This window comes from Leptodactylus fuscus, chromosome 3, assembly GCF_031893055.1.
Source record: "Leptodactylus fuscus isolate aLepFus1 chromosome 3, aLepFus1.hap2, whole genome shotgun sequence".
NCBI classification, from domain to species: domain Eukaryota; kingdom Metazoa; phylum Chordata; class Amphibia; order Anura; family Leptodactylidae; genus Leptodactylus; species Leptodactylus fuscus.
The window spans coordinates 87,803,643-88,082,481 of record NC_134267.1 but is presented as its reverse complement, the minus strand read 5'-3'; the positions used below and the strand labels follow the sequence as shown (position 1 = coordinate 88,082,481).

Below are 278,839 nucleotides of genomic sequence, written 5' to 3'. Positions count from 1 at the left end.
AATGTTTCACTCTCCATAAACTATCCACCACTGACCAGTTTGTACAGTAGATGTTTCTTGTTGTGATTCTTCAGAAATATTTGCTTGTATTTTTTTTAAGATTTTGAGAACGGGAAATTTTAAGGTTTCTTATTTTCACATATGCTTGTATCTACTGTATGTAAGTCATGATTTTTAATTCTCTTGTAAGATCCACGCGAGTTCGAGGATCCACCGCAGTAATTGTCCTTGTAGTGCCAAGTACAGCCAGACTTGTTTCTTTCCGATCCTTTAGTGTTTGCTGAGCTGTCTATAAGAAGGCTGAACAGTGTTTTGTTTTGTTTTTCCTCTCGGTTTTGCATGCTATTCTTACAAATTAATGATTTTCTTTTCATTGAATGAAACTTTCATGTCTTTTGTCATTGCAATACTGTTGTTGGTGTAATTTTTCTGCCAAATGTATCTTTGTGTATATTTTGTTCAGATATATATAAAATAATTTAACATTCATTTAATTGAATTCTATTTGTCTTCTACAATAAAAGTAAGACTCTAATGTTGAATGTGACTTTTTTTTCAATACATGTATAAAGCCATTAACATACTTAAAGGGGTTTTCAGGGTAAAAATTATTATTATTATAAAGGTCTATTAGTACTATTAGTGGGTCAAAAGTACACCCATATACTTTTAGCAGTGTTTTGAGTGATTTCAGGGTGTCTGCGGGAGCTCCTGGCATCCTCTGACTTTGTTTACTTGAAGTTAGCTTCCTGCTATGTAACTTCCTGTGTATCTTCTACACTCCCTCCCTGTCTCTACTCCCCCCTCTCTCACTCCATTACGCCCCCTCCCTGTTTCCCTAGCTAAGCTATCCTGCCCACTGCTAGCCCTTCTCAAGTAACTAAGACTGCCTCAGGAATATGGGTAATTATACTTTCTTTTTTTTAGTAGAAGTAAATTAGAAGTTAGGTGGGGGTTAGTTTAGGGGTTAATTTGTAGTTTATCTCGGACAGCTCCTTTAGCATATCAAAGTGCTTACTACTACATTTGAACGCCATGTTTCATTTTTATGCTAGAAGTATGAACATGCACCTACTATAGACCATCAGGATATCTGGTGTTCAATATAAAAATCTAGAAGGTGTGAAGAGTAGAGATGAGCGAGTACTATTCAAAACGGCTGTTTCGAATAGCACGCACCCATAGGAATGAATGGACGCAGCCGGCACGCAGGGGGTTAAGCCGCCGGCAAAGTCTGTGTGCCAGCCGCTTCCCTTCATTCCTATGGGTGTGTGCTATTCGAAACGGCCGTTTCGAATAGTACTCGCTCATCTCTAGTGAAGAGTTCTGTTTCATGCACTGATGAGTAACAAATCCATCCTCTAGTTCCACCATCAATGAATTGCCTTGTGTTCCATTCCACACAAACTTTTATATACTGTATATGACATCAGCACTGTAAGATGTCCACCTACCACTTACTATTGGCTAGGAGGCTGTGAGGTGGCACCAGAACATCACAGAGACTCACAAGACTTCTGTATTTTTACTGTGCAATACATGTGGTGGCGGCCATTTTATTTCCTCCAAGACAAATTGCCATTTATTCTGTTTCATTAAAAACCGAATAATTTAAAATATTTGGGTCAAACCCAGATTGTGCCAAATTGGGTTGCTCATCTCTAGTAACAACCTATTACACTAGTTATTTATGGCAAATACATGTAACAGGCTAGTTGTGGATTACGCAGATCTCTGCTGTGAGGAATCGCTCAGGTAGATGCTTGTAGCAGTGCAGGAAACAGGGACACAGACACTGGATTGCACACAGGTTCAGGCTTTATTCACATGTAACGCATACACTGCTTTTGCAAAGCCACAGGATAAACAAAAACAAACTCCTTCTCGGCTGAGAAAACTAACTTAAACGTAAGGAAACTTTTCCCTGACTATACAGGAGACTGGTAACCAGTTTCCCACCTTGGCAACAACAATGGGTGGCACAGTACCTGCTTTGGAGGTCCGGTCTGGACAGGTCAACTCAGTCAGTGTGGTGCCACCCTGCTAGTCTTCACACTCACTGTTATTAGGGCCTGATTAGTCAGCTGACTTCCCTGGTGTGAGTTTTTACCATACACCCTTTCAGTGCCTGGCTGCAATGTACCTGTCCTCCAAGACCACACCCTTCACTCTCTCATAAACACCCCCCCCCCCCCCCCTCAGTTCTGACCCCTCGGGGCGAACTCCAGCCACCAAACAATAAGTTCGGGACAAGGCATCCGCATTGCCTTGCAGTTTCCCGGCTCTGTGCTCCACTGTGAACCTAAAGTTCTGAAGTGACAAGAACCATCTAGTCACCCTGGCATTCTTGTCCTTGGTCCTGCTCATCCAAGTGAGGGGTGAGTGGTCGGTCACTAAACGGAACTGCTTCCCAAGCAGATAGTACCTTGTGGCCTCTAATGCCCATTTTATGGCCAGGCACTCTTTCTCCACTATGCTGTAGTTCTTTTCTGCTGGCGTGCGTTTCCTGCTCAGGTAGGTGACTGGATGCTCTTCTCCATTCACCTCCTGAGACAGGGCAGCTCCCAGCCCTACATCTGATGCGTCCGTCTGGACCACAAACTCCCTCCTGAAGTTGGGCGTAATTAGGACAGGCGATCCACACAAGGCCATCTTTAGCACCTGAAAAGCACTTTCAGCCTGGTCATTCCACTGCATCACAACAGACCTTTTACCCTTTAGAAGGTCTGTCAGGGAAGCAGATACTGTGGCAAAGTTGGGTATAAACCGTCTGTAATACCCAACAATGTCCAGGAATGACCTAACTTGTTTGGTGCTCAGAGGTCGAGGCCATTCCGGATAGCGTCGACCTTGTTGACCTGGGGTTTGATTATACCACGGCCAATCACAAACCCCAAATAGCGTGTCTCCTCCATCCCCAGAGCACACTTTTTGGGGTTGGCAGTCAGACCGGCTGCTCTCAAAGAATCCACTACAGCTTGTACCTTGGCCAAATGACTCTCCCAGTCATTGCTGAAAATGATGTCATCCAGATAAGCTGAGGCGTATTTTCTATGAGGTTTCAACACTATGTCCATTAACCGTTAGAATGTAGCTGGGCCCCATGGAGCCTGAACGGTAACACAACATAGTGAAAACCTCCCTCAGGGGTGATAAAGGCATTCTTTTCTTTGGCGCTATCTGTCAGGGGTACCTGCCAATATCCCTTAGTGACATCAAGCGTAGAGAAGTACCAGGCCCCTCCCAGTCTTTCAATAAGTTTGTCTACTCGAGGCATGGGGTAGGCATCAAACTTAGACACCTCATTTAGTTTCCTTTAGACATTGCAGAAACGCAATGTCCCATCTGGTTTGGGTACTAGAACAATGGGACTGGCCCATTCACTTTTGGACTGCTCGATAACTCTCAATTTCAGCATTTTCTGCACCTCCCCTGAAATGGCCTGTCAGCGAGCCTCGGGGACCCGGTAAGGCCTCACCCGCACTTTCACACGCACTAATCTCGCACACGCACTAATCTCTTGATTAGAGATGTATGCCCGAGTTGCTCAGAGAACACCTGTATTCCTAGCTACAAACTCTTTGCACTCTTGTTGCTGGATTTTTGTGAGGGTCTCTGATATTCCTACCCCTGCTGCTACTTCTGTAGTCCCAACTACAGCCTGTGGGGATTTCACGGGAGACAGTTTAGCTGGAGACCTTTCTGTAAGCAGACTCTCCTGGTTTTCTGTAAGCAGACTCTCTCTGTCTTTCCACGCCTTTAGCAGGTTTACATGATAAACCTGTTCAGGTTTTCTCCTACCTGGCTGACGAACCTTGTAGTTCACTTCCCCTATCTTTTCCATTACCTCATAGGGGCCTTGCCATTTGGCAAGAAACTTACTCTCCACTGTGGGAATGAGTACAAGTACTCGGTCACCGGGTTTAAAGGTCCTCACCCTCGCCGAACCTATTGTAAACACGGCTCTGAGCCTTTTGGACCTCCTGCAGATGCTCTCTAACCATGGGCATGACTTCCGCTATCCTGTCCTGCATACCAGCAATATGTTCAATAACACTTTTGTGGGGGGTGGGTTCTTGCTCCCATGTCTCTTTGGCGATGTCCAAGAGACCCCTAGGATGTCTGCCGTAAACCAACTCAAAAGGGGAAAACCCAGTGGAAGCCTGCGGTACCTCACGGATGACAAACATCAAATAGGGTAACAGAACATCCCAGTCTTTTCCATCCTTGCTGACCACCTTTTTCAGCATATTTTTTAAGGTTTTGTTAAACCGTTCTACTAACCCGTCTGTCTGGGGATGGTAAACAGATATACGCAACTGTTTGATATTAAAACGTTTCCACAATTCCCTGGTGACTTTAGACATAAATGGGGTACCCTGATCTGTGAGGATCTCCTTGGGTAGTCCCACTCGGCAAAACACGGCGAACAACTCTTTGGCTATCAACTTTGCTAACGTGTGCCATAGAGGGATGGCTTCCGGATATCAGGTAGCATAGTCCATGACTACCAGAATATGCTGATGCCCTCGAGCGGACTTTACTAAAGGACCTACCAAGTCCATGGCAATCGTTTCAAAGGGCAGCTCAATAATGGGCAGAGGTACCAGGGGGCTTCGAAAAATGGGCCATGGGGGCATGCAACTCACACTCTGGACATGTTTCGCAAAATACTTTAATCTTATGATATACCCCCCGGCCAATAAAAACGTTGAAATATGCGGTCCAGTGTTTTTGTGGCACCTAGGGGACCCCCTAGCACACTGTTGACACTGTTTATGTGTCAACTCCAGGACTGTCCGGCGATAAGGCTGGGGTACCAGTAATTGCTCTAAGGTCTCACCTCGCACCCTGTCAACTCGGTATAACAACTCCTGTTTGACAACCATGTGGGGGAACACCTTATCAGCGCCTGGGCGCTGAGATACACCATTGATAACACTAACATTTTCCCAGGCCCTTTGCAAAGTGGGATCCTGGTGTTGTGCAGTACCAAAGTTATCATGCGACACTTTCAAATCTGATATCTGAAGTTCAGTACCAGCCTCCTCGACTTCACCTGCCATTACCTCTAGGGGAGACATAGAGCCACAATCCTTTTTTAACATGGTCACCCCTGCGGCAGGAACCCGAGTCCTGGTCATTAGGTTCAGGCTCAAGGACCTGACCAGACAACACTTGTGGTATTTGTGGGGTCAAATCCTCTGACCCTTGCTGAGTCCAAAATAGGGGAAAGTCCCGACCATGAGGTCATGGGGCAAGTCCTTAACAACCCCTACCTCGTGTCGGCTCTCTCCACAGGGGGTCTGGATGGAGACAGTCATGGTTGGGTAGTCCCGTATATCTCCATGTATGCACAGGACCCCGACTGTGCATCCAGTGACAGTCCCGTGGTTAACAAAGTTCCCATTAACAAGGGTCACCTGACTGCCAGAATCCAGTAGTGCCACCACTAAGCACCCAGCCACGGTCACCTGGCACAGGTGGCGCTCATCAACAGTGCCTGGGGTGGAAGCAGTGTAAACAGGTGCAGTATAGAGGGACACCCTCCGGCCCAGGCTGCAGTCCATGGGTTCAGTGGCACTGGGACAATTAGCCGCAATATGGCCCGGCTCCTGGAACTGCCAGCAGATGACGGTCCTTCTCCCCTGGGTTACTACCTTATCCTGGGGAGGTTGAGATAAATTGGCCCTCTGGGCCTTGGGAGCTTGTGGGATTTGGGGGTGCCCCTTCGCAAGGGACTGTGTAGCCTAGTATCGCTCCACCAACCCCACCAATGCAGTGGCGTTTCTGGGTCTCCATGCCCCACCCACCTCTGGAACTTACTTGGTAAAGACCTCAGGTACTGGTCTACGGCAATCCGCTCCACAGTCTGCGCTCAAGTCAATGTCTCCAGCTGGAGCCACTTCCAGACAAGTTGGACAAGGTGGTGCATTTGGGACCTTGGTGGTAACGCCTCTTGGTATTCCCTCTTTGAGCCTAGACATTCTGGTCCACACCCAGTCGGGCCAGGATCTCTGCCTTCACGCGCTGGTAATCACATGCATCCTGTTCACTCTGGTCAAAATAAGCTTGCTGAGGCTCAGCAACTAAAAAAGGGGCCAACACCTCTGCCCAGAGCTGCGGTGGAAGCCTCTCACGGGTGGCCATTCTTTCAAACCCAGTCAGATAGGCCTCTACGTCGTCCTCTGACATCAACGCTTTACGGACCTCTTTTCTGGCATCCCGCTCTGGCTTTGCTGGGTCGGCCTTTTGCTGAGCAGGCAGCAACATGGACATCTGCTTGGCTAAAAGACGGTCTCCTGTAGCGCTGCATTGGCTTGCTGCTGCTGCTGACAGGCCTCTGTATGTCTCTGCTTCAACAGCCTGTTAGCCTCTTGTTGCGCTGCATTAGCCTCTGCTGCAACACCCTGTTAGCCTCTTGTTGCGCTGCAGTAGCCTCTGCTACAACAGCCTGTTAGTCTCTTGTTGCACTGCATTGGCCTCTGCTGCAACAGCTTGTTAGTCTCTTTTTTTTTTCCAATGTAGATTATAAGCCCCACATAGAGCTCACAATGTACATTTTTCCCTATCAGTATGTCTTTGGAATATGGGATGGAAATTCACGCAAACACGGGGAGAACATACAAACTCCTTGCAGATGTTTTTTTGCCCTTGGTAGGATTTGAACACCAGGACTCCAGCGCTGCAAGGCTACAGTGCTAACCACTGAGCCATCGTGTGGTCCCTAGCTTGCTAGTCTCTTGTTGCACTGCATTGGCCTCTGCATGTCTCTGCTGCAACAGCTTGTTAGTCTCTTGCTGCTGCTGATTAGCCAGTTTCAGCTGTTTCGCAATCTCTTCCATAGCAGTGGCTTTCTATTTCCGCTTGTGTATGTCTCACTGCACTTTTGCCCACATCCGAAGCACCATATGTGGGGAACCACTCAGGTAGATGCTTGTAGCAGTGCAGGATACAGGGACAAAGACACTGGATTGCACACAGGTTCAGGCTTTATTCACATGTAACGCATACACTGCTTTTGCAAAGCCACGGGATAAACAAAAACAAACTCCCTTTTCGGCTGAGAAAACTAACTTAAACGTAAGGAAACTTTTCCCTGACTATACAGGAGACTGGCTACCATTTTCCCACCTTGGCAACAACAACGGGTGGCATAGTACCTGTTGGAGGTCTGGTTTGGCCAGTTCAACTCTGTCTGTGTGGTGCCACACTGCTAGTCTTCACACTCAGACTGTTATTAGGGCCTGATTAGTCAGCTGACCTCCCTGGTGTGAGTTTTTACCATACACCCTTTAAGTGCCTGGCTGAAATGTACCTGTCTTTCCAGACCACACCCTTCACGCTCTCACACTGCGTTTTTGTATGTATTTGGGAATGAGCCCTTGCATCAGTTTACCTATGTCCTAGTTATACATAGACTTACAGAAATCATATGTGAATATAGGGTTGGTTACAAGAAATACCTGTACGGTGCTACCTAGGTTGAGGGTATGCAATATTATTGGTATAATGGGAAAGTCACCATCCTCCAGCTGTTTAGCCCTGCTGGACAGAGGGATTCTCTTTTTAATTACATCTGTAATCTGCAGAAGCCGGCTGACTGAGAACTGTCATTGGAAAAAAGGCTGCTGCTGTGATATTTGGCTGGGTTTCTAGGTATTTAATCCAGAGCTCTGCTTAATAACAAGATAATACAGTCCTGTCTGCAGTGAGTGCTCTTGTGTCTCACTCCCCGCTAGCACACTACTACCATCCAAGCTGATTTAGCCTATACAGGCTAAATAAATAGGTCAAATAGAGAATATAGGTCTGTGGTGACGTGAGGATATAGATTATGGAATTAATCTATGTGCCAGTGAATTTCCAACGAATATGTGTAGCAGGTCAGTTATTGTCAGTGTAGGCAGATGCAATATTGCACTCTATCCAAGACAGAGAGAATTCATGTGATACTAAAATTTACTTAAGGCCGGGGCCCCACTGGATGTAAACGCCGCGATTTACCCACAGCGGAGACGCTGCAGGAAAAATCGCGGCGTTTTACAGTGCAAGCAAAGGGGATGGGATTCATGCAAATCCCATGCACACTTTGCAGTAAAAAACGTAGTGCGGCTTTCCAAATCGCAGCATGTCAATTATATCTATGGACATATTAAAAACAGAGCATTTCACATTTTGAAAATTGTGATTTTTTTTTTCCAAATTTCCATCAAATTTCCTATTTTTTTTTATACATAGAAAATCTCAAAATCACTTATGTAAGTTAAATTGTCTCAAAGTTACACATGTCAGATTTGGAAAATGAGGCCTGGTCCTTAAAGAGGACCTTTCATCAGATCGGGCACAGGCAGTTTTATATACTGCTGGAAAGGGCGTCCCTGGCTAAGTGTCAGAAACGCCCTTCTGACTGTAAAGCGCTACGGTACCGGGACTGATAGCGCTTTACACCGGGCACAGATCGGGAAAGCCTGAATTCAGCGCACTGTCAGCTTTCCAGCAGTGTATAAAACTGCATGTGCCCGATCTGATGAAAGGTCCTCTTTAAGATAGTTTTTGGTTCCCAAAAACTTGTATCTAGTGAATATTTATAGGGTTGGCTAAATATAAAGTTTGGTTATGTTTAAGGCCTCATTCTGTTTGGGGAGTACGCATGGGGACCCCCCGAACGGACTACCGAACGCATTTACAAGTGAAGTACAGTGAAAGCAGGGAACATGTGGATAGGAAAGTACTTTACAATCTACTTTTCTGTCTGCATGACTCGTGCGGAGATCTTGCGGCAAGCTCACAGACCCTATTATAGTCTAAGGGGTCTGTGTGCTTTCACTGCACACCGCTTGCAAATGCGTTTGGTATTCCGTTCGGTGGGTCCACCATGCAGACTCCCGGAACGGATTACCAAACGCAGATGTGAAGTAAGGGTAAGACACTTCAAGTGTTGTTGGGTATTTAGTATAAGCTTAAGGGTAAGTTCACATGGGGTTTTTTGGTCAGGATTTTGAGGCCGTATCCGGGAGCCGTTTGTACCAGCTCCTGGAAAAAAGAAGTAACATGTTCATTCTTTCAGGTGGATTAGCTTGAAGACACCTCCCTCCTGACTAGGCCCATTCATTTGGGCCTAATACAGAGCGGAGTACACGAACGGATGCTGGTGCTTTGCATTTCTTCGCCTCAGGTTCTGGACCAAATAAACCCATGTGTACTTACCCTTACTTCTGTTTCCAGGTCACAACTCTCCTCTTCCATTCACTGGATACATGTATTTGTCATATAGCAGTGCTCTTTGTGGGTGGTTGTAGTCAGAAAACTCCTCAAAGGAATAGAGACTATTAAACTATTTGACTGAGCATGAAAAAGGCGTATAAAAACATTGAAAATGTCAGAATATTATATCCTTTTACTTCAGCCCCAGCATATGAAGCCTTAGTTCTCTGATTAGCATAATAATCAGTGACAATCTTTAGTAGTGAAAATAAGTAGTATTAAAATATAATAATTAAAAAGTGTAATTTCCTCCTTCACAAGCTTTGTTTACTAAACCATTACATGAGAATGCATTATGACATGGCATGGGCCATCATATTGTAACTTTGTGCATTACCAGTGGAGTCTTATTACTGGTAAGACCTAAGTGTCTTGGTCTCTTTAGAGGAAACTAAAACATTTCTTCCATCAATTGCATTATAAAAACCTCACAAGATCAACTTTTAGACCTATATCAAACTGGTAATGTTGCAGGATATGTGATGATGACTGGGACCCAAAGACAAATGAACAGCACATTACTGAAAAGGGGTCTCTGTGGTAGGTGTCTCCTAGTGGGTTCGGCCTATTCACCTATGAACATATGTAACAACAGTCAATGGATAGAGTACAGCACTAACATAATTTATACGAAACTTGTCATCTAATAATACAATATTTATGCTTAAAGAGGACCTTTCACCACCTCCACCAACTTCAACTCTTTGCATCCTTCAATAGATGCCACTGATTTCAGTGCAGTTGGAATTTTTGCTCTAACCCCTACCATATCTAAGCAATCAACGCAGGTACTTTTGGTGCCTGATAGGCTCTCTACTGTCAGGTGGGCGGTCTCTATCTATACTAAACCAGGTCCTGCTAACCTGATAGTAGAGAGACTAAATAGGATTGTGCAGGAATGGTTGGGGCTAGAGAAAACAATTCCAAGTGAGCCAGAATCAGTGATTCATCTCCTATTGAAAGATGCAAAGAGTTGGAATTGGTGAAGTCTTTACAAAATCCTTTTTGAAGTATCAAAAGTGATTGCTTCATTGGATTAAATAAATCAGCCAAGTTTATTGAATGTGCCAGAGAAATTAATCTGAGGGTTTAACCTACATCTATTCAGTGATATACAAATAAAGATATACTGTATGCTAGTGTGATATAATCAATATAGAATATAGTTTAGAAATATTGTGAAAACAATTGCAATATAATTTAAAAAACCACATTATCAATATTGATACAACAATACAATGCAGTATGTCGACACAGACTATTGGGATACCATCACAGCAGAATACAAACTAGTAATAAAGATATAAATGATTGTGATAATATCAGAAAAGGACAAAGCCTGACTATAAACACAAATAGACACAATTTATAAAAAGTAAGCATTATCAAACTAGGGCAAAGCTAACAAAATCATTTGTGACGTCATCATATGGAGATGTCTTAAGTTCTTAACCCCTTATATGCGCTGTGTCCTGGCTGTTGTGTTCTGCCTAAACATCTTTTGCCCTGCTGTAGTGTTCAACTCCATCTCTGCATACAGCTAATAATGCACACAAAGGGAATTTTATTAAAACTGGTATTTATTCCGCCATTTTTCATTCCCACAACTGGTGTAAAATGCTCTTAAATTGTTGAAAGGATCTGACTTGATCTTGCAAGGTCCTGTGTGCAAAATAGGATTGTGCTCCTATCACAGACTCACAGAGATTTTGTGTGGGAGGTATAATAAATCTATTGGGCCAAGTTGTCTCTGTCCTGCTCCATCCTTCATAAAATGTACAAAGTGGTGCATTTTTGGCACAAACCTTTGTGCTACTTTTGTGCCATTTTTTGTAAATTCCCTCCAGTGGTTTTTGCATCATCACAAAGAAAGCAATTTAGTAGTAAAGACAAATTCCACTCTAGACCAAGACCACTTGTTGCCCCTGGATTCTCTAAACAATATTGAAGCTTACACTTTTTCGAGTCTACAAATAGTGTCGAGTTCAAATATTTGGGAGTGTTGCCTTCTTTACAACTGTCAGACTATGAGATAGTTAACTTGTCTCCATTACTGGCTCCAATTCAAACAAAAACTGGATGCCTAGGTGAAACTCTCAGTGGTGGGGAGAATTAACCTTATCAAAATGGTCTGGATGCCACACATCTTCTACTTGCTCCATAACGCTCTGCTCTTTTTAGATACTTTCATTAAAATCAACTGACTTTTCCATGGTCTGAACTGGAGAAATAATTTCCACCAACATCAGACGGGAGACTCTGCAGAGGTGCAGAAAGTGGCTTAACACTACCTAATCCTCGGGTTTATAGAATACTCCCAAACTCAGCACCTTCATGGATGGGGCAAGATTGTGGGGACCTTAAGAAAACCTTGTTACAAGGAGTTCTCTAAACTGGATACTAGAGATACAGAAATGTCAAATATCCACACAATGTTTCCCTACATTAGTATTACTTCATAAGGTTTGGTCACTTAAAGGAACCACTCAGTATATATTGGGGTGTTGGTTAGCCACCTGCTAATGATTAGGGAGGGATGGGAGATAGATCTTGGCCCCTTGGAGGAGATGTTGTGGGAGAAAATACTATAGAGGATTCCTTAACAGAAGCTTGTAAACTTTCACATTTATATGTGCTATACAGTATATAGTATACTCACAAATTCTAATATAACATAGGCTGGCAAGTTTCTGGTGTATGGTGGCAAAAATAGTTAGTAGAGTTTGTATAGTTAATGTTGAATTGCACTGTTTGTGTCTAACCTATTATTCTGAGATACGTGGCTAGAATGCTGTACATGGCATGTAAATTGATACCACAGCACTGGTACATGATAGAAATGATGATAGATGATAGAAAACCTATCCAAAAGAGAATTTGTAGCCAAAGTGGCTATTAAATTTGGAAAAACATGCATATATTAAGAGGAGAGGCCATGGCCATGATTTCATTCAACTGACCTTATGTCTTGTGAGCAAGTGAGATACATGAGACCTAACGATGCGAATGAGCAAAAATTGTGTGTGTGTGTCAGTGGGCTTGATATCAATGTAATATCCTCTACAGATCCACCAAGCTTAAAAAACTATGTAACATGCCTTATGGGAAGAGTCAACTAGTAGACCTCAGAATATAATAGTCATTCGTGGGGGACAAACCCCCAAAATTTCAGGTTCAAGTCGAGCCAGAAACTTTTTGAAAATCCGGGTTGAATCCGGATTAATCTGAATCCATTCGCTCATCTGTGGGTTCTAGATCTAACATTTTAGAGATATAGTACATACACTTTTTAGGAAACCACTATCTGTATGCATACAATAATTACAGAGAGATGAGAGTTGAATTCCTGTAGGAATACATTGTAATTTTATGGGTAAAATCTTTTTATTTCTTAAAAGTATTATTTAATATTTAATGTTTCCATTCAGAACAGTTATGTTTTATATATGTTTGTATTATTTATTTATAGGTGAAAACATAGGAAACAAAGGCATTCAATGGAAATTGCATTATAATATCTATTTTATGCTCTACAGCCAAAGCATTCAGTCATTTCATATTGCTCCGCTTACAGCAACAACACAGTAAACAGATGGGGAGTTCTATAAAGCAATCTATACAAAGGCTGTATTCACATATCTTCACATAGTATATGATCCGGTTTTTTGACAAACACAAAAGTTAAAAAGGATTATATGAACATATAAATAAATATAATAATAAAACACAAGTACTCTCTTCCTCTTGTATCCACTTCTAAAACTGAATCAAAACAGACACAAAAACTGCATGTGACAATCCAGCTGTATGCTGTGTATCTATTGCCTTCTCTTTTCAGATTCATTATCCCTTTTATGGGTCCTATGCTGGCAAGTATTGGAGAGCTGTACACAATATATCGGCATGACACATCAGTAACTGCTCAAATGGGGCATTAATGAGAACATGGCATATTGTACGTAAATACCGCAGTGACATAATACAGGTAAGTAAATAAAAGCAGCAAGGAATGAGTTAACCCTAGTCATTAGGGTGGACTGTTAGCACTACTAGTCCATGATTTTTGCAGTCTTATCGTAATCATATCTTCCAAATAGCGAAAAGCTCTTATAGGCTAAAAGCTTTCCGCAGATTTATCATTAACATCGAATCGCTAATGGTTCTAAATAATTCAGCATGTCACTTAGCCCATGTCCTTGCTGCCTCTGACCTTTCCTGCTCTTCCCTGTAGAGCATTCAGTGTATACATCTGTGCATCACACACTACAACTTTACAGGGAAACACATTTTGTTGTTTTCCTTACAAGGGGTTAATATGCTGACTCTTTTTTTTTTTTTTTTTACTACAGAATCTAAATGTACAAGGTTATTTGTCTAGAATCAGACCATGTGCTTGGCAATTCTCCTTTAATAATCTTAATAATCTTAATGCGGAGTACTAACCAATCACATCTCTGCCCTTCCCTGATACCTGATGCCAGCTTTCTGGTAATGTAGGCCAGTGTAACAAATCCACAGAGATTGACTTGGGCTGATGGTGTAGCCTGGCTGGGTTTTTTCACTGTTGTTAATAACAGTGAGAGAATTTAAACCAATGATCATTAGCTTCCAGGCCTCCAGTTGTGTTGGGGCAGACGAAGACTGGGATTGTGGGAAAATCAGCCATTTGTGGTTTGGAATTTAGGCAACAGAAGCATCACTTGTCACAATGCGTTGGCTCTTGGATAGTAGCTGGAGTAAATTTGGACATGCAGGAAGGGGCACCTATGAGTGGATGACCAGTGAGCCTGCGGTTCCCCTGGTTGAAACAAAGTTGCAGGTAGGTACGCTGCTCACATGTAGTTCATTACTATGTTCTGTAGACTTATATAGGGTCAGGAATTTTCATTTTTTGTATATCTATAGTCATCTTAGAACTATTGATATAAGCTTTGCGTGGTTTTTAATATTGCAGCTTTTTTATAGTTTAGTGTAAAAGGATCATATATTTAATCCTAAAGCAAATATGTATATCTATTATATTTCTATTCATTACTGAGATTTAATTTTCTATTATTATTACTATTATTACTACTACTAATAGTAATAATACATTTATTATTTCATTTATTTCATTTAGAGATCCAGTATTTCCATGTCTCTGTATATATGTGTTTGTAGCTATCAATTTATATAACATAGAAATTAGAAACCTATAATGACAATATTTATGCAAAAATAAAACACAAAGTACAGGAAGTACATCAATAAACTTATCAGAAGTTTGGTATGTGTTTTATACTATAGGACATGAATAAGGATAAAAGGACTTCATACATTTATAAAGCACAATATATTCTAGATTATTCTGCATTAATATGTTGAAGTAACCTACATAATAATACATGATATTATATGGAATGGTAAACTATTGTGATAGAATATTCTGTCTAAACTAGTCATTATAATTGTATGACCTGAACACAGGAGATGGATATACCGTACACAAGAAAGACAATTGTATTAAAAAGAGGATTTATAGATCAACAATTATAAATCTCATAATTCTATAGTATAAATACTAACAAGTCCAAGGACAATTCCATAAACCAGAGATATGCCCAGTGCTAATAGCTAAAGCTGATAATGCTGGCAGAAGTTCCTGTGTAAAGAAAGTAACTTATCTCCATCGAACATACAACATTTCATGTAACTTACCAAAGCAAAGTTAACAAATAATAATGCCTGGCATTAATAAAATACATTTAGGGATAAGATATTAGGGTCAGCAACTACATGCTCTTGCGTGCGCAATAGTGTAAGATATAACACAAAATAACTCCAACTATTGATTCATTCAAAATGAAAACAGAAGATAACATACTGACAGATCCGAGCACTAAACTGTGCTAGAAATTTCTCATGAAATCCTAAATAAGGCTCACGGCATATCATTTTATAATGTGTTTGGCCTATAGCAGCAAATTTTGAACATTATATACATAGCTTACAACCCTCTGAGCTGTTACCCCTGAATTATAATGCATGATGGCATTATATTACATTATAATATAAAATCACCACCTCTGTATATTGCAGTATATTATTATTATTATTATTATTATTATTATTATTATTGTTATATAATATGCTATTCATGCTCGTTGTAATACATATGTACCCTTATTTTATTATTATACATCCCTGTCACTTCTGTATATTGTAATCCATTATTATGTATTGTAAAATAATTTATTATACAACATCATCACCTCTATGCTTTGTACTACATTATTATATAGCATTAATCATGTATAATGTAATGCAAATAATCATTACCCAGGTGTATTACATCTTGGCCCCTGTGCATTATAATGCAATATTTTCTATCATCACCCCTGTGTACTTTATAGCATCATCGCCTATATGCATTGTACATCTCTATTATATAGCATCAGCGCCTATATATATTGTACATCTCTGTTATATAACATCATCGCCTATACGTATTGTACATCTCTATTAAATAGCATCATCGCCTATATGCATTGCACATCATTATTATATAGAATTACCACCTCTATGCATTGCACATGTCTGTTATATAGGACAGTAACGACTATGCTTTGGATATCTCTATTATATAGCACTGTTACCTCTATTCATTGTACATCTCATTAAAAGGCTGGGTTCACATATCCATTGGAGAATTTGCCGCAGAAACTACAGACACTGCACAGAGGATTTTTTTATCCACCGTTTTCAGTTTGAAAATGGCAGACACTCAGTGGACCCCATTATAGTGAATGTGGTCTGCCAGTGTCCATATGTAACCGCTGTTTTAGTAGATCACAATGCTAGTGTGAGCCTAGCCTAAACTGTATCATAGACCCCACCATATATTAACCCCTTAGCAACCCATGACGTACTATTGCTTCATGGGCGCTAGGTACTTCGCGCACCATGACGTAATTCTACGTCATGGAGCGCTCACCCGCCCACTAGCTGAGCAGGCGGAATCGGCAAACAAGCGGTTGCCGGCGTTTCTGTCCTCCCCCCTCCCCCCCCCCGGCACCCCCCCGCGGCAAGATCTGGGGGGTGCCGGTATGTCTACTATGCAGTCTGGGGTCTGGTTAGTGACCCCAGGCTGCCCTGAGCCCCCGTTACCTGGTTGATGCTGCCAGGTCTTCTGGAAGTGAGTCTGTGCCGCCTGCACAGCGTACTTCCTGTTATGCCCTGTGAGACACATGCAGCCTGTGTCTCACAGAGCATAATACAGGATTAGTGATGAAATCATCACCGATCCAAGAGTCCCATAGAGACACATGAAAAAGTAAAAAAAAAAAAAAAAGTGAAAAAAATAGTGTTTTCAAACAATTAATAAAGTTATAAAGCCCCAAAAATTTATTTTTTTCTTTAGAAAATGAATTATATAAAAAAAATAAAAATGAATAAAAACAATACATATTTGGTATCGCCACGTCCATAACAATCTGTACAATAAAACGGAAGCAATATTTAATGTATACGGTGAACAGTGGAAAAGAAGGAAAAAAACTGCCGGAAGTAGTGATTTTTCGCCATCTCACCTTACAAAATATTCTATAAAAAGTGATCAAAAAGTCATATGCACCCCACAATAGTACCAATAAAAAGCGCAGGTTGTCCTGCAAAAAATAAGCCCCCAACCAATACTGTGAACTGAAAAATAAAAATGTTACGCCTCTCAGAAGATGACGATGCAAAAATCACTGATTTATGTCCCCAAATGTGTTTTTCTTCTGCAGAATTAGTATTGCATAAAAAAATAATATAAATGAGGTATCGCCGTAACCGTACCGACCCGCAGAATAAAGGACACATGTTACTTATACTGTACGCTGCACGCCGTAATCATACCGACCCGCAGAATAAAGGTCACATGTTATTTATACTGTACTCTGTATGGCAAAAAATTTAAAAGGTAAAACGCAATACCGGAATTGATTTTTTTTTTTTTAAATCCAGCAAAAAAGAGTTAATAAAATGTATTCAGTAAGTTGTAGGCACCCAGAAATGGTGTCATTACAAAATGTATCTCATCCCGCAAACAACAAGCCCTTATATGGCCACGTCTCCAGAAAAATAAAGAAAATATAGCATCTATTAATGTGAAGACAAAACCCCCTAAATCATCAAATTATTAGAACACAACTGGCTGCGGCAGGAAGGGAATATATAAGCTGTGCGAGCGAATATCAGGGGACATCCCAGATTTACAGCTTATGAGGGAAAAGACAACAGAAGTGACCCCCAAAATGACCCCCAGAGTGACTCCCCCAATCATAGGAGCTACTGGGACATAGTAGGGAATTCGGCGTTTGCAATGTACTCCACACCGATTCCATATTCCCTCTTCGCCATCCGCTGTGCAGTCACGTCTGGAATACTAATACTCACTATACCCCCTGATAAATTCTTTGAGGGGTGCAATTTTCAAAATGAGTTCACTCTTTTTGGGGAATCCACTTTTCTGGTACCTTACAGGCTCTACAAAGATGATATGGCGTTCAGATACCAAACATCTGAATCTGTACTCCAAAAGCCGCATCGTGCTCCTTCCCTTCTGCGCCCTGCTGTGTGCCCAAACTGCAGTTTATGCCACATGTATGATACTGGTGTACCCCCGGATAATACACGTAATGTCATATGTGAGTATAAACTGATATTAGGGTACATGTATGACATTGGTGTACCCTGGATAATGTACGTAATTTCATATGTGGGTATAAACTGACTTAGACGGTTTGGTTTTTGGATGCCATGACACTTTTGCAGAGACCCTAAAATTGCCCCTACAAAATAGGGTCACTTCTTGGGGAATTCCAGTTTACTGTCACCTCCAGGGCTCTGCAAAAACAACATAGCGCCCAGAAAATCCCTCTAAATCAGTACCCAAAAGCTAAAAAGCGCAGTGCGCAGTTTACACCCACATATATCATTTTTTGCCCCTCGGGATGGCCCCTTAATAGTTTTAGGAGTGCAGGTCTCTGACAACACAAAGTGGGTGCAACATATTGGGCACTGAAATGGCATATTTCTTTAAAAATTTCAATTTTCAATTTTTGGGAAGCATTTTTAGTCTCAAAATGATAATACCCCTTGCTATATTCCTTGACGGGTGTAGTTTCTAAAATGGGGTAACTTTTGAGGGGTTTCCATTGTATTGATACTTTAGGGGCTCAGCAGATGCGACATGGCACCTGAAAACTATTCCAGCAAAATCTGCCCTCCAAAAGCCAAATAGCGCTCTTTCCATTCCAAGCCCCGCCATGTTCCCATACAGCAGATTATGGCCACATATGGGGTATTTCCGTGTTCAGGAGAAATTGTTCAACAAACTGTCGGGGGGCTTTTTCTCCATTAACCCCTTGTGATAATGAAAACTTTGGGGATAAAGTGACATTTCAGTCATTTTTCATTTACACATTCCAATGTTAGTAAAATCTGTGAAACAGCTGTAGGGTCAAAATGCTCATTATAGTCTATCCCCCTTGATGAATTCTGTGAGGGGTGTAGTTTCTAAAATGGGTCACTTTTGGGGGGTTTCCATTGTTTTGGTCCTCTAGGGGCTCTGCAAATGAGACATGGTGCATTAAAAATATTCCAGCACAATCTGCTTTTCATACCCCCTGTGTTGCTCCTTCCCTTCCATGCACTGCCGTCTGCCAAAAATCAGTTTACACCCACATGTGGGGTATTTCTGTACACGGGAGAAATTGCACAATAAACTGCCAGATGCATTTTCTCCTTTAACCCTTAATTTTAGGTCTAAATGAATGTATTAGTGAATGTATTATCACCTACATATTATTTTTATTTTTATGAAATGCTTAAAGGGTTAACAAACATCCCAAATGCTGTTTTGAATGATTTGAGAGGTGCAGTTTTGAAAATGGGGTGATTTATGGGGGTTTCTATTATATAGGCCTTTATAATTCCTTTCAGAACTGAAGCGGTCCCTAAAAAATTAGTTTGGGGAATTTTCTTCTGGAAATCTGGAAAATCGCTGTTACACTTGTAAATCTTGTAACGTCCAAAATAAATTAAAAGACAAAAGATGATGCCGATATAAAGCAGAGATATGGGAGATAATATTTATTCATGTATTTGGATGGTATGACTATCTGCCTGAAAAGCAGAGAATTTCACACTTTGAAAATTGCAATTTTTTAAAAAATTTCCATCTAATTTCCTATTTTTTTTTTTATAAGTAAATACAAAAATATTGATTAGTGTTTACCACTAACATGAAGTATAATGTGTTACGAGAAAACAATCTCAAAATCACTTGTGTACGTTAAAGCGTCTCAAAGTTATTGCCATTTAAAGTGATACATGTCAGTTTTGAAAAAAAGAGGTCTGTTCCTTAACGCACTTTTGGGCTGTGTCTCTAAGGGGTTAAAATGTCTATATTCTAATCATTTTAAAGCTAATTTTTTATTTAAAAAAAAACTGATTCAAGAAAACTTATATGCAAACAATACAATCTATTTTGTTATATGATTGAAGATCCTGGAGAGCGGCTGTTTTTCTTTCTATTTATTAGAGGACTTTTTTTTTTTACCTGGATCCTATAAGAGCTTGCACCATTGCTTTTGTAATACATTGTGCTGCTTCAGACTTTTTCTGTTTCATGATAGACAGACAGACAGACAGACAGACAGACAGACAGACAGACAGACAGATAGATAGATAGATAGATAGATAGGAGATAGATAGATAGATAGATAGATAGATAGATAGATAGATAGATAGATAGGAGATAGATAGATAGATAGATAGATAGATAGATAGATAGATAGATAGATAGACGGATGGACAGACAGATAGATAGTTATGCAGTACACTATAGACATGGGGTTGAATGCAGTCACAGAGATAAACCAACCAAATCCAATCCATCCAGCTGCTGTGAAATGTTTTCTCTATGTCAGTAATAAGAATCAATAGCTATGTTCTGTCTATACACATAAAGACATGAGGGCCAGACAGTTTTATTATACCGAGTTTACAGTGATGAATTGGTTAAATGATACAAACAAGAGATGACATACAAACTGAGACTGCCCTCTATTTACTTGCCTGGATATGGTGAGCATTAGTATTTTAGTCTACCTTCAGTGACAAAAATGGATTCCGGCAGACTGTAAAGGTATTAGCTTTATATGGTACATTATTATTACTATTATGGTTATTTGGGCATTATTAACCTGAACAGATCACATGAATACTAAGGTAGGGTTCACACTACTGTTGGTGTCTACTCAGACAGTGTCCATTTAAAAAAAAAAAAAAAACAACAACAAAAAAACTGACACCTATCATAACGGATACAAACGGATAGTAACTGATGGCTAGATGGACCAACGGTCCGTTGCTAAAATCTTGTATGGACAATAACCACGGACATTGCTGAGCGGACGCCAATGGTAGTGTCACATGAGTGACACAAACTGAATTGTGTACCAAAATCTAACCACAATTTTCACAACCCAACAAGTGATTTCATGTTGCTGAATCTGAATTTCTACATATAGTATTGAGTATTGTAAAATAAGCCATCAAAAACTTTAGCCAGGGCCATTATGATAGGATAGGATGATACGTGAGATAAAGATAAGACTGCAGTCAGGAACCTAGTGTAATGAGCCTAAAAAGTGCCCCACAGTAGCCTCAAGGCAGCCACTTACCCTTCATAAGTCAATGCATTGGGCCTGCCTTGGGCCATGTGAAGTATCTCACATGTATCTTTACAAGGCCAATTATCTGGTCAATAATTGGAAATAAGTATTTTGGCCCACATATGCAGAGATCAGTTGGCAGTCGTGAAAATGTGTAATTGGAGAATGTGCCTCCGACCAGTGGCGTAACTAGGAATGGCGGGGCCCTGTGTCGAACTTTTGACATGCCCCCCCCCCCAAACCGATGCCGAAGACCTCGACCTACCCCCTCCTCCTCCTCCCTTAGTAGGCCCTGCACACAGTATTATGTCCATTAGTGGCCCCTTCACACAGTATTATGTCCCTTAGTGGCCCCTGCACACAGTATTATCCCCAATAGTGGCCCCTGCACACAGTATTATCCCCCATAGTGGCCCCTGCACACAGTATTATCCCCCATAGTGGCCCCTACACACAGTATTATCCCCAATAGTGGCCCCTGCACACAGTATTATCCCCCATAGTGTCCCCTGCACACACAGTATTATCCCCTATAGTGGCCCCTACACACAGTATTATCCCCCATAGTGTCCCATGCACATAGTATTATCCCCCATAGTGTCCCCTGCACACAGTATTATCCCCCATAGTGTCCCCTGCACACACAGTATTATCCCCTATAGTGGCCCCTACACACAGTATTATCCCCCATAGTGTCCCCTGCACACAGTATTATCCCCCATAGTGTCCCCTGCACACACAGTATTATCCCCTATAGTGGCTCCTGCACACAGTATTATCCCCCATAGTGGCCCCTGCACACAGTATTGTACCCCATAGTGGCCCCTGCCCACAGTATTATCCCCCATAGTGGCCCCTGCCCACAGTATTATCCCCCATAGTGGTCCCTGCACACAGTATTATCCCCCATAGTGGTCCCTGCACACAGTATTATCCTCTATAGTGGGCCCTGCACACAGTATTATCCCCAATAGTGTCCCATGCACATAGTATTATCCCCCATAGTGTCCCCTGCACACAGTATTATCCCCAATAGTGTCCCATGCATACAGTATTATGCCCCATAGTGGTCCCTGCACACAGTATTATGCCCCATAGTGGTCCCTGCACACAGTATTGTACCCCATAGTGGCCCCTGCACACAGTATTATGTCCCACTATGGACACCCATAAACAATTATTATACTCTGGGGTCTTTTCAGACCCCAGAGATTAATAATCAGAGACCCCGGAGAATAAAAACATTAAAAAAACAGAAACAGTTGCTTACCTGTCCCCCGGCTCCTAGGCTGTCGGCCGCCGCTCTTGTCCTGCTTTAATCACATCGGAAGTCACATGACCCGGGAAGCAGGCCCGGGAGGCAGGATCGTGGAGAGGTAAGTAACAGTATTTTTTAGGTTCCCTTACCTCTCCTGGTCCACCGATCATTATACTCGGGGGTCTGCAAAGACCCCCGAGTATAATGATAGTGTTTGTGGGGCCCACGGTGTCACTTGCCGATCCCTAATGGCCCGGGCCCTGTGGCAGCCACCTCCGCTGCCTCTACGGTAGTTACCCCACTGCCTCCAACAATAATGGAATGATCACACCAAACATTGCTCATTGGGAACAATCTTTAATGCGGCCATAGCTACCCGCAATGTCTCCTAGAGGCCAAGTTTAAACTGAAATGTTAATTTTTATTTTTTTTTAGTTAGTTTTAGAATGGCACTCTCTGTGGGCAGATTTACACCAAAGAAATGGGGTCAACAATAACTGATTGGTGGGGGGTAGGACACCCGGCACCCTCACCAGTCAGCTTATTCACTTTGCGCTGAGAGTTATGCCCTGTTCACATCTGTGTTGGTATTCTGTTCGGGGGAGACCGCATGTGCTTTACAGCGCTGTGCTGTAAAAGCACACGGGCCCCATAGACTATAATGGCGTCCATGTGCTTGCTGCCCACTGCCCGCACGAATGATGCAGACAGGAAAGTAGATTGGAAGCTACTTTCCTATCCGCAAGATCCCTGGCGACAAGCACACGGACCCCATTATAGTCTATGGGGTCCATGTGCTTTTACTGCACCAGCACTTGCAATTGCATTTGGTATTCCGTTCAGGGGGTCCCCATGCGGACTCCCCTGAACGGAATACAAATGCAGATGTGAACGAGGGCTAAGAGTTCTTTAAATGTCATCCAAGTTGCTACAGAAGATTGCAACTGGTTATCCACGGCAAACTCACTGGTGGCTAACCCGATGCCATCTTTCATAGTAACTTAGTGGCTTTCAAATGAATCAGCAAGAAAAATCTGAAACACTTGTTTTCACCAGGCACCCTAGCAACCACCAAAGTAATACTTACCTGCTCAATTCCATTCTCAAAATTCTCTGCCATCTTCAGGAGTCTCCCACTGCAGCCTGCACTTTATGTTCTCTCTCCTGAGCGTGGTTTGCCTCTGACCACTCTAGAAACAGTTAACTTGATCAATAACACTCTAAAGGGGAAGTTACAGAAAAAAAAAAACTTCAACAAAAATCCCTTTACTGGTTGTTACAAGCCTGAAAACCATTTTCTAGTGTATACCGGGATGGTTGCTTGGAGGTCGCACTAATAGATTCTCCTGTTCTGATTTCTATCAGGTTGGGTATTGTCATGGATTCAGATCACCACCTACATCAACATCAACATTTTATCTGGCTAGAATGTGTCAGCTATGTACGGACATGGAGAATGCCCAGCAAGGCACTTATGACACATTCCAAAAATCAGAAGCCATAGAAACCTTCTGATACAAACATGGACTACAATTACCCTCATTTGTGCTACCCCTGGACTAGTGACTGTCCTCCCCAGACCCCCATTTTATAGTAAGACTTAACTCCAAGTAGCCCCAGCTTAGTGAACCAGGGGGTGACTGTAAAGCTACAAGGCTATAAAATAGTGAATGGTAAAGTGTATGAAATAATATCCATTATAACTAAGCATCAGTAGAGTTAGTCCTGTCTTATGGATTTCAGACCATCATACCCATGACATTATGGCAGTGCTCCAGACTTTGGGCATAGCCAGTATAAAGTACAGTAAATATATATGTTATATACCTGTATATACAGGTATATGTGAATAAATAATTACATTTTACATTACTGCATAAATGTTTTAGGCAAGTATGCGAATAAAAAATGCGGCAACGTAATAATTCTTCCAAAAAACGTAATAGTTTATTTTTGTCAAATTGTATGAACAAGAGAGAAATTGAATTAATATTTTGTCTTCAAAACAATATCAATTCTTCTGTTGTATTGCAGCGGACCCAATTAGAGGGAATCGGAAGATGGGAATAGTAGTTGTAATGGTGATGTCAAAGGTAGGCCAAAGATATTTGACCAAGTCCTCATCTCACCTCCCAGACTGGGATACAAGAGGGGGGCTGCAAGGTACCTGATGGTGGTTGTGGTTTCCCCCAAGGTGCTTCCAATTGAAGAGGGGTCCTCTTGTACCCTGAACTTTGTTGTGGTGTTCAGAATGGCAATGATAGCAAGCGCAGGAATGACTAAGGAAGCAGTGGTGCAACTGTACAAAGATGAACTTTACTGTGGTAACACATGCAACTTCCCAATGGGGGTTGTACTTTTTTTTAGTAATTCGACTATGGTGGCTAATCCTGGACGCAGGATGAGGAATGCCCAGTATTAGATGGTGGTCTAGTGCCCTTCTCCATTCCCATAATATGAAGAATCTGCCTCACCCTATGGAGGCTGAGTTATATGAAGGCCCAGGAACCCAGATATCAGGAGATGAATGAGTTCCTGCTGGTTCCACAACCTAGACTTTCTCCAAAGGTTGGTTATTTTCCCTGTCTCAAGAATGTAGGTGGTTTGCTGTTGAGAAGTTGTTTCCCTCAGATAGCCAGACACAGTGGAAGGATTCAGTGGGGAAAATAACATAAGGGAAACTGCTAAACAGTACAATTATAGAGAAAGCAGAAAATAACAGATATACACATACTAGCCTCTGCCCGCAACTTCGTCTGCGTGTTGTTGGTGTCGATGATCCACCTATATTCAGAAAATTGCTGCTGTCGATGGTTCGCGTATTCCAGCATTTCGGAAGATCTCAAGCTGTCCTGCTGCTGAACTCATTCCTCACACCGTGCCTGTGATTGTTCCAGCATCTCAGCAGCTCTCTGGGACACCATGTCTCAGCACTGGAGCAGACCAGATAATATGCAATTGCTTGTACACAATGGACTCACTGATATCTGTGTGTTTACATAGAGAGATAACAGACCAGGCTTTATCAGAAGCTGAGAAAAGCTGCAGGCAAGAGCAATGTAATATTGTATATGAACATAAATTCATAACAGTCATGAAGCCATGTCATTTACCGGGATAAAATGTAGCCTATGTGTTAATCGAGGTTACAAACTATCTGTGTGTCAAATTTCATCCAAATCCATTCAGCTGTTTTTGTGTGAAAGAGTAACAAACACACAAACATCCAAACATTCACTTTTATAATATTAGTAGGATAGGATATACAGTCTCAGTGGCACTAACATAACAAAATAAAACCAGTTTAAGAAGTGTCCAATGGGATGCTGCACCTCTAGGTTCCCTCAAAAAGTTTGAAGGAACTCAGCAGTGAGATTGGAGAACTAACCACAGATCTTCTGGGACTGTAGGGCTTGCTGAAATCCTTCTGTCTCTTCATGTAATCCCAGATAGATCAGGGCTCTGTGAGGGCCATATCATCATTTCCAGGACACTGGCTTAGGCCCCACTTTGCGGAAATGCTTTTTTTGTTGCAGATTTTGCTGTGTTTTTTTGAGCCAAAGTCAAGAGTAGCTTGAAAAGGAATGGAGAATACAAAAGGAAGCTCTTATACTTTTCCCTCCTGTTATATCCACTTCTGGTTTTGGCTAAAAAAAAATGCATCAAAATTTGCAACAAAATAGCAACTTTTGTATAATGTGGGGACCTTAGTCTTTGTTTTCAGGTCTCAAATGGATTTTTCATATTAATGACATATTTCGGAGCAATAACTTCAAGTAATCATGATTTTCTAAGTCTCTCACATGGTGCTGGAGGAATTGTGACCCAGTCTTCTTTACAACGTTGCTTCAGTTCCTTGAGCTTTGCGAGCATTATTATTATTTGATGTATCTCTTCTTTCTTTTTTCAGAGCAAGCATCACAATCAAATCAGTTCCACCAAAGAAGACCTACAGCCATTCCTATGCATCATACTTCCTACAACAGCATTGCTGGTCATAGGGTTCTGTGCACTTTTCCTATATCGAAAGTGCCGTCGTAAGATCCCACAAGGTCAAATTTTTGCTATAAGTCTACAGGAGAGTCTTCCAGACAGAGAAATGGACTTCTTCCCCACTTTACCCTGGAGTACAGAGCCTTTTCAGTACTGTACATTGGTACCAGATGCCTCTTTTCTGACTATATGCTTACCACCCCCCTATGAAGAGGCAATCCTAAAGGCATCAAGTGATTCTTGTATCAGTATCTACCAGGATCCAGTGCCTCCATATGAAGAAAGAGCACGTAGATCAAGCAAATAACATTAAGACTTCAGAATGTACAGATTTTGCAACTGGACTTCGGCTGGACCTTGAAGTCCATGGACAAGTAATTATGTAGTAGCTTCCAATGTAAGGGCTTTTTACAATATAGATTGCACAATCTGCAACTGCATAATTTTTTTTATTGTATAAAGATCATGCAACATTCAGAATTTAGGGCTGCAATGCTTATAATAGCTACAACAATGACAACAATACTAACTCTGCATACATATGTGCTGTAAAGCTCTGGCACACCCTGAAAATAAAGGGCAGTCTGGATTGAACAATCCTGTTTTGGACTGCAGATCATTTGGGAAGCTGATCATGTGGGGGGTCCACTGCTGCCATTTGCCAGATGAACTGAATACTGGATGCTTGTCAGTGTGGTCAGAGAATTGTGTGTAATGCACCATAGAGATTGCATGAAGAGGGGTTATCTATCCCGGAATATAGCCTTTAAGGTGCATCAGTTTACAGTAATCTAAAATATAGATGTAAGATTTAATGCAATAGATTGTATAAGTGACCACGTCACCTAATCACAGTTAAAAAGGTTGCTAGGAGTAGAAGACCCTTTGGGTCAACTGTTTAATTTGGTAGTGCAATGATGGAGAACCTATGACACTGTGACACACCAAGACCCTTTAGGTGATACACATCGACAGCTACACTCCTGTCCTGGCCACCCTCCGTAGTCTCCTCTAGGTGGCACTACACTGATGTCATGGAGAATGCCAGGATGATACATACACCATCCTGGAGTTCTTCAGTGTTGGCTACCGTTTACCCTGAAGGCGGGAGTGGATGGCTACCAGGACTGGAGTGTGTACAGTTGAGTAAACAATATCGGCCATTACTCTGTGTTTGGGGATAAAAGGGGGTCATATACTGCAGGTGGGCTTTAAAAAAAGGGGTCATATACTGTGTGTGTGGGGGGGGGGTATATGGGTGTCATAAACTGAGTTTCATAAACATGTGTTCCTTCTCCCTGCAACAAATGTGAATGCTTGATCACTGGCATCATGCAGAATCTTAACTGTCTGTTTGTATAGATGTTCGACTTTTCAAGCGGACAGAAAAACCCGACATGTAGGTTTTTTCTGTCCGCTTGAAAAGTCGGACATCTTTACAAACGGACAGTTAAGGACAGGCACAGAGTGCAAAAGAACGCACCCAATTTAAATGAATGAAAAGTGTCACGGACACAGCTAGTGTCCGCTGCTAATGTCCGTGCAAGATTTTGATCGGACACTAACAGCGGACACTACCTGTCGGACAATGACGGTAGTGAGAACGCTCCCTAACTCTGTCACCCCATCTGCTTTTGTTACAAAATCTGGTTCCAAGACTTCCCAGTAAGGATGTGCTCACGTGCGTTTTTGCTCAAAAAGCACAATTTTTAATTGGAAAACTACATACACGTGACTTTGAAAAACACATTAATTTTTCAGATTTTTGAGCAAATACACACTCTGTGAACACAGCCTCAGCAAGGACAGGCACGGAGTGCAAAAGAACGCACCCGATCGCCATTTAAATGAATGAAAAGTGTCACGGACAAAGCTAGTGTCCGCACCTAATGTCCGCGCAAGAATTTGAACGGACACTAGCAGCGGACACTACCTGTCGGACACTGACGATAGTGTGAACGCCCCCTTAGTTGTAGTACTTACACTGTTTCTCAGCATCTGTCACTATATTGTGTGTGTGCATGTCTGTAGCAATTTGTGTTGGGGGATATTGGGGGCAAGTCTATTTTGGAGGTTTTATACACACATTTTATTTCTTTCTCTTACTTACATGTTTAGGGCTAATATAATACACAGTGCTCTACAGATATTCACAGTCAATATATATATAGATACACATGCATACTCATATATACAGTAGATACAAACACATAGATAAATATGTATACAGATACACATGTATATTTTATATATGTTATATATAGATATATGCATGGACATGTAAATATATACTGTATATATATATATGTATATATATGTAAATACATACATAAGTAAACTCATATACCCAAATTTATATATATATATAATGTATTATTATTATTATATAATATACAAAGCGACACACACAAGGTTCAGTGAGCGACTGCTGTGTAGGGCTGCCTGGAAAAGCACCGACACTCCCACAACGAGGAAGCATTACTTGAGCCTGAATATATGAAGAATGGTAAAAATGGTCAATATACACATAAAGGTACTCCATTTTGTTTGTTCATTCATATAACAAGTATTTCTTACCTTTAGTCACATTTTCTTAGTCCTAAAAAACCCTTATATGGATTCATCAATTTACTAAGCCTGGAAAACCTCTTTTACAATACCTTTTACTGGCTGACTAGTAGCTTCATCCATTATTGAAGAAAACTAATTTGTTTACATAGCTTGCACTTCCAACTTTTCCAGTTAGCCAACATATTGCATCTCTTTAACTAAAAATCTTTTCTCTGATGGTAGCGCCCTTCAACTATGCTACTATTGTGGAGATTACTTATTATTATTATTATTATTATTTATTTATATCGCACCATTAATTCCATGGTGCTTTACATTTGGGGGTTACATACAGTACACAAAATATACAGGTAGATATAATACTAACAATGACCGACTAGCACAGTGGGGTAGAGGGCCCTGCCCACAAGGGCTTACAAGGTAGAGTCAAGGTACAGACAGAGACAGAAGGAGAGGGGGGAGACTGTACAGATGGTGGCACGGTGATAGTGTTATTGGAGGTTGTAGGCCTTCCTGAATAGGTGAGTCTTCAGGGCCTTCTTGAAGCTTGTGATTGTGGGGGTCAGTCTTATGTGTCTTGGTAAGGAGTTCCAGAGTATGGGGGATGCACGGGAGAAATCTTGGAAACGGTTGTGTGAGGAGCGGATGAGAGCGGAGTAGGAGGTCATTGGAGGATCTGAGGTTACGTGTGGGCAGGTAGCCGGAGATTAGGTCAGAGATATATGGAGGCAACAGGTTGTGGATCGCTTTGTATGTTAATGTTAGTAGCTTGAATTCAATTTGCTAGGCTATGGGTAGCCAGTGGGGGACTGGCAGAGGGGAGCAGCTGATGAATGGTGAATTAAGCGAGTAGCGCAGTTTAAGGTGGACTGGAGGGGGGTGAGGGTGTTAGCTGGGAGTCCATGGAGAAGGGTGTTGCAGTAGTCTAGGCGGGAGATTATGAGGGCCTGGACGAGCGTCTTAGTTTCAGGGGTGAGGAAGGAGCGGATTCAGTGGATGTTCTTCAGTTGGAGGCGGCAGGAAGTGTTGAGGATTTGAACGTGTGATTTGAAGGATAGGTCGGGGTCCAGTGTTACCCCAAGGCATCGGGCCTGTGAGACAGGGGTAATTGTGGTTCCGTTGACTTTGATAGATGGGTCACATGGAGGGGCCATACGGGGTGGGGCAAAGATGATGAACTCCATTTTCTCCATATTGAGTTTGAGAAATCGGGAGGAGAGGAAAGAGGCTACAGCCGTTAAACAATCTGGAACTCTGGCCAGCAGGGAGGTAATGTCTGGTCCAGAGATGTATATTTGGGTGTCATCAACATAGCAATGGTACTGGAAACCATGAGATTCTATGAGTTGGCTTAGGCCAAGGGTGTAGATGAAGAATAGGAGGGGTCCTAGGACAGAGCCTTGGAGGACACCTACAGAGAGAGGGCATGGTGAGGAGGTGGTGTGCGAGTGGGAGACACTGAATGTGCGGTCGGTGAGGTATGATGAGATCCAGGAATGGGCCAGGTTTGAGATACCAAGGGATGAGAGAATTTCTAACAGGAGGGAGTGGTCAACAGTGTCAGGCAGAGGAGAGGTCGAGGAGGAGGAGGACAGAGTAATGGCGCTTGGCTTTGGCGGTTAGCAGGTCATTAGTGACTTCTGTTATGGCAGTTTCAGTGGAGTGACGGGGTCTGAAGCCTGACTGAAGTCTGTCAAAGAGCAGGTTGGACGAGAGATAGAAGGAGAGTTCGGAGTGGACGTGCTGCTCAAGCAGTTTTGAGGCGTACAGGAGCAGTGAGATTACTTTAACAAATCTATAACAATCGTAAAGCTGATACTAACTGATTCCCAGAGATAAATCAGAATGCCAATAATCCAGTCTAAGCAAATAAAGTCAATAGTAACACATGCAACAAAATCTACCCATTTTTGTGTCTGCACACGTAACAACTGACAGTACCTAGCAACTTTGTTGAATTAAGTGGTTAAAGTCTACGTGTAAGTAGGGGTAAATCACCACAATATCACCTCTTACCTTTTGCCCAGTTATCATGCCCTTGTTCCATATGGGGACAACATGTAACACCCTCAACTATTTTTCTGTTTCTTTGTGCCTGTGACCCATGAAAATATTCGTCTAGGCCCCCTATATTACCAAGAAGAATGGGTAAAAAATATGCAAATCTATTCTCCAGGATGTAATTAGGAGAATAAACCTCGCATCATGTCAGTAGGCTTATTAACTGAGTCATGCATGATGTTAAGGAGGCTGCCCCCTAGAGGGCAGCGTACAGAGGCACTGTTCTCCTAATTACATCCTGGAGAATAGATTTGCATATTTTTTACCCAGAATCCCTAGCGGAGCAGAAATGACTTGTAAGTCTCCGTACACCTATGTACGCACATACTCTCCCTAATGTGTATGATTATCCCCTGACCCAAGAAGGACATATTATTATCCCAAGTACACAATGGGTCCAAGATGGAGGATGGTAAATGTAAAAAGGAACCTATGAGACCATGATCATTTATATGTATAGGGACAACACACTGTAGTTCTAATGGTAGCCCTGCTCATATATTATGTCATGCCCTTTCTGACCTTAGAAAAATGAAGTGCTGCCAAGATTTTAGTCGCCATCTACATTACAGATCACTGAAAAAGAAGATCAGGATTCGTTTATGTGAAATATAAGACAAATCCTATATCAGAAAATGATGTCTAAAGCACAAAAATGATGTCTCCATTTTCTTCACTTAGACCTCTTACATTATGTCACCGCTCAGTTGTCTGTTGTCTCGGCACATTTCATCAGAGGTAAACCATTCATGTATTTTTAATGCTGGTTACGGTTCCTTCCCAGAAAGCATTATATAAACTGTGTGTATGCATTCCTAATGGCCATTAATATCAGTCATGTTTTTTTTGTTCAATATTTGCAAATATGTACAGTAAATATAAGAGAATAAGACTATTTACTGGAACACTATAAAGCTAAGCACTCTAGGCCCACATCTGCATTCGGTATTTTGTTTGTTAAAATGCGGTGAGCAATGAAATCACATGGACCTCATTGACTATAATGGGGTCCGTGTGTTTTCATTGCTCACCGCTTTTTAATGCATTTGGTATTCCGTACGGGAGGGTTCCCAAATGCAGATGTGAACCGAGCCTAAGGCCAAGCAATGCTGTCACTCCACACATTGGCATATTCTTATTATGTTGGTAAATATTTCTAAGTAAGAATCAAAAGAGGGACATTGTATTCTAGTGACTGTATTACAGTGGTACATCCCATCCAAACCAGAGGTCTAATGACTCAAACTAACATAGGATTCTATGGTTCTGTGTGTATGGGTCATTAGAATAACCAATGAAACCCCTTAGATGACTTCTGTCATAATAATATTGCATTAACTCACAAATAATAGTGCCATACTATTACGACTAGAGATGAGCGAGTACTGTTCGGATCAGCCGATCTGAACAGCAAGCTCCATAGAAATGAATGGATGCACATGGTACTTCCGCTTTGACGGCGGCCGGCCGCTTAACCCCCCGCGTGCCGGCTACGTCCATTCATTTCTATGCGAGCGTGCTGTTCGGATCGGCTGATCCGAACTGTACTCGCTCATCTCTAATTACGACGCTTTAAGAGGTCAAAATGGTCCAAAGCAAAACTATCTTAGTTGCTCATAGCGTCCATCGTGCAGCATTCATTTAACTCATCAGTTAAACTCAATGCTTAGTGCTACAAATAGTGCCAGTTTTGAATAGTACTTGGGAGTTTCTATAATCTTCATGTCTTATATTTGAATTTATTTAATATTGTACTGCATTGGTTTCTTTTCTTTTTTTTGTAGATTGTGAGCCCCACATAGAGCTCACAATGTACATTTTTCCCTATCAGTATGTCTTTTTGGAATACGGGATGGAAATCCATGCAAACACGGGCAGAACATACAAACTCCTTGCAGATGGTTTTTTGCCCTTGGTGGAATTTGAACACCAGGACCCAGCACTGCAAGGCTGCAGTGCTAACCACTGAGCCACCGTGTGGCCCCAGCATTGGTTTCTGTGTGGTTAAAGAACAATGAATTGTCCATTCATGCACATTAGTTGGAACACCAGTATTCTATTGTGCAATTTTCTTGACTGTTACAGTCTGTTTACTAGTAGGACTCTTGACATCATCCCCTCACCCATGATATACTCCTAACACTTTTGCACAAGATAACCCCAGGTTTTCAATGTTTCAAATAATGGGCCCAGCTAAATCTGGTACCAATGACCAGGCTTGATTGTATTTTTCTTGCACTTCAGGGGCTTGTGTTTAATTTCCACGCAGGGAAACTGGAAAGGGAAGATAGTGTGACATTTCACCAATCTCTGTGTGGCACCATATAGTCTCCTATAAGGCATAACCAGGGCTGTAACTAGCAAAGACTAGGCCCCATAGCAATCTTTTCACTGGGCCCCCTCTAGCCCCCACACAATTTAGCACCAACACTTAGGATGCCTAAATTGTATAAACCCCTTTTACTGGCCTCATACAGTATAACAACCCCTCTCCTGGCCTCCACATTGTAAAAAGCCACATTTATCGGCACCAGGGGTAGGGGTCCATGTGCTTTGCACATTACTTCGCTGATGATGAATAACATCAGGACATGGGACCTTCTGGAGACTGAAGGGAAAGTGAAGACAGGAGCCCATTATAAAAAAAAAAAAAACAGCAGGGGGCCAACTGGGCTCCCTAAAGTCACGGGTCCCATAGCAGTCGCTATGGCTGCTATTACGGTAGATCTGTCACTGGGCCTAAGGGATAATTAGAACATTTACAATTAGCTCAGAACCCTGAATTTTAGTTTTTAATGCATATTAGGATTCTGTTATTCAATGAATAGTGATCGTTATTAAACCCATGTATCAAAGTGAATTAGAGATACAACTTATATAATCTTTGGTATATAATATGGCAGGATACACTATGAATAGTCTACTATATTCATATCATATTGTCATATGATAATTAGAGATGAGCGAACACTAAAATGTTCGAGGTTCGAAATTCGATTCGAACAGCCGCTCACTGTTCGAGTGTTCGAATGGGTTTCGAACCCCATTATAGTCTATGGGGAACATATACTCGTTAAGGGGGAAACCCAAATCCGTGTCTGGAGGGTCACCAAGTCCACTATGACACCCCAGGAAATGATACCAACACCCTGGAATGACACTGGGACAGCAGGGGAAGCATGTCTGGGGGCATAAAAGTCACTTTATTTCATGGAAATCCCTGTCAGTTTGCGATTTTCGCAAGCTAACTTTTCCCCATAGAAATGCATTGGCCAGTGCTGATTGGCCAGAGTACGGAACTCGACCAATCAGCGCTGGCTCTGCTGGAGGAGGCGGAGTCTAAGATCGCTCCACACCAGTCTCCATTCAGGTCCGACCTTAGACTCCGCCTCCTCCGGCAGAGCCAGCGCTGATTGGCCGAAGGCTGGCCAATGCATTCCTATGCGAATGCAGAGACTTAGCAGTGCTGAGCCAGTTCTGCTCAACTACACATCTGATGCACACTCGGCACTGCTACATCAGATGTAGCAATCTGATGTAGCAGAGCCGAGGGTGCACTAGAACCCCTGTGCAAACTCAGTTCACGCTAATAGAATGCATTGGCCAGCGCTGATTGGCCAATGCATTCTATTAGCCCGATGAAGTAGAGCTGAATGTGTGTGCTAAGCACACACATTCAGCTCTACTTCATCGGGCTAATAGAATGCATTGGCCAGCGCTGATTGGCCAGAGTACAGAACTCGACCAATCAGCGCTGGCTCTGCTGGAGGAGGCGGAGTCTAAGATCGCTCCACACCAGTCTCCATTCTGGTCCGACCTTAGACTCCGCCTCCTCCAGCAGAGCCAGCGCTGATTGGCCGAATTCCGTACTCTGGCCAATCAGTGCTGGCCAATGCATTCTATTGGCGTGATGAAGCAGTGCTGAATGTGTGTGTTTAGCTCAACTACACCGGTGGAGTAGTTGAGCTAAGCACACAGATTCAGCTCTGCTTCAATCAGCGCTGGCCAATGCATTCTATTAGCTTGATGAAGCAGAGTGTGCACAAGGGTTCAAGCGCACCCTCGGCTCTGATGTAGCAGAGCCGAGGCTGCACAAGGGTTCAAGCGCACCCTCGGCTCTGATGTAGCAGAGCCGAGGGTGCACTTGAACCCTTGTGCACCCTCGGCTCTGCTACATCAGAGCCGAGGGTGCGCTTGAACCCTTGTGCAGCCTCGGCTCTGCTACATCAGAGCCGAGGGTGCGCTTGAACCCTTGTGCAGCCTCGGCTCTGCTACATCAGAGCCGAGGGTGCGCTTGAACCCTTGTGCACACTCTGCTTCATCAAGCTAATAGAATGCATTGGCCAGCGCTGATTGAAGCAGAGCTGAATCTGTGTGTAGTTCAGCTAAACACACACATTCAGCACTGCTTCATCACGCCAATACAATGCATTAGCCAGTGCTGATTGGCCAGAGTACGGAATTGGGGCAATCAGCGCTGGCTCGGCTGGAGGAGGCGGAGTCTAAGGTCGGACCAGAATGGAGACTGGTGTGGAGCGATCTTAGACTCCGCCTCCTCCAGCAGAGCCAGCGCTGATTGGCCGAATTCCATACTCTGGCCAATCAGCGCTGGCCAGTGCATTCTATTGGCGTGATGAAGCAGTGCTGAATGTGTGTGTTTAGCTCAACTACGCCGGTGGAGTAGTTGAGCTAAGCACACAGATTCAGCTCTGCTTCAATCAGCACTGGCCAATGCATTCTATTGGCGTGATGAAGCAGTGCTGAATGTGTGTGTTTAGCTCAACTACGCCGGTGCTACATCAGAGCTGAGGGTGCGCTTGAACCCTTGTGCAGCCTCGGCTCTGCTACATCAGAGCTGAGGGTGCGCTTGAACCCTTGTGCACACTCTGCTTCATCAAGCTAATAGAATGCATTGGCCAGCGCTGATTGAAGCAGAGCTGAATCTGTGTGCTTAGCTCAACTACTCCACCGGTGTAGTTGAGCTAAGCACACACATTCCGCACTGCTTCATCACGCCAATAGAATGCATTGGCCAGCACTGATTGGCCAGAGTACGGAATTCGGCCAATCAGCGCTGGCTCTGCTGGAGGAGGCGGAGTCTAAGGTCGGACCAGAATGGAGACTGGTGTGGAGCGATATTAGACTCCGCCTCCTCCAGCAGAGCCAGCGCTGATTGGCCAAAGTACGGAATTCGGCCAATCAGCGCTGGCCAATGCATCCCTATGGGAAAAAGTTTATCTCACAAAAATCACAATTACACACCCGATAGAGCCCCAAAAAGTTATTTTTAATAACATTCCCCCCTAAATAAGGGTTATCCCTAGCTATCCCTGCCTGTACAGCTATCCCTGTCTCATAGTCACAAAGTTCACATTCTCATATGACCCGGATTTGAAATCCACTATTCGTCTAAAATGGAGGTCACCTGATTTCGGCAGCCAATGACTTTTTCCAATTTTTTTCAATGCCCCCGGTGTCGTAGTTCCTGTCCCACCTACCCTGCGCTGTTATTGGTGCAAAAAAAAGCGCCAGGGAAGGTGGGAGGGGAATCGAATTTTGGCGCACTTTACCACGCGGTGTTCGATTCGATTCGAACATGGCGAACACCCTGATATCCGATCGAACATGTGTTCGATAGAACACTGTTCGCTCATCTCTAATGATAATCATATTGAGAAGTTACTGTTCCAGCCAGTTGCATCCAAAAAATTCAGTTAGAGTAACTTTGTGGACTGGCTTTCTTTTTTGGTTGATAGAAAGCATGACCAAGACTCATTTCTATGATACCCATACGCCCTAATAAGTCATATGAGCAGAGAATTCCTTTAACATTGCAAGAGTTGACCTCAGATTAATAAGAGAGAATGTGACACTGAATATTTTTTACAGTAAGGGAAACATTATGCCATAAGCTCAGCCTCCCATTTTTTATTGACATTTGCGGATAAATAATAAATTAGTTTTAAAGCACTGGTCAATACTAAATATGCATAGTTGTTATTGTGTTTAATTTCTTTATGCAGTAAACCTTCTGTAATGGGGAGTGAAATTTTTTTAAATTTACATTTTAACCCATTAAGAGGGATTGTCCGTTAAGCATTTATTCTCTTACCTGTACCTGGATGTTTTTCATACACCTGGAGGTTCTGCCAATGTCACGACCCCTGGGTCATGTGTTAATTTGGCTCCCTGGGTCACTCTGCTCTGCTCTGGTCACATAACCAAGGGAGTCTTGAAATCACTGGAACCCCTGGTTCATCAAAATTATCCCTGGGACCAGGCAAGTGCATAAATACTCCCAACCCCAATCTATTTTGATTCTTAAAGGGGTTATCCCAAAAAGTGAACCCTTCTCGCACTCCACATTCAAGCTGAGCACAGCCAAACAGAATTTTGACCAGGACTGGTGGTGGTTGGTTGAGCACTTGGTTATCTCCAGTGCTCACACTGAAGTGAGTGGGACTTCTATTGGGAGGCTTTTTTTTGCAGGCTGATTTTGAGGCAGATTCAGCATCAAAATCAGCGCCAAAAAAACTCAGTGTGCACTGACCCTATATTGTTTTTAACTTGTACTATGTTTAAACAATAAAATCACTTACTTGCCAAAAATAACTTTTTAGTAGTACCATAGTCTCAGAGCTGTAACCTTTGTATTGTGCCATCATTGGAGCTGTTTGAGGACTTGTTTTTGCAGCAATGTGTGTCATTTCAATTGGTACCATTTATATATGATTTTTTGGGTTTGTGAATTTTTGATAATTTTTTATATATTTTTTTTGGAGGCAAGGTGATCAAAAATGTTGTTTTTTTTTTGTTTTTTTTTTTTTACAGAACTTAACATCTTATTACCAGGATAAATAATGTTCTATTTTTATAACATGTACTGTTATAGACACATCACTACCAAATATGGCAATTTTTTTAATTATTTTTTTTAACAAATATCGGAAAAATGGTACAACATTCAATTTTTAACATTTACACATAATCTCAATACTGGGATTTGAAAGCTTGGTGGTATGATTGCTATTATAGTACATTGCAATGCTTCTGCACTGCAAACTAATGTAGTATAAAAAATAAAAAGCAAAATTATTCCTAGTAAGACATTACTTACTCTGGCAGCCCCTTGTCAATATGACAATGCATCAACACTCCCAAGTGTATTATGGAGTTGCCGATGAGGAGGATAAAAAAAAAACCACTTAGATGCCACCATAATTATCTAAGGGGTTGAATGGCTGCAAGTGGGGTTTTCACCACTCATGGCTATTAAAGCAGGCTGTACCAGCTGACAACCTCTCCTGATAGCCTGGCTCAGTTCCTCTTCATGATGTGCTATTATGAGTTTTTGTCAATGACATAATAGTACATTCAAAAATTTAAAAAGTATTTGTGGCACACTGTCAACGCACCTGCCACTTGAAAAGTGAAGTGATAAAGAATTGACTTTATGAAAAAAAAAACACCAAAAGTATCCCTTTATGGGAGCAGATGCAGCACCAAATTACAATTACAGATTTTAAGAAAAATGTGTGGCACACTATCATCGTGCCTGGCCTGCCAGCTGAAAAAGCTAGAATGTCTTCTGAAATGGAAAGGATTCTCTGACCAAGAAGAACACTTGAGAGACAAAAGAACCTGGATGATTCTGCCTGTTATCCCTGCATGAGAAAAAATGCCACCCACATACAAAGACATACTGATAGAGAATTTAGATTGTGACAGTGATAACAGTATCTGTAAAGAGCGGCAGAATATGTTGGTGCTATATAAGTAACTAAAATACGTAAACAATCATAAATATTGTAATGTCCCAAGGACTCAGGTCAAGATTAGTCCACAGGTCAACACTGAAAAAAGCGAACCACTTACCCGCAGTATAAAGACCACATTCAATAAGTAACATTATAGAGAAGTAGATCCACAAACACATTTGACCTTTACAGAATACATCTGACATTATAAAATCCTATTCCTTGCTGACAAAGTAATGAGGAAGCACTTAGAATACAATCCTGGCAGAGTCTCAGCTGTACTAGGGGCACTTGGCTTTCTGTAAGATTGCTCAGATTTCCTTGATAGTCTGTCACCTCCCCAGCTCCTATGCTTAGATTGGTGAGTTGTGAATCTGCCAGCAATGTATTTATGCAGCAGCACAGTGTCTTCATTGTTGTGAGAGGTGAAATGGAAATATGATGCTATCTCCTTTGCCTCAGAGTAATATAAATCCTAAAACATGTTAAATAATTAAACTTCGTAATAGAGAAGCAGCAAAACAGTATTCACATCCATCCACCATTGCTCTATTATACCCTTGTAATATTCTGTACTCTTCAACAGAGAGCACTCAGCCTTTCTGTGCTACCACTCACACATACAGCATTGTATTGGTGGGCCACCTTCATTCCATCTATGAACATGCATTATCACACAAATAAAACGTATATACGGCACATGATAATGTGAGGGGCACCGTGCCAAAGAACAGCCTGTTGATCATGCTCCACACTATTAGATTAGATGGGCTGCCCAGCACCTTAATATGTGCACCCCAATAGTACCCTGCAAAAAGTCTGATCCTGCTAATATCACATAAAATCCCTTGATTGACATATGCTTTCAAGCTACAACAATCTTTATTTTAAAAAATGGTGGTAAATTTTCTATGCTTCCCTACATATTCATATGCAAGAAAATCCTTGAATACTCCAGTTCTCACACTGACCATCAAAGCATACACATAACATTCTTGTAGGAATGCCCATGGTCACTAGTTAGCTCATTTCCATTCGAATATATGACATATCACAGAAGCACAGGAAAGGTATAAAAGCTTATGCATTGCCCTATGCACCACTGCTAATGGCTGCATTGGCAGGAGCGCATTGGCCATGTATATCACTGGGAAAATTCCTGGTGGGCCAACTTGGATATGGTGGGCTGTCAAACTACCTGACTTGAGGTCCGGCCCTTACCTTGACTTTTGTTGCAGAGTGCAGCAAGGCTGGCAACCCTCACCCTATACCTTCAGAGCGGCGGCCACTGGGCGACCCTGAGAGTATGTGTTGGACGAATCGCACATTATTCATTGCACGAAGTTCACCCAGCAGCTTCATTTGGACTGCGCAGGTCATAACCAAAACTACGATTATACTCTTCAGATCCCAGAGTATAATATGCTGAAACCTAGGGGAGGTGACAAACATAATAAACAGTGTTACTCACCTTTCCTGGGCTCCAATGCGGATCTTCTGGCCTCTGCTCATCTTAGAGACGTCATGAAGGATGCCTGAGACCGCTGAGGCTTGTGATTGGGCCTAATCAGTCACGTAGGCATCATGGCATTACATTAGCTCTATATCTGCTTTACATGGAGGGAGAGGCAGCAGTCCTGTATAAGTTAAAGTTTCAGTCTGACATGGTAACTTATATAGGACTGCTGCCTCTCCCTCCATGTAAAGCAATCCTGTGCAAAATGACTTTACACAGGACTGCCTTACATGTAGGAATTACTTGTGCTGGCCCTGCCTACTTGTATTGACTCTGCCTACTTACACTGAGCCTGCCTATACAAAAGTCCACTTTCAGCTCGCAATTCACCCATGTGCATATGAACTGTTTTGGTAGTAGACTTCTTTTAAAGAAGATAGCTGCTTTATGTATCATTTTTGCAAATGAATGGATACAGGAAATATAGCCAACTTACTACAAAAGCACAATTGAAAGCTTGGTAGACCAATAACTAAATACTTTCAAATGAATTTCCACATGTCCTCTGTATCCAAAAAGCTAGCACAGCATGTCTGTGTGCTTTAGGGTCCTTTCACATGACTGAGTCGAATCCATGGAGAACAGTCCGTGTGTGGACAGTAGAAACCGGACTGAACTTGGCTGAGCAGCCCAATCGCTACAGTAATGGACTGACATAAATCTTTCATTACTGTAGTGATTGAGCCATTCGGGAGCCCAGTGCATCATGACTGACTATTATGCAATGACTCCTATGCACACAGCTGAGTACGGTATGGGAAATAAAGCCTACTTACAGACAGTTTTCCACAGATGGGACATATTTGTGTGAAAGGGCCTTTATATGGGAGCACCATAGAGGAAGTGCTTGAGCTGCTGACCCTAGGAAACTGAACAATGTTTTCTTAAAAGCCCATGTGGACAGTGCAGCATTCCAGAGCATGCTGCTATGTTTTGTGTTTGTTACATGTACCACGGGGTTGTCCTGTTTGTCTTGTCTTATATAAGTCTATGGTAAATGCAATAAGTCTGCCATTGTACTGTATCTATGCACTTTCATATAATGCTGTACTACCTCATGACCAATCACAGGCCACTGAGCGGGGTTCTAAGAAAGGGTTTATATTCTCTGGTAGCTGTTGCCAAGGTTAGTCCAGGATTAGCTCAAGTCCAGATCAGAGCCAGTATCTAGTTGTAGAGAGCAGAGTTCCAGCATCAGTCATCTTCAATCTTGCCTACTGTGAGAAACAGTGAAAGAATTCAGCTAAGTCCTTTCAGTCTTCAGCCCAAGTGCTAGGAGTCAAGCCATTTTGTTCCAAGGTACGTCCGGAGGCTGCCCGGGAGTTAGTTAGAGAACTTTGGTGGTTCCCGAGAGACATTGGTGTCCGTGCCAATAGGAGCTACAGAGGTACCTGACAAGAGTATTGTATACGGGCCTGCCTTCCAGGCATCCGGTTTCCCTAGTAGGACTCTTAGCCCCGCTTCAGTCCCCTATCTGCTGAGTTAGGGAGTGGTACGAGAGGAGGAGAGGAGAAAAGTACGTCAAGTACTACAGTGTCTATTTTGCCTTGGCTGAACTCTTAAATTGTGGATATTTCATATTGAACTGTGTGCTGTATACTGTACATCTTGCAAAGCTGCTGGAGCATCTGTTGGCGTTGTTCAATAAAAGTTATTTGGTTTACCCTACAACTGCTGGACTCCTGAGTCGTTGCTTGCACCACTATCAGGGTACCTCCTGAACAACATACACACGGCTCAGTATTGAGAGGTCCCCTTTCCAACAAGGCGTACCCTGGGGGAAGACAAAGAACACTACCGCATCCAACAGGTAGAACAGCAGGACCCCCATATCCACAGAATCGGGGAGGAATCGGAGTGTGTGAGTAGCGTATCTGGCCTAGCAGGCGGCACAGCTGGTGTCGTCTCTTTCCACACTCTCTGTTCTCCTCCGCTTGGTTGCTGCAACAAGTCCTAATGATGGAGAAGGAGTAAAGCAGGGGTCAATGTGATAAATTATCCTGAAACCATCCTGATAATGCTTCAAAGTCTCTCCTGAAAGGGGTAAAAAAACTTGCAGGACAAAAAATTATGCAAGGCTAAGACCCCATGTTGTGGAAACAGCTTTTTTGCTGATGATTTTGCCAAACCTTCGAGTGGCTACAAAAGAAATGGGAACTATACAGGAAGCTCTTATGCTTCTCCCTTCCCCTACTCCTGACTTTTGCTGAAAAAACACAACAAAATCTTCGTTTCCTCAATGTGGGGCCTCAGCCTTTCCACCTTTCCATATTTCCTACAAAGGGGACTCACCTGAGGAAAATCAAATAAAGCCAACAAGATACCCTGTACCACCTGAACCTGGGTTTAAATCAAAACTTTGTACTGATAGAAAATTATTAAGCATCTGAACTAACAACTAAAATAGCTCTTCTTGCAAGCCGGCTGGCTGTATAAGCCAGCTGGATATTGAGCGGCCGTTGTGACCTATGCCCTTCCCCTCAAGGGGAGTTTTTTCCCATTCATTGGTGGCCCGGGGGGGGGGGGGGTGCCTCCCACAGGAGTATCCAGGGCAGCTCTGGGCGGTGAACTTCCTTTTGAATTCCGGCCAGAACTGACAAAGCAACCCCCCACCCACCCACACCTAAACCGAGCCCCTAAGTCATTTTCTTTTCATTTATGATTGTACCCCTCTTTCCTTGGATGCCTTTTTCTTGAAGAGTAAAATATAACAGGTTATGGACTCTAGAATTTTAAGGACACGTTGATCCAGGGTTTTCATACTGACTGCCAGATTTGGAGTCGGGAAGGAATTTTCCCCCTGAAATAGGGCAAATTGGCATGAGCCTCATGGGGTTTTTCGCCTTCCTCTGGATCAACACTGTAGCGTTTGTAGGGAATAATGTCCTTATCCAACCTCATTGACTATGTAACTATGTACCGTGCAGATAAAAGTTTTGTTTGTTTCTTCTTTCTGTTAGCAAATGACATGCTGTAAATATATATTTGCATTAAATTGTTGTCACAACAGGCATAGTAGCAGGACCTTGGCCCCCTTTCTAAGCGAGGTAGAGTACCAGCGACGTGCCCCACCGGGGAGCACACACCAAAACGTTCGCTGAGGAGGAGGGGAACAGGGGTTACTGCTTATGTCAGATAATATATATTTAATAAAGCTGTGGCCGACCCCACCCATTCAAAGGTAACTTGGTCCGTATTTATGTGAAGATCACACATACACAAGGGTTTTAGTAGAGGGGAAGGGGGGTTTTGGTTTAGTCTCGATAAAGGCTCAAATACGGCCGGTCAGTTCCAGTGCTGATGGAGATGCTGCGTAAACAAGATTGCAGCATCCCAGATGCTCCTGTTTCTATTGTCTTTCTGCCACTGGGTATGTTTGTATGTCCTGACAATATGTTCTGTGTTATATGTGTTGCTTTGCAGCTCTACCATTGTATTCCCTGTTTTCCTCCCTACTGTTTGGTCCCCCACACTTGGTACGGCCCTGGCCTATCACAGGTCACTTAGCCAGGGTCTGAGGAGACTTTTGTCTCAGGGAACCCATTGGGATCTCAGTCTAGCAGTTTGTGGTGACAGGGTATGCTAGGTTTGTTGCACTAAAACCCATTGGCTTCCGTCCAGCACCATAAGGATAAGATTCAAGCCCAAAGCTCATCAAAAGACAGCCCTGAGATAGGGAAATCCTGCAGTTAAGTACTTGGACACTGTTCCAGGAGGAGAGGAGTCCTGTGTCAGGAGTTGTTATCTGGGAACTACTACTAATGGTAGCCAGACCCCTGCAAGGGCTGCTCAGAGTACAGCCCCTAGTACAGTATGTTCTGCTGCACAGGGCTAGCATCAGGGGGGGAAAACTGGGCAATTACCTAGGGCCCCCACACCCTTTGGGGCCCCATACTTTCCCTACTGTTAGGACAAGCCATTGGTAGCAGATAAATCATCGCTAGATGCAGGGGCTTCAGATCGCCTCTTGTAAAAGCTTCCTGCACTGAGCAGTACCCTGTGCTGCCCCTCCCCCTCCTCCTCACAGCATCGGAGTGTGAGGGGAGACGTCCTGTGTGATGTCACAGCTTTTTCCACTGCCAGACAGAGCTGCACAGGAGTGTCCTCCATGTCCTGTGCACCCAGCAATTCAGCCAAATGTAAGTCTGTCTATCTATCTATCTATCTATCTATCTATCTATCTATCTGTTTGCTTCTATACACGTCTACCATTATACATACTAGTACTGTATTTTATAATGTGATGCTCAGGCCCGGTTCATATCTGCACTTGGGGACCCCCTGAACATAAAACTGTCCACATAAAAAAAGCAGTTAAACAAGGAAACCCGCTGACCCCATAACCTATAATGGGGTCAGCGCTGCACCTCTAATGAGGCGACGGCCACAGGCGGCACTTCGGGGGGAGGCGGCAGCTGTTTTTTTTGTTTTTTTTTACTTTTTCCTAAACTAGCGCAGGAGAAGACTGCTCTAAAAACAACCCAAGCAGGCCCTCTTTTGCGCTGGTTTAGACCCCTATGTGATGACGCCGCCTGTGCTGATCCGCAGATGTTGTATTGCCAGGTGAAGAGGAGACAGCGCGGGAGCAGCAGCGAGGTCGGTAAGTATCAAACCTTTTTTTGTTTTTTTGTTTGTTTTATAATAGACCGCTACCTGCTGGAGTATCCCCCAGCAGAGAGAGGCCTACTTACCTACCTCCCCGGGCCTGCTCACTGCCACCCCCGCTTCCCCTTCTACTATAGGCTGTGGAGGTCGGCAGTGAGCAGGCCTGGGCCCAGGCTGCAATCCCACTACCACTATTATTATACTCAAGGGTCTTTTCAGACCCCCGAGTATAAAAATCGGAGCCCCAAGGGAGGTGAAGGAACATAATAATATGTGAGGACCGTCTACTTCCAAAGACTCTCTGCCCACATCCCAGACTTCACATCTGCAAACGAGAAGAGGAAACTCTACATCCTACTGGGAGAAGAGGAGTCCACTCTGGAGATCGCTGCCCAATACGTGTCCAGCTGTCACCAAATGAGGGGAAGATGAAACCCCATGGACTGTTATACCCTCTAATCACCCATTCTCTCCCGGACATTTCTGCCCCCCCCCAATTACCCACCCTCACACGTCCCAACACACACACCCCCTCCGCCTTCGGCTAATTCCCCACGTTGCGGAAACGCAGCTTTTTTTGTTGCAGATTTTGTTGCAGTTTTTTGAGCCAAAGCCAGGACATAATTGAGCAGAAGGTAGAAGTGTAAGAGTTTCTTATATATTTGCCATTTAAATGGAATGGCAATGCACATGAACATCAAACCATTGATATACAGTAGGAGAACATTGTGGGTGTAATTGATGGTGATTTCAATCATAGGACCCCACCCACCGATCAGCCATGTCACCAACTCTGTGGACAGATGACAAGATATAGTTATAGGAAAGCCCCTTTTACAGTAATTCTACACGGGACGTACATGCAGAGGATTAGACACTGCAGACTTGTCGGCGGCTTATTTGCTGCAGTGTACAGTAGCAGCAAAGTAGATGAGATCTAAATAAATCCTGATCTGACCTGAGGTGCAGAATATCTCACACCAGCCTCATGTCTGTTTATGCTGCAGATCATTCTGAGCATTGTTTGTTGGAGAGTAGATCAAGAAAATCCTGCAATGGGATATGAACAGCGGATACTTATCCTATTTGGGAAGTATCTGCAATCTGTACAGAAGACTAGGTACGGGGATGTCGGGCGTTTACTAATATGTTCTCTCTACAAGTTGTCTTGTTGAATCTTATTGTGAAACGCCAAGCCTTGGCAGCCTGAATATGGCCACGAACAAATGTGCTGCAGCGCCCACCGCCATATCCTATATAATGCACTTTGCGTTTCTTATTATGTTCTCTGAGTTTGCCTCTGCGGACATTCTGCTCCTATGGAAAATGCCAGTGTTTCCACCAGTATAATTGACATACTTTGCAATGTGTGTATGGGATTAGCCAGAATCCCCTTCACTTTGCAGGTACAGTAAAACGCTACATTTGCCGCAGTGTTTCTACTGTGCCCAAAACACGTTTTCTCAATGTGGGGCCCTGGCCTTAAAGACCTTAGGAACACTCCAGTAAATACCAGTAGGCAGTGCAGTACATCGAATTAACTGTATGACTATACAGTAGGTCCAATATTTCAACATTTGGGGCCCCACTTTTAATTTTGCCCAGGGCCCCACTTTGTCTAAAACCGATCCTGCTGCTGCAGGTACCTGAGATATGGAGATAGACTTAATGAAGTCGAGTACAGCATAAGAGTCTTATCATCATTGACATTCCCTCGAGACCCAGGCTGAGAGAACTTTACAGTGGGAGGCTACTACCCCAATTTGGAAGCTTCATGTTTCACAGTTTACAGCTTGCTGAGTAAAGTTAAACCTGCTTCAATAGTACTGCTGCCTCTTGAGTTGTTCATTAAATAAACTCAGGGACCTTCTGAACTCCACCACACTGGCTCCAAGTAAGAGTAAGAGAAGACACCTCTCCAACTGGAAGTCCCCCAGGGCAACTACTACCACCAACATCTGGTAGCACAGCATTCCCCCCTCATCAGCATCCAAGCAAGGAGCTGAGGTGAGCTGGGAGAGTTGTTGCGGGCACCTGACCTATCGAGTGGCGCAGCATTTGCGACTACTACTGCCATCCTCTGATTATTGTCTATTGCCATTACTACTATTGCCATCTGAGCTGCGGCAATGTCTGCATAACTACAAAAATAATTTCAGACAGGTGGCTGAGGAGGGAGTAAGTTTAAATAGGCCTCCTTGGTTAGTAATTGGACAAGACCAGAAAACTTTGACAATGCAGAGGCTTCTCAGGTTGGCAGGTAAACATCTTGTTCTTTAGGTAATAACCAGCAACAAGTTTGTGTCATTATTTCACTCCTGCAGACATGGCCTTCCCTGATTTACACTCTGAACTGATACAACTAGGATCCATTGTGTCAAATTATAACCTGAGAATTTTCCAGAGTCAATAGGGTTTATGTTTTTACTGCGGGGATGCCAGTCATGTTTCTAAAAGATTGTCCCAAGTGTCCAGTGGTGGAAAACTTCAGTGCTGAGGTGGTTCTTGGGAAGATCATCTAGGTCAGGGGTGCTCACACTTTTTCAGCGTGTGAGCTACTTTATTAGCTGACCAAGGCAAAAGATCTACTAGGGCGGGGCCGGGCCTGTGGGCAGGGCCGGGGTGGGACTATGGGCGGGACTGGGAGGGCTTCTGGGCTGGGCCGGTGTGTCTGTGGGCAGGGCCGGGCGGATAGTGCGAGCAGGAGACAGCGGTGTTCTGTGGCCGCCCAGGGATCCCCGGTGTCTGTTTGTTCACAGCGCAGTTTGAGAGTTATCTCTGGACACTGGCAGGCTCCAGAGACGACTCTCAGCCTGCACTGTGAACAAGCAGACACGGGGGATCCCTGCATCCTGCGATCAACCCATACGTCCTTTGCGATCTACGAGTAGATTGCGATCAACGTATTGGGCACCCTTGATCTAGGTGAACAGGTATTTCCCATCATGTCAATGGTTCAACGGAACCTCAAGTCTGGTTTTTGCTGAAATTTGCTCTTGGAACTCAACTATAACAGCATGTACTATTGAGTTGTTTTATGAATGGAGGTACACTTTTATGTTAAAAACCACTGACAACCAAGTGGATTCCTAAATTTGAATTTGAGAAAAACTGTTGGCTGCAGTGAGTTACTACTCGGTACTGATGGGAGATGGGAATCCATGTGCTCAGCTTTGAATGGTGAGAACTTTGTAACAACATATTTGGTGAAAGATTGGGATCTAGTCATAATAACCAATCACCTGTCTAATATATTACATTAACATATATATAATATTAACATGTTAGGACCGGGCCATTTTACCTGAATCAGGACCAGTTAGGCTAGGATCACACCCGTGCTGGGCACTCCATCATTTGGGTTCCCTGACTATAATTTGGTATACCAGGTGTCTGTCCGGTTACCGTCATTTTTATATTGAAACCTCATGTTCTCGACTTTTCTCTCCGCTGATTTTCGGCGGTTTCTACACTGCAGATGTGAAGCTAGCCTTACTTCTACTCTTGCAAAATTAATAACATTATTTAATATGAAAATGTCAGCTTTTCAAAGAAATAATCTAAGAAAAGAAAATTAATCTCTGTTCCCGTAGTGAGGCTAAGACAATGACGTGCAATAACATGATGTAAATTAGAATTGGGCTACGTTGCCTTCTGTGTATAGAAATGTGGATGCATACGTAGTCTTACATCTCAACAGATGAATTCTTATAAACCTTTAGTTAATATCTTCTTGTTTAAGCAAGTACAAACTGAACAAATGTTTGTGCTAGAGATGATCCGTCTTAAGTCAGAGATGGAAATTCAGGATAAAGGAGAAAGCATACAGCACACATCTGCTTTTACTAATGAGACCTCACATTGCTTTTCATTGCTTCGTGTGGTTATTTGGAAATAACTATGGAGAAGCAAAGACAAATGTACTTCATCTGTATATGTATAACAAATAAGGCATACTAAACAATAATAGGATATTGCCCAATATCTCCTTATAGAAAAAAAGTGAACATTATAAAAAATAACCTCACTAAGGGCACAGCTCTGCATTCATACAGAGGTTACATGATCCTCAATCAGGCCGAGGTCTTATCAAGACTAATAACATTAAGTTCCATGAACATTTTAATAGGTTTCCTCTTCTAAGAAAGAACATGTGGGTCAGAAGTAGGAGGAAAGCTTATGTATATAAAAAAAAAAAGACAGATTTTTTAATAGTTTTTTTTTTTAAATTTAATTTTATGCCAGATATAAAACATAAATCATAGTAACACAGTATGGTTGAAAAAAGATATATGTCCATCAAATTCAACCAAGGGATGGAAAGGCTATGACATTCTTTACATCTCCGTAAGCATCAGTAAGATATTTTGCTCTAAAAAGGCATCTAATCCTTTTTTGCAGCTGCCAACTATGATGGCTGTGACCAGTTCCAGTGGAAGGTTATTCCACATATTCACAGTTCTTACAGTGTAGAAGCCTTGTCACCAGATGGAGAGAGTGTCCCTTTCTTTTGAGGGGATTTTATATGGAACAGCCATATTTAATCCATTTATACACTGTCTATCAACAAGTATTTGGACACCCATCCAAATGAAGATATCTGCAGTCGTGATGTACGTCACGCCTTCCGCTGTTAAATAGGAAACAGCACTGCTATTAGTGCATTGGCATTAGTTGCATGCAAGATGCCATGAAGTGTAGAGTTGTCCAATTTCGAGAATGGGTTAATTGTGGGGTACCACAGAAATGGTCGATCCTTAAGGGACATAGCAAGAAAACTGAATTACCTAAAATCGACAGTGGCCTATGTGATTACGAAGTGAAAGGTGAACGGTGATTGTCGGAATGTGTCCCAAGTCGGCAGATTAGATTCCCGAAACTGGGAGATAGAGACCGACGAGTGCTGGCCAGAGAAACCGCACCCAACCGATGGCTCACATACACCAGGAGTTTCACCAGGCATCCAGGAGTATTGTGTCCATCAATACCATCCGTAAGGAAGCATCTGCTGGGTTCTACCAACTATTGAATATGAATAAATGTTGTTTTTCTATTCTACCACAGGTGTCCAAATACTTATTAGTAGACAGTGTATATTTATATAAAATAAATACCAAACATCCAGATACCAAACATCTAAATGTAGTGCACCGTCTCTTCTGTGCACTGCTGTGTGCCCAAACTGTAGTTTATGCCAACATGTATGACAGTGTTGTACCCAGAAAAACGTAGTTAATGTTATATGTGGACATAAAGTGCTTCTGTGCACAGCGTGGCACAGAAAGGCATGAGCTTCATGTGGTTTTTGGAGCACAGATTCACATGGTTTGACGTCATGGCAATTTGCAGAGCCCTGAAATGCTAGTGAAGTGAAATCCCCTGGCATGTGACCCCATCCTGGAAACTACACCCCTGAAGGAATTTATCCAGAGGTACAGAGAGCATTTTAAACCTCAAGTGTTACATTAATTTAGTTTCAGAAATGAATATACAGCTTATGGTGAAAGGAGAAAATTTTTCCAGGAATATGTAAATTCAGTGCGCAATACGTTTTGCCCAGCTTGTATCAGAGACAAACACTCCAAAAGCTGTTGTGCCTGGGATACCCACTTAAGAGTTTTTGGAGTGTGCGTCTCTGCTGACACAAGCTGGGCACAAAATATCGGAAATTGAAATGGTGTTTCTCTGGAAAAATTACAATTTTCACTTTTCATTATCAGCTGTGCGTTCATTTCTGGAAATTAAATTAATGCAACACTCAAGGGTTAAAAATGCTTGCTACGCCACTTTAGAATTCTCTACAGTGGTGTAGTTTCCAAAATTGGCTCACGTCTGTGGATTCCACTTTACTGGCAATTAAGGGGCTCTGCAACACTAGCATGATGTCCAAAAACCAAACTGCTCCAAAAACAAAAAAGAGCGCTCCTTCCCTTATGTGCCCAGCTGTGCCCAAACAGCAGTTTATACCCACATATGACATTAAGTGCATTATCCTGGGTACACCAGTGTCATACATGTGGGCATAAACTACTGGTTTGGCACAGAGCAGGGTGTAGATATGGTGGAGCGCTATGTGCTTTTGGATTGCAGATTTATATTAGTGGTTTTTGGACTCCATGTCACATTTGCAGAGACCTTAAAATTGCCTCGACAAAAAGGGGCCACTTTTTTGGGAATTCCAATTTATTGGCACCTCCAGGGCTCTGCAAACACAACATATTGTCCTGAAAGTCCCTCTAAATCTAAATTCCAAAAGCTAAAAAGGGTAGTGCTCATTCTCTTCTGAGCCCTGCTGTGTGCCCAAGCAGCAGTTTACACTCATGTATATATCTTATTATTTTACCCAGGATAGCCCATTTAATAGCTTTAGGAGTGCATGTCTCTGATAACACAAAGTGGGCGCAACATATTGCTGAAATTGCATATCTCTTTAAAAATTTAAACTTTCACCTTTTTTCTGGGGAGCACTCTTAGGCTCAAAATGATAACACCCCTTGAAAGATTCCTTGAGGGTGTAATTCCTAAAATGGGATCACTTTGGGGGGTTTCCATTGTATTGGTACATATTGGCCTTGAAGGGCTGGTCTCGGGAAAGGATTGTTTTGGATTGGATTGTTTTGAAGTTGGTGGCGGTGGCTGACCAGGTTTGTTCGTCTCCATATGAGGCATTTCTTTTTTCTACCGCCTTTTCCCTTGCATTTATTGGCACATTATGGGTTGGGGAGCTTCTTCCGCCATCAGGTGTGTGGGTGGTTTGCCCAGTCCATTCGGTAAGGGATGTTCTTGCAGTCCATGTACAGGAGGCTGCGTTTTTGACCCATACCTCGAGGCATATGGTGACAATTTTTCAGTTCCATTCAGTGTTTAAGAAATGCTTCTCTCAGTTTGTTCATTCCAATGGTTGATGAGACCGGATGGTGTTCATCTGAATGATATTGGCCTCGATATCTTTCTATCTGGTTTGCAGGATGGGGTCGAGCACGCCTTTTTTTTATTGGGTGGACAGGGCTTCCTCCTTGGCAGTACTGAACTGTTGACGGACGTAAATGTGGACTAGCCTGCAGGGAGACCTGCAGCCAACATACCGAGTCATGACCAAGTTGATGGTTACAAAGAGAATATAAATAAAGCTGTGACCAACCCCCATCCACTTAAAGAGATAATTGGTTGTCCTGTGTGTTTATTCAACAAGAAGGGAACATCTCAATGGGCAGCTGGTTATAGTCTCTGCTGTCTAACCAAATGACTACAACATATTCTGTTTCCTCCCTTTAGGGTGAGGCACCTTGTTGCAGAAACGCAGCTATTTTGTTGTTGCAAACTATGCTGTCATTTTTGAGCAGAAGGTAGAACTACTTCCTTTTGTAGCCATGTAAGGGAATTGCTATAGTAGCAATTCCCCAGAAGCTGCTGGTGAACCCTGGGGGGAGGGGCGCAATAGCCAGTGAGTCCTAAGCTGAAACCCCTGCTATCCCTTCCTACTTGCCGGTACTATCCTAAGCAATAGGCGACAACTGGTCGACGAGCCCTACCTAGACAAACAACAAAGGGAGGTCAGCTAGCCAAGGATCCAGTAACAGTCGAGCAATGCAGTAGAGAATCAAAATTCAAGAGAGTAGTCAAAAGGTAAGCCAGAGGTCAGTAATACAATAGTAGCAGAAGAGGAGCTTAGCAGGGACAAAGTCACAATAGCCAGCAAGTCTATGAGGGCTGATCTCCAGTACATAGGAAGCCCAAGACCTGCCCTAGGCTTGTTTGGAAGACAGGCTAGAATTAAATATTTGATGATCATAGGGAACAAGGTTCAGGAGATGAGTGTGGTGGAAATTCAATTACAGAGATAGATAGAGCAGTGTTCACACAGTGCCATGAAAAACACTAAGCAATGAATCAAACTGACCTCACCTCCTGCGCCTCAGCATGCGAGAGTATGGTGGCACAGAGACCTGAACAAGCAGAGATGTTTTAAGCCACTCTTGGATTAAAAAAAAAAAAAAAAAAAAAAAAAAAGCATAAAAATCTGCAAAAAAAGCAATGTTTCTGCAAGGAGGGGCATCAGCCTTAGAACCCTTGCGAACGACCATATGACCGGTCAGGTTTTTTTTTATTTCTATGGGTCTGCACACAATGACCGCAAATGACTCTGTCACGTGTATGGGCTGTGGTCCTATTCCTGTCCGATTTTGCGCCTCTACTTTAAACTCTGAATATATTGTAAGGAATTTATATTATTTAGTAACACAGTATAAGCTGCTGTTCTGTGATTGATCCAACATATAAACCAACAGCTCCCTCTTCAGCATGTAAGATGCTGTACAACATCTGCACTCTACTGTTCTTTTACAGTGTATCACTCAATAGTGCCTGTCTCACTTGGTAATGTAATATTTATTATTGAACTTACTATTCAATTTTTTTAGTGTATGTAATAACCCCTTCCCGTTCTGCACCGTACTGCTACACCACGCTGAGCATATAGTTAACGCTTAGCACGGTAATAGTACGGCCCTGTAATGCCATGGCCAAAGGAGCTGTGCCTGTAGCATTACTTGCAGCTCACTGCTGTGTCGTCAGCAGTGTTAGGGAAAATACTGTATATACTCGAGTATAAGCCGACCCCCCTAATTTTACCACAAAAAAACTGTTTATTGACTTGAGTATAAACCTAGGAGGGAATTGCAGCAGCTACTGGAAAATTTCAAAAATTTAAATGGTCAGAGTTTTTGGGTGCAGTAGGTGCTGGGAAAGGGGAGGGGGTGTTTTGGTTGTCTGTCTGCCCCTTCCCTGAGCTTGATGACTGGGTTTTTTTCCCCCACTTGGAATTCAGCCTGGCTGAATATAGGGTATCTGCAGTGCTCCTATTAACCCCTTCACGACGGAACAGGAGCACTGCAGATACCCTATATTTAGCCTGGCTATAGTCAGACTGAATTCCAAGTGGGGGGAAAAAAAAACAGTCTCGGGGAAGGGGCAGTTAGACAACTTTTTTTCCAGCTACAGCGTTTACCGTACAGGAAAAATATTTTTATAGATTGGTAGAGCGGGCGTTTTTGGACACAGGGCTACCTAATGTGTATGTGTTTCACAGTATTAGTTTGTGTTCTAGGAAAAGGAGGGGGGGGGGGTGATTAGAATTTTTTATACTTTATTTATTTTTTTTACTTAATTTTTTTTTTTTTTGCATTTATTAGACCCCCTAGGGGTCTTGAACCCCAGGGGTCTGATCACTAATGCAATGCATTACAATGCTAATGCATTGCAATACATTGCAAAAATCATCATTTTGTTTTGCAGGCTGCATAGAGCAGCCTGCAAAAGAAAAGCACTGCAGCTGGGGAGCCTTTACAGAGACGCTGAGGGGAGTTCCCGGCTGCAGGCAGGAGCGCGGACCTGAAGGAAGACCTCGACCTGAAGGGGAACTGTGGCCGGCCACCGGCAAAAGCGCTGAGGGGAATCCAAGGCAGACTCGGCTGCTTGGATTTCCTCTCAGCGCTTCTGCCGGCGGCAGTTCCCCTTCAGATCCGACAGCCGAGGTCTTCCTTCAGGTACGCGCTCCTGCTGGCAGCCGGGTATCTCCCCTTCAGCTCCGGAGGTCGGGGATCTCCCTCAGCGCCTCAGGGCCGCTCTCTCCTCTCTCCAGGGACATGGCGGCGCCTGCCGCTTCCCCACAGCAGAGGGCATCTCCACTGTAACTCCGGCATTACCACTGTAAGAGTTACAGTGGAGGTGCTGATTCTAATGACGACCGTAGTTACAGACCCGGCATACAGACACCGGGGCGGTGGTGATGCTGTTCATTTCAAACTACAGAAGTACTTACGGTACTTCTGCTAGAAGGACCCGCTACTTCTGCCAGGAGCGTGGCGATGCTGCGGCCCGGCCCGGCACCAGCCCCCATGTCTTTATGCCGGGTCTGTAACAAACTGTGCTGAAAAACTCGGCTTATACTCGAGAATATATGGTACTTTGGGAAAGTATTTTAAATACAAAATAATGACTTATGACTGAAGTATTTTAAATAGAAATACTAAATACATTCAACCCGAAGTATTTTAAATAGAAATACTAAATACTACTTCAAAAGTATTTTAAAAATACTAAAATATTTTAAAAATTAAAACAAAAAATTTAATAAAAACAAAAAATGGAACAATTGAACATAGGTTTTATAAAAGGATATTCATTTTGTTTTGTTTTTTATATTTTATATAATTATATTTAATTTTTAAATTGAAATCAGCTTTTTATTTAAATTTTTAATAGTGTGGTAAGAAATAAATCGTCCAAAAAAAAAGGAAACGGCTTTTATCACTTTCAACTCACGCACCTCTAACCCGTATGTCCGGTTTTAAAAATTTGCTTCGGGGTTGGGGATTGTAAAATAAAAACCAAACCATAATGTAATTAAATAACTTACCCTAAAGTGCTTAAGGAAGTTGGACGTTGAGTTTATTTGACCCGTGAGTAACTTGTTTGGACAGGCCTTGCAGTAAGCAGACACTTTTTGTCCTGCCCCTGCTGCTTCGGATTAAGGCTCCGTTCCCATGGAGTAACGCGCCGCGCATTCAGACACGTATACACGTGTCAGAGTGTGACCGCTCAAAACAGACCCTATTCACTGCAATGTGTGGTGGCTTACGGGCACTACACATTGAAATCAATGGGAGGCTTCTTAACCCATTGATTTCAATGTGTAGCACGCGTGAGCCGGCACACATTGAAGTGAATGGGATCTGTTTTGAGCGGTCACACTCTGACACGTGTATACGTATCTGAATGCGTGGTGCTTTACTCCGTAGGAACGAAGCCTTAGTCTTGTTAATTTTGAAAAAAAGTTCCGTCCAAAATTACAGGGAGATGTGGGTCTTCGAGATCTGAATCATTGTTGGTTGCGTCCCCTTCACTGGTATTACGATTTTCCTCCATTTTTAAAGTAATTTTACGGAATGGATTATGCGATCGGGATGATTAAACAGTGAAAATAAATCACACATCACTACAAAGCGGACTTGCGTTGCTGGAACACGCTGGAATTTTCCCTCCTCTCATCGCACCTCGCACGAGATTCAAGAAACGAGAGTGATGACGTGTTGTTTTTTTTAAGTGCGGTGAGGCGGGTTATTTAAATCCAACATTTGTTTTGAATTTAGACAGTAATTAAAATATGTAAAATACTTCCTAAAAGTATTTTAATCACAAATACAAAATACTGAATACAAAAAAGTATTTTAATTACAAAATACGAATACCTGACAAATATTTTAAATACTATTTAATTACTTGTATTTTAAACTAGCTTTTACCCGCGACTTCGTCTGCGGTGATTTGAGAATTGGGCGTAGACAGATGTGTGAAACTGTGAGAGTACTTTAAAAATCTGGCTGGGATAGCAAATGTGATATTTTAGATTGTGCATGTAATAATACAGACAATTTGTTGTTATTTTGAGAGAAAGTTTTTTTTATTTCAGCTGGTATATGGTAAAGTTGAAATGCTGTATTCAGGAGCGAGGTATTTTAAGTTAATATACTTCTATGGTAACTAATATGTATACAGTCCTATGAAAAAGTTTGGGCACCCCTATTAATCTTAATCATTTTTAGTTCTAAATATTTTGGTGTTTGCAACAGCCATTTCAGTTTGATATATCTAATAACTGATGGACACAGTAATATTTCAGGATTGAAATGAGGTTTATTGTACTAACAGAAAATGTGCAATATGCATTAAACCAAAATTTGACCGGTGCAAAAGTATGGGCACCTCAACAGAAAAGTGACATTAATATTTAGTAGATCCTCCTTTTGCAAAGATAACAGCCTTTAGTTCCTTCCTGTAGCTTTTAATCAGTTCCTGGATCCTGGATGAAGGTATTTTGGACCATTCCTCTTTACAAAACAATTCAAGTTCAGTTAAGTTTGATGGTCGCCGAACATGGACAGCCCGCTCTCAAATCATCCCAAAGATGTTCAATGATATTCAGATCTGGGGACTGGGATGGCCATTCCAGAACATTGTAATTGTTCCTCTGCATGAATGCCTGAGTCGATTTGGAGCGGTGTTTTGAATCATTGTCTTGCTGAAATATCTATCCCCGGCGTAACTTCAACATCGTCACTGATTCTTGAACATTATTCTCAAGAATCTGCTGATACTGAGTGAAATCCATGCGACCCTCAACTTTAACAAGATTCCCGGTGCCGGCATTGGCCACACAGCCCAAAGCATGATGGAACCTCCACCAAATTTTACAGTGGGTAGCAAGTGTTTTTCTTGGAATGCAGTTTTTTTTGGACGCCATGCATAACGTCTTTTTGTATGACCAAACAACTCAATCTTTGTTTCATCAGTCCACAGGACCTTCTTCCAAAATGAAGCTGGCTTCTCCAAATGTGCTTTTGCATACCTCAGGCGACTCTGTTTGTGGCGTGCTTGCAGAAACGGCTTCTTTCTCATCACTATCCCATACAGCTTCTCCTTGTGCAAAGTGCGCTGTATTGTTGACCGATGCACAGTGACACCATCTGCAGCAAGATGATGCTGCAGTTCTTTGGAGGTGGTCTGTGGATTGTCCTTGACTGTTCTCACCATTCTTCTTCTCTGCCTTTCTGATATTTTTCTTGGCCTGACACTTCTGGGCTTAACAAGAACTGTCCCTGTGGTCTTCCATTTCCTTACTATGTTCCTCACAGTGGAAACTGACAGGTTAATTCTCTGAGACAACTTTTTGTATCCTTCCCCTGAACAACTATGTTGAACAATCTTTCTTTTCAGATCATTTGAGAGCGGGCTGTCCATGCTCGGCGACCATCAAACTTAACTGAACTTGAATTGTTTTGTAAAGAGGAATGGTCCAAAATACCTTCATCCAAGATCCAGGAACTGATTAAAAGCTACAGGAAGCGACTAGAGGCTGTTATCGTTGCAAAAGGAGGATGTACTAAATATTAATGTCACTTTTCTGTTGAGGTGCCCATACTTTTGCACCGGTCACATTTTGGTTTAATGCATATTGCACATTTTCTGTTAGTACAATAAACCTCATTTCAATCCTGAAATATTACTGTGTCCATCAGTTATTAGATATATCAAACTGAAATGGCTGCTGCAAACACCAAAATATTTAGAACTAAAAATGATTAAGATTAATAGGGGTGCACAAACTTTTTCATAGGACTGTATGTATCAGGCCCGGGGAGGTGTTTTTATAGTTGGTGGGAACCTGCAATCATTTGATTGTAAGTGCCCATAGACGGCAATCCAAGTGTATTGCCGTCTATGGGAGATTGCAGCCATTAGCATCGGGCTTCCGCATGTAGCGGATAGCCGGTTGCTATGGTGACCGCTCCGCATCAAAGCGGATGGCTGTACTTTTACATTCCCGGGAGGATGTCGTGGAGGGCAGGGCCACAGCATCGCTCCACTCCTGCCACTGCAGGAAGCCCGCGGTGGCAGGAAGGTTGCGATCGTGCTCCCCTTGCCCCACCGTATACCCGGCATATAAGACGACCCCTACGTTTTCTGAAAAGTTGGGGGGGGGGTAAAGTCGTGTTATACGCTGGAACATGCAGTGAGGTTGTATGTGGTAGTGGCTGGAGGAGCAACTGAGGAACAGGGCACTGCAAGACACTCGGCAGATAGCAGCTAATGTAATGTGCCGGCTGGCCGCCCGGCTGTGTTGTATGGCTGGGGCGGAGGACACAGGACAAAGAGCAGGGTATCTCATATATGGAGCAGCTGTCCGTTGAAGAATGTGTGCTGCAAACTTACCGCTGAGCGTGGAGATCGTGGAAAGCAGTAGGATTGCGGAAAAAGCAAGCCAGGTAAGGTATATTTGAGGGTCGGGGATGACTGTGGAATGCTGGCGTGCAGCTCAGGCTGTGTGTGCGCTGTAGTGACGTGTACGCAGGAAGTGTGCATGCGGCCTCCTCGGTGCAGTGTAGTTCATCTCACTGCCCAAGCAGTGTCGCGCTGATGTTCAGCAAACATGGCGGTCCGGGAGCGTCAGCTTTGGTAGGCTGCTGAGGTATATTACCGTAACGTGACTGTGTAAGGTCAGCAAATACATGTAAATATCATTAAGTGGGGTTAGGACTACCCTTGAGGTGACAATAAGGAGTGTGCAGGTAGTTTGTGGCTGGAAATGCGAGGAAGTGTGTGTGATTCTACAGCTGGAGTTGGTAGTCCTGCTTTTGTGACTGTCCTGGCAAGAAAGCATGTTGTTTAGCGGCACCAAAAGTAGCCTATGTTTCAATCCCAAGCGAAAACTATGTTTGTGGAAAATTTTTAGCGTGATTGAGGAACAAACATCCAAAGTCACAAACATCCAAACTCAGTAGGATACTCCCGAACACTGGTCGTCAGCAAGCCCGGGTACAGCTATGTCCTGAGACGTGGGGCAAATCAATGTCATGACACTTTACTGCAAACTTCATGACATTAACCTGCCTTCTGAAGCCCTGCCACAGGCTTCAGATATCACCAAAAGCTGCTGTTGTCACCCAAAAGAAAGAAGACGGCTGAAAACACCAGAACAAAAGTCCGGACGCCATGGTGAAGCCCTGACATCCAGTTGTTTATTATTTTTCTGCATCTCCCTGTAGCCTTTATCATACTTCGGGACCTACTCTTACCTAGTCAGGAGTGTGTTGCAGGTTGATAAACTTCAGACGACACCAGCTTAAACATCAATGCATGGTGCATGAGCCCCTTGGCTATTGCCCAAATTGACCTCCCCTAATGATGGCTGTTTTAGTAAGGGTCATTTTCAAATGTCGTCTTCCAGCAACATCTTCAAAATGAGAACCCAGATCCCAACCAAGAGACTGTACATATTATTGTTTGATGTGACCTTGGGTTATTTATGGTTTCCTCTTCCCCGTTTTGGAACCTGTTTCCCCTTCCCACCCCATTTCTCTAACGCTGTCCATTGTGGCTATTGTATCACCTTTGATGATAAGCATGTTCCTTTCCATGTAGACATCAGTATTTACAAGCCGTCTACCTTTTTTGTGTAACTTTGCCTTTATCCCTTACAGCTGTTACGAATCTTCCATGAGGTGACCTGAGGCAATGACATTTTTTAAAATCAGTTGCTACATATTGAGTTACAGCAATAGATAGTGGCTGATCATTTTTACTCACCTGTCCACACTCCTGTGCAGTACGGCCTCTGCTTTAGCCTCTAGGTGGCGCTGCACTTACATCATGATACTGAAGAACAGCAGGACATAACATACAGCGTCTGTGCATTACTCAGCATCAGCTACAGTACACCCTGGAATGGGGCCAGTACCTGAGCATGGACAGGTGAGTAAAAATTATTGAAAACTAGCTGGTACCCGCGACTTCGTCTGCAGTGATTGTAGAAGTGGGTATATACAGGCTCGGGTAAGGTTTTCGTACTGTGTATAAGGTATGGGATATGAAATGTAACTTTGTACCTTGTTGTTTCTGTAATTCTGAGAATACGTGAGACTTTTGTGTTGAATGTAATTTGTATTTCAGCTGCTATACGGTGTTCTGAGAAACTGTACATAGTGTGTTTTGGACAGAGGTATTACAAGTTAATATACTTCGATACACGACATTGTATGATTTGTTATTTTCCGCCAGTACATGTAAGTTTTGGGCACAGGATACTCTTGAGCAAGCAACATAAAGTTGTCCATGTGAGAAGCCTGGTGTGGCCAAATGTATTCCTGCTACTTTCAGCGTTTGTCCTTGGGATTTATTAATGGTCATTGTAAAAGCCAACTTAAGGGGAAATTGTAGTCATTTGAATTGAAATGGGAAATTATATGGTATAATTGGAATGCGTGGGATTAACACACTGTCACCTTTAGCTGCTCCTGTAAGAATAGTGGCTTGATTGATATTTGTTCCTAGTAGTGTGACACGTAGCCTCGTGCCATTACACAATCAGGGTGCATCGAGATTACGTATGAGTAGAAAAGGGACGCCAATCTTGAGTTCTAGTTTATGTGAAGGGACGCCGGGTAATTCTAAGGTGGGCAGTAAGGCAGATTGGTGACATTATTATCGACCGTTACGTGTTCGTGGTGTGTTGAAACGGTACATCGGTGACTTTGGCTCATAAAACCGCAGCAAAATTTGCAACCAAAACGCTGTGTTAACGCAACGTGGTGCTTCAGCCTTAGGCCTCCTGCACACAAATGGCACGGATATGGTTTTCACTGACCTATAGATTAAAAATAAATTGACAGGGCTGCAAATACGGACAGGTGTAGGGAAAGTATAGGACAAATATAGGACCTGCTCTATATTTTACAGCTCAAAAACAGGATCTATGTGTATGGGCCCATTGAAATGTACAGGACCAATTGTAGATGAAAGTCTGGCCCTGTGCATGACAGTTTAGTAACTCCATGTGCCTCTTATTAATAGCAATTAACCCCATCATGTCCCTCACATTAACCCTTGTGTAAGAGTTACTGATATGTGAGAGACTTGGAGGTAATAATTAAGTATCTTCATTATTGAGGTCTTTTATTAGTACCTCCATATGTCTCACATATTAGTAACCTTTATATGGGGCACACAGGGGTTAATATGAGGGACATGATAGGGTTTATTCCTATTAATGTGAGGCACATGGAGTTTCTAACACTAAACTAATAACCCCAAATGCCTGACATTAATGAGAATAGGAACTAAAGGAAGGAGACTGTGTGTTTCTTACTTTCACTTTGCTAGCAGCTTCCTCTTCTCCTCGGGAATCTTTGCAGGATGCAGACGACAGGAGCTATCACTATAGCAGGCAGAGACCTGAGTGATTAAGCTCCACCCCCTGGGTTTCCTGCACCCCTCTCAAAGGGGAGTGTCCTTATGCCTCAGCTCTAGCAGAGCACTGAAGGGACGCTCGGACTTCATTTAACTCTTGCAGATCCTTTGCTGCTGGCGTGCCAGTGAAATATGGCAGGAGTGCCACTCTTGGCATGTGTGCCAGGGGTTGCTGACCTCTGCTGTAGAGGGCAATATGAATTTTGTGGCTTGCTATGGTCCAAAGTGTGTGAGATTGCAGAGATAGTGATGTGAGTTTGGGTTTTGTGGGGGTCCTGGGAAAAACGTATGTGCACTATTGTGACGAAAAGTAGCCTATTGCGCAATCCAGTGTAGTAACTATGTTTGTGGAAAATTTCAGCCAAATCGGTGGAGCGGGTTTTGCGTGATTGAGGAACAAACATCCAAACACACAAACCCACAAACATCCAAACTCACAAACTTTCACCTTTATAATATTAATAGGATAGGATAGGTAGCAGTGTAAGAAATACTGAGGGAAGTGATATACCTCTACACAAAAGCAAATACAGCCCAGAAAATCTGATGTGTAATGCCTGTATTTCTGAGACTGAATCTGACTCCCTACATCCTAGTGATCTACTGTATGTGAGCCCCTGACTTCCTGTGGCTCCTGTCCCATACTGTATACAGGACAGTAGATCTGTTTGGAGTCCGGACAGGGTTCTGAACAATGTACAAACAGAATTTTCTGGCCTGTATGTATTCCCCTGTTGACTGCCCGGACAGACATGATCACAAATACCTTGGGTGACTCTTGCACCTGTAGCCTGGACCGAATAAAGACACTTGAGCCTGTAGTGATGGTTAGTGATGGTTAGGCTGCAGCCTTAATTGTCTAACACCATAACAACGATCATAACAATAGTAAACCGTTCCATGCCGCAGCTCCTCTTCTTCACCTGGCGATCATTGTGAGGCAACAGGCATGTAAGGCCATTTACCTTGATACAAGAGGGCATGGAAATTACCACCGCTGAGCAGGCAGTGCAAGGCTACACCTGGTTGTGACCTCCACCACCCAACAACAAGCACGTCTTCTCCAAACCATCTTGGATCTTAAGATGAACTCCGTCTGCAATCAGAAAATCAGCATTATCCCCCTCCAATGCCCTATGGTGTATCACAACACTGTCCGACGACCAGACAAATTTGGACACCAGCAGGTTTAAAACCCTCTATTGAGAGGGCTATTATTAATAAGGTGGACTATTTATAAGGGAGCACTATTATTTATGAGGGGGGCTATTACTGATGAGGGGTAACTACTACTGATTTGCTGTATCATCTGTGCCTTATGGGCATTCCGTAATACGGCCGGGTCCTGTTTGGAGCCAGAATTAAAGAGGTTATCCAGGATAAACTAAAAATTAACCCGTTAAACTAAACCCCCTCCCAGCCTAACTTCTAATTTACTTTTAAAAAAAAATCTATAATTGCCCATATCCCTAGACAGCCCCAGGGACACTTTCTGATAATCCACTGACATTCCGTTTCACCGATTCCGCAATGGAATGTCACCATTACTCCTCCCCCCCAATTTCCATCAATACTTGCCAAGCCTTCCTGTGTCCAGGAACGGCTCCTCCCCTCTTACAATGGTGGGCAGAATAGCTTAGCTAGGGGCACAGGGGAAGAGCTAGTGGTGGGCAGAATAGTTTTGCTTGGGAGACTGGGGGAGGTTGGAAGGGGCTAGTAATGGGCGGAAATAGGCTAGCTAGGGAGACTGGGGGAGGGTGGGCGGGGCTAGTAATAGCTTAGCGAGTGAGATGGGGAGGGACTAGTAGTGGGCAGGAAAGCTTAGCTAGGGAGACAGGTAGGGGGAGTGAAATCTGCCCAGCAGCGAGTTAAACCACGTACACAAATGCAGAGGATGCCAGCACCTCCTAGAGACACCCAGAAATCACTCCAAACACTCCTAAGGGTGCATTCACACTAAGTATACGTTGAGCTGATTCTGAACGTAAAACAAGTTCAGAATCAGCGCGTACAAAGCAGATCCCATTCATTTCAATGGGAGCCGGCATACGAGCGCTCCCCATTGAAATGAATGGGCTGCTTTTTTCTCTATTGGTTTCAATGAGATACGCGCGTGTCACATTGAAACCAATAGGGAAAAAAGCAGCCCATTCATTTCAATGGGGAGCGCTCGTATGCCGGCCTCCATTGAAATGAATAGGATCTGCTTTGTACGCGCTGATTCTGAACGAGTTTTACGTTCACAATCAGCTCAGCGTATACTTAGTGTGAGTGCACCCTTAAGGCTGCATTCACATGGATTTTTGGTCAGGAATTTGGTCAGAAAACTGACTGAAATTCCTCCTCCAAAAAACGCCTCACCATACAGTCCTATGGTGAGGCGTTTTTAGGAGGAGGAATTTGAGTCAGTTTACTGACCAAATTCCTGACCAAAAAACTCTGTGTGAATGCAGGCTTAAGGTATATGGGTGTACTTATTAACCCATTACTAGCACTAACAGACCTTTCGAAAAAAAAAAAAAAAAAAAAATCTGCCTAGGAAACCCCTTTAAATCGAAAATATCTCTTAATCGCGTTCTCCTGCTTACATCTATAGGTTCGCCATATATGTGTGAAAGTAACCTTTGTTTCTATTGCAAGTGTCATTGTAATTGGGGAATGGTCAGACCAAGAGTCTGTCTCTATAGTAGAAAAGAATAAAATAAAAGAAAAATCTGAGAAAATGATCTATGTCAAAGCAAATAATATGTATATTTCCCTAGAAGTGGAAATAAGGCACCTGAAGATCATATAAATAATTCCTTTTGTAGCCATGGCATTAGAGTCTGGGCTGAAGTTCTTTTGGAGTTATATGTATCACATAAATCATCAAATATCATATTAAGGATACGTTCACACGGGCAAAAATTGATTCCGTGTGTGAACATACCGCTCGGCTAGCCGAATGAATGGGCCTAATCGGGAGGGAGTCTCACACCGCAGATGCCATGGCTGGGTCACCGCGGAATCCACAGGAAGAAGGGGCATGTCACTTCTTTTTTCCGCTACTAGCTAGCTGTTTCTGGCAGTGGATTTTGAGGCGGATTCCCCGTATAATCATCTTACCCTTCTGGACTATCATCAACTATAGAGTCCAAGGCGGCAAATCTCTCTCCAATCGCAATCTTAGGGTGCATTCACACTACGTATACTGAAGCTTATTCTGGACGTAAAACACGTTCAGAATAAGTGGCGTATAAAGCAGCTCCATTCATTTCTATGGAAGCCGGCATACGAGCGCTCCCCATAGAAATGAATGGGCTGCTTCTTTCAGTACGAGCAGTCCCATTGAAGTGAATGGGAAGTGGCGGCGTGTACAGTAAGCTCTGCTCATGCCGAGCCGTATACACCGGCACTTCCCATTCACTTCAATGGGACTGCTCGTAGTGAAAGAAGCAGCCCATTCATTTCTATGGGGAGCGCTCGTATGCCGGCTTCCATAGAAATGAATGGAACTGCTTTATACGCCGCTTATTCTGAACGTGTTTTACATTCAGAATAAGCTTCAGTATACGTAGTGTGAATGCACCCTTAGGCTGGTTGTAGATGACCGTGGCTGTCTTCAGTGCGCTGTCTATTTCAGGGAGAGCACACTGACCCATTCATTTCAATGGGCCCGCACACACGACTGTGAATTTCATGGTCCCATGTGCGGCCGATAGTCCAGGCCGCAAAATATAGAACAGGTCCTATTCCTTGCCTTTTTACTGGCCCTTGCTTCCATGACTCCTATTCATTTAATGAAAGGAGCCACGGAAGTAGGGCCTGTAATGGGCAGGACACAGAGCACATCCCAAAAAAATAGGTTTAAATGTGATGTAAATAGATATGCCGATCCGAACAGCACGCACCCTTAGAAATGAATGGAAGCATCTGTGACGCCGGCCGGCCGCCGGCAAAGTCAGCGTCACAGGTGCTTCCATTCATTTCTATGGGTGCGTGCTGTTCGGATCGGCTGATCTGAACAGTGTTCGCTCATCTCTAGATGTAAACAATGGGTTCATTTTTCATGACACATTTCCTTTAACAAAGTATGTTACACTGTTTGGTATCTTCATCGGCACTATGGGTTTATGAATAAAAGTTTAGTTTTGCTTTAAGATACAGTAAATTTGGCTGTAACAGAAGATACAGAGGTCATCTGGATAAAGTGTATTCATTACAAACAGCAGAACAAATAAAGACAAACGCAATGTCCTTTCAGCCATGCTTTATTTGAAGCACAGTCACAGCATTGTCTTAATATGTTGAAGGCCCCTGAATGCTTACAGTATTACCAAGGATGGGAGTCACAGCCACATTTCACAGAAGTACTAAAATAAATTAACTCATTTATTTGCCGCAGGAGGTCGCAGCACAGTAACTCACAAGGTCGTGTAACCTCCTCCAGCAGCATAAGGGTTAACTGCACATTGTATCTAAATTGTTCAAAAATGTACAAATTGTAAATGTGGGTTAAAAAGTGAAGTTTTAGAAGTTCTAATATATACAAATAATATAAAAACTACACGATACATCAAAATGATGCTATAAAACAGTAAAAAACAAACTCAGTTTGTCCAAATTGTAAAACTTTTTTTTTTCTCTTTTTTTTAACAAGTAAAAACCGTTAAGAAATTGTACACGCATAATCGCATTTCAAAACTAAAAAGGAAATAGAAATTATTCTTTGGTAACCAAAATTTAGCAGTTTTAGATATTTTAGATAAGAAAAACCAGTGGTGTTCACTTGTTAAATTCATGTGAAGGTAAATATATAGTTCTGTAGTGCAAGTTCTCAGTCTGAGAAGTAATGTAGTGTTGCCAAAGAAACCGAAAATGCGGCTGTGCTGCGTCACAATGGAGATAGCCGCAACACACCGCACCGCAGGTGCTACCAGCTAAAGGAATGGCGGTGCCCCTTGCAGCATGGCGGTAATATGCGTAGATCACTGCAAACCTCTGGCTATATAGTTTTCTCTCCCCACATAAGACTTTTCTAGACTCTAATCTATTTCTTAAGTAGCTTTGTAATATTGGGCTTGCATTGGAAACTTCAGCGCCTTTTAGTGTTGCATGAAGTTCTACATAGGAGAAACTTGGGCTTGTACCGCTGCACAGCAGCTGAAAATACAAAAGACATGTGACTCAACTATAAAATAATAGTAAAGAAAAGGAACCAGAAAAACAGTACCAGAGGAATTACAATTCAGCAACTGGAATGGGTTAGCCCTCTACCAGCCCACCAATTGCACTCAATGTAAAAAGCTCTGGTCAGACTCCAGAGCAAGTCATGCGAGCAGAGCATCTATGGCCCATAATACCCTGTTTAGTAGATGTCTCTAAGCTTGATACACCTATAGCTAGACAGTCTATGCAATATACTACTGTGTGCCTGGCTGTTCATTCTCCGTTCTAGGCACAGGGATTTCTTCTCCTTCACACCTTTGGTTCCATCACTTTGTCTTGCAGGTGCTGCATACTAAGTCACCCCTGCTAAATCCTACCTCACAGAGACTGCAGTGCTAAAGCGGTTACTGTACAGATGTCAAGTGCATGGCAATGAGCTACAGCTCTTGTGATCAGAGTTTTTTCATTGCTTCCTTAAGATTGCTATGATATATTTTATTAAGCTCTATCCCGCAATGTCTTTTAGCTATTGTCTTCTATAGAACCATTGTCTTTGCCTGGGCTAACGTCCAGAAGTCTGCTCATCAAGTCTATGTGGACCTTAGTATTGGAATTGTCAGCGCCTATAGAGTCATTCAGTTCATAGGCCGTTCTATGAAACCTGTCCACGCTCATTGTGCATCTCAGTGGTGCCTTGGTAAAGCTATTTTCTGAAAGATCAGCAGTTTCTCCTTCTCCTTCACAAATGACTGTCATGGGGCTGCTCTGGAGGCGGCTTCGGACATTGTACTTGCTGCTGGCTGCTGATGGTGGTGTCCTGGACCGGCTGTACCTGGTTCCAGAAACAGACATGCTCCTTGGCATCAATCCCTCACTCTTTGCCCATTCTTCCTGGGCTCTTCTGTTCTTATTTGGGGATGCCAACGTTGGGCTATCAGGCAATTCCAGGGAGGAGTCAGATCTTGACCTTTGAAACCTTGGGTCAGTGTGTTTTAGCATTTCTGCGGCAGACATTCGCGAGCCACTCTCAGATCGGCTTCCCTTTTTCAGTAACAAAGCTTTGAAGTTGTCACTGCTTGTACTCGACTTCCGGATACTTCTTTGGATTGCTCCTGGCTGTTTAAAAGAACTAACATTTGGGACATTTCCTGTTGGAGTGACAGGAGGTGAAGGAGAATGATTTCTGCAACGGTCATCATCAGAATCTTTGCGGCCAAGAACTTTTCTTTTGGATCTATTATTAAAGGAAAAGAAAATCCTTAGTACAAAATATATATTATAAATATACATATTACATACATACGTATTCGGAGAAGATGTTACATAGTTAAACAGTTAAATCTGGACCCAGATCAAATGACAGTATATGTTGAAGGTGCAGCTCCACTTAGAGGGGTACAGGCATCCTTATCCTAAAATGAGCTATGCCTAAACTAGGGAAAGATATGACATAGAAATATTATTTTTACATTTATTTAGATTTTAGGGCATCTTCTAATTCATCATCAATAAGTCTATTCCATCTTGTAAATACGGGAGCAATATATTACAGACATACTGTACACACTACAGTATATTGTATTTTACCACTAGATGGCAGTAACACACCAAGTCAACTTCAGCTATTAGAACCGCATAACCTCAGGATTGCCTTTAAATTGAGTTTCCTGATGTGTAAATATAATATTCTAGGTTAATTCATTTCTTAATAATGTTTTATATTTATGAGAATGTTAAGTACTGTGTTAATTACATACAGAGTATGCAATAAACTCCCCTTAGTGGTGACTGCACGCAGTGCTGACACTAAGGTCGGTGCAGGAGTTAAAATATACCTTTCCCCATGGATGTAATAATATTATAGCTATAAAAGCTACTCCCCCCCACATGTGCACTACATTCACAAGTGCAATAAAGGAGGACTCTAGAACCATTCTGTACTGAGCTGCTTCACAGCCCTTTCTCTTCGCTGGTGTAAAAAATGTTATTTTGGATCTAATTTTTAATTTCTAAGTTTTCCATATTAGTGATCCACATGTGGGGTTCAGTCATTTTAAACCAAAATTATCATTTATAGAGAAAGTGTCACCAGGAAATGACTTATTGTATAATTCATGTTTTTATATTAAATGTATTTCTTAGGAATTTTTAGTGATGCTGAATTCAATTTACAACATTATCTATAGTTTAAAAAAAAAAAAATCCTAAAGGTCCTGCAGTTCCAACTCTTGCCGTTAAACCTAAAATAGATTGTGATTCCCATTTCCTGGAGATGAACTATGAACTGCAGACACAATGGTTCACAGCAGACTCTATTGACTTCTATGGGAGTGTTTTCTAGCCATGTCCGATAACCTGTTCAGAGGTCTTTCTGCCGAGAGCATACCTCCCAACCGTCCCAGAATCAGCGAGACAATCCTGGATTCCGGGTGTTGTCCCCGCTACCCCAGTCAGCAGGTGAGATGTCTCTCCTGCAATAGAAAAGCAGGGAGCTGCCTGTTCCCTGCTTCATCATTCGGCCCTGCCTCTGCTCTGGGAGCAGTAGATGTGATGTAGTGATGTCACTTGCTGTGGTGGCAGCTGGAAGGGGACATTAAACTGATGGGGCATGTGGAGAGTGACTGAATACTGTGCTGATAACTGGAGGGTGACTGAATATTGTGGTGAGAGGGACTTTCTACTGTGGGGGACAGATGGAGGTGGACATTACAATGTCAGGGCAATGGACATTATAATGTGGGAACATACCATGTCAGCACAACTGTACGGGTGTTATACTGTGAGGGGGCACAAAGAGAAATGGATGGGAATGGGCAGAGTCAAAGTGAAAGTGGGTGGGGCTAAATTTGCCGCAGCGCGCATAGCACACATTCTGTCTTTGTCACGCCTATCAAATCTGGGAGTTATGAGAGAGGAAAGTAGATAAGGGCTCGTTCACATCTGCGCCAGGTCTCAGTTCATACAGGTTTCCGTTTCCTGCACAAAACTGAGCAGGAGACGGAAACCTGCAGGACTCTTTCATACCCATTCATTTGAATAGGTTTGAAAGATGTCCGGCCGTGAGCGCCGGTGAGCATTTTATGCTCTCCGCCAGCGAAACCGTTTTTTTTTTTTTTTTTTTTAAATCTGACACAGAGTCGGACATGCAATACTCTGTGTCTGGTTTAAAAAAAAACGGTTTTGCGGCAGAGAGCATAAAACGCTCACCGGCGCACACGGCCGGACCCAGTCTGACAGCTTTCCGTCTTCTGCATGCGGAAAGCTTAGAACAGAGTCCGGGCGCTAGTGTGAACCCAGCGTAAGTGTGAAATTAAATACCATGACTGGTGGATTCTGTGTCTTATGTACATGTAAATGATAGCTGTGACCATAAGGGTAAGTTCACACAGAGTTTCTTGGCAGCGGATTTTGACACGGAATTCGCCTCAAAATCCACTGCCCAAACCAGCTCTCATTGACTTTATGAGAGCCACTCGCTTCATTTTTCTGCTTTCTAGTACATCATTGCCTTTTTTCTTTCGATGCCATCTGCCCCATGTCTCCTATTTTAAATACTTTGTCATAAATTCCCCTTTACGTTTGATGGATTCACTATAAGACGTGCTTTATTGGCTTATTCTTCCCAGCTGGTGCTTGTACTTTATTCTTTAATTTGGGTTTGCGCATGCTGTGTCATAAACTGCTATCCTATCTGTTGGACTTATGTGCAGGCACAATGATGTCATGAACATGCATGTTTGTGTATTAGGCATCCGGCACAAGGCAACCTGTGTGCATGCCCTATGGCATCAAGTGTGTGATAACCATGTTTTTGCCAACCTTTGAGTACATTGGCACCAGGAATATGATTCTGAGCGGCTATCACTCACTAGTTGGCCAGGTAATTAATAGCCTTTAAGGGACTATCTAACAACTTTGGTTTGGATGGCACCTTTGACTTTAAGCTGGGCGTGTGTCCTATTGTACCATCATACTGATTCAAGCACCTATACACTATACACCTATACATATTAATAGGACATCTACAGTATTTGACCTTCATCATCTGGTTTTTGATGGTCCAATTGCCCTCGTCAATCACTACCAGTCGCTGCAGTCGTGAGTCTAAGCCTTACCCTGCCACCAATTGCAAGTTTACACTTATCTCTATCACATGTAATGGCTAGGTTAATTATGCTTTTCGGTCAGGCAAACAATTTTGATATTTGTCCTCTGATGATCCAATTCTATAACTTAAGGAAACGTGTTGGGTACGCAAGTGTTGTACAAATAATTTGACATTATAATACTACTGATACTAATACTATGATATTGTTGGTTTGAGTCTTATGGTCATGAGGGTTCTCGGACGGTATTGTTACCATATCATCTGAAGACTATAGTCCATCAGTAACACATTTGGGTTCTGTGTTTATTTTGGAGCATTGATATTTATATGGTTTGGTACACCCCAGATTTTTAATAGTATTCATTAAAAGTTATATTAAAATTATTCTTTTAGCGAATCCCATCCTCACTTTTCCAAAAAATAGGCACTACGGAAATGCTGCGATTTTCCAAAACCATTGCGGTTTCCCTATAGGTATAATGGAAGTAGAAAGTCTGTGGACTTTCTGTGAAAAGATCTGTTGGAAAACCGCAACATTTTTTTGCTGTGGCCCACTATGTGGTCAAGCTACCGCAAATATATTATATGAGTATTTATTTGGCAGACCCATACCCCGGAAAATCTAGGTTTACACCAGCTTTGTTACAGTATATGCCATAGGAACAACCCACTGACGACATATTACATTGTAATTGGTAGTTATAAAAAGCTTAATACATATGTGTGACAGCAGGGGGTCCCAGAATCTACTGGGTAAACTGCTCTTGCCATAATTCACATATATCTCCAAGGGAAGACTGCAATAGGATTTGCCTAGACACATGTGGCATCCTCCTACATGCAATTGCTGCCATATTTTCCAGGTAGCTGGAAATCCCATAAGTGGGCATCACAGTCAATATGACCCTATAACTAGCCCCAATATGAGGTCATTTGCACACCTATAAGTGTAAACACTTATATAAATACTCAGAAATATATACACACAAATAAGAACATATATCTATAGACGTATAAGACTGAGCGGTGATTTTCCTAAATGTAAATGGAACTGCACATTTAACATATAGATATACGTATTTGCCTTCGTAACAAACATAGCAACATCTTTTATATATGAAATATGCAGCAACTAAACTGACATATAATATTTTACTTGTAGTTTATACAGTCAAAACATGATGATCAATGAGAGGTAATGTTCTCCAAATGCATAGCTAGCTGAGGGATACAAGTCCACAATGCTGTCACATAAGGGGTTTTCAATGATGTTGGAATGAATTAGACATACAATAATCCAACATTGGTTATACACAGAGCTCCATGGGTCCTGTGTACAGTTCTACTTGCCAGATTCTGCCATGCTTGCCATGAGGCACTGGCGTTGAAGCTTTGCTCCCAACTGCGTTATACAACCAGCAGAGTGTAGAGGGGATATTGACGGGGGGGAAAATTGAGGGAGGGGAATATTAGTAGATTAAAAATAAGAAAAAGAGAGAAATGTACAATGAATATTTTTCACATTCCTTTTACAATGTGTACATTTATTATCAAATAGTATCCAATCATCAAAAAAATAATAGTAACTGTGATTGGGAATTATGGAAAGTAACAAAATAAAAGTAAAATATGTGGCTGAAAGAATAGCTGGAACTTGCCTATGAATCTGCAGATCTGACCAAACAACAGTGACTGCCCACACAAATGACTGTCCCTGGCAACTATAGCCATTATTTTTTTTAATATTGAAGCATTTATTTGTAGAGAAAGCTATGCTAGATTTTATGTTAGCTAAAAGCTCAATGCATTCAGCCAGTAATAATATTGACAGATGATTTATATGATCAATTTGCATAATCATATATTTGACCTACATATCAATTTTAATTTAAAGACACTTAATTTTATGCCTCTTGATCTATTACAGCAATGCAAAAATTAAATCATGGCCGCCTATGGCATAGTAGGAACATCACTTCATATACTAAACCTTATATACGATTATAAATATGATATAAAGCTAATATGTCAATCTCTTGTTCTCCAGCATTTTGTGTAAAAGTGAATACATAGACATATAAAGTAGCCCAGAATCATAGACATTCCTTAGCACGGAAGCAATGCCACAAAGATACAGGAAAGCAAAAAAAAATAATGACCAGACAATAATGAATGTAAAATGGTTACGCCTGCCCTCCAAAAACATTGGTTGTGTTATATGAAACAGGTTACAACGGCAAGTGAAAAAGCGTTATCTGAAAATGGTTCTACGAGGAGCATAGAAAAGCAAAGAAAAAACTACTCTACCTATGGATGGCTGCAAACAGGTCCTCAGTGGTCCTCGGTCTTGTCGGAGTTAATACACCTCCATTGCCATCTATGCAATCATTAGTCTGTGGAAGTGGTGAACTTGCAGCTTTGTTCTCAAAGACATCTGCTACACGAAAATAAAAATAATGATAGTAAAAAAATAAATAAATGGACAAAAGCTTGAGGAAAAAACAAGGGAAAAGTAAAAAAAAACTAAAACTATGTTGGCCACATTTTACATTTAGTGTACACAAAGAGTTCTTAGAAATCTTACATTGGCCACAGGGAGGTTATCATGTAAAAGTTATTTAGAGACAGGGTGGAGATAAAAGGGGACATTTCTTACCATTTTCTTCTTCCTGTGAAGTCTTTTGGTCACAGTTCGTACTCTCTGTCTTGGTATCTGAAATAAGTATCTCATCAGACATTGTGGCCCAGAGGTCTTCTTCCTGGTGATCAGAAGTTTCCAAAACTGGAGACCGTCTGAAAAATGTTTTATCTTCCTCAACTTTGCAGGGGGATAAACTCGCTTCCCTTGCTTGACAAGCCGAGCCAGCAGTCTCCTCTGAATTGTTCTCATCAGCTATACGACCATTTACCTCCTCGCAATGTTCGCTTACAGAATCCTTTTCGGAGGGTTTTGGCATGCTTCTCACATTTTCATTGACTTGAGCTATTTTTTCTGCTGCCAAATCAAGCTGCGGAGGTGGAACGATAAGGAACAATTTGGGTTTCTTTGAAACAGGAGGCGGCTTCTTGTTGGGAGATGCATTTGGTGTACTTTGGGAAGTACTTGGTTTCTCTTCTGGAGATGACATTTCGGACAAGATAGTTTTGTTTCCATTGTATGCTGAATTCTGATATTCTTCCTCTCTGCATTCTAGGTTTGTTGTTTCACCAGTTGTAAACGTATCTGAACAGCTCTGAGAATCAGAGTATTGAAGCTGCTCGCTTGGCAAGTTGGAATTTTTATTTTCTTTGACGCTTACGCTTAATCTGGAATCTAGAGAAGCAGATGGCTCAAATGATGGCCGTGAAAATAAGGGTGACGTCTCATTGTGACGTTTGGGATGTAGCACCTGTTCAGTTATTTTTTCATTCTCCAGTTGTGATGATTTTTTAACAGACCTTAACTGTATCATTTGCAATGCCTGAGCAGTAACAAGAGGAGTGTTTGGCTTTATCAGGTCTTGTTTGTTGTGGATGCTGTTAAGATTCTCAACATCCACTTTTGTTAGTCGTTCAGTGTTATTTTTCAGTGCTTTTGTTTTTAGTGATGGAGGAACTAGAGGGGCTTTGGAGTGGAGGATGGGTAGGGGTGGAGGGAGTGGAGGGCAAGTCAAAGGTGAACATTGATCAGATTTAGAACGTGAAAGCCACAGATTGTCTTCAATTGCCTGGAACACTGCAGTCTCTGGTGGTGGAGGTGGAAAATGTGGAGAAGGTGGCAGACAACCATCAACATTCACCTCCATTACTGGTGGAGGGGGTGGGTCTGGTGTAAGGGGAGGAGTTAGAGAAGACTGGACTAGATTAGGTTTTTTAACGTTCTGTTGTACAGTGTCTGATGTGTTTGAAGAAAGAGATGTTGATGATGAAGAAATGGAAACTGAAGAGATCAGAGATGATCTTCTTTCAGGCACTTTGGGTTTTGCTTTGCTTTTCCCACTTCCCGGTGACGCGTTTCTTAATAAGAGTGGTACAGGCGTCAGGTTGGTCGGAGTGTTTGATTGGCTTGAATAGCCACTGGATGGAGATGTCACTCTGCAAGCCTTTTCTGGAGAAGAATTGCTCTGCTTAGTAAGTTCAGTACGTATCTGTTGACTGACAGTTCTTGCACTGCAATCCTTAGCTGACTTGTTAGGAGACTGAGTTGTAGATTTTGGTTGATCATCCAGGTAGTAGCTCCAGTGATCAGCATACTCTGACTTTATACTACTAGTATCACTCTGAGAGGGGGTCACCGGACAAATGGAGTACATATTGGGAGCAGTAGCAGACATGTTGCTGCTGCTTGCACTTACTGTACTTTGACTGCGAGAACGCAATACCCAGGGATCCTCATAGTCACTGCATGGGCTTTGAGATGGCGAGCCACTACTTTTACTCTTCAAGTTTAGCTGTAGTGACTGCTGGAGAGTAGCAATAAGCTTTTCGTTGAGTACCTGGCCATTTGCTTGGAGATTTTTCTTTCCTGGACGTCTAAGGGAATCAGTTCTAGAAGGAGGCGGCGGAGGCTTTTTAGACTTTTTCAATGATATGCTACGTGTTAGAGATTTATCACTGTAGCTTGACCTTTCATCCATATTCATAGGATCCTTCTTATCTAAGATATTAATGACACTATTGCAGGGGTTCTGAGTGCAATTGTGATGGTTCTGATTGCCTGGACCTATCCCAGAATCCATGTGCATTGAAGTGTAATAGCCATCATGGTCTACAGAGTAAAGTGAGCTGGAATCTGCTTTTCTCTCTGAACTACAGGTGCTCATGTTACTCACTGGAGAGCCAGACACTGCAGATGAGGTTTTCCTTAGCAGAGCACAACTGTCATGTTCCCTCATTTCCGAGGACCACTGGTCAGCACTAGTAGTACTGCTGGTCACGCTGCCGTTTCTTTGTCGACCATCAGAGTAGCTGGAATCGCTGCGGGTATCACTGTCCTGTGAGGGACTATTAAAGGCATCATTTACTCTGTAAGACATAGTTTGGGAACCATTCTTCATGATGTTTGTATCACTCAGAGAAATAATTGTTATGGCACTTGGGGAAAGTGTATCTGACGTTTGAGAGTGGCGGGCTGAACTGCTTTCACTCCAGTTACCACTAGAGGAGTGGTGATCATCCTTAAGGTTGACATGATCCCTGCGTACACTTTTTTTATGTGAACAGTGAGCTATCCCTTTGCTTTCCAGGTGTCCAGTGCTCTGAGATGTATGAATGGCAATAACTTCTGAAGAAGATGACAACATAGCATTAGGGATGATACTCGTTGAATATGCGGCATGAGGTGACACCATACATGCTGGATTAGAAAACATTTCTCTTTCTGAGCCTCGAACTTCTTGGGACTTTGGCCTCTGTATTGAACCAGTTCTGGGGTTATTGCGTAGATGCACTACACTGTCATCAACCTGTAATTTGCTTAACTGGCGTGGCAATGTAATGTATGAGTCTTCCATAGGATGGCTGGAACCTTCTGACTTTTGCTCCAGAGATTGTATAGAAACTCTAGCCCCTGTTCTTGGCAAGCTTCGGAAATTCAAGTCACCATTCGAACGTGGACTATATCCAGCGGGGTCACTCAGAGAAGACATGTTTCCTGAAGAATTAGACATCAAAGCTGCTATGCCTTGTCCTTTCTGGGCTCTGATTCTTCGGACTGAGGGGGGCACTATCTTTATCTCATCAGTCTGGCAGCTGAAGTCCCTGGTTTCCGACCTTTGCGTAGGAGAGCGACATGCTTCTAAATCATCTAGCACTTCATAATTCTCTGGTATGTGCATAGAATGTCCTCTGAAACCTATCTGCCCCACACTTGCTGTTGAATCAAAATATTAACAATTAGGCTATTTATGATACAAATATTGCCATTAATTACCGTATTAAACAATTTTAGACACTCAAAGTAAAGTAATTGAAACAGTGTACATAATGATAATTTACATATTACTTTTGAAGACCTATGTAATTTTTTTTGCCTTAGTTATCTTGTACTCACATAAATCTAGTAATTCTAGTTACTGTACATACAGACCTTCATTAAACAGGACCTTTCATCACTTGGGGCACATGCGGTTTTATATTCCGCTAGAAAGCTGACAGAGTGCTCAATTCAGTGCGCTGGCGGCTTTCACGATCTGTGCCCCAGGTGAAGGGCTATCGGTGCCGGTCCCGTAGCTCTTCTCCGTCAGAAGGGCGTTCCTGACAGTCAGTCAGGAACGCCCTTCCTCACAGCAGCGCATATAGCGATGTACTGTGACAGCGGGGAGGAACGCCCGGCCCTCCCCAGTACTCATCTATGGACGAGTACTGTGAGGAGAGGGAGGATGTGTTCCTCCCCGCTGTCACAGTACAGCGCTATAGGCGCTGCTGTGAGGAAGGGCGTTCCTGACTGACTGTCAGGAACGCCTTTCTGACGGTGAAGAGCTACGGTAACGGCACCGAAATCTCTTCACCTGGGGCACAGATCATGAAAGTCGACAGTGCGCTGAATTCAGCACACTGTCGGCTTTCTAGCAGTATATAAAACTGCCTGTGCCCCAAGTGACGAAAGGTTCTCTTTTAACACGCACACAACCATAGTGGTTTTTACTGTATGCAAATACTAATCCATAATTTGCAAAAAATAAAAACATGTCCGCATTGCATCAGTATGTTATCTGCAATCATGAATCTGCAAAAAGACTTGTATGATCCCTTACACTTATATTTGGGTCTGTGCCCCAAATATGAAGAAGAATAGAACCTGCTCTATAATATGCAAATAGTTTCTATGATCCAGACACTGATCAGTAAAAAACTACGGACATGTGCATGGGGCCAGAGAAATGAATGGGTCCATATACTATCCGGAATTGTGGATCAGCTATTATGGTCAATATATGGTAGACAACTACTCTTGTGTGCATGGGGCCTTAGTCTGCCGATGGTTCAGCATATGTACAGCACATTCTCTTAATCTGCTTTTGTATGTGCCCTCTTTACACCAAACACTGTACAGCAGTCTATGTTAGGGGGCGTTCACACCTGCGCCCTGTGTCAGTCCGCTAGGTTTCTGTCCTATTTCCCGGGAAACTGCATAGGGGATGGCTTCCCAGCAGTCAGTTTTAAAACCCATTCATTCCAATGGGTTTTTAAAGCAAACCGACGGTGTCCGCCTGTGGCCTCTCTGCAGGAAACTGTTTTTTTTTTTTGGCCGGACACAAAATCAGACATGCAGGACTTTGTGTCTGGCCAAAAAAAAAAAAACGGTTTTCCTGCGGGGAGAGGCTGCATATGGACACCGGAGGTTTGCTTTAAAAACCCATTCAAACAAACCGACACAGGGCACACAGGGACGCAAGTGTGAACACCCCCTAAACCTACACACACAACTGCTCCAGTGCTGGTCCTTGCTGGTCTCTATTTGTTCCAGGTATTATGTTGTGTAAAATCACAAGACTGCTGTAGCTCATCACTGGTGTCAGTGGCCACACACTGTAGATGGTTGTATCATCACTAAAGGCCCTATTTACATGGGGAAATATTCACAGCAATTACTAGTAAAGCATGCTCCTAGGAATGTGGTTTCTGCACGAAAAATGCGGAGAGAAATGTCCTGCAAGCAACACTTTTCTATCCACATGTTTCGTAGGGAAACCAAATGAAAACCACACGGACCTCAGTATAGTCTATGGGGTTTGAGGGTTTCCTTAGGTAACAGCTTTTTTTTTTTTTTTTTATGTCCATAGGTTTCCATCTGGGGGTCCCCAAGCATACTCCCCGAATGGAAACCCGAATGCACATGTGAATAGGGCCTTATAAAGTAACTTGAGATATCACTAGTTAAAACAAAGTTGGAAATGTGAGCTTTATATGCAGCAGAGCTAACTTTAGGCTAAAACCTCATGTTGCGAAAACACTGCATTTTACATTACCTGCAAAGTGGATGGGATTCAGGTTAATTCCATCCATACATTACAGTAAAAAAAATCTGCAGCAGAAAAGTCACAATTTCAAAAACACTATGGAAATGACGGTGGTTTCCATATAGGTATAATTGAAGTAGAAAGTCCACAGAGGAAAACTCGGCAGATTTTCTGTGAAAAGTGCTGTGGGAAAAACAGTGATGCATTTCCGCTGCAGTTTTTCACGCATCGTTTTTGGTTGTCACTCGGAAAACCGTTTTTGCAGCGATTCGCTGCGTGGGGCCTCAGCCTTATTGCAGTTTGTTTAAAATCCCTGACAACCCCCTTCAATGCGAAATGTTTTCATAGTTACTGAACGGTGCAGGTAGATAAGAAGAGCATTCAGTGGTAAGGAATGATTTTATTATCCTTAAGCCAAATCATGGCGTATACTGTAAAACAACGTTATCCAAAACATCTGGCACAAAAACTATGTAGATCTTCAGTAGTTGTCAGCACCAATACATGCAAGGAAATTGATATATATTTTTATATATTATATTATTACTCAAAACTGGACAACACCTCTACATGTAGAAGCCAAATCTCCGCTTTAGATGGAGGAGGTCTAATTTGGACTCTTATTTCCGCATTTTTTGTGGGTTGTTGCTACAAACTACATCTGTACACACAAAACAGCAACAACCACCTCATGCTCAGCACATACAGGTAATTACAGAATCACGCCAGCCACTTAAGACTATGTTGAGAACGTGCACACAGACACCAGTGCTTGCCATGCCATGTCTATGGGATGTGCTTCACCAAGAAGTACATAGAGCAGAGTTAGCACAGTACATGACCTGACAGTTGCGGTGGCAGTCAGTATGTTATTAGCTGGAGCTATTAGTTATAATACAGAAGTTATTATTCTGTGCAATGAAGGACAGTTGTAAGTGTAACACTTTCAGGGTTGTAGTAGTTTAGTGTAAGTGGTTAGTAGATATTTTCCTTTAGCATAACGGTCACCTTGCTATCTCCTGTAAGGCTATCAGACTGTACAGGTTTATGGGTGGCATAAGATGCAATTAAGCTGATAGTGGTGAGCAATGAGAGTGATGGCCGCTGGTGGGATACACTTCTGATGAGCCATACCTAGCTCCTTTTGTATGTTGTCTGGGACGCCTGTTATAGTCTTTCTCCTTTTGACATTCTTCGGACGTCTTACCACAGTGTCAGTATGAATAAGAGACCGCCGGAAGTTGGCTTGGCGGTCGAAATTCTCCCCTGATACAGAGTAGTAGAACAAGCAAGGCAACATTAAATCCAAGCACTCTAACATCATGCATCGGTTACCCCTAAATTATTAAGACAATAACGCAGAAGGTATTAATGAATGATGTTAGTATATGTATTACAGCAGAAGAGTACATAAAAGGGATCTAATGCCACAATAAGGTTTCCAAACCACAGTATGACCTATTGGTGATGGTGGTCTAAGAACAAAAAACTGACATAAAAGTATAACTAACAATGTAATACCAATATTTAATACTAATATAGAGACAAATCTGGAAATATATGTGTAACAATGGAAGTGGAAGACATAGAAAACACTTTAGCAGCTAAGTTTTCAGTACTTGGTGCAATTCCAGTCAACAAAATGGAATAGATGGAATCAAGATTTTACATGCTCCACTCTGAACTAGGAAAATCTTGATGCTGTTGTATTTATCTGCAAATCATTGGCAGATACGACTTAGTTTAGTAGAATCTGCTGTTTCCCTTATGTGTATGACAACCATAGACATCAGATTAGAAACAGATTTTATCTGATCTGCAGATAAATATCTTTCAAATAATAAAACATCCAACCAAGTGGTCCCAAGGCCGATACGCCATCAATGTATGTTCTAAGAAAATCCCTTCAGGCCTCTTGCACATGGCTGCAGAGCTGTTGGATTTTCTGGACCACAAGGGTACATTCACAGGTAGGAATTTGCCGCATATTTGGGGGCAGATTCTGCCCACAATACTGTCATAGGTTTCTTCCCTTTAGCTGAAAAAAAATCCAACGAAAATTGCACCAAACTGAACGAAAGCTGTTAATGAGTTTACTTGCTAGGTGAAATAGTATTAACGCCACAATTCATGGGCATAGGGAAACCTTATTGTGACATTGTGCTCTCAACAATGAATCCTAAATAATAGTGAACTGTCAGGCTATGTCCACTTCAGGCACATACTTCCCACTGTTCAAATGCATACAAAGCCTTAGCGTATGTTCACACACAGCAGATTAGCTGCAGAAACATCTGACACAAGTTGTCCTACAGCACGGACATAGATTTCTGCAAGCCCTATTCTGATTTATATAAAAGACTTGAAGAAATTCCTGCATCAAATCTGCCCCATTTGAATATACCCTTAATCCTCATGCATTGCATTTCAGCGCCCTTCATTAAAAACATATTTATCTAATATTTTAATGAAGTATATATGAAACATGCAATGAGTTAGCACCTTTACAGCCGCATGCATACAGCCTGAACACCAATGGGTTAATTGCCCAATAACGCACTCAATGTGGGTTGATCTGTATCACACTTGGCCAATATATATTGTTCATTCAGGAAAATGGGTTATTGAACTTCTTCTAGCGAATCATTATTGATTTATTGTAGTGTCTATATCAGTTCATATATGAGCAGACAAAGACAGACCTAGCCTAGATTAGATCAAATACATGAGAAGTGTCTGTGCGGATATGCTGTGTATCTGTATACATAATGTATATAAAAATGAATGCTGTAGATAGTTTTAAGTTCCAATCTTTACCACGAATATATTATATCCAAGACAAACCTGATGACTATATGTGAATCTAACCACAGATACAATCTGTCCAATGATCTAACATGTATAGACCATATATGTCTGCATGTGGTTGTCCATGCTGAAATGGTATATGCGACTGGGTAATACACTGCCATATCCTTACGGCCATGTCACTTAGGGTACAAATACATGGCTGATTTTTTACCTGGTCCACCTTTCCCTATATAAGGTGTATTTTAATAAGCCTATGGTGCCACAGGCAGAAGAGAGGGGTAGCAGGGGCAGATAGCACATTCTTCAGCACATTCAGGCTTTGTGTCAGCCGGCCTTAGGTCTTCTGCATGAACATGCTCACAACACCACAATTATCATGCAGCACAGCTCCCACCCTCCCCCAATAATCCAACCACTCCCCATTGCTCAGGCCATTATATTGTTTTGTAAGAGAAAGTGAATGAACCTGCATTCACATGGCTGTAAATGCAAACCCCATGGCAATGTGACTTGCATGTTTAATTCTGCTGAATGTTGGCCAGTGGGAAATCCTCGGGTAAGTGTCGGGTAAGCTATTTGTCTATTAGTTATACAGCTTCTATTGCATACTCTCATGCCTCTGTCTGCAAATACGACTGAACTGTCTCATTAAGGACTTTCTATAGAAGGAAAAAATAATAAATTCCAAGGAGCTTTTGAGGTTTCTGGAAATTTTCTTAATATAAGGATAAATGCTTTAACAAGTCCTCCCTTTGCAAGGTGACTCGTGATCCACCAGAGGGAGTAAAACTAATGCAGATGCCCAGGCGGCTTATATACATGAGTCCCCCTGCGAACTTCCGGTTGGCACATGCGCAATGGAAGGGCGGCAAGAAGACTTCCTGTTCCTTAGTGAATTAACCAGGGCTGGGTATGTACTTCAGGGTATGGTCCTCGGGTTACGACGAGCCTGCTGCAGAACCTCATTTTCTGAATGCTATACAGTGTATAGCATTCGGCAAATGAAGGCTGATTGTGTAGCAGGCTCGTCCTTGCTACAAGCAGGTAAGTATGCTGTTACCAGTTGACTTTTTCTCATTGAAATGAATAGACCAGCGTTGATTGGCCAGTTGCCAGTGATTTGGCCAATCAACGCTGGTTCTGCCAGAGGCTCGTCTGAGAAGGCGGAGTCTAACATCGGACTATTCATTCCAATGAGAAAAACTCTTGCCTGCCCGTGGCAAGGACGTGCCTGCTGCAGAATCAGTGTTCATTTGCCGAATGCTATACATATATATAGCATTCGGCAAATAAATATATATACTGTATAGCATTTAGCAAATGAGGTTCTGCAGCAGGCTCGTCGTAACCACGAAACAGTATGCCTATACCCCTGCTAGACATGGCAAACTCTCAAAACCGGAAAGAGATCTTCGACCGGAAATAGGAAGGGCGGGACTTAATCCTTTGTTATTGTTGTCAAAGGGGGACTCATGTATAGTTAGGAGGTAGCAAAAGCAATAGATGCATATATCTCTAGTCAATACCGGGTCCTAGTTATGGTTCTGCCTTTACTGACCTATCTATCTGTACTGATTCAGTGGTAAAGTATAGAAATGATTTCTGTTTGAAAAGTTGTCCTTTGTAGAAAGCAGAGAGTCTCCAGTGATCGGCCATGTCATTTTCCAGCCAGTGCATAAGGTGAGCATATGATGGCAGTAAAACTACCTATTTGAGAAATACTTTGGTTTACTGGTTTTGTCTGAGGACACACATTGCAGAAAAGTTGTTGTTGTTTTTTTGAGCCAAAATTAGGAGTTGATTCAGCAGAAAGGAAAAGTGTAAGTGCTTTATATATATTGTTCATTTCTTCAGAAGCCAATTTTGGCTTTGGCTAAAAAAAAAACAAAAAAAACCCTCAGAAGCTAAATCTATAGCAACAAATGCAGCTTTTAAACATGTGGCCTCAGGCTAGGTTCACACCTGCAATGGGCTCTCCGTTGTTCAGTATAGGCTCCATATTTTGAGGCTCTTTTCTATGGTCTGGACACGCATCCAGAAATACTGCAGATTTGTGTATGAGGCCATAGAAATGAATGGGTCGATACATTTATCCACAAAGGGGAATAAAACCTACAGTCATGTGCATGGAGCATTTGAGTCACGTTATCTTCGCCTCTATTAAATTCAGAACCCATCTGGTTTCCTGTTCGCAGAGTGCAGAGCACTTTCACATGACTATATGTCAATCATATGACCTATGCCATCAAGTCCCGTCTGACAATGATATGAAGTTAGCGTACCTTTCACCACCTCCAACAAGTCCAGCTCTTTACATTAGTTAATAGATACTGCTCTTCTGATTCAGGTAGTTGGAATTTTTTAACTAGCCCCCATCATTCCCAAGAAATCAATGCTGTTAGTTTTGGTACCTGATATGCTACTGTCAGGAGTGCGGTGTCAGGCAGAAACAGACAAGGGGTGTGATTCTGACCACTGACAATGGCTGGCTCTGAATCACATTCCCCTGCCGGACACCGCCTTTCTGACATTACAGAGATTACACTAACTGTGCTTGATACTTGGGAATGGTGGGATCTGGAGAGAAAATTGCAATTGTGCTGGAATCAGAGGAACAGCGCTTATTAACAGGTGTAAGAACTTGGAGTGGTGGAGGTGCTGAAAGGTTCTCCTTAAACTGTTGTCTGTTTATAAAGAGCAACCAGCAGAATTTTGCAAGTGGCTTCAGATACTAGTGAACAAATAAAGACTTAATAAAACACAAGACCTTTAACAGATTTTTTTTTATGCAGACTTAAAAGGCAAAGTGCTATATGCGTATTTGGAAAAGGTTGTAAGGATACAGAAGATAATCCATACACTTGTCCACACACAAACATCCATTTAACAATTCATTCATTGTCTAATACTAATATTAATACTAATTTCTCAAGAAATCTGTAATTAATTTGTATGTCCATCTGCAAATGTCCAGAATACCAGGAGTGGACTTTGTCAGCAAGCAGCCTCTTCATTCATATACATACAATCTCTTTCTAACCTATTATGTAATATAGTCCTATCATACCAGTTATGTTTATGGGCACCACATCAGTGTGCACAGCCTGAGCCACTTGTCGCATCTTCTCCTCTGGAGTGGGGAGTGGGAGTGACTTGGTCCAATTGGTGTGAGTATCCGAGAACTCATTAGTTACAGGGGTTTTTGGTCTTTTCCCAGTCAGAAGCCTTTCCTCTTCACTCGAAGAAACTGAAAACTGTAAGGTGAATATAAACCATTTGCATTATCATATGATAGATATTATTTAGCATACATGGAGAAAGATCATGAACATTGAATATCATTTACAGTAAAGAAAACATATTTATTGTACTTTTACCCTAAATCTTATCAGTGTTCACCTATTACATGAGTCAAGAGAAAAAACAGAAGCTATGATCCAATGTTGTGTGCCATAAAATGATTTGGAGGCAAAATGGTTGTCCCCATATGTTAATATTGTATTGCTAGGCACAATATCAGCCAATAAATATGGACTCTGTCTACAATTAATGGTACATGGACACCGTTGGGTATTAGTACATTGCCATTCCCATAATTTTTTTATTAGGAGAAACATTGGATTTTGTTGACTTGTGACTCAGACTATCCAACAAAGATAAAACTAGTAAGGCCTCTTGCATCAGATGTTGTATTGTTATTAGGGCCCATGCAAACGCCCATGGTCCCTGGTTAAACAAAAAAAATAATACACAGTCGAAAAGCCTTTGTGTACACGTCAATGAAATTTCAAACTGTACATTGAATTGCCTTTTCTGATCTGGAAAAAAATGGATCAGAATTGAATATGCTCCAACATTGCAGTTCAGGAGGACCAGGGAGCAGTAGAGATGAGCGAGTACTGTTCAGATCAGCCGATCCGAACAGCACGCTCCATAGAAATGAATGGATGCACCTGGTACTTCCGCTTTGACGGCGGCCGGCCGCTTAGCCCCCCGCGTGCCGGCTATGTCCATTCATTTCTATGCGAGCGTGCTGTTCGGATCGGCTGATCCAAACAGTACTCGCTCATCTCTAGGGAGCAGCTTTAAATAACATAAAGTAGGCATGGCCCATTGATTTCAATGGGTTTGTGTGCAGGTCTTTAAAAGGTCTGAAAATTTATTTCCGCTAATACAGATGGCAATGATATTTAATTTAATGTTTTCTATAATTGTGAAGGGCCACAAGATGGAAATCCCTGATGTACTATATTACAAAACCACATACATACACACAATATATGTGTGTGTGTATATATATATATATATATATATATATATATATATATATAGTGGTAAAGTGTACGGTAAGGTGGTGGACGGAGTGTATATCTCGACTGGTTTCCTCAGCCAGGCGAGATAAAGGAAAGCCAGAGCAATCCTGTTCTAGCAGAGCATAGTCTGCTAGAGCTCTTGTTCCATATTATGGGCTGTCTTTTCTGGACTGGAGGGCAGGTTGGTAGTGGGAGCCTTCCAGTCCGCACCCTTACTCCACCACGGGTTTTGCCCTGAGTCGGGGCATTCACAGGTGAGGCTTCCTTAGGGCTATTGACGGTCGAAGGAAGCTCAGTTATGGGCCCTAATACACACACGGAGGGTGTGAGGAAAACACCCCTGAGACAAACAGGTATAGTGTGGACTTTGACCTGCTAATGTGGGGACTCCACCTGCTCTAGGTCAGAGAGGTAACCTGCTGTTTAGGTAGAGCCGGACAAGGCTTAGGTTTTCTTTGTTGTGTTGTTACTTTGCTGGCACAGTGTTTCATGCCGAAATCCCAAATAAAACCCTCTGGACTTGTTTATCCTATTACCTGTCTGCATGGTGTCATTGCCGTTCGCAACCGTGTATATATATAATTTTTTTTTTTTTTTTTTTTTGTGGCAGTGTGACTGCTGGAGTAGCATGTTTGTGTCACTGGAGAAAGATGTATATTTCTCCATGTTAAAGCTGGGTGGATAAGATAAGTCTCTGGAAATTGGGTTGTTAATAAGCAGCCATGTGGAGGCTCTACAAATAAGCTGACAACCCTTCCTATAATGCTCGCTGTCTGGGGAAGACAGACTGTGTGCCAGGGCCCGAGTGAGCCAGAACCATGTGAGTTGCTGAGATCCACTTTGTAGAGATAGAAGGCCCAGGGCCTCATAGTGAGGAACAATGAATGTGTAGTCAGTAGCCAGATGGCTGAGGATTTATTGTGTGATATGATGTACAAGCTGTTTTGCTGTGAAAACAGGAGAATAAAGCTGACTGAGGTCCATTTTAAACCAAATTCAGAATTTACTGAAGGTTTCTGATACACAACCATCTAGATCAGTGGTTCTTAACCAGGGTTCAATTGAACCCTAGGCCATATGCACGGTTCATTTTGTGTACCAGTAAAAAAACATATACCGTATTTTTCGGACTATAAGACGCACCTAGGTTTTAGAGGAGGAAAATAGGGAAAAAAAATTTTGAAGCAAAAACTGGTAAAATATTTAATATATGGGAGTTGTAGTTTTGCAACATCTGCAAGGCCACATTGACAGGTGACCCTGCAGCTGTACGGGGATGTATAGGGCGTTTTTTTTTGCGGGGCCAGATGTACTTTTTAGTTATACCATTTTGGGGAATGTCTATTTCTTAGATCACCTTGTATTGAAAAAAAAACAGGAGGTGATTTAGAACTTTTATTTTATATTTTTATTATATATTTTTAAAGCTGGTTTTTTGTTTTTTTTTTACTATTTTATTCCCCCCACCCCCCGGGGGCTTGAACCTGCGGTCACTTGATTGCAAGTCCCATAGACGGCAATACAACTGTATCGCCGTCTATGGGACATTCTGTCTATTAGTATTACGGCTGGTCATAGAGACCAGCCGCAATACTAATATAGCCGTGACAGGCCGGGGAGCCTCATTAGGCTCCCGGCTGTCACCCGAACAGGTCGGCTCCTGCGATATCGTCGCACAGGAGCCGGCCTGCAACGTCACAGGTACGGGGCCGGTGGGGACCGGCCCCGGGGGAGAAGAGGCCACCGATACTGACCCGGCATCCGCTGTACTAGAGAGGCGGATGCCGGGGAGGGATAGAAGCCATCACAGGTGCCGGGGCCTGAGACATCACTGCGCTCCTCTTCCCTTCATGCAGGACAGAGGAGCGCAGAGATGTCTCAGGCCCCGGCGTCTATCACTTGCCGGCTTCCGCCTCTCTATTACAGCGGATGCCAGGCGCCACATTCAGACTATAAGACGCACCCTTCTTTTCCCCCCAAATTTGGGGGGAAAAAAGTGCGTCTTATAGTCCGAAAAATACGGTACCTATGTCTTGAATTTGGAAATAAATCATATTTGATTTATCACTAAAGAAGGGTTCGGTGAATGTGCATATGAAACTGGTGGGTTCGGTACCTCAAACAAGGTTAAGAACCCCTAATCTAGATGCAGTCATGGCGAACCTGCGAGCTAAAATACCCCTGAGTTGTCACAGTATATGCCTGCAGTATTGTTACAGTGTTAGGGTACATTCACACTGAGTAAACGCTAGCTTATTCTGAACGTAAAACACGTTCAGAATAAGCGGCGTCTAAAGCAGCTCCATTCATTTCTATGGGAGCGGGGATACGAGCGCTCCCCATAGAAATGAATGGGCTGCTTCTTTCACTCCGTGCAGTCCCATTGAAGTGAATGGGGAGTGCCGGCGTGTACGCTCCGGCATGAGCAGAGCTTGCCGTATACGCCGGCACTCCCCATTCACTTCAATGGGACTGCACGGAGTGAAAGAAGCAGCCCATTCATTTCTATGGGGAGCGCTCGTATCCCCGCTCCCATAGAAATGAATGGAGCTGCTTTAGACGCCGCTTATTCTGAACGTGTTTTACGTTCAGAATAAGCTAGCGTTTACTCAGTGTGAATGTACCCTTACAGTGTCATAACTAGGAATGCCCGGGCCCTGTGGCGAACCCCCGCCATAGACCCCGACTGACTGACTCTCCCCTCCATCACTCCTGCACACGGTATTATGCCCCACTGTGGCCCCTGCACACAGTATAATGCCCCATTGTGGACACCCATGAACAGTTATTATACTCTCTTCAGATCCCAGAGTATAATAATCAGAGATCCAGGGGAAGATACAAACATAAAAAAAACACTGTTACTTCCCTCTCCCAGGTTCTGGTGCAGTCCCTGCAGATGTTGGCTGTCTTCAATGACATACGGGACGTCACTTGAGCTGGGCTTGCGTCGCGACACATAATTGGACTTCACACATGTACGCACGAAGCCTGCCCAGAGCCAGGACAGGTAAGTAACATTGTTTTTTATGTTCCCTCATCTCTCTTGGACTTCCAAACATTATACATGGGAGTCTGAAAAGACCCTCGAGTATACTAATAGTGTTCATGGGGCCCGCGGCCTCAATTACTGATCCCAGCTCCTGCTCACAGTGGCCTCTGCAGAAGGAGAGGAAACGACAGCCGTAAGCAGGAACCAGGATGGGTAAGTAAACAGAGCCCGTAACAGCCAATTTTAAAAAAACAAAACAAAAAACGCAGCATTGGGAGCTGTTGCCAGGCCCCCTAATGTTCCGGGCCCTGTGGCAGCAGCTACCGCTGCTACCCTGGTAGATAAACCCCTGTACAGGGTATAAATTGCTATTTTGTTAAAATTATATCATTTTAGGTACCATTCTATCTTTCTAACATCTAAGGACCATCAGCATATAGTAGTGAGAGAGTTTGTGTAGAAATCGCAGTGTTAAAAATTGTGTAACTATTTAAGTTACTAGGAAGATATTTGTGCTAAAATAGGATTTTTCATACCCAATATGATTCTTTTAGTCTGGGTATTATTAAATATTAGTACTACTGATTATTTATTAAAAAGTTAAAATTTTTCTAACAAAAAAAAAGAACTGTGATAAACATGAATGTGCCAAAGAAACTAAGATTGTAATGGAGAACCCTACATAATATATATACTGCTATACACCATCATTCTGTAGCACTTTCTGAAGACCTCATGATAGGATTTATATTCTGAAGGTAACTTATATAAAAGTTATTGTACATTCAGACAATGCACTTTAATGCTACCCAATTACAGACCATGATGCTTTGCTTTCACTGTACTGTTGTGTGGTACAATAAGTGAAACAACAATTTCCATATTTGATGCATAAAGGTGCATCTATAAGGTAACGCCCTTGCCCAGCAGTTACAGTTCATGCAGCAGACATGACGTTCAAAATATACAAACTAGGAAGCCATAATCCAATGCAATTGTTGGATTCTGACTATACCAATACATCATGACCACTGCAGAATTCAGTCATGTACAGTATATGGCTGTTACATAATGTACACATTTGGAATTTGCGAGAGTTACCATGAGTACATTAGGTTAGTACATGGAAACATGTGTAGCCAACTGATTAAACTAGATTAACGTGTGCAATTGCAATATTGATAATATAATGATACTACATATACTATAATTTGTGATGCTAGACTAATAACCGGCTTTCCTTCATCAATGGCAAAGATTCACTTTGTTGCGCTGGCTTAGCATGTGCCTCTACAGCTCCTGTGATATGTCGTTTCGTCCAAGGTTTCTTGCAACGTAATTTACAATTACGTTGGGAATGAGGTCCCATGGTTGCCATATTATAGGGTTTTATATGCATGATAGATTTATCATACACACATATATCACAACATAGTTGTAGATCAAGTCATAACTTCATAGATCATAGGTATTGCTTGAACCAAGGCATAATACTCTTAGCTCTAAGCCTACCACAGAACCATCTAGATTAAGGGTCTAACTACAGTATTTCATGCTATTCTACTACAAACAGATCAGCGTTTCCAGAAGAGGGTCATGATTGAACCAGAAATGTACATGAGAGCAGTAAGTGTCATCAATCGATCGGCTGCAGACAAGGAAGGTCTGTGCTCTCTGTAATCTGACCCTTAAGGGGTGTTGGGCATAAGAGAGACACAATTCTCAACTCTCGTGGGAAAATGTAGATCCGTCCTTCCCACTCCCAATACACATTTACAGATGTGTATGAGGACATAGGTTATTGTCAGTCTATAGTATCAAGTCATACAATGGAATGACAAAGAAGAGAGATCTTCACATACAACATACCAGATTCAGAAATCTTTCCTGTTTCCAATGCTACTATTGATGAGAGTATTGGTGTTTGCAGCTTGTAGTAGAAGTAATTTTCCTATGCACATCACACTTCATGTCTATTGGAGGTTATGTATACTACTGAATTCCTCCGTCTTCTCAATGGGATTTCCTTGTGATATACAGTTGTATACAGAATCAGGTTTTTTTGTGGTTTCCCTTGTAATCATGGCCTTATCCTGAGAGCAACGCTGGTGAAGGAGGATTGGTTGTCTATCTAATTCTACAGATTTACAGCACCCATCTGAATGGGAGCGTCTGAGCTACAGCTGGTGTACCTTCATGTTCCAGGGCACCAAGCAACAGCAGACACTATGGCAAGACTGACAGATGCATCCTAACACATTAGACTGTACAGAAAAGGAGAGAATGAGTAAAAAGATGCCAGAGACAGCAAATATACAATGGATAAAGACAAAGATACAAAGTGTCTTTCCTCTAGTCATCTAATGCTACACAGACTACCACATACAGGAAGTTTTAGGGAAAAATCATCTAAATAAAGATATTTGCTTTTTTCCTAATTGTCATACAAACATTGGATACATAAATGTAACTCATCCTCGCTATGGTTAATTTAACGGATGGCCAAAATCCTGCAGAAATGAAGGTTTAGTGAGTGAGATGGCTATATACAGTATGCTGCCTAACACTCCATCTGTCAGCATTCTGTATATGGGAGCTTGTAGGTGACAGATTGAAACATGAAGAGCTACAACACAGTGAAGCAGTAAAGTTAATCCATTACAATATGTAGAACAGAATACTGAAATAAGCATGAAGAGGTTTATATAACTTTTATAAATGCTTATTCTGAATACAGACCCTATGAGCTGGTCAAAGGAACCTTGGTGAATGGAACAAATGTTGCTTGGTTATACATATCCCTATGGTAAGTGCTCTGTGGATGGGATTTAGCCCAGGAACGCCTATATCGGTAAGAAGTTTACAAATAAACAATCTCCTTTAAGTGCCAATCCGTAAGATCAGGAAAAACTCATGAAGGTATATTATTAAGGAGTATTAGAGGACCTCTAGGGGTATTTTATAACATGTTATCCAATGTCCTCTATATCTACTCTTCTTGCCCCTTGCTTCCCATTACTTCTACCTCTTTCTCTCTATGGTAAACCAGAATATTTGTGGGCAGAGATGTGACACAGGTGCTCCAAACATTCAGCCATGACTTATGAAAGCACTTCAAAGAACGTCTCGAAAGAAAATAAAAGCACTAACAAAAAGAAAGCAACTAGACACAAAGAGGAATATGCTATAATAGGGCAAGAGGTGGCATGTAGCTGCTTTTCTGGCTCTTCTGCATGAAAGCATGGGGCTAGAACAATGGCATATGAACACCGAACCCTACTTGTGAGGAAAGTTAGTATGAGGATACCTTTCGACTGTGTTCATCATCATCATCTTCCTGGTAACTTGCGCAAACCATGTCTGGGGATGAGGAGAATGTTGGTCCTTGAGAGTAGTATTGTGAGCTTCGATATCCATCCCTTCGGAGCTTGTCACATTCTACACAAGGAGGAAGTAAAACAATATAAGTATTCTTAGGTATTTAATAGAAGAAAAATCTAGAAAAAATAGTTACTATACACAGTTACTAGAGATGAGCGAACAGTGTTCTATCGAACACATGTTCGATCGGATATCAGGGTGTTCGCAATGTTCGAATCGAATCGAACACCACGTGGTAAAGTGCGCCAAAATTCGATTCCCCTCCCACCTTCCCTGGCGCCTTTTTTGCACCAATAACAGCGCAGGGGAGGTGGGACAGGAACTACGACACTGGGGGCATTGAAAAAAATTGGAAAAAGTCATTGGCTGCCGAAATCAGGTGACCTCCATTTTAGACGAATAGTGGATTTCAAATCCGGGTCATATGAGAATGTGAACTTTGTGACTATGAGACAGGGATAGCTGTACAGGCAGGGATAGCTAGGGATAACCTTTATTTAGGGGGGAATGTTATTAAAAATAACTTTTTGGGGCTCTATCGGGTGTGTAATTGTGATTTTTGTGAGATAAACTTTTTCCCATAGGGATGCATTGGCCAGCGCTGATTGGCCGAATTCCGTACTCTGGCCAATCAGTGCTGGCCAATGCATTCTATTAGCTTGATGAAGCAGAGTGTGCACAAGGGTTCAAGCGCACCCTCGGCTCTGATGTAGCAGAGCCGAGGCTGCACAAGGGTTCAAGCGCACCCTCGGCTCTGATGTAGGAGAGCCGAGGGTGCACTTGAACCCTTGTGCACCCTCAGCTCTGCTACATCAGAGCCGAGGGTGCGCTTGAACCCTTGTGCACACTCTGCTTCATCAAGCTAATAGAATGCATTGGCCAGCGCTGATTGGCCAATGTATTCTATTAGCCTGATGAAGTAGAGCTGAATGTGTGTGCTAAGCACACACATTCAGCTCTACTTCATCGGGCTAATAGAATGCATTGGCCAGCGCTGATTGGCCAGAGTACGGAACTCGACCAATCAGCGCTGGCTCTGCTGGAGGAGGCGGAGTCTAAGATCGCTCCACACCAGTCTCCATTCAGGTCCGACCTTAGACTCCGCCTCCTCCGGCAGAGCCAGCGCTGATTGGCCGAAGGCTGGCCAATGCATTCCTATGCGAATGCAGAGACTTAGCAGTGCTGAGTCAGTTTTGCTCAACTACACATCTGATGCACACTCGGCACTGCTACATCAGATGTAGCAATCTGATGTAGCAGAGCCGAGGGTGCACTAGAACCCCTGTGCAAACTCAGTTCACGCTAATAGAATGCATTGGCCAGCGCTGATTGGCCAATGCATTCTATTAGCCCGATGAAGTAGAGCTGAATGTGTGTGCTAAGCACACACATTCAGCACTGCTTCATCAAGCCAATACAATGCATTAGCCAGTGCTGATTGGCCAGAGTACGGAATTCGGCCAATCAGCGCTGGCTCTGCTGGAGGAGGCGGAGTCTAAGGTCGGACCTGAATGGAGACTGGTGTGGAGCGATCTTAGACTCCGCCTCCTCCAGCAGAGCCAGCGCTGATTGGTCGAGTTCCGTACTCTGGCCAATCAGCGCTGGCCAATGCATTCTATTAGCCCGATGAAGTAGAGCTGAATGTGTGTGCTTAGCACACACATTCAGCTCTACTTCATCAGGCTAATAGAATACATTGGCCAATCAACGCTGGCCAATGCATTCTATTAGCTTGATGAAGCAGAGTGTGCACAAGGGTTCAAGCGCACCCTCGGCTCTGATGTAGCAGAGCCGAGGCTGCACAAGGGTTCAAGTGCACCCTCGGCTCTCCTACATCAGAGCCGAGGGTGCGCTTGAACCCTTGTGCAGCCTCGGCTCTGCTACATCAGAGCCGAGGGTGCGCTTGAACCCTTGTGCACACTCTGCTTCATCAAGCTAATAGAATGCATTGGCCAGCACTGATTGGCCAGAGTACGGAATTCGGCCAATCAGCGCTGGCCAATGCATTCTATTAGCCCGATGAAGTAGAGCTGAATGTGTGTGCTAAGCACACACATTCAGCACTGCTTCATCACGCCAATACAATGCATTAGCCAGTGCTGATTGGCCAGAGTACGGAATTCGGCCAATCAGCGCTGGCTCTGCTGGAGGAGGCGGAGTCTAAGATCGCTCCACACCAGTCTCCATTCAGGTCCGACCTTAGACTCCGCCTCCTCCAGCAGAGCCAGCGCTGATTGGCCGAATTCCGTACTCTGGCCAATCAGCACTGGCTAATGCATTGTATTGGCTTGATGAAGCAGTGCTGAATGTGTGTGCTTAGCACACACATTCAGCTCTACTTCATCGGGCTAATAGAATGCATTGGCCAATCAGCGCTGGCCAATGCATTCTATTAGCGTGAACTGAGTTTGCACAGGGGTTCTAGTGCACCCTCGGCTCTGCTACATCAGATTGCTACATCTGATGTAGCAGTGCCGAGTGTGCATCAGATGTGTAGTTGAGCAAAACTGACTCAGCACTGCTAAGTCTGCATTCGCATAGGAATGCATTGGCCAGCCTTCGGCCAATCAGCGCTGGCTCTGCCGGAGGAGGCGGAGTCTAAGGTCGGACCTGAATGGAGACTGGTGTGGAGCGACCTTAGACTCCGCCTCCTCCAGCAGAGCCAGCGCTGATTGGCCGAATTCCGTACTCTGGCCAATCAGCACTGGCTAATGCATTGTATTGGCTTGATGAAGCAGTGCTGAATGTGTGTGCTTAGCACACACATTCAGCTCTACTTCATCGGGCTAATAGAATGCATTGGCCAGCGCTGATTGGCCGAATTCCGTACTCTGGCCAATCAGCACTGGCTAATGCATTGTATTGGCTTGATGAAGCAGTGCTGAATGTGTGTGCTTAGCACACACATTCAGCTCTACTTCATCGGGCTAATAGAATGCATTGGCCAATCAGCGCTGGCCAATGCATTCTATTAGCGTGAACTGAGTTTGCACAGGGGTTCTAGTGCACCCTCGGCTCTGCTACATCAGATTGCTACATCTGATGTAGCAGTGCCGAGTGTGCATCAGATGTGTAGTTGAGCAAAACTGACTCAGCACTGCTAAGTCTGCATTCGCATAGGAATGCATTGGCCAGCCTTCGGCCAATCAGCGCTGGCTCTGCCGGAGGAGGCGGAGTCTAAGGTCGGACCTGAATGGAGACTGGTGTGGAGCTATCTTAGACTCCGCCTCCTCCAGCAGAGCCAGCGCTGATTGGTCGAGTTCCGTACTCTGGCCAATCAGCACTGGCCAATGCATTTCTATGGGGAAAAGTTAGCTTGCGAAAATCGCAAACTGACAGGGATTTCCATGAAATAAAGTGACTTTTATGCCCCCAGACATGCTTCCCCTGCTGTCCCAGTGTCATTCCAGGGTGTTGGTATCATTTCCTGGGGTGTCATAGTGGACTTGGTGACCCTCCAGACACGAATTTGGGTTTCCCCCTTAACGAGTTTATGTTCCCCATAGACTATAATGGGGTTCGAAACCCATTCGAACACTCGAACAGTGAGCGGCTGTTCGAATCGAATTTCGAACCTCGAACATTTTAGTGTTCGCTCATCTCTAACAGTTACTATAGATTTGTCATGCAGCTCGGCTATGGATTCTAACACCATTAACATGTCTGGTCTTGAATACCTTATTGTATTTGGTGTATATACCCTAGAATATTGCTTTAGAAGAAATATTCAGTTATTTGGAATGGCTGATGGCAAAGAAGCTTTGGAATGTAAATTCTACAGGACGGCTTTCAGCCATCACATCCGGAAATAAAGATGTGAAATGGTAAATGTTTATAGCTATACAATGTGTAAGTAGGACGCCACCTAGAACTGAACCCAATACTAGATATTTATTATGCCAATATGACTAGTGATGAAGCTAAGCTGAATGAAAGCAAAACCTAATATCTCTAAATCAGACACTAAAACCCTTAGTCAATTCAGTCTCGTGCATTATGTCATCACATCTGTTTGAAGCAGCTAAGCTGGAGTGTAAATGAATGGGTGTATTGTATGCATCTCAGACACTAACATGTATTTCCTATTCATAAGGGTCCAAGTGCAGTATAGGGGTTCGTGGAGCTCACGTCTCACAAGCAATGGTGGTTTTTATTCCTCAATAACATCCTATCTGCTTAGTCATTTGGTTCCGGTCTTTTGTTGCCCAACCCCCTCCTTTCTCTGGTGGGAAACTGAGGGATATATTTTCTGTTATAGGAAGTTTAGTGTATACCATCTCCACTATGCAGGTGAGCAGGGCTATGAGGAGGAAGCACACTTTATGTTTACAATGTCACAAGTGCTTGTGGATATTCTGTAAATTCCTGGGATGACAATGGAAATAAAGCTGGAGGGGATGATGGTGGTATGATTGGCGGACATATGCAGGGAAAATACGGAATCTGCTTAAAATCAGCAGGCCTTAAAAGGCCTCAGATGAAAGTTTCTTATGTAGAAAATAGTGATGTGGCTAATGATATGTGTGATACAGACAGACAGACACATATATATATATATATATATATATATATATATATATATATATATATTTTTTTTTTTTTTTTTTTTTTTTAAGTTTCTAATGGCTCAAGACATATACAGTGTGGGCCAAAAGTATTGGCACCCCTGCAATTCTGTCAGATAATACTCGTTTTCTTCCAGAAAATGATTGCAATCACAAATTCTTTGGTATTATTATCTTCATTTAAATTGTCTTCAAAGGAAAACCACAAAGAGAATTGTCAAAAAGCCAAATTGGATATAATTCCACACCAAGCATAAAAAAGGGGGTGGACAAAAGTATTGGCACTCTTTGGAAAATCATGTGATGCATCTCTAATTTGTTTAATTACCAGCACCTGTTACTTACCTGAGGCACCTAACAGGTGGTGGCAATAACTAAATCACACTTGCAGCCAGTTGAAATGGATTAAAGTTGACTCAACCTCTGTCCTGTGTCCTTGTGTGTACCACATTGAGCATGGAGAAAAGAAAGAAGACCAAAGAACTGTCTGAGGACTTCAGAAGCAAAATTGTGAGGAAGCATGAGCAATCTCAAGGCTACAAGTCCATCTCCAAAGACCTGAATGTTCCTGTGTCTACTGTGCACAGTGTCATCAAGAAGTTTAAAGCCCATGGCACTGTGGCTAACCTCCCTAAATGTGGACGGAAAAGAAAAATTGACGAGAGATTTCAATGCAAGATTGTGCGGATGGGGGATAAAGAACCTTGACTAACATCCAAACAAGTTCAAGCTGCCCTGCAGTCCGAGTGTACAACAGTGTCAACCCGTACTATCCGTTGGCGTCTGAATGAAAAGGGACTGCATGGTAGGATACCCAGGAAGACCCCACATCTTAACCAGAGACATAAAAAAGTCAGGCTGGAGTTTGCCAAAACTTACCTGAGAAAGCCAAAAACGTTTTGGAAGAAGGTTCTCTGGTCAGATGAGACAAAAGTAGAGCTTTTTGGGAAAAGGCATCAACATAGAGTTTTTAGGGGGAAAAAAAGAGGCCTTCAAAGAAAAGAACATGGTCCCTCCTTCAAATCTCAGGGACCTGGAGCAGTTTGCCAAAGAAGAATGGTCTAAAATTCCAGCAGAGCATTGTTAGAAACTCATTGATGGTTACCGGAAGCGGTTGTTCGCAGTTATTTTGTCTAAAGGTTGTCCTACCAAGTATTAGGCTGAGGGTGCCAATACTTTTGTCCAGCCCATTTTTCGAGTTTTGTGTAAAATGATCAATGATTTGACTTTTTTTCTATTCTCTTTTGTGTTTTTTCATTGCAAGCAAAATAAATGAAGATATTAATACCAAAGAGTTTGTGCTTGCAATCATTTTCTGGAAGAAACTGAGTATTATCTGACAGAATTGCAGGGGTGCCAATACTTTTGGCCAACAGTGTGTGTGTGTGTGTGTGTGTGTGTGTATATATAATTTATTTTTTATTTTAGATGCGTGGTAGCAATAAGATAAAGAGGGTAGCAAAGGCAGACATCGCCTTTAAATTCCACTTTGTGTTTAAAGATCTAACTAAAACTAATACATTAAGCAGTTGGCTTATTTGTTGGCATGGAGCCACCCTGATAAAATGGCACTAGTTTAATAAAATAATAAATGAATAAATGTTGCCATTAAGAAGTGAACAACATGTCTGGCCAAGAATGGTACAGTAATAAAAAGGATGGCCGGATAGAAGTGAGTCACTACTTCATCCTTTGGTGCAGATGCATCCATATACAGAAATGTAGTGCCTATATTAAAATGACAAAGGCCACAAGATTGATATATTGTCCTATATTGTGAAAACACAATCTCTTTAAACAAACTAGTTCCAAAAGCACTGAGACGTTCTGTGTTATAGTAAAAACAAGGAGTCTTTTTCACATGGCTGAACAATGTGATGTTTGCTTTAATGTCTGCACCTGTAAATGCCTGGTGCCTGGGAATTCTATATCTCTGACAGTAACATTGATGTTCTCATAACTGATTTATAAAAGCCTGTAAGCGCTTTATTACTCTCCGACTACGGTACTTTAAATGAACAGGGACAAAAGCCATTTCTCCCAGCTCTCCCACTGATAGACATGTTTGCAGTGGCTTACCTCTTGAGGATAGGAAAAAAAGAGGCATTTAAACTAAAGACAGACATTAGGGGACTTTTGGACTGACTCCATATGACTCAGAATGTATGGTTTATGTGACCTTAAAGGGGTTGTGCCATCAATAAAAAAAATGTTAATATTGAAGCTTAATTTGCATGTCATTCTAGCCAGGATCTGTTAGTCATGTATGCCCGGTAGAATACAGTACAGCTTCTGCTGTGACCTTAGTTGATATTATTTAAATAGGACATAGGCTTACTTTCTGCTTTTCAGACAGAAAGCCTAGCATGAGCAGCAGCATTATATAACCCTAAATGGTAGCCATTCTGATTCAGGGCTCAGGCAATGAGGGAAATAGACATTAGATAAGCACCTCACCACTCTCAGCTGCTTTCCTCCTTAGCAGAAGAAGAGATAAGGTCAATCATTTCTTTTTTAATAATGTTACTTTAGAAAGACTGTCTAAAATGTATATTCTGTTTACTTACAGGTATTTGTATTAATGGCACAACCTCTAATATTCCCGTGCCTAACATTTACCATATATGCAGTGTAAAAGATACTAAAAAAGTAACTTTAACCCCTACAGTTGTCCACTGCCATTTGCTAAAAATTCTCCCCATACTTTTATGTAATATCTGTATTGTTATGTAACTAGCAGGCCACTTCAAATTCTTTAAAACCTTTCCAGTCCTCCATGTGTTATACAAAAGTGTAAATTTACTACAACAGTTGTTTTGACTGTAGTAAATCCTCATCCACATGCCTGTATATTTTTTGTATCTGCTCCAGTACATTTGGGCATAAGTTTATATTTTTGTATACAGGAGTTGCTTATACTCAGTTTGCGTGTTGTTGCTTTAAGTATGTCTATTCCCACAGATTAATACAAGTGAATGACTCGTTGCACTAAGTGAGACATGGGGATAGAGAACTGCATATATTAATCAGCAGACTGGTCTTATTCACACATGATTTAACAGAGGGCAGTCTGGGGCAAGTCACATAATAAAAAGATTCATAACAGCTACTCTTTCATGGTCATACCCGAGCAGTGAAGAACTGCTACCTTCAGCCTTGGCTCTACTGCCAAATGTCTACAGGAATGAGCTTAACACAATGGAAAGTCAGAGTTGATGGATGAACATGGAACTTGCTGCCTGTCTACGAACTCCTGCGTTGGCACCATATCTTAGCCACATAAACCAAATTGACAGGTGGTGTTTTTTTTCCCATTGTTACAAGCCTTACTAAACACTAGTTTAGTGCTGCTGGTTTTCATACCGAAACCTTCTATAGCAAAATGGCTATTAGTATTGCGTGATATAAAAACAACTTCTAGAAAGCAAGCAGCATACCATATGTTAACAATGTTGTAGAGAAACCACAAAAAGGACTCTGTAGACAATTGTATTATGGAACATGTATAGGTGACTTTCTAGTTTCTTAGGGAAGTGTTATGCCAGCAAAGTTTAGTTCAGCATGGGCCATGGGCCACCATGAGTGGAGCTTCAGAGGCGGCCCTGGATTTGTTGTGTAGGCTCACCCACAGGACACTTGTTAATAAAGAGACATACCGTAATTGCTAATTTTCCCATCCCTTCAGATAGCATTGCAGTAGTCTCTTGTCTGATAACCAATATTACAATTGGCTCTTTTACCAATGACATCAGCAAAAAATGTGAAAGCTAACCTACTTTGTACAGTATCAAAACATAATTTTACAGTATCTGTAGACAGATGCATAGCTAGAGGGGTGGCAATAAGAAACCAGCAATGTCAATTATATCGACATCTGAAAGTCACCGATACAACTATTTGGTAGAGGAGGAGACTGCTGGCTTCCTGCTCTACCATTCTTAACTTGTAGGCTGCGAGCCACTCCAACCTACGAGGCACTGTCACCACAGCACGTCTGCATTTTGGAGCAGATCACTGTGTCTGTCTCAGTGCTTTGTAGGCATGAAGTGACTTGCAGCTTTCATTTTATAACAAGAGGGAGAAGGAAGGAGGTTCAGGTGCCCTGCATCAGAGGGTCGAGAGTAATTTCTTATTCCACAATTCAGGACCATAATTAAAATGTTGTGTGGACAATAATATAATAAGACCTCATTTATAAATTATCTTCTATAAGGTGACATTATAAAAGGGGTTGCATCCTCCCCTCCATTCCTGCGCTGTTCAGCCCTCCTCCTCCATTGCTCTGAGTGGCTGCAGCAGTGACGTCACATTCACACAGGATTGCTACAGCCAATCATCAATGTGACATCGCAGTTGCAACCTATATATATATATATATATATATATATATATATATATATATAGCAGCAGAGGAGATGGCTAACACCTTTAATATAAGGCAGTGTTAGGGAGTAGTATTTATGCATGGAGCATAATATAAGGTCTATTTAGGCATAATATAAGGGCCATTAGGGCATAAGCCACTGGGGACTTGGTTAGTACTAATTTAAGGTGCATCCAGGCATTATTATGGGGTACAATAAACATTATTACTTCAGGAGCACCATTAATTTTTGAGGGCACACACGGGGCATTATTAATTGAAGGCTCACACAGGGGCTTTTTGAGCACTGGGGCCCGCCCCCAGTGCTGCGAGAGAATTCATTTGCATACCAGCGAATGGCGGCACAGAGAAGACATCTAAAGGTAGGTGACAAATAGCCTTTAAGGCTATTCTGACGTGTTATGGACAAAAAATTACTTCTGAATGATAGGATCCCTTTAAGGGTGCACCGATGGGATTTATTTAAGCCGCATTAAAAATGAAAATGCTCTATACTCACCTACTGGCTGTATTCCCTTCGCCAGCACAGTTCTTCAGTGAAGCTATAATAGAATACCTCAGCTTCAGTGCGTGCACAAACCTCAGGCGCATACGCAGTGAAGTCGAAGTGTACGTCTCTGCATTCACTGAAGAACAGCATGTGCACTGGAAGCACCAGAGATGAGTGTAATGAGACTCATTGGACTTATCTCTCGGTAGTATAATGGTTTTTTATTGTTTAATGCAGCAGCAGATTGCAATATAAGAGGGTTATTTTGAACACTAAATTTGGGTGGCATTCTGCCATGCCTGGGAGTTTTATCGACGATTCTGAAAGTTTGGGATGCCCCCCCCTCTTTTCAAGAGCATTACAGATGTTCCAGGATCTTTTGATAATTCTTATTTCTGTAACCATCTTTAGAATATCTGTAAACAGTATTGTCTATTATGTTCCATTCCTTATTGTACTAGGTGAGAACAACTTTGGCATCTTTTGTTTTGTAATATAACAATACGTTTTCTTTCCACTATCCATCATAAATAATCCTTTGCAGATAATACAGATAATACAAGTCTGTATTTCCTACAATTCAGTCTACAATTGTATTATGTCACACTTTAAAGGCAAATGTCAAAGCAGATAAAGTAGCCATATGTGTTTCTAAGGACACCTCATATGGATCAGACTGGATTTCCCTAAGTTATTACATGTTCCCATAGTGATAAGTGCCACACTTGTTAGGAAAAGCACAGCATCTGTGCAGACCTGACGGTGACTCCTCCACCTCAAGAAGAAGCAACCTACTCTTAAATCCCAGTCCTTCAGTGTAACGTAAGATTAGTAGTAAGACAGAATAAGCTTTTAAGCAGGATTAGTATCCCCAGTGCTGAGACCAATCATATAAGCCTATGCAGTAGTTAGAGATTCATTAGATTTCCTCCCAGTTACATGTTAAAGAAATACAAAACCTAAATGGGCCTTTTATTCTTCACTCAATAGCAATATACATTACACAACCTTAGTGGGGTTTCCCTTAGGTTTCGACATGCTTTAATCAAATACTGAAACAACAACATTAAGAACATCTAGAATAATGAAAGGTATATCTATATTTCATGTAGTGGAAGGAACTATGACAATGGTCTAGAAGAGTTATAGGACTCACATAGAGGCAAGATGGCTATAGTACGGTAGTATAAATCAATAATCTACAGATACACAACAATAGATGCAACTAAAGTACACTGGACAGTATCTAAGATATACTGACATTGTATTACCTTACACAATGTGACGATAGGTTAGATGACCAAGAGAGTTCATAGGTCAATGAGATGCTGAGAAGACCACCCCTTCCCCCGATCATATTTCATCTTTAAGATTTTCAGTTTTACCATGTACTAAGCATAACGATGATTTTCTTTGAGAACACCACCCTCCTTCCAAAGGACTACTTTTCTAAGAGATTTCTCTGTACACGACTTAAATTGACTAAAATTACTATTTAATTTGTATCAGATTGCTTTTATTTACAGTTTTAACATCAGTTGTTTTTTTTTTTTATCTGCATGGAACTTCGCAATCTGAAACCTATAAAGGTGCTGTAGTGGCCTTTAATGGGAACAGGAAAATACCTTTGTAGCTACAAGCTGCAGAAACAAAGTAGATATAATCTATTTTTATGAATAGGCAAACCAACCTGCATGTGCATGAGGGGTGGGCCTGATTTGGCAAATCTGCCTGTAGATGGCTGTGATTGAGGTAGAAACCTAAAAGAGCTGCATTGGGCAGTAATTCCAGAGAAGATCCAGAAGACTTGCAGTTACCTGTAAACAAACCTGTCCCATTGCCACTGCACTCGCAGCCTGATTTCAGGTCCATAAAAAAATCTGCATTGGTTTTAGGGCCACAAAGGTATGTTTCTGCTCCAATTATAGGTCCCTACAAGGCACTTTTATTGATTTGGGACCTGACAGGTTCCACATGTATAGAAGCAGCACAGTCCTTACCTCGCAGCACTGTCTTCAGGTTGACTTTGGCTTGCCTGTGCAGATCCTCTACACATGCAGGTCTGGATGGTGGAAGGAAGACATTCTCCTGTTGGTGCCAAGATGCTGTGTAATGGACCGTCCACTTACTTTCATCATCTAGATTGGAAACCGCTAGAGAAATGAAAAAACTTTGATTAGATACTGTAACTGATCTCAAAGCACCATAGGTAAACAAGCTTTACAAAGATATGAAAAATTACACTGATACGTGTATTAAGTATTATATATTGTTACAGAGCATATGTTCTCAAAACACATTGCAAGGGGATAAGGTCCATACAGTGTAATGCAGTGTTGCTTGGCTTATAGGTCTTTAGGTAAGGTAGCATTACATGTTTTAGTGTAAAGACTGTAATATTCATCAGATGTCCAACAGCCTCAAACATATCTCTTGACCATCATAAGTCTGTATGGTTAGAGAGTGGGAAGAGTGCAAAGTGCAGACTGCTTGGACAGCATCTTACAGTGTCTTCTGAAATACAACCTGTCCGAATCTTCTTTCCAATATCCCCCCCAGAGTACTGTTACATTGTTCAAATATATATCTATATATATATATTTGATCATTGGCCTCTCCTGCAGAAATTGGAAGGTTTAACCAACAATAATTTGTACGGTCAGCTTTAAGTGACCTGTTTGCTTGGATGTGGTTTCTGCAAGTGTCTGGAAGTGATTGTGCATCTTCCCAGTTGGTATTCTGCTTGAGGAAGCTGATAAATGAAGAAGCAGCTGGCATGGCACCATGTCCATGATGCGGCCAGCAACACTGTCCAGTGAGCTGTATCAAATATTTGGTACAGCATATGGCTTAATTTCAGATTAATGGCCCTAGAAACTGAGATCTAAGTACTCAGCAATTTTGTTCACTAGTTCAAGGTTAAAGAATACTCAGAGATTCTAAGGGAGAACATAAATCAACATAATCTTAAAATAGTCATTAAATTTGCCTTCTTAAATCTTAACTGAAAGGATGAAGAACTGATAGAAATCAATAATTTGTGGTTATAAATAACTATATATGTAGACTACATTAAAAAAAATTTGGTCAACAGGTAATAAATTGGTCAACTAGAAAGATGCTGGATAACGTTAAAACCAAGATAAGCAGGATTAAGTGATGAGGTGAGCCAGCATTCACTGGCCTGTATTTTACACGACAAACAAGAGAAATGAGAGGTATGACGTATTGATCCCACTGATGGTTTGCATGATTTCTCAATATATGATATAATTTTGTAAAATGTAATAAAAACTCAAAATGTCAAAAAATTTGGCTGGGACTGTCACACAGAAACCAAATGGCAGTAAATCAGTTCACACAGCAGAGTGTTTACTGTGTTTACACACTGAATTACATTTCAAGACAAGCCATTCCATCTGCTATCAAATATGTATTTTATCTGAAAGGCAACCAATATTAAACAGGGAGGAACCATCTTCCCAAGAAAGAATAGCCTTCTAAATAGATCACTTCTCCTATCTACAATATAAAACAACGCAATACTCAAACTAGTGCCCCAGATTGCTTTCCACTGCTGTCAGGGATATACCGTACATACACATAAAATACTACAGTCACATTATCCCAAGAGGCATGTGTCAGGTGCAGGCAGCAAGTGACAATGGAAACTACAGTACTGCCATATGGATAGAGAAGTGTCATATTGCAGAAATTAGCATGTACTAAACCCAGAGCCTACAGGAACAGGAGCATGTAATAGTGAGCGGTGTATTCTACTGATAAATAACTAGCTTTTTACTAGCCAAACGCTCTGTCTACTCTGCAAGGTGGCTACAAGCCATCCATGTTTTATGACGGGGTTAGAAAGGTCCGCTATTTGTTAGGCTGCTTGTAAAGTTGAAGCGGTGTATTCTTTAAAGGGAAATGTTATTTTGTTCTGCCAATAAACAGTTTATGCTTACAATTTAGGATATAAGTAAAGGATCAATTAGTCAAAGAACATAGCAAAGCCATAAGTAACATGCTGGACTCTAGGCTGGTGGCCATGAGAAAGAAGCCTCTAGGTAGGGACAAACTACTACATACCGTTGTAAATGATACTAAGTGCAATTGTCTTGCCGTACTTTTGTCTATGGTTATATACCGTAGTAACTGGTAAGTCTGAAGGCTTTGAAGTTACCTAGGAAAACATTTTTACTGCATTATATGCAAAGATATTCTAGGCATATAATCTAACCATCAAAAGTGATCAACAAGTAAAAAAGCTTATATAGCCCTATATAGATATTTACTAAAATGGTGTTGGTATTATTTATCCACTACCTTGCTTATCTTTACAAAGCTCAATGTATATAGTCCCAAAGTTATACAGTCATGACTAAATTCATGTATACAAATATATACCCAATAACCCTCCTCTTTTCTTAAATCACTTGGCTAAATGAGTCTGTTATTCTCTAAACCTACCCTAATAAGTAATCTATCGCCGGAACAATGATCAGTCACATTGATGATATCTATCCATGCATATCTAGTTTTAGGTTAGGCGTATAAAGCTATAGCGACCCTATTAACAATATTGAGAACAATATTAGTGCCTTTGCAAAATTAATACTACAACTAGGTTTTTGTGAATGTCAGCTCAGATTGAAGGCTTACTATGCACTACTGTATATTAGGGAGATTCATATGTAAAAACAGGTTATCTACGTGTAACCAGTACAACAAGGTGGAATTTGATATATCTGTTGTAGGATGACACTTGGCACCCAGGGGCTTAAATGGCTGTGAACTCCCAGATGCCTTTACAGCTCACCATAACAACCCCCCAAGATCACAACCACAGTCTCTGTTTCTTTGAAGACCTCAAAACAGTATTCAAGATATCATCAGTAAGCACAGTAATGGTGATATGAAATATTTGCTCAACGCTCTGAACCATAGTAACAACTCTGCAGCAAGTGCTCATTGTCAGTCCAGCCTAGAGTAGCACGCTGCTCGCTGCTCTATTGTTCTATAACTTGTGCTTAGGGAGGATCTCTAAACAAATCTCTAGGCTAGGCTAGCAGCATTACCGAGTCTAAATCAGCAAAGCTTTTCATGGGCACGCTGAGAGGTTGGAGCGCCGTCTGCAAATTAATTCCATCTATTAGTTATCTCTATGGAGCATGCTTCACAATCTAGACGCCCAGCTCTGAAAGAGGCATTCACTAATAAAACAAGTGATAGAACTGTACACCTCTGTACATTGGATAATATGTGGTACCAACCCATGCATTTAGGTACTGAATATATGTGATACAAATACAACATACTATAAATCTAAATGTAATACTAATGCAGTATTACAATACAACATACACCATAGATACACCTATATATAAATAACCCATATACAAACCAAAGGCAATAAAAAATGAATGCTGACAGACCTTATAAGCATGCATTACAATGGTAATTTAATCTGCTAAAGATTAACTAAAGAATTTAACCTAGAGAAATGTATCCTGAAAATATGAGCGTGCCTTCACACGTGCCGTTTTGATGCAGTTTGTTAACCATTGTCAAGAAAGGATCACGGGATAAGGGGAAGCAAATAGGAGAGATTCATCTTCTGTCTATTTTTAATCCATTTATAGCTTTGGTTTAAAAAAATGCATTAAAAAAACTGCATCAAGATGACACGTGTGAGGCGAGTTAATGGTGGAAAAGTGCAAGGTGGAGCAAACCTCCTACTACGGTAGCTCCTATAAATCTGCATTAGCACACAAAGCATGATGTTAATAATAATCAAGACGACTAACCAACCCCACCATTATTGATAGAGCCTTGAGAAAAGTCCCTCAGGCCAGGGCACATGTTAAAAGGAATACTTACTCTTCTTCTTGAACAGACTGATGAGTGACTTCAGCTTAGTGTTGATAAACACAACCATTTCTGAGGAGCTTCAAAGTTCAAAGCCCATAGACCGGTTGCAGGTGCGTCCAAGTGCTGAGACCACCACTCTCCTCTTATGAGTCTTTACAGGCGCAGCATCCTACCCTAAAACTTGCTGGTAAGCTTTGACCCCAAAAATCCTTTTCCATAGTATAATCTCCGAGTCACAATAGCAGATGTGGAGAAAAGATGCTTGTATGGAAAGACCTGAGTGAAGCCTTAACTCACTTGTGCTTTAGACTTTCTGCCTCATTGCATCTACACTCCCCCCTTCTCTCAGCAGACTGTCATCTCGCCTCCACTACCCCCCACCTTTCCACCATCCCCAGAGTTCTCTCAGCTCAATTCCCTGCTACTGAAGTTCCTTAGCTCCAGCACAGGGCTCAGCACTGAAAGGGGCAGTATTGGCTTTCAGCTATTGTTATCCAAGCCCGCCCCTACCTCCATGAAAGCCATGCAGCACTTTGTCTGTTCTGTGGGGCTGGAAAGATATGATAGCTCATTTCTACTTGTTGGTTGATTCTACGTGGCCATGCTGCTATCATTTACATGACTTTTCTTCTTCACTGACTAGTGAGGAGTAGGTTTTAGGAAAACCTTGCTACTAGAAACATTTAAAGGAAAGTGTAGTACTAAACAGGCAGGTGTATTGTCTGCAACCACCACTGATGTAAAGTCACCAGATCTGACCCACTTTTCAAAGAAAAACAAATACTTTAATGGCTACTTAATTTTATATGTAGTATTTTTATACATTTTTTTTCAAATTGTTAAAAGACTAAGAATTACAATCTATTTTACCAAAATTTTATGTTTAACGTCCTAAACTAACTAGAAGTCCATAAATATAACTAAAAAAATGTAACTTGACGCTGGATGTGCAGAATACTGTCTGATGGCAGACTGTTAGAGAGAAACTCCAAAGACATTATGGAATATTTTATTTTAACCAATGGTTAAGAAACCCCAAACCATTAACATTCAATCTTTGCTAAGCTTATTCAACGAGTTTGTTGTAGTTCCTGTGCCACTCAGACACTTTACATGTGATGGCTTCCCAGACAAACACAAGGAGAGGGCACAAGGTCACTCAAGTAAGTAGGCCCATTATGGCGAGTGCAAGGTATTTGCTGAATAGCTGAGCATCCTTTAACAATTGGGGCTTTTCTTTCCCGTCAAGTAAGAGTTTACATCTATGCATCTGCCATTGACTGTAAAGAGGTACAAAATTAGAAAAAAGACACCATTTATATATCTGGCCAAAATATCTTTGTATTTTATCATCATATGATAAATAGTATTTATTTTTTTTTTTAAATTCTTTGTTAGCTTGCATATTATACTCATTTGATCATGAAAACAACAATGTAGCGATATAAATTATACTATATTTTATATATTATATATATAATTGTACCATATAATAATATATTATAATCTATATATCATTGTACCAATTACAAAAATGTCTCTAAAGACAATACTTTTATCCTAATGCAAATATATCTAGTGCTATGAAGTATATAGGACTAAGGTTAAATATTGTAATAGTAGCAATAATGTCAATGAGAACCATTATAAAACAAGTACCGTATAACATGTTGTTCCAAACTACACCCTGGCTAATAAAGACAAGCTTTAATATTTAATGGAGCTATCGCCTGATTACTTTGCTAATATTACTGACATTTCCCATCACCCTTCTCCTACATTCACATTTCACATTTCCACATGACCTGCTCAATGCAGCCATCTGGGACAAACACTTCCACAATCGCGCACAGGATGCCTGCAGCCGCCCTATATTAAGATGATAATTGACCCAGAAACATTGCAGTCAGGAGAGGATCCAGCAGGTTGCTATGTACAAGCATACCTTACATTCATAGCAACAGCAATTCACTGAAGGTCAGCTGATTTTAGTGGCAAAGAAAGGAATATGGAAAAATATATGTAATAATTTAGTCCAAATTCACATACATAAATACATACACATATATATTACATACATACATACAACTGGTGCCGAAAATAGCCTACTTTTATGTTAATTTATCTATTGTACTCCCCTGAATGGTATCTTATACAATGTGTGCAAGCAACAAAACACAAGCTCTGAACATTCATCTGCCTCTTATCACAAATGTCCCAGGGTGACAAAGACCCCTTTCATATCACTGCCCTTGTTTGTTCTAATTGTGGACCCTCTTATACCTTCCACAAATGACAACTTACAGGGACTGCAGTGAAAGGAAATGAATGATAAGGCCACACTGGAATATTTATCAGCATGGACATATAGAACCAATTCATAGCAGTCTGTGCACTGCAGCAGTAAAGATACACAGTGGCTTTTATGGCTTTTTTATACTGCCCAATTAGCACTGAGATTTATTAATTTCTGAACAATTGTATTAACTAGCGTAAACGCAGTAACTGCCCAATGTGTTGTATATCATTGATCCACTGGACTGAGCATGTATAAATACCATCAGTAATAGAATTGGTAAATGTAAATGCTACTACTGGTATTGGTGTTCACAATGGCCAGTTGCACGGTTCTCAGTAAATATGTCACTAGGCAACACTCACCTTGTTCACACAAGGAAAAAACTCTTTCCTGATCTTGATTTTGGCCAATCCCCAAAATTTCTTACAATGACTTTTCAAATCTCCAATCTTTTGTTGCTGGTTGTTGGGAAGTAGTTATGATCTTTTATGTACCTGGATCCTCTAACCCTCAACAATCAGCTGTTACCATCCGAGGAAACCATGTCTGACTATAAATGTACCCTATACATGAATGGTGAACCACGTAATGCATGAACAGGTGAGGTCCTTGAGACACTGCCAGGAATTTATTAAAACTAGCATTTCGTACACCAGTCTTAAACGGATTCTATCATTAGAATCCCTTTTTTTTTCACATAGGAATAGCCTTAAGAAAGGCCATTCTTCTCCTACCTTTAGATGTCTTCTCTGCGCCACCGTTCGGTATATAATCCAGTTTTTGTCAGTATGCAAATTTGTTCTCTCGCAGCACTGGGGGATGGGCCCCAACGCTCAAACAGTACTGAGGGCAACCCCAAAGCTATGGTAGAACTCTCCAGCGCCTCCTTCATCTTCTTCAGGAACCGATTTCTACGCGTCGTATTCCGGCCTGGCTTTCAATCATCTATGCATCCGCAGTCGGCTCTGCCAGCGGGCCTTGGGCAGAGCCAACTGCACCTACATGCGGCTATTTTTTTTGTGGCCGTTTACGCAAGCTCTTGTAGTAAGCAGCCACAAAAAAATGGCCGCGCGCAGGTGCAGTCTGAGGCCCGCTGGCAGAGCCGACTGCGGATGCGTAGAAGATTGAAAGCCAGGCCGGAATACAACGCATAGAGACTGGTTCCTGAAGAAGATGGAGGCGGCGCTGCAGAGTTCTCTCGCAGCATTGGGGACGCCCCCAGTGCTGTGAGAGAACTCATTTGCATACCGACGAATACCGGATTATATACCGAACGGCGGCGCGGAGAAGACATCTAAAGGTAGGAGAAGAATAGCCTTTTCCTGTAGGCTATTCCTACATGTTAGTTAGAAAAAAAGGGATTCTAATGATAGGATCCCTTTAATCAATTCCCCCACTAGTTCTGTATGTGCCAGAGTCTAGCATCTTAATAATTCTGGGACATCTCCCGAGCACCCATGCGCTGGAACTGAAATGTAAGTCTCTGATGGATTTTCCTAGAGTTTTGGTATAACTCATGCCAGTATTCTGGCCTCAGCCCACCTTGATGCCTGGCCCATTCCACTCTTTTTCCTAAAGTAGTGAGTGGGGCAGTGAAGGAGGAAAGTGCATCTTTGGGGCAAAAAAAGGGCCACAGTTATGGCCATCTAGGCCTGTTTTATGGCATAGAGAGAATATTAATTTAATCAGATTTAGTTTAATCAATAAACAATTTCCTAATGCCAGGAGAAACAAATCCCCTGAGATCTGCTTCTTAAACTGCCCATACAAATAATACAGCTATATCTTCGACTGCAACCTCACCCAGTTCTCCTATATACATTGACACTCAGCTCATCAGAGTTGTGCATATTTACTGAACAGGACAAAGAAGAAATCCCCTGTTGAACTTCCTAAAATTGTCTGGTTCGGACAACTTGCAACATATGATATACACTCACCGGCCACTTTATTAGGTACACCATGCTAGTAACGGGTTGGACCCCCTTTTGCCTTCAGAACTGCCTCAATTCTTCGTGGCATAGATTCAACAAGGTGCTGGAAGCATTCCTCAGAGATTTTGGTCCATATTGACATGATGGCATCACACAGTTGCCGCAGATTTGTCGGCTGCACATCCATGATGCGAATCTCCCGTTCCACCACATCCCAAAGATGCTCTATTGGATTGAGATCTGGTGACTGTGGAGGCCATTGGAGTACAGTGAACTCATTGTCATGTTCAAGAAACCAGTCTGAGATGATTCCAGCTTTATGACATAGCGCATTATCCTGCTGAAAGTAGCCATCAGATGTTGGGTACATTGTGGTCATAAAGAGATGGACATGGTCAGCAACAATACTCAGGTAGGCTTTGGCGTTGCAACGATGCTCAATTGGTACCAAGGGGCCCAAAGACTGCCAAGAAAATATTCCCCACACCATGATACCACCACCACCAGCCTGAACCGTTGATACAAGGCAGGATGGATCCATGCTTTCATGTTGTTGACGCCAAATTCTGACCCTACCATCCGAATGTCGCAGCAGAAATCGAGACTCATCAGACCAGGCAACGTTTTTCCAATCTTCAATTGTCCAATTTCGATGAGCTTGTGCAAATTGTAGCCTCAGTTTCCTGTTCTTAGCTGAAAGGAGTGGCACCCGGTGTGGTCTTCTGCTGCTGTAGCCCATCTGCCTCAAAGTTCGACGTACTGTGCGTTCAGAGATGCTCTTCTGGCTACCTTGGTTGTAACGGGTGGCTATTTGAGTTACTGTTGCCTTTCTATCAGCTCGAACCAGTCTGGCCATTCTCCTCTGACCTCTGGCATCAACAACGCATTTCCGCCTACAGAACTGCCGCTCACTGGATGTTTTTTCTTTTTCGGACCATTCTCTGTAAACCCTAGAGATGGTTGTGCGTGAAAATCCCAGTAGATCAGCAGTTTCTGAAATATTCAGACCAGCCCTTCTGGCACCAACAACCATGCCACGTTCAAAGGCACTCAAATCACCTTTCTTCCCCATACTGATGCTCGGTTTGAACTGCAGGAGATTGTCTTGACCATGTCTACATGCCTAAATGCACTGAGTTGCCGCCATGTGATTGGCTGATTAGAAATTAAGTGTTAACGAGCAGTTGGACAGGTGTACCTAATAAAGTGGCCGGTGAGTGTATATGGGCTGTTTTATACTTCTAGTTGTTTGCATTGGGCAGTACAAGCTTAACATGATTTACCCATCGCTGGTGCTCACTATGGACTAAATGATAGGACTATGCGTATAGTGATTGATTATACACAGACAGGCACAGGGCGGTCACGTCACAGATGAAAATAACATTGTGTTCCAATTTAATTGGGGCTGTGTTTAATTAACAGAGACAGCAGGAAAGGTTATGTGTCCTTTAAATGTCAATGGAAATACATTTATAGACTGTAAGCGATCCAGTCCTGGCAGAGCTGCCTTACTATTAACTGGTTAGAAAGCGCTTCTTCTCTAACACCATCCCTTATAGGTTTCCCAGGATGTGAAATTCACCACTGTTTTGACTCAACAATAGCTTTTGCATGTAATCTAGATGCAACAAACCTATATTTCTTCCTAGCAAACACTAAGGAATTGTGGAAAAAAAACATTTCTTTGAAAGGGTACGTTATGTGTGATATGTCACACTCCTATAAAAGAGGAATCAGAAGTGGATAGGGGTTGGGTCAGAGGCCAGTATAGATTTGTAAATGACCAAACCGCACCAAATAGGGGAATAGTTACTTGACCCCCATGATTCAGTTGGTTTTCCTGGACTGTGATAATAAAAATTATAGGAATGAACAAAGGGCAGCGTTAAATTTCTGATATGTTGTGTGACCACCGATACACGTTGCCATATAGCATGGGCAGGAACTTGAAATTATATGGGACCAACCTGTGCCTTCTCCAGTACACTTTATTTTCGCATTTCTGAAGAGCCCCTAAAATGGTAAAGATAAAGTGGTATTCCATATTTTTTTATATTATTTATAATCCATAGAATGGGATATTATACAATTTTCTAATGTGCATACATTTAAAATTCTGCTAATATACATTTATTATATCAGTGCAGACCCCTTTCTGCACAGTAGAATGATATAGCTCATGAATAAGTCCTGTCTAATACATCTATAGGCGAATAGAATAAGACTATACATGATGTACGCTATTGGGTTAGATACAAGTGCTTGGTTGGCATACAGAACATATCCATGACATAACTAAATAGGACTCGTGGTAGGCACAGATCTTTAGTGTATTCATTTACTATGTGTGTTTACATGGCTGTCTGTCTCCCGCTCATGTTTGTCATGAGGTTTGATGTTGTCAATAAAAGTTAACTAAAAATAAAATCAATAAAACGCCCAAACCACAGAAATAAGAATACAATATTAGTTTGATACCTGCATTATTTTATCTGTTTTTTTTTCTGGTCCATCACAGGACTGTCAGTTGTGTTTTGTTTTGTTTTTTGTTTTTTTACAGATATCTTTTGACTTTATAGGACTTTTTGTCTGGGATTTCTACTACACTTAATGCTGGAGACGCCTACACACATGAATGTAGCCTAAAATAATAATCTCCACAGACAGGATGAGATGATGCTGTAGTAATACTATATGTGTTCTGCTGTTCAACATACTGATATCCTGGACAATTAGGATTGTCAGGGGTCATATGACATGTGTGAGGGTCACATGACTGATATCAGTCACTTTCAGTTCTGCAGATGCAATTCATGGGACTAAAAACATATCATACCATTATTTTTTCTTAGAGACAGATGACTGCACTTTATTCCTCAAACATTGGAATAGAGGACTTGGATGTGTATTTTTTAACTACATGGCTAACAACCCTATTATAATTACAATGGAATGGGGTTAAAAAATTCTGAGGGGGGGCCACACAGTGGCTCAGTGGTTAGCACTGCAGCCTTGCAGCGCTGGAGTCCTGGTGTTCAAATCCCGCCAAGGGCATAAAACCATCTGCAAGGAGTTTGTATGTTCTCCCTGTGTTTGCATAGATTTCCATCCCATATTCCAAAAAAAAATTAAAAGACATACTGATAGGGAAAAATGTACATTGTGAGCTCTATGTGGGGCTCACAATCTACATTTTAAAAAAAAAATTCTGAGGGTTTCTCTGTAATATGAGATACTCTGTCAATGCAGCGCCTGAATGCCAAAAGTAATCCGTTCCACTGCCATGTTCACATGGCCTTCATTGTCTATGTGGGATGGATGGAGGTCCTGCTCAGTCAGCCTTAGGTAGTAGTTCTAGTAAGGTCTGTATTATTATTTTTATTATTTTATTATTATTTTGTTTTTAACCCTGCATGTAGGTGTAGAGTATATTTTAGTATATATCAGTGTGTGAAGATTAGTGAAGTGTAAAGCAGGTGGCCTGTCAAGAGGAAAAAAAAATCACTTTAATCCGGGCAATGGATTGTTTGATTCCAACTAGTGGGGGAAAAAAAAAATCAATGTAGCAATCTGTGTGAATGAACTTTCAACTCTAAGTAACTTGAAATCAATGAGGTCTTAGCATCCTTGTCCCAAGATATACAGTTTGTAGAAATACAAAATCTGGTAAATGGAGCCAGGATGATACTCATTATAAAAATGGAATCTCTTAACACCTACAGGTGAAAAAAACTGCCATGAGCTTGTAACTGCCTCATATGCATATGCTGATTTTTATGCTAATTCTCATTATATTCCTCTCTTAGAAAAGGTGATAACCCTGTAGAGATATTCTCATTAAAATATGAAGGAAAAGTTTTAGACAGGGCAAGTTTGTATTGAGTGTGGAAAAAGGATTTTCGGGTAAGGACACACATTCAGGTTCCATTAAACTAATTTTTTTTTTTTTAGTCAAAACCAACTATGAATCATAAAGGGTGAGAACATTTGAAGGGGCATGGGATATTTCTTCAACTTTATTTTCCACGTAGACGCTGCTTCAAAAACCCTGACTGTCTGTCCTTACCCAAGCGCTTTCTGTCTAATTGCTATAAAAGGAAAAACAGTTGTTGGTAAATCTTCCACTTAAAGGGAGACTTTTACCAAGATCCAGCATGTCAACCCAAATGAGCGCGTTGGTGCAATGAGGGTGTTGTCAATGCAAAGGCAGGATAAAAGGGCCTACCACAAGCCCAACTGTTTTCGGATCCCAACAGTACTTAAATTCGTCGCTAAAGGCAATACAGTTCCAGTTTATAGAAGTACAACTTTCTTGCTCATGACACTTCTGCATACGAAGGAAATGATGGCAATGGAAATGGAAACAGCAGGACACCAAATTTCCTTCTGAAAGAGCCTCAAAATGGTCCAGGTGTGTAATGAAGGTACCACTTGTGCCTGGATGGCAGACAAAGAAATTGTGGGAGTTGCACATGTTTGTCACCAGATCAAATGATCTCTACTTTTGGTCTGCCTGGGCCATCCAGAGCCTGTTCACTGTGTGTGCATGCTCTCATGTAAACATTGCCTGCCATCTAGGCCATTCTTACTTAGCTATTAGTTGTTGAGAGCAATTTTGAAACAACCATCCTGGTCCTTTCAGTTCAATGATATGTCCCCCTTCATAGTCTGTCAACTTTGCAAAATGTATTTGACTGCGTCGTAGACGCATGTCTAAGGCTAAGGCCCCACAGGCCGGAAATGCAGCGCTAAAGCACTGCGGGAACAACTGCAGCGTGAACGCATCGCGGTTCTTCCTGCAGCACTTTGAACAGAAAGTTCACAGAGTTTTCCTGCACTAACTTTCTGTTGCAATTATATCTACGGGGAAGACACCGGCATTTGCGTAGATATAATTGACATGCTGTGATTTTCAAAACTGCAACTGTTTTGGAAATCGAAGCATATCCGCGCTGCGATTTTTTTTTTTTTTCCCCACAAAGTGGGGATGGGATTCGCATGAATCCCATCCACTTTGCAAGTATTGTAAAATGCTGCAATTTTTGCCGCGGCGTTTCTGCCGTGGGCAAATTGTGGCGTTTCCAGTCCGTGGAAAAGCCAGGAGCAGATTGAGCAGAAGGTAGAAGCACAAGAACTTCCTATATATTTCCCATTCCTTTTGTAGCCATTCCTGGCTTTGGCTCAAAAAGGCAACAAAATCTGCAACAAAAAAAAGCTGTGTTTCCATAATGTGGGGCCTCAGCCTTTGAGAGTCCTTTTATAGGGAAGTGGTGAAAGGACTTTTACACTCTCTTATGCCAATAACCAGTCAGACCACAACTGTATTTCCCTACAGATCTGCCTGAGACTGAACTATTTGATGAGTTTTGCAGCATTAACCATTTCTATCTGGGTGTGATTTGTCATGAGCAGTACATCAAGTGCCAATCAATCTTAACGCTTTAAGTGCTGGCAGCAGAGGCACCAGGTCTAGCATCTTAATAATGCTGGAGCACCACAGGAGATCCTGTTTACCAGAAATGAAATCTATGCTAATCTTGGCTAGATTTCAGGTATAACTCACCAGTTATATCTGCCTTTGATCTCTGAACCACTTCCACTTTTCAAAGCCGTAGCTCGGTAGGCACAAAATTGATAAAGTGGTGCATTTTGATGCAACCTGGTCATGCACCAAGAAAGTTCCACATTCATGCCAGAAAACTGGTGTCCTCTGTATGAAAAAATGTATAGCCCATAATATCTCTAACTGAAGACAAACTATGAAAGGGTTTGTTTTATAGTACGAACACTTGGTTGCTTTCCTCCAAAAACAGCACCATTCTTGTCCTTTAGCTGAGCCTGGTATTGGAGCCTAGCACTATTCAAGGGAACAACGTGAGTGCAGCAACATGGAAAGACTTCAGAAGTAAAGTAAAGTGCATCTACTATGGACATAAATCATGTAAACTAGAATAATTCCCATAATAATGCTGTCAACTGGTCCTGAAGAACCACTGGGAACACCTGAAGTATGCTTACGATAACATAGTGTTCACACAATATTTTAGTTTGTCATTCGCAACATTGCCAGCTTTTTTCTGTTTCTCAGATGCCTAAACCACAAACTGTACAGAGCATTCCTTGTCCATTCAGACACTTGACCCTACTACACCATTACATAGCACTCTTATATCCTAGAAGAATTTCTCCAGCCGCCAGCTCATTTGTTTATAACTGAAGACGCCACATTCTGAAAGCCTGAGTCAGGATAAGTCTTCTGCTGGTGATGATGACAACACACCTAAGACATTTTTTTTTCTTCTGCTACTATATACATGCTCCTGTCACCTCTCTAGGGCCACTCGCTTAATAATTTAATAGGATTGTGTGGCAGCCATCTGCTCCCTGTATGCTTCCAGCATGTCTTCTGTCACCAGTGCTCCACAAGAGGAGTCTCCAGAAACAATCATCACCTATAATATAGAGGAACGGAGCTGCTACATCTATATACTGAGATATACCCTGTGTAGTAATCCAAGAGGAAAAATCATGGATGATGTGTATGTATCACCGACGATATGCACTGGTAACAATATGCTGCTGAGTGTTTTCTTAAGTGAATGGAATTTAGGTCCAGGATTTCAGAGTGACCACAGGAAGGTCACTCCAATACTCCACCTAGGGTTTTCTTTCTACCTGCCCTAATTAAAGACAATGATACTAGGTTCACACTTGTGCTGTCTCTCTGTTTGGGTCTACCATGGAACCCAAACAACAGAGAGGTAGACCACTAAAACAGCGGTTACACACAGAGCTCAGATGTCCGTCGTTTACAAACTGAAAAGGTCGGCCATACACGCTGATTTTTGACAGACCAGTATCCGTCGCAGGTGTGAATGTAGCCTGGACAGTGCAAGTGCGGTGGTGGTGTGTATCTGAGAATAAGACGCAGAAAGGAGAACCTTTCTCTGTGGAAGGAGAAGCCCCTGAAAGAGTCCCAACAAAGCTGGGGAGACTAATCTGATTTATCTTGGGCACTTTGCCTAAATTAAAGACTTTTTCTTGCCACATTTGATTGTTGACAAGTTACTGAAGGAAGCTTCTTAAAGAGGACCTTTCATGGTTTGGGGCACCGGCAGTTCTATATACTGCTGGAAAGTCGACAGTGCGCTGAATTCAGCGCATTGTCGGCTTTCCCGATCTGTGCCCCAGGTAAAGAGCTATCAGTCCCGGTACCGTAGCGCTTTACAGTCAGAAGGGCATTCCTGACAGTCAGTCAGGTACGTCCTTCTCCATAGCAGCGCCTATCGCGCTGTACAGTGTGAGCGGGGAGGAACTCCCCCTCCCTCTGCTCACAGTGCTTGTCCATAGACGAGTATTATCAGGAGGGGAGGGGGCGTTCCTCCCCACACATACAGTACAGCGCGATAGGCGCTGCTTTGAAGAAAGAACGTACCTGACTGACTGTCAGGAACGCCCTTCTGACTGTAAAGAGTTATGGTACCGGGACCGAAAGCTCTTTATCTGGGGCACAGATCGGGAAAGCACACTGTCGGCTTTCCAGAAGTATACAGAACTGCCTGTGCCCCAAACCATGAAAGGTCCTCTTTAAGTTTGTCCACATTTTTCTTTGGTATGTAATAAAAAGGAGCCTTTTACTTGTTAAGAAATGGGGGTTTGTGTTTCTGTCCGCCAAGCACCTGTACTACTATTGGGCTAAAATCCCCCCCATTATAGGAATATACCTACCCAGACCAGTCAAAGTGGGATTCCAGCCCAACAGAGAACTTCCACTTGGAGTTCTGCAAATACCTGCTCCATGTCCATCGCAACACCACCAACATGGCCTGCAGGGCAGAGCTAGGCAGACTCCCCCTATGGCTCACCATACAGAAGAGGGTGCTAGCTTTCCAGGCACACATCCAGGGGAGCGACTCCTACCACCACCAAGCATGGCTAAGCCACCCGAGCAAACCAGACATTCACCAACCAAACAGCAGCCAACCACCAAACCAAAAACACCAACAGATGATAACCAAGGCCGAAATAAAGGCGACCACAGAGGCAAACAGAGAGCGGTACATTGAAGAATGGAGAAACGAAATAAATAACTCCAAGAAACTCACCGTGTACCAATCCCTACAAAGGGACTACACCATGGCCACCTACCTGGAGAGAATACGCCACCCCAAGCACAGACAGACCCTGAGCCTGTACAGACTGAGCGCCCACAACCTAGAGATAGAGACGGGGCGATACAGGCAGACGTACAAGCCACGGGAGAAGAGACTGTGCCAGCACTGTGACCAGGGGGTCCTAGAAGACGAGACCCACTTCCTGCTACACTGCACCAAATACTCAGCTGTGAGGGCCGTCTACTACCAAAGACTCTCTGCCCACATCCCAGACTTCATATCTGCAGATGAGAAGAGGAAACTCTACATCCTACTGGGAGAAGAAGAGGCCACTGTGGAGATCGCTGCCCAATACGTGTCCAGCTGTCACCAAATAAGAGGAAGATGAGACTCCACGGACTGTTATATTTATCCCAAAACACCCGCCCCACCCCACCCCACCTCCCCATATAGCAGTCACCAACGAAGAGGAAGATGAGACTCCACAGACTGTTATACCCCAAACCAACCGCCCCGCCCCACCCCACCTCCCCATATAACGGTCACCAACGAAGAGGAAGATGAGACTCCATGGACTGTTATACCTCAAACCACCCACACCACCCCCACCATGCTTTCTCTGAAATTCTGTATTTTTCCACTGTTTCCTCTGCTTCTCTATTGAGAACTGTCTCTTGATGTGACAAGAAAATAAGGATGGCGGAGGGTCAATTCAAACATCTCGCTTTGTGTCATTTGAAACAGGAGATTCTCATCTTCCATATGATCCTATGACTGTGATGGTGGTTTCCAGATAAATCACTGGTTTTGGTTGGGATATTTATATGTAGCTGTAAATCACGCTTGACGTCTGTTTTATTAATAAGCAAACATTTCTGTAATCTGGCAACTGTTTTTACTTATAATTTACATATATATATATATATATATATATATATATATATATATATATATATATATATTACACACACACAGTATAAGCACTTCAGTGTCTTCACTTCAGTGGACGTCCTCTAATTTCTTCTCCCGAGTTGCTGTCAATGGTAGGGCTGAGGGTGAAGTAATACATCAGTATAGTGTTCCCATGATCTAGGATTCTCTGCACAAAGCCCAATCATTTCCTCTCCCAGATCGGATGTCAATGACAATATCACATAACATTATTTACTACTCAATTCTAGCTCTGAAAATGTAACTACGCACAAAAACAAGTACACCACTTAACTACATGGTAAAGACTATTTATGTTGTTATATACATCCCTTCTGTCATAAGTGTCCAATGTTTTACAATTTTACCTTGAATTTTAAAATGAAACCCAGTATAAACCCCTTCATTGTTACTATAGTTTATCAGCAAGGATTGGATGTCCTGATGTAAACTTCACAGCACCAAATATTGAGAAGTGGAATTCTGCCATCTAGAGGATGTGAGCCTCAAAACAGTCTCGGATAAAAGTGGCCTCGCTGCACGGAACAGATAGTTTAGCATTGATTTTCTCAAAAAAATATTCATGAATTCTGGTGGCTCTGAGAAGGTCGCTTTTTAATAATCAAAGTTCCCCATAAAATATATCTTACACCACATTTATAATTTCAGACCCTCTTTTTAAGCACATCTAAAAGGGGTGTTGCTAAGAGGGAGTGTAGCACAGTGGAAAGGGGGCCTGACTTCAGCTGTGTCATTGTACACTGAAAATTGTACTAAATTTGACATACAATTCTGTACACCATATTTAGTAGTCAAAGTAATTTAAGCACTCGTTACAAGAAGAATGTGCAGGGGCTACTAATCTATAAAATAGTAAATTGAATAGTAATAGCCTATACCAGGGGGTGTAACTACCAGGGTAGCAGTGCCCGGAACATTAGGAATCCTGGCGACAGCCGCTACCGCTGCCTTTTTTTTTTCCTTAATAAGCCGTTACCGGCTGGAGTTGCCCAAGACGGTAATGGGCCCTATTTACTTACCGATCCTGGCAGGGGCTTGGATCGGTAAGTGATGCCAATAGTGATGACACTATTTCAGACCCTCAATTGTAATGATCAGAGGCCTGGGAGAGGTGAGGGAACATTAAAAAAACAGTGTTACTTACCTTGAAGACAGGCTTCAGGCCTACTTCTTATATTTCCCTGACGTCCCGGCGTCATGTGACATCCTGAACGTTGGCCGACACCACTGACAAGTGTAGTGAAGCCAGGGATAGGTAAGTAACAGTGTTTTTTTTATGTTGGTATCCCCTCTCAGACTCTGATTATTATACTCTGGGGTCTGTAAAGGTCAGGGTCTTCGGTGCCGGTCAGGGGGTTTATGTCAAAAGATCGCCACAGGGCCCTGCCATTCCTAGTTGCGCCACTAGCCTATACTAAACTTTAAAATACTCCAGCCCAAGATCTTATGTTGGCCATATATATTCCATATCTTTTGTCCCACTCTTATATCTCCTGGCACCCCTATACACATGTAGTGTTGGCTCAAATAGATAGAAGGTTAGAAAACCAGATTAAATTAAAATGTGCTACAATATGTTATATTTACTAAATTAAGTTGGTCACATGATTTAGTCTTTGCCCCACAGGTACCTCTCCTGATAACCCCATACACAAGCACTGCTAGACAGAAAATTAGAAAAATGTGTTAAATTAGATAAACTGTGCTATGTGTTGTATACACAAAACTTCTAGGCTAGCCATATACATAAGATGACTTTCAGCACACAGATATTTCTCCTGACACCCCATAAACATGCACTCTGGGCTCTAAGGGATTGAATGTTAAATAACTAGATCTCTACATTAGATAAATTATGCTCCTGTAGCTGTTAGACTGGCCGTATATATCAGATAACTTCTGCTCCACAGCCATCTCTCCTGACACCCCCATACATATGCTCTCTCTGCACTGATAGAAAGTTAGATAAATAGATGGATTGTGCTTCTGTACTTCTTACAGTCCTATGAAAAAGTTTGGGCACCCCTATTAATCTTAATCATTTTTAGTTCTAAATATTTTGGTATTTGCAACAGCCATTTCAGTTTGATATATCTAATAACTGATGGACACAGTAATATTTCAGGATTGAAATGAGGTTTATTGTACTAACAGAAAATGCGCAATATGCATTAAACCAAAATTTGACCGGTGCAAAAGTATGGGCACCTCAACAGAAAAGTGACATTAATATTTAGTACATCCTCCTTTTGCAAAGATAACAGCCTCTAGTCGCTTCCTGTAGCTTTTAATCAGTTCCTGGATCCTGGATAAAGGTATTTTGGACAAACAATTCAAGTTCAGTTAAGTTAGATGGTCGCCGAGCATGGACAGCCCGCTTCAAATCATCCCACAGATGTTCAATGATATTCAGGTCTGGGGACTGGGATGGCCATTCCAGAACATTGTAATTGTTCCTCTGCATGAATGCCTGAGGATTTGGAGCGGTGTTTTGGATCATTGTCTTGCTGAAATATCCATCCCCGGCGTAACTTCAACTTCGTCACTGATTCTTGAACATTATTCTCAAGAATCTGCTGATACTGAGTGGAATCCATGCGACCCTCAACTTTAACAAGATTCCCGACGCCGGCATTGGCCACACAGCCCCAAAGCATGATGGAACCTCCACCAAATTTTACAGTGGGTAGCATGTGTTTTTCTTGGAATGCTGTTTCTTTTTGGACGCCATGCATAACGCCTTTTTTTTTATAACCAAACAACTCAATTTTTGTTTCCAAAATGAAGCTGCCTTGTCCAAATGTGCTTTTTCATACCTCAGGCAACTCTATTTGTGGCGTACGTGCAGAAACGGCTTCTTTCTCATCACTCTCCCATACAGCTTCTATTTGTGCAAAGTGCGCTGTATAGTTGACCGATGCACAGTGACACCATCTGCAGCAAGATGATGCTGCAGCTCTTTGGAGGTGGTCTGTGGATTGTCCTTGACTGTTCTCACCATTCTTCTTCTCTGCCTTTCTGATATTTTTCTTGGCCTGCCACTTCTGGGCTTAACAAGAACTGTCCCTGTGGTCTTCCATTTCCTTACTATGTTCCTCACAGTGGAAACTGACAGGTTAAATCTCTGAGACAACTTTTTGTATCCTTCCCCTGAACAACTATGTTGAACAATCTTTGTTTTCAGATCATTTGAGAGTTGTTTTGAGTAGCCCATGATGCCACTCTTCAGAGGAGATTCAAATAGGAGATCAACTTGCAATTGGCCACCTTAAATACCTTTTCTTATGATTGGATACATCTGGCTATGAAGTTCAAAGCTCACTGAGGTTACAAAACCAATTTTGTGCTTCAGTAAGTCAGTAAAAAGTAGTTAGGGGAATTCAAATCAATAAAATGATAAGGGTGCCCATACTTTTGCACCGGTCAAATTTTGGTTTAATGCATATTGCACATTTTCTGTTAGTACAATAAACCTCATTTCAATCCTGAAATATTACTGTGTCCATCAGTTATTAGATATATCAAACTGAAATGGCTGTTGCAAACACCAAAATATTTAGAACAAAAAATGATTAAGATTAATAGGGGTGCCCAAACTTTTTCATAGGACTGTATATACTCAACTGTTCGGCTGGTCACGTACATTAGATAGGACTTCGGCCCACATCTCCAATAGATACATTAGATAAAATGTATCTACTGTATGTATTATACACTAATCTGTAAAAGAAGAATGGCACATGAATGCAGAGGAATGTGCTGATGGTCCATCGGCGGGGTTAATTTACACCCATGTACTGCTGAATTCTTTGGGATAAACAATAAATCGGCCATTCATATGCATGGATTCCCCTATTCATATGTTAATATCAACCAGTCAGCACTCTTAAAAAGACTTGAGGTGCACATGGACAGAATACAGAAGCAAAGAATCACTTGTCAATTCCTTCACATTCACAAGAGGGTTGGGGGTAAGGCTATTGTCTTCAAGTCAGGGGACAAGATTGAAGTGAATGGGAAAGCCACCTTCAGTGTATCCTGAAAATAATAAATTCATTCATACTGTGAAGAGGGAATGCAAGTCTTTTACGCTGCAAAAATCAGTACAATACTGCAACCCACACTGGAAGAACTAGCACATACAGTGTAATATTACATAGCTATAACAGAAGTTACACTACAAGTGCAGAATAAAATGCATTTAGGGAGAGATCTTTAGTTTTTCCGTTACCTTTGGGTTCCATGCAGCCTTCAGATTTTTAGAGCCATAATATGGCACCTTTACAATGTTATGAGACCCCTATCGAATCTATGTAACAGGCATAATATAGTATAGTATAAATAGGTTTTATACCAAATTCTTTAAAAAAATCTAAATTGTCATGATCCATCAGATAGTATATTACAGAAATATTGTACCCCCAACACAAAGTTCTTACTAGGGAACATATCTCCTACCCCTTGCCTTACTATAGTTCCTTGTAGTAGCACACGAAGTATCTAAAGATTTGTATGATAAAGCTTTGCAAAGATTCTGTGATGCCTATGTCTATATTTACACTGGTATTATTGTATCGCTGCATATTTTGGGTAAAGTTTTTACAACTTCCTTTAACATCTTGAATATTATTCTCCAATACTAAGTATTGCTAAAGTATGGCTTGTAAAGGGGTTCTCCTTTCTGCTGAAGTTCTCACCTAGAAGTTGCGGATTAGCGGGGCTCGATGGCGGCAGACACTTTTGTACATTCTTTCCGAATGACCAAACATTCACTACATAGTGCTGTAAAGCAAACCAGGCAGGCGGCTTCTGCAGTCCTATCTCAAAATAGCGTATGATAAAGGAAGCCGAGCTATGTCATACATAGGATTTTTTAGGATTTTAAGCAGGATTCCAGAATGAAGAGCAGAATAAATTCTGGCAGGACTCCTATAGAGATAGTGAGAGTCCTGCTTACCACACCTACACACTACACAGTGATTGACAGCTCTCCTGGCTAGTTATAATAAAAGATGGATTCTGATTGATAAAATGATCAACAAAGCCAGACATTTACTGACTTTTTAACACATGACCCATAGTATTTTTGTGTCTTAGGTAACCCACATTTCTTACCTCAGTAAGTTTAGATAACTTCACTTGGATAACTTTTCAGTGAAGCTCTAACACACACATTGAAGTGTTCTCATGCACGCTGACGCCATTAGCACGCCTTGTTTTCTTCACCCTAATTTTTCATGATAAACTTGCAGCTATGCGTGTAAATAGCCCTCTAGTGACCACGGCGAGCAATACCATACTCATTCATGGATAACAAGTCTTCACGGACATACAATATTTATGAGCGGACTTGCGAAGATAAACATGGTGTGGGTTGACAACATAAAATATGTTCTGCCAAGGCATTGTATGCTCAACTTACTAGATTCCCCAAGCATGCCTTATTACACGAGCAATTGTTCAAAGCCTAGGACTGTTCACAACACAAACTTCAGTAGTAGCTACAGATAACCCCAACATTCATCCAATGTTACATTCACTGTTGTCTAGGCTAGATGTTAGATAGCACATATATATATGTATATATATATGTATATATATATATATATATATATATATATATATACATATATATATATATATATATATATATACACCGTATATACTCGAGTATAAGCCGAGTTTTTCAGCATAGAAATCCCTCCTTTCCCTAGAATACATATAAAAGTAGAAAATGACTGTGAAACACATACACATTAGGTATCCCTGTGTCTGAAAGTGCCTGGTCTACTGAATATAGGGTATCTGCAGTTCTCCTGTTCCGTCGGGAAGGGGTTAATAGGAGCACTGCAGATACCCTATATTCAGCCAGGCTGAATTCCAAGTGGGGGAAAAAAAACAGTCCTCAAGCTCAAGGAAAGGGCAGACAGACAACAAAAACACCCCCTCCCCTTCCCCAGCATCTACTGCACCCATAAACCCCTCCCTGTCTCTCTAGTTATCCTTCCTATCCTGGATGTCCTTCCCTACCTACTCAGCCCAACGCCTAACCCATATTACATACTTGCCCTCCACGCTTCTTCCTGTAAAATGGCCCCTCCTCCTTCTGTACTGTGTCTGTGCGCACTCTTCCTCTCCAGCGATGAGTCACCTCTACTGCGCATGCATGGACACACAGTAGAGGTGATTTACAAGCAACAGTACAGAGGGAGGAGCCGTCTTGCTGGAAGAAGCCATGGATAGTAAGTATGAGTGGAGTGGATGGGGAGGGGAGTAGTAATGACGATCTGTTTCCAGAAATGGTGAAATGGATCGCCACCAGATAATCAGAAAAGGTCCCTGTGGCAGCACTCCGCTCTGTTATAGGCCCATGAATGGGCCTAGCCGGGAGGGTGCTGCCGTGAGGCGGATGCCGTGGCACAACGAGCCACGGAATCCGCCTGAAGAAAGGGCAGCTCGCTTCTTTTTTCAGTGAGCGGAAGCTAGTGGTCTACATAGATAACCACTGTGAGGGAGCAGATTATGACGAGGATTCCGTGCAAAAATCCGTCCCCTCTTAATATGTGCGAATGGGGCCTAAGGGGGTACACAGAAGATTTATTGTTGGGCACACAAGAGGATTGTTACTTTGAGGAGGCATGCAGGGGCATTATTAATTTACAGATGTACACAAGGGGGTATTATCCATTTCCAGGGGATTGTTATAATATTTTATTTTAATGCATGGAAATCATGATACGTGTCCACATATAATGTCCGTATGACAACAATTATCTGCCATAGGACAGAGCAGGATGTGTTGGGGATATAGCAGTAGGGTAAAAACTTGCCATTTTTCTACATTTCTCACATGAATTGATGTCTTTAAAAGAAATGCATGGATATACTCTTGGTAACCTGTCTAGTTTTCTGTCATTTTTTTTTTTTTTTTTTATTAATAGATTCCACTTCTTTATGTGAAGATCTATTGAATTTGTAAACCATGTTTTGTACTAGTCTTGATTCAAACAGGTTTCTATTACATGTAGGTCTCGTGCAGACAATATGCCCATTGACTGATACCAAGCATAATGTTTAGCTTAAAAAAAAAAAAAAAAAACCGCAGCAAATATAGTATTTAACTGGTTTGCCGCTACTCAGCTTAATAAAAGGATGTTGAGAAAGTCCAGGAAGCCTTGCTGCTTTGTTTTGAAAATGAAGGTACAGAAACTACTCCGGTCTAACCGGTTTCTGTTGAGTAATACTGTCATTAGAGAAAACTAAGCCTTTCTATGGAAACTGCACAGGTGGATAGTGCCTATACATTTACAGTCTGGGAAATTGTGTATGTAAAACACTGAATGCAAGCCATTTACATGGAATGACAGAACATAGTGATGTAAAAATGTTATAAATAAATGTTAAAGGAAGTCTGGTAGTATTATTTTTCCATCTCCCCATGTAGAACACACATACACTTGGCTGAGCCAACCTGGTACGTCTATGGAGAAGTCACGGTCAGGGAAGGTAACAGTCAGCCAAAGAAACGTTCAACCAACCAGGTCCAAGATCATCATCAACACCAGTATTAAAGGGGTTATGCCACTTTTAACATTGATGGCCTATCTTTAGGATAGGCCATCAATATTAGATCTGCAGGGGTCTGATACCTGTGACCCCCACAGGTCACCGATACCGTACAAACTGTAGTGTAGGTATTACAGTACTGCCACATAGGTTTCAATGGGGCACTGTATTTTAGTTCCACAAAGACTCCCAGTTATACAGAGTTACAAAGCAACATCCAAGATCGAAGTGGACTCGACTGTACCTCTGTATGTCTACAATTCCCATAGGCAGAGTGTTTTTTTTGTTTGTTTTTTTAAGATTCTGCAAAAGAAAAATAATTCTGTTGTTCCACAATATTGCTAAACAGGTCCAAAAGGCTTTAAAATAACCTGTTACGAAACAAGATTACAAACATCACCTTACATATTTTATATACAGTGTCTAGCTTTGTCAACATCCATACAAGAAATTGAGTATATTGTACAATGTCAATGACTTTTTATATTACATATGCAACAAAGAATACTGATCCTGGCCTGGGGTGGGGGAGGGGGGCTTCACTTCTTCAGGGATCAATGAAGTGTCAGTAGTGTGTCAGCAAATGATCGTTTCCCGTAATATATGTGAATGTTTATGATGGTGTTCAACACTTTGTGTTCATTTTTCTTAATCAAATTTTTGTCAGTTTTAAACCTTGTCAACTCAATGGGACAGACCTCAGCAGAACTGTATATGCTTCCATGTACAGCCTTTTAAGGAAACATAAGCCCTATGACCTATTATGTGGAATAAAATAGACATCTCATTTGTATTTAATGTTTCAACTTGGATCCATACATTAATATGAAAGACCAATTGTTTTGGTTTTCTTGAATGGACTATATTGAAAGATCAATGTTTTATTATCATTTTTGAGACAATCCTGAGTCATACCATTAAACCTGTCAATGGTATCCAACGCTGATGTCTCTAGAGGCAATAAGGGATGGGAAGCAGCTGGGAAGATGAAAGATCTGCCAGTGCATGGAAATCTGATGTAATGAGCTCACAACGAACATTTGCCTTAATGAGCTGACCTTGTAATTGCAATGAATAACATTTTCTCTGTAACAAATAATATAACATGTACAGGAACCTAGCGTAAGAAACAATGCTGACTTCAGAGGGGTACAGGGAATGGCGTGCAAAGTCTACAACCTTTAAATCCTTTGATGGAGGTATGTCATTAGACATTGAACCCCAAAAAACCCCATTCATCATCCCATTCTTATTTCTGTACAACACCAATATGAAATATGGGGAGAAATGAAAGCCTGCCTTGTTATTTTTACAATATCCTGTTGAGACAAAAAGTAAAAGTGGGTGGACTTGTCCGTCTACTAACTAGGGTTAAAGGGGTTAAAGGGGTTAAAGGTCAACTGTTCTAAAAAGAAGAATTACAAATTAGAGCAGAAAACGTGTACAATACGGAAATAAATGGTTTATCAATTCGCATCCTTAAACAGAATTGTAAGAGCAACAGAAGGGATTAGATCACTAGGGAGGTGGTCGAAGGAGGTAACTGGGTTTGTGTTGGTGGACAGGTTCTTTTCATTACAGCTGGACTAATAGCCAAAATAGATATTATGTCAAAACAGTCATGAGCTCTTCTTGACTTGGCCATTATTTCTGGGTTAGGTGCCACCAGCCCAGCAGTTTATTGCAGTGAGGATTTTTATCCTAAAAGCAGGTTCCTCTCATGCTTTTTTGAGCATGAACTGTGGAGCAGCATGATGTATATTACAGAGCAGTGCACATAAAGAGAGCACCTTCCAGCCAGCTGAGCACATTCATGCACCTCTCCTCCTCCTCCTCTTCCTCCCCCTCCTCCTCCTCTCAGCTGTGAACATATATTGTGGTCCTCCGTCAGCCAGAGAATTACCTTTGAATCTTATGCAGCATAAAAAACTGCAATGTAATTTTTGGAATCCCACACTTTCCATTCTGAGATTATGGACACAGCTGTCTCCATATACTACATGACTGTAAATTCTGTATTCTTGTACATCGCAATTATTGTACTAGATTTAAAGATACAAAATGTTACATTGAAAACCAAAGTGGACCATCTGAGATGATGCCTAGTCTCTTATATCTATGCGTATAAAATGTATCAAAAAATTATTTAAAAGCACCGCGCTATAAAGAACTAAAGAATATTTGATATTTATACGACATTTTATACCATTAATACTTTTAATGCTGCACATACACCTTATTGCATATCATGAATTCATTAGATAAAGATCTTACTTGGCCAGAACTCATTTTCATCTTCGCTGTGCAACTTTTTCCTTCCATGTTTCTTGGTGGCAGAATTTCCCATTTTGAATGTGTAGAGAGGAATGAGTTCCTGTTCTTCTTCATCGCAATAGGTCTGCCACTTCACTCTGTGCAGGCAGCCCACCATTGGGTCTGCAGGCAAGCAATGAACGTATGCAATCATTCTGCAATGTTCCTTACACTGAGGATGGCCTAGTATTCCCAGTGGGAGGCCTGGAGCAGGAGTGGCCAGTCTTTTTCTTCTTTATGCTCACAAATCCATGGACAAAAGGAGCAGAGCAGCTTCAGAGATCATAGATTCCAAAAAGAATTGCGTTCTTCAGCATCTTCCACACTCTCTCTTTGCCTTGCTAAAGGTTTCCAAACAGTGTCAAATCATAATGACTGACTGATTTTGCCAATTGTAAGATCTTCTTGTGTAAATTATGTATTTTCTTATAAATGAGTAGCCATCGTGGACTAAACTCTAGAGATCATCTTTCTCGATATCAGAGATGCAAAAATGAGCTACAGGTCAGTGAAAAGTTTCATTCTTAAGAAGAGACGCTTGTGGTCTTGGGCAATTCTCATGCATTTGTTAAGACTAATCTTAGATTACAGTGCTGTGTTCCTAATACTTATTAGCAGGGCCATGACCACAGATGGCATTACTAGAGAAGATTATGGAAACATATATAGCCACCAGAAGTGTGATTTTTAGAGGTCTTTTTTACATTTAGACGCAGGACAAAAACAAAATTGTCAAACCAATTTCAAAGTACTTGCTTAGGGATTCCCCTTGGTTTAAGCTATACACATAGGTAGTTATTATCAATTAGATTGGTACATTGATATTAAATTAAACACTGTTTTAAAGAATTTGTGATTTTTATTTTTCATGTCACAATCTATATAAAAAAAAAGTACTAAATCGTGCAATTTTCAGTCTGGCCACTAATCCTAATTACTAGTATTCATTATATATACTGACAATTGTGAATTCTGTAGTTGTCTTCTTTCTAGACAACTTATTTAATGCACAAACAAGACAGACTAGATCACAATACAAGGTAACACCTCTATAGATAACATCACTGACCAATTATTCTATCCACTATGGATCAGCAGTTGAATTCACAGCTTATTTATGCCCCCTTGTCCCAAATGAGCATGATTAGAAAACTCTCCCATAGACCTCAGTGAGTCAACTCCAAGTTATTACTGCTTATGGCCATGAAAATTCTCAAGAAATCAGTGCAGTTAGTTTTGGTGCCTGATATGCTAATTTAGGTTTCCTACTGTCAAGTGGTTGGTATCAGGAAGGATCACACAAGGAGCTCTGACACTGTCCACCTCTGGTTGGAGCTCTGAATCACGCCTCCTTTCCTGCTTCTCTCTGACACTGCCAACCTGACAGTACAGACTAAGTACAAAACTAACTGCACTCATTGCTCAGGAATGGTGGGGACTAAAAAAAAAAAATTCTAACCGTGCTAAAGTCATGATATGTTTTTAACCCACTCCTAATTTTGGCACGCAATCACTGATGAAAATCAATGACAAAACACTGACCATATGAAAGAAGCCTAAGGCTAAGGCCCCACTTTGTGGAAATGCAGATTTTTTTGCTGCATTTCTTTGAGCCAAAGCCAGGACTGGATTGAACAGAAGGGAGAAGTATGATGGCTTCTGAGCTAATTCCCATTCCTTCTGTAGCCAATACTAGGTTTAGGTAAAAAAAAAACAAAAAAAACAAAAACACACACACCGCAAAATCTGCAATAAAAAAGCAGCGTTTCCATAAAGTGAGGCCTCAACCTAAAAAGGATTTAAGCCATGTGCAGCCAACAGATCACACTAGACCTTAGACTATGTGGATGTTTCTATGAATAAGTCCCTCTTCTTATTCTACGGCACTGATATCTTAACCTGTAAGATCCTAAAACAATAAAAGCTGTGTAAAGTGCTTTTCTAGCTTGTCATTATACATGATAATTGGCTTAGTCAAGCAATCCTCTTGCATAAAGGTAATTACCATATGTTGTTAATAATTATAATCATCTATCTGGTTACTAAGGAGACTTGCTGCCTTTACAACCTATTGCAGAATAATTCACAACTGTGTCAAGTTTCTGTTTGAATAGCCAAAATGCTTAATGGGCTCCCCTTCAATACTCCTTTATCCACTCTTTATCATAATACTGTACTAAAGATGAGACATCCAGACGTGTGACTGTGGCAGCCAACCACTTCTCTCAGCCATGACACTTTGACCTTACATGTTGACCTTACTATAGTCAGCACAGCACTAGATATTGGCAGGTGCCAGGGCCATATGTCATTGCAGCGGTGATGCTAAAGAACAGAGTGCCATGGGTTTAAAAGGTAAATAAATGATTTGTTATTTTAAGATCTAGCCAACTTCTGGACAATTATTTTCATATTTGTTGTATTACAAATAATCTGGTACAATGGTTTCCAAACATTCTGAAGGCCGGACCCACTTTCAGGTGAGAATTTTGCTTTGGACCTCCACGACCATAGGTAGGTCTATTTAATAATACCTGTATTCTGCCTCCTATTCTGTGGTATTCTGCCTCTTATTCTGCTTTATACAGCTGTATTCTACTGCCTCTTATAATGTTATATTTTGCCTCTTATTCTGCTATATTCTACCTCTTTTACTGCTGTATCCTCTTATTACGCTGTATACTGCCACTTATCCTGCTTTTCACCACTGTGGTCTATCTTTCACATTTGTACAAATTTGTGGCCAGGAACTAATGGCCAGTCTCGTGTGTAGGACAAAGCATCCTACACAGATATTACATTAGCCCTCTGGGAACTGTGCTATGACAGAGGTTACACATGGAGACCATTGACCCTATTGATGATAATGCTTTGCTGGGTGTCTGCCGTTTCAAAACTGAAAGCAGCAGAGACAAAATTCAACCTCGTAGGGCATTTTTCTACAACAATTTTCATCAGTCTCTGCAATGGAGTTTCCAATGGAGGCTCTAACGCAGATGTGAACCTAACCTTACTAATGGTATTTGTATTGGGGTTAGGAGAAAACGCATATATCAGACTTAGATAGCAGACCACTTCACCTGCCAGACAAGTAGACAAGGACACTTGGCGCACCAGACTGTTATCTACTTCCATATGTCGCGCCACTGACATGAAAGGAATGTATGTGTCTACTTAACATATTAGTATGAGAGTTCTTGCTAAAGCCGGGCTTACATATTGCAATTTAGGCCGGAATAAGAGAATTCTCCAGAATATTATCATTTGATCTGAACAGTTTTTTTATACAAAGGTAATTTTTCCCAAAGAGGAAAGGAGAAAATTTATTTCGCTGAACCAAAATAAAGCACCAAGAAGATTCACCTGCTCATCTTGTTACTTATGTGTTTCACAAGATTCCATCTCAAGTCACACCACAAGGTTTTTCAATAAGTCTACCACTGAGTTATAAGGAAGGTGGTACTACAGCAGTATTCCTTTTTCTATCCAGGAACATTTAATTTCATACATTTTCCCAGAATTCCTAGGAGAGCAAACATAGCTTATACACTCACCGGCCACTTTATTAGGTACACCATGCTAGTAACGGGTTGGACCCCCTTTTGCCTTCAGAACTGCCTCAATTCTTCATGGCATAGATTCAACAAGGTGCTGGAAGCATTCCTCGGAGATTTTGGTCCATATTGACATGATGGCATCACACAGTTGCCGCAGATTTGTCGGCTGCACATCCATGATGAGAATCTCCCGTTCCACCACATCCCAAAGATGCTCTATTGGATTGAGATCTGGTGACTGTGGAGGCCATTGGAGTACAGTGAACTCATTGTCATGTTCAAGAAACCAGTCTGAGATGATTCCAGCTTTATGACATGGCGCATTATCCTGCTGAAAGTAGCCATCAGATGTTGGGTACATTGTGGTCATAAAGGGATGGACATGGTCAGCAACAATACTCAGGTAGGCTTTGGCGTTGCAACGATGCTCAATTGGTACCAAGGGGCCCAAAGAGTACCAAGAAAATATTCCCCACACCATGACACCACCACCACCAGCCTGAACCGTTGATACAAGGCAGGATGGATCCATGCTTTCATGTTGTTGACGCCAAATTCTGACCCTACCATGCGAATGTCGCAGCAGAAATCGAGACTCATCAGACCAGGCAACGTTTTTCCAATCTTCAATTGTCCAATTTCGATGAGCTTGTGCAAATTGTAGCCTCAGTTTTCTGTTCTTAGCTGAAAGGAGTGGCACCCGGTGTGGTCTTCTGCTGCTGTAGCCCATCTGCCTCAAAGTTCGACGTACTGTGCGTTCAGAGATGCTCTTCTGGCTACCTTGGTTGTAACGGGTGGCTATTTGAGTCACTGTTGCCTTTCTATCAGCTCGAACCAGTCTGGCCATTCTCCTCTGACCTCTGGCATCAACAACGCATTTCCGCCCACAGAACTGCCGCTCACTGGATGTTTTTTCTTTTTCGGACCATTCTCTGTAAACCCTAGAGATGGTTGTGCGTGAAAATCCCAGTAGATCAGCAGTTTCTGAAATACTCAGACCAGCCCTTCTGGCACCAACAACCATGCCACGTTCAAAGGCACTCAAATCACCTTTCTTCCCCATACTGATGCTCGGTTTGAACTGCAGGAGATTGTCTTGACCATGTCTACATGCCTAAATGCACTGAGTTGCCGCCATGTGATTGGCTGATTAGAAATTAAGTGTTAACGAGCAGTTGGACAGGTGTACCTAATAAAGTGGCCGGTGAGTGTAAGTCTCCCTGTGCTGATAGTGTGGTCTCTTCAATAAGACAAAGTACTCCTCCTGACCTATATCAATAGCATCTGACTTAGCTAACCAGTCAAGGGTGTGATATGAGGGGGTTTATTTGCACCAGGGCCCAGGAGACTTAGGGCCCCTTCACACGCATAAACACGCGTGTATTTTGGCAAAATACACGTGTAAAATAAGACTCCCATTGACTTCAATGACATTTTCCATGTGTATTTTGACGTGTTTTTTTACACGTGTAAAAAAATGTCATTGAAGTCAATGGGAGTCTTATTTTACACGTGTATTTTTTTACACGTGTATTTTGCCAAAATACACGCGCGTTTACTCCGTGTGAAGGGGCCCTAGGTGATGCAATAGGGTCTACTTCCTAATTTGCTGGATCTGGCACAGATTTCACATTGGAGCCTGGAGTTTCACGTTATACCGCGTTCACCAGGACCCTACTCTGCACTGAAGAGAAGCAAGAAATCCAGAACAGCTGTTTCTGGATTGGTGTATTTTCCTCCCGAAAGAAAATTCTTGATTTGGTTTACGTTCCAGCTCATATCGCAAGACTACTTGAAAGCCCAATAGGTGGCACTTTTGTTTTACCACCAGGTATGGTGCATGCATTTTCACAAGACTACAGTCAAACATAGTGGTTATAGAAACAAAGTGCAAATTAATATAATCCCTCTTTCTCCTCCTTCCTTTGTGTCAAAGCGACTTATCCTGTTGCTAGGACACACTATTTCATGAAATACACCTTGCCAGCAAGTGTTTCGAAACACACCATAGATTCAATTTACATTCATAAAAACAGAAGAGACGGGATTTCCAGGATCAGTACAGTAGGAAGAAAGCACAAAGCTGTGCACTGTCTTTTTACACTCCTAATCTATCTTGTAATATTCTATCATTCTAGGTCTCGCAACAGACTTTGTCAGCTTCCTGCAATGCCGAAAATGCTAAAAAAGAAAACAAAACAACAATTTCTTATGTCTGGATTTTAAAGAGGTTTTATGGAGACAAGCTCTGTTCCTCTAATAAAGTGTTGCTAAATGCTGTTCTAGTAGACCATGGAATGGAGTGGGTGGATAAGGGAATGGGAATATAGAGCACATCTTGTTATAATATGAGCCATCGAGTGATTTAGTTGTGAAACCCCACAGTACATGGCGAGTGGGTTCATAAGGTTATCATTACAGTGTATGTAGATAAAGAGGCTGAGCATAAAATATGGCTGGGAAGGAAAATACATCATTTCTTTTACTATAATAATTTATGTTGCCCTCGCTCAAGGTTCTGTCCTGAGTCTGTGGACTCTACCTCTGCTGCTCTCACTAACAATTGAACACTTATTGCCAGGCTTCCTCCGCTAAAACTACTCAGACAAGTTTAATGACTCAGCAGCAACCACAAGACAGAGCAAGGAAGGGACATTAACCTCTTCATTGGGAAGAACTCAGATGCTAACTTTTACTTTTCTGAATTTTAGAAGTAAAGGTCCTTTATAGTAAATGTCCACCTTTTACCACCATGTGGGTCTTAATATGGTTTTCCGGGCTTCAGTGGGATTTTCATATTGATGACCTATTGTTAGCATTTGTTATTCATTATCAGATTGGTGGGGGTCTTACACCAAGCACCTATTTAAATGGGAGCAGTTTTGCAGCACTGGTATTGGTATGATGATGACTACACAGGAAAATGGCAGACAGGCATGCGCAGTCGGCGCTTTGGAACAAAGAGAAGAGGATCGCATGAGAAGGAGGCGGAGAGGACGACAGAGGCCGTCGCTGGAGAGTTTTCAAGCAGCACTGGGGACGCCCACAGTGCTAAGAGAAAACTTCTTTACAGACGGAAAAAAGAAGATATTTCTAAGGAGGTGGCACAGATCAGAATAATAAAGGTAATCGAAGAATAGCCTTTCTTAAGTAATAGGTTAAACCAACCCAAGTGCATCAAACCAGACCACTCTCAGACCCAGACCACTCTAAGACTTCTACTGCCCAATAGAGATGAGTTAAAGAGAACATCTGATATACGTCCCTCTAGCTAGCCGGAGTCTAAATATAGCATGTGTTGTGCCAGAAGCACATGTGCAACTTTTTGACTGCAGAGAGGGCAGAGGGGGGATCACAGAATTTATATGGGGCACAGTAGATTATTCCAACAATAGTCTTTTCTGGGCACTGTTAAGGCTAAAACCCCATGGAGAGGTACATTGCGTTTTTTTTTCTACCACGTTTTTCCCTGAAAGTCTGCACGGTTTTCCTCTGTGGACTTTTGGTGTCTATTATACCTATACAGAAACCGCCAGCATTTCCGTAGGTATAACTGACATTCTGCGATTTACAGTAACACAATCGTTCTTTAAATCGCACCAATTCCGCTGCAGATAGTTTTCTGCAATGTGTGGATGGGATTAGCAGAATCCCATCCACTTTGCAGGTACTGTAAATCATGGCATTTTTCCAGCGGTGTTTCCGCCATGGCCACAACCACTGTGTATTCACATCTTGGGGCCTAGCTTATCTTGATGATACCCTAATTCTAATGGTCTCTAGCGGAGCTCAACTGTTATTTTAATCAGGACAGTAATAATACAATATTGTCTATAAGAAATGCCTGGAGTATTAGTATTAAACGTTAGTAAAATCCATGGCAGTCTGCTTTATCGTGCAGGATAAACAACTGAAACATCACCTATCTCAGAGCTCTGATTCATATCACCTTTGAACCCTAGGTATGAATCATCTTGAGGAACAGTCAGAAAAGAGGCTGGTTCCCAGCAATAACACCGATTCCTGGGCTGTAAATGTCTGAGACATATCTGTAAATCAGTGACTACGTTTAGAACATGTCTAGTCTGCTTAAGCCCGTATCCTGATAAAGATTAGTATTGTACAGCGACATAGAAAGGTGGGGGTGTAAAAAGCAACTGAGTATTTTTAAGGGTTAATATAGATCCTAATATTTAGCGCTATAATTTTGTCACTAATTGTGAACCATTGCTCCATGCGGAAGGTGCTTTTTTTAATTCAACGGGTCCTAGTGGGAAACCTTTTTGTAAGTTATCACATAGCAAAGGTGGAGTCACCCATAATGGCCAGTTGGGGCACAACTTAGGACCCTGACGTTAGTGTTAGACTCTTACTGGAGTTTTTACAGGCATCTGCTCCACTTTTTTCTTGTACTAGCTTTGCTAGAGCACTGTAAAGAGTCTCCGATACAAAAAACGTTCTAATAATAAGTTAGTGTTGCCCATAGAAACCCATCACATTTGCTATTTAACATTAAGTCCAGATTTTCACAAGTTACTATGAGCATTAACACTTTTTAGGCCCCATGTACAAAGCTGTAGTTTATTGTCATATATTATCCACAATTACACGTTAGTAATTGTAGAAAATTAAATACAGACCCATTTATTTCTATGGCCCCATACACATATCTGTAGTTTTCACGAATGTGTGTGAGGGCCGCAAGACCAAGCCGCATAAATGGAGCAGGTCCATGTTTGTTTCCTGACATAATGTGGATGCCATCCCTTCGATTTCCCCAAGACCCCCACATTACTATGGTCATGAAGCCATAGACCTTTGGCCTGATGTATATAAACTAATATTCTACATTCTGTTGTACCTATTTTATATTTAACGTACCCCTATCCATGTGTCTTATATTCACATTCTATGAATCAGTATACTTTCTTTCGTAAGATTATTTATCGCTTACAAATCAGATAAGAAGATTCCAAGGCAGGCTACTTATAAGAAAGCACAAGCATCTCTTGGTATAGGAATTTAATTAGTCATGAAGACATGCAACTTAGAAAACTTCTTGGCTTCTAAGCAGCCAACATCTGGATAGATTTGCTCTCAGCTGTTTTGCAAGACATCTAACCTTTTATATGCTACATTCCTTTCCCTGGTTCTAGATTTAACCCCAAACTTCTAAAAATCACCTTGACGGCCACCAGGATTACGATATTGATGCTATTGTGGTGGCAGCTTTATCATAACTTGTGACATATCACATTTTCGCATCACGCAGCAGATCCGGCATGTACAATTTAGAAGCATATGGTCAATTATTTCTTCCTCTGTACTGGAGAATCTTAGAGCTTTATCTCGTAGTTGTGACTTCTAAGAATAAATCTGAATGGAGGCTTGTTCTCTAAACCACTACACTAGTCCTTTAGGAATTAAAGCACTTAGTACAAGAGTTACTTGAGATGTATCTTGGAAGCCTTACTCTGATAAAGACTGGTAATTCTGCAAGTCAGTGGTCACTTTACCCCACAGGTACTACACTTGCTATTTTGGCAGGCAAGCTAAATGGCAGCACAATACTTTGGAGCTGGTTTATTAAGCAAAATGCACCAGTATTCTGGAGTAAAATCTGTGTAGCATGCGGTGCGCCACATTTATCAAGTGTGTTAGACACTTTTTTTCAGATTTGACCGAAAAGGGAGTGTGGCTTCACATGAAGAGGGGTGGCCTAACTTCCTCTGTGTGACAAAAATATGCCCCAAATGCACTAACTAATAGGAGGGGAAAACTTAAGATTAGACAGTCTAAGAATACAAAATATTGTTCAAACCGAATCAGAAATTTGTCTAACTTTTAGACAGTATTAGAAAATCTGGTCCACTGTATTTCTCCATTCTATGAAACCACCATACCTTCTTATGATGCTTCTATCCTCTAGAAGCATTCCTACCCCCATAATACTTCAGCTTCATTTTATGCTAAAGCTGCTGAATTTGGCAGGAGTAACTGGCCATCTAATGCGCATGCTGTCCATCCAACTCTCCCCTGACAGGAGATTGGGGACATGTGACCCTACAAGCCTATCAAGGGTATCAGGTGAGCTAGATGTTGGTTTGTCTGATTTACACCCATCTAATGTTAATAAATGCTCAAGGCTTGACTGTCCAAACAAGATGTATTAGAAATATCTTAGAACTTATAGTGGAGTCTTAAAGGGGTTGCCTGATGCCAAATCCACAAGATATATCATCTGTATGTGATCTGTTGAGGTCCAACACGTGGAGCCTGCCTAGATCAGTAGTTTCGGCAGCGCCTGTGCATGGAAGTTCCAGCAGTGTTCAGGGAGTACATACAGGTTCCCCTATTCAAGTAATAGGAGCGACACTGTTCTTCCCTGGAATCACCAGTATACAGTGAACGTCCACTGCTACAGATTCTGACACCTAAAGCCTACTGAAACAGATAATCTGTGCAGGGTCCAGGAGTCAGACCCCAATAGATCATATACTGATGACCCATCCACAGTATAGCATTTTGTAGCATTGTCTTCATGTATGTAAAACACCAATGGGTAAGACTAAACAATTCTGCTCAATGCACTGCTTAATGTTCATTCTGCTTCTCTCTTAGGAGGAAGGAACAGTAAGCCACGCAGATGGTACACATTATGATCATATGTGAGGAAACTTTAGCTAACCAAGATGAATGCATCAACAGCATTAGTTTTCTTTCACAAACACTTTGCAGATGCGTTTTCTTCCATAAGTTTAACTATTCATCTGTTTTCTACATCTCCCTTCTGTTGGCTTTTTCAGTCAACGTATCATGTATCATGGTAGCTTAAGAATGCTGAAAAATGGGAACAACTGGAGTCTATAAATGGAATTAGGTGACTCTATGAGCTTGTCCTGTTAGTTACCCAAAGCGTCATACCACTCCAAACATGTCATCTGCTTCAGTGCCAGCAGCAAGTATGCTAGTTTATAATGACACATAGCGTATACATTCATTTTATCTTTTTATGATCTTATTATCTGGGATACATGTTTTAGGTTTCCAGGTTCTGAGACTCCACCAGATAAATCAGAAGGTAGTTACTACAAATAATAATAATCCTATAGTAAATAGCAATTAAAGTGCAAGTTGTCTATGTCAGATCTAGAATATTACTGTCATTCCCAAAAAAACATGGAGTAAATGCAAACAAAAGAACTATTCAAGGTTTTCAGTAAAGCTAGGAAGTATAATGTGCTGGCACTAAATAGCTCGTAGTGTAGTAAAACGCTACTCAAAGTACAAGATGAACTTCACAAAGGAAGGTTAAACGCAACCATGGTGAGCATCCCAAGCAACTATTAACCCTGAAATTGTACAAGGCAATGGCAATAAACAGTTAGCTCTTCTGTCAAACAATAATGTAACAGAGGGCTACACCTAAATCTAAAGAGATTTTAGTGGAGCTTTTCTAGACTATAACATGGACAATGAGAACAATGGAGGCTCCTACTGTAGCCAGGCTGTCTGAAAAGTTTGACCGCTTGGAAGCAAGAAATCCAAACAAAAGACAAAGCTTTCCTTTTGAATTCAGCAAAATCAAAGAGAAATAAAAACACCTCACCTTTCAGACAAAACATTGTGCGTCCATTCCACGTAACGCTAGGGAAGCGAGGAGCTCTCCAAGTACATGGAGCTGCTGTGCTACATACAGCTGTTTCCTAGCTGTCTCATTCAGCGTGCACACACTTACACACACAAAACCATGGCACCACTCCAGCTCGTGCTGAGAAAGGAAGCTGCCATCCAATCCTATGTTATCCGAGCCAGCCGGTTGGCCTGTAACCCTCAGCTTTCCTCTCCAGCTGACTCTTCCCCATTCCAAAAATATTAACCAAGTAAAGAGAGAGACAGATAGTGGGAGAAGACAGTGGAAAAAGTTCCTGTTCTGTATGAGCAGTGATAGCACCAGCCCCTGGTCAATTGTTCACTCTTATCCGTCAGCATTTTTCCTGTTGTGTGCACAGGGTTTAGGGATGTCAATTGGGCAGAGGCGGGAATGGTAAATCGCTCTTAATCCAACTCAACTGTTTGTTGTGAAACACTAACACAGCTCTTTGTGGATCATGTTTTTTTGTTTTCTCATTCTGGAATGCCTGACTGGTTTTACAGTCCTCCCAGCACATTGTAATACAATGCTTTGGTCAGAGCTTTCTATATGGACTAGAGTTAAAAGGGCTGCTCATCATATAAACTCTGTATCAACCGCTGCAAGTATAGATTTACTATTAGATAGTGGGGTTGTAGCAAATACGTTATCCGAATGTCTGGTGAAATAAGGGATATGTTTTGTTTTTACTGACGTTTCACCAAGGTCAATAATAGAAGTTTTATAAAACGATCACCAGGATACCTGTCACTTTGACAGGAGCCCTCCCTTTTTTAACCAAAGGGTTTATTTGTGCAAGCAGCGCTTTGCTCTCCGCATTTTTTGTGCGGAAACAGAGCGGAAACCACACAGATCCCATTACAGTCTATGGAGTCCGCGGGTTTCCTAAGGTAACCGCTTTTTTATGTGGATTAGGTTTCCGCTCTGGGACAACCCTGAATGGAAACCCGTGCGCAGATGTTAACCAGGCCTTATTATAAGTTTACAATCTCCTTTTAGGCTCCATGTAGTGAAACACAGTTAAAAATATGCATCACACTTTTTACCGCAGAGTTTTTCATTCTGTTTTTGTTGAGTTTTTCTATACAGATATCTTCCCTTATTAAACCTATGTCAACCATTTTTTTTTTTTAAATGCAGCTTTCCCACGGTGTTTTTTTTTTCTGCAATGTGTAGATGGGGTTAGCCAGAATCTCATTCACTTTGCAGGTGCTGCAAAATGCAGGTTTTTTCCGCAGCATATCCCGTTAGACCTGTTAAACTATTAGCTGAATACCGATGTTTGGCTATGCACCTGTACAGTGACATAACACTTCTACAGAGTTACACTGTTGTCCCTGAGAACAAATAATGCTAGATAGTGCCTAATATTTGCCCAAAACATTACTTGTGTTGCAGATAATAGTAATGCACCACACAATAATAGTGCTACATTTTGTACTCAATAATAATAATAATAATAATAATAATAATAGAATAGAATAATAGTGAGCAGACACTTTTATCCTAATAAAGTGTGATTGTATAACTAAAATGGTGATTTAGTAATGCCTCATGTAGGTATTAAAGCTCACCTCTGTGCCCCTACACAGCAATGATGCCCTAACATCAGCCCCACATAGTGATAATGCCTATTATTATGCCCCTGCAAAGTAAAAATGCCCTTCTGCCCACCTTTGTGCCCTTTACAAAATAATATAAGTGGGCATTTTTGTAACGATTTATAATAGTTCTCCTTTATTATAGTGCCCTTATTAGTTCTAGTTCTCACTTATTATAGTGCCCTGAATAGAGAAAAAGAAGGTAAAATTATACAGAAACACAAAAAATATGTCTGAAAAGAAACAAAACATTCCAAAGGATGAATGGACACTGAAGTAAAGTGTATCCAAAGGCTAAGATTACAGACAGTTCCTGCTGCCTTTACGTTCATGCTTCACCTGCTCTATGGCCAAAGGGTTCAGACAAAGACAGTTCTCTTGGAATCTGCCAGAGGAAATATACTCAAAACTCAGCCACATTTCCATGAAAATAGAATTCCAAAGGTCTGAAATCTTCATATTCACATTTACTGCTCTGTCACCATTATTTGTCTGCTCTTAACTATTAAGATTTAGGTCTCATTCACAGCCCAATGCATAACAGAGCCATAACAGAATGTTCTACGGTCCATGGAGTACTACTTGTGTCTTCAATTTTACATGGAAATTTTTTTTAATTACATAAAAAAATTGTAGCATGCTCTTTCAAATGCCATATTATGCTGGTATACCCCCCTAGATGTATTGCTTGTAAGTTAGATTACCATGCTTCATATGATGGCACATGTTGTCCTTACAGATCTGCCCTGTAGGGAATCCGAGTGACATGTGGACCCTGATTTTCTGTAACAACGAATGATATATTGACATCTCTCTAGAAAGTAAGAAGTAATCTAGGTGATTCTCCGACCTTGTGGGAGAAAGTGGGGCAGGTGCAGTATAGGCAGCACACATATATTGCTAAAGGCAGATAAATGGTCAACAGACGTATACAGCAACATATCATCCATCATCATTATCAATATCAGTAAATATTGGTCAGCCAACATTCCAATACATATTTCAATACGATCAAACTTGACATTGGAAATGGCGGCCTATGTATGGCGATTGTACTGATAGAAATGGCGGCCTATGTATGGCGATTGTACTGATAGAAATGTCCATCTTAATCTGATAACATTGTCCAAACCTGTTTTTCTAGCACAATGAAGAGTAGACAGGACTATCCCGTAGGATTCTTTTCAATGGCTACTACATTAAGAAACCGGTTAGATGAGAATTTACACAGTCCTAACAGACTTTGCCAACAATTCTTTGTCATTAGCAACCAGAGAAAGGACAGGCAAAACTCTCCACAACTACAGCTATGTTTTATTAGAAACTGAATTAAGGGATAGCTGGACACAGGCAGGTGCCACACCAACACTGGCAGAAAGTACAACACTTTGCCCTCTTCAGACTGCCAGCAGAGAAACAATACTTTTCTACTTTTCTTATCATTGAAGGCTCAGGCCATCAAACAGTGTCACTAACATTTGGCAGATATCATTGAACACTTAAGATCACCAGAAAAACTTGCTGGTTTCATGGAATGTGTAACAGACAGATCACTTTAACTTAGGTGCCCTTATAAGAGTAAGAAAGAGGCGCTATTGTAGCCACATAACAGGACATACAGCATGGCCTCCTGACTTTTCGGCATCCTATGACTGTCTGTGAATTCTTTAGAAGAAATCTACTGCAATATTTCATTAGTAGGTGCACCAGTCTATTTTATAACAAGGTTGCCATCTAATTGGCCATGCATACCCACCCATAAAGATCTTACGGTCTTATAAATAATTTTACCACATTTTTAAATTGATCATACATTTTTTCACTATCATATGAAATACTTAAAAAAAGGATTTGCTTTTCAATAAGGCTGGCTCCAAGCTGGAGTTTTTAAACATTAGTTCCTGTCTTTTGTCAGGGGATCAGAGCAACAGACATTAAAACTTCCAGGAAGACAGTGAAAAATATACAGCATATTGCAGCAATTGTACAGCATATTGCAACATACTGTTTTAAGATTAGATCCAAACAGTAGTGTGTTATTATACTTTACATTTCATCAGATGGATCAGAACAACATACTAAAAACAATAGATTTAAAGTAGCCTACTAATTTAACAGAGATTACTTTTTAATGTAAAACAACACTGTTTCCATACTATGTACATTATATGTATGCTATACAATCATTGTTACTGAAGTCCATATACACCTTCAGTGTCAGTGTCTACATGGGCACATAAAATTACAATATTAAACAAACATCACACATACTTACCTGATACACTAAAGATTTAAGGACTCTTCTCTAGACGTAGACGTGAAGCAGACTAAGTATTCCCCCAATATTGTACAGGAATAATGTGTAACATTACATGGAAGACACCATACACCAATTATATGCAAAGAATCCTGCTCACCCTGTTGACCAGGTAAAACAAATACCTGCTATGCATATCTCCTCCTCTCCCTACTATAACCAAACTGTGAAGGACCACACACAAACAAGTCCAAGACTTGGTATGCTGACATTTACCAGCAATAGAAGATTACGGCTGGACATGCAACTACAATCCAGTACTGAGTAAGCAGAATGGAAAACCACATTTCGGGGAAAAGCAGAGACATATTTTACTACACTTTGAAGACTTTTTTTTCCCATCCAAGCAAAATATTGCGTGCAAATGGTCATCTTAAAACAATACCCCAAGAGAAAGGAAAACTCCTTCAGATTCCTGTAAGAATAGTCTTCTTCATATACACATTGGCCCCATTCACTAAAGGTTTACTATAATGTGACAAATCTATCATTGTAGCAGATGAAGGATAACTCTGGTGCATCTTCATAAACTGTCTATTCTATGCCACCTATTAGTTGGGGGTAGAATTTTACTTCAAAATTGGCGCAATTTGATGCATTTGTATCACCATCCCTCCCGTTCCCGAAAACTACACCTTTTTCTGGGAAGTCACCAGCCTTTTTAAGAGTCAGAAACAGCTTGTCTAAAACAAGATGTACCAAACTGTGCTATTTTGCTCAAGATTTCGGTATATTTTACCCTAAAGACAAGTTGCAGTTACAATTTTTCCCATTCTACCCATACTGTGTATGTATGTTGTTTCATGTTCCTTCACATCTCTAGATAAGATCTGGTGCTGTGTCTCAAGCCACTAGAACTTCCAGACACAATATTTAAAGCAGGTAGATGTCCACTAGAGATGAGCGAGTAGTATTTCTATTTCTATTCTATATCGAATACCTCCTTGCCATAGGTATCCATGTAAGCGGCCGAACACCAAGAGGTTAAGCACATCGAATATTCGATGTGTTTAACCCCTTGGTGTTCAGCCACTTACACGGATACCAATGGCGGGGAGGTATTTGATCGAATACTACTCGTTCATCTCTAATGTCCACCAAAGTCAACACTTTTTCTAAAGTCCAGGCAAGACTTACACACAAATTATCTATCTATCTATCTATCTATCTATCTATCTATCTATCTATCTATCTATCTATCGCATTTTCTTAATATCTTGTTAACATTGTGTGCTCCACAGTCTACGCAGTCACATAGTCATGTGTAGTCCAAACACAAGGCTTTGCATTCTTTAAAAGGTATTGTAGAAATGTAATGTTTGCATTTTGCAGTCTATAAGGTATGTAAACCTGTGCATAATGTAAAGAAATAGGTGAACTTCCCATGCAAATAAGCATTAACAACCTCTAAAAAAAAAATTCCTATGAAATGGGCCAAGTATATTAAATAGAGTATTCAATGAAAACATGCCTCTAGATATCTAGAGTAAAGCAAAAATACTTTGGGTGTGAGCCAATGGACTTTAATCCTGTCAGCGCTTATTATCATGGAAATACAAAGATATCATTTGAACAAGTCACTGTAGCTTTACAGGTACAGAATAGGTTGAGCTCATGATTTGTGAATGTTTTTGAAGGGCCTGCTTCAAAATGCATATGATAAAATAGGAATATGGCTATTCTGGCTCAAAATGTATGATGAATTCTCCAAAGTTAAAGTTCCAGTTTGAAGCCACTAAAAGACAATAATAGGGGACTGCAGCCGCAAATGGAAACTCCAAGTGATATAATAAAATTAGGAAAGCTATAAGACTCTGAACCACAGTTTAAAGGGCTTTTCCAGAACTTTTCAACTGAAGACCTATACTTGGGATACGTCCTCCATTAAAGATCTGTGTGGGATTGACACCTGGTGCCAGCTGTGGATCATCTGTTTCAGCTTCTGCTCACATGTAATGTCATGTTCATTGGCCACATAGCCTGATAGCAGCTAAAACCCATTCAAGTGAATAAGACAAGCTGTGATACTAAGCACAACCAGTGTACAAATGGACAGCGCTGTGTGTGGTTAGCACTGAAGAGGCTGCAGGGCTCCCATGAGTGCTGCAGCGTCAACAAAACCTGATCCTGAACCTAAGACTCAGTGCACAATGAGTTTTTTGGCGCTGATTTTGACACTGAATCCGCCTCAAAATCAGCCTGGAAAAAAAGCCTCCCAATAGAACTCTATTAGGATGGCTGATTTTGAAGCGAATTCAGTGTCAAAATCAGCGGCAAAAAACTCCGTGTGCACTGACCCTGAGGGTCAGTTCACATGTGAACTGCCTGCGCGGGTTTTGACACGGAGAGAGACGCGGTGAGCCGCGTCTCTCTCTTGTCAAAACCCGCCTGCCGCGACCATCGCGGTCGCAGCTTTCCCCTCCGCTGTCGGTTCAAATGAATGAGCGGGCTGAGCCCGCGCGGCTTCCGCCTGAAGAAAGGGCATGTCCTTTCTTTTCTCCGCTAGCGGCAGCCCGCCGCTAGCGGAAAAAAAAAGCCCGGTGGTCTACATAGACCACCATTGTAAAGGGGCGGATTTTGAAGCGAAATCCGCTGTCAAAATCCGCCCCTTTGTTCACGTGTGAACTAGCCCTAAGGGTTTTGAGGCGAATGCAGCCTCAAAACCATGGCCAAAAAGACGGCTCACATTGAAATCAATGGGAGCCGCTCAGGTCTTTTTTCTGGAAGCCATTTCTAATGGAACATTGTACTGTACTGGGTCACTATTGGGGCATTATATTGTGTAGATGGTATAAATGGAGCACTGTAGGGGGCACTAATGTAACATTGGACTGTATGGGGGCACTAATGAGGCATTATATTGCATAGTAGGTACAAATGTGGCATTGTATTTTACAGGGTATTAATGGGGTATCATATTGTATGGCAGGCACCATGGAGCTTTATACTGCATGGGAGCACTAATAAAGCATTATACTGTATTGGGGCACTCAATAGGCACGATACTGCATAGTAGGTACAAATTGTGCATTATAATATATGGGGCACTAATGGGGCATTATACTGTATGAGGGCACTAATGGGGCACTATGCTATATGGAGAGCACATTGATATGGTGGAACCTGATTCTACTCAATTATTTCAGATACTTCTTTATGCTGGATTGATGTGATCTGATGACTTTACTGGAGGAGATTTATTAAACAAAATGTTGTAATTTGAACCAAAATCTGTCTAACCTGTCATGCTTCACATTAATTAATGCAAAATTGGGCGTGACCTATTAAGAAGGGGTGTGGCCTAAATTGCAACTTTGTGCACTAAAAGTGTGGCAAGAACTTTAAAGCCAAATAATAAGTGGAGTAATGTAAACTAGCCAGTGCAACAACACGCCAGACAACAATAAGCACCTTGGTAAATCTGGTGCGGTTTAAGACTAAACCTTAGACGTCAGTAAATCTGCCCCATTACAGAATATTCATTATTTTGATTCCTTATTATGTAAAAGACATGTTGCGGTTTTATGTAGTTATTTAATAAAGATATAATGTTCAAAAAAAAATAAAAAATCTGCAGATGTCACGGAATGTTGCGGATTGTTAGCTCTGCTAGAATGTTATGACTTCACGGACCTTATATAAAGGGCCCGCACGGACATTCCCTTGAGGGTTACAGTTGTTGGTGTAGTTGAGAAGTTGCAGTATAAACATATCAGTGAGTATGGAGAATATGGAGGAGTTTCCTGACCAAAAATGGACATTCATGGTCAAGAATGCAAAGCCAGCGTTCAAGCCTTATCGCTTTAGAAAGATCTCACGTTGGCCCTATCTGGACACCATAATTGAAGAGGAGGAGGAAATGGAAGATGACATGGAAGAGATCTCATTGTATTCCAGTGAGATAAGAACACCCCAATATTACTTTGATTCTGACAGCATGTATGAGGAAGAGAACAACATGGAGGAAGCTCGAGAGAGCATAAGTGAGGACGTCTACAAGACAGTGCAGGCTCCATTGGACTATCCTATGAAGGATCAGGTGAATGCAGCATGTCCGAACCGCGAATCAATGACACCCCAAAGAAAATGGTGGCTACCAAAATGCTGCAGGAGGAACAGAAACCGCACAGCAGCAGAGGCCCGACCATCATGGTTCCTTAGAGTAATGTTATGCTGCTGGGGAGTGAACGTTGATTGAATAATTTAATACCCAACTTGGCCAGATCATGATACTCCAGAACATCAGGGGGACAAGAACATCATCTCCAGATTTGCATTATCCTGATCTGCCAGGCTGGAGACTCTGTGAAGATCTCATCTAAGAGTTTGCCTTCATTGACGAATTATTATAATTTATAATGATTAAAAAATGTATCAATTAATTTTTTTGTTTTTCGTTCACTTCTTGGTTTTTCTGACTCATATATTATAGGCAGATCAGCCCTGGGGTCCTGGATACTTATCTGACGAAGTACAATGCCTGTAAGGAGCTTGTATGTTCTCCTGTGTCTGGTGGGTTGTTTCCTCCGGGGACCGGTTTCCTCCCAGTCCCGTAGCTCAGACCTGATAGGGAATGTAGATTGTGAGCTCTACTGGGGACAGAGATGACAATGGGGGATTTATTAAGACTCATATTTCTGATGCCAACCTTAATATACTGGCCCTGCAAGATGTGGCAGAATTATTAACCTTCTCTGGCATCTTAATAATTCCAGCACATCTCAGGAGGTCGTGTGCGCCAGAATAGAAATCTACATCACTGAGAAATCTGGCACAAGTTATAGGAAGGGGCATTCACACTTATGCCCGTGTCTGCCCTGTGTCTGTTAGGATACGGAGTCGCCGCGGTCTCCTTGCTGCGCGGCGTCTCCCTGGGAAACGTGTTAGGAGTTCTATTGGGTGTGCTTAGGTCATTAAGGGTTAATCTTTTCCTTGCCTTCAGTCTCCATGTCATTAGCCATCAGGTGTGTTCTCTGCTGCTATTTAAACTCCACCCAGGCATGGATCCTTGCCAGCCATTCACTTTGTGGTTCCTGGTCCCCCTGCTCAGTCTGATTCCCTGTCTGTTAATATTCGGTCTGTTCTCTTGGTTAATCTGCCCAGCTTGTATTTTTGACTCTCCCTTGTCTTTTGATTTGGTACCTTTAGTATATCTCCTGGCTCGACCTATTGCTCGTCTGACCTCGCCTTCTCTTCTGTGTCTTGCTGGGACTTGTGGTCCTCCCTGGTTCCATGCTGTTTTAGTCTTTTGTTTTGCATTGCAGTTACACTGTGCTTTCTGTTTAGGTGTGACCCCATGACTCCAGTCCCTAGGACTTTCAGGGCCTCCTCTCCCCTTATCCTAGCCGCCGGATAGAAGTGTCAGGAGCCTTGGTAGGCGCACTTCAATTAGGAAGTGCATGGGTCTGCCTCATCTCAGATATTACAGCATAGTTATAGCTGCAGGGCCTGCGACCCCTTTTGTCATTAGTTGCACAGTGTTGCTTTCCCAGCTGTGTCACTTTGCACTGTCTGCCCCTGACTCCAATCCTTACAGTGTCATTCCGACGGTTTTCCACGCTCACTGCCAAACTGGACAGTGGACAGCTACCTGGTGGTCAGTCCTGCATGTCCGACCTTGTGTCTGGCCGAAAAAAAGGGTAAGTTCACATTGCCTTTATTTCCAACCAAAATTTAAGGTGCGTATGCATGTGTAGGTCAGCTAGCTAATGTGTATTAAGTCCCAAATGGCAAATATTGAGAAAAAGAAGGATTGGGCAAGTTGGATTTCAACCTACTCAATCCTTTGTTCCTATCCTGAGGAATCTGCTACTGCCATGGGTTTATAAGGCCAGTTTTCATAAATCTCCATTAAGTCCCATTGCCTCAAACCCTCTCCAAACTCCACCATGTGAATGGGCCCTTAATGTCTATGGCCAGCTTTACATAAAAAGTAAGTGGTGCTTTATATGAGCTAGATGACCTGGATTGCTTGTATTGAATCGAATGTATGGCACATCCTATGAAAAGGCTGATATTTTATTACATTTCTAGTATATAAATGTTGAATTCTGGCATAAACTTCAGTTATTGTTCTAGATAAAAGATGTTGTTAAGCAGATGAGGTTATTTTTATGAACTGGAGCTCTGCCCAGTAAAGGCAAACTTCTTCAAAGTGCAGCAAACAATTGAGATCAATATTAACTAAAAGCATTCAGGACAGGACAGTCATGGAAGAAATGTGTGTTCAGGTGTGACGTCTAGTCAGGAAATGCTGGATCGCTCCTAGAAGTTTCAGTGTAATGTATTGACATCCTGTATTTCACTATAAATGACTGTGTTGGAGATGCTTGAGAAGACTAGAAAGATCTTAAGGACATTTTATAGTCGCAACTCAGATGGATTTCCAAAATTATGGATTAAAGTTTCTCCTGAGGCAAAATTAATGAAAGGAAATATTACATGAGAAATCAAATAAGAGCTAATACTAAGCCACTGTCTTCACAAGCTTTGTAATAAAAGAGAAGCCAGGCAGAGAGAGATCCCTACCATGTCCATGCCAGCAGTAGTAGGCAGTGCAATAGGGTGGCCGCACCAGAACACCCTGTGGTTAGTTTATATTCGGGGACATTTTTAAAGTGTCCTGGATTCGGCCATGTGGCTTCACTCACATTCTTCATTATCTTTCTCAAAATAATTAATCTTGTAGTGGTGCAATACTGAAATTCTTCTGGTGGATAAACAGAAAAAAAATATTCCATTTCAGCTCCCCCACCCAAAAAAAATATAGCAAAATAGTATCTGTGATAAGAAGCAGATCTGTAGAAGTGCATTACAATCTCTCTCCCACTATAGATTTTGCAAGACCTATAGAGAGAGCATACCTCTCCTCGCCACGCACTGCTACTTATAATGTGTACAGATTAGTAGTAAACATAACATACATTAAATCACCAAGATTCCTATATCCACACTGTATCTAGGAGTCAACCAAAACCATCAACTCTCTATAAAACCTTATCAGCTGAATATTACCTACTGACACACCTAACTACCTCAGTGCAATGATTTACTGAGACATCTAGCCTACTATTTACATGGACAATGCTTTGTAATGACTACAAGGCAAGCGGAAAGATACAAGAATCTAAATACAGGCCATTTGAAAAATACACATCCTACAAAATAAGCTACCAAATACTGTAGGCAAACAAGTGGCCGATGCCTTGGGCTTTGCATATTATGTATATAAGCATCCTCTACGACTTACGCACTACACGCCCAGGGATTTATAATCTGGGAAAGGTAGTAAATACCTTTTAGCAACCGAACCTTTCTCCTTATGTTTACAAAATGATCACATTGTTTTATACCAATACCAGACCCTGCTATAATACTACAGTATTTGTCACTGTATTCAATATATATCTCCATATCCATGAAAATGCATGAGCCAGAAGTGCTGATGCTATATCAGCAATGTATCACCGGCATGTCAGTATTAAAGGTGATCTTACTGGTGATGGGAACAGTATAGAGATTCATACTGCGCACTTGTGATGGTGGGATCTGGTGCTAGGAAACAATACAACGCAATGTATTTTAACCTTTTCAACCATGGTATTGCTTTTTCAGCCATTCTGTTGTAGATTTGCTAGTGTGGTCACTGTCCTATAACACAACATAGTTTCAGCCTAGCTGTAGCTAAAAAAACAAATGCACTGGAGTGTCCCTTTAAGAGTTTAATAACATATATCAATATTAAAGAGCAGCAACCTTAATGTGATGACTTTTCATTGTGCGGCGCCCATTATTCATGTCCATTTTGAAAGGTGAATGAAGTGGAAAGGCCTTGCTGAACTTGTCTTTATACACTTGCCAATAGTTCAAAGCCACATACACAGATGAATTCAACTTAGCGAGGCAAAGCTTTCAATGTTCACCATGAGCGGTTTTGGAAACCTCAGAGATTCTATGTTTAGCAAATTACAATATATTTAAATAAATTGTAGGTCTGAATTTGTTACTTTTTAAGTTGTGCCATAAACAGTTTCAACATATTATTTTTATTATTGAACAAATGTTCAGATTTTGCTAGAATTCTAAATTCACATATCCTTCTACAAAAGCTGCAGGTCAGAAAGCTTAACCATTATTCAGTGCTTTATATCTACTGACAAACAAAGCAAAGTTACCTTTTGTTATTGCAAATATGCTACTTGAAAATGATATATATACAGTATATATATATATATATATATATATATATATATTCAGGTCCAGAATAATAGATATGTTGTAGCAGAATGAAGTTCTCCACCTAAAATTTCTGACTGAATCTTCAAGATAATAATTCTGACTACTACCAAGCTGATTCTTCCGTCTTGTGAACGCCAAAGCTCTTGGGCCCCAGCAGAAAACCAAGCAACAATCCCCCACTAACCATGTGCCATTCAGTGCCTTTTGTTGCAGAGGGCGCACAGGACACCCTCATACACCAGGTGACAGATGCATCTATTACCAAACCCTTTTTGTAATGGGCTACACCGCTTACATGTAGTGGCAATATGACCGCTACTCTGTTTCGCCTTCTATGCTAAATGTTTGCACGTGTCGCTGCAGGCAATTTCACTAGCTTCTAAACTCTTAACACTTAAACGATTAAGTGCATTGTAACAATCACTTAAGAGCTGTCCTGTTTACCTTACAAGACAGGCCTTTAGCAGATGTTGAATCTGAGATTATTTTGAGCATCATAATGATAAAAATAGTAAGCTTGATCAGCTGTGGGGTTACAGTATAAGAGCATGTGCTATTTATTTACTCTAGACACAGTATCTGGTAGTCAATGCCTAACCACATAGAAAAGTATAGGCGTAACACTCAGATAAAGTGTGAGTCAAAGCTTAGGAAACTAAATAACGCTCAGGTAAGTTGATAACAAGCACTTTGGCCCAGGATAGTTACAATACATGATCATTTTGATATTGCATTTCATAATTTATTTATTATAAGTCCATTTGTAAAACAAAAAGAATTTGCTTAACTAAATGATTTTTATCTGAAATATGGTATGAATCTCACTATTAAGGTTGTTGTCCCATCTCAAGGATCCTATCTACGCTGGTGGCTTATGTAAATTGAAGACTTTTCCTAAATATATTGCTTTAGAAATGCTGCTTTGTTTGCCTGCTATGTGACCTTATTCCTCCCATTGTTTACACAGCGTTGCTATAACCACGAACCTATAGGACAATGACGTCACTCATTGCTCTTGCTGGCAGGCAGGACAATCTTTCAGCTAATTGCAAACACACAGATAACACGGAGCCTCTCTACAAGCATGTACAAATTATCTGATCTTCATAAGTATGGTGATCCTTCTCAAGGCCAGGTTCAGCAAGAGAGAGGAGGGAGAGGCCGCAAGTAGCTGCTACTGAATGCCGATACACTGCACAGGCATCCAGTCGTGCACTCCGCTCCGGATTAGGCCCAATGAATGGGCCTAGTCGGGAGTGTCTTCAGGCGAATCAGTCTGAAGAATGAGCATGTCGCTTCTTTTTTTTCTGGGAGCCGGAAGAAACGACTCCCAGAAAAAAGAACTGACTGGCTCCAATTGATTTCAATGAGAGCCGTCTTTTTGGTCAGGATTTTGAGGCGGATACGGCCTCAAAATCCTGACCAAAAACACCCTGTGTGAACTTACCCTTAGATGGTAAAACTCCTTTAAGGAGAAACATTAACTAAATTTGTTTTATCTGTAAGAAATGCAACAGCTTTTTTCCATTTTGCTTCTGAATGCATCATAAAGATTGAGTCACCTAGGTCTGCTGTTAGGCGGAGGTTCAAGCTGAACACCAATGAGGATAAAATGAGAAACATGAGGTATGCAATTTGTGGTACATGGGTTGCTTAGTATGTGAGGTACGTGGGGTTACCAAATTAATAACCTTATGTGCTTCATATTGCTACAGTTCGCCAATACAGTCCGCCTGTTCAATAGCTCCACCATAGCTTATACTATTTAAAGACTATAAACATGTCTGAAACCATTTCTGGTGCATGCTTGATGGGCTAAAAAGCAGTTTTGTATTTATTTCTTGACCTAAATTTTAGACAGTTCTATGAAAGCTGCATTTACTGCATTACATATACAACAAACTGCAAAATGCCGTCCTGTGCTGAACCCATTGGATGAGCTTTCTGATGCCTCAGTCTGCAGCCCCATTCTCTGCTCTGCTAAGCACTCCACTCATAAATATGGCAATCATTTCCAATCTAGGATTAGAAAAAATGTCTATTTTTTTGGAGAGAGCTCCATTTCCTCTTCTCGGGCAATGACATCACATTATTTGAAGGGGCCATTTCATCAATGTAAATGGAGCTCTTTCTGAAAGAAAGCCATGTTTTCCAATCCTGGGTAATCCCTTGGATACATTACATGGCAATAGATACATTTTCCTGAACTGGTATTCTGTATTTTACATAGCGGCCCTTATACACAGAGGACACTAGGCTCAGCAAACTGCTTCTTTTGACAACACTAATAATATTTTTTCATTAATTATTATTATTATTATTATAATATATAACACAAATATGTAATAACAGTAATTGTAGTCTGTCCTGAAAATGAGATAAATAATAGAGCACCATAGAGTGCAGTGACACTATCCTATACTGCTGTACATCAAATAATAAATCACACAAACCAGCAAAGTGTTCCCAGTACTGCATAGTGGCCCTCTAGTCTAGTAACCTCAAATGTCATCAAAGAGACCAAGGTGACATTCAAAGAAATGCAAAAATCTCACAAATCGGTTCGATCATTTTCCTATTTTTTAATGAATTACCTTTTCTGCTGCGTCTTTGAAATTCCCAAGACCCAGGCTCATCCTCAGTTTTCCTCCTGCCTGAAGAAAGCTCTCCATCACTGCGAAATAACTTTTTGGTTCTCCGAGACAAGGAGGAGAAGTTTATCCAGCTGACAGCAGTAGACAGGGAACCCTGAGAGTTTCTCTTAGCCCTAAAACTTCCCGAACCAGCCTCCTTTCTCATGCTGTTTGCATGGGATGTGACACTTCACCAAGGAGACTATAGATCGTATGCCAAGTCGTTTAATTGTAAGCTTCTTAGCAAAAAATCCAAATGTCTTGAATAAAACATTTTAAGTTGGAAAAAGAAAAAATATATTCTGTTACTTGCCGTCCTCTGTTAAAAATAGTGTACAGCCCTTTGAGAGGATATCCTAGGGTGACAACCACTTCTAGTATAATAGCTGCTTTTCGAATACAAAGCAGCAGTGCCTTATCCGTCTCCTATGTCACACATCCCAGCAGTTTCCACATTGGCAAAAACTTGTTTTATCAACAGTAACCGCACCTGCTTCTATGAGGAGAGACCACATACAAATCCAGCTTGTAAAGATAAGGCATTCGGGGTAATTTCACAGTCTACGTCAATGCAGATCTGTGATTCAGCAGTGCTGCAGCAGTCACTGGCAGGCTGCGATTCAGCTCGCTATTTCCAACTTTAGCCAGGTAGATGTTATGTGCTGCCCCAAAGCATGAAGCCAGCCAGAGATGATAGCAGTGTGTTTTCCCTGTAGTGTCAAGTGAGCACAGTGATTTCCCCACAGGGATTGACAGCACATAGTACAGACCACTCCCTGGTTAGTCCCATAGCACAACAGTGGCACAAGCAGGATTCTCTGCAACATAGTCACCATATAAACATGCAATGTAGCCCACTCCACCATATGTCCTGCCTTAAATATCTTTGTAACAATATTAGATCCAAGTCTACATCACACTGTTTACTCAGACTAATGTACACATTCATGCCAATATTGACACTGGCGTTTCACAAAGTCCAGAAAGTAGCACTGATATATGTTTAGTCTATACTATTTCACACCTTGCTTATCTGTCTTTTCATAGTCCAATGCTGCAATAGGAGCATTTCTGTCTAATAATAAAGGTTCAGGCTGCTTTTACACAACCGAGTTTCATCCGTGAAACTCGTCCTGTGTGTTAGCTGTATTGAATAATATGAATGCCATGCCAGGACACGGATTCCTAGCACTATAGCTATCTATATCAGTTGTCTCTGCCCCCCAGCACCATACTGTCCCGTAGAGGTTACAGTATTTCACAGGGAGGCAGGGACTTGTAGATAACTATAAGCTAGGAGTCCATGGCCAGGAATAGCTGTGTTCAGGCTAGTAAATATGGCTTAGGCTAGGTTCACATCTGCGTTCAGATTTCCGTTCGGGGGAATTCACCTATTTTTACCTTTGCATAACTCTACCTCTCTGGCTCGAATAGTGGGTCAACTGTGACAGTAGGATTATCGCCCCCTTGTGCATCAGGAGTTTGAACCCCTGGCTGCAAACTTATATTATTAATTATTAATTATTATTATTATATATATATATATATATATATATACTTCTACATATCATAGGATACAAAAATGTGTGTGGAAAAAGTCAACAGAACTCTTATGCATCTACAGCAGTGAACTGTTCCTTTTCACAGCGCTACATTATGTGCATTAGGTTGAATTGTAACACCTGCGAGGAAATAAGACAGATGTGACAGGTGACATGCCTGACATTCCTAACACTGTACAGTACAGTACATTCTCTAGTACAATACACACTGTATGTCTGTATATTATATCATAGCCCACATACCAACAATTGTTTGTTCTCAGCACAGAAACTTCACACGGGAATAATAGAAAAACCACATTTTTACACCTGTATACTAATATTTGCAGGATTTGCCCAACATTTATAGTGCATTTATATTTATTGCTTACAATTTTCCTGCTTTAGGGTAAGGCCCTGCATTGTGGACATGCAGCAGAAAAAAAACATTGCGTTTTACAGTACCAGCAAAGTCCAAAAAAAATAAAAATAAAAACACTGCAGAAAAGTTGCATCCTTAGAAACACAGCATGTCAATTTTACTTGTGGAAACACTTGCGTTTTTCCAAGGGTCTACTCACACGGAGGAAAGTGGGGAGGAATTTGGTGTGGAATTTTCCACGCTGAAAAAAAAAAAAGCCTCCCATTGATTTCAATGGGTTCTGAATTCCATTGAATTGAAAATTCCACACCAAATTCCTCACCATTTTCCTCCGTGTGACCCCAATAGTTTTAGGCCGGGGCCCCACATGGTGTAGACACCACGGTTTGGCCATGGCATTTTACAGTCACTGCAAAGTGGATGGGTTTCTAGCAAATTCCATCCACACATTGCAGAAAAATACCCGCAGTGGAAATGCTGCGATTTCCAAAAACATCGCCATTTTAGAAATCCCACCTTGTCAACTATACCTACAGAATTGCTGTCGGTTTCCCTATAGGTATAACAAACTACATGGGATAAAAACCACTGTGACTAAACCTTTCAGTAAGTTCTCCTATAGTAATTATTTCTAGTGTAGATGTTATAGTAGCATAAGATGTAGTGGAGATTGCTTCCATGGTAATATTACTAGAGGGATATATTTGGCATGGTGATATAAGAGTAACTAGCAATGTGTGAAAGATAATTGAGTATCATTAAGAAATTATGCAAGTATAATAGACATGACATCTTACTTTATTTTTAGAGGGATTTTTATCTTGTGTTGATCTTTTTCATCTAATCTTAAAGGGGCTCTATCAGCAAAATTTTGCTGTATGAGCCCCTCATATGCATGAATAGCCTTTAAATAGGCTATTCAGGCACCGCTAATCTTATTTTAAACCCCCCGCCCATTTTAAAATAAAACTATAAAAACATATATGTAAATCACACCTTAGCATGCACGCTGGGCAGTCGTGGCACACTTTCCTCTTCTTTCTTCTTCCTTCGGCTCTTCTCTGGCTTCATCGCTGTCTTCTTCCAATCCTATTGGTTCAAATCCGGCACGTGCGCAGTAGCGCTCCCTCCGGAGCTACTGTGCACGCTCCGGCTGCATTTTTCTCAATGCACATGCACCAGATTTGAACCGCCGGAAGAAGACGACAACGAAGCCGGGGAAGAGCCAGGGCGTCGCCAAAAGAAGAAGAAAGAAGAGGAAGGAGTGCCAGAAGATTACGTCGGATCGTGTACGACCGCCCAGCGTGCACACTAAGGTATGATTTACATATATGTTTTTATAGTTTTATTTTAAAACGGGAGGCGGGTTTAAAATAAGATTAGCGGAGCCTGAATAGCCTTTTTAAAGGCTATTCACGCATATGTGGGGCTCGTACAGCATAATTTTGCTGATAGAGCCCCTTTAATTGGGATGCATCTATAAATTGTGGTATAAAATTTAATACAAAAGTATTTATTGTGAATTTTAACAAGATGCCAGACTTCATTGTTGTTTCTGTTGCTGTTTAGGTATAATGGAAACAAAGTCCACAGAGTCTTTTTTTTTTTTTTTTTTGCACAGACACAAAGTCGGACATGCAGAACTTTGTGGCCGTCGCAAAAAAAAAACGGTTTCACGGTGGAGAGGCCGCATACGGTCACCGGCGGTTTGCTTTAAAAAGAAAACCGTCGGCAAGCCCTCTTCAGTTTCTATCCAGTTTCTCTGGGGATTAGGACGGAAACATGGCTGACAGACAGGGGCGCAAGTATGAAAGCCCCCTTAGAGTTTAACCCCTTCTTTCTCTGCAGGATTTCTGCCATAGAGAAAATGCTGATAAACCATGAGGAGTACCACTGTAAATGTTTGTTTTTGTCTATCATTCATTTTAAGTTTAGTGTTCCTTTAGGGTAAGTTCACACGGGATTTTTTGGATCAGAACCTGAGTAGGAGGCCGACACTCCCTCCTCCCGACCAGGCCCATTCGTTTTTTGGTTCCGGATCAAAAAACCCCGTATGAACTTACCCTAAGGCCCCACATAGTGAGCCAAAGCCAAAAAATGCTGTGGGAAAGTCCACGTTTTTTTTTTCTAGTGTTTTTCTGCTCCTATTATGTCTACATGGAAAACTCCAGCGTTTCTTTAGGTATGATTTTTTTTTTTTAATTAATATTTTTATTAAAGGATTTTTAGTTATCAAATAAATATAAAACATTCAGTACAGAAAATAGTGTAACAATGAGCTGAACCAGGTACTGAAAAGATAACACGAAGGAGCAGCAAAGTGCAACATTAAAGTGGTAACACAGTACAACATGTGAAGTAACATAAACACAGTGTCCACTACAGAATTGCTAAGAGTATCCTAATGTTTGTGTGTCATGCTTTCCATCACATGATCGAATTTGGTCAACTCCCTGAGTGTCAGTGGGGTGTTACTTCTCCAGGATCTGGATATCAACTAAATAACTAAACTGGAGATAAACCGAAAAAACCTGCCAGCCAAAAGGTATGCGCAGAAGGGCAGTCCCTCTACATGTGTAAGTAAGAGCCAGGTAGTCCATAGTCACGCCAACACAGAGGGGAGTAATCTGGTATAAATGTAGATAGTTGGAGAGGGGTTCTGTATCATCAAAGCATGAGTTTCTGGGTTCCCTCCCAGTACGTTGCATTTTTAATGATTTTAGCTTCCCAGAGAAGTCCTGTATAACAGTCCGATAGATATAGTTGCAGATTTAAATCGGCCTCCCATCTGAGAATGAACCCAGGTTTAACGCCCGGAGACCCACATATAAGTGCGCAATGAAAGGATCCAGTCCCCTTGGGTTTCCCTGGATTGGCCATAAAGTGAGAGGTGGGAGGAAAAGTGGGTTGCGAGAAGGGATGGTCTAAGGATATCTCTGATCTGCAGGTATTTATAAAAATCTGTATGTGGGAAGCGATATGTACTGGAGAGATCCTGGAAGATCCTTAGGGTATCCTCTGCAGGTATAACTGACATGCTGCGATGTTCAGAAATGTGAGTGTTCTTGAAACTGCAGAGAAAAATCCAGAGGGAAATGCTGCAATGTTTGGATGACATTAGCCTGAATCCCATGCACTTTGCAGGTAATGTAAAACGCCGTATTTGGCAATGTGGGGCCCTGGTCTTAAATAGTCCTTGTGCCAGTTAAGTATAAAAATCTAGTTTCACCTCTTTGTTCAAGAGTTCTGTACATGCAGCTTGGCATATATCTGCTTTACTTTTATGCTCAATGATTTACCTGGATGTACATCACACATTCTACAGCAACGGCTTAGAGAATGGTAATTCCCGGATGCTAATATCCACATATAATATGGGACAGTACTTGGCTTTAGTTCTGCTAACTATACACTTTAGTATACTCGTACTATTAAGCTCTGCATGATTTTGGCTTTATAAAAGATGTATTTCATATTGTGAGTGTGATGAATACATAAGGAATCAATGAAGTAACTCCAGGATCAGATTACCCCACTCCATGAATCAGCCCGGCATACTGTAATGACCTTTACCCTTAGCAGCAGAGTACAATGAATCCAGCAACTGTCATGCTCTGAGTTAATCATTTAGTTAGCTGATCTGCAGTGAAATCGCCCTATGAGGTAATGCAAACAGCAAAAGTAAATAATGCATTTCCAATGAACATAAAGAGAATGGCCAAACATGATTAGAAAGACAGATATTTGTGGACACAAGTATGTCAGCATTATGTATGAGGCACACAAAACCTCCTGCCATTATCTCAATATGGATACAGTGAGTTAAAGGGGTGTTCTAGAATTTATTTTTTTTATAAATACGCTGGGGTAGGTGAGAGCAATAAAACAAAACAAAACAAAAAAACATACTTCTCCAGTGTCTCCCATGTGCAAAACACATGGAGCCCATAGACTATAATGGGCTCCGTGTGCTTGCCGCACACTGCCTGCACGAATGAATTGTGTGGGCAGTGCGCGGCAAGCACACGGAGCCCATTATAGTCTATGGGCTCCGTGTGCTTAACTGCACAGCGCTTGCATTAGCGTTGGTATTCCGTCCGGGGAGACTCCCAGTGTGATTCGGTGCTGTAGCTCCTGAGTGTCTCCACTGCATATGACTGCTAAGGCCAATCAGCAACCTAAAGAAAGGGAACCAGGACATCACAGCCGGCAGGGACTTCTGGGAAAAGAAGAGAGCCGAGCAGCAGGAGCGGACCGCACTGGGAGGGATGCCGGAGCACCAGGGATAGGTGAGTAGGTTTTGGGGATTTTATTTATTTTCATCTCCACTGGCCTAATAAAAAAAAATATGCTGGACAACCTCATTTAGCTGATGATAGATGGCTTTGGCTCAAAAAAACATAGCAAAACCTGCAACATAAAAAAGCTGTGTTTCCGCAATGTGGGGCCTCAGCCTTAGGTTCCATTCAGATCACGTTTTTTATATCTGTTTAGCAGATGCAAAAACTGATGCAAATAGATGCTAAGTTTCAGCGTCCATCTAAAAATCCGGACAGAAACGGATCTATTATTCTTTGTAACATAGATTTTTAAATAAATGGATGGTTATCTGTTTGTGCCTTTTTTTTGCAGCCAGATCAGCTAAAACGTGATCTGAATGGGGCCTTAGTTTAAAAAATTACTACAAATATATAAACTGATCTCATTCACTTGTGTGGAACAGTAACGCCTTATTCGCACAAACATAAAATGTGAAAGCACGTCACGCAGACATTTTTAAAACACATTCGTTTCAATGGGTCTGTTCACACTGCCGTTGTTTTATGATCCATTTTAACAGACCGTGATAAAATAGGACGTGCTCGGCTGCCCATGGATACAAGATGTAGTCTAACCCCTCGTTCACATCAGCGTTTGGATTCCCTCCAGGGAAGGCCGCATGTGGACCCCCCGAACTGATTACAAATGCAATTGCAAGCGCTGTGCTGTAAAAGCACATGGACCCCATAGACCATAATGGAATCCGTGTGCTTGCTGCTCACTGCACGCACGAATCATGCGGACAGGAAAGTAGATGGTGAACTACTTTCCTGTCCGCAAGATCCCTGCGGAGGTCTCGCGGCAAGCCCCAATATATCTATGGGGTCCGTGTGCTTTTGCTGCACCAGCGCTTGCACTTGCAGACTCCCCCCAGACGGAATTCAAACGCTGATATGAACGAATAGTTAAAGAAACTTTTCATAATTTCATTTATGATAATTTATTGTTTCATTTATTTTCTACAGGACCTTCCTCAATTATCTTAAAATTTTAAATTCTCAGGTGAACTTTTGGAAATATTTATTTATCTATGTGTGACAACTTAAATGCTTTGTGCAATTCAATACCAAATTCCACAACACATAGTAACTGCAAATAACTTTAAGGCCGGGGCCCCACATGGCATAAATGCCACAGATTGGCTGTAGCGTTTCACAGTCCCTTCAAAGTAGATGGAATTTATGTGAACCCCATCCAAACATTGCAGAAAAATATGCACAGAGGAAATGCTGCGATATCTAAAACCACAGCATTTTTGGAAATTGCAGCATGCCAATTATACCTACACAAATACCGGCATTTTCCCTATAGATATAATGGAAGCAAAAAATTCACAAAGGAAAACTCTACGGACTTTCTGTGCTATGCATTTCTGCCTAAGGCCCCACATAGTGAAATGCAGAAAAAAAGAAAAAATAATAGCCTTTTTCATTGCGTTTCACAGAGTTTTCAGACTCCATATGGAAAATACCAGAGTTTCTGCAAGTATAACTGACATGGTCGAATTTTCAAAAACGTGGCCGTTTTTGAAAACCCAGCTTTTCTGCTGCAGATATTTTTCTGCAATGTGTGGATGAGATTAGCCAGAATTTGCAGGTTTCCACAGCTTCAGCTTAAGGGCGTGTTCACATGTGGGAAGTTGGCAGCGGATTTTCACGCGGAATCCGCCTCAAGCCAGCTGCCCTATCTTGCCGCGGATTCCACGGCTGAATCAGTCGCGGCATCCGTGGTGCAAGGTTTCGGCCCATTCATTTGGGCCTAATCCATCGCGGAATGCTGCAACGGGATGCCAGTGCATTGCACCAGCATCCCGTCGTGGCTATCCGCAATGGAATGTGTACACGCGGAGTTCATTTAACTCCATGTGAACTAGGCCTAAGGCTAAGGCCAAACATTGTGAAAATGCAGCATTTTTTTTCTTGCAGATTCTGCTGCATTGTTATGAGCCAAAGTGACAAGTAGATCTAACAGCAGGAAGAAGCATAAGAACTTCCTTTATATTTTCCATTCATTTTCAAGCAACTCCTGACTTTGGCTAAAAAGCCACAGCAGAATTTTCAACAAAAACTGCAACATGGGGACTTAGCCTAAGGTAGTGGGTCACAGCAAAAAAGTGCTGCGGGAGAAACCATGGTGACAATATATCACAGTTTTGAGTTTTTGCTGCATTTTCCTTCACGTTTACTCCCCATTAAATCTAAAGGGAAATCATTTGCAGTTCAGCAGCTGAAATAAACGTCACATTTCCGCAGCGTGTTGATGGGATTAAACATTAAACATTAACCAAATCTCATTCATTCTGCTGGTACTGTAAAATACACCAACACAATGCTAACCTGAACAATGTCTTTCAGGTTAGCCCCTGAGATTATATGTAATCTGCTCTGATTCTTCAAGTCAGCGGTAACCTAGTACTTTTTCGGCGAAACTGGAAAGGTTACCTCCCACTTGAAGAAAGAGATATAGTTTACATATAAGCGTTCCGGAAACAGAAGAAGTAATGTAGCCTAGTCCACTACATTTAGTCTGTGCAAACCACAATGCACCGTATAATTCAGGCTGTAAACTCCAGCCAATACCCTTGTATAAAAGGTTTGTTGCTAGTCCAACATTGTACATCTTTTAATTCAGTTGTGTTCTGTCCGCTCCCTGTAATTTCAGTCTCTGAGTCAGCTGCACTCAGCAGGATGAGCCTCGCCCATGCTTACCGGACTTACAGCAATTACTGTGTCCATCTTTGTCTAACCCTTTCACGACAATCTTATAGTCCGTGGATCTTCACTTCTTTAACAGCCTTAGGTACAAATTGACTTAGAGAAACAATCTGGGAACTTGTTCCTATCTTTTCCTCTGCTTTATAATAGCCACTTACTAGTTGTGAAGTTAATTTTCTTCTAAAAATCAGCCCCTGCTTCTTACTTTGGTTATAGCATGTGACTGCACTCACTCTCTGAATCATACGGCATCTTTAGTGTGGTTTGGAAGTCAGTCTCTGTGTCTATGAGATACATACTGAAGATCTCATAGAAGCCAAGGCCACGCATTGTAGAAACACAGCAGAAAATCGCTGCAGCTTACACTGCCAGTATAGTGAATGGGATTTTATTTAATCTGATTCCCCACTGCGCAAAAAAAGCACTACTGTAAAGGGAGTGGTCAAAAATGAAGAACATCACAATAGTTTCTGCTTTTTGAGTTTTTGTTTTTTAGCTACAATTTGCTACATGTGGCCTTATCCAGAGAGTGACTTGCGATCCACACTGAAGATACTGTATAAATGGAAGAGTAAGAATATAAAACCACTAGAGATGAGCGAGTAGTATTCGATCGAGTAGGTAATCGATTGAATACTACGATATTCAAAATACTCGTACTCGATCGAGTACCACTCGCTATTCAAATGGAAAAGTTCAATGCAGAACCAGCATTGATTGGCCGAATGCTATACAGTCGGCCAATCAACGCTTGTTCTTCTCCTACCTTTAGAAGTCCTCTCCGTGCAGCGTCCCCGCGGCGTCTTCCAGCTCTTCATTCACTCTGCCAGGCATCGAGCCTGGGCAGAGCCGACTGCACATGTCCGCTTGTAGTGCGGACATGCGCAGTCGGCTCTGCCCAGGCCCAATGCCTGGCAGAGTGAATTCAGAGCCAGAAGACGCCGCGGGGACGCTGCACGGAGAAGACTTCTTGGAGGATCCAGCCCGACCCTCACTCGTGGACTTGGTAAGAATAATTTGATTGAACGTTGCCTACCCCTGAAACGAGCATTTTCCCCCCATAGACTATAATAGGGTTCGATATTCGATTCGAGTAGTCAAATATTGAGGGGCTACTCGAAATGAATATCGAATCTCGAACATTTTACTGTTCGCTCATCTCCAAAAACCACTAATAAATAAAAAGAAAGAGATTTGCAAGAAAACTAACTACAAAATGTCCATTACAAATGGACCAAACAACAAAAATGTTTGTTCTTCCTTAAAGGGGTATTCCCATAAACATAACTATATCTATATTTGTAGATAATTAAAATTTAAACATTTTTGCAAATATAAGTAATTAAAAATTTTGCAGCGTTTTAAAGATTTTCTCTACTATCTTAGTGATGACATCTATTGTCTTGATCGGTTGCCAATGGATACGACAACAAATGCAGAAACTTTCTATGGTCTGGGACTTATCAGGAACCCAGCCAGCCATGACTTTCTTATTGTAGCTGGAGTATCAGGCAGGAACATTACACCTATCAGAAGATATTCTGGCCGCAATAAGGAAATCATGGCGGATTTTCTGACCTTAAAAATTTCCTGCATTCATTCATGGTCGTGTCCACTAGCAACCGATCAAGACAACAAAGCTGTGATCAACAGATAGTAGAGAAAATCTTTAAAACCCTGCAAAATATTTAATTACTTATATTTGTAAAAATGTTTAACATTTAATTATCTACAAATTTAAGAATACTTATGTACATGGGAATAGATAGAAGTTCAATGGAGAGCACTACAGCCCACCTGTCCCCCAGCCCATAATGTCTGCAGAGATTGCATTCAACTCTATATCCAGCAGACAAAGGACTTCTTCACACGACAGTAAAAATGGCCATCACATGACTGTTTTGGCAACACATTCATTTGAATGTGACGCGCAGGTTTCGCAGGTTTTTTGATATGGTAGCTGTGAAAAACAAACTCTCCATTTCTCTTTATCTTGTATGAATGAGATTAACCAGAATCTCATCCACTTTGCAGGTACTTTTTTTGCAACTTGGAACCCCACCTTTATTGCCTGTTTTGTGTCAGTTTTACATCAGTTTACTGTGACTAAAAACAGATGAGCTTCATTGGTCTTTTTTCTTACCTAAGCAATTTGTTTTTATCGTTAATGAAACTAATACATTGCCCAAAAAAACAGATGTTAAAAACTGATCAGGGCGGGTTCAGGGTGCCCGATTTCCGCTTTCAGGTTTCCGTCTTCTGCCTGAGAAACTAGACAAGGGACGGAAACCGGCAGTCAGTTTTCAAGCCCAGAATGGGTTTGCAAAGTGTCCGCCCGTGAGCGTCTTCTGCCACTCCACGGCAAAACCAGTTTTTTTAACCGGTCACAAAGTGGGACAAGCAAGACTTTGTGTCCGGTTAAAAAATAATGGTTTTGTTGCGGAGACCAGAAGACGCTCACGGGTGCTCACGGGTAGACACTGAATGCAGGGTTTCCATCTCCTGTTGGCAGAAGACGGAATCCCACAAAGCGGAGACCAGGCGCAGGTGTGAACCCGCCCTCACAAAGTTGTATGTGGGTTTGTCAGGCCAGAAAAATTGACACAAATAGGACATGTCCTGTTTCTCAATTGAAGTTATTCACTGTCAGTTAAAAAACCCCATAAATATACGCATTGACTTCCATTGTTCTAAAAACGGACTTGTGCATGGGGCCTTACTCTTATTTTATTCTATCATGGCATTGACTACATGCAATACAAACAGATACGGTAATTCAACCTGTGTCATCACAGATAACATAAAAATTCCACTTTATGAACTGCAATGTACAAAAATAACATTCTTCTGCCATTTAATACAAATATTGTGAGCAACAATAGCAAAATGTAACAAGTCTTATCTAGACAATAATGGGGGAGAACCTCTCCATAATCACTTGTTTCCTGAGCCAGTCGGGGCCTTTGTTAATGCTGGTGTACAATACGCCAATCTTATTAAATCGTCCCCCCTGTGTCTGAATAGTATATACTGCGCCATATAAATGGGCTGCAATATGAAGCTTCACATTATTATATACAGTACTGTTTAATATTTCATGGAGTAGATTCCATACTTTATTCAAATTACTTAGAATGGATTTCCAGTACATACACATGTATTGGATGGAAACTATAAGATACATTCCCACATTTGTCCACTAGGGGGGAGGCTAATCCACATATTGAAAACACTGACACCGCGGCTGTTGCTGCTTTCTATTTTTGTGACCATATAGAATGGAATTGTGGCTCTTCAGGACTAGTTAGCTGTAACTATTACAATGGGTATGGGCCCCCAATTGGCCAACTGAAGTGACTTACTACTTATTAGGATAATGTGTAGTTCTATGATCATATAAGTGGATTGTAGACATTATAAATAATAATCTTGGGGTCATTCAAATATAAACTTGATCAGAAAAAAAAAAAAAAATCAGTCAACGTAAAATCCTATAATTGAAATTGATGGAGTAAAGTTCCTCTCTGTGTGCTGTCTGGAGAGACGTAAAAGGAGGGTTTCGAGAAATAACACACCATTTTAAAGTTCACATTGAGTTCGTTGAGGCCTACAAAAACCACAGGAGCAGAACATGCCTATACTAAATGTAATGCTGAAACTCTGTCTATGTATCACTGAAACAGAAATTGAGCCTTCAATGACATTATAAAGAGAGCTGATCTGAAGGTGATGTGATGGTGGTATATAATGGTTCCTTAATACTTATACCCTTTCAATAGAATAGGCCATCATTATTTGATGAAAAACTCATTTAACCTCTTCAATACATGGCTATTTCCCTGCTCAGGACCAGACACATTTTTGCGTTTTTTCGTACATGTGGTTTTGAGGTCAAGTGATTTTTTCAATCTGGTTATTCAAATATTTTTGCGTCTTTTATCATTGACACATGGGGCTTTACTTTTACATTATTTTTAATTTTTGCATGTTTTTCTTTATATATACACATCCATACAAGCAGTATGCGGTTTTTGAAATCGTAACATGTCCACTGAAGTTATTTTTCTACAATATGTGAATTGGATTAGCAAAAATCTTATCTACTTTGCAGGTACTGTAAAATACCATGGCAAAATTGGCCAGCTCCTACAGTCTCTGATCCCTGGTGGATGACGGCATCATCGGGTCAGAGGGGAACCACATTATGGCTGTCATAGCTGTGTATTCAGCAATCCGGAAGGCAGGAACAGTAATAAACCGCCCCTGCCTTCTCTACAATTTCGTGCAGCTACTTAACATTGCAAGGACTTATGGGTAAATCCGTGCAGAGTTAAGAGTGGATTGCCTGGACATAAATAGTCCTTGGGCGGCCTCGTTCACATCTGCGTTGGTATTCCGTCCAGGGGAGTCCGCATGGGGACCCGCACAAATGAAATACCAAATGCAACTGCAAGCGATGTGCCAGTGAAAGCACACGGATCCACATAGACTATAATGGTGTCCGTGTGCTTGCCACCAGATCTCTGCAGGGATCATGTGGACAGGAAAGTACTTCACAATCTACTTTCCTGTCCGCATGATGCGTGCGGGCAGCGTGCGGCAGGCACACGGACCCCATAATAGTCTATAGGGTCCATGTGCTTTCACTGCACACCGCTTGCAGTTGCGTTCGGTATTCCATTCGGGGGGGGGGCCACATGCGGACTTCCCGAACAGAATACCGAATACAGATGTGAATGAAGGATCACTGGTTAAAGGCATTTTATTTACATAGCACCAACATATTCCATAGCACTTTACAAATCATAGGGTTCACGTACCAACAAAGAGTGACATTATAGCGTAATAAATTAATTCACAAATTTCATATTTGCCTTTTTATTTTGTGTACTCTTGTATAATAAAATCAATGAACACCATGAATGGATCACACATTTAGTTTTCATGTAGTGTATACACACAAACATGAGTGAGAGATAACTCCATAAATTACTACTCACAAGAGACATAAGGGGGTACAGCAGAACGTTGTAATTATACTTTGTGTGAACCCAGCCCAACCAGTTCTAAGATTTAAAACCTACCTTGGGAATATATGTTATAGGGAGTGTACATTAAAGGAGATATGTGCTACAGAGAATAACTGACATCTCAACTTGTGAGGCTGAACAATAGAATCCTTTGTACACAGCTATAGTGATCAGTGCTGACGCTCCAACCCTCTGGCGAAAAGCAGACTATTATTATTATTATTACGTCACAAAGATGCCTTGACCAGTCAGTAGAAGCAGAATAGGAGTCCCTCATGCACTTGCTGTAATCCAAGCCTGAGAGATGTTACAAAGGCTCAGCTCTCTGCACTGCATGGAAGTCATCTGCTGATCATAAATTAGAGGGGAGGCCTCTAGACTTACAAACATGAAGAAAGGAGCCTTTGTACAATACATTCAAATAAGCGCTTGCCGCTGTTCAAACACACAGGTTTTGAATTATAGATGTTATTATATCAGCCGATGACACCCAGAGGCTCATGAACAATTCAGGGAGTCACAATTCACCCATAGAGCTGCAACAGGTTGTTAAAATTCTTCTTTAATGTCATATAAGTTGAAACAAATTCTCAAATCCTCAGCTAATTCATATATCTTATTGTGCTATCCCTGTCAGCTTTATTGACTTGAATCAGATAATCCAAGCTTATACATGATCCATTTTTAGCCGTACACGTTTAATGGCCATGATTGGCTCACAAAACTGAACAAAATAAAGCGTATAAGGAAAAATATCTTTATATCGTGTTAGTCAGTGGATATGAAAAAATGTTTTTTGAGAGAAGTCTTCAGTAGTTGATACCTTTATTAATGGCTAACTTAAAAAAATGATGACAAATTGCGAGCTTTCGGGATACTAGAACTATCCCTTCATCAGGCTGGTATAAACCATGCCTCTGTTTTTATCCATTGACCAATGACCCATTAAAAAAAAAAAGAAAAAAAAAGATGTCTGCTAATTCCCATTGGAGAATCAGTAGTACTGTGTGTAGTCCTTCAATAACACAGAGAGCACGTGTCTGTGACACACATACGGGGAAAATCATTCCTAACTCAAGTCAAACTCCAACTAAAATAAGCAATCATATTTAAGGGTCCATTCACACGGAGTAAATGCATGCTCTTTTTGACAAAATACACGTGTAAAAAATACACGTGTAAAAATAAGACTCCCATTGACTTCAATGACATTTTTTTCCTCGTTTTTTTTTTTAAAAAAAGACGTCAAAATACACATGTAAAATGTCATTGAAGTCAATGGGAGTCTTATTTTTACATGTGTATTTCGCCAAAATGAGCGTGTGTTTACTCCGGGTGAATGGACCCTAACTTGAAAGTGTTATTGATGCATAACTACTACTACTACTGTGACATCTTATTTTTATCAGCCATCACGTGGTTGCATTAAATTCACTTTACTTGAATGGCAGCTATTCACATGACTGATGTTTTTAGAGTCATGTCCAATTATTTGTCCGTTTACATGGATTCCTCAATACACTCAAATGTATGAGGGGTCCATGAAACAGTCGCATCTCAGGTGCAAAACAATCATAAGGCCGGTGCCCCACATGGTGTAAACGCCACAGCTAAAACCACAGTGTTTTACAATCCCTGCAAAGTGGATGGGATTCTAGTGAACTAGGAGGGACTCAGAGCTCCAATCAGAAACAGCCAGTGTCAAATCTCAGAATCACACCCCCTTGTCTGCTCCTCTCTGACCACGCCCTCCTGACAGTACAGAGCTTACATAGCATATCAGACAACACACCAGACAGTGGGGGCTACAGAAAAAAATCCATCTGTGCCAGAATAAGTGGAGCAGCAGCTATTAACAGACAGTAATAACTGGAGCTGGTGGATGTGGTGAAATTTTCAGACAATTTTTCAACTGACATCCTCTATCTTTGTCAAAACGGACACCAATTGAGCCATATGAAGAGACCCATAGACGTTCATGACTTTTATAAGAGTCGCGTGACGGGTTTCCTTGCAAAGTCAATAGTGTACCTGATTGCTGTACCTGACAGTTGAGCAAAATATTCTACTATATTTTAAGATGGTGCCTTGGGGTCCCATCTCTTGGACCTTCTAAGAAAAAATTTAAAGACTCTATGCTTCGTTCTTTATACAATGGTATCACTTAAGCTGGACATACAGTGTGTATATACTGTATAAGAGCTGGTCATACAGTGACTGTCCCATCACAGCAGATGGATTTCAAAATGCCCAATCCTTTTTTTTTCAGGAGAAAAAAGCTGCCACTAGAGGTGTCTGGTGTCTGGTTTCTTCAGAACATATGCACACTTGGCCAAGTTTCTGGAGTGATAGCTGTTTGCCAAAAACTCAAAGTTTTGTTTAGATTGTATTTTTTTGTTTTTAAAAAACCAAAACATTTTTAGTTGGTTTTAAGCTAAAACTCCAGGCAGGGGAGACATAGAAGTCCTCTGTGTTCTTTGTTTTAGGATGTACCCATGATTTTGTATCAAAAAAAGAAAGTAATACCTGAACCAAATGGCAGTGTATAAATGTGGCCAGAAAAATATCAGAAATCATGAGCCTTAGTGCTTAGACTGAAGGCCAAGAAGCGTGAGCAGAAGTAAATACTTGTCGGGAATGATCGGGAAATATTTAAAGCCACAGACAATGTGTTAAGATTGCTGCTGACCCCGTGCTCCTTACTTGTCAGTCAGCTGCAGGCTTCACACCTAGGAAAGTGTGAATGATTTGTTGCTTTTATTCTCTGCAGATACTAGACACCATCTGCTATAACATTTCAGCACCTGCAATATCTCCACAAAACAATGGTGGCTTCAGATTTCCTCCTCTGCTTTAGAACAAATAATAGAAGATTTTCAGTCTTCTGTTATCACCATTATCATAAAGCTCACAAAGTTTTACTTTATTCAGTGATACAAACTATTCCAAGCATTGGGGCAGATTTAGACAGGAATGAGCCAGATTTATCACAGTGACTGATGTAGCGGGTCACAGCGAAAAAGTGCTGCATGAAAAACCGTGGAGAAAACACACTGGGGTTTTTCTCCGAAGCACTTTTCACAGAAAGTCCGCAGAGTTTTCCTCTGCAGACTTTCTGCTTCAATTATAACTACAGGAAAACCGCTGACATTTCCGTAGGTATAAATGACATGCTGCAATTTCCATAACTGCAACAGTGGTTTCCCTTTAGCTATAAGGCTCCGTTCCCACGGAGTAACACGCCGCGCCTTCAGACACGTATACACGTGTCAGAGTGTGAGCGCTGAAAACAGATCCCATTCACTTCAATGTGTGCCGGCTCACGCGCACTACACATTGAAACTTATGGGTTAAAAAGCCTCCCATTGATTTCAATGTGTAGCGCCCGTAAGCCGACACTCATTGAAGTGAATGGGATCTCTTTTGAGCGCTCACACTCTGACACGTGTATACGTGTCTGAATGCGCGGCGCGTTACTCCGTGGGAACGGAGCCTAATAGTCAATGGTCAATTACACCTACTGAAACACTGGTGGTTTCCATATAGTTATAATAGCAGCAGAAAGTCCACTGACTTTTTGTGAAAAGTGTTTTCCTCTGAGTACTTTTTGCTGCTATTATAACAATACAGAATCCGCCAGCGTTTTAGTAGGTATAATTGACATGCTGCGATTTACAAAAACACAATGATTTTTGAAATCGCAGCATGTCCTCTCAGGATATTTTTCTGCATTCTGATTAGCCAGAATCCCATCCACTTTGCAGGTAACGTAAAACACCACGGCATATTTGCAACGTGGGGCCTCGACCTTATTCCCCCACGTTGTGGAAACGCAGCTTTATTATGTAGCAGATTTTGCTACCTTTTAATTGAGCCAAAGCCAAGAATGACTGCAAAAGGAATGGTAAATATATAGAAAATACTTTTATTTCCACCTTCTGCTCAATCCACACCTGACATTGGCTCATAAAACTGCAACAAAATCTGCAACCAAGAAAACTGTGTTTCCGCAACGTTGGACTTAACGCCAGGTTTACGCTAACGTTTGGGTTTCTATCCTTTGGGTATACATAGGGACCTGAAATACAGAAACCCTCAAAAAGCGGATACACATAGAAACCCCAGGACTCCATAGACTATAATGGGCTCCACTGAGTTACCGTCTGGTCTATGATTTTATTCTGAAACCAGTGGAGAAAAAGTCCTCCTCTCAGGACTTTTCTCTTCTCAATTTTAAGAGGATTCTACGGCGTAGACTCCAATGCTAGTGTGAATCTAGCTTTAGGGAGCCTGCACACGGAGTAAACGCTCGCTCATTCTGAACGTAAAACTCTTTCAGAGTCAGCGGTGTAAAAAACAAATCCCATTGACTTGAATGGGTGCCGGCATACGCGCGCTCCTCATTTAAATCAATGGGAAGCTTTTTAACCTATTGCTTTCAATGTGATACGCGCGTAAGCCCTAGTAAGCTCTAGTATTACTGTAATGACTAAGGTCACCTTCGTCGTGGTAGCAAGAAGAAAAAGGTTATCTGAGATAATTCTGCTTAAGGGTCCATTCAAATGGAGGAAAATGGTGATGAATTTGGTGTGGAATTTCAGCGCTAAAAAAAGCCTCCCATTGACTTCAATGGGTTCTGCTAGCTTTTTATTCAGCTAGCAGAAAAAGGGACCCATTGAAGTCAATGGGAGGCTTTTTTTCACCGCTGAAATTCCACACCAAATTCCTCACCATTTTCCTCCGTGTGAATGGCCCTAAGGCTAAAGCCCCACGTTGTGTAAATGCAGCAGAAAAAAAAGTTGCATTATACAGTAACTGCAAAGTGAAAGAAATTCTAGATAATTCCATCCAACCTTGCAGAAAAAAACGCTGCGGATAAGCTGCGTTATTAAAAACGCCATTATAAAAATCGCAGTTTGTCACTTATACCTGCAGAAACGCTTGCATTTTCCCTATAAGTTTAATAAGGGAAGAATATCTGCAGATATAAACTCAATGAAAAATACTGCGAAACAAATGCAGTTCTTTTCCGTTTTCGTTTTTTTATCCACTGCATTTTTTTTAGCTGCGTTCCACTACGTGGGGTCTTAACCTAGAACTGTGTTCTGAGATCTGTCTGGAGTTCTATGTAATTTTCTACATATCATTTATAAATTGAAATTTTGTTAGTCATCGTCAATAAAAATAAAATAAAAAGGCCAATATTCTTCCTTTGAACTGATGTTCACAACTTAGAAATGATTGTGATTATCATATGGTAGGATACACACCTTAGCTTTATTTTCAGCATCTGTCAAAGCTTTACTTAAATCCCACACACAAGCCTATCTGTATGGAAAACTGTTTGCCTTTGTTCTAATAGAGACATTTTCCAGATGGCCCCCAGACTTTTATACCCTTTGGAAATGGGTAGGTGGATAATGGTCTGGAAAAAAAGACATTTCCTTTTAGGTAAGGGAAAACATGATGTAGCGGATTTGATGACTAAATATATCCAAATTGAATAAGACTGTGATAAAAAATAATCTTATTTTGTCAGAATGTATTGTAGAGCAGGATATATTCAGAAAAGATCATTTGGTCAAAGAAAAGGCTAACTACTATAAAAAGAAGTAAGGAAAGCGCTACATAGAGGATTTCTAATGACGTGAAAACCACTAATAAAAACACCTTCTAGAACTAGGGTCTAGGTTTGTGAAAATCTATGGGTTCCATCTGTATTGATTTCATTGCGATCGTTCACATGCCCGCTTTTATTTACACATTCACAGAGATATACTCTGTTTGGTCTGTGTTATTTATGTCTATGGGTCAGTAAAAATACACAGGTAGATACATTTTTCACATACATGAATAATAGGACCATTATGCTGTCAGTAGACAACAACAGGCTTTAGTCCTCATTCACATGTCAGTGTTTTGGTCAGTGATCTGCATCAGTAATTGTGTGCCAAAATATGAAATAGGTAGGAAACACAGAACTGTTGCAAATATTTGCATTATTCCTTACCTCTGCTCTTAGTTTTGGCTGACAATATGAGAATGACAGCCAGATATACCTCTCTGGACCAGACACTACCTCTCTGTTGGCCAGAGTTCCAGATTGTTTAGTGGCTGTAGCCTCCTTTCTTTCCTCCCGCTTTCTCAAACTCAGCATGGAGAAAACAGAGTTCATCATCTTCACCCCACCCTGCATGGCCCCCTACCTGACCCATCTATCAAAGTTAACGGAACCACGCTTACCCCTGTCCCACGGGTTTATTGCCTGGACTCCAACCTATCTTTCAAGTCGCACGTTCAAACCTTCAATACTTCCTGCCGCCTCCAACTCAAGAACATTCATAAAATGCGCTCCTTTCTCATCCCAGAAACTGCTAAAATGCTAGTCCAGGCCCTCATAATCTTCCGCCTAGATTACTGTAACACCCTACCCTATGGACTCCCAGCAAACACTCTCGCCCCCCTCCAGTCCACCTTAAACTGTGCTGCTCGCCTAATACACCTCGCCCCCCGTTCTTCATTGGCTGCTCCCCTCTGTCAATCCCTTCACTAGCTACCCATTGCCCAGCATATTGAGTTCAAGCTACTAATATTAACATATAAAGCCATCCACAACCTGTCCCCTCCATATATCTCTGACCTCCCGTGCTTCCCCCATACTCTGGAACTCCTTATCAAGACACATAAGACTGACCCCCACAATCACAGGCTTCAAGAAGGCCCTGAAGACTCCCCTATTCAGGAAGGCCTACAACCTCCAATAACGCTACTCTCATCACACCACCATCTGTACAGTCTCTCCCCTCGCCTTGTGTCTCTATCCCTCTTCCCTCATAGACTGTAAGCCCTCGCGGGCAGGGCCCTCTACCCCACTGTGCCAGTCGGTCATGGTTAGTATTATTTTTGATTGTATATTTTGTGTACTGTATGTAAACCCCCAAATGTAAAGCACCATGGAATTAATGGTGTTATATAAATAAACAATAATAATAATATGAATTAGGACTTATTTAGCACATACTCTGCATTAGCTTCTGTAAAAGACAAATGCAAACAAGTGCCAATTCACATATTTATCATCATTCAGCCCTTGGCCTACATGCAAGCCAGGGCATCTCATAGGACCTCCGCTTCATACTGCCTTCAATAATTTCTTAAGAAAAAACAAAAAGCATTAAATGTTGGCTGTTCTTAAAGGAGTTAAAAGTCCTTTAATTTGCTTGTAGAGCAGACATTTGCTTAGGCGATTACAATCAGCCATGTCAGAGACACACTTCAAGAATAAAGAGTGCATAATAAATAAACCTGCATGACAGCCATAAGCAAATGTCTCTACACTTGACACAAACCTCCAAAATGGAAGGGTAAATCTGGGAATAATCTAGAGAATCTGTTGTTATGTGAGTTGGTAATGATTAACCACAAAATACCCCACATTAAATCTTTATGACCCTGCTTTAGAGGCAGCTAAGATAAGCAAAGTATCAATTTACTAATACAGTATGGCTACACTAGGTTAACTATGTCATTTTCTTAAGCATGGTGTTCTGCACAATCTTACTTTGGTGTGCCAGTCCAGACATCAAACAGGTGCCTGTAGGACAACATCTAGAAGGAGTTTGTTCCCCCCATATCTGCCCAGTTGTATGCAGCAGTCATGTGTCCTCCAGATGCCATGTACAAGCAGGTGCTACAAGTAAAACTGGATTATAAACCTCAATGGTAAAATTTTTGTGCTGAATATGTTGTCACTACAATAATGTGGAATACACAAATTCCCATTGGTATAGTTTGCATCTGGCAAGGCTACCATAATAGAATTTACTGTATTTGTGGTTTTGAAGGCCATCAATCCTTTAATGAGTCTGTCACCAGGGTGAACAGTTAAATAGGCGGCGTGACAGACTGGCCCTATCGCTAGTGGAAAGTGGTCTGGCATCATGTGATGTATATATAAGCTGCCAGGTCCTTTTTCAATAAAATCTGCCCAGGGGAGGTGAGTGAAAATAACACTTATACTCTCCTCTCCTGGGCATCTGGCGGGTTTGGTGATTGGATCTCAGTAGTTTTGTGGGGCATGCCGGCTTCATGATGTCAGCACACCCATGTGTCATGTGTCTTCTGGCTGAAGTCATGCATCTTGTGTCACTGCTGAGGCATGTGATTGGACCTCAGCAGTGACCCGAGGATTCATCACGTCAGCTAAAAGACAGAACAGGATGATGGAGATAACTAAATGATGTAAGGATGGCCAGGAGAAATGAGGCCCCCACTTATCATACTCTGGGGTCTGAAGAGACCGCCAGGTACAATAACAGCAACGCAAATGAATTTTGTGAACTTTACCTGAAGCTTCCAGAGCATATTATAGTGTGGGGCCCACTGTAGAGAGAATTATACTGTGAAAAATATTGACAGCTACCTATTGCAATAATACAATAAGTAGCAGCAGATTAAAAAAAGAATGCTTCCCTCTACCATTTATTCCCTTAGGAATCATATACCCTAAGAGGGGGTTCATATGTTGTCAAGGGAGGCAAAGCAGTGGGTCATATACTGTTGGGGGGGTCATAAAAAAGGCGGCTAAATACTTTGTGGGGCCATAAATGAAGTCATATATTTTGGGGGTTGCAAAACAAGAGGGCTATAAACTTGGGGTTGCAAAGAGGGGACTGTAAACTGTGGGGAGGTGCAAAAGAGGGGGCTATAAACTGGGGGGAGGGGCCAGATATTGTGTGAGGACCAAAAAAAGTGGTCATATATTGTGAGAGACCAAAAAAGGATGCCATATACTGTGTGGGACCTAAAAAAGTAGGTTGTACACTGTGTTGGAGCGAAAAAAAAGGGGGTCATATATTGTAGGGGATGCCAAAAAATGGAGGAACACATACCTTGTGTGGAACAAAAATGGGGCCTATACTTAGTGGGGGCCAAGAAAAAAGGTGTACCCTGTGTGGGCAAAAAAAAAAAAGGAGGAGATTTTTGATATGCAGATGGAGAGTGCCCTAAATTTTAATTAGGAGGGCTGCAACACGTAACGTAAGATAGCTGGGTTAGGTATCTTTTTTCGGGATGGGGTCACCTTTCTATAGTTCACCTCAGGCTAGGTTCACCCCTGCTGGCTTGATATGCTTCACCCTGGTAACAGACTCCCTTTAAGTTGGCCTTATAACCTGAATGCAGCAAGCACTTACCATATGGCTGGCTTCAGCACTGAATAAAAACCCACATTATTTTCAGTCACTTTCTGAGAAACCACAGCACTCTGCATGTCATGAATAGACAAAGCATTATCACTGTCTTCAATGACACTTCAGCAGCAGCTATAATACAGTAAATGCATCAGAAAATGTACAGAGCAGTCAATGGACAATTCATTGTAAAGGCCATGGGTGAGTCCAAAATCTGTTCAATAAAGAGCATTCCATTCTCAAGAATGAGGACAAGCTTCGCTGGTGACTGCTCCACCCCAGAACTCACTTAAGAGATCAACAATGTACAGAAGTTTTATTCACATTTGCACATGACAGCTTCAGTCTCTGCTCACTCAAAGAGTTAAAAAACCTGTCCACAATGTAGGAAGACTTGTGTGCCTGGAAACATTTACATAGACTGTTCACACACTTGTCAAAGGTGACAACTTCTGGAACAGTCATGGTGATTTGCATATGTACACTTTGGAGGAGCCTTAAGTCTCCTGGCAGCAGACACATCTGTCCAATACATAGGTAACTGGTTGTAGAGTATTATACAGCGGGGCTGTGGTAAGTATTCCTGCACCTTCTTGAATGTAGCTGGGCTGCAATACCAGACACAGACCATAGGCATGAGGAGCGCTGTTGTTACTGCTGCTTATAGGAGCTTTGGGTATATACCATAGCAAGCAATGATAACTACATATTATAAAGCTATGTATTTCTTCAAAATCTTATTTGTACTAAGTCAAAGACTCAGACTGGACTATATCATCTGGTACGACAAAGTCAAGTGGTGCACCAATTTATTTATATTCTACTAGCTGGTACCCGCGACTTCGTCTGCGGTGATTGTAGAAGTGGGTATATACAGGCGTGGGTAAGGTTTTCGTAGTGTGTATAAGGTATAGGATATGAAATGTAAGTTTGTATTGTGTTTTTTCTGTAATTCAGAGAATACGTGAGACTTTTGTGTTGAAGTTACTTTGTATTTGAGCTGCTATACGGTGTTGTGAGAAACTTTACATAGTGACTTTGGGACAGAAGTATTTGAAGTTAACCCTTTCCCGCCGATGGCATTTTTTGATTTTCGTTTTTGACTCCCCTCCTTCTAAACCCCATAACTTTTTTATTTCTCCGCTCCCAGAGCCATATGAGGTCTTAATTTTTGCGGGACAAATTTTTCTTCATGATGCCACCATTATTTATTCTATATAATGTATTGGGAAGCAGGGAAAAAATTCAAAATGGGGTGGATTTCAAGACAAAATGCATTTCTGCGACTTTCTTACGGGCTTTGGTTTTACAGCGTTCACTGTGCAAACAAAATGACATGTCCCCTGTATTCTGTGTTTCGTTACGATTCCGGGGATACCAAATTTATATGGTTTTAGTTACATTTTGACCCCTTAAAAACAAATCCAAAACTGTTAAAAAAATTTTTTTTGAAAAGTCGCCATATTCCGACAGCCGTAACTTTTTTATACGTGCATGTACGGGGATGTATATGGCGTCTTTTTTTGTGGGACTGGGTGTACTTTGTAGTTCTACCATTTTCAGGAAATGTTATTGCTTTGATCACTTTTTATTCAAATTTTTATCAGAATCAAAACAGTGAAAAAACGGCGGTTTGGCACTTTTGACCATTTTTCCGGCTACGGCGTTTACCGAACAGGAAAAATATTTGTATAGCTTTGTAGAGCGGGTGATTTTGGACGCGGGGATACCTAACATGTATGTGTGTCACAGTTTTTAACTACTTTTATATGTGTTCTAGGGAAAGGGGGGTGATTTGAATTTTTAATCCTTTTTTTTTGTTGTTTTTAATATTTTTTTTACTTTTTTTAAACTTTTTTTTTTGCATTTATTAGACCGCCTAGGGGTATTGACATGGGTGGGCGGTGTCGCGGATTGTCAGAGCGGTGGGGGTTGGCAAACATGGCTGCTCCAGAGCGTTAAAGAGACCCTCCTGGAGTATCGCTAAGGTGAGGGGCAAAGAGGTAAAGTATATGTATATGACATTGTGTGGGGTTAGGGGCGAGGTTGCAGAGGGCAATATGAATTTTGTGGCTTGCTATGGTCCAAAGTGTGTGAGATTGCAGAGATGGTGATGTTTGTGGGGGTCCTGGGAAAAACGTATGTGCGCTATTGTGACGAAAAGTAGCCTATTGCGCAATGGGGTGTATTAACTATGTTTGTGGAAAATTTCAGCCAAATCAGTCGAGCGGGTTTTGCGTGATTGACTAACAAACATCCGAACATGCAAACCCACAAACATCCAAACTCACAAACTTTCACATTTATAATATTAATAGGATTTCTAGGCAGAATAACAAGGCAGAATTTTGAAGTAACATGAACCAGAATTGTTATTTGGTGAACCAGAAAAGTCAGGAAAACTGACACGTCCACAATGCCAGGTCTGATCACAAGTGGCAGAACCTTTTGTTAGTCGCTCAGATCAGTTTTGTTTAGTTACTGGCAAAAATGTCAGAAAAAATGGAAAATAAGCTTAATAAAAATGTATTCATGGCAGCATCTAGCACCAATACATTTCTATATCTCTTCCAATGTCCAGTTGTCAAAGAACAAAGGATATTTTTTCAATATGTGGGTGAAATATTAAGACCCTCTGGTGGATCTGAAGTGAGAAACACGCTGACTGATAGGTATATCTATCTCTCCGCTATGGGGGAGGACACTGCCATACTTCAGAAGGTCCTACCCAACAGCCTACATCAAATGTAATAATACTATTCACAGAACTGAGCAAGAAATAGAAAAGCTATAAGGTAAATCTCCTGAAACTTTCCACCAAGTTTGGTTTGTTCTATGAAGCAGGCCTGGCAGTGTGCCTCATAGAGGTAACCAAATGAAAGAAAACATTTGCTCAAGTAGTCTCATGTGGTTTCAGAAAATCTGGCACTTACAAGTTACATTACCTTCACAATTACTATAATGACATTTATGAAATACACAAAACTGTACAATAAAGCTATCTTAGGCTGAGTTCACACGGAGTAACGCGCCGCTCATTCACACGTGTCAGGGTGAGCGCAGTAAAACAGAATCCCATTGACTTCAATGGGTTCGGTCTTACGCGTGCTGTACGCACATATCACGTTGAAAGCAATAGGTAAAAAAGCCTCCCATTGAGCTCAATGGGTAGCGCGCGTAAGACCAAACCCATTGAAGTCAATGGGATTCTGTTTTACTGCGCTCACTCTGACACGTGTTTACGTTTCAGAATGAGCGGTGTGTTACTCCGTGTGAACGCAGCATTAGACACTGTGAGAACAACCTAAGTTAGAAAACTTTCTACTGTAGCCATCATACATGGCCCCCACATCCTCATATTCACTGGGGTTCTTTGGGATAACTCATCCACGCTTCAGGTTGAGGCCCCACGTTACAGAGAGGATTGAACAGAAGGTAGAAGTAGAAGAACTTCCTATGTATTTCTTATTCCTATTGTAGTGATTCTTGGCTTTTTCTTTTAAAAAAACAAAAAAAACCCCAGCAAATTCTGCAACAAAAAAAAAGCTGCTGTAGACTAAGGCATTACGGGACGTCCACAGCAAAGAGGCGCCGCATCAGCACCGCATCGTGGTTCTTCACGCAGAACAGACAGAAAGTTTGCAGAGTTTTCCTCCGCAGACTTTCTGTTACAATTACATACCTATGGGGAAACTGACAGTGTTTCCATAGGTATAATTGACATGGTGCGATTTCCAAAAACCGTGGGGTCCTGGCCATAGGGTTTCAGCCTTAACCCTAGTTAGGGCTGTGGAGTTGGGGCCAATTTCTTGTGGCGTCAAAGTCCGAAAAATGTTATCAACACTAGATTGAAAATAAATTATTATTTTAATGATATTAATAAACTATCAGTAATATATAATTACTTACAGGTATAGCTTGTTACTTAGTTACTTTCTAAAGAATACATTCACAAGCTTCTTAATGAGTTAAGCTAGCTACTCGCTCTCACTAATGTCACGAGTGATCTCCACTACTCAGAATTACATAGGGAAGGTTCTGCTAATGAGAAGTGAGCCTGAATAAAGTATCAGTTACAATGCTACTCCCCTTCCAGACTGATCGAATATTTATTTCAATGTGCACCAAGTTTTACGTGGCAATAGACGGCTGCATAACTGGTAATAGGTTAAGCCATATATTTGCCTTCCAATATCTCAAGATAAGGTTTAAGGAAAACAAGAAGTTAAAGTTTACTTCTAGAATGATTGTTAGCCAACGTAATATGACAATGCGCAGCGATACAAGCCCACACTCACAGGGAAGTGGAAGAAAACTGAACACCCACAAGAATAAACACAGCATGAATAATAAACAGGGGTTTGTGTACAAACTACAATACAAAGAGCTATTTCATAAGAACCTTGTCCCAACGTGAGGGCCGCTGAGGGCCGAGTCTCATCATATTACAGTCATATCAGGTGCACATTCATCAGTCATTTTCCTACCTTACTGAGTTTGCTTATTTTAACCCTAAAGTTGCCATGTGCTCCACTGTGGTCTCTGGAACACAGTTCTTTTTCATTATGACATGTGTGGCTGACCATATAATGTGTGGGGGCCCGCAGATGTCAGTGGACAGAAGGCCTGGAAGTTGGATTTTATGCCAGCGACTGACTGCCCTCTGCCTGTTCTGTACACTTGTATGGCCGAAGAGAGCCCAGTGTGCATGTATATGGGTAAGTTGGTCAAGAGTTGGAAGAGGTAAAGTATATGATCAATATCAGCAGTTTAATGTTTAGTAAATAAGGATACAGAAGTGATGGGGCAGCAAAGCTCCTGTTATATGGGGCTACCAGTGTTACGTAACTGAAAAGGGCCTAATCTCCACATGTCTCCATACTGTGACAGAAAGCAGAGTTTTTGACCTTTCCATTATACAATAATTGTAAACTTTATTCGCCAGCCAACACCCCAATGCTCCCTAGCCACTGAAACCCATATCTTTTATGTGACAACCTTCTGAACACTTGCCTGAAGTTCAGTCACAATTATACGAATTCTCTTTATACAACACAGTTGAAAGAAAACTAAAGTTATATTTGTGTGACAAAATTGTATCTTGCCAAAATAGCATGATGTATGATCCAGCTATAGGTACTTCACTGCCAATGTAAACAGCAAATCATTGTCACATGTCTACAGTGGTATAATGTTACAGGAAGACGCCATTAACCTGCTCGAAGAGTAAATACTAGAACACAAAGACATAAAGCTTCCTCTCAATCATCTCCGACATACAGCATTATGTTCATGCCTTTAATACCCATTCCTAATATATTTATTTGCACTTCTTACAGTGTCCACCTTTGGTGATCCTAGAATTAATATATTAGTACATTGCAGAAACATCAGTTGCACTTGCAAGCTTGCATATTCCAATCATGGAAAAAGTACACAGATGCCCTATTTGTAAGCACTTTTCTCCTTGAATATGCTTAAGGCACAATAACTCCTAAAACATCTTATTGATGTAAATGAGTAAGGGTTTTTAAGATCAGACCACAGGCAAACCGGTGAGGCAGGAAGATGGGAAAACCCCTTTAATAATCAAAGATCTTTCCTTAGAGCCCTCATGCATGACAAATTTTCCATCCTTAATGACCACAAAACGGGGGCCAAGAAATCCTATTCTCAAGATAAAAGCATGTCCCAGAGGTGGGACCCTCATCCTGTATACATTTATGGCACACTTTATGCCGCCCTCTATAGGGTGGTGTACAGAGTGCACTCTGTTCTCCTAATTCCATCCAGGAGACTAGATTTGCATATTTTTTACCCATGATCCCTAGCGGAGCAGGAATGACTTGTAAGTCTCCGTACTGCCTATGTAGGCAAACACTCTCCCTAATGTGGACGAGTGCCCCCATACTTTAGCGAAGCAAGGAACTGTCCACTCCATCCTTCAACATTCAACCCCTGCCTCTTGCTCCTGGTGTCTTGAGAGCATTAGGTGCAAAGTAGTCAAGTTACATTAAACCTGTTGCCTCCTAAAGCTTCCGGGAGTAGACAGAAGAGAGCAGGGGAACGGGGAAAAGTGTATTAGGTTTTTGTTCAAGCAACAGCTTATACAGGGGGACATGAAAGTAGGAGGCAACCTTGAGGGTGACATGAAACGGCAGGGTCAACCTGGAGAAGGCATAAAACAGTGGGATGTGCGATGCCACTGCAATAGCATTATACTGCATGAGGGACACTTTGGGGCATTATAATATATAGGGGCCACTGAGGTGGCATTATAATTTGTGCAGGTTTAGTATATCTAAGTGTTAGTGCTGGGGAGGCTTACATACAAAATATCTGCACTTGGCCCATGAATATGTCAAAATGGCCCTAGGCAGATCACAAAGGCTGTTCATAGGTAGAAAAGCACTTACAAAGCATTTTACTGAGGAATAAGAAAGATTAAACATAATGTGTATGAGTGTAGAAAAAAAGCAGAGTAGCCACAGCAGAGAGTACAGACATGATCTCTAGAAGGGAATCTGTACAGGACAGAAGCTATGCTAGTACATGAGAGCTAGTGGAAACAAGAATTTTGCACATAGACCTCACATCCAGCATGTATTACTTGAAGAGATATGCCCAAGACTTTGAAATTAAGAATAGGTTGCAAAGTACAACAGGTTGCAAAGTACAACAATCTCGCTATTTTTACGTATCGGATTTAGTACCCCAATACTCAACTGGTTTACTTGGAAAAACCCATGGTAAATTTATAACCGCAATGCAATTTCAAAACTGCTGCCTGCGCTGAAATCCTATCAGCTTTGTGATAAAATCAGATTATTCTTATGAATGCTACTTATTATGTTACTTATTCTAATGTTTTATCATAGAGACAAGATCACAAACAAAAGGTGCGTGCAAACTTAGCCTTAGAAATTGCACCGTACAGTAGATTATTTCCTTTATATCAACATAAATGATACAAACACTATTTACAACATGATGAACCTGAACGGGGGTTATACATATGTGTGTTACCCTATTATATAATTCCAATCGACTTCATCTTCTTCTAAGCAAATAACTAGTATTATCACAAAGGATATCCCTAAATGTACTTAGTGCCTTCCTGGATCCTTATATTATTACACAAGCCATAAAGAGTATAAATACCTGGGAAGGGAGCTTTTCTGATCTCAGATGAGCCATGCTTTGTCCTTTTTAGCTTTTTCTTCTTTGCTCTCCAGAAGTATAGTCCCCTCATTGGCATGATCCCTGTGTCCCTGCTAACGCCGAGCTTCCGATATGTCACCCTACAATTACTCAAATTACCAATAACATCCTTAACTGCAAGGATAAAGATTGCACTAACAGGACAAAGCCGCACACGTAGATTCTCCTTAGGGAGATGGAGGAGGAGAAGATCAAATGTATTTCTCTTTTAAGGAGAATGGGATTGGAGAGAATAAAAAGATCTGCTCCTTAATTCTACAAAGGAGCATTTACAATCTGGTAACCGCTGTAAAGACAAGTAACAATGACTGATATTTGATTCACAGGCACAAGTCCCATTAATGACCTGATATCAATAAACTGCTAGTAAGATCACGTCCCGCTCGCTGCTGATTGCTCCATTGTGAGAATATCTCAGATCAGACCCATTGAAGCAAATTGCCTCATATTTAATTGGAGATGTCATTCACTGTCAGTAACAGTGATTTAATATTGCTCTTTATGGGCAGGAATGATTGAGATGTTAGTTAGGGAGAGGCATGAATTATTTTCCTATGTATTAATCTGACTCTTAATATTTTTGCATATTTTGAACAATAGTTATTTGACTATACAAAGATGTTTCAGTTAAGGCGTAGGGTAACTATACGTGAACCAGCTTAGTTATTAAGGTGATCATATACTTCCAGAGGCTCGTTCAGTTGCCAGCTATTCCTTCCAACCCCCTCATACACATGCATGTATTCAGGACGTGGAGTTTATTGTACACTAAACAGTGAATTTGGTCAACTTTAAATTAAATGACATCTCTGGCAGCAGCTTATATACCATTGACATCAAGTATGGAAATTTCACCATCCAATTCCTCTTTCCACCATAATCACCTGTTGGTGGAAGGGGGTGTCAGACAGTTGAAAATAGATTTCAGAGACATTTATCTATATGCTATATTTATCTGATATGCTATTTAATTGAGTTTCCCCATCTCCCTCACTGAGCAGCTTTGCCTGCTATTTCTTCTTCTCACTTCCTGTATTCTTCAACAAGCTTGTGGGTGGCTTTGACTGTTTGATGAACAGGACACTATGAAGCATCTCATTGATATAGACATTGCCTTACGAGATTATTTTTTATGATTACTAGAAACCTAATGTAAGTGCAGATCAAATAATAAGCACAGTAAATGTATAGTACATTACATAGGTTTGTATACAACACTTAGGGTCAGTTCACACGTGAACTGCCCTCGCGGGTTTTGACACCGAGAGAGACGCGGTGAGCAGCATCTCTCTCTTGTCAAAACCCGCCTGCCGCGACCATCGCGGTCGCGGCTTTCCCCTCCGCTGTCGGCTCAAATGAATGAGCCGACATAGGAGGGAGCTGCCAGGGGCGGAAGCCGCGCGAAGAAGCCCGCCGCTAGCGGAAAAAAAAAGCCTGGTGGTCTACATAGACCACCATTGTAAAGGGACAGATTTTGAAGCGAAATCCGCTGTCAAAATCCGCCCCTTTGCCTACGTGTGAACTAGCCCTTACACAAACAATCTTCTTGCAGAAAACTTTGAAGCGAAATCCGCTGTCAAAATCCGCCCCTTTGCCTACGTGTGAACTAGCCCTTACACAAACAATCTTCTTGCAGAAAACTCAATGTTATTTTTGTGTTTACATAGACAGATAACTGACACTGTTGGAACTTTTATCAGCAACTGCAATTGACCATATTGTCCAGACTAACAGCAGAAGAAAGATAGTGAGAGAACTCAAAATCCCCCACCCGCCCTGAGAGCAGTGAGTCACTTCATTATCCAATCTGATATCAGATACAAGAAAGGGACCAAAGAAACAATGTGTAAAAATGGGAGGAATAATCTAACATAGCATGCAAACAAAGCTAAAGCAATGAATTCAGGAAAACTCTTGAATTTATGTACACTAACAGATTAAATAGGATAATTGAGATGGGAATACCCCTGTAAACTCTGTAAGCAATTTCAGACAGAGGGGTGTGATTTAGAGCTCCAATCAACACCAGCCAGTGTCAGAGCTCAGAATAACACCACTTGCCTTCTCCTGCCTGACACCGCCCTTATGAAAGTAGAGAGCCTAAATAGCATATCAGACAGCAAAACTAACAGCACTGATTGCTCAGGAACAAAAACTGTGCCACAATCAGTGAAGCAGCACCTATTAATTGATGTAAAGAGTTGGACTTGTTGGAGGTGGTGAAAGGTCCTCTTTAAATCAACTGAATTCATAGGAATTCACTACTATTTCTTAAAAAAAGCTATTTCAACACAAGCCAATTGATAGGGACAAGGATTCATAGGAATGCTGATTATTGATAAATGGTCCATGTAAATGGGAGTTCTATAATAACCAAAACATCAGCTTATTGGTGAGTTGATTAAAAAAATTTATGCTGCAGAAAATTTGCTCAATTTTCAGCAGCACAAAGCCACTTGTTCAAGCAGGGGTGTGCTCAGTGGCGTAATGACTGAGCCTGGAGAGGTACGGGGCCCGCAGCCCACTGGAAATAGCTGGGACCCTGGACCATCATGATAGTGGTCGGGGAAACCTGGTCTGAGGATACTCCAGAGTATAATAATAGCACTGGCTCTGGGGGAAGGGGTGCTCTTGGAAGCATAAAATACTCTGTGAGGGCCACCGTGGATCATATATTACTGTGTGGGGTCACTGTAAGAATATAATACTGTGTGTGGGCTACTGTGGAGCACCCTGGAGAAAAGTTTGCACTGGGTCCCACTAGACCTTAGTTACGCCACTAGGTGTGCTGTCAACAATTAATGAAACCATATGGGTAAAAATAGATTGCAGTAGTGATCGTTCCTTCTCCATGTAGTGTGCATTGGCCAATATAAAAAGCTGATGCAAATGAAAACCAATCACTGCGTTTTATTGTCCAACAGTGTTCATCTTGTAATTCCACCATAACCTCTTGCAGGATCCCGTCTTTTTGTTTTGAAAGGTCTGACTACAATGGCCGCTATTTCTATACCTAATCTCCCTTTGAAAGTCATTACTGCAATAGTCAAGTAAGATTTATGTTGAATTACATTTACGTTTTCGTCTGCAAACAACATCCGCAGTGCAACAGGTTGAAGATCGCTCCCTTGTAGTGTATTCTGATTTAAAAAAAAATCTTATATGTTGCAGATTACACTTATGAAAACTTTTTTTGGTCTTAGAGATAGAATGTCATGGTTTGCAGCATCCAAGGGGTTAATGCCACATTGACACACATACAATGCGCAATAGTCCCTTGGCGGTGTTAGTGGTGCCTCTTCAATATAGGCAATGTTTCTATGGCAACAGAGCCACGCTGTCTGAGTTTTGGAATGGTTTCTATTAAGAAGCATACCAATGAGAAGCATTCTGTTGCTGCAGCAATATTCAGAGGAGCCGAGTTGCAAAAGTGAACTCATTTGTTTTACAATGAAATATATTCCTTGCTTGGGCAGAAGAATGGATTATTACCAATGTTATTTTACGACGGGAATTTAATGGTGAGCATTACATAATATCAATGCTATTCCTGGTGCACTTTATAGCTCTGTATCATGTGTAATTTAAAATATAGTAAAGGAAAAAAATCTAATAAATAGCCTATTTTTGCCTCTCAATTTCCTTCTAGAGGATTTAGTCATGGTTCTCTTAAGACTGCATACTCTGCCAAAACATCCATATATAATAATGGTAGATGCTAAAGTATGGTTTTATTGCTATTTCTTAGTTAGTATGTGTTAGAAGCATCAGGAGCCAGGACACCATTAAAATAGTGGAAATATACGTAATGATCAAAAAGCTGTAAAAGCTGGAAGTCCAGGGCTATATTGTAACTCGTACCACGCATTGTTTCAATGTCGTAACTTTCACGTGACTCTAGATCTGCAAAAATTGTAGTGAGCTGGAACGGTCAGGTGTCATGCTGCAACTCTATGGGGGAACAACACAAAGCATGCCATATTTGTCACCTTACAAAAAGCTGAATTATGTGACATTTTCATTATAAAGGAACCTATAAAACCTATGTTCACATGGACATTTATACATCAGGGTAGATGTACCTCATATGCAAACTGTGCAGCTCCTCAGAGGCCCACTTTTAACTATAAAAGCAGCTTCCTACTTTACACTTCTGCTCGGTTCACACCTGCGTTCGGGTTTCTGTTCTTTGGGTCTGCTTGCGGATCCGAAAAACGGAAACCCAATCCGCTTAAACAGTGGAAACTCGTGGACCTCACAGTCTATAATGGAGTCTTGGTTTCTGCCCAGTTTCCGCCCGAAAAATGGGGAGAGAAAACAGCTGCTTGCAGGAATTTTCTCTCTGCATTTTTCAAGAGGATTTGTGGAAGGAAACCATGAATGGAGACCAAGCACAGGTGTGAATCTAGCCTTAGGTTGCACGTATCAAATTTACCAGTAAACTGATGGACAAAAGAGGCATGCTGACCTAGTCAGGAGTAAGGGCCCATATGTATATTCTTGTACAAAGGCCTTTTGTGTCCGCCACTGTTTGTACATACACAGACATATCCACATCCAGTATGGATGGTTTTTCAGAAAATGCTTTGAAATATAATTATGGTACAGTTACCTCTCCATTAACATGATCAACTGTCTATGCATTTAACGCAGGGTGGTATAGAGGTTAGTGGTTTAAGGATCAACATTTCTAATGATTTAGTATTAGAAAAGGTCAAGGTGGGAGGCATTGGAGCACCAGAGACAGGTGTGTATACTATTTTTTTACCCCCCCCCCCCCCCCCCCCGCCTAATTTAAAGAATATTCTGGACAACCCCTTTTTAGTAAAAATAAAAAGTTAAGACTGTGAAAAATGTAAAGAAAACCAGAACGCAATCATTTTGAAATCTCATATATCCATATTTTATTCTCAATAAAACATAGAACACATATCAGAAGGTGAAAGCTATATATATATATATTTCCATTTCATATAAATTTAGAAATTAATGGCAGCAGCACATCACCAAAAACTCATCATTGTGTAGCAACCCCTCTTCTTTGCGAGATTGGTGAAAGGTCTGGACTGAAGGCCAGTTCTGTACCCAGACTCTTCTTCTGCAAAGCCTTAGGGTAAGTTCACATGGGGTTCTTTGGATCATAACCTGAGGTGGAGGTGCCTCAGGTTCTGATCCAAAAACCGGGTAGCTGCGACTAAAAACCTGTGCACAGCACCGTCATCCAGCTGCGCACTCCGCTTCAGATTAGACCCAATGAATGGGCCTAGTCCGGAGGAGGGTGTGTCTTCAGAGAATGAGCATCTCGCTTCTTTTTCCGGGAGCCGGCTCCCGGAAAAAGCTCCTGAGCGGCTCCCATTGATTTCAATGAGAGCCGTCTTTTTGGTCAGGATTTTGAGGCGATTATGGCCTCAAAATCCTGACCAAAAAACTCTGTGTGAACTTACCCTTACTGTTGTGATGGATGCATTATGTGGTTTATAGCGTTTTCTTTAGCATTATATGCCAGACCTTCTGAAACCTCTATATACAGCACAGCATTGATAGCGCCTTTCAAGAAGTGCAAGCTACCCATGCCATAGGCACTAATACAGCCCCATACCTTTAGCAATACAGACTTTTGTACTGTGCACTGTTAGGCTAAGGCCCTACAGGCCGGAAACACAGCGCTAAAGGGCTGCAGGAAGAACTGTGGCGTGCACGCATCGCGGTTCTTCCCGCAGTACTTTGAAGAGAAAGTTCACAGAGCTTTCCTCCACAGACTTTCTCTTACCATTATATCTACAGAAAAGCCACCGGCGTTTCCGTAGCTATAATTGGCATGCTGCGATTTTCAAAACCACAACACTTTTGGAAATTGCAGCGTGTCCCTGCTGCGATTTTTTCCGCAAAGTGGAGATGGGAATCGCAAGAACTGCAAAGTACTGCAAGTACTGTATAACGGCAGGCAAATTGCGGCGTTTCCAGCCCGTGTGGCCCCGGCCTTGAGGTGGATGGTCCCTCTGCACGGTATGGTATCCTGGGCTTCCATAAAGAATTTTAAAGTCTGATTCATGTGACCACTGAACAGTTTTCTATATTACCTCAGTCCATTTTGAATGAGCTTTGGCCCAGAGAAATTGGCAGTGTTTCTGGATTCTTTCTGGATTGTCGCAGTTATTCACAGAATGGTGAACCTCTGACCGTCTCTGCCTCTCTACCATGCGCTTTATATACACATTCATGTTGAAAATTGACCTTCCAGCTGTTTTTCTTTTATATCACTTAATTTTCAAGCCTTTTATTAACCCTATCCTTACTTTTTTGAGATATGTTGCTGCCATCAATTTCTAAATGAGTTCATTTTTTCAAATGAAATAGAAAAAGCTCTTTCACTTTCTGATATGTGTTCTATGTTCTCTTGAATAATGTATGGTTATATGAGATTTCCAAATCATTACATTCTTGTTTTCTTTACATTTTACTCAGTGTCATCACTTTTTTAGATTTTTTTTTTATGTTACACATCTCCATATTCCCTTCAATCCTTTACAAAACCGAAACGTTAGAATGTAAAATTCCAGCCACCTGCAGCCACCACTAAAGGGAGCTCACTGTATATGGGTTTTCCATCTAGTTATCACAGTAAAGGATAAAGACAGACAGAATTTTATCATATAATCAAATGGGTTTTCTGGGATTTTTAAGGCTTATCTTTATAGGCTTTCAATATCAGATCAATGTAGGTCCAGCTGACAGATTAGACCACAGTGCATTCACACAAGTGTACTGTATGTCCTTAAGAGCTCTACTTTGGGAAGGTGCTGAGTATGGAGCTAATGCAGCTATCGACACAGTCCTATATTTCTGTATTGCGCATGAGGTGAATATAGCGGGGCTGTGCATTCACTAGGCCAAACCACCAATTCTGACTCCTCTCATTTTTCCACAACCCGATCCCACTCTTGCTCCAACTCCTTCATGAAGCATTAAATCATTTTTTTCTTAAACCGGAGTCAGCGTTAGAAATGTTTTCCTGACTCCAAATCCACCCAAAAGTAGTCCCGACTCCATAAGTTCCATCTTAACTGGAACATAGACAATACAATCTCTTTTAGGTGCCATTTATTTCTGTCATATAAATTGAATTTCATTACGCTTATGTTAATAAAGCCTTTCTAACAATACACAATGGGGAGGGGGGTTGTGTACGTTGGTCTTCATAATCCCTGCACCTCCTTAGGATTTGCCAGATGTAAGACAAGATACACGCCTCCTCATAAATCCGGCACATCCTCCAGAAGGCCTACACAGAAATCTATATTATTAAAGTGGTGTAGGGGGAATGATAGATCTCCCCCACCCTCTTTCTCTGTCAGTATTATTCCAGATAACAATTGTGCATATTCACCAGGGATTAAAGAAGATTTGCTGACCACACGTGGTATTAACTAGATCATTAATTGGGGATCAATCACTCCTTCATTATGCGGTCCTGACAGGCCTTCAGAATAATATGGCGTTTTATGTAACCCGGCAGTCCAGCTGCTGTCGCTGTAATCTTGGATGCTGCTTGCTGCCTTTATATAGTATGTTTAGAACCTGTGAATAGAGGGTGGAACCATAAGATAAGGCCCATTACAGAAGAGACCTGCTCTGTCACTGCCAGCCAACAATCACAAGGAGCTTTTGTTTGCTAGGAAGACATAGTATGTATTACGACATACCTCGTATTCATAACAACAGGTTGGGCCTCATACAAGCTATATAATTGTATTAACACACGCAGCGCCTCGTAACCAACAGCCAGCCTATAAGACGCGGAGTACAGCCATCTTTTTCTGTGTCAGCATTGGAAAATTTCACCAGAAAAATAATTTGCTTTATACCACGTACACTTCTATTAAACCACAGCATCATATCACGCTGTAGGATGACACCTTCAGCACTGAGCAAAACAAGTACAACCTCTGATCAGAAACCAGTACAAGTCTGCCCTGCATGGCACAACAACACATACGTAGAATGGAGCATTTACAAGATTACCTGACAATCTGCACTGAATAACTGCTAGTACTAGAAGGGAAGAAGAAAATATATAGCACAAACTGAAATAGATCTGCAGATGATTTTTTATTCTTTCATATCTGATGGTGACTTTAGAGTGGTATAAGTAAACACGGAGGCTGCGTGGTATGCCGCCAGCTTCTGTTATGATGCCATGTGCTGTCTAGACAAACATACACACAAGCATTGATAGTAATCCTTGTGTGTGCACACCAGACATATTGCTGAACTATGATAACTCTGTAGAAAGAAATGAACACACACAAAGGTGATACTAAACAGACACAACCAAAATACATATTGACCTGAAAATATCCTGTTCTAGATAGAAACCAAACTGGTTTGCAGGCTGGAGTCATCACTGTTTTATAATTACCAAGAGTTTACAATGCAAAGTGACAAAGTCCAGACGGACATTTATTTTGTGTTACAGCTAAAACTATATGATGTGAACAGCAGGGCACAACTGGGTTGTTTATTTATATTTTTCTTCACTTTTAAAGTACACAATTATGTTCTACTAGCTGGTACCCGCGACTTCGTCTGCGGTGATTGTGGCAGTGGGTATATACAGGCGTGGGTAAGGTTTTTGTACTGTGTATAAGGTATGGGATATGAAATGTAACTTTGTATCTTGTTGTTGCTATAATTCTGAGAGCACATGAGACTTTTGTGTTGCAGTTACTTTGTATTTGAGCTGCTATATATACGGTGTTGTGAGAAACTGTACATAGTGACTTTGGGACAGAAGTATTTGAAGTTAACCCTTTCCCGTCGATGGCATTTTTTGATTTTGGTTTTTCATTTTTTGACTCCCCTCCTTCTAAACCCCATAACTTTTTTATTTCTCCACTCCCAGAGTCATATGAGGTCTTAATTTTTCTTGGGACAAATTTTTTTTCATGATGCCGCCATTATTTATTCTATATAATGTACTGGGAAGCAGGGAAAAAATTCTGAATGGGGTGGATTTGACAAAAAAAAAATGCATTTCTGCGACTTTCTTAGGGGCTTTGGTTTTACGGAGTTCACTGTGCAACCAAAATGACATGTCCCCTGTATTCTGTGCTTCGTTACGATTCCGGGGATACCAAATTTATATGGTTTTATTTACATTTTGACCCCTTAAAAAAATCCAAAACTGTGATAAAACTTTTTTTTTTAGAAAAGTCACCATATTCAAACAGTCGTAACTTTTTTATACATCCGTGTACGGGGATGTATAGGGCGTCTTTTTTTGCGGGGTCGGGTGTACTTTTTAGTTCTACCATTTTTGGGAAATGTTATTGCTTTGATCACTTTTTATTCAAATTTTTATCAGAATCAAAAGAGTGAAAAAACTGCGGTTTGGCACTTTTGACCATTTTTCCCGCTACGGCGTTTACCGAACAGGAAAAATATTTGTATACCTTTGTAGAGCGGGCGATTTCGGACGCGGGGATACCTAACATGCATGTGTTTCACAGTTTTTAACTACTTTTATATGTGTTCTAGGGAAAAGGGGGGATTTGAATTTTTAATCCTTTTCATTTGTTTTTATATGTTTTTTACTTTTTTTTCAACTTTTTTTTTTTTTGCATTTATTAGACTTCCTAGGGGTATTGACATGGGTGGGCGGTGTCGCGGATTGTCGGAGCGGTGGGGGTCGGCAAACATGGCTGCTCCGGAGCGTTAAAGAGAGCCTACTGGAGTATCGTTAAGATGAGGGGCAAAGTGGTAAAGTCTATGTATATGAGATTGTGTGGGGTTAGGGGCGAGGCTGCAGAGGGCAATATGAATTTTGTGGCTTGCTATGGTCCAAAGTGTGTGAGATTGCAGAGATGGTGGTGTGAGTTTGGGTTTTGTGGGGGTCCTGGCACAAACGTATGTGCGCTGTTGTGACGAAAAGTAGCCTATTGCGCAATCGGGTGTATTAACTATGTTTGTGGAAACTTTCAGCCAAATCGGTCGAGCTGGTTTTGCGTGATTGAGGAACAAACATCCAAACATCCAAATACACAAACCCACAAGCATCCAAACTCACAAACTTTCACATTTATAATATTAATAGGATTATTAAAGTAGTGAGGTTGTTCCAGAGGGGGTAAAGGCAGTAGCAACAGGGGAGGTCGTCTGATCTATCTATCTATGGTTTAGTTCACACGTGAAAAAAGCCTAGCTGATTTTGTCACTGATTTTTCAGCGTCACTTTTTTTGGACACTGTTTTTTGCATTGGACGCTGTTTTGGACACTGTTTTTGACGCTTTTTCGGTCGCTGTTTTTTTCAAGCTTTTTTTTTTTGCACTACAAAAAAGTACATGATAAAAAACCACTAGCGGTTTCAGTCGCTGTTTTTGCCAAAACAGCTGCAAAAATAAGCGTCCAAAAACTGCTAGCGGTTTTTTCAGCGCCCCATAGACTCCAATTCATTTTTTCAGGCGTTAAACGCCTGAAGAAAGGTCATGTCGCTTCTTTTTCTGCTAGCAAAAAAAGCTAGCAATAAAAAAAGCTATCAGAAAAAAAAAAACTAGCAATTCACATAGGGCTACATTTTATGGAGGCAGATTTGGCCGCGAAATCAGCTGTCAAAATCAGCGTTCATGTCCCCGTGTGAACTAGCCCATCTATCTATCTATCTATCTATCTATCTATCTATCTATCTATCTATTGCGCTCATATCTATCTATCTATCTATCTATCTATCTATCTATCTATCGCGCTCCTATCTATCTATCTATCTATCTATCTATCTATCTATCTACTCTATGATGGCATATGGAAATGGGTTGTATCATAATGTAGCTGTTCCAAAGGGTTTTTACTGTGATACCTGTACTGTTTCCAACATTTCCATCCTTGTTCTCAAAATGAAACACAATGTCTGCAATAAGTGTATATATTCCTCTTGTGCTTGTAGAACTTCCAACACTTTCAAAGCTTACTGATACATTAACATAAAATTGGCCTTGGATGGTTTGAGTCAAATAAAAAGTGTGCCACAAAGATGTGTAACTTAAAATTTCAGGGCTTAATGCAAAATCTGTAGCACTTACCATGTGCAATTTATAATGTATAATGTTAGTGTCTTATGTGTCATAGTAACTATTTATAAGTGGCATATGCTGGTATTGTGTGTGTGTGTGTGTGTGTGTGTGTGTGTATATATATATATATATACACACACACATACACAATTATTATTATTATTACAGTGGTTATTTAACCTTTTCACCCCCACAGGCATCAGGGCCAGACACCACCCCCTAGAGCTCCCATTTTGGGACAGATGGGAACGTATTTTTTGTATGGTGCCTGATAATGAGTAACTAAAAATAACCAAGAGAATAGGCACTTCTGCAGGCAGGAAACTTGACTCATCTACATATATGTGTACAGTATATATGTTTTTAGGTGTTTTTGTATTGTTACTCAGTTCAGTGTATTGTTCTTGGAGAGGCTCTTCTTGAAGAAATAGATAATATCAGTACATGACTGCTGTCCTCTACAAACCTCCGGTTGCATGCCCCAGCTATTGTTTGTTCTTCCTGGAGGAGATAACTATTCTGAAATTCCTGATATTTCAGTTCTATCCTCCCTCATGTCCTACATTCAGTTGTTTATGCCATTGTTATATTTCACTAGAAAATATCTGAAGCTTTTACTGTATAAAGTGACAACGCTCAGTGTGACTGCTGCTCAGGCATATCTAGAGATTAGGATGGCCATTATTTCTTATATTGTTCTATATTAATAATACCCTGGCATTCTCATACAAACTTGTTCACAGCAGCTAATAGCAACTTATACCCCATTTAGAGTATATAATGTTATAATCTAAATGTGTTATAGCCCACAATGGGACCATGAATTTCATCAACCAACAGGCCAAAAATAAGGCAGGCCATTGTCATTGTCCATAAATAGAAGTACGTGCCCCCCCCCCCCCAATTGTTTAGTTATGACCTCACATACGGTAACCATGTGATAACTGTTTTCTTTCTGACTCAGCTGACATCATTCCAAACATCAACGGGCAAAAGGTTATGAACATATACGGTCAAGTAGTTATGGTTGGTGTATCTGGTCTCTTTAAAAAAGTATTTTCTGCAAAATAGAGGGTGTAGTTGACAAAGTTTTTATTAGTCATTCAAGCAAATGCATCATCAATTTATGCATATGTGTAAATATAGATTTTTAAAGGTAACTTCAACCATTTGTTGGAACTTGTTCCCCGACGACTGCCTAGGGGTTAGGTGTGAAGCCGCACTGTTCCCTTCAAGTGAGCTGTAATTAAGTTGCTATGACTTAAACACATCCAGCTGTGCACTGTGACACCCATATGCCTTACTTTGTTCTAGCACTCCTTAACTTTAAGATTCAATGATTTTGATGCTCTCTGAAGCCATTCTGTGGACACCCTAGTCATAAGAAAAACATATACCGCAGAGACATATCACTTTTCATCCTAAGACCTTTAGCATGGCTACTTTAGTACAAAGTCACAACAGAGTCACTGAGGTGCAATGGGCGTCCAATTTAATACTTGTGGCATGATTCTGAAGGAGAATAACTATTCACATACCACATTCTGCAGAGCACAATAGGGTTTGCCACAACCTGTAGCTATAACAGATATTTACACTAAGAGCCCGTTCCCACGATGTAACGCAGCGCTCATTCTGACACGTAAACATGTGTCAGAGTGAGGGCTTCAAAACAGAATCCCATTGACTTCAATGGGTTCCGTCGTACGTGCGCTACACATTGAAATCACTGGGAGGCTTTTTTAACCTTTAGAAAGGCTATTCCACACCTACCATTAGTATGTAAATTGCATCAGTGGTTTCTGAATAAGTCAGTTTTTTCCATATGCTAATTAGACTGGGTGCACAATGCATTGTGCACCCTCTTTCCTATTGTTTCCTATAGGTGTATACAGCACAAGCTGCTGCTGCTACTGATGATGATGACTCAGCTTCCTGTTTGCACACACACATAGGAGATAATAGCAGAGACGAGTGCTGCTGGGAACTTCCTGTGCTGGCTGGAAGCTCATTAGCATATGAATAAAAATGGACTTATTCAAAAACCACTGAGGCAATTTACATACTAATGGTAGGTGTGAAATAGCATTTCTAAAGGCTATGCAAGGATGTTCTTAGTTAAAAATGACTTTTTCCAATGATAGAGCCCCTTTAACCTTTTCACCCCCTCAGGCGTCAGGGCCAGACACCACCCCCTACAGCTCACTGAACCAATTGGAAGATCTAGCAGTATAATGACTACATCAGGTGTAGGGCTGGAGCTGGTGGAGATGGTAGTGCACAGTGTAGGTTTTTTGAGCCTAAGCCAAGAATGGCTACAAAATGGAATGGGAATTATATAGAAAGTATTTCTCCCTTCACTAAATCCACTTCTGGCTTTGGAAGATTTTTTTTATGTCTTAATATCCTACTCATGTGTATTAATGTACCAAATTTTATTAGAATTTTACAAAAGATAACCAATCAATACTTTCTTTCCCTAGTTTGCATTCATATAAAGTAGATTTATTGGTATGAAATGATGAAACCAGTCTGATACTTGTATGGATTGATCTGTGCATATATGCCATAGCATCCACCTAATAAGCTGAATTTCAATATAAACCACACTGCTAGAACCAGACACATTTTCGAATTTTTTGGTATGTGCAGTTTTGAGGGCTGTAACATTTTTCTCATTCAACTAATTTTTGCGTCTTTTTTCGGGGACACATAGGGCTTTATTTTTATGTTTTGTTTTTTTATTTTCGAATGTGTTTTAATTTTTTTTTGTATCCGGGAAAATATAAACATAATAGGAGGGAAATTGTGTCTGGTTTTCACTTTATTTTTTTTATTTTTTTATTTAATAACACAAAGTGCTACTGAAAAACTTTATAAAATAGTTTTACCTCTCTGTTACGGTAACTTTTATTTTGTATGGTGTTGTTTTCATTTTTTGTTAACTTTTTTATTATATTTTATTTTTAATTTTTTTTCAGATTGTGTCCCCATAAGGTGAAAAGAGACCTCTGGGGACATCTGATCACTTTTTTTGTTAGGGAGGCTGATTTCCCCTATAACTGAGACTGCTACAGCAGGAGGAATAAGGAGCCTCTTACACTTACAGAGCTGATCTAGGTCCTGTAGGACCCAGCAGCTCTTGTAAGACACTGATCCTGGCGGATCACGTGACCGGGTCAGAGGGCGGCCGCATCATGGTGGCGCCCATAGCCGTGTATACAGCGCTCATTGAGCGCTGTATACACAGCGATCAAGAAGGCAGGGAAGGGAATAAACCCTGCCATCTCTCTGGGATCTCCGGCTGAAGTTACATCCGGCTCCCAGCTTCAGCAGCTGCACGATCTCCATGCAGCTACTGTGTTCTGATTGGACGTACCGGTAGGTCCTGTCAGAACTAGGCAACCACTTCCCGGACGTTTATAGTCTGTGGGCGGTCCGGAAGTGGTTAAAGAAAATCTTCTCTCCTAAAAACAAAGCTTTGAGGTAAAAAAAAATCTTAGACAAAGTGTGCCCTATGGAGAATGATAGAGAAGCAAACTACATATCTGTGGCATCATAATGCAAGGTTGCAGGTAACAAAAACCATGCACATGTCTGTATGTGTGGTTTAGCATGACTAGATGCAAAAATCAGCCATAAAATGCATACACACAAGACTAACACACTATCCATCATTCATTATGAATTTCCTTTGTACGCCTCATTAGTGGGGCTTGAACATATCGAATGACCCGGCACTTGTGTCTCCATGCTGAGAAACTGAATAACCTTCTCACCCCTCAGACATCCCAGACAATTATTTTCTATGTGAAGAGGGTTTAATAATGCTCTTGTCTTTGGTCCCCACACTCACACGGGTCACTCTTACATGACAAATAAACACTAAAATAAATGAAATATTATCCCTTAATGTTAAGGCTTAAAAAGGAGTTGAAAAGCTTTTTGTATAAAAAACAAACAAAAAAACTGTGAAAATAAGACAAGTTTGCCTACAGAGCTTCCATTAAAAGTATACATATAGAAAAAGGTATCCATTATTCTAAGGTATTATATACAGACTTCTATGGGTCAGATGCAGTGGCGGAATTACCATCATAGCTGCTCCTGCCATGGCCCCCCTGCTTTTTTTTTTGTTACCTTCTGGATTACATAATAGGAGGTCTTTATAACCCCCCTTTTACTGAATCCTACACAGTAAAATACCCCTTTTAATCTTCCCCACATGATGAAAAGCCCCCTTTACTGGCCCACACACAGTGTACCACCCCTATACTGGTCCTCACATGTTAAAACGCCCCCTTTATATTGTTGGGGGCCAGGAAAGAGTTGGGGCCAAGAAAAGGTGCTATATCATGTGTGGGCTGGGGGGTTACTATGTAGCCCAGTCTTTGCTAGTTACACCCAGGCGTTAGGCGGGTGGGGATGGGGGGAGTGGAGCAGTCTGGGCAATTTTACCATATTTACCAACTGCTTATCTCCAGTAAGAGCAAATAATCAAATATATTAAATTCCAACATGCCAGATATTGGTTTCCTACAACATGTGCTCTCAGACGGAGGATGTTGATATCCTATAGGTATGGCATCACAGTTAACACTATGGGGTGGTAATTCCAAAAATAATAATAAATATAATTATATATCATTTAGGACATTGATATATTTTTTGTCATATATGAGGTTTTAATAAAGTAGTAAACAGAAGAGCGTCAGTATGGTTGCACATTTGCTGAACCCGTTCATATCTTCTCCTTTTCACACAATCTTTGAGTCTTGCCTTGCTCCACCTGTTGCCCCTCACAGCTTCCTGGGGAAAATAAATGTCTTTGACTCACGGAAATCAGTGAATGCCAGTTCAGGAAGCCGTCACACACTCCAGTAGATACGCTTTTGATTTCCCCTTGGAAAACAGGCAACATTGTTCTCTTAATCTGAAATATGTCTAAATAGTTCCAGCTTGGAGGCTTTGTATGGTCCTGTGTATGGTCCATAGTGAAAGCTACATGCAGCTCATGTCACAACATTAAAAATGTCTACTTCCCTATATGACTTTTCTGCAAGGCAATTGTACATGGTCTCTCAGCTCTGTGTAATAATAAAGATGTGCATCCTCCTGAATATAAGCACTTGTTGGCCACATTCTAGAAGTAAGCCTGCTGCGTATAACTCATCTAGCTTATTTCATAGATCACACACAGTGTATAACAGCAAACTGAATTCTGAGAATACATTTTTAGAACTACTACTATGGGAATTCTGAGATCACTGCACTCATGCAAATTTACTGGATTACACTTGCTGTGAGTACACTGGTGCATATTCAGTAACCCATATCAATTTGGGATGACCCAAAATGACATGAAGTGTTTTACAGAGTTTTTTCTCAATTCCTATGTTGGATATCAATGGGTGGTCAAGAAAAGAACAGAATGTGCAGGTTATGGTGCTCATAGGTGGCCATGTTTTAAGTACTACATCTCAGCCCTATTCAGTGGCGTAAATAGGAATGGCGGGGCCCCGTGGCGAACTTTTCACATGCCCCCCCCCAAACCGACGCCGAAGACCTCGACCGACCCCCTCCTCTGCACTCTATTATGTCCCTTAGTAAGCCCTGCACACAGTATTATGGCCATTAGTGGCTCCTGCACACAGTATTATGTCCCTTAGTGGCCCCTGCACACAGTATTATCCCCAATAGTGGCCCCTGCACACAGTATTATCCCCATAGTGGCCCCTGCACACAGTGTTATCCCCCATAGTGGCCCCTGCATACAGTATTATCCCCCATAGTGGCCCCTGCACATGGTATTATCCCCCATAGTGTCCCCTGCACACAGTATTATACCCCATAGTGTCCCCTGCACACAGTATTATCCCCTATAGTGTCTCCTGCACACAGTATTATCCCCCATAATGTCCCCTGCACACAGTATTATCCCCCATAGTGTCCCCTGCACACAGTATTATGTCCCATAGTGTCCCCTGCACACAGTATTATGTCCCATAGTGTCCCCTGCACACAGTATTATGTCCCTTAGTGGCCCCTGCACACAGTATTATCCCCATTATCCCAGGCATTGTACTAGGTCAGATAAGTAACCAGGACCCCAGGGCTGATCTGACTATAATATATGAGTCAGAAAACACAAGAAGTGAACGAAAAACAAAAAAAATTATTGATACATTTTTTAATCATCATAAGTTATAATAATTCGGCAATGAGATTAAACTCTTAGACGAGATCATCACAGAGTCTCCAGCCTGGCAGATGAGGATAATGCAAATCTGGAGATGATGTTCTTGTGCCCCTGATGTTCTGGAGTCTTCATAATCTCTTCGAATTGGATGTTAATTTATTTAATCAACATTCACTCCCCAGCAGCATAGCATTAGTCTAAGGAGCCATGATGCCCGAGCCTCTGCTACTGTGGGATTTCTGTTCTTCCTACAACATTTTGGTATCCACCATTTTTCTTGGGATGGCACTGACTCACGGCTCAGACATGCTGCCTTCACCTGATCCTTCACAGGATAGCCCAAAGGAGCCTGCACTGTCTCGGAGATGTCCTCACTTATGCTCTCTCGAGCTTCCTCCTTGTTGTCCTCTTCCTCATACATGCTATCAGAATCAAATAAATATTGGGGTGTTCTTATCTCACTGGAATACAATGACACCTCTTCCATGTCATCATCCATTTCCTCCTCCTCTTCAATTATGGTCTCCAGATAGGGCCAACGTGAGACCTTTCTAAAGCGATAAGGCTTGAACGCTGGCATTGCATTCTTCACCATGAGTATCCATTTTTGGTCAGGAAACTCCTCCATAATCTCCATACTAACTGTAACACTGTAACTTCTCAACTACACCAACAACTGTAACCCTCAAGGGAATGTCCGTGCGGGCCCGTTATATAAGGTGCGTGATATCATAACATTCTAGCAGAGATAACAATCCGCAACATTCTGTGGCATCTGCAGATTTTTTTTTTGAAGATTCTATCTTTATTAAATAACAACATAAAACCACAGCATGTCCGTTACATAACAAGGAATCAAAATAATGAATATTCTGCTTATAGCAAAAATTTTGCTTCTAGGAAATGTACTTATTCCTCAGAAAAGACACTAATAACTCCCATTCAGAAAAGCCTGGATATCCACTCAATACTAAACAAAGGCTAAATCTCAAAGGAGTCAATTTAGATATGGGCATGCTGCCCAAATTGGCGTGAGCATGGGCATCCTGCCCATTAGTAAGTTTAGCTTTTAATCTTTACATGAAAGCAAAGTACCCTCCAGTGAGTTGCACTTAACACATAGGACAATCATCTGTTTCTGTTTAAGACTGGGTTCACATATATTAGTTGTGTCTGGCCTGTTGCTTTATACCTTTTATCCTTAGGCTAAGGCCCCACGGGACGGAAACGCAGCGCTAAAGCGCTGCTGGAATAACCGCAGCGTGAACGCATCGCGATTCTACCGGCAGCGCTTTAAACAGAAAGTTCACAGAGTTTTCCTCCGCGGACTTTCTGTTACAATTATATCTACGGGAAAGCTGTCTGCGTTTCCGTAGAAATAATTGACATGCTGCGTTTTTTTCCGCAAAGTGGGGATGGGATTCGCATCAATCCCATCCACTTTGCAAGTACTGTATAACGCCGCGATTTTTCCCGCGCCATTTCCGCCGCGGGCAAATCGCTGCGTTTCCGCCCCGCGGGGCCCCGGCCTTAAGCTGGACATGGTTGACATTTTTGTGCACCAGACCATTGTCTGTAACCAGACAGAAAAACACAACATATATATTTTTTATGTCCAGAATAGTGTTCCAAATACCTTAAGCAATCCCATAGAAAGAAGTTTAATCCTTTGGACTGCAGCTGTGGCTTAATAGTTAAATAATCAGCATTTCTACAAAAAGTCTCATGTAGACCAGGCCTAAAACTCTATTATAGACTCTTTTACGCCAATACTGTGCACCCTTTTACCATCTAAAATGTGGCGCCTGTTATCACCTAATTCTTCAGGGAAATTTAGTAAGTCTTTCCATTATAAATTTAACTTCTCTGATAAAACTTTACCTGAAATGTGTTTATCATACTTGTTAAGCGGACATGACTTAACATTATCTTCATACATTCCAGTAGGCCCGCCAAGAATGTGCTCACTAGCCCTGGGCAGACTTAATTCACTGAAAGGAAGACTTTGTAATAAAAGAAGACCAGGTGAAAAGAAACAAAAATAATGAAATAGCAAAACATTTATTCTATTAATGATTTCAATGCCTTTTTCAGTTGGGTCTTACAGCGCATTAAATATAATTTAGAAGCAAATGAGGCTGAGCTGCAATACCCGACATGGCCAATACACATGGAACAGTTGTGGCCACTTCAATTACTATTCCTGATCAATGGGAAGGACGGCAGGAGTCTAACCTCAACCGACCTGATACTGACATCAATAAGGCATCAATAATAATGTCTAAGGCTGGGGCCCTACATGGCGTAAAAGCTGTGGTTTGGCCTTGGCTGCAGAAAAAAAAACGTGCCATTTTACAGTCCCTGCAAAGTGGATGAGATTTTAATGAATCCACACATTGTGGCAAAATACGCGCAGCAGACACACTGCGAGTTCCAAAACTGTTGCGGTTTTGGAAATCGTAGCATGTCCATTATACCTATGGAAACTCTGGCATTTTCCCTATAGGTATAATTGAAGCAGAAAGTCGACAGGGGAAGCCTCTGCAGAGTTTCTGTGAAAAGCGCTGCAGGAACACCCACGATGCGTTACTGCCATGGTTTTTCCCGCAGCTTTTTTTTTTTTTTTTTTGCTGCAGCATGCTACATGGGGCTTTTGCCTAAAGGAGCCTTCACATGGAGTTACGGTGCACTCATTCTGATCGTAAAAACACGTTTAGAATGAGTGCATAAAAAGCAGCTCCCATTGACTTGAATTGGAGCCGGCATACGTGCGCTCCCCATTGAAATCAATGGGAGGCTTTTTTCCCTATTGCTTTCAATGTATTACGCGCGTAAGCCGGCACCCATTCAAGTCAATGGGAGCTGCTTTTTATGCGCTCATTCTGAACATGTGTTTACGATCAGAATGAGGGCACTGTAACTCCGTGTGAAGGCTCCCTTAGACTTTTTTTTACATTTATTTACAATTTTAAAATACACAATATTAAAACTAAATAATAATTAATACTCTCAGAGAATATATTATAGACTGAAATTGATCATTTCTTGTAAAAACATTGGTAGTTCCCTGTAAAATGTAAGAGTTTGCCACCATTATAGGGAGAATTCCTACAAAGGTAATGTTAAACAGAAGTTAAATAAAATACAATAGAATTACTTTTTTCCACTTCCTTACAAGAGCCCTCGAGATATCTGATCATCGGAAACCGGATTCTGGTAGGTTTCTAATGACAGCCATTCTGACTGTCTAACCTGGATGTTTAGATGTGGTAACAGTATACCCAAAGGACCTTCCTGAAATATGCAATACAATCTTTGAGGAGTAATTTGAGGTAAAGTAGTTCTCATTGGGGGCAAACATTCCCAAAGTCTTCCTACCATTCAGGCATCCTCTTCCTGGAGCTGACCATATACATTAGATGTGAATCAGACTAGGCTATTCATTTTGGGGGGTTTGGCTGATGTCCAGCCGCCAGATCTTTTAGTTCTAGAGGAGATAAGCTCTTCCCCTCTCCTATTCAGCACACATACACTGTTCAACTGGGCCGAGTATGCATGTGTGTGGAGGAGTCAGATGAGGTAGCTATTAAAATGGATGATAGCTGGCAACAATTCAGAGCATTCAAATAACAGCAAATACTGGTTATCTCCAATTGTACGTTCACATTCTTCAGATGTGTTACAAACTGAAGCGTAACTTGAAGCTCCTGAACCCCAATGCAGAGTTTGTTTTGGGGCCCCTACCTACCTTGCGCTCTTTAGAATATTGGTATGTTTTATATGACAGAGAGACCATTGAGGCCCCCTTAAGGTTCAGGGTACGGTAGCATCTGTTCCCACCGCCCCACGCCCCTGGTTAGAAATGTTTAATACCATGGTATTAAAGTGTAATATACTGACATCTGGCTAGACTGAAACAATATGCAACTGTCAAAACGCTAGAGAGAAAGACAGGTTTTATTCCATGTTATTGGATTATATAAGTGTTACTGAGTGACATGTTATGTAAACAGTCCCTATCTGATCACAAGAGACTCCAGAAGTAAACCATGTCTACTGTAGACAATGTAGTGATTATACTTGTCTTCTAGAAAATCTGGACCTCAACCAGCAGACCTTGAAGAAAGCGGAGTACTAGAGTGTGGTTCTGCAATACCCAGACTCAAAAGAAAATATACAGCCAAACCAAAAGTAGCTGGAAAACATTCAAATGTTGCAAGTCCCAGACATAACCCTTTCCTCTTCAGGCTTAGAAACCAAGGACTAACAGGAGAAAGACAAATGCGATATCAGCAGATTTTAATCATTTCTGTAATAAGAATCAGAATAAGAGTAGTCGGTCACTGAAGAACAGAACACAGGTTAAAGAGGTTGTTCTGGAAAAAGGGTTTTATTTTAAATAGGCCGGGGGAGGTGAAAAAAATAAAAAGAACTTATACTCACCTGTCCGCAGTGCTCTGGAGTCCTCCCAGCACAATCCAGTCCTTCTGTCTTCTCAGAGTGAAGCTGCTCACCGGTTGTCACATCCCGGATCCCTTCTGCTGACGCCGCGGATTGGCCTCAGTGGTCACAGAAAGAGACACCAGAACGTCACAGGTAGTAACATCATGTGCTCTTCGCTAAGGCCACTGATTGGCCTAAGTGGTCTTGTGTAGTGAGGACTTCCACCGGAAAATAACAATGGACAGGGAAGACTGGACTGTTCTGGGAGGCACTGGAGAACCAGGGAAAGATGAGTATGTTTTTTTTTTTTTATCACCTCCCCCAACCTATTTAACATATACAATTTTGCCTGGACAAGCCCTTTAAATGTTAATGCTGCTTCTTAGCCTATGCAATCACTCACAAGCTGGATGCAATGGATAGATCTGGTTTCATTTGAGACTGTAACATAACCCAAGCAGTATTAGGCTGCTTCCACCTGCAAACACTCTCTGTAGTACAGAAGGAGCTTTAAAGGGGCTCTATCAGCAAAATTATGCTAATAGAGCCCCACATATGCGTGAATAGCCTTTAAAAAGGCTATTCAGGCACCGTAAATGTTATATTAAACCCCGGTGTGCACAGTACACTCGCGAACTGCCATTAAGTAAAATGGCGAGTGAGTCTGCGCAGTAGCGCTCCGGAGGGAAGCGCTACTACATAGGCGCGGGATTTGAAGACAAGAAGACGGAAGAAGACACGGAACCAGAGGGCGACACTACAAGAAGACAGAAGATGTAGGCGTGCCCGAAGCTGATGTTGCACCGTGCTTCCCCGTCCATGGTGCACATTCAGGTATGATTAGCATATATGTTTTAATGCTTTTATTTAAAAACGGGACCGGGGTTTAATATAACATTTACGGTGCCTGAATAGCCTTTTTAAAGGCTATTCACGCATATGTGGGGCTATATTAGCATAATTTTGCTGATAGAGCCCCTTTAATGATCAGCATTAAAGCCATCAGCATTTATAAAGTAATCAATGACCTGTCCTATGATCATAACTGACATGTGAAGGGGTATTCCCACAATAACAATCAGATTTCCCATAAAAATACTCTGCAAAATATCACTGTCACCCATTGAAAACAATTAGCAAAAGTGTCACTAGTAAAATCTCAATGAAATCCCACTTTCCCTACGAGCAATGTTACCAATTGTTATGACCTGAATTCAGTTTGTCTTTGACTTTCCTATAGCTGCTTACTAGATCAGTGCTCCATAACCATGCATGTACTGTCCTAACAGCTGGAACAGAAATGATCTCTGTAATGAAGAATGGCCAGTAAGCAAGCACAGAGCAAGGTGCATTCAGGAAATGGAGTTTTCACTCCTAAGCCGACTGTCACATACTGAATAGGACTGCCCACTCTGGCCACTACTAGCTGAAGCTGAAAATATAATAGTGATATTGGGGTGCAGGTCTTGAAAGAGAAGGCACATAGGATGTGGGTGATAGCAGCTACAGTGCAGATAGTTTAGTTTAGTATGGTTTTTCCTACAGGTGTACATTGGGAAAATCTCTTTAAAAGGGTATTCCCATAATTCTTGTTCTGCAGCCTGAAGGCTCTGTGCTCTCTTCACTTCCTGGATTTCTCAGCACATTGGTGGGCAGGGTTTCACTTGCTCTGCTATCTGCTATGCATTACCACAGTATGAAGCTGATGTGGAAACTGATGTAGCAGAGCTGGATTTGAGTCAGCTTGCATTACATACAGAGGTAAAGGACTCCTTATCTCAGCCCTTATCAGCCAAATTCAATTAAACTGGCTGATAAGTGGAAAAACTGAAACCAGACGGAAACCCAGCAGACTCCATATTGTCTAAGGGTCCACGGATTTCTGAATGGGAGTCCCCAAGTGGATCTCCGAACGGAAATCCAAACTCATGTGTGAACCTAGCATCACAGTGAATTTCTGGAACCTAGACCTTTATTCTAAAGCCTTCCATAAACTTTGGATCACTGTCAGCCAACAACACATGCACACTTGCACAACACTTGCACACTTGCCTTGGCAAAGCAAAAGATGGGGTGTGTTAAAATCCAACTGCCAAATCCTTATCTCCCCTGACATCTTTCATCACATACACATTAGGTGATGATAAAGGTTCCATGTTCCAGAAATAAATCCACTGTTATCCATGGGCCCTTCAAGAGGAACAACCAGTTTCAATGAAATCAGCAGACTGACCTGAGGCATCTAATGCATGTGGCCTCCTTTATCTACTTACATAGTACTGTCAGCATCATTACCTTTGGCAAACCATATGGCTATATTATTCAAATCATTTTTGTGGGTTTTTTTCTATGTAATATATGCATAGTTATACAAGACTTCTGCACTCCACATACATCCTAAATGTGCACATCATGCCTCTGTGTGTGGTCAGAAGGTGAAAAGGCAGAAACAATCTGCTCTGAAATAAAATATGCTGGTAACAATCCTATTTGGATTACTGCCGTTCTCAGGGTTTGTTACTCTTTAGAATGTATGGATCCCTTACTATGCTGGAGTTTCTATTATATACACATATATTATTATTATTATTATTATTATTATTATTATTATTATTGTTAACAATAGTAATAACAACAACAATAATGAATACTATTAAGATACTTGAGTATTTCCTCACATGACAGAAATGTATTTGTGAATTTGAACTGTTATTGTACTACAAGTACCATCATGCCTCACATACTACTAAACAGTCATAGGCGATTTAGGTCTAGATAACCAGGTAAATGAATATAGAGTGACACAAAGGAGAGCTACACAGACACAACCAATACCAGTCTATAAATGTTTGATGTAGATTTATAGATTTATGGTGACACATAAACGTACAGCTAGTTAATGACATATCATAGAAATCTAAAACCCTTCCTGAGGCTAAGCCATAAGCTAGCTTTGGTTGACTGCACATAGGTTTCAAGAGTCTCAAATTACTATTTAACACAAGCAAGACCTTGTCAGCACTCTATCCCTGACCCTGAGCAAAGCACTTCAGTACTAGACAAATTCAACACCACCCTCATGAGGAGTCTCCAGATACAGATTCTGAACTTTCACTGAGATTCTGAGACATTCAATTCACTATTACTATTAGTTAGTAACAATCAACTATGACACAATATATACTATAACTACCTTATATAACTTATCTAACTATATAGCTATAATCTAATAACTATATAATAATAATAATAATAATAATAATAATAATAATATAACTATAATATAACTATATAATACTACATAATAATAATAATAATAATAATAATAATATAACTAGATGACTATAATAATGTAACTATATAATATAATAATATATAATATTATATAAAATAATAATATACAATAACTATATAATATAATAATATAGCGATATAACTATAACACAATTACATATAACAGTGTGCACCAGGCTTCCTGCTACAGACACTTGATGCCAGGATAAAAATTCTTACTAATGGATCAACAAAACTCCAATGGGTACTGTTGGTTTATCCAGAAGGGTTAAAGGGGTTGCAATAAAAGGACTGCTATATTTTCTCCTCCAACCCATCTCTCATATAAACACATGCCCACTCTTAAATATTTCAATTCTAAGTTAAAAAAATATAAAATAATATAATAATATTATATGAATCTATCTAAAAAATATGCAACAAAAGTGGTATTTGGGTGATAGACTCAGGACCTAGCTTCAGGCCATGTCTCAGGTTCTCCGGACTCCAATGAATCAGATAGTGATTCAGTCATGGAACATCACAGGACAAAGGTCTATGTCTCGATGAATTAACCATCGAAATGGAAACAACCAATTTTAAGATGATGCCCTGGCCTGTGTTCTGTCTTCAAGGAATCTTGATATCACATCTGTGAGCCCCCAGTGTTTCAGTCAGGGTCAAACTACTGTATGCTGCACTGCAAGAGGTTAGTAACCCAAGAGATTATACTGAAAAGCTTACATCATCAGTCCAGCATTGTAATACAATACAATCTCCTCGGCTCAGACTGGAGACTTATTTCCCACGTGTTGTTATTGTTGTATGCCACGGGTAGGAAGTGGAAATGGGAAGTGACACATTATCCTGTATATGCAGCATTATAGCTATTGTTTTTATGGGCACTGCATTTCGGGACAATCTCCACCAAGACGAGGCAGGGGAATACTTTGACATGATTAACATTATCTTGCGATGTACAAAACACTCACTTCCTAAGTTTCGGCCGCTTCCTTGGGGTGTGTAAGTCACTGTCAGTATATGTAAACAAATATTATTAGGTTTTGAGACATCTTTATGCCTCAAATGTTTGTTGTTTTAGGTCATATCCATGTGTGTGAATACACGTGTGTGTATATATAGAAATACAGAAATATATATAATTTATATGTATACTTTATTTAACACAGGAAAGCCCCATTTTCTGTTACCCTCCATTCGACATAACACATAATAGTCATTCTGTAATGTTTTTGTAATTTTTATTTGTATCATAATGCTTCACCATTTGATTGGGCATGGGGGAAGAATTTGGCTGAAGGGTAGCGCTATGGTCTGGGGCTGCCTTCAGGAGAGGAATAATACTGTATTTTGCACACAACAATGCATCACCAATAGTGGTTAGGTTTCTCCTCATTTACAAATTGGTAGCCCTGAGAGTCAGTACAGTCGCACCTTCCCATAGCCAGGTGACTGTTCAATTTTTTTTTTGTGTTTAAGCAATATTTTAAGATGCCCCATCTGTATCCCATGAAGTAAACAGAAATAAAATGTTTCCATATCCACATCAGCTGTGTCTGTGTTTCTGTGTCAGGTCCCCCCTAAACATATCACATAGGGTTAGGGTTAGAAGGGTCCCTTTTTTGAATGCTATAAAATATTATATAAACAAAAATTTACCATATGCTAATTTTCATATTTAGATGGATTCTCTCAAGTAGACACATGCTCTATTGGGGCATATTATTGTCATATGTTAATATTGGCTTCCATTCTGGAGGACCTGGACCAACTATGTATTTCAAGGCCCCCATGTAATACTATATTTCTGGGTCGATGCAGACGTCCTTTACAATAAAAGCTTATTGAGTGAATGGCTTTAGTTTAAAAGGGTTATATTTTTTATATAACACCTTTTGAAGACGACCTTTTACCACTTACACTGACTCTCAACTCTTTGCATCCTCCAATACTGATTCTGGTGCAGTTGGATTTGTTTTTCTCGCCCCTCCCAATTTTGAGCAATCGGTGAAGTTGGTTTCAGCACTCAATATGCCAATCAGGCTCTCTAGTGTCAGGAGGGTGGTCCCACTTGACAGCAGAGAATCTAATTAGCATATTGTGTGTTGACACTAACAGCATTGACTACTCAGGGGGACCCAGAGCCAGAGTTGGGAGAGGTGCTGAAAGGTCCTCTTTAGACACAAAAGAAAAGAAGCTCAAAGGAACACAATGTCAAACAATATGCTTCATAGACCAGGAGCAAAATGTCTGTAAAATAATACATACAGTACAGCTAACAGTTCACAATTGTAGAAAAAAATAATAAAAATATTTTACTATGTACTAGTAGTAAAGAACTCATAATGTGAACCATATGACAAAGTGCAGAACTAATAATATTCCCACAGTCTTCTCTGCCAGCAATCCCTGTGATGTGTGCAGAGCATTTTAATTTGTCCTTTAATTCAATTAACTAGTGACGGCCTTTCTGAAATGGCTGCACAGAAAGCAGGCGCAGCTGGGCACCAAAACACTAAGAAGTGGCACACTAAACAGCGCTCTCTGGGCACCTGCCCAGTCCATAAATGCTGTGTCAAAAGCAATGTCCTCTTTTATTCTTGTGCTCTTAAAGAAGAAAAATCCATTTCTGAACCTGATGTTTACACAAGACTTAGTTTAGTCTGATAAAGTAGATAAAAAAAGCAGAAAAGTGAGTCCACAAAGAAGATTAGAGAACATGTTCTCTATTACAACCTCAATGGCTGTGAAAATGAGCAGTGTACAGTTTACACCACAATTACGACCTGAGAGAGAAACTTATCGAGACACATGTAAGAGACCTGACCCGCATTGGAACAGCAGTTATCACAAGACTCTTCACGACCATTTCTATCTGTATCATGTACACTACGTCTGGGCCACCACAACTTCCAAAGGTACAATCACTGAATCTACACAAATATTTATTTTATTCATTTCTGAATGTACATTTTTTCAGAAAATTGGAGTCATTTATTAAATATAGTTAAAAGAACTTAATTATTGATGACAGATCCTTAGGACAGGACAAAAAAGTGTAGCAGGAAAAACCATGGCAGAAATGCATTGCATTTTTTCCCACATATTTTTCTGCAATGTGTGAATGGGATTCTAGCTAGAATAAGCGGAGCAGAACCTATCAACAGATTGTAAATCCTGGAGTTGGTGAAAGGTCCTTTTTAACTTCAGTGAGAACCAAGGATTGGGTATGTTGAATGCTGATCCAACTTCTGCTGTTGCCGCAAGCAATACACATTAGATGGTTGCCCAATCCCACATAAATAAGAAAATTTAGCTGCTGTTCATCTAATGTGTACATGCACCTCAAGACACATGTGACTCTGCAAACCAAACAATTCCATAATTTTATATACTCATAAAATAAAACCATCAGCCCTTGTTGATATTCTTGCAAAACACTATCCACAGAAGCCGTGGCTGTAATTTCAGCGCTGTGGTTTACCACTGTTTGGAAAATTGTAGATAAGGAACCAGTGAATGGAGGTCAATCTGTGCACAGTAACCTCCTTAGGACTCATTCCAAGGCCACATTTATGTCTATGCCTACTTGGAGGTCAGTGTAAATTCCTATAAACAAATCCAAAGGCAGCAAGAAACTCTGTGCCTTTTATCCGTCCGCTATCCTTATTTTTTGTACTGAGAAAAAGTCCTGTAAGTCTGACTTTTTTCTCTGCCCAAAAGATCGGATACCAAACAGAAATGGTACAAATTGACACTTGAAATCAATGGAGGTTATATTAAACTGTTCAAAATCAGTTTTTGAGAATTTTGAGATGGTTTAAAAAACTGATTTGACACGGAGAGACAAACGCAGATGTGAACCCAGCCTAATATTGACCAGATAATACCTAATACACTATGGTTTATGGTTTCCTATTCTTAAATGGGTTGTCCAGTTAAAGAGAAATAAAGCTGCAAATGGTCTAAAATAATAAAAAAAATACATAGCACTCATCTCTTATATAACCCTCGACTCAACTCTAGCATTTCCGCTGTACTGCCAATCTTTGTCTACACTTGGCCAATATGTGAGCACTGCACTCGCAGCAGCCATATACTGTACAAGTGGTATTATCGCTCCATTAATGGAAGCCAATAGTACAGCATGTGACTCCCGTAGCCTCTGCAGCATTCACATGATGGCTGCCTGCATACAAGGATGGGGAAGATAGTGGGGATGCTGGTGATGATTCGAGGGTTAAAAAAAAGAGGTGAATACTATGCATTTTTTTGTTTTTTGGCCACTTGCAGCTGTTTTAAAATATTCGGGAAAATATTCAGCAAAACATAACTCTACTTGAAGTCCCATGGACGGTCTTAAGTGTCAGGTATCTTTGTATGCACAGTGATAGAGAGATTGCTGGCAGCCACTGAGTAGGATTGAACTCCTAAGCAAAGAAAGAGTAAAGATATAAATGAATAAATGACAGCTTATACTGAATATTTTCCCACAAGCCTATATATAAATTTGCTCAGCTCCTTCTGCTCTATAACATGCTGGGTGCAGATTGCACTGCATCGTCAATATACCTCATATTAACCATCTCTCCTTAGTTACATAGTAATACAGTCACTCCTCTTTATTAGCACAGAGAGAACTTAGTTATTGATTATATGACAGATCATTAAACACAGACCTTCCCAAGGTGTCTAGTGGCGATGTCTCTGAACAACTATATTGTAAAATCTTCCATCTTAGTGTTGTTCCTGAAATCCCGACTACTTAAAAAACCCATGTTGTAAATTATAGTTTAGAAAAATCAATTAATTTCCATTGGGCACTATTTCTCAAGTACTTGACGCATTATTAAATGATTCAACAATAGTTGCCGCATGTTTTCATTTGTGTTATATTTCTAGTCACTGGTCAAGTGCTGAATAGTGCTGGTCAACCTGAATAGGTATGGGATAGTGGCACAGGTCAAGTCCAATGTACAATGTATGTATTGCAGAATGTAGCTGCACGCAGAAGGGTTTACAACTATTTGCTAATATTACACTGTAGATTTTCTAATCAAGCAATGTAAGGAAATGGGGGGGGGGGAGTCATCAAATTCACAAATGAAACGGTTTCTGTCAAGCTGTCAACAAGCCTATATGTTAACTCTTATTAACTGAACAATCAAAGGCAAAATCCTCGGCTCCTTTGTTTCAAGGCTCTTACTGAAAAGTCATTTGCAGAATCACTTAGCCTTGGTATTATACTTTCATCCACTGTAGTTGACTTCTACAAAGGGTTCTTCCAATTGTATACCAGGACAAAATAAACAGCACTTTCCTTTTGGAAAAGATTAAAAGATTTGGCTAACTAGAGCTTTTCTACAAGTTCTTTGATTTCAGGGCTTGCTAAACAAGGAGTTAACTAAAGACATCAGCTTGTAACAGTTACTGAGATGAGACAATGTTCCTAGGAGAAAAACCTGTTCTCAACATAGTAGTTCATGAGACCTAGGTAGTTCCATCACTAACTCAGACCAAGACATGGCTTATGGTCAATGTAACAAATCTGCTAAGGTATCAGAATCGTATTGGGTGTCACCTGTGTGACAAGGTGACAGGCAGAGTGCTTGAGTCACGGTATATCTCCCCAGATTCCTGACATATGTGTGGTCCAGGGCGGATCTCAAATAATCTGCAGCCCAGGTGTAGATCTTGGGCTCATTACTGGGCCATAAAAGGTTGCAGCGCCTGCACTTCAGGGCAGATCCTGGGAGGAGAAGTGGCTGGGTCTGCCCTGACACTGAGAGCCTTGAGTACAGTACGGTGTTGTTTTGGTTGATTCGCGTGGCTAGTAGTAAGCCACACATACAGTTAGTATTTGCTGTTTAGTTAGCACTCAGACGAGAAGGTTTTGTTTTTGCCTGAAGTTAAGGCTGTATTTTATTTTGCTTATCTTGTGCCTGATGTATAGAGTCAGCTTATTAGAGTCTTATAATATAATAATACATTTTAGTTATATAGCGTCAACATATTCCGCAGCACTTTACAAAATTAAGTCTTATATTCGTACACCAGTGAAGCAGTGAGAGGAACAAGCGAACAAAACAGAAATTGGATTTCTGTGAAGCATTTGATGGAAAGGAGCTAAAATCACAATATAAAGACTATACACAAATTCTCCAGAAAAAAAAAATTGTGCATAAACTTAAGTATGCCTTAAAATATCTGTAATCGGTATTTGTGTGGTATATAGCTACCCCAGTTTCTGACTACACCAGGTAAGAGACCCAAATTTTCATGATTTAGCTGAAAACGACATGAAATGAAATGCCTAAGCCAGGAAATAGTCGTGCCAGCTGAGCCATGTGTGATAGGCTGGAATGCAAGACAATATTGAGCATGCCATATCTGCTTAGTCAAGCACCACCACTCTACATGTATGCTCATCACATTTCTCCTTCTTACTCCTTCATTGCTTTCTACAATGGAAACTGAAAACCTAGAGAGAATCTTAATCCCTTGACATTCTTTATCAAGTCAATCTTGTTAAGATTACAAAACATGATCCAAGACTGTTCAGGAGATACATTATCAAGCAAAATGGTTTTAGCACTTGGAATCACCTACTAGAAGGATTCATCATAATGTGGAGTCCATAGACCGCTGAACTTCTACAAGATGGTGATACTTATATTAAGCCAATTTAACTGCAACACCTTTGTGAGGATTATCCTTCTAACTGGTGTGAGAAGGTGACAGGCAGAGTGCTGGAATCACGCTGTATCTCCCCCAGATTTTTAATGTTATGTGTGGTCCAGTACAGGTCTTGAGTACACCTCAGCGCCAGATGTAAGTCCTTGGCTCATTACTGAGCCAGAAAAGGCTGCAGATCCTGCATGACAGTGCAGATCCAGGGAGTGAGAGGAGGCGTCTGGGTCTATCCTATAACCCTGAGTCTGGTGAGACTGTGTCGTGCTTGTTGATTTGTTCGTGAGGCTGTTAGTAAGCCACACGTATAGTTTGTTTTTTATTACTGTTTAGTTAGTTGCTCAGACGAGCAGGATTTTGTTTCTTATTGATTTGCCAGAAGTTAAGGCTATATTTTATTTTGCTCATTTTGTGCCTGAAGTCAAGGTTTATTTATTTTCCTGTTTTTCTAAATAAACCCATTTCTTGCATATTTTGTATCCCTGTCTCTGACTGGTTGGGTCCACACCACTGCTGCTACTGAGCTACCTTCCCCCACACCGGGTAAACCTAACTGAAATTCTGAGGAAAATGGTTGCCTTATTCATATAGTGTGTAGTCCAATCCATTCACGTGTCCAGCAGCACTCACAATCTTTTTCATCACTCACACATTAGTGCGAAAGGCAGATTCATATTTTTACAGCAGCATATATCTTCTGTGTACAAGACTCTTGTACAGGCCTATACTATATGATTATTGATATACAGTATAGTTATAGATGATAGAATATGGATAAGAAATCAGGAAGCATTTTGTTTTTTCCATCATATATTATATAACACATCTACAGCAGGCCCTGGTCTCTGGTAACATCTCTGGACACCATCACCATTACGCTAGTTAACATTTTTCTACTTTTTTGCACTCTGTTCCAGTGACTGAACCTGACTAACCCCATCAGAATCTCATGGTCTGTGCATTCTCCCCCTGTATATAGGATGAATGAGCTCTGCCTGTCCTGTGACTCAGGCGTATTGAGAACTCTGTCCCTAGAGGCATACAACTCCCAGCCTATGCTTTGTTTCTTTCAAGGCTATTAGCAGCTTCTTTCAGGGCACATACTTAGTTATGATGGTTTTCTTTTTTGCTTAATCCATCCCAATACAGACAGAACAAAAGCTGCAGCTTGCGCTGTCCTGCTGAGTTTCTACACAAGTCCAGCTGCGCTTTCCCTCCACTGACACCCATCTGCTGTCAACACCAGTGCCAGGTCTGAGTGGCAAAAGGCTAAGCAGATGCTAGGCTGAAGTGACAAAACGGCCTCAGTCAATGGGAAGAATGAATTATTGGACACTTCACAATACCGGCAGCCTTCTGTGTCAATTGGATTTGTTATTTAACAATTTCTTTGGTTTACAATCATTTCTCACTAAGTTAAGATATACGAAAGGTATTACTGGCAGCCATGGCACAGTGTGATGGGCCCAATGACAAACCCAGATCTGCTAGATCAGTAATAGAGTTAAAAGAGTTGTCCAGGATATATATATATATATATATATATATATATATATATATATATATATATATATGGTATATATATATATATATAAATATATTTTTTTTATTAGGCCAGGGAAGGTGAAAAGAATAAAAATAAATTATACTTGCCTATCCTCGTGCTCTGGTGTCTCCCAGTGCGGAGCGGTCTGGTCCTGCTCGTCTGGTATTTTTTCTGCCATAAATGCCATCCCCTGTCCTTTCCATTGGCCTTAGCAGTCATGTGACAGCTGAGGCCAATCAGTGGCCTAAGGTAAGGGACACGGGACGTTACAGCGCATCGGGGACTTCCGGAAAAACAAGACAGCAGAACAGCAGGACTAGACTGTGTCGGGAGACACCGGAGACAGGTGAGTATGGTTTTTATATTCTTTTTTTCTACTTTCTCTAGCCTAATATGAAAACATTTTTATTTTTTTTTATCCTGGACAACTTCTTTAAATCAATGCAATATGATTCTCTTGTACATTTAAAAACTTATATATACATACTTTAGTTTATGTCCACGACCCCATCACATCTCCCTTGGGACAGAAATTGATATGAAGAACCGCTTTGTGGACCAGCTATAGTTAGGCACTTCTCCCTTACTTGGACTGTGTAAATCTGGATCACTGACAATTATGGCAACACAAGCAAAAAAAAAATTCTAAATGTGAATCTTATAATATTTGCTCATACGATTAGAATAGCATACTTGTTATCTTTTTTATCACCTGCAACCTGCAATATATAGCCTGCACTACTGAAGACTGGGGCGCGGAGATATAATAAATTGGGAGACTAAAGCTACACATTAGATTTTACATAGCTAAAATGGCAGACTTTAAACTGTCTACTGTTGGTTATGCATAAACCTATGGTAGTCTGTATCAATCATACAGTCAGCCATCAACTAAAGTTGGTCAGAACCAAAAATTGTGTTGGAGCTTTTCTGCCACCTGTCTGCTGTGTTCTGTGGTGTATGGGCTAGACAGGCAGACGTATGGGAGAATTTTTTATTGTGAGCATGTATTTGCACTACTAACACACACACAAAGTGTCCGTCATTTCCTGTTATTTTTCCAAGTGTTTGGGGAAGTTGAATGATCATTGGAAGGTTCGTGGTTGTTCATGTTTTTGGGACAGTTGGTCGTACAACCAACCACAGTTCATTTCAGATGAGTGACGGCAATCTAACATTATGTATGGCCAGCACTACTGGTTTATTTTAGGTACATGGGCTCCTTTCTGGACTAAATGTGAGACAAACTGTTTTACTGAATTACTAAATAATTGCTTTCTCCATTCTGCCTTATTTTCCGAGTCAGTGTTAAAGTTTTTATTTATTTATTTTTGCATTATTTTAGCATTTTTTATATTTTATGATATTATATGTGTTGAAATTAACAATGTAATTATTTAACCTAACGGGCAGATTACATGCTGGCCAGAAGAAACCATGACTGGTGAGTTATCTCTACTTATTGCAGGTTGCAGTCAGTGATCATTGAAGTCTCATATAGGTAGTAGTATTGCTGGAAAAAAAAAACATACGTCCATCAAGTTAAACCAAGGGATATCAAAGGGTATGACTGAAGGGACGAGCAAAGGAAATAAGTTTTCTATACATATTATGCTGTAAAAAGCCATCAATTGTGTCCACTGTGACCATCTCCAGGGATTGGCTGTTCCACAGATTAAAATAAAGAAACCTCGAGGCCCCTGGAGGTTAAGGCTTTTTTTCTCTAGATGTCGACATGCAAACAGATTTCCCCTATATTTTTTGTATGGATCTTTTATATATTTATATAGAGTTATCATGTCTCTCCTTAAACACGAGACCAAACAGATTTAACCTTTTCCAATTCTAGGACATCCTTTCCATGAACTGGAGTCCAGAACTGAACTGCCTATTCCAGATGGGGCCGCACCAATGATTTATAAAGTGGCAATATTACATGTCATGTCTTTTCTGATCAAATAAAGTTGGAATACTTTTATCCACTGCTGGATTTTTCTTCTGTCTATCCAAACAAAAAAAAAAGGAAGTATTTTTTGCCACCTGGTGCATCAACCTGAACTATGCCATGCATCCAAGAAAGCTGGCATTTAGTCTAATGGCGTATTTGAATTTTGCTATGTAGCCCTTTTATTGAATGTTAGTGAATGTATTCTGTCTGCAGTTTTGAGCCATACGTCCTTCATGTAAAACAGAAGAAAATAAAATCATCACAGTCATCAACTATCGATCACAAACCCAGAAGACACACAAGCATACAGGGTCCATTTTATTCTATTCCCTTGCAGTGGGAATGAGATGTAAGCAGACTGATTTATATAAAGTGTTACTTGCTTGTAAGTGCCATCCTACTTCTCTGTGCATGAGAACCAAGGTTACCGCCAATCCCACAGCATTCTTTTGGAAACTGTATTGCAGACTTTGTATTGTATACCAGTGAGAAAAAAACATTGTAACAGACTGTATAATATGATTCAAAAGTCATATTTCTAAGTTAATAAAGTTTAGGTATCTGTCCATTCTTACCTTCAAAAATACCAGAAGCTACAATTTTCCTTATATTCAGTAGAGTAGAAATAGTTGTGGTTCTGATATAAATTAGTTCTAGTGCCCACACACATACAAACATTGTTGGCCCAATTCACCAACTTTGGCCGGACTGGGCAACTTTCTTATAGGGGACATGAGGATCAGGCATGTTGAATTTAAACATTTACAAACCTTTGACCTGGCAGCAGTTTACGACCCTCTCCCCATTAAGAAAACATGTATGCTTGACCAAACCGATCATGCGTGTGTATGAAGGAATCATGAGAACTTGCCACTAGCCATATATATAAGCTCATTGACTATGTATTTACTATAATAAATAGGACCTTTTACCACTCCACGAACTTAACCCCTTGTCATAATTTAATAGGCTCCTGAGCTGCTGGACCACAGCATCCACCACTCCTGAGTAATCAGTTCAATTAGTTTAGGTGCTTGATGAGCTAACTAGACTCTCTAATGTAAAGTGACTTATCTCAGACAAGAGCAGACTATGGAGCTCTGAATCACGTCCACTTGCCTGCACCTGCCTGACACCACCCACGTGATAGAGTGTCTAGTTATCACATTAGGCACCTAAACTGACTGCATTCATTCCCAACCAGCACCATGGCACCCTCAGAAGTGCCGCAACACTATGGAGGGTAAATGGCAACATGTTCCCTTTTAACAACATCAGCATCCTTAGAATGCTGATGTTGTTGAAAAGAACTGGGCAGGCTTTAGCTTTCTACTCTATCACTGATGCCTGGTGATGACCTGCTGCATTGATCTGAAGAGAAGTAGCAGGAGGACTTCACAGTTTTAGGGGGCTGAGGATGGGTAAGTGTTATTTATTTTTTATTTATATAGAACAACTAGTTTTGGGCTTCTAGGGGGCGTTATTACTTGTCTGGGGGCCACTAGGGGGACATTATTACTTGTCTGGGGGCCACTAGGGGGACATTATTACTTGTCTGGGGGCCACTAGGGGGACATTATTACTTGTCTGTGGGCCACTAGGGGGACATTATTACTTGTCTCAGGGCTACTGGAGAACATTACTACTTGCCTAGTGACTACTGGAGAGAATTACTATTTGCCTGGGGGCCACTGGGGAGCATAATTTGGTGTCTAGGGCCAGTGAGAGTATTAATAGGTGTCTGGGGGCCACTGGGAAGCATAATTATGTGTCTGAGGACCACTTGGGATATATGATGAGTGATGGCGAGCGCTATGTGGGGCCACTAAGGAAGTTTTGTGATGGTAAAGGGCGAGTTTTTGTTTGTGCTGTGTGGAAAGTATAGAATGGTGTAGCTTTGAAGGTTCATTCACACAGTGCAGTTGTGATGCAGTTTGCATCACAACTCCAATGGAAAAATTCATGCAGTTATGATTTGGTTTTTTAGTGAGGTTTTCTAAATTTACAAGTGGAACTAATTTGTGTTCCATCTGCAATATTAAAAACCGTGCTAAAAAGTCCACAAAAATCTAAATTGTTAGCATTTTTCTGCTGCAGTTTACAGGCCTTTTGCCAGTTTTCTTGTCTTTTGGTAAAAATTATTTGCTGGGGTGCCCCAAACAATTGTTTTTTTTTCCAGGGGTGCCCTGAGTCAGACAAGGTTGGATAACACTGGATTGAATTAATGTCAGTCGCACTTATACTGACAGGTAAAACACAGTGAATGTCGTTCTGAAGAAAATTCCTGATATACACAATCAAATCAACATTACCATGTACTTGTTTGTTCTTGTCAACAGGTTGCAAGTTTCAACATTTTTATAACCTAAAGTCAGTTGTCAAAAGAAAATGTTAGCTAGCAATTTATGATATTATCATGCTAGATCCAAAGATAGATGCATCTAATAAGGCAAGATTCTTTCCTTCGGCACAGCACGCACCAACAGCGTGAAGCCATTCTTTCATCACTAGACAAAAGTTAATTTGCACAAAGCAAATGCAGTCATCATTTTAAGGTAACCCATACACCTTTATAAGCTGCCGCCCAAATGCTACCACTTGGCACGTGATGAGATGAATGTTCCAAGCTATACCCTCTTCTCTCCTATGTCAGTTCTAGCAGTGCTTGTTGCTGACAACAGCGCTGAATATTGACCCATTTAATGGGACTTTAAGCCTTTGCCAGACAACTGACAACTAAGGATCAGACATGATAAAATTCAACATACACACACACATTACACATAAGATACTCAGTAAGTACTGCCAAAATCTGCAGGTTTGTCCAACCTTTCTCTTACGTGTATATGGGGCTTTTAGACATGTCCAGTTTATAATTTTAGTATACAAACTAGAATATTTCCATTCACTGACAGCTAAAAAATTGCAAAAAAATATAAATATAATACACATAAATTACATTAGAAACTATCATTTTAAGGGTTAATTATACATTCCTAAAAATCACTTTGAGGCTGAAGCCCCTCACTGCAAAAGCACCTTTTTTTTGTATAGGTATAATATGGACAGAAAGTCCGCTATTGAAAACTGTGGAAAACGCAATAAAAAACGTTGCAATAAAAAGGAATGTGTTTCTACCGCTTTTTTTCTGCTGCATTTTTTTGCTGAATTTTGCTACGTAGGGCATTAGGCCTGGTTCACATCTGCATTCAGTATTCCATTTGGGGAGTCCACTAAATCAAACATATTGTCTGGTCGAAACATAAAATCAAATCCATCATGTCAAACAGCAAGATAAAGTAAACTTATGCCTGGCTCACATCTACGCTTGGTAATTTGTTCGAGGGGTCCACATGGTGCCCCCCGAATGGACTACCGAACGCATTGGCTAGTAGTGTGCAGTAAAAGCACACGGACCCAATAGACTATAATGGCACTGCCCGCACGAATCATGAGGACATGAAAGTAAATCACAAAGTACTTTTCTGTCCACATGTTCTGTGCGGACTCCGTGCGGAAAGCACATGCACCCCATTATAGTCTATGGGGTCCATGTGCTCTCATAAACTCTCTGCTTGCCAATGCATTCGGTATTCCAAACGCAGATGTGAACCAGGCATTAGTTAATTTGCATTTTCTACAGTCTACATATTATTGTAAACTCACAGATTGTACAATTTGGTTCTCAGGCTACATATAGTACTGAGACTTTCACTAGGATATATATAGTACATTGTGGAATGACAAGATTAAAATCCTTTTCATAGAGCAGGATGTGTGCAGGAGCGCAGCTCCATAAACAAAGTTAAGGAAATTAACCAACCGGAAGCAGCTGATGAACAAAACTTGAGGCAGATCCTTCCATTTCCATGATGCATGCCCCTTACAGAAAGCAGTAAACCTTTGCCCCTTTCCTGCTGTATACGGCTCTTTTGAACCTCACTGAAGTAAAACAACAAGCACCTAACTTGTCTTTTCCAGGTAAAACTCCCGATATTCTATGATTTGTTGATGCACACAATCTTTCACTTAAGTTAAGTGCTGTTAAAATGTTGAGGTTTACAACAATTTTTTTTTTTTTTTTTTGCGTATACTTGGGAAGCTTGGCCAAATCAACACAAATATATATTGTGTCCATATATACAGGAAACCTGACAGATCTTAAAAGTGGGAGTAGTAGGGATTCCACATCCAGGACCTCACTAACTATGAGGCAGTCCATCATTTTCTATGGAGAGGTAGCCATGCAATAGGGTCAAATTCTGTTACAGAAACCTACAAGAGCTCTGACTGGGACATATCATAAAAATGTTCTAGAAAAGTCTCTTTACAGTAAATTGTATCAATTAAAATGGCTAACGTGTCTAGTCCACTCACAAATACCAAGTGAGTTGTAGATAACTGAGACAACGCTAAAACAGGTATAATTCTGGTAATACAGACAGCCATGTCGATGTCGGGTTCCATCATTTAGATTCAGTTGTTCTGAGTGCTAAAGTAGTTTGGGTTAGCTGCAGAAACCACAAGCAGAGGAAAACACATCTAGATTTCCACAGTAAAATAAATTTCCCTTAAAACAATATCTGGCTCAAAATACATGCAGTAAAATTCCTTTTACGTGATGCTGACTAATGTAGAACACATGACAATCCAGTACTGCAATATAATGTGAACTTTCACAAAACCTCAAGCCTCAGAGTAAACAAGCATAACCTTCTTACTGCCCTACCTGAAGAAGGTAAGTTACTTACTAACAAGGATATAACACGTCTAAGGATCTGCAGCCGTTATTTCTATTGTAATTGTTGTTGCTTTTTGTTGTCTTATAGATTGATTAATGGATAGATGATAGCTAGATAGATAGATAGATGATAGATAGATAGATAGATAGATAGATAGATAGATACTGTAGATAGATAGATAGAAGATAGATAGATAGATAGATAGATAGGAGATAGATAGATAGATAGATAGATAGATAGATAGATAGATAGATAGATAGATAGGAGATAGATAGATAGATAGATAGATAGATAGATAGATAATAGATAGATAGATAGATAGATAGATAGATAGATAGATAGATAGATAGATAGATACTGTAGATAGATGATAGATAGATAGATAGATAGATAGATAGATAGATAGATAGATAGATAGATAGATAGATTATACATGGATAAATGGATATTAGCTGATAAATGCATTGATAGCTTCTGCAAATAAATGACAAGTATTTTAACACTCAGGTGAAAAACAAGGTTTATTAGCTCATATCAAGTGTAAGGGGCATTCACACTATCGGTAGTGTCCGCTCAGCAGTGTCCGTGGCTATTGTCCGTATTTTTTATCAACGGACACTAGCTGGTCTGTTTGCAATTTCCGCTCATTTCAATGGGATTTTATCTTGTGTCTGTTTACAACCATGTCCGTTTTTTTAAGCGGACAAAACATTTCTACATGCAGGACTTTTCTGTCCATTTGAAAAAACGGACAGCAAGTGTCTGTTATTTTTTTTTTAACGTTGAGGTCTATGGGCAACGGACATATATAACGGACAGTAACTGATAGCCATCAGTTACTGTCCGTTTGTGTCCGTTATGATAGTGTTCGTTTAAAAACAAATACGGACACCTAACGGTAGTGTGAACCCTAACTAACCTTTCAGTTCCACATTGTAACTCTTTTTAATGCTTTGTTTGATATGTCTTTGTTTTTATTAGATATGATATGTATGAATGGATGGATGGATGGATAGATAGATAGATAGATAGATAGATATGAGCTAGATAGATAGATAGATAGATAGATAGATAGATAGATAGATGATAGATAGACAGACAGATAGATAGGAGATACATTAGTAGGTAGGTAGATATATTTCACTACTTGTTTAACCTGTTGGTTGATTTCACTTTAGCCCCGGATAGTGTTTCACGTGTTTATTTTGGGATATGTCATATGATAGTGACAGCTTGTTGAGGTAGAATAAAGTGGTAAACTGACACATTCTCATCTCCACTATTCCAGGCACATACGGACTCCTGCACACTCCGAGGTCACCGCGCAGCTGTTAGCACCTGGATATCTAATTCTCTCCCTAGTACTAGAACAAACATCTGCTGCACGAGACAATGTATCTCTTCCAGGCACGTCTCATGTTAACAAACATGTTCCACAACAGGGCACAATGTTCTACTTTTTTTATATGTTTTGTAATAAATTGAATTAGGAATGTGTAAAATTCAGTAGACATTCCTGTGGAACTAAAGTATACTTCACAGCATTTTATATCTTGACATGGAGTTAAGTGGGCCTCCAGGCCAAATAACATGTTACATGGCCATTATGCTGCCTTTCTAGGTCACAGGGTCTCTCTTTAGCCACTTTATTATCCAACATCATCAGTCCAGTTATTAGAATATCTCTCAATTCTTATGTTGGGGCGGTGCTGGGTGGTGACCATAGGCAAAAATGGGTGCTCTGGCAGACACAGCCTTGCCTTGTGGGCACCAAACAGCTTATCAGCACACAAAAGATAGCGGATTAACTTGGCAGCAAGATCCCCAAAAGTAAGCCATTGTGGCATCTATAACATAAACATCCTTAGGCTAAGGCCCCACATTGCGGAAACGCGGTTTTTCTTGTTGCAGATTTTGCGTCAGTTTTTTGAGACAAAGCCAGGAGTGGACTGAGCAGAAGATAGAAGTATAAGAATTTTATATATATATTTCCCATTCCTTTTGTAGCCATTCTTGGCTTTGGCTTAAAAAAACCACAGCAAATTCTGCAACTAAAAAAAGCTTCGTTTCCTGCTCACGTTCATACTGGATTCTCACCTGCAACCTTTCAGGACTCAAATTGTCTGAAAATTACTTTTACAGAACAGAACATTTGGTAGAACTTCAATAAAAGTGTGCACTTTAAAACACATTATAAAGGGGACTGGGCATGTGCAACAGAGAAAATGTTCTAGTCTGGAGACCCAAGACTAGTTTAGATGTGTAAAGGAAGGATATCATGTGACTTATTAAAGTTAGACTGTCTTGTGGAGATTTGCAGATTTGTAGAATGTGTGCTGGTGACCAAGTGACCAACGCATGATTCTAGACCAAGGCTACATCTCACGGGTTTCTTTTTCTTCTCATGACAGATCATAATGTATTTCCACAAGTCAACATGGTTCATCTGGTGTTAAGACAGATGTAAGAGACCGTTAAGGTCACAGATGTTACAATGTCCAGACTGTAAAAAGCTGACAAAAACAACAAAGGGACCAATTATTAAGTGATTGTTCCCCAGGGACAGAGGTGACTTTGCATAAACAAATGTGGGGACAGACATTTCAGCTGCTCCAATAAATCAATGAAATTACTGCAACTGGATCACCTTATTCTAAAGCAAAAATACTCCCACAGATAAAATACTGGCCACAATTGTAACATTTCAACAAGCCATTAATAGGAATCTAACATTGATGACTGGTGCCACATTACGGCCTCATGACTCTTACTACAGCACATAAGAAAATTCATGAATGTTTGAAACATTAGGTCTCAAAGTCATGTCTTCTACAAAAAATATGGTACCTCCTGGCTAAAATCAATTTTTGTCTTTTTGTGGGACACTTGGAAGATACTTTGAATGAGAGTTGAGCTGCAAAACTTCAACTCAGCCATTAGATAGTATAATATACACTATGGTCGGAACAGCTGTCCCAATATAGGGACTTGGCATTGCATGCCCATCAAATTGAAAACAATGATCTACCCTAAAGATAGGTCATTCATTTCTGATCTTGGATAATTCCTTTAAGTGTTTGTTATAGCCAAAAAAAATCAGTTTGACACAGGGAAATTCTCCACTAAGGTATATAATCTTCCATACCTCTCAACCATCCCGGATTGAGGACAGTCACAGATTTCAGGTTCATCCCACGGACAGAGATAGAGTGGAGTACAATGGAGAAGCAGAGAGCCAACTTCTCCCATCTTCAGCTATCAGCCCCTATTGCTGTTGCAGAAGCTTGGACGCAGGAAGATGATGTACAGATGTCGCCACATCACTCCTACTGCACACAAGAAGCAACAGCAACAACCAGAGTGGAATACAGAGTAACATATGGTGTTGGAAGTTGTCCACAGGAGTGATGTTACACCATGAGGGGGATTAGGGGGCAATCATACTTTGTAGGGACCACAAGGGGAACATGATACTGTGTGGGGTCCATAAGGGAAATATTATACTATATAGGGGCTACTGTGGGAAATTATACTGTGGCAGAGTTAGTGGGGGTTATTCTTTATCCCCAGCATGATCCTGTATTGGGGCAATAAGAGGACATTATACTGTGTTGAAGCCACTAATGGAGCATTATACTGTATATGAGCACAAGCAGAGTGGGATTGGAAGGCCAAAGGGGACATGGGCAGATTTAGAGTTGTAGTTTATTATATGTAAATTTGCCACAGCATGCTGCACAGACCACAGACTTTGTCCTTCTATTAGTCCTCTGAAAGTTGGGGATATATACAAATTATCAATTATCTATTCTTTCTCTTAAGCAGCGTTCACACTGCCGCTGCTGTACGCCCTGGGGTGTCCGTGATAAACCCCAGGGAAACCGGACAGCAGACGGCTTGCGAGAGGTGGCTTCAAAACCCATTCATTTGAATGGGTTTTAAAAGGTGACCACCCGTGAGCGTTTTCAGCCTCTCCGCCTGGTGTCCGTTTTTTTTCCGCAGACACACAGAGATGCTGAAAACGCTCACGAGCGGTCACCTTTGTGTCCGCTGTCCGGTTTCACCAGGGTTTACCACGGACACCCCAGGGTGGACAGCAGCAGTGTGAATGCCGCTTTATTAAGGTTGATGAAAACAGATGAGTTCAAACAAAACAATAATTTGCTGGGTAAGATGAACAATTAATGATTGTTTAAGCCTAGCAAGGGGGTGTGACTCTGAGCGCCAATCAGAGGTTGATAGTGTCAGAGCTCTGAGACACACCCCCTTGTCTGCTCCTGTCTGACATGAGTCCTTTGCCATCAAGGAGTCTAATTAGCATATGAGGCACCAAAACTAACAGCATTTATTGCTCAGGAACGGTGGGAGCGACAAAAAAATTCCAACTGTGCTGGAATCAGTGGAACGGTGTCTATTAAATGATGCAAAGAGCAGGACTTGGCGGAGGTGTGAAAGGTCCTCTTTTATATCTATGGCCACCTTTAGAATGATCACAGGTATCAGGAGACAATCTGTAGACTACAGTATAATATTGCAATCTGATTGCCATAAAATATTCTTGTATCTTCTTATGTCTTGTCTTGTGGTAACAGAATTAACTATATCATGAACGGACAATCGAATATTGTACTGTGTTACCAAGCCACAATGAAATGTTCATACAGCCTACAAATCTATAGACGTTTTCCAAGGCAATCCAAAAAGACATTGGTAGATCACTTGGTTCTGTGTATAGAACAGACATGCATCAAAGAGAAATTATACAGAAATCCAAACTGAAAAAAGGACTGGCTAGCATCAGTCCACCATCTGTAAACCTTTACAGAACATGTCAGAGAAAAAATAATGATGGAAACATATTGCTTGTGATTTTTACCGTGACATTGGAATCTCTTCTGGAATATAAAACCCTCTTCTAGCCTACGATACTCCACACTACATTGGGAGTTAGAAAGTAATCTGGCTATTGGTTCTGTTACTCCTGTTTGAAGTGGTTGGAAGGGTTTAACTTCTAAGAATGAAGTCTTTTCAAAGACCTATAATTAATCTGTGCAAGATTAATACATGTAGACCTCTCCTACATAGAGAAGACTGCCCTCCAAAGCCAGCCAGACACATCCTGCTAGGGGATAATACAAAACCTGCATAAAGCCCTCCTCTTGTTCCATGCTTGGAGTTTATTTTTCTAATACACATGCTGGGGATATTTATCTGCCTTCCTTCTATTGCTACATTCTTCATGTGTTCTGAGGGTAAAGGACTCCAAATCCCAATCTTTTATGGAGCTGGGATAATTTCCTGCACCTGTGAAAATACATTCATAGAAATTCTAGACGTTCCATAAGAGGGGTCCTGTGGTCAAGGTATGCTGGATAAGCTTTCTGCCAGTAGCTCCCATCTGACACTTGGAGAACCTTGCTGGACGGTGGCGTCAGCTGCTTTCTGCACGTAACCGCACCTTGTTTTATGTTGACTTTTAAATGCAGCACAATGACAGTGCACCAGACAGATGTAGCCTTGTCAGCTAAGAGTGCTTCGTGGCTAAAGAGACAAGCAAGATTGTCCCTTATAATTATGTATAGCCTTGTTGGTGAATGAGATGCCCAGGTCAAGTCCTACCATAAAAATACACATGGATATTTAAGTATCAATTCCTAAAAATCATATGTGTGTAACTTCCAGTTCTGCTGTCACGTCTGAGAAAAATGTGATTAATAAAGCGGTCAACACGCTGTGAGCCATAACTTATCACATGGTTACCATGCTATGACTTGTATAAAGATCCCAATCAAAGAGATCTCCTGACACATCTACAATTTTGGAGAATAATTTCTGACAATTCTGCCCAGATTTAGACACAGGAGTAAGAGTAGCATATCTTGGCGCACTGTGGAGTATCCACTTTGGACTTAAATTTTTGACTTGCTATCCTTGTGGGTATAGAGTTTTAGAAAAAGAAGATGTGGTCAACATTTTGCAAAAAAAAAAAAATTCTGGCTTAAAGTAAGCCAACTAAAATGTGGTATAAACATATAAATACATCTGATTTATCATCCATCGGTCATTATTGGTCACTGTGATAAATCTGGCAAATTTTACACAAGTTTACACTGTCTACCTATTAGTAAGGGCTCGTTCACAGGTCTCCGTTTTGCAGGTTTCCGTTTCCTGCCCGAAACTGAACAAGAGATGGAAACCTGAAGTTATTTTTCAAACCCATTCATTTGAATGGGTTTGGAAAGTGTCTGGCCGTGAGTACACAAAGTCAGAAACCAGAAAATGGACACAAAGTCAGAAACCAGAAAATGTAGATCGGGCGCTGCTATGAACCCAGCGTAAATATGGGCCTCTGAGTGATACTTCTCTTCAGTTTCATCTCCTGTACATCTATAAATGAATTGATAAGTGAGTGCTACCAATTGGGGGTGTCCAATCTATGCCGACATTGGCACGGTGTAAGGACACACCTCTTTTGACAAAAGAAATGGTGGCACCCGGTTGTCAATGTACTCATAAATATTCAGGAAGAGGCAGAGTAAGTAGAACACAGAGTTATAAGAACATTTGTTTCAGAATTGTAATACTATGGGGAATGTATTTACTAAAACAGACATGTCAAAAGAGCTGATAAGTCCTCTACATTTCCCTCTATGATTAATAATGATCTTATAATACTTAATACTTTATAGACATATGAAGGATTTGTAGTATACAAGGTCACTGTCACAACTTTTAGGTGCTGTTTGGGGTAACATGGTGGCTCAGTGGTTAGCACTGCAGCACTGGAGTCCTGGGTTCAAATCCTACCAAGGATAAACATCTGCAAGGAGTTTGGATGTTCTCCCCATATTTGCATGGATTTCCTCCCATACTCCAAAGACATACTGATAGGGAAAAAATGTACATTTTGAGCCCTATAAAGGGCTTACAATCTACATTTGAAGAAAAAAAAACAACTTTTAAGTACTGTTTGATATTTGTTGCATCCACATTGACTACGTTGAAGTAACTGTCTATAATATATTGCTGAATTTGCCATGCGTATTTTTGTAAGAAAATGGTCCATGTTAATAAATGCAGCATGTATGTGTTACTATATTATCTTACTTTTTTCTACTGTAAAAATCTTGATGGAAATGCCCCATAGCCAAGGATATAACCCCACACAAAAGTATGTGACTTATATTACTAAGTTATGTCAAAAATGTGTCTGAGAACATAATATTAGGGAAACAGGCTACCAAAACATCATCCTGCTATTTCAGGTATTACTGGCATGTCGTATTCTTTATATCCCTTTCAAACATGTTAATTTGTTTGTTATTGAAGGATTGTGACATCCAACCAGCCTCACCTAGTCCCAGGGTGTGAATGTTACAACACATCAGCACTATGTACATTCACCTTTAGTTAACCTATATACAGTATATACATAAACAGCATATCTCTATTTGTTATCATCAGTATTGCACCCTATAGCTGTAGCAGCAATAATAGGCAGACAGGCAAATACAGTACAAATATACAGCAAACTCCAGCTGCAATAGACAGTGTTCCCAGTAATATCTTTACACTAGGGAAATACCATGTAAACAGAGCCATAGTATAACTGCAGAAAGTACAATAACTTACTGCACTATGCCAAGGTGAGCTGGGAATTCACCGATTCACCTGCCCCCAACCCCACACATACACCTGTGATCCACGGCATTACACTATATATATATATATATATATATATATATATATATATATATATATGTATATGTGTGTGTGTGTGTGTGTTCCTATGTCGCAGGGGAAGCTTGTGGGCACAAAGGCATAGATTATGACTGCCACCTTAGCCAGCCTTATTGCTGTAACACTGTCTCGATACATTTACCTTAGGTCGTCACAAATATGTCAATTTCATCTGCAAGTGTTATGACATTGCCACATAGTAAATGTATAAGTCATGTGTGTATTGTTATCTAGGTGAACACCATTTAATAGACATGTCACATGGATGTAAAACCCATATGGGTGGCAGGGTAAGTAATAATTAAGAACAGTCTATAACTGGGTGTGCTTGCACATGGGTGTGTACTCAGTACTGGATGGGGCACATACACACATAATTACATGACTGACAGCATGGACAGGGATTGGCCTGGTAAGAATAATTCTTCTAATATGAGATTTGAGCTTGCAAATTTAATAACAATGATAATGACATTAGCAATAATGAGCCCAATAACAATGGTTGTGCCATATTATTATGTGCAATATTATGACAAAAAGCTCCCTGACTCACTCCACACATAGAAGACAACAAACATTCTTCAAGTTTGCATCTAAGTAACCTGAGTAGAAGAGGTGAAAGAGGTAGAAGACAAGTTTACTTACGGACTGGCACCTTCCTGTGGTCCAGGTGAGAGACTCTCTGATGTAGGGATGCCAGGCGGCCCTGTAAGCGGGCACTTCGCTCCCCCAGGGTAATTGCTTGCTCCTGGATGTTGGTAAAGATGTCCTCTGCATGGCGAGACAGATCAGACAGCTGGTGGATGATCCGCACCAAAGAATGACCACTGACTTCTTGCAGTGATGTAAACACCACCTTTGAGCCATCTCTGGGAGTTTGCCCATCACTTGTTCGCAGCCTACACAGCTTAGTGGGCTGCACTATCCTGAGATGTAATGGCATCACACAAGCTGGAGGGTACTAGGTACTTTGTAAATTATTTTCAGGAATCCAGGGTGAATCCAAGTAGATCCTTCCAGTGTCAGATCCCACACTCTGGCATGAGAGGCATATGAACTTGGCAGGTTATGTGGCTATTGTGGAGAGGTGGGACATCCACAACACAACAAACTGGTACAGAGGGTCACAAGTGCCTTATTGTGACTTTCAGGAGAACACCCTTCATTTGTATTCCTGGCACATATTGTTGATGTAACCTCCTTAAAAATAAGAGCCAGAGATCATTCGTGGGGCATAGATCCAATCCTGACGTCCAGATCCTAACCAACACAAAGAAAATGAGATAAATCCAGTGCAGAACAGAGGCTCCTTGTCAAGTACGATCTAGACATCCAACTCAGATCAATATCCACATAGCAACTTCAGAGGTCCACTCCAGAGATACTCCACTAGTCTCAGGGATGAAACAGGTTATGGGGTCTTCTCTAGGACCCCCAGAGTTGCAGGAGTCACACTCCAAGATTCTCTAAGGCTGCAGCAACCAAGCAGAGTCCTAGGTCCTCTAGATCCAGGGATGAGGCAGTTTTGGGTTCCCTCTAGTCCTAGGGATGCAGCAGAGTCCTGGGGTCCAATGTAGTGCCAGGGATGCAGCAGAGTCCTGGGGTCCAATCTAGTACCAGGGATGCAGCAGAGTCCTGGTGTCACCCAAGTCCCAGGGATGCAGCAGACAGTATCTATCCTGGTATAGGCATGGTGCAGACAGGGAGGTAGATCAGAGAAGTCAGTGCATCTTCAGAGGGACTTCAACTTTCACGATCTGCTAAGAAAAGACAGCAGCAGTAGTAGTGGGGAACTTGGCAACACAGCCGGTAAGGCAGAGCCTTGTGTTTCAAATGAAACAGGAAAAGAGCCTTTCTGGATCCCTCCTCCTCCTCCTCCTCCTCCTCCACCTCCTGTGTGTACAGTCTGCACACTGCAAGGGAGGGGAGGCAGGAGGAGTGCTCAGACAGTCCCAGGACTCAGCACAAAGGAGGACTCAGCAGACACCTGTAGATCCCTCCAGTGTTTACACAGCCCTGACTGCAGTCTGCTGGGAGACCTGCTCCTGATCAGAAGATCCATGGCAAGGAAGAGGCTCTACAGCTGCTAACAACCTGCCAATACAATCCATGCCATGAGAGCCCTAGATGCCAGTCACTGCATAAAGATTGGGTTGTTTTTTTTCTTTTTTTTTTCCTTTTACTAAGTTCAGAATTTTTAGTATTGGAATAAAACCAACAGCTATTCCTTATATGTTATGTGCTCATGTCAAGGAGTGTGAAGAGGCTGCAGTGTTATTCTTATTTATTCTTTTATCCTATACATATTTAATAGGGGAAGAAAAACGCTGAGAAAATTGCAGCAAAAAAAAAAAATCAATAAAAAATGCTGCAGACAAAACAAAACATGTTTTTGCTACCATTTGGGGGGGGGTTAAACTGTAATTTACATTGCCACACATTGCAAAAAAATTTATTTTTGATGCAGATTTTGCTGAATTTTTTTTTTTTTTTTGCTAAAGCCTAGAGTAGCTTCAAGTGTGATGGAAAAAGCACTTATGTAGGGTTATAGGTTGGACATGATGTACTAGTGTCTTTATGCAATCTTCTTCATCTATGTTACTATGTTAGACACACAATGTAGAAAAAAAGATAGGGGCACTCACCAAGGCACTTGTTTTTCATAAAAAAGTTTCTTTGTTCGAACTTCTTAAAAACAGAGGGAGAAAATGACAGCAAAACAAGGGCGAGAAAAAGGCAACAGCCGTTTCACGCTTATAGCGCTTTTTCAAGCCATAAACGTGTCCATCAACAGTTTGACATTAGCAGATATATATAGTGAACAGAGCAGATGAATGAACCAATCAAATTTCGCAAGAAGTGTCACATGAGGTAAGTATACTTCTCCTCCTCTTCATAGAACTACAGAACATAGGTAAATAAAACCCCATCTTTACCATTGAATGGACTATTGCGTTTATTCCAAAAAACAAATAAATATTTTTAGATGACCAGAGTTATAAAGTATCAGTATAAAGGAGGGCCAAAAACACTCTTTTTATGTGTAGAAGCCAAGGCAAAGGAACGTCTACATAAAAACATATTTAAAGCATAGACATAGATGTACCATTATAAACATCAAGCAGATTGCTCCAATCAGGACAAAATACGTCACATAGGAGGTTTGATTATAGTTGGCTTCTCCTAAACATACGGCGGAACTGAAAGAAAACCTTTGTCCTGATTACCAACAATCAGATGAGCGCCAACTCCATAAGCATGTAAAGTGGTGGCAGAAGGAGCTCCTCCCCTCAGTCTCCCGCCGACCAATCCACTCCTGGTATAGGTTAAAAAAACCACAGTATAAGATGAAACAAGCAGCAGCATTTGCTCTTACCTTAAAGAGGTTGTCCAGGATAAAAATTATTTTTTAAATAAGGCCAGGGAAGGTGAAAAAAAATAATAAAAGACCATACTCCCCTGTCCCTGGATGCTCCAGTGCAGTGTGGTCCGGTATTACTGCTCCACTGTCTTTTTTTGCTGGAAATCCTTGCCCACTGTGATGTCCTGTGCCAGTCATGTTCGTGACAGATTCCATCCAGATTCCTCATCAGCATCCTATCGCGAGTAGTCTGCGGCCGAAAAAACAGCAGCGGAAAATAAAGAGGAATTCCTCTTCATTTCTCACCATGTGAACATACAGTATGTTAACTTATTATTTTTTGTTGCAGATTTTTCTGTGTTTTTTTGAGCCAATGCCCAGAACAGCTACAAAAGGAATGGTGTTTGGTGAGGAAAATGAAAAAGGACGTTTTGCGCTTCCTAAAAGAGGAACCAATGACTGGTAATAAGGTGGGTCTGCGCTCCTTCCTCTGGAACGTGATGACCCCACTCTTTCCTTTTTATGAGGAAGATCAAATAATAGGAGTGACTGTTTCCACCACTGTGACTGGGGGTCGCACCAAACGGATGATAGCCGTCAAAACAATCGGGCTGTATATAGGCAATGGGCTGGAATAGTAGAATCCAAGGACACTACCTACCCGTGTAGGTGCGCTCTCCATTAGAAATGACAACCGGGACTGAATATGATAAACAAGGACATCAATGAAGATGAAACAGACCGGGAAACAAGTGCCAGAGGTGCTGGAGATGCAGGGGGAGCAGTGAGCGGACAAGTCAGGTATATAGGAAGTGAAGAGGTGGCAGCTTGTGTCACTGAGAAGGCTCCGTCCAAACGAGAGGAGGCCATAGCTCCTGTGCCCGGCTCTGGTTTCCTGCACGCAGGCGGGATGAGATCTGATGAAGGGGTGGTACTTTGTTTAATTACCAAGACCCTGAAACGCGTCATCTTCAATAAAGTACTTGTTCAACATATTCAGACCCGGTTGTCATCTCTAACGGAGAGCGCACCTATACGGGGTTTTGGTAGTGTCCTTTGGATTCTACTATTCCAGTTCAGTACAAAAGGAATGGGAAATATATAGGAAGTTCTTATACGTCAACCTTCTGCTCAATCCACTCCAGGCTTTGGCTCAAAAAAACCGCTGAAAAATTCCCATCCCTTACCTATCCTTTAGTACAACCAAATGTAGAGAATCTGTCATGATATTGGTTATATGGATAAGGGCAAGAAGCAGTCAGGAAACTGTTAGGGAATTGCTAGAACGACAATTCCCCAGCAGCTGCTGAACATTGGAGGAAGGGGCACAAGAGACAGTGAGCCCTGGTCTGAAGCCCCCCAATCCCCCTTCCTGCTTGCCTAGTCCTATCCTATGTAATAGGCGTCAACTTGGAGATGGACCCTTCCTATACACGTGAAACACAAAACGCAGACAAGACAAACAACAACAAAGGGAGGTCAGCTAGCCAGGGGTCAGTAACAGTCGAGCTATGCAGTGTCAAAATCGATATCCAAAAGAGTAGTCAATAGGGGAAGCCAGAGGTCAAGAATCAGAATACACGAATAAACAGCAAGAGAAAAAGCTAGCACGCACAAAGCAACAGCAAGCAACAATGTGAATGTGAGCAAAGAATAAATAGGGAGGATGAACCCGCCCTGAACCTGATAGGAAGGCAGGCTGTCAATCACTGGGCAAAACAAAACTAACTCTTAGGGGAGCAGAGGGAAAAGAAGGTGAAAGAGATGGGTGTGGTGGAAAATCAATTAACAAGGTGAAGGAATAGGACTGTGTTCAGACAATGCAACCAAAAACTCTAAGCAAGTTATCAAACTGCACACACCTCCTGCGCAGCAGCATGCGAGCAGAGGGTGGCGCAGAGACCAGAACAGGCAGAGATGTTACAGAAACACAGTTTTTCCAATCCTGCAGATGCACCTAACAAATTATTTAGGTGCTCAGACACTACTGGCTAAAACCCTTAGAGATAATTATGCCTCCTCCACCCCTCATGCGGTTCGAGATGCTCCGGGGTGTCCAACAGCTTTCCAATACTACTACTATGGACTGTACAATCTACCCTCTCAACATGCCCCAGACTTCCCTGACAGTCTAGCACATTTAAGAGAATAGCTAGCGGTTTGTCATTTGGAACCTGTTGTACCAGCAGGTTCCAAAATAAGGAGAAGACGTAATTAGCAACAAAAGCTACCGTATATACTTGGGTATAAGCCGACCCGAATATAAGTCGAGGCCCCTAATTTTACCACAAAAAACTGGGAAATCTTATTGACTCGAGTATAAGCCGGGGGGGGGGGGGCTGGGGGGAATGCAGCAGCTACTGGAAAATTTCAAAAATTAAAATGGTTGGAGTTTTTGGGTGCAGTAGTTGCTGGGTGCTGGGAAAGGGGAGGGGGTGTTTTGGTTGTCTTTCTGCCCCTTTCCTGAGCTTGAGGACTGGTTTTTTTTTTCCCCCCACTTGGAATTCAGTCTGGCTGAATATAGGGTATCTGCAGTGCTCCTATTAACCCCTTCTTGACGGAATAGAAGCACTGCAGATCCCCTATATTCAGTAGACCGGGCACTTTCAGACACAGGGATACCTAATGTGTTGGTGTTTCACAGTAATTTTCTACTTTTGTATCTATTCTAGGGAAAGGAGGGATTTAGAACTTTTAACTTTTTTATTTCTTTTAAAGCTTCTTTTTTCCCCCCTATCTTATGGGAGATTCTATACATTGATATTGCAGCTGGTCCTAGACGCCCCCCTTTAAATTTTAATATTAATATATATATATATATATATATATATATATATATATATATATATTTATATTTTTTTTTTTTTATTAATTTTTTTTTCTTCTTTTCTTTTTTCTGACAAAAACTGTGCTGAAAAATTCGGCTTATACTCGAGTATATAGTATATCCGGGAAACAAGCCAAAGTTCACAAATCCAGCCGGGAATGTCAAAGCAGAATCAGGAGGCAAAAAGGGAATCCAGGTAGGAAGCCATAGGTTAGTAAGCCAACAAGTATTCACAGACAAGATGGAGAGCCAAACTATGAAGTAAACTAATTAGTCGGCACGTGTATCAGAAAGGAGTGGTCTTATACAGGCCTACTCAGCTGCTATTTGGCCAAGGCATGGAAGTATACAACACAAAAGGTTCCCCAGATTGTCATGGCAATCTTAAAGAAGCAGCTGCTGAAGTGATGCTCCTGACAGATACTGGCCAACTGACTCCCCGTTCCTCTGTTTTCATTAACAGCAGGTGCAGTATTCTGTGTGCTAGGCGACTGCTGCAGCCAAACACAGGCCTCAGCCAGTGACCTCTTCACAAATAGCATGTGACTGCTGTGAGGTACTGTTTGTAAAGGGGTCAGTGCTGAGGCCTGTAATTGGCTGCATCAGTCACCTGGTACTAACAGCTGGGTTGCCTAAAAATGAAACAGCAGACCTTCCGCAACTGGAAACAGAGGACCAGGGAGCGGTGAGTAATTTTATATTATGTTATTAGCCCCATCAACAGCCCTATTACACCATAAAAAATAAGTTAGACAACTCCTTTAATAATTTCTATATATATTTCTTCCTTGCTCTATTAAAGCCTTCTGTATTTTTCAGTTGGCATACAGAATGCTAATAAAACTAGGTGGATATCATACAGTATCTTAGAAATGTCAATGTGCATTTACAAGCTTTACAATAATTTGGACAAGGTATGCCAGACATATGAAATATTTTTATAGGCCTAGATCCCATAGACTATAACATTGCCCAGTATTATTTATATAGGTCACTTTTGGTATACATCTTGCATTCTACTGTTTATTCCATTGCCTCCTCTATACCATGTAAGTCATCCATGGTGCTAGAACTAAATTCTAAAAGTTGAAAGTATGAGCAGTCAGGAATCTGAAACATCCCCGGCTTTCCTAGTCTGGATTTGACTGATTTCACTGTAATATGTGTTGACAACATGTGATCACTGCGGCTAATCACCTGCTTTAGCATCGTACCTCTAAGGCTTGGTTCACATCTGCATTTGGTATTCCGTTCGGAAAGTCCGCTTGGGGACCCCCCCGAACAGAATACCGAACGCATTGACAAGCGGTGAGCAATGAAAGCACATGGACCCCATAGACTATAATGGGGTCAATGTGTTTTTTGCGCAGTGTCCACACAAATTATGCAGAGAGAAAAGTGCTACTTGAAGTACTTTTCTCTCCACATGACTCATGCAGACCCTGCGCAGAATACATGGATCGCATTATAATCTATGAGGTCTGTGTGGTTTCACTGCTCACCACTTTTTAGTGCATTCAATATTCTGTTTGGGGTGTCCCCAAGCAGACTCCCCGAACACAAATGTGAACCAGGCCTAAGACTAATGATTGGCTGAAATGTCATATGTTGTTTATGTGATGTCATCACTGCAGCCAAGTAAATAAATACTAACAGCAAACACTAGAATGGTGGAACCGGAGAGGTGTGAAGTGGGGTCAGTGGTATGTAAAGCTTCATTTTGTTTTTTTTTTATTTTAATTGTATACCTGTGATTGCATGCAGACTATTTTTTAATCTCAGACAACCCCTATATATCATTCTTAATACACTCTCTATATCAGCTGTGAAGGCTCTATACCAGCGGTTCTCAACCTGTGGGTCGCGACCCCAGTGGGGGTCGAAAGACCAAAACACAGGGGTCGCCTAAAGCATACCCCCCAACTGTCCTGGTCGGTGGAAGGTATGTCCCGGTTTCATCTTATCGGCGCCCGGAGGACGCCGATGAGTTGAACACAGAGGCGATTAAAGGGGCTCTATCACTAGGAAAAGTCATTTTTAACTAATCACATGCTTACACAGGCTTTAGAAAGTCTATTTCACACTTACCTTTTGTATGTAAATTGCCTCAGTGGTCTCTGAATAAGTCCGTTTTTATTCATATGCTAATGAGCTTTCAGCCAGCTCAGGAACTTCCCAGCAGGTGAGTATAAATGTTTTTTATTTTATTTTAAACATTAAGGTGGAACATAATAAAGGGGTGACGGCATGACACTGAGGCAGATGAAGGGGGGGAACGGCATGACACTGGAGGCAGAGATGGAGGGACATGAAACTCTGGGCAGATGAAGGGGGGGACGGCATGACACTGGGGGCAGAGATGGAGGGACATGAAGCTCTGGGCAGAGATGGGGGAACATGAAACTGGGGGAAGAGATGGGGGACATGAAACTGTGGGCAGATGAAGGGGGGGTACGGCATGACACTGGGGGCAGAGATGGGGGGACATGAAACTGGGGAAGAGATGGGGGACATGAAACTGGGGAAGAGATAGGGGACATGAAACTGGGGGCAGATATGGGGGGGACATGAAACTGGGGGCAGAGATGGAGGGGGAGACATGAAACTGGGGGCAGATGAAGGGGTTATATGAAACTGGGGGAGAGATGGCGAGGGGACATATAATGTCTGGGTGACTGTAGGAGGATTATACTGAGTGGGAGCACATGAAATATTAATGAGAATGGGCAGAGTCAACATAAAAAGTGAGTGGAGCTAAATTCGCCGCGGCGCGTGCAGCACGCCGCATGTTTTATCCCTTTTTCTAAACTTCAAAAGTTGGGAGGTATGCCTAAAGCCATCAGAAAATACATATTTCCGATGGCTTTAGCCACTGACAAGCCACGCTACTGTCTGCAGCAGCACTATTCAGCTGGAACGCACACCGTTATGGATGCGTGTTCCAAACTGAATGGGGTCACCACAACATGAGGAACTGTATTGCAGGGTCACGGCATTAGAAAGGTTGAGAACCACTGCTCTACACCATTGAGCTGGCCCCTAATTCTATATATTGCTCACAACAAGAAGTGTCTAGAAAACTGTATAGTTGAGAAGAAATCCCTTTTCTAACTTGTTGCAGATAATATAACAAAACTGCCTAGATAGTTATTAACCATAGTGTGTATTTCCCACAATGTAATTGGCTGACAATTATTGGACTTGGCTCATCTCAAGTAGATTTCATCATTTATGGTTTAATAAAGCTTTATGTGAATTACATGTTCTAGTAAAACCAGTCACCATAGGGAACATGCCCAAACCGGAGGTAATTCTGCTCATTTTTATGGGATTTTAAAAGTTAAAAAGTAATAATTAAGTTAGTAGACATGCATGAGCATGAGAAGCTCGGTATTGTTCAGATGAGAACAAACGTATTATCACAACACCCTGTTTTTCTGGTATTGCCCCCACTATAGCTAGCCGTACATAATTGATAGTGTCTGTGCCTTGTCCAACACATACAATAACAATTGTATTTTTCAGAGCTTTTATTCTCAAGGACTCAAAGACCTGAACATGAAAGGGAAAATTCAGTTCCTGTACAAAACACAAGATTCCATAATGAAACTACACAGTACGTTCTCATTTACGTCACTGTGTTTTGATCAGTGATTGAAAGCCAAAATCAAAAGTGGAGTCTACACAGAGATAAGGTATGATAAAATGTATACCTGCTCAGTGTTTTGGCTTCCTTCCTGGTTTTGGTTTCCAAACACTGATGGAAAAAAGCTGACAAAACTGTTTACATGTGAATAAGGCCTAAAACTAGATGATGCACACGTTATTTGCAGTGGGGTAGTCATGGCTAACTTAGTGGCAACTAACCCGCTGCAATGTACAGTGGCAACATAGTAGATGTGATCTCATCTGCATGTTGCAGCCAAAACCCACAGCGCAATGACCTTTACGGCGAGTTTTAATACTGTGGCATGTCATTTATTGCTAAGGATTCCAGCCAGCACTATCACCTTTGCAGCAGTGTGGCTGGAATCCTGTGTGGCACTAGTCTTAGGCTGGTTGCAGACGACCGTGTTGTAACCGGCATGCCGTGAATATACAACACGGACGGCACATGGGGAAAATAGGACAAGAATAGGACCTGTTCTATATTTTGTGGCCCAGACTGTCGGCCCACACACAGGACCGTAAAATTCATGGTCTTGTGTACGGGTTCATAGAAAAGAATGGATCAGTGTGCTATCCGTGAAATACGCAGATACACACTGACCATGGCCATGGTCATCTGCAAGGGGCCTTAGGGTGAATTCACACAACCATATTCTTAGTGTCTGTGCTGTCTACAGTGAATTGCGCAAGGCAGGCACTATTTCTGTGCTTTGTCTGTTGTAGACAAAGTCACCCCCATTGTACTTTATGGGTTCACAAAATTCTTGAACAGAATACAGATGCCATGCATGTTTTGTCCATTTTTCAGGGCTCAAACTCAATACAGAGTATCACTTTTTTTTCCAACCGACACAAGATGACCATAGAATGAAAATGTTCTTGGTCTGTCAGTGGAAAACCCTGATGCACACAATGTGAATCACTAATATGTGAATAAGCCCTTAGTGTAGACTAATAAATAGTCCTGTGAATTACAATATCATGTAGGCACATGAACATTTAGGCCGGGTTCAGACGGAGTCTTTTGGGCCGGATTTTGACTTGGAATCCGCGTCAGAATCCGGCTCAAAAAACCGCCTCCCATTGAAATCAATGGGAGGCGGTCATTTCCTTTGTTCCCGCTCAAAGTAGAGATAAGGAGATATAATAAATGTCCTTATATCCTCCTTATCTCTACTCTGTTTACAATTGCTACTTTTAATCCCCTTATCTGTCCTCTAGGGGACGTTTGCTATCAGCATAAAAAGGTGTCAGTATACAATCAGCATGTGCATCAGTCCGTTTTGAAGTGTCAAACTGAATTCAAACGGACAGATGGCATACTGATGTGTGAACATACCCTAAAGGAGCTGAATGTATTACACTATCTGCTGGGTTCCAGGTGGAATCCTTGTGCTGGGTGTTCAACTCAGCTAAAGACTGCAGAGCAAAACCACTAACAGTATGCCAAAAATGATGAAACAAATGAGTTCTAAAAGTTTTAGTAACTGTCTTATAAATGCTCCATGTGCCCTCCACCTGCTGTATGGAAAAAGTTAAAAGGATTGTTGAATTTGTCACAGATGCCAAAAAGTGTCTTCTTCCAATGAGGTCATTATTCTGTTTTTGAATAGTTTAGTTGCTAATGGTAACAAAAAAAAGTGGTCTTTGACGTACCCCCTCCAGAAAAATTTGCTTGGTGTAATTTTTGGGGATCTTTGGAGCCAAGAGTAAAATACTAAGTTTTGGAGTCTCATGAAGGCAATGTGTCATTTAGAAAACATTGGGCCTGCAGTTGCGAATGTAGCAGTGCACCATCTTGCTGAAAAACAAATCTTCTTTAAGTTGTGGAAAGAGCACGTTCTGCAGGATTTTGAGATACGTTTGCCCCATAACTGTGTTTCCCTCAAAAAACAAAGGGACATAAACCTTTCTTTAAGAAACAGCAAAAAACATTTTAACTTTCAAAGAATTATGATCATGATCTACAATTTCGTGAGGATGTTCTAATATATTCGCTTCCTATAAACGCACATTCTGACTGTTAACTTTCCCACTTAGATGAAATGTCGCTTCATGACTAATAATGTAATGCAATAAGAAGCTGTAGTCTTCCATGTTCTACAGCATCCCATCTACGTGCTTCCCTTTGTCACCTGCACAAAGATCCTATACTAGGTGAAACCAGTATGGCTTCATGATTAAATGTCATTTTAACACATGCTAGACAGTGCTATGCGGGACTGCAAGTTCTCGGTCGACAAGATGAGTGGACTTGTGCTGGCTAATCAGGAAACTCGTCTTCTCATGTTTTCGTAGAAGTGGGTGGTCGAACTGTGCTCTATCCCTTACATAAACAGCATGTTTCTTAAATTTTTTGGTACCAACAACAAAGCTGCGCCACTGTTACGGATATTAAAACACATTATATAATAAATGTGAGCTTCCAGTAAACACGGGCAGTATTCCTTCTAGACATACATAAATCTGCTCCATCGTGCTTCACTTGTATCTGCCATATTTGCAGTAATTTGCAGTAAACCATTAGTAATCTTGTCCTGCGAATGACTCGTGAAAACTCTAGGAGCTTTAAATATGGCAGCTGCTCAGGAGCTGAGAGACCTACATAGCCCTGGGTCAATGCAGGCACTGATCGCATCCATTAGTCCTTCTGACTCCTCAGTCAAACCTGACCGATGCACCATTTTCTTAGTAGAACATGGACATAGGCATTTTGGGGAGGATCAGCACATTCGAGTGTGATCCAGAGGCGGTAATCTGTTACCATAACACTTGGGAGCCTGTTGAAGGCTCCCAGAAGCTGCAATAGGCAGGCTGTTGTAGAAGAATAGGGATTGTACAGTGCATCGCAATGCATTGTATTAGTCATCAGATCAACATAGATTCAAGACCCCTAGGGGGTCTAAAAATAAAAGTAAAAAAAAAAAAAGTTACATGTCAATATGGCGAATTGAATAAACTTTTTTTCAAAGTTTTTTTTTTTTTTAATCGGTTAATACATAACAAAAATTTGGTATCACCAAATATATCGTACTCTCACAGACCCACAGAATACAGGTAATATGTTACTTTGGCTGCTCATTAAATGCTGTAAAAACGAAGCCTGGAAAAAGTTGCGCAAATGCACTTTTTCTCTAATTCCACCACATTCTGAATTTTATATCCAGCTTCACAATACGGTGTACAGAATATTGAGTGGTGCCATTATAAAGTACAATTTGTCCCACAAAAATGAAGTCCTTATATGCCTCTATGAATGGAAAAGTAAAAAAGTGGTGGCTTTTGTTAGGCAGGGAGTAAAAAACAAAAATCTAAATATCTAAAAATGGCTGTGGAAAGAAGGGGTTAAACAATGCTGACATATTGGCCTAGGCATATATGATCTTCCAGACTGATAAAAACCAAGGTCTCTCAGTTCAAGGTTTCTGCCCTCCCAGCTCCCGGCCGGCCGCCATAGTTAAACACCCGGCATCTGCCGTAATAGTACAGCGGATGTTGGGAAGGTAAATATTAGAATAACACAAATCAGCCATCGTCCCCCTAAAGCGCTTCAACGCTCTCCAATTTTCTCTGCACCTTTTACCACCCCCGGTAGACCTCCAGCGCCCACAAGGGGGCATTATCGCCCACTTTGAGAAGCAGTTGTCTATAATAACTTAATGGACGATTAGAGATTATGCCAATATGGTAGATAATGTGTATTAGAGATAAATAAATACAAAAACATTGATCAATGTGTAACACTAATATTAATGTAAAAAAATAGCAGACACTTAACATCCGTCATAAGTAGAGATGAGCGAACAGTGTTCTATCGAACACATGTTCGATCGGATATCAGGGTGTTCGCCATGTTCGAATCGAATCGAACACCACGTGGTAAAGTGCGCCAAAATTCGATTCCCCTCCCACCTTCCCTGGCGCCTTTTTTGCACCAATAACAGCGCAGGGGAGGTGGGACAGGAACTACGACACCGGGGGCATTGAAAAAAATTGGAAAAAGTCATTGGCTGCCGAAATCAGGTGACCTCCATTTTAGACGAATAGTGGATTTCAAATCCGGGTCATATGAGAATGTGAACTTTGTGACTATGAGACAGGGATAGCTGTACAGGCAGGGATAGCTAGGGATAACCTTTATTTAGGGGGGAATGTTATTAAAAATAACTTTTTGGGGCTCTATCGGGTGTGTAATTGTGATTTTTGTGAGATAAACTTTTTCCCATAGGGATGCATTGGCCAGCGCTGATTGGCCGAATTCCGTACTCTGGCCAATCAGTGCTGGCCAATGCATTCTATTAGCTTGATGAAGCAGAGTGTGCACAAGGGTTCAAGCGCACCCTCGGCTCTGATGTAGCAGAGCCGAGGCTGCACAAGGGTTCAAGCGCACCCTCGGCTCTGATGTAGGAGAGCCGAGGGTGCACTTGAACCCTTGTGCACCCTCAGCTCTGCTACATCAGAGCCGAGGGTGCGCTTGAACCCTTGTGCACACTCTGCTTCATCAAGCTAATAGAATGCATTGGCCAGCGCTGATTGGCCAATGTATTCTATTAGCCTGATGAAGTAGAGCTGAATGTGTGTGCTAAGCACACACATTCAGCTCTACTTCATCGGGCTAATAGAATGCATTGGCCAGCGCTGATTGGCCAGAGTACGGAACTCGACCAATCAGCGCTGGCTCTGCTGGAGGAGGCGGAGTCTAAGATCGCTCCACACCAGTCTCCATTCAGGTCCGACCTTAGACTCCGCCTCCTCCGGCAGAGCCAGCGCTGATTGGCCGAAGGCTGGCCAATGCATTCCTTTTTTATAACTCAAATTTTTATTGAAAATTTTTTTTAAACAATAAGAAAAGAAAAAACAATTACAAGTTACAAGGCGAACACCCGCCCTGCGAACAGAAAAAGCACACAGTGCAACACAAAATACAATCAGAAGAATAAAATTAAAAAAAAAAAAAAAAAAAAAAAAAAAAAAAAATTAAAGACAAAGAAAGCAACATAGAAAAAAAAAGAAAAAGGAAAAAAAAGGGGGGGGGGGAGGGAGGGGTTAGTGGGACAGATGAGTGGGGGAGAGGACTAAATGTGGGGGGTGAAAGGGTAGGTAGGGGTGAGTGTGAGCAGTCAGGAAACCAGTGAGAGCGCTCGCCAGGTCATCCATACCACAGCCAGTTGGGAAGGGCTCGGGAGCAACCACTGGTCAAATACCTGAGACGAACAACAAGAGTATCAATCAGAGGAGAGGTCAGAGCCCAGGAGCGTCCGGTACTCTGCAGACTGTTGAAACCTGAACCAGTAGAACCAGGTTTTGATGTACGCCTCAGTCGTGCCATGCAGGAAAGACGTGAGATTTTCCATGCGCATTATCTTGTTGACCTTCGAAATCCAGAGGGAGAGAGGAGGAGGATCCACTCGTTTCCAAAAAAGGGGGATACAAGCCCGGGCAGCGAGGATCAGGAATCTAAGTAGGGAACGCTTAAAGACCTTCACAGAAGACTCACAATGATTAAGGAGGAACAGGGCAGGGCCCAAATGGTGAGAAGTTTCAGTAAGCTGGAGGGTTATCCGCTTGACCCCCTCCCAGAAGGACGAAAGGGCAGGACAGGACCAAAAAATGTGTAGCAGCGTGCCTTCCTCGTCGCCACAGCGCCAACATAATGGGGAGACCTGAGGAAACATAGCATGGAGTCTCGTAGGAACCCTATACCATCGGGACAAGATTTTGTAGCTGGCCTCCTGGTGGCGAGAGCTGATGGAAGCAGTATGAGAAAGGCGAAAAATGCGCTTACGCTGCTCCTGAGAGAGGGAAAGGGACAAATCAGATTCCCATTTCAACAAGAACGGCGGAACAAAGTCCTCCGGAGGTTCAACCAGGATCCGGTAAGTGAGCGAGAGGGAGTGGCGAAGGGGGCCAGCACCAACAAAAATCTTCTCCAAGGGGGTAGGTTCGACGCGGAACTCTGCAGGAGCAGGGAGAGAATGTAAAAAGTGACGAAGTTGCATCCCCCGCCAATCATCCAAAGGGGGCAGCTCAGGAGGGGCCTGGGAATTCAGAAGTGTAGTCCATCCCCCAGCGTCCTGGAAGTGACAGGCACGGAAAATCCCATGACGGCGCCAATTACGAAAAACTCGGTCAAACATTCCAGGTGGAAAGGCAGGATTGCCCAGCACTGGGAAAAGAGCGGAATCCTTAGGGAGGAGAGTGGAGCGAACAAGGCCCCTGGAGCAAATCCGAAGCGTGGGACCAAGGGTAGGGTGAGAAAAGAGAGATGACAATGAGGAGGAGTCCAGCCATGGGGCAACCTGCAAAGGGATCGGAGAGAATGCCTGTTCGATGTAGACCCAAGGTTTAGAAACAGCATGCCTACACCAGTCCACGACACGAGTCAGGTGGGTAGCCAAGTAATAGGACTTCAGGTCCGGAAGCGATAAACCACCGCAACTCTTGGGACGAAAGAGAAAAGCCTTGCTCACTCGGGCGGGTCTGCCCGACCAGATGAACTTCAATTGGACGGAAGTGAGGGATCTAAGAAAAGACAGAGGGATGTGAATGGGAAGCGCCTGCATCAAGTAGAGAAGACGAGGGAGAATGTTCATTTTAAAAATCGCGCATCTCCCGAACCAAGTAAAGGCTCCAGCGGACCATCGAGTACAATCAGCCCTGATAGACGCCAGAAGTGGGGGGAAGTTGCAACGAAAGAGATCTTTCGGGTCCGGAGTAAGATAAACCCCCAAATATTTGAGAGAAGTGGGGGCCCAATGAAAAGGGAAAGATTGACTCAAGGAGGTGGCCGCCGAGGAGGAAAGGGTCACATTAAGGGCTTCTGATTTCGAAAAGTTGATTTTAAAATTCGAAAGGGTCGAGTAAACCTGAAAGGCAGACATCAGAGCTGGAAGAGAAACATGAGGGGAGGAAAGAAAAAATAGCAAGTCGTCTGCATAAGCCGCCACTTTGTATAAACAGGAAGAATGAGCAGCGCCTGAGATGTTCGGGTCGGCTCGAACCTGGCGGAGGAAGGGTTCAAGAGTCAGGACGAAAATGAGAGGCGAGAGGGGGCATCCTTGCCTAGTGCCATTTCGGATAGGGAAGGACTGGGACAATAAACCGTTCACCCTAACCATCGCTGTAGGGAGAGAGTATAGAGCCATGATCCAACTCATCATGCGATTTCCAAGACCAATATGTAACAGGGTCTCTTCCATGAACCGCCAGTTGACCCTGTCGAAGGCTTTCTCAGCGTCAGTTGAAAGAAGCATGAGAGGAGAGCCCGATTGTTTAGCCCCATACATGAGGTTGATAGCTTTGGTAGTATTATCTCGAGCCTCACGGCCGGGTAAAAATCCAGCTTGATCCGCGTGAACAATATTTCCTAACAAGGGCGATAAACGCGTCGCAAGGATCTTGGCTAAAATTTTTAGGTCAACATTGATTAGCGAAATGGGGCGGTAGTTAGAGCACAGAAGAGGGTCCTTTCCGGGTTTGGGGATAACCGCTATGTGAGCACACAGGGAGTCACGACAAAGGGCCGAGCCATCGGTGAGAGAATTGAAAACTTTCAACAGTCTGGGGCGGAGTTCAGGGCCAAGTTTCTTATAGTATACCAAGGTAAGGCCGTCTGGGCCTGGGGCCTTACCCGTTGCCATACTGGAGATAGCTAAAGAAATTTCCTCTTCAACAATAGGAGATTCCAAGGCCGTCAATTCCTCTAGAGACAACGACGGGAGACCAGAGGAGGAGAGATAAGAACGAATGCGATCTCGGAACTCCGCTTCAGGGAGAGGAGAAGGGCCAGAGTTTACAGAATACAAAGAGGCATAGTAGTCCCGAAAGGCAGCTGCAATATCAAGGGGCATGTGTAATCGAGTACCCTGGGTGGAATTGATGCATGGAACGTAGGTGGAGGACTGCTGAACCCGAAGGGCCCTAGCTAGAGAACGCCCGCTCTTATTTCCAAACTCATAAAAATGACGTCTGCATTTAGCTAGAGTACCCTTCACCCTATCAGTGACGAGCGTACGCAATTCCTCTCGGGCGCTGGCAAGCTGGGAATAAACATCAGGAGTGATTTGGCGTTTATGAAGAAGTTCCAATGAGCGGATCCGCTGCAGCAGAGATTCAATACAAGCCCGGCGTTCCTTGTTTAAGCGGGAACCATGTTGCAACAGGATACCCCGGATAAAACATTTGTGAGCCTCCCACACCATTGGAGGAGCAATCCCCGACAATTCCTCCCTCTCAAAGTATTCCCCCAAACGGGTCTTAATGTCATCCAGGATGGTTACGTCATCAAGAAGTGATGCGTTAAGTTTCCACTGACGCTGGAAGGGAATAGGAGAGGACAAGGAAACAGACAAAGTAACCAAAGCATGGTCGGAGAAAGTAATGTTATCGACTTCCGCAGCCAACAAAGAGTGGAGATGTTGGTGACGGATAAAGAGGTAGTCGATACGAGAATATCGGTGATGGACCGGAGAGTAATAGGAGTAATCCCTATCCAATGGGTGGAGTAACCTCCAGGAGTCCACAAGCTGGTGGGAATGAAGGTCCCTCTTAATCCTCCTGATGAGCGAGTAAGGGTGAGAAGAGACGCCAGCAGAAGAGTCCAATGAAGGGTCTAGGACCAGATTAAGATCACCCCCCGCCACCAGGAAGCCCTCCACAAAGCCGTCCAACAGCCCTAAGTAAGAACTAAGGGCACGACCCTGTCCCGAGTTAGGCAAATACAAAGAGGCAAAAGTAAAAAGCTGAGAGGAGATACGACCCTTGACCATAACAAGTCTCCCCTCAGAATCAGTGCGAGTCTCCAAATGTTCCCAAGGAAGGGAGCGAGAAATCAAGATACTAGTCCCTCTGGATTTCGGGTCAGGAGAAGAGCTATGATATGCATGAGGAAACCAAGCATTAGTCAACTTGTATGGCTTGGTAGAGCAATGGTGAGTTTCCTGCAAAAACACAACATGAAGGCGCTTACCTTTGAGCAGATTGAAGAGTACGGAGCGCTTCTCTGGACTATGAAGGCCTCTCACATTGAGGGAGCCCACAGCGATGGAGGAAAGGCGATCAAGCGGAGGCATGGAGGGAGACGGGCTTTCCCAGCTCACACCCTAGGAGCAGAGAGAGAAAAAAAAAAAAAAAAAAGGGGGGGGAGGAAGGGGAGAGGGCGAAGAATTGAAGAGGGTAAAGGGGAGGGAAAGAAAGAAAAAAAAAAAAAAAAAAAGAGAGAAAAGTAACAGAGTAGAGGAAGGAGAGCAGTAAAGAATGAGGGGGGGGGGGAGAAAGGAAAGGGAAAAAGAACCAAGAGTAGAACAAATCTAACTACCCCTAGACAAATGGGCCAGGGGCACAACAACAGACAGGAAGGAGTGAGGGAGTAAGAAAAGATGGGGGGAGAAGTGGGCCCGCAAGCACCACGAGTGTACCTGGTAAGGAAGACCCTATGCCCCCACCCCCAACAAAGTGTAAAGGGATAGGAAGCACAGGGCTACAAACTGACTCTAAGGTCCAAATAACAACATTGTATAAAAACACAGCAATACCAACAACAAGGGCCATCTATAAAGCCCAGCAGGAACAGGATCAAGAGGAACAGAGTAGTCACAGAACAAAATAAACATAGTGAAAATGTCCACCAACCGCGAAACAAGTCCAAGACCACTCAACATAAAAGGATATTAACACTGTCCTGTGGGCAGATCAAAGACCGGCGGTATGAGAGCTCATGCTTCAATGGGAAGCTGAGCTGAGAGATCTGGTTGGCGGAGCGGAGACCCAGGCGGATCCGGTATTGGAAGACGTCGTGGAGATGAGTTTCGCCGAGGTCTCTCTCTGGAAGCAGCCGAAGAAGAACGCCTGGAACCGCGGCCGCGCCTGGGTATAGTAGGGCGGGAGGAATCCAGAGCAAGCCAGTTCGGGACTGAGACAGGGCGCACATCCAGGGAGGCAAACAAATCAGGCAAGTCCGCCGGGGAACGGACAACAATCGAAGACGAGCCAACACGAACAATCAAATGGAAGGGATGACCCCACCTATAGGAACCTCCACAGTCCTTAATCAGAGTCAACACCGGCTGAAGGGCACGGCGCATAGCCAATGTGCGGGATGAGACGTCTGGGTAGAGCTTGACAGAGGCATTCTCAAAAGGTACCGATCCCATATCCCAGGCACACCTCAGGATGTGTTCCTTGTCCGTGAAGTAATGTAGTCTACACAGAACGTCTCTAGGATTAGCAGGGTCAAGCGGGCCAGAACGTTGGACTCTATGCACACGGTCCATCATGAAGGTAGCATCCAGCGGGCGTTGAGTCGCCATATTGAAAATGGTATTAATACGGCTGATCAGATCATCCTGAGGGCCTTTTTCTGGCACTCCTCGTAATCGAATATTATTTCTGCGACCCCGGTTCTCCTGGTCATCCAGGAGCAAGGCAATTTGTTGAAGGCGGGCCTCAGAGTGGGTTTGATTGCTCTCCACTGCAGACAGGCGTTGTTCCAAAGAGGACAGTGTTTGATCAGTAGCGTCAGCCCTAGTAGTAAGTTGAGACACATCAGACTGGATCGCACCGAGGGCCTGTGCCTGGGATTGTTCCATTCGGGAAACTACAGCATCCAGGTCCTGTTTAGTGGGCAGAGCTTGAATAAGGTCCCGAAGTAGCTGAAAGTCCGCAGAGGCAATATGGGCTGCCGAGCAGGGCAGGGAGGCCGAATCCATGGATTGCACGTCATGTCCAGGGAGGGTGGCAGACAGTGAAGGAGGTGGCTGCGATTGGCGAAGCGGAGGAGATGGAGGAGCCATGTCATCAGTGCCAGACCCAGTAGCCGAGGTTCCAGATCGGGACAGGAAGGTAGAGATTGACGGTGAGTGAGTAAGAGAGCGACTAGGCGTGCGGGAAGGAGCAGTAGAGGTGTTAGGACGTCTTCTGGACATATCACAATGAGAAGCGACCATAGAAGGTAAGGAAGGTACACTCGCAGTATCACCAGGCCTTACATGAGGCGGTCACACAGTTCCATAATCAAACCTGGTACCCATGAGGTGCAAAAGGAGCAATGGGAGAAGTGCTAGTTCCGTGGGGATATACTGCAGAACGTGGAACACACAGCAAGTGGAGGAAGGTGAGGAGCCCCCCCTGATGGTGGAGTAGGGGCTCAGCACTCCCTTCACACCACTGCAGTGCACGACAACAAAAAAAAAAAAAAAATTCCCTGCTAGAAAGGTCTCTGAAGAGGGTAAGAAAGTCCAAAAAACAGTAGGGAGTACTCACAGAGTTAGCAGAATGTCCCAGCAGAAAGTGTCAGGATGGGAGCCAAAACAGCAGGGGGGGGTGAGGTGTCTCCACTTCAGGCAATGCAGGGAGGCCAGGCAGCAGGTAGAGCAAGGGGTTCAGAGAGCAGAAGAGTTCCCTTACACACTGCATTAACCCCTTCACCAGTGGAAGTGTTGTCAGTTAGTCCCAAGGGACACTGTCTATGTGTGCCAGATGTAAAGGGAGGGGGAGGGAGGCTCACATCAATAGTGCAGACAGAGCAAGGGTTCTCAGACCTTCAGCTATGGCCCTCTAGTATAGCAAGTTTACTGTTGTCCTGAGTGGAGAAGTATCAGTCCGTACATCCAGGTTCCCCTCCCCCCTTAGGCTGTAGCTGCAGTGGCTCCTGGTGGCCAATGCATTCCTATGCGAATGCAGACTTAGCAGTGCTGAGTCAGTTTTGCTCAACTACACATCTGATGCACACTCGGCACTGCTACATCAGATGCGACCTTAGACTCCGCCTCCTCCAGCAGAGCCAGCGCTGATTGGTCGAGTTCCGTACTCTGGCCAATCAGCACTGGCCAATGCATTTCTATGGGGAAAAGTTAGCTTGCGAAAATCGCAAACTGACAGGGATTTCCATGAAATAAAGTGACTTTTATGCCCCCAGACATGCTTCCCCTGCTGTCCCAGTGTCATTCCAGGGTGTTGGTATCATTTCCTGGGGTGTCATAGTGGACTTGGTGACCCTCCAGACACGAATTTGGGTTTCCCCCTTAACGAGTTTATGTTCCCCATAGACTATAATGGGGTTCGAAACCCATTCGAACACTCGAACAGTGAGCGGCTGTTCGAATCGAATTTCGAACCTCGAACATTTTAGTGTTCGCTCATCTCTAGTCATAAGTCCATTATTTTGAATGAGAGATTTGTGTTTCATGGATGATCAGTGTCACAATACACTGTATGTATCGTAGTCACAATGGCTATGCTTTTACGAGACTTTGTGCCTTTCATGTTGCATGTGTCCCTATTAGGAACTGTCCTGCCATATATAGCCAATTGAGAGGCAGTCTGATATTCATAGCAACAGTTTTACCATATTTTTATAAGTAAAATCTCCATTCTGATTGCTTGTAGTTAGTCCAGCTATAACACCAGTCACTGTGCCAATTCCGTGATGGGGGAACACCAAATTACTTCCAGATGCCTTAATTATAGTGTCTGGATCTTGAGCTCTTTATCTTGCTTTGATAATGCATTGCATGCTTATTTGTATCAAAAGTATATTCATCCTCAGTACTTTGCATTTTATATTCCTTCTAAGAAAATTTTATGCAGAGTAACCATTCATAGCAAGACACTATCTACCAGACAGATTTACAGATCTATGTTAAATAATAAATAATGATGCTTTTCTCTCTGATATTGATCACTAACCAAACATTATTCTACATTATTATCTACATTTTCAAAAATTCCAAAAAATCTGCGATTCTGACTCTGGCCACTAAACCAAATAATATTCTGAGACTCCCTGTTTCCTGTAGGAGATTTGTAGGAGAATCCACCTTACTTATCAGAACACTGAAGATCACAGATATTATATATAAGTGGATAAGACACAGAATCCACCAGTCACAATAGGTTATTTCACGGAGATGATTTCTAAACAGGTTACAGAGCATGACTGGAAACATCTGGCTGAAGAGTGGCATTTAGTGGGGTAATCTCTTGCCATTTTTCCGGTTGTAGAAACTTGTCTTATCCTTTTCAAGTTCTTGTTGCTCATATTATAAGGGCTAGTTCACATGGGGCAAGTTGGCAGTGAATTTTGATGTGGAATCCGCCTCAAAATCCGCTGCCAAAAATGGCTCCCATTGACTTCAAGCTAGTAGCGGAAAAAAGATGCGAGCTGCCCATCTTGCCACAGACTCCGCGGCTGAATCAGCCGTGGCGTCCACGGCGCGAGGCTCTAGCCCATTCATTTGGGCCTAATCCATCGTGGAATGCACTGCACCGACATGCCGTCGCAGCAGACGCAACGAAATGTGTACACACGGAACTAGCCCTAAATGTCTCAGGGAACTACAATAGTTCTTTTCTACATTAGAGATGTTGTGGTGTTTTACCTTTAGTTCTCCTATCCTTGAGATATTAGAGCAATGGACTGTGGACTGTGGACAGTGCCATTTCGATCTGATTGGATCTCACTAGCACAGTCTAGGGAGAACTGACTTGACAGAGGTGAGACCCAATCACTGTGCTGATGAGATCCAATCAGATCAAAACGGCGCCGTCCACAGTTGGGATGATGCTGACTTGGCAAAATCCCACATCATTGCAATTAAAGGCTTGTTAGAAAGTCGGGCATGATGTTCAAGGGAGCTGCTTCCTATAGAGGGCGGCATACAGAGGCAGTGTTTCCCTATTTACATCCTGAGAAACATATTTGCATATTCTTCCCATAGAACTTTTCAGTAATTTGCCATAGACTTTAAAGAGGTTGTCCAGGTTTAGGATTTTATGGTCTATGCTTAGGATAGGCCATAAATATCTGATTGGTATAGGTCATTTCCAGTGTCGTTGTATACCCAATACAGGGCTAGAATGAGATATCTCCAGTCCCTGCATAGTGGTGGAATGCCAGTACTGCAGCTTAACTCACATTGTAGTACAGGGGTCAGAAACAGCCCCATACAGCTGATCGGTCCAGGGACCGGCTGTCGGCCACCACTGATCAGATATTTATGGTCTAGCCTTAAACCTAGACAACCTCTTTAATGACCATAGCATTTGTAAGCTTTCATCAAAGTGTTTTATGCACGTATAGGATAATCATGGCCATAGACATGATAATTTGATTAATTAACCCTTTGTAATCTGATATTGATGATCTGTCTACTGCAAAGATCAGTCATAAGTTATAACCATTACTTTAATATGTCCTGGGAAAACCCTTTACATAGAGCATAAAATTCCACATCCACATCCATTTACATCTACTCTCAGCCAAAGATAGTTTCAGTCTGACATTATTTTAAAGGAATATAATTGATTATATAATAATGAATGACTTAATGTTGTGAATGTCGTGTAAACTGAATGTTTTTAACACGAATGTTTTTCTGTTATGGGGAACACATTTTAAAACATCTTAATAAAGTCTGCGAAGAGAACTGAAATATAGAAGTTCTGCTAACATCTATACAGCGCCATCTGGTGGTACTATAGATTATATTGATTTCAGTGAAAATTTTGGGATAATTTTTTTATCTTGTTATGTTGATTATTTGTATTAGCATTATATATGCAGTTAACATTTATATACTACTATTCTTTACACTGTATATACTGGTTTTACTAACAGTCTGTCCAATTATTAATTCAAGGCAGTCAAGATATGAATGAAATGGGTAGACCATATTGATCTATATTCCTGCCCATATTGATTTTTTATTTGTTCACCTTTTAGAACTATACTATTTCTAGTATCGCACATTAAATTGTAACTTTGATTTAAAAAAAGAGGAATTATAGAACAGAGAAATCCTCATATGTATCTTTTATGGGCCATCAATATAAAGGATGTTTTATTGTTATAAAAGTCATATTATGCTCAATCCTTAAGCCTATTTTTTTTTCAATTATTTTAACCACAACATTGCTTTTTTTACACAACATAATATATAATTTAAGGTTTATATATACTAAAATCTCTATTAATAAAATGTTACATGCATCAAATGTAAATGAAAACAGGAAGAGCAACAAGGAAAGGCTAAAGGCTTTGAGACCATGTGATAATCTGTAATATATTATCCAGATTATAACAAAAACATGGTTATGGGAGTAGACTCTACACATATTACAAAGTTCTGCTGTAGGTCAGAATTCACTCATGACTATGGCTTCTTCTAAAACCTCATGATTCAGCTTTAATGCATGACCATTCACGTGAATTAACACAGCAAACTATATAGGCAGTATACATGTGGACTAGCCAGACAGCTGAGATAGCGATATGTCATCTAAAAGGGGAAGTCCATTCAATACATTTACTGAAACATTTACCCATGAGAACTACTGAGGTGTCTAATGGAGTAGATAAGGATGTAACAAATTGTATTAAGTTTTACTTGTTCCAGATTCTATGTTTAAGCAAAACTTACATTTGTTTCCATATGAAAAGGTTTATCGTTGTATCTGATGAGAAGGAAAAACTTTCTCCATTGTAGACATTTTATCAATAAATACCAAGGTTGGCCCACCAGCTTCTTTTGTTCTAATTGATACTTTTAAAAGACAAATTAAAGTTATATTTTAGTGTATCTTTTTTGTTTTTCACAAATCAGATTTAGTTGATACACATACCTGAATATCATTCCCTTGTCTCTTCAAACATCCCAGGAGCACAGCTACAGTTTACAGGGGAAGGAGCAGGAGACACTTCATCCAGTCTCTGCCAGGTAAGATATGGATGGCTGCTCTACATGCAGATTTATTTATTTCTTCAGCTGCTTGAGCATCGTATCATCTACAAGCGGCCTGCTAAAGTGAGAGATAGGCAGTAGAGATGAGCGAACACTAAAATGTTCGAGGTTCGAAATTCGAATCGAACAGCCGCTCACTGTTCGTGTGTTCGAACGGGTTTCGAACCCCATTATAGTCTATGGGGAACATATACTCGTTAAGGGGGAAACCCAAATCCGTGTCTGGAGGGTCACCAAGTCCACTATGACACCCCAGGAAATGATGCCAACACCTCTGGAATGACACTGGGACAGCAGGGGAAGCATGTCTGGGGGCATCTAACACACCAAAGACCCTCTATTACCCCAACATCACAGCCTAACAACTACACACTTTACACACTCAATACCACCTCTCTGACAGTAGGAAAACACCTTGAAACATGTGTATTTGGCACTTGCAGTGAGGAGAGCTTGTCACCAGCAGTGAATTTGGCCCTTGTAGTAAGTTGAGGTTGGCACCAACATTTGTTTTGAAAATCAGGGTGGATTGAGCCTCTAACCAGCAGAGTTTGGGCAAATTCATGGTGGAGGGAGCCTCTAAAAACCCCAGTTTGGACCAATTCATGGTGGAGGGAGCCTCTAAAAACCCCAGTTTGGACCAATTCATGGTGGAGGGAGCCTCTAAAAAACCCAGTTTGGACCAATTCATGGTGGAGGGAGCCTCTAAACAGCCCAGTTTGGGCAAATTCATGGTGGAGGGAGCCTCTAACCAGCCCAGTTTGGGCAAATTCATGGTGGAGGGAGCCTCTAAAAACCCCCGTTTGGACCAATTCATGGTGGAGGGAGCCTCTAAACAGCCCAGTTTGGGCAAATTCATGGTGGAGGGAGCCTCTAACCAGCCCAGTTTGGACCAATTCATGGTGGAGGGAGCCTCTAAAAACCCCAGTTTGGACCAATTCATGGTGGAGGGAGCCTCTAAAAACCCCAGTTTGGACCAATTCATGGTGGAGGGAGCCTCTAAAAACCCCAGTTTGGACCAATTCATGCTGGAGGGAGCCTCTAAACAGCCCAGTTTGGGCAAATTCATGGTGGAGGGAGCCTCTAAAAACCCCAGTTTGGACCAATTCATGGTGGAGGGAGCCTCTAAAAACCCCAATTTGGACCAATTCATGGTGGAGGGAGCCTCTAAACAGCCCAGTTTGGGCAAATTCATGGTGGAGGGAGCCTCTAAAAACCCCAGTTTGGACCAATTCATGGTGGAGGGAGCCTCTAAAAACCCCAGTTTGGACCAATTCATGGTGGAGGGAGCCTCTAAAAAACCCAGTTTGGACCAATTCATGGTGGAGGGAGCCTCTAAACAGCCCAGTTTGGGCAAATTCATGGTGGAGGGAGCCTCTAAAAACCCCAGTTTGGACCAATTCATGGTGGAGGGAGCCTCTAAAAACCCCAGTTTGGACCAATTCATGGTGGAGGGAGCCTCTAAAAACCCCAGTTTGGACCAATTCATGGTGGAGGGAGCCTCTAAAAAACCCAGTTTGGACCAATTCATGGTGGAGGGGGCCTCTAACCAGCCCAGTTTGGACCAATTCATGGTGGAGGGAGCCTCTAAAAACCCCAGTTTGGACCAATTCATGGTGTAGGGAGCCTCTAAACAGCCCAGTTTGGACCAATTCATGGTGGAGGGAGCCTCTAAAAACCCCAATTTGGACCAATTCATGGTGGAGGGAGCCTCTAACCAGCCCAGTTTGGACCAATTCATGGTGGAGGGAGCCTCTAACCAGCCCAGTTTGGGCAAATTCATGGTGGAGGGAGCCTCTAAAAACCCCAATTTGGACCAATTCATGGTGGAGGGAGCCTCAAAACAGCCCAGTTTGGGCAAATTCATGGTGGAGGGAGCCTCTAAAAAACCCAGTTTGGACCAATTCATGGTGGAGGGAGCCTCTAACCAGCCCAGTTTGGACCAATTCATGGTGGAGGGAGCCTCTAAGAACCCCAGTTTGGACCAATTCATGGTGGAGGGAGCCTCTAAACAGCCCAGTTTGGACCAATTCATGGTGGAGGGAGCCTCTAAAAACCCCAATTTGGACCAATTCATGGTGGAGGGAGCCTCTAACCAGCCCAGTTTGGACCAATTCATGGTGGAGGGAGCCTCTAACCAGCCCAGTTTGGGCAAATTCATTGTGGAGGGAGCCTCTAAAAAACCCAGTTTGGACCAATTCATGGTGGAGGGAGCCTCTAAACAGCCCAGTTTGGGCAAATTCATGGTGGAGGGAGCCTCTAAAAACCCCAGTTTGGACCAATTCATGGTGGAGGGAGCCTCTAAAAACCCCAGTTTGGACCAATTCATGGTGGAGGGAGCCTCTAAAAACCCCAGTTTGGACCAATTCATGGTGGAGGGAGCCTCTAAAAACCCCAGTTTGGACCAATTCATGGTGGAGGGAGCCTCTAAAAACCCCAGTTTGGACCAATTCATGGTGGAGGGAGCCTCTAAAAAACCCAGTTTGGACCAATTCATGGTGGAGGGAGCCTCTAACCAGCCCAGTTTGGACCAATTCATGGTGGAGGGAGCCTCTAAACAGCCCAGTTTGGGCAAATTCATGGTGGAGGGAGCCTCTAACCAGCCCAGTTTGGACCAATTCATGGTGGAGGGAGCCTCTAAAAACCCCAGTTTGGACCAATTCATGGTGGAGGGAGCCTCTAAAAACCCCAGTTTGGACCAATTCATGGTGGAGGGAGCCTCTAAAAACCCCAGTTTGGACCAATTCATGCTGGAGGGAGCCTCTAAACAGCCCAGTTTGGGCAAATTCATGGTGGAGGGAGCCTCTAAAAACCCCAGTTTGGACCAATTCATGGTGGAGGGAGCCTCTAAAAACCCCAATTTGGACCAATTCATGGTGGAGGAAGCCTCTAAAAACCCCAATTTGGACCAATTCATGGTGGAGGGAGCCTCTAAACAGCCCAGTTTGGGCAAATTCATGGTGGAGGGAGCCTCTAACCAGCAGAGTTGTGGGAAAGCAGGGTGGAGGGAGCCTCTAACCAGCAGAGTTGGTGGAAATCAGGGTGGAGGGAGCCTCTAACCAGCAGAGTTGGGGGAAATCATGTTGGAGGGAGCCTAGTATTAGCAGAAGTGTGCAACGCTTATGGTGGATGAGTATGAGGATGCGGAGGAATTGGAGAGGTTGAGTACAGACATGGAGTTTCATGTTGGGGTGCTTTACACAGGTGGGCACAAAAATGAAGGCTCTATCCAGTGGTGGTTCATTTTTATCAAAGTGAGCCGGTCGGCACTCTCAGCTGACAGACGGGTGCGCTTGTCAGTGATGATGCCACCGGCTGCACTGAACACCCTCTCAGATAGGACGCTGGCGGCAGGACAGGACAGCACCTCCAAGGCATATAGGGCAAGTTCAAGCCACAGGTCCAACTTCGACACCCAATACGTGTAGGGCGCAGAGGGGTCGGAGAGGACAGGGCTGTGGTCGGAAAGGTATTCCCGCAACATGCGCCTATACTTCTCACGCCTGGTGACACTAGGACCCTCTGTGGCGGCACTTTGGCGAGGGGGTGCCATCAAGGTGTCCCAGACCTTAGACAGTGTGCCCCTCGTTTGTGTGGACCGGTGAGAACTTGGTCGCCTACTGGAGGAACTGTCCTCCCTGCCGCCAACGTCACATGCTGGAAACATCTCCATCATATTCTGCACCAATTGCCTGTGGCAAGCATTGATGCGATTGGCCCTCCCCTCTACCGGAATAAAAGACGAGATGTTGTTTTTATACCGGGGGTCAAGGATAGCAAAGATCCAGTACTGGTTGTCCTCCATGATTTTGACAATACGCTTGTCGGTTGTAAAGCACCCCAACATGAACTCAGCCATGTCTGCCACAGTGTTAGTTGGCATGACTCCTCTGGCCCCACCGGAAAGTTCAATCTCCATTTCCTCCTCATCCTCCATGTCTACCCATCCGCGCTGCAACAATGGGACGATTCGAAGTTGCCCGGAAGCCTCCTGTATCACCATCACATCATCGGACAACTCTTCTTCCTCCTCCTCCTCCTCCTCCTCCATTAAACGCGATGAAGCGGACAGATGTGTGGACCTACTCTCCAGCTGTGACGGATCGGATGCTATCCCTGACTCCTCTGTGTGATCTGAGTTATCCCTGATGTCAATCAGGGATTCTCTCAGAACACACAAGAGCGGGATTGTAAGGCTCACCATCGCATCCTCAGAGCTCACCCTCCTTGTGGACTCCTCAAACACCCGTAGGATGTCACAAAGGTCTCTCATCCATGGCCACTCATGGATGAGAAACTGAGGCAGCTGACTTTGTGGCACCCTAGGGTTTTGTAGCTGGTATTCCATCAAAGGTCTCTGCTGCTCAACCACTCTATTCAACATCTGAAACGTTGAGTTCCAGCGTGTGGGGACGTCGCACAAAAGCCGGTGTTGTGGCACATGCAGGCGTTGCTGGAGAGATTTTAAGCTAGCAGCGGCTACTGTCGACTTGCGAAAGTGGGCGCACATGCGCCGCACTTTCACCAGTAGCTCTGGAACATTGGGGTAGCTCTTTAGGAAACGTTGCACCACTAGGTTGAAGACGTGGGCCAGGCATGGAACATGTTGGAGTCCGGCAAGCTCCAGAGCTGCTACCAGGTTCCGGCCGTTATCACAAACGACCATGCCTGGGCCCAGGTGCAGCGGCTCAAACCATATTGCCGTCTCATCGAGGAGGGCATCCCTCACCTCGGAGGCAGTGTGCTGTCTGTCCCCCAAGCTGATCAGCTTCAGCACAGCCTGCTGACGTCTACCAACGCCAGTGCTGCAACGTTTTCAACTCGTAGCTGGGGTCAATCTAACAGCGGAGGAGGAGGCGGTGGCGGAGGAGGAGGCGGTGGCGGAGGAGGAGGCGGTAGAGGAGGAGGAGGGGGGTGTTCTTCTCGTGTCCCTGCCAGGAATGTTAGGCGGGGAGACGAGGTACACCGGGCCAGTTTGGGAAGCAGTCCCAGCCTCAACTACATTCACCCAGTGTGCCGTCAGTGAAATGTAGCGTCCCTGTCCGCATGCACTTGTCCACGCCTCGGTGGTCAAGTGGACCTTTGTGCAAAGCGCGGAACTAAGGGCCCGCCTGATGTTGAGTGACACGTGCTGGTGCAAGGCGGGGACGGCACACCGGGAGAAGTAGTGACGGCTAGGGACGGCATAGCGAGGTGCCGCAGTTGCCATCAGGTCCAGGAAGGCGGGAGTTTCAACAAGCCGGAACGCCAACATCTCCTGGGCCAGCAGTTTAGCGATGTTGGCGTTCAAGGCTTGCGCGTGTGGGTGGTTAGCAGTGTATTTCTGCCGCCGCTCCAATGTCTGAGAGATGGTGGGTTGTTGTAAAGAAGCGCCTGATGGTGCCTTTGATGGTGCAGGAGAAGGAGATAAGACAGGAACAGGGGAGGATGAGGGAGAAGTCAACAAAGTGGCGGAGGCAGATGAAGTGGTGTCCTGGCTCGTCCTCTGGAGTGCATCGCCAGCACAGTCATCAGTGGCAGTGGCAGAGGCAGAGGCAGTGGCAGAGGCAGTGGCAGTGGCGTGAACGGCAGGCGGCCTTTGTCCTGCCGTTGCTGCCTGCCACTGATTCCAGTGCTTGGATTCCAAATGACGGCGCATTGAAGTGGTGGACAGGTTGCTCTTCTCAGAGCCCCTAATCAATTTCGAGAGGCAAATTGTGCAGACAACACTATATCTGTCCTCGGCGCATTCCTTGAAAAAACTCCACACCTTCGAGAAACGTGCCCTCGAGGTGGGAGTTTTTCGGGGCTGGGTACGAACTGGAACATCTTGGGAGATTCCGGGTGTGGCCTGGCTTCGCCTAAGCTGCTGACCTCTGCCTCTGCCTCTAGCTACCCTTTTTGGTGCTGCACTTGCCTCAACATCCACACTACTTTCCCCGCTTGACATCCCCCCTGTCCAGGTCGGGTCAGTGTCCTCATTATCCACCACTTCCTCTTCCAAGTCCTGTCTCATCTCCTCCTCCCGCACAATGCGCCGGTCAACTGGATGCCCTGACGGCAACTGCGTCACATCATCGTCGATGAGGGTGGGTTGCTGGTCATCCACCACCAAATCGAATGGAGATGGAGGAGACTCTAGTGTTTGAGCATCTGGACACAGATGCTCCTCTGTTAGGTTCGTGGAATCGTGACGTGGAGAGGCAGGTTGAGGGACAATGAAAGGAGCGGAGAACAGCTCTGGGGAGCAGGGACAGTTGGGGTTATTGTTCTGTGAAGCTTGGGAATTTTGGGAGGAAGGAGGACAAGACTGTTGGGTAATAGGAGAAGAGGAGGCAGAGTCTGACTGGCTGCTGGACAATGTGCTGTAAGCGTTCTCTGACAGCCATTGCAAGACCTGTTCCTGGTTCTCGGGCCTACTAAGGTTTGTACCCTGCAGTTTAGTTAATGTGGCAAGCAACCCTGGCACTGTGGAGTGGCGCAATGCTTGCTGCCCCACAGGAGTAGGCACGGGACGCCCTGTGGCTTCACTGCTACCTTGCTCCCCAGAACCATTCCCCCGACCTCGCCCACGGCCTCGTCCACGTCCCTTTCCGGGAGCCTTGCGCATTTTGAATTCCCAGTTAGAAATTGGCACTATATACCAGTAGCAAAAATTGTGGGTGCACGTAACCCCAATATATTCTTTGAATTCCCAGTCAGACAATGGCACTATATACCAGTAGCAAGAAATGAGGGTATTTATAACCCCAATATATTCTTTGAATTACCAGTCAGAAACTGGCACTATATGGCAGTAGCAAGAAATGAGGGTATTTATAACCCCAATATATTCTTTGAATTCCCAGTCAGACAATGGCACTGTATACCAGTAGTAAAAATTGTGGGTGCACGTAACCCCAATATATTCTTTGAATTACCAGTCAGAAACTGGCACTATATGGCAGTAGCAAGAAATGAGGGTATTTGTAACCCCAATATATTCTTTGAATTACCAGTCAGAAACTGGCACTATATGGCAGTAGCAAGAAATGAGGGTATTTGTAACCCCAATATATTCTTTGAATTCCCAGTCAGACAATGGCACTATATACCAGAAGCAAGAAATGAGGGTATTTATAACCCCAATATATTCTTTGAATTACCAGTCAGAAACTGGCACTATATGGCAGTAGCAAGAAATGAGGGTATTTGTAACCCCAATATATTCTTTGAATTCCCAGTCAGAAACTGGCACTGTATACCAGTAGTAAAAATTGTGGGTGCACGTAACCCCAATATATTCTTTGAATTCCCAGTCAGACAATGGCACTATATACCAGTAGCAAGAAATGAGGGTATTTATAACCCCAATATATTCTTTGAATTCCCAGTCAGACAATGGCACTGTATACCAGTAGTAAAAATTGTGGGTGCACGTAACCCCAATATATTCTTTGAATTCCCAGTCAGAAACTGGCACTATATGGCAGTAGCAAGAAATGAGGGTATTTATAACCCCAATATATTCTTTGAATTCCCAGTCAGACAATGGCACTGTATACCAGTAGTAAAAATTGTGGGTGCACGTAACCCCAATATATTCTTTGAATTACCAGTCAGAAACTGGCACTATATGGCAGTAGCAAGAAATGAGGGTATTTGTAACCCCAATATATTCTTTGAATTCCCAGTCAGAAACTGGCACTGTATACCAGTAGTAAAAATTGTGGGTGCACGTAACCCCAATATATTCTTTGAATTACCAGTCAGAAACTGGCACTATATGGCAGTAGCAAGAAATGAGGGTATTTGTAACCCCAATATATTCTTTGAATTCCCAGTCAGAAACTGGCACTGTATACCAGTAGTAAAAATTGTGGGTGCACGTAACCCCAATATATTCTTTGAATTCCCAGTCAGACAATGGCACTATATACCAGTAGCAAGAAATGAGGGTATTTATAACCCCAATATATTCTTTGAATTCCCAGTCAGACAATGGCACTGTATACCAGTAGTAAAAATTGTGGGTGCACGTAACCCCAATATATTCTTTGAATTACCAGTCAGAAACTGGCACTATATGGCAGTAGCAAGAAATGAGGGTATTTATAACCCCAATATATTCTTTGAATTCCCAGTCAGACAATGGCACTGTATACCAGTAGTAAAAATTGTGGGTGCACGTAACCCCAATATATTCTTTGAATTACCAGTCAGAAACTGGCACTATATGGCAGTAGCAAGAAATGAGGGTATTTGTAACCCCAATATATTCTTTGAATTCCCAGTCAGAAACTGGCACTGTATACCAGTAGTAAAAATTGTGGGTGCACGTAACCCCAATATATTCTTTGAATTACCAGTCAGAAACTGGCACTATATGGCAGTAGCAAGAAATGAGGGTATTTATAACCCCAATATATTCTTTGAATTCCCAGTCAGACAATGGCACTATATACCAGTAGCAAGAAATGAGGGTATTTATAACCCCAATATATTCTTTGAATTACCAGTCAGAAACTGGCACTATATGGCAGTAGCAAGAAATGAGGGTATTTATAACCCCAATATATTCTTTGAATTCCCAGTCAGACAATGGCACTATATGGCAGTAGCAAAAATAGTGGGTGTATATAGCCCCAATTCTATTGCTAGGGGACTTGCAGGGTATTTCTGGGGTGAAGGTGGGGGGGCACACCGTTGGAACGGGTATCGGGGGTATATATCGGGTATACGGGAATACACTGACAGTGTATTCCATTCAGGATCCTGGGAAAGCTGGGTTGCGGCGATTGAGCCCGTCAGTGCCACGTTACACTGACAAGCTTCTCCCTGGAATTTAGCTCTTACAAGAGCTGTTGTGGTTGTCTTCTCCTTCCTATCCTAGCCTGTCCCTGCCTACCCAGAATCTAAGCCCTAGCTAGCTGGACGGAAACCTCCGTCCCCGGTGAATTGCAAGCTCAGAGTGACGCGAAGCTGGGCGTCGCTGTTCTTTTAAATTAGAGGTCACATGTTTTCGGCAGCCAATGGGTTTTGCCTACTTTTTTCAACGTCACCGGTGTCGTAGTTCCTGTCCCACCTACCCTGCGCTGTTATTGGAGCAAAAAAGGCGCCAGGGAAGGTGGGAGGGGAATCGAGTAATGGCGCACTTTACCACGCGGTGTTCGATTCGATTCGAACATGCCGAACAGCCTAATATCCGATCGAACATGAGTTCGATAGAACACTGTTCGCTCATCTCTAATAGGCAGGAGTCAGTGTATGGGTAATAAATGATACACCCTACTAATAGTTTACATCTGAAGGCAGCTTATTTAAGAGATGGAGAGGAAAGGGTTAACTAGATGGCTGGAGAATTAAATGGAGTTTTTAGTTTTGTGAAACTACCAATGGGTAAAACTTAACTAAAAACGGGTTAGTGACCAGGGGCGGATTAATGGCACTATGGGGAACAAGCTGTTCAAAAAACAGAGTAATGTCCAATACTGGCCCTTCATGCAGTATAACAGTGATAGGGAACCTTTTAGACACCAAAACTCATTCATTTATGACAAAGTGCCAACATGTCAATTACAGACCCGCAAAATATGGTCATGTGAATGGGGCTTTACAGAGCTTGCAATGAAACAAATAACTTTGTACTGAAAGGTAATAGTTTGCATTTGGTACTTTTGAACAATTAATGTTCACAATTTACATCTCACAGGATCTGTTTCATAGTGATCGGGCAATGTTATTCCAGCCTGTACTAATATCACGTCTGATATAAATAGTGAAGGGTCCCCAGATCTGCTTCACGATGGCCCCGACAAAGTACAATATGCTCCACAGTGGTCCTCACACAGTATAATATACACCACAGTGGCCCAGGGATAGGCCATCAATATAACAAAAGTGATTAAGATTAAGTGTGGTGATATTTTGTTTAGTGTGTACTCTGGGGTGATAAGTAACAGCTAGGGTCGATCTTGACTGTTCCGGATCGATTTTAAAATCCGATTTCCGATCATTTTTCATTCGAACCCAATCTCGATCCCAATGCAAGTCAATGGGATTTTTTTTATTAATCGGAGATCGGATTTTAAAAGCAATCCTATTCACTATACAGCATGGAATCTAACAATTGAACGCTTTAATTGTTAGAATCCACGCTGTGTAGTGAATCTCTAAGTAGCCAGAAGATTTTTTTTTAATCCTCTGGCTACTTAGTCCCCCCTGGTGTCCACTTACCTGCAGAGATGGCTGCTCCGGTGTTCTTCTTCGCCTCGCTGCCGCTCCACGCTACTCTTCTCGCCTCACTGCCCCCTGCCTCCCAGGTTTAGGAGAGTGTGGGCGGGTTAGGAGAGTGTGAGCAGGTACTGAGAGGGGAGACGTCATGTCTCTCCGCCCTGTACCCGCCCACACTCTCCTAAGCCACAAATCCCACGTTCCTAACTCTTTAAACACTAACCTGGGAGGCGGGGCAGCGAGGCAAGAAGAGCAGCGTGGAGCGGCAGCGAGGCAAAGAACACCGGGACCGGAGCAGCCATCTCTGGAGGTAAGTAGCTACTAGAGATGTTAGTTTAGTCTCCCATTAGAATGAATGGAGGCAGGCGGCGCGCAGAGGGTTAAGGCTGTGTGCCGGCTGCTTCCATTCATTCCTATGGAACCGCAGCGGAGCCTTCACACTGAGTATACACTATATACTCAGTGTGAAGGCTAAGCAAAGCATTGTGGGAAATAGTACCAATCTCGATCCCACCTAAAAAGATCGTGTTCGGAATTCCGATCGCGATCGTGAAATTTTCTCGATCGCCGATCGGAATCCTATCTTTTCCGAACACGATCGCTCAACCCTAGTAACAGCTCAACCATGTGTGTATTGCAACTACCAGACTAGCTGGAAAAAAGTAAAGTTAAACTGTTTGACATCAACTTGGTATGTGATTTTCTTCTTCTGAAAGGGAAGCTCTATCGAACCCACACAATATAAGCAAAGACCTTGAGGCCCATTATTGTGCCATAGCCAGGACATTTTGATACACAAATGCTAGGTTTGGAGGGTGCTGATATCATAGCATGTCCTAAAATTTATGTATATGGGACCTTAAATCAGATTTACTTGCATATTGATGTGTCATCTTACATTTGCATGAGATCAGCAGAACCCAGAGTAATAATATTATAGAGCCCTTCCTTTTTCTGAGGAAGTTGCACACAATTACATTTTGGCACAAACCACACACTTTGAGTTTCCATATAAAAAATAAAAATTTAGTGATTTAGCAATCTGTCCATGAAGTGAAGCCCATAAAGAGTTAAAGTAAAATTCCTTCAGTTTCCATTCCTTTTAAAGTCATGGTTATTCTAAGAGAATTTTTTCGAAGAATAAGGAATAAAAAGTAGAACTGTCAATTCCATAGAAGCATGTGATGCGTAAAACACTTAAACATTGTAGACACTTCTAAGGAGATAAGTCTTGATGTTTGTCATGGAATGTTCCTGGAAAGAGATTTCTAACATTGATTTGCTTCTGCATTACTTTGTGCTCAGTGAAAGGTCATACCTTGTGACATGGGCTAAACCAAATGTATACAGTATTAAAAAAAAAGTAGAAGAATATAGAATATATTATTGAAAAATAGATAGAATCACTTAAACATAATGAACAACATTCAATAAACAGTTAATATGCAAATGATGAGGTGTAATAAATTTGCACAATTCAGCAATTTTTAATTTTTTTACCCTAAAAGCTATAACTGTTTTATTTTTCCATGCAGAAAGCTGTGTGAGGGCTTTCTTTTTGAGAGACGTATTGTACTTCATAGTGGCACCATCTAATATTCTGTATTTTTGTTATAACATCTTAATAAAATACAAAAATAAAAAAATATATATATTCCTGGAGTTACCCATAATGTTCCATAGTTGGGCTCTAGGTGTCTTTTTTCAGAACCTGTTGTATTTTTCATTCATAGTATTTTGGAGAATGTCTGATATTTTGATTGATTTTTATTCTGTTTTTTTGGTAGTCGAAATGACAAAAAAAACAAACAGCTGTTTGGCCATTTTGATTTTTTTCCTCTATGTTATTCATAAAATGAATTTTTATGTTTGTAATTTGGCATTTTTGGCCATGGAGATGTCTAAGGTCTTTGTTTTTTATTCATTTATCTTAAAATATTTTCTATATGTTAGAGATGAGCGAGTACTGTTCGGATCAGCCGATCCGAACAGCACGCTCCATAGAAATGAATGGATGCACCTGGTACTTCCGCTTTGACGGTGGCCGGCCGCTTAACTCCCCGTGTGCCGGCTACGTCCATTCATTTCTATGCGAGCGTGCTGTTCGGATCGGCTGATCCTAACAGTACTTGCTCATCTCTACTATTTATATTTTTAAAAACTTTAAATTTACTTTAAATATGATGGTTGCTCAGAAGCAGAGTTGGCATTACATTTAAATTTATATACCAGCAAGATATATATAAACAGACGTCCCGGATTCCCTGTTAGCGAGTGATTGAGGAGCCTAGCTGGAGCAAAGACATGCGTGCCTACAGAGAGGGCTCTGAGTGCACACTCTGGTACACGTGCCATAGGTTCGCCACCAAGGCTCTATAACAACCTTGTAAAAAGAAAAATCAACTGTGACAATAAGCATGAGAGACACACAAAAAACAAGATAGATGAAGAGGAGCCATAAGAGACCAGGGGTAAATGACAAGTGTGAATCAATTCAGAGAAGGATAAAATTTGGGATACATTTTTCTCCTTCATCTAAATTTTATGCCTTGTCCATAACATAGATTTCTTCTTATTCACCCTACACATAAGGACGTTCTGTAGCCCAGTTTGGCCACACTTGATATCCAGCACCTTACCCAGTATATGGGGCGTTCCATAGCCCAGAATGATTGCCAGGGTTTTATTACCCAATCCGTTCCCAGTTGTCACTCAGGGCACTCTTGTTGTGGGATTGGTCTGTGAATGGACAAGAGTATACTTTCCTTCTCAAAATGTCCAACAAGTATCCAAGCTACAATCTAAACTATCCTCCACTTCTACAAGTGGTCCTCCTCGCAAACTCTTTTCCAAGCTGTAAGTAGGTAGGAAGCAATCCCGAGTGATGCCAGCCTTAAGGAGGAGCAACAAACAACTTCTTGTGCATGTCCACCTCCAAGGAGTCAGTGTATAATACCGTTTTCTGCATCATACAGATTGATTGTATGAATCGACACCAGTTAAAGTGACAGGAGCACATAACACAATAAACAGCTCAATGGAGTTGGAACAAGGTTTTAGCCCTTCCTGTACAAGCCATAAGTTCAACATGTTCATCCATTTCCCTTTATGTGTACAAAAAGTTGTGTCTTATCTGTCTACCACATAGGGAGTCAAATCCAGTTGGGGATCACAGTGTACAACATCGAATGTCATAATTATTTGACCAAACATGTATATCCAAGCTCAGGATTTTGCAGTTTTATCAATATTGGCAAAAACAAGATTGTTGTGGTAAAACTGCTGATTTTGGAGTTGTCAGTTTTCTTTTACTTTAAAATTATTTGCTTTCCACTCAATCTTTTATATTTGTGCAGTGAATGCATGGGTTTTGTCCATATTGGAAGAATTGTGTTAAATAGTAATCCAGATTTTCTGCATGCTTTAACGCTAGAGATTTGTGTGTCAAGCACCAAAAAGCAATAGTAGGGTTAAATACATTATATTTAGCAGCTCATGTGACAAACACGGCCTGGAATGTCCTACTTCTATTGTCTTTTCTGACAAATGCATTGTATCTACCTGCAGTACTAGTCACTAAATAGTAAAAGAACATATTGCAAAATCAGGTTGTACAGACTGAATTGTTTTGTTAGTAGTGTCAAGCATTAGCCTGTACGGGGTCACATAGGACATCTTTAGATGTATAGTTATATATAGTCAGATGATTTTATTTTGCTTGATTTGTTTGTTTTTGTGATGACATCCTGAAAATTAAAGAGTTGTGGCCAGTTGTACCACAACCTGCAGAGTGCACTGCCATTTACTTATATGTGCCTGTCTTACCCCTGGAAACAACAGTCCCGCTACCAAATCACATACTTGCTATATACTCTGGATAAAACAAGACAAAAGAACAAAATTACAATAAGATTGGTGGAAGCACATCTTTTTTTCCCGCAGCATTTTTATTGCCTTTTTTGCTGCATTTTTCTTAACATTTTCTTCCTCCTATTAAATCTACAAGGAAAATGCAAGCATAGGTAAAATTGACTTGCAAAACGCAGCTTTTCCAGAACATTTTTTTTCCCAATGTATGGTTTGGATTAGCCAGAATCTCATTCACTTTGCTGGTACTGTGTTTCCGCAACTTGGGGCCTTTAAGGCTGAGGCCCCACGTTGCGGAAATGCAGCATTTTATGTTGCAGATTTCGCTGCGGTTTTTTGAGCCAAAGCCAAGAATGGCTACAAAAGGCTACAAAAGGAAAGGAATGAAATATATGGGACGTTCTTATACATGTCCCTTCTGCTCAATCCACTCCTGGTTATGGCTCAAAAAAAACCGCAGTAAAATCTGCAACATAAAAAGCTGCAAAACTTTTCCTCTCCTCTAGCTTTCTTCCCCTTTCCTTTATCTCCTTCTTCCCTTTTTTAACCCTTTTCCTCAGGTAAGTACGACCATGTCTTCCTCCAGTCTATTCGACCTGGTGGTAGGGTGTAATAGACTGGAGGGCCTCATAGCTGTAATGCTGGTGCTCTGCACGGGCCAGTGCGCCACCTTTCCCAGCAGACCTAGGCGCCTGGTTACTTCTGTGCTTGCACCTGTATCTGCAGGCCGGGTTCACACGATGTATTTTGGCACGTAATGTGCCAAAATACATCGTGTGAACCCGGCCTTAGTGTTACCTGCTACACTTCACTTTTCCAATCCCTGTTTCCTTTTGGTCACTATGTACCTATTCCCCTATCTACTCTGCTAGACAATACATGATAGTAACTGATCTTGATCCTGACTTGCCTATTAGTGTAATGCATTGAGGATATTACACGTTTTTGAGTGTGTGTGTGTGTGTGTGTGTGTGTGTGTGTGGGGTAATAGTACTTATCACCCCTGTTAATGTCTCATATGGTTGTCATTGATTTACCCCAAGTCCATGTAGAGGTATTTGTGGATTAGCAGATATTTGTTCTGCTACACCACTAGTTAGCTGAGTGATATCTGGTCTATCCAAATAATCTTTAATACATTATTTGAGACATTTGTTTTAAGTAATAAACAAGAAAAGTTATGTTTTATTTACTACAATCAGTGAATATATATATATTTTTTAATGTAGATTGTGAGCCCCACATAGAGCTCACAACGTACATTTTTTCCCTATCAGTATGTCTTTTTGGAATATGGGATGAAAATCCATGAAAACACGGGGAGAACATACAAACTCCTTGCAGATGGTTTTTTGCCCTTGGTGGGATTTGAACACCAGGACTCCAGCGCTGCAAGGCTACAGTGCTAACCACTGAGTCACCATGTGGCCCCTCAGTGAATATAATTTGACCCAAGTAAAACACTCCCACAGTGAATTGCCTTATGTCTACAGTCCACAGTTTGGCTGAACAATGAGTCAGTATGTTTCTGTAAGATGCCGGAGTCTCTGTCTGCCAGGTCTGAATTATGTTCTAGTCTCTGCCTGCCATATTCAGACATTTGTCTTTCTGTTCTGTATGACAGGACTTTGGGTGTCTACCATGTTTGCATCTCTTTTACCATGTGGACACATATGTCCTTTTTGTTGATTATTTCGGTACGGGTGTGTTAGTCCTTCCACCGTATTTACATCTCAGCTACTGTGTGTATATATTTCCTTCAGTCTGCCTTCTCTAGACTATGTGCCAGTATTTGCCTGCCTCATTTGGACACACTGTCCTTCTGACAGGGCCGGATCCAGGTTTGTGTGGCCTCTTAGGCGACAGAGCCTCAGTGGACCCCTTCCAAACAAGTAGATAGAACCTGTTCAGACTTTGGAAAGTAGAGAAGAATTTCAAACAGATATTTGCCTCAGATTCTTGTTTATATTCTGCCCCCCATACACATGGTGGATGCAGAACATTTGCATTCTGTTGCTGCTGTTTAGGTCCAAATGAACAGGGCCTGATACTGATAACAAGTGCAATGAACACTCTTATTTCTATTAATGGAAGTGCTCAATGCAGAAACTGAGTGGGCCCCCACCAGGGTTTCTTTAACATAGGGCCAACGGTGCACTTGCAGCGGGCCTTAGGGTAGCAGGGGCCCCTTTGGCGCAGAAGGACAGTTCTGCATTTGCTGTCCTGGGCAGTGAGTCTGGGCTGCCCGAACTTCAACTAATCAGCGTCCTCAGGCCTCCACATTGTATAATCTCCCATAGTGGCCATTTCATGCAGTATAATGTGTCACATTGGCCCAATAAACCCATACGATGTTTCTTGTAAATATTGCAAAAATTTGTCAGGATACAAAATTTCACCACCCACAAAGTATTACACAAACCAAAAAACTATTAATGTGACAAACATAATGTTACTTACCCTGTTTCCCCGAAAATAAGACATGTACTTATAATTAATTAGCTAACTAAATATATGACCTTTCTTATTTTCGGGGGATGTTTTATGCAGCGGCTGGAGCGGGGAACAATCGGCAAACGAAGTGGGGAACAATTAGCGGAGTGCCGGCATGACTGCCGGTTGTATGTGATCCAGAAGGTGAAGGGGGGGGGGTGTCTTATGTTCGGGGAAACAGGGTATCTCTCCTGGGTAACCGATCTCTCCTCTACTTACCGATCCTCACTGTTGACCCACTGCCGCCTTCGATTCCACTTCAGTCCTCCGGGGGCCGTGTGTGTCAAATATTGTGTTGCTGTCAACGACATGACATGAATGAGCCCCCTCAGGAGCAGACTAAGGTTTCCAGTTGCTGATGCCGACCTTGCTTTTTGACATGTTTCTGTCTGTATCTCTGCTAAATGTGATAGATTTGCTATTTAAGCAATTTCCAAAAACACTGCAGGAACTGGCAGAGCAAAGATCACAAGCTACCTATAATCCAACACCGTTCTGGTCAGTAGAGCCTAAGGCACCACTGAGGATTTCACCAGGGCCTGCCACAAGGCAGAGTGGCTTTTGTTGATCAGAGATCCAGGTTATTCACTGAATCTACTATGACAAAACCTATGCACTTACAGACTAAAGACCAGACCAGCTGGAAGAGAGTTACGTCCTTCCTCTCCAGACTCATCTCCATTATGGTGCCTAGGGACTCCCAGAACTATATAATGGGTCTCCTTAATGAATAGTCTTGGTCTATCACATAACGGAGTTTTTGCAAGAAATATTGTTTCTTGCTTGAAAATGTATTGTAGCCATGTACAGCCCACCCACCCCCACCTCTAAGCATGTGGAAATGACAAATTAATCAGATCATTCCCTATGAAGACTTGGTATATAAGCATAGAGGTTCAACTGCAAAAAATAACCTAGTTTGTGGTCCATGGCAAGTCTCTCAAAACATCAACTAATCGCCCCATCCCCCAATGCCCCCCCACAACACGATTCTGGGATAATTTATAACATCAACTACACGTCTCACCCACAACATGATTCCACTTCAACACCTGGTTAGATAGACTGGTATCTCTTCTAAGGGGGCATTCACATGGAGTATGGCGGCATTGATTCTAACACGATAACTCGCGCCAGAATCAGCACTGCAAAACAGAATCCCATTGACTTCAATGGGTTCCGTTTAACGCGCGTAACACATTGAAATCAATGGGAGGCTTTTTAACCCATTGATTTTAATGCGTTATGCGTGTTAAACGGAACCCATTGAAGTCAATGGGATTTTGTTTTGCAGCGCTGATTATTATGCGAGTTATCGAGTAAGAAACAACGCCGCGTTACGCCGTGTGAATGCTCCCTAACTCTCCGGCTCCACTTGCCTAGACCATTAATTATATATATTTGTATATTAACTTCCTATATGCATAATTTTACCACATTGTTAGCAGGTATGGATAAAGACTCTAACATAATGCAAAATTCGTAATGCATTATACTCTCTTTTCTGATGCTGTTGTAATACACGTTAGTATACAAACTCTCTAATTGTACTTCCTTTTTGGTCAGTTTTTACAAATGAAGAGCTCAACGGAAAAATGGCCTAAGTCCACATTTTGTCATATTTCAAATTATTACCTAGAAAGCTTCTTTGTACCTCGTTCTATGCATTGGGTTTACAAGGTACCTAGGATTAATGACCTAAGTCCATATATTTCAATGCAGAAGAATTTACATTCAGTGGAATAATGGCCTAAGTCCAATACAAACTTACTTACTTCACTCTCGTTGGTCATTTTTTCATTGAAATCGTGACTTCCGGTCTGTTGTTTATATTAGTGTAAAAACTTTGTCTTATTGTTTAAAAGGCTCTAAATCGACTATTGGCCATATTTAGCGCCGAAAAGGGAGGC

At 41.7% G+C, this 278,839-nt stretch overlaps 2 protein-coding genes across 11 annotated transcripts; one reads left to right on the top strand and one right to left on the bottom strand.

Annotated features, from left to right (window-relative positions):
- Positions 1-13,778: 13,778 nt before the first annotated feature.
- SMIM28 (small integral membrane protein 28) lies at positions 13,779-27,071 on the top strand. Its single transcript, XM_075266614.1, has 2 exons — positions 13,779-14,086; positions 26,138-27,071. Exons 1-2 carry the CDS (start codon positions 13,976-13,978, stop codon positions 26,525-26,527), a joined length of 501 nt encoding a protein of 166 aa, XP_075122715.1. The 5' UTR covers positions 13,779-13,975; the 3' UTR covers positions 26,528-27,071.
- A 38,696-nt stretch (positions 27,072-65,767) lies between these two features.
- Positions 65,768-236,169, bottom strand: NHSL1 (NHS like 1). Of its 10 annotated transcripts, none has more exons than XM_075267914.1 (9): positions 235,430-236,169; positions 103,666-103,818; positions 92,153-92,283; positions 91,038-91,109; positions 84,608-84,794; positions 79,864-79,995; positions 73,446-76,640; positions 73,097-73,226; positions 65,768-67,915 (listed from the first exon to the last, which is right to left on the bottom strand). In XM_075267914.1, exons 1-9 carry the CDS (start codon positions 235,725-235,727, stop codon positions 67,204-67,206), a joined length of 5,010 nt encoding a protein of 1,669 aa, XP_075124015.1. In that variant the 5' UTR covers positions 235,728-236,169; the 3' UTR covers positions 65,768-67,203. The 10 variants fall into 10 exon arrangements, with proteins under 10 accessions (XP_075124015.1, XP_075124016.1, XP_075124018.1 ...); XM_075267915.1 differs by having other exon boundaries at positions 73,097-73,223; XM_075267917.1 differs by lacking the exon at positions 235,430-236,169 and adding an exon at positions 156,678-157,565.
- Between the last annotated feature and the right edge of the window lie 42,670 nt (positions 236,170-278,839).

Coding starts and splice junctions, on each gene's coding strand:
- SMIM28 (XM_075266614.1), top strand. CDS start 13,976: ATGCGTTGGCTCTTGGATAGTAGCTGGAGTAAATTTGGACATGCAGGA. Junction 14,087..26,137: donor TGGTTGAAACAAAGTTGCAG/GTAGGTACGCTG, acceptor TTCTTTTTTCAG/AGCAAGCATCACAATCAAAT.
- NHSL1 (XM_075267914.1), bottom strand. CDS start 235,727: ATGCCATTACATCTCAGGATAGTGCAGCCCACTAAGCTGTGTAGGCTG. Junction 79,996..84,607: donor GGTGCCCATAAACATAACTG/GTATGATAGGAC, acceptor ACTCTGTATCAG/GGGAGAATTTCGACCGCCAA. Junction 67,916..73,096: donor CTGTTTGCAGCCATCCATAG/GTAGAGTAGTTT, acceptor CTTTAATAATAG/ATCCAAAAGAAAAGTTCTTG.